General features: G+C 30.4%; 30 protein-coding genes and 2 long non-coding RNA genes across 62 annotated transcripts; 14 read left to right on the top strand and 18 right to left on the bottom strand.

Moving 5' to 3' along the window:
* Positions 1-2,161: 2,161 nt before the first annotated feature.
* LOC130675812 (uncharacterized) lies at positions 2,162-3,856 on the top strand. The gene has a single exon (XM_057481678.1). The coding sequence runs from the start codon at positions 2,162-2,164 to the stop codon at positions 3,854-3,856; it is 1,695 nt and encodes a 564-aa protein (XP_057337661.1).
* A 1,356-nt stretch (positions 3,857-5,212) lies between these two features.
* Positions 5,213-14,414, bottom strand: LOC130675573 (NACHT and WD repeat domain-containing protein 2). 2 transcript variants are annotated; one of them, XM_057481341.1, is made up of 17 exons: positions 14,297-14,414; positions 14,125-14,213; positions 13,824-13,940; positions 13,544-13,747; positions 13,306-13,450; positions 12,987-13,212; positions 12,462-12,903; positions 11,439-11,636; positions 11,206-11,345; positions 10,254-11,135; positions 9,963-10,182; positions 9,438-9,882; positions 8,145-9,365; positions 6,657-7,026; positions 6,413-6,571; positions 6,139-6,328; positions 5,213-6,081 (listed from the first exon to the last, which is right to left on the bottom strand). In XM_057481341.1, exons 1-17 carry the CDS (start codon positions 14,397-14,399, stop codon positions 5,902-5,904), a joined length of 5,331 nt encoding a protein of 1,776 aa, XP_057337324.1. In that variant the 5' UTR covers positions 14,400-14,414; the 3' UTR covers positions 5,213-5,901. The 2 variants fall into 2 exon arrangements, with proteins under 2 accessions (XP_057337324.1, XP_057337323.1); XM_057481340.1 differs by lacking the exons at positions 13,306-13,450; positions 13,544-13,747; positions 13,824-13,940; positions 14,125-14,213; positions 14,297-14,414 and having other exon boundaries at positions 12,462-12,796; positions 12,987-13,203.
* A 4,546-nt stretch (positions 14,415-18,960) lies between these two features.
* Positions 18,961-21,516, bottom strand: LOC130675572 (GPI mannosyltransferase 3). The gene has a single exon (XM_057481339.1). The coding sequence runs from the start codon at positions 21,318-21,320 to the stop codon at positions 19,848-19,850; it is 1,473 nt and encodes a 490-aa protein (XP_057337322.1). The 5' UTR covers positions 21,321-21,516; the 3' UTR covers positions 18,961-19,847.
* A 576-nt stretch (positions 21,517-22,092) lies between these two features.
* On the bottom strand, positions 22,093-30,163 carry LOC130675563 (tyrosine-protein phosphatase non-receptor type 23). 4 transcript variants are annotated; one of them, XM_057481322.1, is made up of 7 exons: positions 30,037-30,163; positions 29,601-29,767; positions 29,265-29,467; positions 25,444-29,177; positions 23,023-24,297; positions 22,766-22,924; positions 22,093-22,695 (listed from the first exon to the last, which is right to left on the bottom strand). In XM_057481322.1, the coding sequence occupies exons 2-7, from the start codon at positions 29,685-29,687 to the stop codon at positions 22,571-22,573; spliced, it is 5,583 nt and encodes a 1,860-aa protein (XP_057337305.1). In that variant the 5' UTR covers positions 29,688-29,767; positions 30,037-30,163; the 3' UTR covers positions 22,093-22,570. The 4 variants fall into 4 exon arrangements, with proteins under 4 accessions (XP_057337305.1, XP_057337304.1, XP_057337303.1 ...); XM_057481321.1 differs by lacking the exon at positions 30,037-30,163 and adding an exon at positions 29,887-30,012; XM_057481320.1 differs by lacking the exon at positions 30,037-30,163 and adding an exon at positions 29,870-29,996.
* A 34-nt stretch (positions 30,164-30,197) lies between these two features.
* On the top strand, positions 30,198-37,822 carry LOC130675566 (protein spire). 6 transcript variants are annotated; one of them, XM_057481331.1, is made up of 14 exons: positions 30,198-30,867; positions 30,949-30,980; positions 31,056-31,179; positions 31,261-31,397; positions 31,470-31,691; positions 31,992-32,021; positions 32,223-32,486; positions 32,575-32,701; positions 33,776-33,961; positions 34,182-34,267; positions 34,347-34,901; positions 35,011-35,259; positions 35,353-35,639; positions 35,716-37,822. In XM_057481331.1, exons 1-14 carry the CDS (start codon positions 30,594-30,596, stop codon positions 35,957-35,959), a joined length of 2,817 nt encoding a protein of 938 aa, XP_057337314.1. In that variant the 5' UTR covers positions 30,198-30,593; the 3' UTR covers positions 35,960-37,822. The 6 variants fall into 6 exon arrangements, with proteins under 6 accessions (XP_057337314.1, XP_057337315.1, XP_057337311.1 ...); XM_057481332.1 differs by having other exon boundaries at positions 33,746-33,931; XM_057481328.1 differs by having other exon boundaries at positions 33,746-33,961; positions 35,719-37,822.
* LOC130675564 (polycomb protein Asx-like) lies at positions 37,675-43,964 on the bottom strand. Of its 3 annotated transcripts, none has more exons than XM_057481326.1 (8): positions 43,687-43,964; positions 42,987-43,605; positions 42,656-42,912; positions 41,349-42,557; positions 40,980-41,270; positions 40,037-40,906; positions 39,688-39,930; positions 37,675-39,531 (listed from the first exon to the last, which is right to left on the bottom strand). In XM_057481326.1, the coding sequence occupies exons 2-8, from the start codon at positions 43,273-43,275 to the stop codon at positions 39,106-39,108; spliced, it is 3,585 nt and encodes a 1,194-aa protein (XP_057337309.1). In that variant the 5' UTR covers positions 43,276-43,605; positions 43,687-43,964; the 3' UTR covers positions 37,675-39,105. The 3 variants fall into 3 exon arrangements, with proteins under 3 accessions (XP_057337309.1, XP_057337307.1, XP_057337308.1); XM_057481324.1 differs by having other exon boundaries at positions 43,730-43,964; XM_057481325.1 differs by having other exon boundaries at positions 42,987-43,964.
* Positions 43,965-44,797: 833 nt separating this feature from the next.
* LOC130675569 (ribokinase-like) lies at positions 44,798-47,248 on the top strand. The gene is made up of 7 exons (XM_057481336.1): positions 44,798-45,091; positions 45,167-45,299; positions 46,083-46,209; positions 46,413-46,574; positions 46,645-46,736; positions 46,814-47,002; positions 47,072-47,248. The coding sequence occupies exons 1-7, from the start codon at positions 45,042-45,044 to the stop codon at positions 47,246-47,248; spliced, it is 930 nt and encodes a 309-aa protein (XP_057337319.1). The 5' UTR covers positions 44,798-45,041.
* Positions 47,249-47,281: 33 nt separating this feature from the next.
* LOC130675567 (serine/threonine-protein kinase rio1) lies at positions 47,282-50,051 on the bottom strand. Its single transcript, XM_057481334.1, has 3 exons — positions 49,820-50,051; positions 48,218-49,727; positions 47,282-47,417 (listed from the first exon to the last, which is right to left on the bottom strand). Exons 1-3 carry the CDS (start codon positions 49,873-49,875, stop codon positions 47,316-47,318), a joined length of 1,668 nt encoding a protein of 555 aa, XP_057337317.1. The 5' UTR covers positions 49,876-50,051; the 3' UTR covers positions 47,282-47,315.
* A 501-nt stretch (positions 50,052-50,552) lies between these two features.
* On the top strand, positions 50,553-51,859 carry LOC130675571 (uncharacterized). Its single transcript, XR_008991313.1, has 3 exons — positions 50,553-51,166; positions 51,255-51,335; positions 51,407-51,859. It is a non-coding gene; the product is annotated as an uncharacterized LOC130675571 (long non-coding RNA).
* A 2,409-nt stretch (positions 51,860-54,268) lies between these two features.
* On the top strand, positions 54,269-56,321 carry LOC130675570 (translation machinery-associated protein 16). Its single transcript, XM_057481337.1, has 5 exons — positions 54,269-54,342; positions 54,422-54,513; positions 54,833-54,973; positions 55,055-55,203; positions 55,318-56,321. The coding sequence occupies exons 1-5, from the start codon at positions 54,340-54,342 to the stop codon at positions 55,551-55,553; spliced, it is 621 nt and encodes a 206-aa protein (XP_057337320.1). The 5' UTR covers positions 54,269-54,339; the 3' UTR covers positions 55,554-56,321.
* Positions 56,322-59,245: 2,924 nt separating this feature from the next.
* LOC130675568 (esterase FE4-like) lies at positions 59,246-61,434 on the bottom strand. Its single transcript, XM_057481335.1, has 7 exons — positions 61,231-61,434; positions 60,867-61,155; positions 60,401-60,786; positions 60,160-60,328; positions 59,781-60,092; positions 59,581-59,713; positions 59,246-59,515 (listed from the first exon to the last, which is right to left on the bottom strand). Exons 1-7 carry the CDS (start codon positions 61,417-61,419, stop codon positions 59,335-59,337), a joined length of 1,659 nt encoding a protein of 552 aa, XP_057337318.1. The 5' UTR covers positions 61,420-61,434; the 3' UTR covers positions 59,246-59,334.
* Positions 61,435-63,748: 2,314 nt separating this feature from the next.
* On the bottom strand, positions 63,749-64,984 carry LOC130675811 (uncharacterized). Its single transcript, XM_057481676.1, has one exon. The coding sequence runs from the start codon at positions 64,982-64,984 to the stop codon at positions 63,749-63,751; it is 1,236 nt and encodes a 411-aa protein (XP_057337659.1).
* A 5,680-nt stretch (positions 64,985-70,664) lies between these two features.
* LOC130675808 (uncharacterized) lies at positions 70,665-74,441 on the bottom strand. The gene has a single exon (XM_057481674.1). The coding sequence runs from the start codon at positions 74,439-74,441 to the stop codon at positions 70,665-70,667; it is 3,777 nt and encodes a 1,258-aa protein (XP_057337657.1).
* Positions 74,442-88,179: 13,738 nt separating this feature from the next.
* LOC130676677 (uncharacterized) lies at positions 88,180-136,592 on the top strand. 3 transcript variants are annotated; one of them, XM_057483096.1, is made up of 12 exons: positions 88,180-88,337; positions 88,454-88,688; positions 113,111-113,164; positions 122,380-124,218; positions 124,752-125,053; positions 125,275-125,952; positions 126,048-130,951; positions 131,053-132,644; positions 132,730-133,044; positions 133,137-133,441; positions 133,530-133,907; positions 135,281-136,592. In XM_057483096.1, exons 2-12 carry the CDS (start codon positions 88,580-88,582, stop codon positions 135,314-135,316), a joined length of 10,512 nt encoding a protein of 3,503 aa, XP_057339079.1. In that variant the 5' UTR covers positions 88,180-88,337; positions 88,454-88,579; the 3' UTR covers positions 135,317-136,592. The 3 variants fall into 3 exon arrangements, with proteins under 3 accessions (XP_057339079.1, XP_057339078.1, XP_057339080.1); XM_057483095.1 differs by having other exon boundaries at positions 88,180-88,688; XM_057483097.1 differs by lacking the exon at positions 122,380-124,218 and having other exon boundaries at positions 88,180-88,688.
* Positions 104,253-108,785, bottom strand: LOC130676678 (uncharacterized). The gene is made up of 6 exons (XM_057483098.1): positions 108,613-108,785; positions 108,249-108,538; positions 107,561-108,186; positions 107,373-107,477; positions 104,522-104,725; positions 104,253-104,448 (listed from the first exon to the last, which is right to left on the bottom strand). The coding sequence occupies exons 1-6, from the start codon at positions 108,672-108,674 to the stop codon at positions 104,389-104,391; spliced, it is 1,347 nt and encodes a 448-aa protein (XP_057339081.1). The 5' UTR covers positions 108,675-108,785; the 3' UTR covers positions 104,253-104,388.
* Positions 110,115-111,991, bottom strand: LOC130676679 (uncharacterized). Of its 2 annotated transcripts, none has more exons than XR_008991467.1 (4): positions 111,355-111,991; positions 111,075-111,282; positions 110,338-110,622; positions 110,115-110,245 (listed from the first exon to the last, which is right to left on the bottom strand). It is a non-coding gene; the product is annotated as an uncharacterized LOC130676679 (long non-coding RNA). The 2 variants fall into 2 exon arrangements; XR_008991468.1 differs by adding an exon at positions 110,721-110,960 and having other exon boundaries at positions 110,121-110,622.
* Positions 136,593-141,700: 5,108 nt separating the features above from the next.
* Positions 141,701-142,909, top strand: LOC130675593 (SAP30-binding protein-like). The gene is made up of 3 exons (XM_057481366.1): positions 141,701-141,886; positions 141,968-142,072; positions 142,148-142,909. Exon 3 carries the CDS (start codon positions 142,281-142,283, stop codon positions 142,860-142,862), a length of 582 nt encoding a protein of 193 aa, XP_057337349.1. The 5' UTR covers positions 141,701-141,886; positions 141,968-142,072; positions 142,148-142,280; the 3' UTR covers positions 142,863-142,909.
* A 457-nt stretch (positions 142,910-143,366) lies between these two features.
* On the top strand, positions 143,367-144,236 carry LOC130676789 (39S ribosomal protein S18a, mitochondrial). The gene is made up of 3 exons (XM_057483296.1): positions 143,367-143,525; positions 143,672-143,808; positions 143,905-144,236. Exons 1-3 carry the CDS (start codon positions 143,423-143,425, stop codon positions 144,154-144,156), a joined length of 492 nt encoding a protein of 163 aa, XP_057339279.1. The 5' UTR covers positions 143,367-143,422; the 3' UTR covers positions 144,157-144,236.
* Positions 144,237-145,939: 1,703 nt separating this feature from the next.
* LOC130676787 (alpha-soluble NSF attachment protein) lies at positions 145,940-149,410 on the top strand. 2 transcript variants are annotated; one of them, XM_057483295.1, is made up of 5 exons: positions 145,940-146,173; positions 146,683-146,876; positions 146,966-147,231; positions 147,334-147,507; positions 148,079-149,410. In XM_057483295.1, exons 1-5 carry the CDS (start codon positions 146,082-146,084, stop codon positions 148,226-148,228), a joined length of 876 nt encoding a protein of 291 aa, XP_057339278.1. In that variant the 5' UTR covers positions 145,940-146,081; the 3' UTR covers positions 148,229-149,410. The 2 variants fall into 2 exon arrangements, with proteins under 2 accessions (XP_057339278.1, XP_057339277.1); XM_057483294.1 differs by having other exon boundaries at positions 146,680-146,876.
* On the bottom strand, positions 148,671-152,064 carry LOC130676784 (conserved oligomeric Golgi complex subunit 2). The gene is made up of 3 exons (XM_057483291.1): positions 151,944-152,064; positions 151,671-151,811; positions 148,671-151,586 (listed from the first exon to the last, which is right to left on the bottom strand). Exons 2-3 carry the CDS (start codon positions 151,740-151,742, stop codon positions 149,529-149,531), a joined length of 2,130 nt encoding a protein of 709 aa, XP_057339274.1. The 5' UTR covers positions 151,743-151,811; positions 151,944-152,064; the 3' UTR covers positions 148,671-149,528.
* Positions 152,065-152,205: 141 nt separating this feature from the next.
* Positions 152,206-154,759, top strand: LOC130676786 (mannose-1-phosphate guanyltransferase beta). The gene is made up of 5 exons (XM_057483293.1): positions 152,206-152,341; positions 152,534-152,718; positions 153,559-154,114; positions 154,248-154,479; positions 154,591-154,759. Exons 2-5 carry the CDS (start codon positions 152,566-152,568, stop codon positions 154,757-154,759), a joined length of 1,110 nt encoding a protein of 369 aa, XP_057339276.1. The 5' UTR covers positions 152,206-152,341; positions 152,534-152,565.
* On the bottom strand, positions 154,188-157,452 carry LOC130676785 (separin). Its single transcript, XM_057483292.1, has 6 exons — positions 157,110-157,452; positions 156,661-156,877; positions 156,320-156,594; positions 156,109-156,245; positions 155,191-156,032; positions 154,188-155,092 (listed from the first exon to the last, which is right to left on the bottom strand). The coding sequence occupies exons 1-6, from the start codon at positions 157,323-157,325 to the stop codon at positions 154,941-154,943; spliced, it is 1,839 nt and encodes a 612-aa protein (XP_057339275.1). The 5' UTR covers positions 157,326-157,452; the 3' UTR covers positions 154,188-154,940.
* Positions 157,453-157,816: 364 nt separating this feature from the next.
* Positions 157,817-175,900, top strand: LOC130675830 (trithorax group protein osa). Of its 7 annotated transcripts, none has more exons than XM_057481703.1 (19): positions 157,817-158,893; positions 159,085-159,207; positions 159,401-159,610; positions 159,702-159,758; positions 164,097-164,229; positions 164,338-164,433; positions 164,550-164,875; positions 164,971-165,523; positions 165,651-165,832; positions 166,024-166,065; positions 166,699-166,887; positions 167,872-168,091; positions 168,182-168,358; positions 168,450-168,609; positions 168,699-168,957; positions 169,033-169,198; positions 169,300-169,634; positions 169,753-169,992; positions 170,264-175,900. In XM_057481703.1, the coding sequence occupies exons 1-19, from the start codon at positions 158,096-158,098 to the stop codon at positions 172,394-172,396; spliced, it is 6,399 nt and encodes a 2,132-aa protein (XP_057337686.1). In that variant the 5' UTR covers positions 157,817-158,095; the 3' UTR covers positions 172,397-175,900. The 7 variants fall into 7 exon arrangements, with proteins under 7 accessions (XP_057337686.1, XP_057337689.1, XP_057337688.1 ...); XM_057481706.1 differs by having other exon boundaries at positions 166,699-166,896; positions 168,215-168,358; XM_057481705.1 differs by having other exon boundaries at positions 166,699-166,896; positions 169,300-169,616.
* Positions 175,615-194,562, bottom strand: LOC130675829 (intermembrane lipid transfer protein VPS13A-like). Of its 2 annotated transcripts, none has more exons than XM_057481700.1 (25): positions 194,019-194,562; positions 193,803-193,910; positions 192,943-193,069; positions 192,644-192,806; positions 192,337-192,548; positions 192,076-192,250; positions 189,073-191,998; positions 188,612-188,998; positions 188,153-188,319; positions 186,616-186,944; positions 186,215-186,552; positions 185,860-186,001; positions 185,493-185,797; positions 185,250-185,424; positions 184,104-184,298; positions 183,789-184,033; positions 183,462-183,717; positions 183,039-183,396; positions 182,397-182,949; positions 178,586-180,856; positions 177,823-177,940; positions 177,542-177,738; positions 177,324-177,469; positions 176,319-176,457; positions 175,615-176,243 (listed from the first exon to the last, which is right to left on the bottom strand). In XM_057481700.1, the coding sequence occupies exons 1-25, from the start codon at positions 194,157-194,159 to the stop codon at positions 176,109-176,111; spliced, it is 10,308 nt and encodes a 3,435-aa protein (XP_057337683.1). In that variant the 5' UTR covers positions 194,160-194,562; the 3' UTR covers positions 175,615-176,108. The 2 variants fall into 2 exon arrangements, with proteins under 2 accessions (XP_057337683.1, XP_057337684.1); XM_057481701.1 differs by having other exon boundaries at positions 185,493-185,776.
* A 3,343-nt stretch (positions 194,563-197,905) lies between these two features.
* LOC130675827 (male-specific lethal 3 homolog) lies at positions 197,906-201,643 on the top strand. 2 transcript variants are annotated; one of them, XM_057481698.1, is made up of 8 exons: positions 197,906-198,234; positions 198,402-198,470; positions 198,597-198,706; positions 198,812-198,986; positions 199,078-199,577; positions 199,760-200,100; positions 200,879-200,963; positions 201,046-201,643. In XM_057481698.1, the coding sequence occupies exons 1-8, from the start codon at positions 198,133-198,135 to the stop codon at positions 201,113-201,115; spliced, it is 1,452 nt and encodes a 483-aa protein (XP_057337681.1). In that variant the 5' UTR covers positions 197,906-198,132; the 3' UTR covers positions 201,116-201,643. The 2 variants fall into 2 exon arrangements, with proteins under 2 accessions (XP_057337681.1, XP_057337680.1); XM_057481697.1 differs by having other exon boundaries at positions 197,909-198,234; positions 199,694-200,100; positions 201,046-201,642.
* A 62-nt stretch (positions 201,644-201,705) lies between these two features.
* Positions 201,706-204,520, bottom strand: LOC130675828 (acyl-coenzyme A diphosphatase FITM2). Its single transcript, XM_057481699.1, has one exon. The coding sequence runs from the start codon at positions 204,149-204,151 to the stop codon at positions 202,946-202,948; it is 1,206 nt and encodes a 401-aa protein (XP_057337682.1). The 5' UTR covers positions 204,152-204,520; the 3' UTR covers positions 201,706-202,945.
* A 3,412-nt stretch (positions 204,521-207,932) lies between these two features.
* Positions 207,933-229,809, bottom strand: LOC130675268 (myosin-I heavy chain). 2 transcript variants are annotated; one of them, XM_057480813.1, is made up of 9 exons: positions 229,397-229,809; positions 224,520-224,626; positions 221,310-221,372; positions 215,213-217,184; positions 214,890-215,142; positions 214,733-214,768; positions 210,926-214,463; positions 210,398-210,847; positions 207,933-210,321 (listed from the first exon to the last, which is right to left on the bottom strand). In XM_057480813.1, the coding sequence occupies exons 1-9, from the start codon at positions 229,419-229,421 to the stop codon at positions 210,115-210,117; spliced, it is 6,651 nt and encodes a 2,216-aa protein (XP_057336796.1). In that variant the 5' UTR covers positions 229,422-229,809; the 3' UTR covers positions 207,933-210,114. The 2 variants fall into 2 exon arrangements, with proteins under 2 accessions (XP_057336796.1, XP_057336797.1); XM_057480814.1 differs by lacking the exon at positions 214,733-214,768 and having other exon boundaries at positions 207,934-210,321.
* Positions 229,810-232,556: 2,747 nt separating this feature from the next.
* On the top strand, positions 232,557-246,056 carry LOC130676794 (kinesin-like protein Klp98A). Of its 2 annotated transcripts, XM_057483302.1 has the most exons (15): positions 232,557-233,009; positions 233,753-233,822; positions 234,898-235,008; positions 235,366-235,482; positions 235,598-235,843; positions 235,992-236,164; positions 236,236-236,638; positions 236,730-237,434; positions 237,533-237,730; positions 239,040-239,162; positions 239,337-239,435; positions 240,560-240,697; positions 240,776-241,867; positions 242,947-243,216; positions 245,020-246,056. In XM_057483302.1, exons 1-15 carry the CDS (start codon positions 232,963-232,965, stop codon positions 245,260-245,262), a joined length of 4,035 nt encoding a protein of 1,344 aa, XP_057339285.1. In that variant the 5' UTR covers positions 232,557-232,962; the 3' UTR covers positions 245,263-246,056. The 2 variants fall into 2 exon arrangements, with proteins under 2 accessions (XP_057339285.1, XP_057339286.1); XM_057483303.1 differs by lacking the exon at positions 239,040-239,162.
* Positions 246,057-246,493: 437 nt separating this feature from the next.
* Positions 246,494-249,884, bottom strand: LOC130676795 (presenilin-1). Of its 6 annotated transcripts, none has more exons than XM_057483308.1 (6): positions 249,673-249,884; positions 249,556-249,591; positions 249,236-249,345; positions 248,466-249,144; positions 248,099-248,380; positions 246,494-247,239 (listed from the first exon to the last, which is right to left on the bottom strand). In XM_057483308.1, exons 3-6 carry the CDS (start codon positions 249,326-249,328, stop codon positions 246,857-246,859), a joined length of 1,437 nt encoding a protein of 478 aa, XP_057339291.1. In that variant the 5' UTR covers positions 249,329-249,345; positions 249,556-249,591; positions 249,673-249,884; the 3' UTR covers positions 246,494-246,856. The 6 variants fall into 6 exon arrangements, with proteins under 6 accessions (XP_057339291.1, XP_057339292.1, XP_057339287.1 ...); XM_057483309.1 differs by having other exon boundaries at positions 249,669-249,772; XM_057483304.1 differs by having other exon boundaries at positions 249,236-249,591; positions 249,673-249,882.
* Positions 249,885-253,466: 3,582 nt separating this feature from the next.
* On the bottom strand, positions 253,467-255,999 carry LOC130676041 (DNA repair protein RAD51 homolog A). The gene is made up of 2 exons (XM_057482003.1): positions 255,698-255,999; positions 253,467-254,945 (listed from the first exon to the last, which is right to left on the bottom strand). Exons 1-2 carry the CDS (start codon positions 255,794-255,796, stop codon positions 254,010-254,012), a joined length of 1,035 nt encoding a protein of 344 aa, XP_057337986.1. The 5' UTR covers positions 255,797-255,999; the 3' UTR covers positions 253,467-254,009.
* Positions 256,000-257,287: 1,288 nt separating this feature from the next.
* On the top strand, positions 257,288-261,790 carry LOC130675446 (tRNA (guanine(37)-N1)-methyltransferase). Its single transcript, XM_057481139.1, has 3 exons — positions 257,288-257,529; positions 257,869-259,425; positions 261,548-261,790. The coding sequence occupies exon 2, from the start codon at positions 257,943-257,945 to the stop codon at positions 259,368-259,370; it is 1,428 nt and encodes a 475-aa protein (XP_057337122.1). The 5' UTR covers positions 257,288-257,529; positions 257,869-257,942; the 3' UTR covers positions 259,371-259,425; positions 261,548-261,790.
* Positions 261,791-261,881: 91 nt separating this feature from the next.
* LOC130675447 (opsin, ultraviolet-sensitive) lies at positions 261,882-264,298 on the bottom strand. The gene is made up of 4 exons (XM_057481140.1): positions 264,020-264,298; positions 263,650-263,865; positions 262,336-262,717; positions 261,882-262,262 (listed from the first exon to the last, which is right to left on the bottom strand). Exons 1-4 carry the CDS (start codon positions 264,241-264,243, stop codon positions 261,975-261,977), a joined length of 1,110 nt encoding a protein of 369 aa, XP_057337123.1. The 5' UTR covers positions 264,244-264,298; the 3' UTR covers positions 261,882-261,974.
* Positions 264,299-274,058: the final 9,760 nt, after the last annotated feature.

The following is a 274,058-nucleotide window of genomic DNA, read 5'->3' as shown; positions in this document are numbered from 1 at the left end:
GTCTTATGGATGATTCGGTCTATTTTGTTGAATGCCTTGACTATAATAACTTAAGATGTTTTTGTTGTTTACTGTGCTGGCGACACGTGGCCTGTAGCACGTGCTCCGTTAACAGAGGTTTAACCTCTCTACACTGTTATTCGTTGTTTTAACTTTTAACAGTTGAACTCCAATCTGTTTTGATGCTTCAAGTTCGGAATATAATATTTCTGAAATAAGTCTCTTACCAGGGACACTACAAGTGGAGGGCGCGATCTAGTGGCGAGCACCGAACTATTTCCGCTGCTGTTGGCTAGCATAGTGACAACTGCCTTTTCTGATGGTAAATAATTATTAGGTTTAAATATGTATTCATTAACTTCAAACAAATATATATTTATTTTAAATGAATATATTTTTTTGTGTCTAAGTATTATTTATTAGAGTTAATATAATAATACTTTGCTTTAATATTTGAGTTTGTTGGCACTATTAAATAATTTAGTTGTCTATCAAATAAATATTTTCTTAACTTTACCAAATGATTTTATTATCTTACAGAGAGAAATATTAAAGTCAACCAAATAGAGTCTATTAAATTATTTGTTAAAAATGACAAAATAGATTATGTTGACGTAATGAAATTTAGTCGTCCCAAATAAATTTCGGTTTAACAGAATTTAACAAAACCGATTTAATTGTCTAAAGAAAAATTTTTTCTCAGTGTACCCTCGCGGTTTTGCGAATGCCGTAAAAATGCCGTAAATTTTCGGCATTTATACACATGCCGTAAATTTACCGTAATAATTTGGTAATAATGTGGTTATATTGGCCAGTTTTTTTGCTGTACTTATACTGTAGAGTTACCAGATTGTTATAGTAAAATTACTATAAAAATGCCGAACTTTTACCAAAAAAATGCCGTAAAAAAACTATAAAAATGCCGAACTTTTACCGAAAAAATGCTATATAAATACCGCAATAATGCGATAATTTTATAATAATAAAATCGTATTTTTTTGGTAATTATACCGTAGATGTCCTGCGATTTTGCCAGATTTATCCTGATATAATGAAAAATTGTAAAAAATTTGGTTTTATTTTATATTTGCTTCTGCGGTTAAAATCATCGTAAATGTGCAAAGTGTAAAATTTTATATTTTAGTCTATTAGTTTACACATTTCTTATTGAAACAAAAGAATGTAAGTGAAAATAAGAATCCGGGAAAATTGAGGTTTTCAATTTTCTTAAGTTTGTTTGTATAGATATAAATACAATTAGCATCAACTTTCGAATAAGCGATTTGGTATGATGGTTAACATATCAGGCTTTAAATCATAAGGACTCGGGATCGAGTCCACGAGTTGGTGGTTTTTTTTTTTTTTTTTTTCATGACAGTTATTGTACATATAACTTTATAATGTTATATATAATTAAATAAAATTTTATATAATTATATATAATTTTTGTTCCTGGTAGAACGGTTTAATGCTGCAAAAATGCCGAAAATATGCTGTATAATTACGGTTTTGTCCGGGGCCAGATGGGCTACCTAATGCGCTAATTAAAAATCTCACACACCAATATTTTGAATACCTGCTAGCTGTCTACAACCACTTCTGGATATCACAAATATTTCCGGACTAATGGCGAGAAGCAATTGTCGTCCCAATACCAAAACCAAATAAAGACCACACCAAAACGTCAAACTACAGGCCAATATCACTTACATGCAACCTATGTAAGATGTGGGAAAAAATGGTATGTCGACGCCTCAGGTGGAGGTTGGAATACGAACAATTACTCTCACCGAATCAGTTTGGTTCTCGCAACTTCAGATCAACTACCGACTACCTAGTAAATCTGGAGTCACTAGCGTGTGACGCTCTCCTCGACCGTGCACACCTTCTCATGGTAACACTGGATATCGAGAAGGCATATGAGATGGCCTGGATCCCAAGAATAATTGAAATCCTGATTGCACTTAATTTTTCTGGTAATCTTGTAGCATATATTATTAATTTTCTAACCAAGCGGTGTATGAGAGTACGTATAAACTCAACCCTATCCAAGCTGGTGCCTATTAAGGGACTACCACAGGGATCGGTACTTAGTGTACTGCTTTTTATCCTGGCAATCGACCAAATACTCCAAATCATAGACTCTCCTCTCCAGTGCGCTATGTTTGTAGACGATCTATCAGTCGCCTGCTGGGGTAAAAATCTCCAAGTCACCTATCATATCGTCCAAGAGGCCCTTAAAAAGCTACAACTGTGGGCGGATAGCAACGGCTTCAAGTTCTCGACCGCAAAGTCAGAGTATATGATAATTAGCCGATCCCACGACACCAGGAACAACAACCTCCAACTAGTTCTAAACGACCAACCGCTCAAAAAGAAAGACACAATCAAAATTCTAGGACTCACCTTTGATAGAAGGCTCACGTGGAAAAAGCATATAGAATTACTTAAAAGAGAGTGCCACACAAGACTCCGCATCATCAAGGCCCTATCATCCAAGCAATGGGGAAGCAGCACCAAAGCCCTGCTCAGGATCTACCGCAGCGTAATCAGGTCTAAGCTTGATTATGGCGCTATCGTGTATGACTCAGCAAATAAATTTCTTCTTCAAACACTACAAACTATCCCGAACACGGCATGTCGTCTCTGCCTTGGTGCTTTCAAAACGAGTCCAACGAACAGCCTACTGATTGAAGCTGGTGAGCTTCCTCTTAACATCAGGCGCATGGAGCTATGTCTCAAGTATACTGCAGCAATCTCTTCTACTCCGAATAACCCAGCATATCACAGTGCAACAAAACAACTAATGTCAAATAAATACCAGGAGTGTACCACTCCCAAGCCACTCCGAATCCGGACACCCTTATACAGTGAAGAACTGGGGATAACTCTCCCGTCTCTCTTTACTAGAAGCCTAGGCTCTATTCCACCATGGCAATCCCAGAATATCCGTATTAATTTTGAGCTAAGCCAACACGATCGACCATCCACAACACCAGAAACCTACAGAGCACTCTTTTGCGAACTGCATGAAAAAAACTCGCCAAATATCGAGTATTACACAGATGGATCAGTTATGACCGGGCGGGCAGGATTCGCAGTCACCACAGATTCCAATGTCTTATTAGCGCACCGCGTCCATGACTGTACCAATATATTCTCATGCGAGGCACAAGCAGTCCTACATGCACTCGAATTAATCGACACCAGAGAGGATAACACCAGTAGCACTGTCTACTCAGACTCTATGTCATGCCTCTCGGCCATCGATAATCAATTCTCCACTAACCCTATCATCCAGAATATTCAACATATGCTCCAACAACTTGTCTCCAACAATAAAACAGTCAATCTCATGTGGATACCAGCGCACCAGGGAATCCAAGGAAACGAATTAGCTGATCACAGTGCCAAAACTGCCACCAGTAACGAAAGACAACTAGCTACCCGAATAACGCTCAGTGAAGGATACAAATATATACACGAATCCGTCAAACAATACTGGAATAGTAAATGGCTACAAGCTCCTCGGTCCAAACTGCATGACGTCCGCAATAATATATGGGAAACCGCACCAACATTCAAAAGATCTGAACAATGTGTAATTAACAGAATCCGCATTGGACACACCAGGCTGAGTCACTTACATCTTATTGCCAAAGACCCTGTAAGTCTCTGCCAACGATGCAACACCCCAATCACAGTCAAACACATGCTAATTGAGTGCACCAAATATCAAGATGACAAGGTTCGTACTGGATTGACCAAAGACATGCCATCAATGCTGAATGACCACGCCGAGTGCCTTAGACTAATTAAGTTCCTAAAAGAAGTCAACTTATTTAATTCAATTTAAAAGTTTATGTAACTATTGTAGTCGCTTATGACCTCGATGTCCAAAAGCGACTTGTAAATAAAATAAAATAAAAAAAAAAAAAAAAAAAAAAAAAAATTACGGTTTTAATGCTGTTAAAATACCGTATTTTTTCTGTTTCATTACCGTAAATATTCTGAATTTTTTTCGTAAGTTTTTGGTAGTAATGCGGCAAAAAAACTGGCCAAAATAACTTGAATAATACCATATTTATGCAGTATTTATACCGTATAATTCCGGTATTATTTCGGTATTTCCAAAACCGCGAGGGATATATAATACTAATTTTAGAGAAATTTGCCAAATATATATTTTCATAATAATTAAATCTGCCCTATATGTATTTTGATAATACTTAAAATTGTCAAATACGTATTTTAATAATAAATAAAACGATTAGAGGAAGGGGGTGGGCAAATGGGGGTAGGGTAGGCAAAACGGGGTACCCCCAAAATTTTATAAAAAAACATTTTATTTTTTAAATGTTTTTTAAACATTCCAAAATCACTTTTGAAAATATAATTGAGCATTAATTTAAATATTTTTTGTTAAGCTTTTTCAAAAATCGAGTGCAGTCGAGAAATATTAATGGCTTTTGTTATATGATAAAAACCGATACAAATTTTTTTTTCTTCCTCTGCATCCAATAATTGTGTAAAATGTAATTTTTCTTTATGTAAATTACTTACAAAAAAATTTAATTTACTCAATTTTATTTAATATGCAGAAATTTTTTTTTTACCTTTTTAAAGGGGTACCCCATTTTTCCCGCAAAGATAAAAATTTTTTTGTTTCAACGGCAACTGAAATTTTTGTTTATTTACTTTGAATATCATCAAAAACAAAAAGATTTAGCGTATTTGAGTCCTCGAAACCTTAGTATTTTCTTAAGTACCCCGCTTTGCCCCCCCCCCTTCCTCTATATATGTGTTATTCTATTTTATGTTCGAATATTTCAACAATTTTGCCAGTAATCGCGTCTTGAGGTAAAAATATCGATTTATCGAAATATCGATATTTTGTACTCTACCAACATCGATATTGTTTAAAAATATCGATACGATATATATATCGATATGTTTTCTATATTTGCCCATCCCTAAATTCCAAACTAAAATAATCGATCATTATCATAAGTGAACATTGACTCTGATTGGTATTTACAAATTATCAAAAATATTTATATAGTGCTATGTCAATGATGAAGATTCCGTCTTTCTTCATAATTCGAAAATTATTGATGAAGTAATTTCAGCTTACGAAAGTACATTAAATAAAAATAACTAAGTTGATATTATTTCGAAAATAATCATATAAGAAATTTGTCAAAATAAGCTGACAAAATATTTTTATTTATAGAAATTTACAACATATATAAAAAATAGAATACGCAAATGATTAATCAGATTAAATTAATCGATCATTTCATAAGTAAACATCGATTGCCTTATAAATAAATAATGATCCTGAAATTGACAGAGAATTAACAGTTTTCGTTTTTTTTTTTTTAACAAATTAATTACAAAAAAAAAAAAAAAAAAAAATGCACATGTAGAAAATTAAAAAAACTATAAGTACGTGCGATTTTTTCAAATATTTTTTTTTTATAATTTATCGTTTTGAAAAATAATCCAAAAATTATTAGACGTCGGCTAACTTCAGTATAATAAATGTTATAGGAGATAATACTCGTCCGGACCATGGAGAATGACATAAATCGTCTACCGTAATCAGAAATTATGAATGAAAACTTATCATTAATTGCTTATTTAACAGTCATCAACAAATTCTATATCTCAGTTCAAACTGACTAAAAATTCTCATTTTATTTTATAAAAACAACAAAACTTCGAATTGTTATAAAATAAATTGAATGAGAATATTGAAATAGGAAGTAGTTTTTATGCTAAAAAAATATTTTAAAGCTTATATATTTCAACATAAATAAACTTGCTGTGGTAACTCTTTTCTTTACTATGAAGAATGAAGACTAGATATATTAATATTAAGATATTTTAAATATCTTCTCAATCTCTGGGACCATTTTTTCTCGTTTCTTCATCATCAGAATTATCTTCTTCTTCTTCTTCTAAATTACTGCTATTTTTTCGCGATATACGATTTTGTAAATCATATGTAATTCTTGCGATTCTCGTCACTGCTTTAAATTTTATGGTCATTTTTTGTTTCTCCATTTTTGACTTCCACTGTAATAAAATAATTATAATTATAATTATCTGCATGACAATAAAATAAATACATACCTTTTCATCTCTAGATGGTAAGTCTTCGAGATAATGTTTCATATCAGATTTTTGTGGGTCAGCAATAGCCAAAACAGATAAACATCCATCTACTGTACCCAATACAATACTTTTGCCATCATAAGTACTATCGACGGCGCTTAATTCTGCTGGCACACGATAATTGGCAATCATTTCACAATCAGATGATCTAAATAACAATTAAATAATTTACATATTAATGTATGCGCAATTTAAAAATTAACAATTTAATTTTTGTATTTGATCGACTTACCGGAAGACTCTAATTGTTTTTCTACCACTATGATAATAAAATACATATTCATCTGTTCTATTGAACATTGATATTACTGTAAAAACACCTTCGGCTACTTTTGGTATATATGTTTTAACTGTTGTTCCTTTTTTTAACTCAACAAGCTCCAAACCACCTCTTTGATTAATTGGAATGATTGAAAAAAAAGTTAAATAATTAATTATGTAGCTCATCAATATACTTATACTCATTTAATTATTACCTGCTAGGAGCATAAAGAGTATACTTTCCATCTTTACTAATGTTACCACTCCATCGTGGTATAGATCGAATAACTTTTTTTTTATTTATATCCATAATTATACCTTTGTCAGAACCAATAATACCAATAAATTGTGCTTTATTTGGCATTGGTACAACATTATTGATATCCTTAAAACCTGGTAATTTAATAGGAATTCTATTTATTAATGTTCCTACATTTGCATTATAAACTAATATACAATCTCTTGTTGATTTTTCAGCAGCCGGTACAATAAAATGTGCACCATCTGATGTTGTTGCTACTTTTCGAAAAGGTGTTCCAGTATGACACCGAACAGGATACTCAAAAGTAAATAAAATATTTCCATCTGCAATAATATATTTTTTATAAATTTTATATGGAAAACTTATCGTGTCCAAACAATAATTATAATTATAGATAAATCGCAAGAAGAAGGACAGACAAACATTTGAATTTTAATTAATAAATGTTCGACGTTTCGTCACTTTTATTGTAACTTCATCAGCAACTTAATTATTAAAATTCTATCGTCTATTTAATAGTATGATGAAAACTATTAATTTTAATGATTCTTAAATTTTTTTGTAGCAACAATACATTTTAAATAATAGTTATTAAATAGTATAGATGAAACACAGCCAAGATCAATCTCATGTAACTGTTAGTAAAACTCATGAGATTGATCTTGGCTGTGTTTCATTTATACTATTTAAAATGTATTGCTACAAAAAAACTTTAGTATCATTAAAATTAATAGTTTTTATCATATTACTATGGTGAAACGCTTAGACATCCGTGGACAAAATATCCGCGACAAAATATCTGCAATAAAAATATCCATTGACAAAAAATCCGTGCGACAAAATGTCCATTAGACAAAATATACGCTGACAAAAAATCTGTAGACAAAATATCCGTAAAAATTGTCGATAAAAATTGATGTGACGCTTATTGGGCACAAATTTGTGAAAAAAAGGCGCTATGTTTCACACCTTTTTATGTATGTATCAATCATATGTATTTTCGCATTAAGTACTTAATGAATGAAATGATGAATGTTACAAAAAAAATATGATTTTAATAACTTTTTTTTACTGTAATTTTAACTACGAAAATTTTGATGTGATGAATTCATATCTTTGGTATGTCCATTTTCAGGGTATTCTGTCCGTAGATATTTTATTCAACGGATATTATTTCCGCAGATATTTTGTCTGAGGATAATTTGTCTGGTGGATATTTTGTCCGTGGATATGTTGTCACGCAACCTATTATTATGTAGACGATAGAATTTTAATAATTAAGTTGCTGATGAAGTTACAATAAAAGTGACGAAACGTTAAACATTTATTAATTAAAATTCAAATGTTTGCCTGTCCTTCTTCCTGCGACTTATCAATAATTATTTATAAAATGTATAATTATTATTTAATAATAAAATTTATTGTAGAGGACATTAAATACCTGGAATACTTCGCATTCCAAGCGTTGCAGTAGTTTTCATACATTCAATACCAACTGGATTATTAGGTCTAGAAATAGCTATAAATTTAATACCACTACTGGAATCTGATGTTTGTTGTTGAATTAATGATAGTTGACGAACATCCAATTGCTCTTTTTTATACAAAACTTGTTCAGTAACTCTATTCCACACAAGTACATTACCCGACTCAATAGAAATAATATATTTTCCATCGTGTGTTATTGCAGCGTGAGTAACAATTGCACCAAGTGGACTGTCTGCTAATTTAGATACTAATTTACCTGATTGTATATTCCATACACCAACGCAACTCCGTGTTACAGTTACAGCTAAATTACAATTTTCTGCTAAACATATTGAATCAATTTGTAATTCGTGTCTATCGATAACGTGAACTTGTTCAAAAATATTATCAATATTCCAAACTTTAACAGTTCTATCAATACTAGAAGTTATAACACAATTCCAATTTCCAATAGTTAAAGCTTCTAGTTGAATTATTCGTGCAAAATGAGCATCAAGTGTTTTCATAAGTTCACATGTTTTCAAACTCCAAACATAAAGATTTTTTCTTACACCAGCAACCGCATAATTTCTCTCACTGTTACCATTTTCAATATTACTATCACCACTGCTACCACTTACCATTATAGAATTTGAACAAAGCATTCGAGTACTAATATTTCTGATACCATGAGGTAATGTGAGTACAGCAGGATTATGTTTTGTTACAGAAGTTTTATCATCCATATCAGACGATATTAATGACAACCACCAAACAATAAAACCATTACCGGTAGTTGCCAGTAATGTTTCTTCATCTCGGTCAATTTTTAATTGCAATATATATTCTGTATTATCGTTATAAGCTCGTGGTAAATCATACTGTCGTTTCCAACAGCAGCTGCATGAATTATCGTTAATTTCAATAGTGTATTTAGTTACTCGATAATCACCTTTTGTAGTACATGCATAAAATGTTTTTTTGTCTTTCGTAAATACCATCGCACTGTGAAATTCAAGAGGATTTGCAATCACTTCAGATTTATGTTCATCGGATTCAAAATGCTGTTGATGATTACCACAGTTATTGTTTCCATTGTTTTTCTTTCTATTATAAAAAATAAGCATTGATGGATCATCTAACTTGCCGGTCCAAAATACAATTCTATAATCCGTCAAGTCGGTGTACTCAACAACTGTACGAATAAAAATTTATACAATATATATTTTTATTAATTGGAAAGTATCATTTTTAAGGGTAAACTTACGTAAAATTTTCCATTTATTGTAGTCTACTTGTGGTGTAGTAGTAGTATGTCTTGAAAGTAAATTTCCACGTAAATCAAACCTACACCATTCATGTGTACCATAAATAAAAGCATACTGATTCATTAAATAAACTCCACATACTGCATTATCATCATTTTCATCACTTTCATCATTTACCAGTGGGTTATTTACAATAACAAATTCACTAGTGAGAGTATTTAAAATAACAATTTGATTGTTACTTGTAAAAGCTGCAGCGTATCGATTATCTGGACTAAGAACAAGCTGTTGCATTACTCCTTCAATACCTGGGTTTACATCTCGGGTCATATCGCTTGTACTTAAATCCCACGTTATAAATCTATTTGATATTGACACCACGTAACGGTAATCAGAAGTTAGACAAAATCCAAATACAGCAAATTGATGACCTTCCAGAGAATACTAGAGTGTGTTTACATAAAAATATTTTATAAATGTAAAGAAAATTATTAAGTAAAATAATTAAATATAATATAATATACCTTTAAGGGACCACCAGGTGTATGGAGACAGTGATAAAGAGGCATAAGAGAACAATCCTTTATACCGTCATTATCACAGGCACGTAATAACATGCGTACATTATTATTATGTTCTATTTCTGGAAGTAATCTACCTACTAATTGAGGTGCTAGCATATTGGGATGATTACCTAAAATAGCTCCTCCTAATCGCAATGCATCTGCTACAAGCATCAATTCCCTAAATAGAAATAAAAATAGTATCAATAATAATAATTACAATTATAATTTATGTGTATATATGACAGTAACCTCACTAAATTTTGATCTTCTATATTATTACAAGCATCTTCAAAATCTGACAGTACTGATTGAAGAGGACAAGAACTAAGTTTAGCATGTAACCATTCATAATTGAATAAAACATTTTCAAATAAATCTTTAAAACGTCTTGCACGAACAAGATGATATGGTAATTCACCAAATTTACGTAAATTATAACGTGATAATTTTCCTTCTTTTGAATAAAAAGCTAATGGTTGTTCTGGTACTTTTCTATCAGCTACACCCTCTTTGTCTTGTAAATTAAATCGATGACGTTGAATTTCTGTATACTTAAAGGGTTTTGGTATACCACCACCCCAAATTCCAAGATAATAATCAGCAATCATTGAATGAAAATACATAGCCATATTCATATTTTTAAAATATCTTTCTTTTGCAGCATCACGAAATTGTCTGTGATACCAATTTAATACACTTACACCATCAGCTTCACGTTCACTTAAATAGTTCGGTAAATCATTACGTATACGTGTCCATAAAAGTGGTGGTATCCTACGTACTGGTGGTAAATGATACTGATAAACGTCATCAAGTACTTTATCATCAAGTGAAATTAAATCTTCTAATTCTGATTCAGATAAACCAGATTTTGCGGCTGTAATGTATGCTAGAGCATGAAAAACTAAAATTTTTCCGTGCTGTTTTTCAATTCTCTCAAACAGCATCATAATACTGTCCATTACAGTATTTGCTAGATGAGTATCCGCCGGTTTAGTGTAACTGCGCCATCGGCATATTTCAGCAAATACAAGTTTTACAAATATCGGCAAAGAACAATTTGATATTGCATTTGCCACAAGCCGCCATTGGTAATTATTTAAATCTCTGTGTGCTTTTTTCATCCACATTCTGTTTATTTTAAAAACACCAAAAATTTTTACTAGTTTTTTAAAATAATAAATGATATTTATGTACATACTTAATAACATCCATTGCCAATTCTTCGCCAAGTGCAGTAACTTCGATAAAACTTTCTTCAGTATCTATCATGCGACGTAAAAGATGATAATCTCGTGAAATTATTGGATTTGATTCTTCTGATGCACATGAAAGTATCATCTAGTTTGTTTAAAATAAATTGCTAAGTTTATGACTAATTTATAAATTTATTTATTTAAATGTAAAACATAAATTTGAATTATATAGTTGTACCTTGCAATAATGAGGCAACCGAGTGGGAAGCCACGATAATTTATTTCCCTGCATTCCTGTCAATTGATCTACACTGTCAAGAAATAAAAGTATCGGTTGATTGCTTGAAGCAAAAGTCAATAAATGCTTAAAATGTGCGGTCAGCGGAACCAGATCATCAGGTATTTCATCGAAAGGTAGCATAAAATTATATGATATCTACAAATACACATAACATTATATAAAAATATAACAAAAAAAATATTTTAAACTTCCATTAAGGGGGGAAAGAAGTGAGATACAAAAGAAATAGCATATTTTTGTGATTTTTTTTTTTTAGAGTACCTTCTTTATTAAAATTCTTAAAATTTTTAACATTATTAAGCATCATTCCAAGAATATTCTGCTAAATTTTCATAAAAAAATTTTGAAAAATAAGCCAGTGATGGTGAAAGGAACCGAGTCACTTAAAAAAAAAAGCCTCCATACCGTAGGCAGGATAACTCATGACTGCTTCATCTGAAATCAAAAAGCCAAAAAGATTTCTTTAGTACTTAGGTTTATCTTAGATTTAAACGAAGGATTTTTTTTTTTTGTTTCAATAACTATTTATTTTTTAATTAAACAAGCGGAGCAATTTTTAGCAAGAATCAGTTTTTTTTATTGCACTTTTACCAAAAATTCAAAAATGAATACTTTGTTTATTTCTTCATTCAAATCCAAGATAAACTTATGTACTAAAGAAATCTTTTTAGTTTTTTGATTTCAGATGAGGCAGTCATGAGTTATCCTGCCTACGGCATGGAGAATTTTTTTAAAGTGACTCGGTTCTCCCCACTACCACTGCTACATTTTTCAATTTTTTTTCATAAAAATTTAGCAAATTATTCTAAGAATGTTACTTAAAAATGTCTCAAATTTTAAGAATGTTAAAAAAGAATGTATTCTGAAAAAAATAAAATCACGAAAATATGCTCTTTTATTTGTATCTCAGACCCCTTTCCCTCATTAATTATTATTATAAAAGTGAGCGGGTAATGTTACCTGTTGACAAATTGAAATAAGAGTTGGAGTAAGAGCACTGCTATCAGGAGTAGTACCTAAATATCTGATGATATTGATAGATTTTTTACCCATAAGCCAAACAGTACTACTCAACCCTGCGGCTTTTGCTAACAATGAAGTCTTCCCACAACCTCCTTCACCATAAAGGACTAAAGGCTTATCACTTTCTCCCAACATGTAATCTTTTACTTTTTCAAGTGAATCTTCTCGTCCGTAAAACACTCTAACGGAATTATTACAAGCATGTAAATGCTGCAATAGTTCTGTTATTATTTGTCCTTGTGCAGAGCTATCTTCTTTTCTCATTGCTCGATCTACGAGTTTAATCATGTTCCGATAAAAGTGAGTAATAAAATGTTGAAGATACTCTGAATGTGTTTCGGGATCTAATCCTTCTCGACCGATCCACTCTACCGTATATCTATATAATTATTAAATTTAATTATATTTCATAATATATAAAAAATTATCTTTAAAAAAAAAAAAAAAATATTTATAACTTACCTCTGCAAATTACAACTCTCGATTTTATTCGGTAGCCTTTCATCTCGCAAATCGGCGAGTAATTTTGATGCTTCATTATCTAAACTTCTGTTTAATATATCAATAAAAAGACCTGCTTTACGCAAATTTTGTAAATTTATATTGTTTATATAACGAACGTAAGCTAAACAATGATTTTTAGTATTTTTAACATTTAAAATTCCATTGATTACTTCTCTTTCAGTAACTACGATAATTAATACAATTATTTTAGTAAAAATTATTATAAATTATTAATGAATAAGATTTTATGATTTTTTTTATCATTAATGGATATTACCAGACATAAAATAATTATGCATAGTATCTTTATCAAATTTTCCTGAATTATAGAGCGATTGAGCGCCTTTTCGAAATAATTTTTGCATTTTGACCATCGTATCCCACCATGCTGCTTGATCTTCTTGCTGAAGCTTTGGAATTCTCTAACAATTTGTAAAAAAAAATGATAATTACTATTATGCTGTATTTCAAAATCCACACAGATATTTATAAGTTTATAAGATTTTTGTGTATACTTTATTATTAAAATTTTTAAGAATTGAAGAAATAGGTTGCAAAATACTAGTAGGCGGTACTGCATTACTATCTTTCTTGTACCAGGTTTCAAAAACTTCGACATCCGTACCTTGACTTTCTAAATCAGCTTTTATCATATCTAATTCTGAACTCAAAACGTATGTTGGAATTGGACGATACCCATACTTTTGTCCTAAAAAAACCTAGACGTATATACATAAAAAATTATAAATTTATATTTTATAATTATTATATTAATACCAAGTTAAAGATACTGACAACAAAGTTTGGGCCCATTGAAAGCCGTTGGCAATTTTCAATTTCTCTCATACAGAGTTCTGTAGTCATGTGGTCATCAGTTGCTTCATCACGGACACCCCATCTCATATCAACTACCTAATATGTAAAAATGTTTCATTAGTTATTATAGATATACATCGAAAAATGTTTTTTTTTATATTTCTCTAATTTTTAATTAATATAAATCTTATAAAAGGGCTCAATACTGGTACGGACAGCAATCAGATACTTTACCCTCTTTCAAATAACAATGCGCCGTATCGCAATGCCGCATAAATACCTGAAATTCAAGTCCATGTTTTTCACGGCAATAATCTTTTAATTTAGGATAACATTGAGCCATCAATGTATTTCTCTCCATTGTTGTATCTATTGAATATAAAATATAACAAAAGTAAAATTTTTAATTGTTTTACATTTTTATTTAAATTATAAAAATTAAAAATACTTGCCTGTAAATGTCGAACTCGTAAAAATACGAACTATTTTAGAACTCACAGGCGGTAAACTTTTAAGTGAACCAGAAAAAATTGAATCTATAACTTTTTCATCCATTTTTGAATTTTTGTTTACAAAGTTAATACTTGACAAGTTTTAAAAACAGAATGAAGAATACATTTGTAACGATATTTTATTTTACAGGTTGCCAAGGTAATATCCGATTATTTTTGCGCAGGTGATTATCATGACCTTCAAAACTTTACAATATTCTTATTGATTTAACAATACTTGCAATAATAAATTACTGCGCAACATATAGTTAAAAGTTAATGATTATATTCTTTACTATAATTTTATAAAAACACGAAATGATCCATGCAAACTCATAATTTATGATTATAATATTTATTTTTTAAAAATTACAATAATTTCTACGATACAATAGTATTTTAAAAGTTACACTAAGTAGCTAATCTTAATAAAAACTCATAACTTATCCTCAAATTCGAATGAAATATTTACGGGAATTTTTTTCCCTTTTTCAATTTTTCTCTTTAATTAAAAAATTTTACCGAATCAGTTTCTTAAAATATTGATAAGTGTTTTATTGAAATTATATATTTTATTATATATTATAGATAAAAACAATTAATTCATTTAATTTTACATTTATTAGTTTCATTTAATAAAAATTTAATATCATTAATCTTAAAAATAGTATTCTCTAAATCTAATAAAATGTTAGCAATATTACTGTGCCCATTTCTTACAACGAGAGAAAATGCAGTTAAACCAAATTTATTTTCAATATTAACATCCGCCTCTCTATTTAACAGTAACTTTACTATTTCTTCATTGCCCCTTTCACAAGCTAGAAGCAATGCCGTGCAATAATTATCATCAAATGTGTAAAAAAAAGAATTAACCAACTTGACGAATAAGTCGAATTAATGTCTACTCCTCGATCGACAAGAATCTGTACAATTTGGTAATATCTTTTATCGATTGCTGAATACAATGGATCATTGTAACCAGATACTTTTTCAATTACATTATTAAAACATTTAGATAAAAGTTGTATGGCTATTTTTATGAATCCTCCATTTATAGTATACTTATATATTAGGGTGATCCAAAAAATAACAAATTTTTTTTTTTCTCGCAAACAGGTTCAAAAGTTCCATTTAGATAAAAAAAGACGCCTGTGAAAATTAGAGCTCTTAATATTAACATTAAGAGGTTCCTCATCGCATTTTTCTATTTTCCATAAGAATAACATGGAAAAAAATTTTTTTACGTCTTCTGATTTTTATAAGTAGCTCACGATGCGCCATAGGAATAATTGGCAGGCATATTTTTGTAGGGAATTGAATGCTCTACAAAAAAAGATTCTTATCATTTTTTGAGGAATCTATTTGTTCAAAAGTTATTTGAGGTTGAAGTCGAATTCATATTAAATTTTAAGATTTTCTTACTTTTCCGACGAAACTATCAGACCTATTACAAAATATCATAAGACCTTTTTTGTAGACAATTTTATTCCCTAGAAGCTATTTCCAATAAAGTTTTTTCGAGTTCCGCATTGTTGTCTAGTTATTTTAATTTTAATGTCAAGCTCTTAAAATCGATCAGAAGACTATTTTTTTTATGAGCATGACATTAAAATCTTTTTTTGTAGAGCATTCAATTCCCTACAAAAATATGCCTGCCAATTATTCCTATGGCGCATCGTTAGCTACTTATACAAATCAGAAGACGTAAAAAAAATTTTTTCCATGTTATTCTTATGGAAAATAGAAAAGTGCGATGAGGATCCTCTTAATGTTAATATTAAGAGCTCTAATTTTCACAGGCGTCTTTTTTTATCTAAATGGAACTTTTGAACCTGTTTGCGAAAAAAAAAAACTTATTTTTATTTTTTGGATCACCCTATTATACATAATATAGTAACATGGTGTAATCATTATTACTTATGGTTATCTCGATGGTATTACTAAGAATTAATTCGATTATTTCCATGTTTCTTTTCATAATAGCCAATTCAAGGGGTATTTAACCATATTGATTCTTGATATCAATATTTACTTTTCTAGTCAAAAGAATTTCGATTAAATCGTAGTTATCATATAAAACAGCTAAATAAAGAGGAGTGTTGTGAAGTTTTTTATAATTGCAACTACAATTAACCATAAAGTTTTTGTTTATCAATAATTTTATGATGACTTCATGTTGACTGTTGTTGGCATGACAGAATAAGAAATATCCAGATAACGATAATGATGGATTAGAAAAATCAATAGAATTAATCAGTTCTTCTACTTTCTTCAAATTACCTTTTCGTAAAGCCGAAACAATAATGTAATTATTATTATTAAATTTATCCATAGTCAATGACGTCATACAAATACTTAAATATTTTATATCAACTGTACTTAATTATATCAATTAATGAGCTAATTATTCAATAACATAGAAATTTAATGTTAATTGTTCCATAATTAAGTATAAATCACATATTTACTGCCATTTAAAAATTTTTTTTTTTTGTAATTGACGTTTTTAGTTCATAATGAATTAATAGATGGTGTTAAAATATACATTAGGGTGTGTAATTTTAAGGCTATGTTTTTATTTTTACTGCTATACCAGAAAATCTGGTAGTATATAGAAAAGAAAAAATTATGTCGCTGGGCTAAAGGGTTTAAGTCCAATAGCGGCTTAGCTCATCAAAAAAATCGACTTCCCATTTAAATAACACGGGAAATTTTTTTTTTTTAACTTTGAGTATTTTTAACTCGTGAACAAATCAATGGATCGCATTTACTAATAGATATTTTTGTAGGAAATTGAACGCTCTACAAAAAAGGTCTCTTATCATTTTTTGATAAATCCATCTGTTCGAAAGTTATTAGATCTCGAAGTAAAATTGGAGATCTTTTCACTTTTCCGGCGAAACTATCAGACTTATCATAAAATGTTGTATTATATAAGTAATTTTATCTCCCGGAGTAGCAATTTGTCTTACCGACATTCTAAAATGTACAGTAACCTACGTGGAATTACATTGGAGATGTAATATCCCTGGTGGTCCTGAATCACGGTGATATTGCGGTCAGTCACAGTGAATCGACGCGAGATCTCACCGCGATGTCGTAGATCACGGTGATCCCGCGAAAATCACTGTGATTATATATAAAAAAAAAGGCAATACATTATGAAACCTCGATAGGGCAGCAGAATTTTACAAAAATTCACCGTGAATCACGGTAAATTTTCATAGTTCGATTGTAGAACATCACCGTGATTCATCGTGAATAGACGTGAATCACCGTAATTTCACCCTATTAGCGTGATTTACCGTGATTCACCGTAATTCACCCTAATATCACGGTCAATCAGGACCGCTAGGGATTCATCTACAAAACAAAAATTGCGACTAACATACTAACTTTTAATAATTCTAAAAACAATTTCTCCTTTTTGTAACATTGAAATATTTTCATATGAATAATTAAATATTGATTTTTTCCAAGCGAAAACTTAACGAAGCTGTATTGTAATTAATATGATAAGTGAAAATTACAATCTAGATAGTAATAATTGAAATAAAAAACTAATTTTCTACAAATCATCGTAATTTTTTATTCGAGATAGCAAATTTTTCATTGTGATTGTAATTATTATTTAATTTTGACTTGCATTTTTCTCCGTGTATTTATAAAAACTTGAAAATTGTCAGTTTTAATTCTTTAATCACATTTATTTCTCGGAAAAATATTTATAAATTATATATTTTCTCAAAATATTTTAATGCTTTATTATTTATGTCTTTACTTTGAGCTATTCTTAATACTCTATTATTCAAATAAACGTAAATAATTACATTTGTAATACGTGTGAAAATAAGTACCCATTCATATTTATTATATCTTTGTCAAGTATCAGAATACCAAGAAAAAGTTATCTGTGGCACCACGTACTTGGTCATTCAAACAAACGAACAAACAAACACAATTCTAATGATATAATCTATTATCTGTACCACCTGCTAGTTGTATTTGCACTACAAATAATAAGCAGATTAATTTTAATTACTTCTGATGATTATTATTCTTCATTTTCTTTTAATTGCTTATTTATATAATTTACTAAACATTCAACCATTGTAAGCTTTCTTTACTTACCACAAAATTCTTCGAGTTCTATTATTATAAATGTAATTAATGATTTCAGGAAACTTAAAATATATTATAAATGATAAAATGCATATTTACATTGACTAATTTATTCATCGTTCATTATATAAATAAAAATATCATAATTCAATTCTGATTAACAATGGTTTTTTTGTTGCGGGAAAAAGTTATTAAAATATTTATTTAATACTAAATTATAAACATAGATTAGGGTAGAGGTACCGTTTTCGGCCACAATGACATAATTTATTTTTAAAAATATGTTCAAAGATATTTTTATCCCACTATTAAAATGGAAATTTCATTTTATACTTTTTCATTAATTAAAGCAAAGTATTCAATGTCCAAAAACGGAGCAGTGACCACAAACGGTACTTCTACCCTGTAATTTTTTTTTTTTGTAGCAAACATTATTTGAAATATTTTTTTTCTTTTTTTTTTGTTTCATATAATTATTGAACACAAATTTAGTCTTGTAAAAAAAAAAAAAAAAAATAATGTACAGTTTTATTTTTAAATTTCTAATTCATTTGTCACTTATATAAGTTTACAATATCTTATTTACTTGAAATATGTTTTTATGACATTTATTCATGTGAAAAATAAACACTTTAAGCTTGTTTTGTATTCTTTGTTCGATTTTAAATGCAAGTATTATCCTGAAAATTTTTCTTTTATTATTAAAATGAATATGCTATTGGTATTAAAATTAAAATGAGAAATCGTTTGTCAAGAAATTTTTTTTACAGTATTTTATATTAAATTATAAGCTTTATAATCGAGATTTATTTATTCTGAAATTACCATTTGTCTAAAATTAAGTTGTAGTCACTGGAAAATTTCTACGTTATTACCATGTGCTTTCTACTTCTCTTTTACTATTTTTTATTTTTTTTATTATTATTAAATGTAATAAATTACTATTAATTCTAATTTAATTTCTATATTTAAATAATGATATAAGGTAATTAATTGAATTATAAAACAAATTTTCAAAAATATTATTTGATTAAGAAATTTTATTTAGTCTTATAAAAATATCTCTTATTTACAAAAAAAAAAAACAGTTTTCTTTTAAATAACAGAATTTTTACGTTTATTTATTAGGAAAATATTTATGAACTTGTAAAATAATTAAAGAATGATATTTATTTGTTACAAAAAATTGATGGTTCATGTTACGAGTTGATACAAAATATTGAAAAATTAATAACTGGAAAAAAAAAAAATGTCTATTTTTGCAAGCATTTGAAATTGTTTTTACTCGAGTTTGTACAAAATATTTTTAAATTGATTTGTATGTTTATGAAATTAAAAATTAACAATTTAAAAAGTATCGTCATTTATAGAATCGACTGTAATTTTTTCATTTTAGTTTATACAAAGAAAGAAATTTACCACGATTAGGTGAAGGATGGTACGAATCAAATAATTCAACGACAAGATGGTAATTATCATCCAAAAATTTTCCAATTTTAGGAACGAGATTATCATACATTACCAATAATTTAGGTAGCGTCGAGTTTGAATAACGATTGTCTATCCAATCCATGGGGTTACTGAAGAATATATCAGCTTGGTCTTGATAATTTTCTTGATTATTCAAATTCGGCTCACAAGTTAAAAATTCCATTGGAATGTTCTCATGAACATGACTGTAGAATGGCGTTGAATGACAAGGCGTTAAAAACATCACGTCGACATTTGATGTACTGTTACTTATTTGATCTCCCAAATAACTCATAATTTGTAACGATCCATATTGATGAATCATAGCAATATAAATTAGCACACTTAAATTGATGAGGTACATAATTACATTAATAACTTTCTTAATTGTTACGCTGGTATTCTTTGGATATTCGAAACATGTGCATATGTAGATTAGCAATGGTAACAATGGTAAAATAAAACGGTGCTCTTTATGCGGTAACATTGAATATATTGTGATTGTCCATGAGACAATTCCTAGAGTTATTACTGGCTTTGAATTTATCTTTTGAGTCTTAATAATTTGGTATATCGAAATAGGTAAAATATATACTTTAACGAGTAAAAAGACTGGCAATGCATTAAATAAATACCAATAACTGGGTTCCACTCCATAGTGACTGGCGACGTCGGTCAAGACATTAATTTTGAAAAATTCCCACGGTGTTATCACAAATTCTCCATAATAGTAGCTGTCTATTGCAGTTGCAATGGTAAAAATACACAATCCGATAAATACATAGTCTCTTATAAGCTGTAAGATGGTCTTCTTGCTGGTGTAGATATGATACAAGCACAAAGGAGCCCACATAATAGCTGCTGTAGGTCTGATGAAACACATAAATCCAACTAGCCAGAGATACCGTGATCCATATTTCCGTTTATTGTCCCACGGGAATACTGATAAAGTTATCATCGTCAAACAAGTTTCCATAGTATTGGTAAGTGTCCTGGAAGCACAATAAACCCAGAATGGATTCATGAATAGGTATAACAATGTAGCATCATTCTTATGCCATAAGTAAAATCGGTATTCAGCATATCCACTCAAAATAGCTTGAAATACTCTAGGTGAATAGATTATCATTGACGGATAATCCAATTTCATGATGGCAAGCACTTTGTAGATGTTGGAGATGATGAATGGATATATGTAGCTGCGAATCTTGTAGTCCCATTCCCACGTGAGATAACCATATCCAAATACTTTATGATGAGCAACTTCCAAAGATTGCCAGTATTCGTCAGCGACGTAAAAAGTTCTCACAAAATGAATAGAAAGTAATTTTATAAAAATGAAAAAACCCAGAACAGAAAGTTCAATCGATCTTCCAAAATTTAACTGCATCTTTAATAATTCAGTAGTTGATAATTAATTTTTAATTCAGTAGTCTTGACAGATCCGTTCGCCAGGACAGTCTCGATTGAACTAAAGTTTCTAACTGAGCTAATATTCATCACTGGCTCAGTTGCTAGGTGATTAAATTTTATTTTATTTAATCCTAAAATCCTTCTTGGAAATTCGATCACATTTTAACTTTTAACAATAGCTTTTATGAATACACTGAAGGTTATAATCCTTTGTTTACAAGTCCAATGATAATACCACTGGACTGGACTGAAGATTATTGAATTGACTAATGTTGCCAACATTTATTCCCGCCAAAATAATATTTTCGTAATTGTGGCAACAATTATTAGCGGGTATTTTTAAGTTCTTTAAAAATTAAATCTAAAATTTATTAATTTATAACAATTAATATAAATAATGATAATGAAGTTAGTCGACGTCTAATAATTTTTAGATTTTTGTCAAAACGATAAATTATAAAAAAAAAATATTTGAAAAAATTTCACCTGTAGTTTTTTTAATTTTCTACATGTGCATATTTTTATTTATTTTTTTTTTTTTTTGTAATTAATTTGTTAAAAAAAATCCCTATATTATTAATTGTCCTGTATGTGCATATTAATGATATATAAATAAGTTTATAAAAATGCATTAAACTATCAAATAATTGTTAAATTTTAAATTTAAACCTTATTATCTTGTGAATGAAAAAAAAAAATTATTATGAATAAATAGAAATAAAATTAAAGAATTAAATTTTTTTACACTGGTATATTATTCAATTAAGAAATTAACATTTTATGTTAATATAATAATGTCCCTTACATGTAACTATTTTAGTATCTGTACAAATATTTATCACGAGCATGAGTATATATAACAATCAATTAAATGTTGTTTTGTCGTCATAAAGTTTTTTTTTACGAATGTAAATGGAGCAGACATCAGACAAATTTAAAATAATAAATAATTCAAAAAATATTTGTAAAAAATGCACATTAATTTCAAAACTTTTTAAATGCACGTTTTTTAAAAATATTATTTTATTAATTATTTACTCTATTTATTAATAATTAATCATTTAAAATTTATCCGATGTCTGCTATATTCACACTCACTTTTTTTTATAAGCTTGCTAATCAAATTTAGAATGCTTTAAATGCTTCGTTATAAAATCATTGATAAAAATGTAATAATTGTGTATCATTTTAAAAAATTTTATCATTCAATAACTTTGATTCGTAAAATTATTTTCGAATCGACCACAGAGGATCTAGCTGACTTAAAGGGTCTACCGGTTGAGCTCTATCAGTCTTTTCCTCAGGATCTACAGTTATTTGGCTTGCTGATTGGCCTACCTTGTCATCTTTAACTGTAAAATATATTATTAATTAATTAAACAATAACTTTTTTAATATTATCGTAACATAATTAATAATAACCTTGTTGTCGTACAAGTCCATGCTTCATACCAACTCCTAAATTATGAAGAAAATCATCAGAAGGATGAGCATGTTGATTTTTTTTAACTAATCTTCCTTTGTTACCCTTTCCATTATCAAATCCATCAAAAGTTGATTTTGTTGATGACAAAATTCCACCTGAAATATATAGAACATCAATATCAATTAAATATATATGTTATTTATTATTAAATAAATATAATTACAATATAGATATTAAGTAAAAATTTATTTACGTTTCATAAGTGTATCCTGGGCATGATACAAGACCATTCGATAGCCAAATAAAAGAAATTCTTTGCTAATCAAGCACCTGCGGTACTTGACGAGTGTTGAAAAAACAAGAGGCACATCAACGACACCGTTACCGGCACGTACATGACATACAGTTGCGGCCGCAAGAACAAAAAGACCACTGAGAGGTCCACCAACAAGACAATGGACGACTATTGGTTTTGGACAGTGTCTCAATGCTTGTTCAGACATAATATCTGTAGCGAATGATAGCAGAGGTCTAGGACTGCTTGGTAATCCTGCAGCAGGCCACGTGAGATACTGCATATGAACTACAACTCTTTCAATTTTATACTCTGAATGAGTTATTCCAATAACTCTCTGAACGTGCGTTGTGTTATTCATTGAATTTTTTAAAGATAATGTAAATCTACCTATAGTCAAGTTTGTTTCTTTATTTGTAGGCCAGTAAATGTCATTAAGCTGAGTATCAGAACACAGACAAGCAATTACTTCACTTCCTTGTTCCCAAATCATTGACCAAAAAGCTTCAAAACTTTGGGGTATGGGTGCTTGAGTAACAATAAACGTTGGAGTCCATTGAGTCAAGTCTTTTACATGGGAAGCATTAATATAATCTGATGAACGATCTGCTGTTGTAATTATTACTCGTGTTGAGTCATATGGTATCCAATCACTCGTTCTATTTTCGTTTGAATGTGCCTGAGCCACATTAGTCGTTTGTTTTTTTAATTCACGTTCTTCAAAATCCTGTACCTCTTTCCATTTAATGTCAAGATTTGTTGAACCACTCAAAGTTTTCACTGTTAGACTATCCACAAACTTTTCATATTTTTCAATGTCATTGATGAACTTTTGAAGGATTATTGCATCACCTAGAGGATCTTTTTTTGGTTGTACATCATTATACCAAGTATCCCAGACAATCTGAAGGTTCTCGAGTTTGTCATCAATTTGTGATAAACTCATTGCGTCTTCTTCTTTTTTCTCGATGATTTTATTAATCTCATGTATTGAAGAAGTTGGTTCAAATTTTATTTCTTTATCTATTGAATGAACTTCCGGGACTAAAGGTGCATGATTTATTGTAATATCTAAATCTGCGAGTAAATCTAAGTTAGACTTTGGTGTTGATAAAACATCTGATTTTTTATTATCTGAATTTGTTGTTGATGTTGTTGTTTTGCTGTTGTTTGATGATTGGGTATAGGTTTGAATATAGCTAGTGTTTGGTTGACTATTCATAGCTGTAGAACCTAAAAATAAATAATTATATTTTTAAATCTTATAAAATCAATTTATAAAAAAAGTATTTTGTATAAAAGGTAGACTAATTAAAAAAAATCGACTATTTTTTTTTTTAAATCCCGCATTAAAATATCTTCAGAGTAACGACAAAAGACGCCTGTGAAAACCAGAGCTCTTAATTTTAATATTTAGAGGTCACGCATCACAGATTTATATTTTCCATTTAAATAACATGGGAAGAAATTTTTTTAGTATTTTCTAGCTCACAAACCAATCAACGGATTTTATCTGCGATAAGTATTTTTGTATAAAATTGAACGGTCTACAAAAAATGTCTCTTATTAAAATCAAAATAACTAGAAAACAATGCGGAAAACAAGATGGATTTATCAAAAAATAATAAGAGACATTTTTTGTAGAGCGTCCAATTTTCTACAAAAATACTTATCGCAGATAAAAATCCGTTGATTGGTTTGTGAGCTAGAAAATACTGAAAAAAAAAAATTTCTTCCCATGTTAATTTTTTTAATTTTAATTTTTTTCTAGTATATAGCCATAGTAACGGCCTTTTACACTTTTTGCCTATATATCGCAACTGCTTTATTACTTCTCTTTCTGCCTACATTGTGCGGCTGTGGCCCGACTTATGCTTATACTGTACTGCATCATTACGGCGATGCCCTACAACCTCCCTTGTGCAATGGAGGTGTAGTGGCGTAGGGAAACCACAGAGTAAAAACTAGCCAGTACAGTTTCGGCTTGGATGAAAGCTCCAGTGATCGATAAAATTCCCATTTTACCGATCACTGGATCTTCATCCTGCGCCTAACGTCAGAGACCTTCCGTTCGAACCCGACGCGTGGCTAAACGGTCACCCAGCCAAGTAGTGGCCATGCTCGATGCTACTTAACTTTGGTGATCGCCCGAGCCACGCGCGTGCCGAACGGCTGCCTCAACCTCTTCCCATGTTATTTAAATGGAAAATATAAATCTGTAATGCGTGACCTCTAAATATTAAAATTAAGAGCTCTGGTTTTCACAGGCGTCTTTTGTCGGTACTCTGAAGATATTTCAATGCGGGATTTAAAAAAAAAAAAAAATAGTCGATTTTTTTTAATCAGTCTAATAGAGGGTCATATAATAATTTTGCTTACCAACTTCAGACTGAAAAGACCCATTAGAATACTGCGTCGATGTTGTAATATTAGTTGTAGAATCATTATTGGCATTTGTATAATGTGAATTAGTGTGATCATTAGACTGAGATGTTTCATTAGAAATAGTCACTTGTTGAGTACTTTGTGAATTTTGATAACCAGAACTGTACTCATATCCACCTAAAGTAGGATTGTATGAGTATCCAGGATGTCCTTGATAAGAATCACTTGACGAAGTATGAACCTGTTGCCCATCCCATGAATTTGTATAACTTTGTGGGTATGTTGAATACTGCATAGCACCTGAATGACCTTGAAGAGAATACTGATAATTTTGAATTAATCCCTGAACATTCGAAGATTTTGCATGACTTTGAATTATTTCGGGATCATTAGCATAGTTGACAGAAATGCCTTGGGCAGCAATGGAATTTGGTGGCATTTGATACTGATGTCCATTAGCGTCAATAGAATAAGTTTGACTATAAGTGTTAGGATAGGTTTGAATAGGTGGATTCACTGGGACTTGGGAAGTTGGTACACTTTGTTGTCCGCCTTCAATATAACCCTGTTGAGATGGAAGGACGTAAGCAGTTGCAGTTTGAATTGAAGTATTATTATTTGTATGATAGTACTGTTGGTCAATTGGGTTTGCACCGGAAACATTTGAAGGAGTACCAGAGTATGTAGCTGGCAAAGAAGAAGTATCGTTTGAAGTGATTCCTGTTGCCTGATTAGTTAAATACTGTTCTGGTACATTATAACCTGGATTCGCAGCATGGACGGATGGTTGCTGAAGATTTTGAGCAGCTGGATACTGTAGATTCGAAGTCTCTTGTGGATAAATCTGTTGAGAAAGACTTGTGTGTGGTAAAGAGTATGCTAAGGAAGGAGTATCATGACTTACTGAATAATTAGTTAAATTTTCAGAAATTGTTGGTTGGATTTGTTGTTGTTGCTGAATTGTTGGTTGATAAGGATTAACGTAAACTTCACGGTTTACATTTTGAAACTCATACTGCTGGGTCCCAGTACTGGAATTTTGAATTTGAGGATTTGAATCTTGAACTATATTTGTTGGCTGAAGTTGTCCAGCAGAAACATGTGATGGTGATTGATTTGGTGGCAAAGTCTGATACGGTTGATTGTAGTTTGACTGTTGTCCTTGAACAGTTTGATATCCTGTATTACCAATTGTGTACACTTGATTTGTACGATAATCTGAGTATTGAGAATATGTATTTGCATCTTCATATCCTTGATCAGTATATTGAGTTTGATTTTGTGGTAAAGATATTGAATCGTTTCTTATATTATTGTATCCCGCGTATTGATTACTATTACTCGCAACTTCTGTATTTGTAATATTGCCTGCTTGGTGATACATATTTTCACTGTTTGTGGTATTTGATTTAGCGAAACCTTGAACTGATGTACTTTGACTTGTTGAAGTATAATTATAATGTTGAGGAATATAAGAATTCCCTTGATTCATATAGTAATTATTGTAGCCGTAGTATTGATACATTTGCTGAGGATCTTGAAGTACTGGATCTGTTGTCATAGGAGGGACTGCATGAATAGGAATACTATCAGAACCAATAGTAGATTCAGTGGAATAAGGTTTTATAGGAGTATGAGTGTTTGGTTGTACTGGAGCAACAGGAATTGATTGTTTATCTCCATAAGGATTTTGATAAGTCGGATTATTTTTTAGTCTATTTGCTAAGTGATCTCTTAACTTCATTCCCGAGCCTGTTTTTTTCTCAGGTATAATTGATACTGTAGATTCAACTGAACTAGCTTTACCATTTCTCACAAGAATTTGTTCACGTTCTTCTTCTTGGACTCTACATGTACTTTTAACTCTTTGCAAAAGTTTTGTAACATTCATCTCTAATTTACGATAAAATTCTAAACCTTTTGATGCCTTAGCTAGCAAATCTTCATAAGCATCATAAGAACTAATTAATGATGATATCATTGATTCGCGTTTTTTCATAACTTCTTCCACAGACTTACGAGTCTCAACTGTTTGTGCATAAGCATCCGTCAAAGCTGTCAGTATATTATCTTGAGCAGCAAGATTTTGATCAATTAAATTAATTAAAGATTGATGCTTTTCAAGCTGCTCAGAAAATAGAGTGTCCAATGGCGCTGACTCAGCTGTTGCCGTTACTAAAAGACGGGTGAGATTATCTGATGATATAGATTCCCTTAATTTTGAATAAAGTTCACTTCTTTGTTTTTGCATTTCTTCTACCTTTCCAAGTATCCTCTTTAATTCTCGAACATTTTGTTTTTCTGTTTCACTTCCACCTTTGACATTATGATCAATTGAAGGAATACTTGCCATCAGTTGATCTAATGGTTGCGACAGCTTTTGAAGATTATTTAAATGGAGTGACATTGCTCGGTGAAGAGCTTGATTACTTTCTGATGCTTTGGCATGGGCTTCTTCATATTTTTTTGCTTCTCTGGTTAAATCTGTTGCTACAATTGATGGAGGTCGTTTACCCATTGCTTCCTGGTATAATTTTTCCTTTTGATCTTCTTCTGTAAGTAATTTATCAATATTCTTTAACATTGTCTCAACATCACCGTATGTTGCTGATAATTTTGCTGTAATATCTTCAAGATCTTGAATAGCAGTTGGTTTAGCATTTAATGCTGCACATCTTTCTGCTAATCCTTCTGGAAATGGCAAAGTATCAGCATCTATTGTACGATCAGGATCCCAAAGACTTAAGTGCTGTAATTTTAATGATGCAAGAAACATTTCAAGTGCTTGATCTTTTTCTTCAATCTTTGAGCCTACTGCTCGAAGTTTTTTAGCTTTTTCCTCAGAATAAAGTGAACTCGCTTCATGAACTTTCATGGGAACTAATCTAACGAAAATGTCCGGTCCAGATACTTCTGGATCATTGACATTGAAAGAAATACCTTTGACTAATGATGCACCATTTACCGTAGGCAAAGCATCCTTCTCAGGAACTTCCTCGTGATAAATAAATTCATTTTCATTTTTTGCAGCCTTTCTTTTACCCTCAATTACGTCATTAGTAAATACAAGAGCTTCTTCAATTGCTTCTTTTTCACCAGCAACTCCTGTAATACCTGTAGATCCTTTAGCGCCAGCATGAAGAGCTCGTGCACTGTTTAAAGATGTTAATGCAGCGTTATAAAATGCCACACGTTCTCCCATTTTTTGTTGCTCTTCCGAGGCTAATCCTTGATACAATAGAGTAACAGCCATATGATAAGATCGTTTAAATTTAACATAATTTTTCCAATTTTTATATGTTTTTGATCCAACTGTATCAGCAATAGTACTTTCTTCACTATTACTTGGTTCCAATGTCCATAAAGCTAAGGCATAATAATCGACTATTTGTTTAGCCACTTTAGCAACAATTGTTGGTTTACGGTTGTCTAGCATACTCTTTTCAAGTATGCACTCTTGAGCTTGAGCAAGGCACAGCTGATGCATGAATTTCATTAACTCTGGTGCCATATCAACTCCTGGTGGTTGTGGATAACTATTTTGCAAGTGTTCAAATGCCCAAGCAGCGCATTGAAAATGAGAACATGCCATTTTCATACCATCAGCTGATGTACGTTCTGTTCTAGCTCCCAGTTGTGTATGTATCGCACCAATATTGTATAAAATTGATATTATTTCAAAACGTATGTTTGATAAACTAAATACCATATTAGCATATGTATCTCGCCTGAAATAAAATAAATAATAATATTTAATAAAAATAAATAATTAGGTAGTAAATAAACTTATAAAATGTTTTTGTTTATTTTATTACCATGAAAAGGAAACTGCTGCAGGCTCATCAATTCCCATGGGAAATCGACTTTGTACAAAATGCAACTGACAATAATATCTTTTAAGTAATAAACAGCCTGCTACTGCTATTGGTGGACGAACTGCCGTAGCTCGAAGATTTTCTAACTGATGAATTTCATTTGTGTATGACTCTGGATCTTCATTATAAAAATCTCGAATATACTGTAATAATAAAAATTTAAGTAAATAAATGATGCAATGGATAAAATAAATTGACTATAGTATAATTAATATGAGTAACTATTAATCATTCTGTAGACAAAGTAAAAATACAATAAAATATAACCGTACTTACTTGTTTTAATTTTGGTCCAAAAACCGTAGGTTCAGGACTTACTTTTAATTGAAACGATATCATAGGTAACCTTGGTACTGCTTCCATTTTTATTTAATAATAGATTTAGCCAAGCAATTAAATAATAAAATTTATCAAGTCAGTGATGAAATAAAATTACAGATGATCTATAATAATAATAATAATAATAATAATAATTGTAAATATTAATTAATAATAAAATTATTTAAAATAAATTTTTATAGGCAGAGTAGATAGAGATGACAAACGTCAAACTTTATCAGACTTTTCTGGAGCTCATAAATGCCATGAAGCTGTCTTCACTTTCCACTCGCAATAATTTCAAGTTATGTAGTCGGCGAAAGATAAATTTATTATATCACGTATTATATTTTAAATGGATTAATAAAGTTGATAAAAATTTAATTTAAATTACTATTGACATAGCTTATTACAAACTAAATAATTAACGTAAAAACACTTGATTGTTTAATAATTATATTATACATATATAATATTCTAAGGTTATTTTCACTGAACTTCTAAAAAATTCTTAACCATTGATATTAATTCGTGACTAACTTCAAGTAAATGTAAACAAAAAAAAAATCTTCACAGTCAGCTGTATTCACCTGGAAAAAATAACGCAGTGATCGCATACAGTAGCAGTAGCGTAGTGATTTTCAAAGAGAATTGAGAACTAAGCAATTTTATTATTTTTTCTAATAATAAAATACCAACAAAATATATTCTTACGACTTATACATATACTGATTTTTATTTATTCAATAGACATTTTAAAAAACATTTATATTAATTTTACTTATTTGGTATTAGATATTTTTTTTTTTTTTTTGTAAATTTTATTATTTATAATTATAAATATTTTATTCCATCCGAAACTGCCATCCAAATCTGCACCGATGGGTTAAGCTGAGAGATTTATATCATAGTGGTGGAACATAATATTTATTATATTTATACGACAAAAATATGAGTGAAAAATTAAAAAAAAATATGGATAAACCAATACCGAAACCTAGAACTCGTCGTTTGAACTGTAGATTAAATTGTGATGATACGTTAAATCTTGAAGATACTTTATTATCATTTAATGGACCAATTGGACAGGAGCAAGCTTGGGCAGTTTGTCATCAAACTGCTAAATGTCTCGCAGCACTTGGACCAAATAAATTACAAGAATTGACTCGTCTTACTCAAATTTTATTGCATAAAGAAGGTTATGTCTTGCTGGATTTACCTACAGGTTAATATATTATTTGTTTAATCAACAGTTAAAATAAATATTCAAGCTGGTATTCAATTTAAATATTTATTTGTTTTGTAGACTCACATGCTATGCATTCATCAGAAAGGAAGGTAAGCAAATTAACAAACAACTAAAAAATCATAATTTATTTTAAACCGGTCTTATATTTTAATAATTTTTTATAGGTCGTTTTTTCACTGGGAGTTTTAATTTTCAAGGCTCTAGATTTCCGGTTGGATCAAAAAGAAGAGAGACGATTGTCCTTGGATTTAAAAGATTTGATTAATTTGATGACAAGCTGCGATGAAGGTATTGATATAGATAAGAAATTTTTATATTTTTAAACTTTAAAAATGTATCATTCAATATTTATTTTTTGTTATAAATTAGAATATGAACCTGAAGAACGACATGAAACTGATGATGAAGGTATTGGACGTGACTCTGAAGCAGAAATGGATGAACCACATGAGAATGGCTCATACATTAGCAATCCTGATTATTATAGTTTGAAGAACATTATTCAAGTAAAAATTAAAATAATTTATAAAAATTGATGATAAATAAAATATTAATTCAAAATTTTTAATTTTATTTAGGTATGCGTCAAGCATGTGCAGGGAACTGAAGAACAAGCAGATGTTCATTACAGAGCAGTAATCCGAGCATTTGTCCATGAAGCACTTGAATTAACGCAGTTCCTTGAAAAAGTTGCAGTTGAACGATTTCACGATAGTCCTACAAATTTTTCAAAACATTCTGAGCCAAAACACGCTGTAGCATCTTGTCAACAGTTGGATACTCTTGGCTATGATGACTGGGTAAAATATTATTTATTCAAAAAAAAATGTATAAGATAAAAGACCTAGTACCCAATCAGGGAACTAGTACCCGAACACTCCATGTATTTATAAAGATATATTTAGTAAAATTTAATAAATATATTTTTATAAATACATGAGCGATCGGGTACTGGGTCTCTTACCTTACATATGAAACAATAGAACGAGATTGTAAAATGAAACTCAAATAATTTACAATAACACATTGACTTTAAATCAATTGATTTAAATGTGAAATCAAGTCTATTTTATAATTTAAAAATTAATTTATTCTCCCAGACTGACATTAGGATTTGGCGAGCGATACAAGTATGTCATTTAATGTCATATAAAATTAGCTTAAATGTGTTTAAAATATTTATTAGACATTGGCATGGTTTAAATGATTATTACTTTCTTCATCATCATAAATTTATTTTAACATTTTGTAATAACCCAATTAAGTGCAATCATGTATTTTTTCTTTCTTTTTTATGCTGAAAAGTTGTTAATAATATTTAAAATCCTTAGGCACGATTCTGGGTACAAGTGATCGGTGAGCTACGACGTGGAATAAAACTAAAAAAAGTTGAAGAGAACTTGGGAAAACGTGGTCGTGCTCACAGTAAAGGACGTGGGACTGAGTTTGAATTGACTCCTTACGAGATTCTCATGAATGACATTAGAGAACGTAGATATAATCTCAAAAAAACACCAGCACCTTCTCCACGTGTGACAAAAGATGCACGTGCTGTAGTCTTAGAATTTATTCGCAGTAGACCTCCACTAAAAAAAGTATGTCTTTTATTATTTAAAAAAAATTTTTAAATTCAATTTGTTACGATTAAATATATTATAACATAATTGATTTAAATATTAATAGGCATCGGAAAGACAACTACCACCTAGAAGAAAACAGTCTACAATGCGTGAGTTATTGATGGAAAGTATCAAAAAACCTCCTAGACCTTTGAGATCTTGTCGAGAACGTCAGCTCAATGAGAAAAAAGGTAAGTCTTCCATTAAATTATTATTAAATTAACCTTTTGCTCACTGGGGAAAGTAGTTTATTGGATTTGACCCTAGTAACTCAAAGTATTCAGCAAAGTTTAATATATAGAGTAAAATTACACGTTATATTAGGATTAAATTATCCTTTACCTTTAACCTTGTGACCTTTCAATTACTTTCTGGTAATGAGTCACAATCATGATTGTCATTTTGCTGACATGCGTCACAATTGGCTCTTGCGCATTGATTTGTAAACCCTGTAGATTTTTTATCGGTTGTATATAATAAATTATTTTTTATCTAATATGAGATATTAATTATGACGTAAATAAATTTTATATTTTTTTAATGTAAATAAGATACAAAAGAGTTTTTCGATTTTACGTAATAATTAAAAAAGGATTTATAAATTAAATTTAATGTTTGGAAAAGTAATTAATAAATTTGGCTAATGATATTAACTGTTTTTTTTTTTTTTAAATATATATGTATATAATTGTATTTCTCAAGATGTTGACTCGAAACAGGTGTTTCTTACCTTGCGCATATGTTGGGCTTCTCTATCTCTCTTTTTCTGACATCTTTACTTAGTAAATTCCGGGTGACCACGAAAAGGGAGAGCGACCCTCCAGTCAGTTAAAGACGATCAATAATCGCATGGTCGTAGAAAAGAGGGAAAACCAGAGGTGCGCCCGCGCGTGTATATAGACCTTAAATTATCCGATAAATTTCCTCGTGTGCTGTAAATAGTCACCGCGAAAACCTTTAACCAAGAGTTAGTCATCATCATAAGTTAAAAAGCGTATCACGTCATTCCTATAGTTTGTTTATTCCTTTTTTGTTAAATAATTGAACTTAGTTAAAAAAAAATTCTAGTATGAATACAAAAAATCTAGTAGGAATATTTTATTATGGATCACAATTGAAATGTAATAGATGTTTACCGTCATTAAGACGAACAAAATGAACTCAAGTTTGAGCTAAAAGTTTTTGTGTGCCCTTCCATGAGGATTGAGTGTAAAAATACGAAATGCTTCTGGCAGTTGGTGGTGAATCACGTCGTATTGTATTAGGTGAAGTGCCTCCAGCTCAAGCTGAACAGGTACAAGAGCAGGAACCAGCTCAAGATGTTGCAGCTCAGTGGCGTCATTCAGAAGGTCAAGGGTCGCATCCGGTACCAAAGCCCCGTCAACGTCTTAGCAAACCTGCTGAAACTAAGGCTCGGAATCGTAAGTGTAGGAGACGAATTAGGGCATCAGGTAATCATCATCATCGTCATCTCATGTATCATCTATTATTTTTGTTTTTTTTTTATGCAAGGTAGTTGGCTATTGTGAGACAGTTGGCACATGAACCTTCTTGACATGTCACATCATGATCAATCTATAATTTTATATTAATGACAAATGTGGGTTTTATATTGATGGTTTCAATTTTTCATGTCTTTCATTAAATTATTTAATTTATTTGTTAATATAGATGATGGACAAGAGGCAGTAGAATCTGAAACTGGAGATCAAGCTGTCAAGAAGCAACAGAGAAAACTTATCCCAGTTGATTTTAAAGTAAATATCTAAATAATTATTTATATAATCTTGACATATACTTATGTATTTTTTTTTTTTTTTTTTCGGTATTTTATAGCTTGACATCGAAGAAGATGATGAAGATGATGATGATGAAGATGATGAATACGCGGTGACCAGATTTGAGGATGAAGACGAACCAGCAGATAATGATAATGAAATGTATCAAAAATCTAAATGGTTCGGAGGTAGACCTCACGTTGGTGGTGACATTGAAGATGATGATGACAAAAGCTCAGCAAATCCTTGGAGAAAAACAGGAAAACTTCGTTTGACCCAAAATGAATATCATCGATTTTGTGACGCTCAATTAGAATCGTATGATTTAGCAACACAATGTCCATCAAGACGCGCATCAGCACGAAAGCACACTGGTCGTTGTAGCACAAAACCTTTGATTGCATTCTCTGGGACTTGTTCAGTACCGCATTCAAGGCCTCAAAGCCGCCAACATGCTGGAGTCATGGGAAATGATATGCGAATGAGTTTAAATCCCAGTCCGAATGTAAGTCCAAGTATTAGTCCTCGTGCCAGAGAAAGAATTCTCATGAAATCACACACCACTGTTGAATCTGATAATAAACACCATACAAATCAGTCTGACAGTGATAGAGTGAGTAATAATTTAAAATGTTATCGTCTTAATAATAATAGTTTTAGGATCTAATTTTGATTATAATAATAATAATCTGTTGCGAAAATTTTAAAAAATTTAAATACAGAAACCATCTCTTGGTGACATGTTTCTTGATGAAAGACTCTCATTAACCCTCGAAGAAATAGTTCACATCCGTAGTGTTTTAACAAAAGCCGAGTTAGAATCATTGCCGGTTGAGGGTAGAGTAAAAGAAGATGTAGAGAAACGTCGTGTGTGTTTCTTATGCTTGAAAACCCGTTTTGGTATTCTTGGTCCCTGGGGACAACGCTGTAGACTTTGTGAAAGAACTGTTTGTGTCAAATGCTACTCAAAGGTAAATTGTAACTCTATCTAGCTAATGTCATATTAAATATCTTATCTTGAATCTTTAGTTATTAATGTATTGATTTTTTTATTCACATCTTAGATGCGTATTCCAACAGAACATTTCGCTCATGTACCTGTGGTATTATTGTCACCTGGTTTACTTCTTTCTCCATCAAATTCCGAACCAGATTCAACAAGAAATCCATGGCCAAGACCTGGTGGAGCAGTTGGCTCGGCTCCAGCATCACCCGCTCATCGACGTCGTGATCCAGCATTAAATAATGGAACACCATTATCAACACCTAATCCTGCAACTCCAGCTGACAATCTTACTCCTGGTTCAACACCTACGTCTTTAGGTCGCAGAGACGATCTTTTAGACCGGAGGTCTGTTATATTTATTATATAAACTCTAGAAAATTTATGCCAAATGTTTTTATTAATGAAATTTTTCCCCAAACAGTAGGTATCCAAAAGTTGGCGGCAGTCCAAGTCGTATGTCTAATAGTGCTATTGGTAGTCTTGGTCCTGGTATTGGAAGTGAGCCTCTTGTAGCAGAACGACTTCGGGGTGTATCAATGGTTGTTTGTCATGATTGTCGTATTATGGTAATTCAAATTATTAAAAGTTCCCGTAGTACTCGGGCGACAATACGCAACAATGTTATATCACGTCTTACTCTCAATCTTTCACCGGCATATGTTTAAATTCATATTAAATCATTATATATTGAACCCATTGCTGTAGATTAGATAGATGTATTAATGTGGTTCGAAAAAGAATTAAAAAATAACAGAGAGAGAGAGAGAGAAAATAAAACGAATGATGGCGATATTATTGTAGATATTTAACTGGGGCCCAAAGTACCAGGTATTAATCAGCGTGTAGTATTTTATCTTAAAAAAAAACTGACAAAAAGGATTATTGTATATTTAATAAACTGGATAATTAATAACACAAGCGTGATCAACGACGTTTGTTAAATTACTATTGCCGTATTAAAACGGCGGTAAACTCGTGGCCTAATTGGTATGTAGTGAAAGTGTCATTAACAAAAAAAATAAAAATAATTAACGACGAATAGAGTACAATTTAATAAAATAAGTCAATTCTCATGACATATGCTATTACTATTTGGTATATTATTCTTAATTAATTTTCCGAAAAAAAAAAATCGTTGACAATTTATAATTAACAATTAACAATTAAATAATTGAATGGAGAAAAATTAAAAAAATTATTACACGCATGTACATAAATGCTGAATAAATAATAATGATTAATTCTGAGAAAATAGTTTAACAAGAAAAAGTATATTGTTGCTTTAATCTTTTGTTATAATAGAGAAAATAAAATATGTTTAATTATAAATGCTTGACTCTTGCCACAGTATTCCGTTGACTCGGTATCAATAGCAAGTATTTAATGTTGATCATTAAAGTACACATAAATAAACTTAAGTGAGCATTATCATACAATGACTTAGTTTCACACAATGAAAACTATTATTTCGTCTTTAAGACATCGAGTTTGTTTTGTCTAATGGATAAAATTAAATATAACAATTGTCAAATTTATTTACAATTTAATCCTGTTAATAAATTTATTATTTTGCATGGTACTGTAATTGTTTTTTTTTGTTCTGAAAAAATGGGCAGGCCCCTTCTACATATTATTTATTAATTTTTATCGCCGTTGACTGAAAAAAAAGTTAAGTAACAAATAAAAGCGGGACATCAAAGATAAATTCATATTAATAATATATATATGAAAATAAATTTAATATATTAGTATATAAGAAAAAAATAAATAATTATAGGAAAAGAGATGTATGAATATTTAAAGAAATTAGTTAATAGATATAATTACCGTGTATGATGTATGGTAAAGTGTAATTGAAATTTTTCTCGCTGTCTGAGGCCAATATAAAACATTGTCACAAATAGATCTAAAATGTTAATTAAGTTGTAATTTTAATTTTAATTATGAGTTTGTATGAATTATTTTTTATTTGTTATATATATTTGTAAATTTTTGATTGATGAAAAAAAGCAAACGACGTTAAAAGACTTAAGTTGTAGTTAACAAAAAATTCAATTTTTTAAAACTCAAAAATTTATACTCTATCAATTTATTATTCATTCTTTATATATTATTACTTATTTATTATTATTGCTCATGCTCATGATGACGAAAGAGTTATTGATAATTATTTTCTTATCTTGTTAATTAAAATTAAAATTCCAAGCTTACTTTAAATTGCATTTATCAAAACGAAATTACTTTTAATCTTGATACCTGACGAAAATTGTCAAGATTTAATATATATTTAAATTACAACTTTCAAATAATTACGTACTCGATAAAAAAGATTGTATTAATCATTAATATTCAACTGTTTTATAATTAATTTTTTTATATAAAAAAAAAATATTGCATGAGCTGAATAAATATGTTAATAGTCCAGACTTTACTTTGTGACAAAAAGTTATAAAAGCTCTATCATAACAGCAAAATATACTTCCACAATGGTGCATTTATAAGTTATTAAACATTAATTTAAGTTAATATATAACAACGAATTAATAATCATTTACTCACAAACTAGAATTTATAATAAATAATAAATTAGTAGGTCTGTGAGTAAGTAATAAAACGTTGTTAAATAAAATCTATATAAAAAAAAAAATAAAATAAAATAAATAAAAAGTTGATAAATAGTAAAATTAAATAAAAATATGTATATCCAGCTGAAAAATTCTCCTTAATAATACAATAACAAAAGTATTATAATAACAAAAAATATAAATATCATAAACAATAAAAAAAAATAAAAATAAAAATAAAAAAAAAATTTATAGACTACATTAATTATATTCAATAAGATTAAAACATTAAAATTTGTTTTATCTAAGTATTTAATTTGTTGATTTCTAGGCATACATTTTGTGTTGTACTATTCACCTTTTTTTTTTTTTTTTTTGTATGAGTATGCTTGCGTAATTTTTGTTAAAAATTATTTTCCTGAACAATCTTGCATAGATTTTTTTAAACGAATGAAATATCAAAAAACGAGATGAGAATTATTTACACTGTGCCTTCAAATCTCGCTATTGAATTTCATTATTTTGTGATGAGAACATTTTTGTTAGTTGTTTTTATTAATTATTTATTTATTTTTTAAATGTTGAGCTTTGACGCGCCTTAAGCGTGTAAGAGAAAAACAGATAATTTATTTATTTTTTATTATTTGTATACCTGTATTTTAAACTCGGTCATTTATTAAACAGTATAGATCAAAAGCAAGCTTTATCGTGGACGTTCATACTGTATAAACAAACGATGTACATCAAAATTTATATTTTCTTATACCAATAATTAATTTAACGCTTTAATTCCTAGACAAACACTAGATCAAGTGTTATTTTGATGATAATTAGAAAAATGAGCTGTTTCTTTTTATACAATTTTAAAAATTAAATCTACATTTATTTTTTTTTTAAATATATAATAATTCATGCAAAAGGAAGATGCCGCATGTTTTTTTATATTTTTTTATAGCAAGATTGACGAAACAAGTACACTATACGAATTATTAAAAAAAATATAGATAAGACTTCTGATGAGTAAGAAAAATAACTTAATAGCAAATGCGACGATACATGAGCTTATTTCTAAACTCCATTCTTTCAAGTTTTTTCATTCTCGCTTTATATCGTAAATAAAGACTTTTAGTATCACGTCATGGATATAACACGAAATCTCATGACTTCACATGATTTTAATTTTTTTTTTTTTTTTGTTTTTTCTAACAAGTATCAAGTTCATCTTTATTTGCATTTATTTTTCAACGTCAGCGTATAAGACAAGTCGCGCAAATACGTTGAGGTCCGATACAATCGTCATGACAAAATGCCCCGCACTGACGACAAATAACCATGGCACCGCGGATACTACACTCACAAGGAGGTGGAGGATCACCACCCATTATAACACCTGGTGCACCAGGCTCAGCGCCTCCACTACCTCGACCGTCAGATGTCCCTCTTGCTTTTAGTGTAACAGCCTGATGTGATCCTTCCCCAGCACTTGCAGGTCGTCCTCGTACTAAATGTACTCCAACACCGATTCCAGCAATTTGAGGTGGCAATGGCGGAGCTGACGATGCGCGTGGTGCTCCATCGCTTACTCCAGTTCTTTGTACCAAAATGTACTGGCCAAAATTACCCGCGCCATTAGTACCAAGCTGCGCAACTGAAGTATTGCTATTTTCTGTCACCTGAAAATTAATAATATTTAAGTTGTTGAAAAATATAAATACAATAAATTATTAGTATAATAAACTCTCACAAGTTACCTGAGTTCATCTTTAAGATAAATCACATTGTTAAGAAAATTATAAATAATAATTTTATTCACATTAATTTATACAAACCTCAACAGCCGATGGTTGACGTGCTGTAGCAAAAACTTGTCTCAGCATTACTGCTTGAGTTTTATTTTGATTATTTTTTTGATGTTGATGTGATGTCTGATGTGGCTTTTGTGTTTTAACTGTCGTAATTGTACGACCACCAGATTTACTTGTAGTAAATGCACCATCTCCACGGGCAAGAAGACTGGGTGGTGGCTTCAAATGAGCTTTCAATTGATCTCTATTCGGTGAACTTTGGATAACCTGAATGAATAATAAAATAATAATAAATTATAACTGATGTAAAAACTATTTATAATTGTAATGAATAAATGATACAATAATAATAACAATAATATTGACAACTAACCGCTTGACAAATTTGATAACTTCGTTCTAAATTAACAGCTCCAGGCGGTTCTTTAGTTGAGGTTCTCGATCTACCACTGCTTTGTTCTTTATTACCATTCCTCGATCCACGATAACTTCCAGGGCCTGAAGAACGTGCCGATCTAGCAGTGACATTTGTATTTACAAATTGCTGCGGTTGCATGTTTGCAACAATTGGCCGAGATTGTGTTACCGGAATAGGTGTTTGATGTTGGACAACTATTGCACTTTGTGGATGTCCCGCAGTCGTTACACCAACTGTTGCTTGAACATGCTGATGTGGTTGAAGTGAATTGCTTCTGATACTGATATTATTCGGAGTATTAACACGAGTCATATTACTCTGAGCCAATTGTACAATTTCTTCAGTCGAGCGAGCAACATTAACCTGATGCGTCGTCTGATTATGTTGTTGAGTTGAGATTCGTGTTGGCAATGTACTTGTTAATGCTGTTGTTGGAGTAGTGGTGTGACTTGTGTGTAATCGCGTTGGAACAAATCGTATTGGTTGTAGAGTTGGAAAAGTAATAATGGGTGGGCTTTGTGATGTTTGAACATTTTTTAAGAGACAACTTGTTGCTGGAGTACTTATTGTTATACCATCTGATTGGAAGGGTGTACTCTGGACAACCGGTAACGATATACAGTTTACTGACTCAGTGGAAGTCTCGTTGACAAATGGCGATTGCTGTTGTTGTTGAACTTGAGCTTGTTGATTTGATGTTGTTGAGTCTGTTGTTGTCGAAGTATCATTGCACTCATCTTGTGTTGTTACTGTGATGTTTGCGGCAACGGAGCCATCCAGCGCAGCTGCAACTAAAGGCCAGGGTACCTGTAGATCTTCTTGAGACTGAAAAAAAAAATAACACAAACTATAAATAAACTAGTCGATAATATTTAATATCAAGATAATTTAGACTTACTGAATTATCATCAATAGTTGAATTATTGTTGGTTACTGTCGCATCTACAGGCCAGCTGCATTCTAACATTTCAGAACATACATAATTATTAGCATCACGAAGTTCTTCATCTTCATTAATTTCTACAATATCAGACTGTTCTCTAATATCTTCTGTTGTTTCTGTTACTTCTTGAGTGTCAGTTTCTTCCGACCCACTTGAACCCATTTCCATACCTTCCAATATCGGATAAATTATTTCTTCCGTACAACCTGAAATTTCTTCATAAGCTTCTCTCATTTCTCCTCGTACCTAGATATTAAAATTAACGATTAAATTGTTTTTGTTCACATGAATATAAAAAAAAATAAATAAATAAATAATACTTACCTCAAGTTCATGAATACGTTGAAGTGTTTCACTATCAATTTCCATGGCATCAGGAATAGGTTCTGAGTCTGCTGAAGTGGCGCTAATAGCGTCAGCATTAATCTGAACATTAATAACATCGTGTTCTTCAAGAATAACACTATCAGATTTAACAGAATCATGAGCGGATATACTTTCAACTGCAGCAGCATTTTCACACTCAGATATCTCAAACATTTTATCACTATCAGTTCTCGAAGAATCAAATTGTGCATCAAAATTATCATCGGTATCATGCAGTACTTGGATCTCTGATACTTCAGATAAACTCATTGTAAGTTCAGTTATTGTATCACACTCATCCTGAGATTGACATTCAATTTGTTCACTAACAGTAAATTCTTGTGAATGTTCTAAATCAGATGTTGTTACAATCATTGTTGGTGTAACACTCGTAACTACTGTTGTTATTTCTTCGACAACTGGTGCTAGTACTTCAATTATCTGTTCTTCTAAATGAATTTTTTCCTCAGTACTTGGTGATGTTATTACTTCTGGTTCTTTCGATTCTTCTTCAGGTTGAATTTCTACTTCGAGTACCTCAGAAATATTTGTTTGATTAATTTCCATTGGGGTTTCAGTTTCTACAGGACTTTCAGCTTTTTCCAATTCTTCTTTATGACATTCTTCTTCTTCATTACTCTCTTTCTCAATTATTCCATTAGTTATGACTGTTTCTACAATATTATTACTAGCTGGTTGCTCTAGTCTATTTTCTACTTCAGACGTCGTAATATCCTTTATCAAAGGATCGTGTGATGTATCAGAAATAATACTTGGTGTCTCAGGGACCGGTGGATTTATTCTCGTCGGAACATCAGTCTCTTCAATTTTATCGGTGGTTATAACAGGTCGTTGATATAATTCAGGTGTATATTGCTCATGAGTAGATTCTAATCTAAGACGTAAACTTGACCTTGTAACTGCTCCACCAGTTCTTGGTTCATTCATACAATGTAAACCAAGTCTGAATTTAGGTTCTCGCTTTTCACCCCAAATAGGCTCAAAGTGTTTTAGTTTCCAAGGATCAAGTTTATTTTTGTCCTTCTCTGCCTCCATCTTCAGTCTCTGCTGGTTCTCGGGTGTAAATTCACCTTCAGCTAGCCGTTTTCGCCATTCTAGACAAGCGCGAGCAAAAAATTCGTTATTTAATCCAGAAGTAGCAGCATCCTAAAAAGGTAAATACATTTGAAATAAATATTATATTAAGATATTTTTTTTTAAATATTAATTTAAAACTAATAATTAATAACATCATTTCAAATTACTTGTCTATCGACAGCAGGCAATAATTGAGCGAGCTTCCTCTGATACAAAGGAGGAAGTCCTTGGAAGGTATGCCTGTTTAACAATGCCCGAAGACTTGTACTCGCGAGGATACTAGCCGGAGATTCAAGATCTACTAAACCAGCTTCCAACTGAGCGGCCGCTGAAAGTCTTTTTGTGGAACGTCTTCTACTAGATTTCAAACTGAATCCTGGTAAACTTGCTAAGACTTCTCTCATTGTTGCAGCTGGTTCTTCCACTACAACAATAAATCAATGTAATTAAATAAATATTTAAAAAATAAAAATTGTTAATTAAAATAAGATTAATTACCTATCGTAGAATGTTGCATATTGGGTGTTGGAGGTGGTGGATCATTAGACGGTGGAGGTGGCGACGGAGCCGGTGGAGGTGCAAGAGGTTTAACAACAATACGAGGAAGTGTTCGTGAATTACCAGATGCAATTGTTGTATTTTTTCGTCGCCTCTTCGCTTGCTGACGCAGGGCATGTTTAATAACTTTTTTACTATGAACCATTCCAGAATACCCGGAGCAACCGGGATTTATTTCACCAATCCCATCGGCTTTACTCGTCTCCACCTCGATATCCATAGTATGCATTTAGCTATATTTATAATTCATATCATCATATATTAAATAATTCATACACCGTCAAGATCATCTCGATTGAACGAAAAACAATTCTATAATCTAAACCGGTCATCGAGGAAGTACTTGACGATGTTTACGACAAATCAGTCGTATCCTAACATCATTGCTCCGATTACTCAATACAATAAATGATGATCCTACTCTTTTCGATAGCCCGTTAATTTTTTATCTGGCATAGCGAAAAATGAAAACATGATGATAATCAGGAATTATTTGCTTCCTCAAGTCAGATGGATCTTGTGAACTTTTTATTTCTTAGTAAGCAGCTTTAATTATAATCTGTCAATCATAAATTACACATGAATATGTATTACTGTAAGTATAACAATAGCATTTTTTCTTAATTTTTTAAATATATACACTTGGTGATAAAAGTACTTAGGCTGCAATGCGTAACACTCACAACTCTCTCGCGATTTTGCTTTGTTCGGCCATGTTGCAGCTGCGTATTTGAATCAAAGGTAATTGACAAATCAACTTTAGATTTTTATTGTTATCAATTGTTAAGAAACATTTGTTATATTTATATATGATAACTAACAATCGATATTATTCAATAGTAAATTGTGATAGTATTTATTAATAACAAAGCAATCACTAAAATACATGGCGTACACTGATATTTTTCTCATTTGTTTTTTGACTTTGTCTGTTCAATCTGCTGTTGATAAAATTGAATTTCACTTTACTGAGGACATGTTGGTAAAATTGATATTTTTATTTTAAATAAAACAAATTTAGTTTACTTAATTATCTTAAGACTTCGCTAGTTTTGTATGCCGTATTGTCCAGCACAGGAAAAATTTATATGATCCTGAAGTTAGCAGACAATTGACAATTTTCGGATTTTTTTTTAAACAAATCAGTTACAAAAAAAAAAATAAAAAAAAAAAAAAAAAAACTATGCACAAGTAGAAAATTTAAAAAACCATAGGTGCAGTTTTTTCAAATATTTTTTTTTTTATAATTTATCATTTTTTAAAAGATCAAAAAATTATTAAACGTCGGCTAACTTATGATACTGAAGTTAGCCGACGTCTAATAATTTTCGGACTTATTTTTAGACGGTAAGTTATAAAAAAAAATATTTAAAAAAATTGCACCTATAGTTTTTTAAGTTTCCTACTTTTGCATATTTAAAATTTTTTTTTTTTCTTCAAATTTAATTGTTAAAAAAAAACCTAAAAATTTTCAATTGTCTGCTAACTTCAAGATCATGCTAACTTCAGTATCGTAAAATTAATGAGTGTGAATGTAGCAAACATCAGAAAAATTTAAAATTATAAATAAATAGAGTAAATAATTATAAGAATTATATTTATAAAAATTACACTTATTAATTTCAAAATTTTTTAAATGTGCATTTTTTAAAAATTTTATTTTATTAATTATTTACTCTATTTATTTATAATTTAAAATTTGTCTGATTTCTGCTATATTCACACTCATAAAAATTTTTGTTTATTTGATAAAGAAAAAAAACAATAATAATGATAATTGATAATGCAGAATGTACTTAACGATTAACTTGTATTGTAAAAATCATAGTTTTTATTAAATTAAACAAGATAAATACGATAAGCGGGTACTTGTTTTGTTATATAAGATAATAATTTATAGTTGAATGAATTTTAAAAATATGATGATGACAGTTGTGTTGAATAATTCAGACACGGTATACATTAAACTTTTTTTTCAAAGCAAAATTATTTAAAATGTCTGAAGGAATCGTTGTTGTTGGATCTTGCATGATAGATTTTACCAGGTAAATGATACAATTATTAAAAAAAATTATAATCCGAATAAAAATTTTAATAATAATTATATATACTTTTTATAGTTATGTTCCACGTCTTCCTAAACCTGGAGAAACTTTGGTCGGCATGGAGTTCAAAAGAACTGTTGGAGGAAAAGGAGCTAATCAGTGTGTTTCTGCTGCCAAACTTGGAGCCTCGACCACTTTAATTGCTTCTGTATATTCTTTTAATATATATTTATCCATAAAACAATTTACTATTTTAAGGGGGACCACTAGTGTGAAATTTTGAAAAATCAATTCATTTCTTTTTTTTTTTTTTTTGTATATTTTGATGGTCTATATCTTCAAAACTAACATACTCGAATTTCAAGTTCATATCAAATAGTTGTTCTGAGTTACAGCCACCTGAAGAGCTGCCGCTTATCGGGTTTCGAAAATGCATTTTTCAAAATTGCTGCATCTATAACTTGAAAACAAATCATCCGATCGATTCGATTTGAATTGCAGTTTCATTTATATATGTTTCTACGTACCATGAACCTCCAGTTTTCCGATCGAATCAAAAATGTAATTTTGGCAGGCCAAAAATCATCAAATTTTCGCGCAAAATTTTAATTTTTTTTTTAAAAACTTCGATATTATGTTAAATTTTAATTTTTTTCTTAGCCCGAGGGTCATAGTACGGGAAATACTCCTAGTTTAATAAACTTTTTGGGTTTTTGATTTCATGCACTGTGAAGGTCGCTATCACTACTGCAGTGGGGGGATTTTTTTTTATCGTTGAGAGATTGTAGATCACTCGCTAAATTTTGAATTTTTTGGTCCAAAAATTTTATCTTGCATTCATTATATATCCACAAATATATCCTTAAAACATTTCATGCAATAGTTTTCTTTAAAAAAATTCCCAAAAATCATCGCTTTTTCAGGTGGTTATATTAGTGGTCCACCTTAATAAACTTTTATTAATTATTATAATGATATTTTTTACCAATAGCTGGGTTCAGATATCTTTGGAGAAGAATATCTTCAGATACTTAAATCATTTAATATCAATACAAATTTTCTAAAAATAAGAAAGGATGTCAGTAGTGGAGTTGCTCAAATTATGGTTGCTAATAACGGTAATTTACTTAATTTTTATATGTAATTACGTTATCATACGTAATAAAACACATATGTGTAATAATATTATTCATTAAAAATATTTTTTCCTTCTAATCAATATTTCAATGCTGGCAAAAAAAATCGAGTCGTGGGACAAAAAAATTTAATAAAATCGAAGGAAAAAGACCGCGGAAATTAATGATCTATTTTAATTTTTTAGGAGAGAATAGTATTGTAATAGTTCTCGGTGCAAATGCATTACTTTGTCCTGCAGACGTCGATGAAGCTGAAGGTGTTGTTAAAAATGCTGCCGTTCTCCTGACTCAGTTCGAAACTTCTTTAGATACTACTCTTCATGCTTTAAAACTTCATAAAGGCCGTGGTATTTCTTCACTTTTAAATTATATACAAACTCTTCTATCATTATTTCATATATTTAAATCTTACATCAGGAGTTTCAATAGTTAATGGAGCACCAGCTGTGGCTAATCCGGACTTGAATGTTTTAAAAACTAGTGATATATTTTGTGTAAATGAGATTGAGGTAATATTTAATGATGATCAGGATTATTGATTATTTTTAAAAATAACTACTTAATAAGAGGTCTTTTTTTTCAATAGACCGAGATTATGACAGGAATTGAGCCACTGACGCTGGATAATGCACAAGAAGCTTTAGATAAATTATTTAAATTAGGTTGCAATACTGTAATAATTACTCTAGGTGCTGGAGGTGCTGTTTTTGCATCTCGTAATGATCCAAAAATGATACATGTTCCTGTTGAAAAAGTTAAACCTGTTGATACAACAGTGAGTTTAAATTTTTTGTTTTTATTTTTTTAAATTTTCAATATAAAAAATTATACTTTAAATTATTAGGGGGCTGGAGACGCATTTTTAGGTGCCTTAGCATATTTTATTGCCTATCATCCGAAATTAACATTAAAAAACCAAATTGAGCGAGCTTGTCAAGTTGCTAAAAAAAGTGTTACGAAAGCTGGTACTCAGCCTAGTTTTCCAATAAAAGATGAACTGTCGAAAGAATTATTTTTATAGAATAAGTTTGTAATTTATATTAAATGATAATATATACATTCATATAATTGCAGATTGTTATTATAATTCATTTTTTTTTCGCCAAACGTTCTTTCCTTTTCTTCACATGTTTTTTTACTTTAACTTTTCGCTTTTCTGCTTGCATGTCTTTTACTTTCTTCTTTCGAGCCTAGAATAAAAATTAAGAAATAAAATATTACTTTAATAATTAAAGTCTTAAATATTTTATTAATATTTAGTATTCTTAAGGTAGTAGTCTGGTAACTCGCGCCGTTTTTCATGCTTTTTTTTAGTGACCTTTTTTTCAGAAGGAACAAACGAAAAGTTTTGCATTTTTAGTATATTTTTATTTACATCTTAGAGTAACAAAAAAAATTTTTTTTAGGAATTTAAATAATTTATTGATATTATCGCTTGAAGTTGAGGCCTCAAAAAAAAAGCACGTGGGTGGCCCCGGTGATATTGACTCTTGAAAACATCCGGGATTAAAAATTCTTGATTAGTCTTAATCTATAGACATGTAATTCTCGCAGGTACTAGAATTATGAAATTTTATTGAAAAATAACAAAATGGTGGACTTTGAAAAAAACAAGTCATTTTTTTTTCTCATAAAAAGGGTTGTAAACGGAAAGTTAGGGGTGAAAAAAATAAATCCTAATGCCGATGAAAACTACAAGTGTGTAGAATAACCAGTTTTAGTTTCAGACCAATAGGTGGAACAGAAAAAAGGTAGGACCCGGGCCGACCGTAAAAACGTTGTTCCTAGTTAAACGCGTTTAAAGTCTCAGTAATCTTCGGCGCGCAACTATGAGGCACTCTCGAAAACTCGTTGTAACTCCGTTCCTATTTGAAATTTTCAGGGTATATTCTTAATATATTGTACTTTCGAATTAAGCAAAAAAAACATTTTCGATTTTTTCAATCTGAGTTACCAGATTACTACCTTAAAATAGCAAACTGTACTTTACCTTTTTTTCTTCAGGTGTTTCATCTTTTCGTCTTTTAAATTCATCATTCGCATCAGCATTATCATCATTTTCATCTTCATCATTAGAACTTTCATCATCAGAAGTTTCTTCTGAATTATCTGATTCTTCGTTACAATCAGGAATTTCATCATTACTTGATTCTTCATTTTTATTTTTATCCTCAAGAATTTTTGGAATTTTGGCAGTTTGAAGATCGGATTTCAATCCAACTAATGTCTTATAAATTAAATCATTTTTTCCGGATTTCGCAAGATCAATATCACGTTCAATATCAACGACTTGGTTAAGATTTTGGGGAATATAAGCTTGTTTAAAAACTTCATCCTCAATAATTTTTGTAGGATCAATAAATTCTTGATTATTTAAAACGCTTTCGGCTACGGCGTCTAAATAATCATCCATGTTATCTTCAGTAACTGTAAGATCAGTTATAAATTCAAATAATTGTTGAACAGTCATCACAGCTACGTCACTTTTTCGGAAGAATTCTGTGATGTTTGCAATATCTTTTCTTAAAAATTCAAAAGCCATAGGATGATCGTGTTCAACTGCTTGAGAAACATCAATTACAACAATTGAATCATTGAAATATAATAAATTATATTCACTTAAATCAGCATGAACAAGTCGAGATTTATTGTACATTCGCCACATCATTTCAATGCATTCTCTATAAAGTTTTCTTGGTTTTGATGATTTTAATACAGCATCTTTAAGTTTTGGTGCTGGCCAACGATCAGTTCCAATAAAGTCCATGAGAAGTACATTGCCACGTAAATAAATAGGATTTGGTGCTGATATTCCATTTTTAATTAATCTTGTTAAATTTCTAAATTCTTTTTCTGCCCACATTTGTACCATTTTTCGTGGATTTCGACGACAATATCCATGACGAAATCTAAATTCACCAGTAACATATTTATCTCGATCTTTAAATTGAAGAATAGACGTTTTGTAAATTTTAATAGCTAATTCAATGCCTGTTTTTGATTGACCCCAATAAACATTAGCTTCTTTTCCCGTAGAAATACAACCATCAATTAAATTTATAAACCCATGATTCAACATTTTAAATAAAATCAACCGAGTTCTGGGATCTAAAACTTGTTCAACTGTAGCACGATCATGTTTATCCTTATTTCTGATACGTTGATTATCTATTTTTTTATTTGTTTCATTGAGAACATTTGCTGCACCATGTGGCAATGATAGTCCTTCATATTTTTCAACATTTATTTTATTTGCGTACCGACGAAGTAGTTTATCTATTGGCTGATAGCTTGTTATTTTATTTGAAACTCCTTGACTATTTCTACTTTGATTTGAATTCTTTATTTGACCTTTTTGACCATCCTCATCATAATCAACATCCCAATCATCATCGTTTATATCGTCAGCTTCATCGAACGTTTCTAGATCTTCTTCTGTGATGTCTAATTTTGATATATTAGCAGTCACATTAAATGGTTTTCCATTTGTATTATCCAACCTAAAGAAAAATACATTGAAAATTATTATTTATTGTTCGATTGCATCATAAGACATAACGAAAACGATTCGTTTTAAAATATAACAACTTACATTATCGTGTCCTCTTCAGCATCACTAAACTGTCCTTCAACAATTTCAGTATCCATTTCTTAAAAATTAAATTATTAATCAATTACAATAAATTAAATATACATGCGAATATATATTATTGTTGAAATTTAATATGTAACACTCGAAATGCTTGGGGAAGTCTGACAATAATCACAAAACCACGTTTTTGTAAAATTATATTGTTATCCCAACAAATGATTGAACTTCGGGTGTCGTCGGTTTTCACTCCCACTCTGGATGTTCTGTGCTAAATATTTTCCCACTTTTCTTTGCGCATGTGCAGTTTATAAATATTCGGTAGTGGGGGAGATTTCCGAGTTCTCTGGCGAATACTCATCTATACTCAAAATTTCTTTACTCAAGCACAAAGACGACATCTATACTCAGTGACAACTATATTCAATGACAACTGTACTCCACTAAATTTTTGTAAACATCTCATCTATATTATGTTTACTCAAAGTCCTCTATATTCAAAGACATCTTTACTCAATAATCCACAGATAAAAAAGACTGTCGATAATGAAGTAATTCATAGATAAGACTATTCGGAAAGTCGATAACGAAGAAAATTAAAAAAGTCCCTGATAGCCAAGTTGCCCGCAACTTGTCGACAATCTACTGCCGCAACCCAGATAGCCAGAGTTGTAGTATAACTAGTTGTACTTCAACAGTTAACATCAAGTCAAGTTAAACTTTGCGTTAACTATTTCATTTGTACTGTTATCCGCAAACTGCGCTCAATTCGCTCTTAAAGTTAACGTGAATCTATTGCCGGAATTCAACCATAAGTTTAGGTGGAAAAGTTGTATTGTAACTACAAATGTGAAGTTGCGGATGAATTATTGTTAGAAGTTGGCATTATTTTATTTTCTATACTTTGAATAGCAACTGTTAAAGTGAAGTTACATGTATTTTTACTCATTATTTAAGACATAAGGTATTTTATAAAAATAACGTCAAGTTGACATTTGCTACTAACCTAAAAAAAACTGCAGCTGAAATACTGTAAAGTTCAAAATTTGCAATAAATTATTTAAAAAACAAAAAAATATACATTGTGTTTTGAAATTTGTTCTATGTAGATTTGTACATAATTAAAATTAATTTATTATTAAATTAATAAATTAAAAAATTTATTATTTTTAAATCCAAGAATTGATTATTTATAAATAGTAATTTTTATAATGTGCTCATCAGGGTTGTAGTTGATTGATTCAAAAAATTATGTTAATTTATGACATGCATGTAAATTAATCGCTATGTAGCAAAAAGAGTAGAAAAAACAATGAACTATCAACAAACAACAATTTAATGTAATCGTAAGTAAGTATTCAATTATTTTCTTAGTAATTATGACAATATGAAAAATTGAGTATACATATATCAAAAGTATAATATTTTATTTTTTTAGTATCATACAATTGTCAACATAATCATTACATATTGTATGATCATACGTCGACGTGAAGACCTGTGATTTTCCTCCATCGAGGTAGTATTTTTTTATCTTAAGTAATATTAATATCCCTATAGTTTTATTAGTTAATCTTTTTTTATTTTTAGCTGTGATGCTTAAGAGTTACTCAAATTATTCCTTGGCTGTTTACGTAATAAATTTTTGAAAAGCACTTACGGCAGCGTGTGCTCGAGTAAATAAAAGTGCAGATAGCTCGGGTGAAGAAACGGTGGATCAAGACGGTAAAGAAAATGGAAGTCAGTCGAGAAGTGAAAAGAAAAACGGGAAGAAGAAAGGCAAAAGAATTACTTTAAAAAATGTTCATTTATATTCCAAAAGTGCTGATCAGCCTGTGATTGATTCATCTGTCACTGAGTGATAATAATTTTTATTTCTTATTGTTTATCATGAAACTTAATTGTATCGTTTTCTTTTTATAATATCACTAGTTATTTATTGTTTATTATCGTTGTGTAGGTTTGAAAACCATAAGTAATTGACGTACTGTAAGTTGGTTAATGTGCTCTAATTTATCAATAAAAGAAAATTTAAAATTATAATTTTTTTATATAATTTAAAAATATTTGATAAATTTACATCTTGGAGTCTCGTTTTAACAGTATCGCCATCTACCGCCTACTTTTTTGTGGTTGGTAAGATAGGGAATTTTTTTACCAGTCTACATTACCGATGTACGGTTTTTTGGTAAGTAACCGAAAATTTTTTTTGGCTTGTGACATAAACGAAAGTTTCTCTGAAGTTTGTGTTAACTCTTTAACATCAACTCTTACACGCAACTTAGTGTCCGATTCCGGCAATAGATTTACGCAAAGTTTTTCTTCTAACTTGACGTTAACTTTCGATCAGGTGTGCTATCTGGGTTTGTGTACGAAATTGTAACAGGGTAAAATAGATTCCAATGACTATTTAATTATTTCTAAAATTGGATTTGTCCACGGTCGATAACGGGTCCTAATTATAACCCGGTTTATTGAATTGAGTGCTCTTAAAAAAATAGATTTCTGATTAATTTTAAGAGCTTGACATTAAAATGAAAATAACTTGAAAACAACGCTGAATTTCGAAAAACTTTATTCTTAATAATTTGTAATGAATAAAATTATCTACAAAAAAGTTTCTATGACATTTTGTAATAAGACTGATAGTTTCGCCAGAAACTGAAATGATCTCAAAATTTACTATAAATTTGACTTGAAGCTTAAATAACTTTTGAACAGTGGGATTTATCAAAAAATGATAAGACGTTTTTTTTGTAGAGCGTTCAATTTAATACAAAAACATTTGTTGTGCATTAAAATCCGTTGATTGGTTTATGAGCTGGAAAATTCTAAAAAAAAAAAAATTTTTTCCCGTGTTATTTAAATGGAAAATAGAAAAATAGATTGAGACAAACCTTAATATCATTATTAAGAGCTCGGAATGGTACCAAAATTTTTATTTTTTGTTATACTTTCAATTTTTGGATACCATAAAAAAAAATTGTTTTTTTTTTTTTTAAACACCCTAGTGAATATGCACTGATTTGCAGCACTTTCCACTGATTCATTTCAACAGAGCAGCGAAACTATCAGACTTATCACAAAATGTTAAAAAATCTTTTTTGTAGACAATTTTATTTCCTACAAATTATCTCAGATAAAATTTTTTTAAATTCCGCATTGTTTTATAGTTATTACCATTTTAATATCAAGATCTTTAAAAAAATATAGTATTCGGATCAATTGGAAGATCTTGATATTGAAATGATAATAACTAGAAAACAATGCGGAATTTCAAAAAATTTCATTTGAGATAATTTGTAGGAAATAAAATTGTCTACAAAAAAGATTTTTTAACATTTTGTGATAAGTCTGATAGTTTCGATGGAAGAGTAAAAAGATCTTGATATTTACTATAAATTTGACTTCAATCTCAAATAACTTTTAAACAGATGGATTTATCAAAAAATCATGAGTCCTTTTTCATTGAACATTAAATTTTCTAGTAAAATATATCCTGGGCTTATTTGTATAATAAGCCATTATCGAGGTATACAATTACGAACTTAAAAAATTTTTTTCCCATGTTATTCAAATGGGAAATAAAAAATCACAATCAGCGAGTACTTAATATTAATGCTAAGGGCTCCAATTTTAACTGGTGACTTCTTTTACCCTATTGAAACTTCTGAGTCTGTGTCCTTGATAAAAAAAATAGTTGATTTTTTTGAATCAGTCTATTTTTTATATATAATTTAAGACTTAAATTGACATGTTGAGAGTAATGCACTACCTCAAACGCAAAAAAAATTAATTTAAATTGTTCTTAAAAATATTTAAAATTCTCACTTGACTATGTTATCAATTGAATATTCATTTACATTACTTTTATCAACTACTCTATTCAGTACAACTACTTCTGTACTCTACTATTTCCATTTGGCATACTTCACTTCATCAATAATCGCCACGTTCACATCTAACCATTCGTGCTCATCAGCGCCTTTGTAGTTGGTTTCAGAACTATAATTTTCCAGCTTATCGTGAACACTTTGGAAAGTGAAGCCCCATATGAGAGAGTGCTCCTTATGTACACTCGTTGTCATTAATGCCTGGTCCCCCAGGCTATAGAATCTTAGCCATGCAGGGGGCCAGGCATTAATGACAACGAGTGTACAACCTCTACCCTCCATACTGGGACCACTATAATTGACTTTAAATTCTACTTATCGGCATTAAAGTATTCAATTTTTACCACGAGATGACACTAGACTCCTGTTTTTGAACATAAGATTTTATTCTGTTCTACTCGTACATTGTGTGAATTCCACGTGCTCCAAAAATCTATTTAAATATTTTTAAGACATTGTCATTGTCATTTTTAATAATAAAATTAATTCATGTAACATAATCATAAAGAAAAGATATTGCTCATCTATCATTTATATATTTTTATCTTTTGTCAATCAGTTGGAGCAGCTTTATTGAGGTTATTTATAAATTTTTTTTCTATACGAAATCGTTATTACGCATTTATCAGAATGGTAAGAAATTAGATTATTAATAATTTACAATTATTGAATTGGTTTATATCAAATTTGAAATATAAATTTATTGTTTTAGTCGGTTGTTTTAAAAAAAGGAATATCAAAGCAAAAGAAAATGCTTCATCCAAACAGTAGAAAAGTAACAGCTATTGTTAAAAAAAGCAAAAAGTTTGTTTTATTTTGAATCATTATTTATTATTTATTTTTTTTTATTATATTTAATAATTCTTATTACTAAGATAAATTAACATGATCCTGAAGTTAGCAGGCAATCAACAATTTTCGAATTTTTTTTCAACAAATCAATTACGAAAAAAAAAAAAAATTAAAAATATGCGCATGTAGAAAATTAAAAAATCTACAGGTGCAAATTTTTTAATATTTTTTTTTTTATAATTTAACGTTTTTAAAAAAATTCGAAAATTATTAGACGTCGGCTAACTTCAGTATCATAAATTAACTTTGTTTTGTTTTTAATTATTTAAAGAATAGAGAAGAGAGAACAATCAAAACAAACAGGTTTAATGAAACAAAATTTAATTAGAGAAAAAATGTTGTGGTTAAAAGAACACATGAAGCCTCAAATATGTCCATATACATCTGAATTAACAGGTGAATTACTTGAAAAGTACGTCAAATTTTAATTAAAATATTAAATCAACAAACTGATGAATTCTATTCATTAAGTAATTGATATATTTAATTGTAGATATATTGCAAGACATGACGAAGAACTTAAAGGAATAGCAGATAAGAATAAAGTTCGTAATAAGAAGAATCGAAGCAATGCAAGTCGTAAAGATATTTTACGAATGAGTAAAGAAAGAGATTCAGATGAATATGACGGTTGTGGAATAGGTAAATTATCATTTATAAAAAATAAAAAAGTTTCACAAAATTTTTTTTCTATAAATTTATGAAATTATTACTATTATTTTAATTTGATTGAATAAAATTTAATTTCACTTACAGAAATACCCAATATCCTGAATTCAACTCAGTGCGAAATGTTGCGCAAGTGGGACGGAGACGTGCGTTACCTTCCAAATTTTGTATTTCGGCGATTTGGCAGACGACATGTCGAGCAATACAAAAAAATTTTAATGACTAATGCACCTGTTGATGAAAAATTACCGATTCAAAAGGACAAAGAAAATAATAAAATTAAAAATGATGTTAAAGAAAAAACAGAAATGGATATTGATTAAATATTTTTTAAAAAATAATTATATCAAAAACATAATAACGTATTTGTGTATCCGTAATTAGGGAAAAAAAAATTATTTTACGACAAAAAAAAAGTTTGATTACAGGAGAAAATTAAATAATTAAATGGATAAACGTGGCCTAACGACATGGTTATTTTTTAATATGAAGAGAAGATTGACGAATATAAGAAGGAAGATAGAACAGGTCGTTGGGTCCTCAAGTGAAACTCATGATATATCTGAGAAGAAATTTGAAATACCTGTCGGCAAATGATCACAAGTAGTTACTATACGGCTCTCATTGAAGACGAAGAGATTTTGCGGTGGGAGATGAAGAAGCCGGGGGCTAAATGTAACCCGTACGTTCCACTGACCCAAATCCCCAAATCATGACTTTATACAAGAGTTCCCATATACTAAGGTTTTCCCTTTCACGTTTATACAGCAATGAGGTTTTTACCTTGCCTCAGCCTTAAGTTTATTGTATAATAAATATATACATTAAAATTTTTTTTAAGATTCCTCAGTGTCGTGCTGGTAATAAGTATAATTTTTTCGACATTCTGGTTCCTATCGAAATATTTACAATACTTATTACTGAATTTTGTTCAACTTTAATTATTATTTTTTTTATATGTCTTTTATTTCTTATTATTTTTTCTTTTCTTATATCTTTTCACAGTTTATTTTAGTGATTAGTACATCTATGTAAGTAATTAAAATAATAAAAAGCTTTAATAGAAAATTATTAATAAAAATGTTATAAATATATTATCAAGAAAGGATAAACAATAATAAAACGCGATAATCGCATTAACAAGTGTTAAAATAGTCTTACTGTTAATCTAGGGCGCACTAATGCCAGTAACGACCTATCGATGACGTATAGGTCGTGTAAGAATTTCTCTGTGCCCCAGGAGAACACGATAAATGGTACATGTATATGAGAATAAGGAGTGAGAGCCGGAGGGGAGGATATCGAATAGTGAAAGTTAGCGATGCTGAGTGAGAAAGAAAGAAAAAGAGAAAAAAATACATATGTATATATACATATACTTATTTTAAATTGACCGTAATTCAACTTATATCTTGCTAGAATATATAGTCGAGGGATCAAAATTTTTTTATATAATGGATACAAAACAAATACAATATCTCACCTTACTGTCGTATTCCGTTTTATAATTTAAAAAAAAAAGTCTATGTCGCGTGGGATTTTATTATATAGTTATTATATACCTTAACCGTAATAATTTGTCTTGCGTGAGCATGTTAGGTTGTTACAGTACTCACGCATTGTCGCGAGACAATAAAAACGTGAAGAGGGCAAAAGTTCGAGCAACTATTTGCTCGGAAGTCATGAGTATTACGTCTAGCTTTATATTAACGTTGCTAATTATATAAATAAAATATTAAATTTTATACGAAGAAACGAAAACTATCGTATACGGAGCTTTAAACGTCGCGTGCCATAAGTACATCATCAGGTGTATAGCTATGATGGACCAGTTGGTATAGTCTTGCACGATTGCAATTACCTTTGCCTATGGGGGAATCTCTTTTGCTATATAACCTTGCGGTTTTCTGTAATTCACGATGATGCTATGGGTCTGTGGTAGACATAGCTTAGCTTGCTGGTATAAAATATGGGATATTATTGAGTTGGAAGCTGTTTCGCGCATTGAGATAATAGTATTGTGGTGGTGATTTGGCGAATTTTATATCTTTTTAAATGATGATTACTTGTTTATTGGATTGCTCACTTGTCAAGGTGTTAGACATAAAATAACTGTGATAGAAGAAAGCTATCAACAATCAGTAAGTAAATAAAATATATGCTGAAACTACTGGTCTATGATGTTTTTATGATAACTTTCATGTTCATGGATATTATATTTATGGATGTTATGCGATTTTGATGGTTGAATACGGCGGGAGAACACGAAAGTTTAAAAAAAAAAACTTTTTGATGGAAGAAAGTAGCAGCTTATTATATTGCATTATATTGAACATCATGAAATATCGAGCGTGAAAATGTAAATTTTCATAAATGCGCGCACGATGTGACCGGTAGTTATGAGCTACAGTATAAAGAAAGCATTTGAACGCGTTGAGTGGGAAAAACCGGAAGCGCTCGAGTATTACGGTTACGCCTTCTTGCGTCATAAAATTTATTAATTTCCTTTCTTTTTCTTCTGTTATTTAAATTAAAACAACAAAATAACCTTCTTTAATTATTTATGGGTCAAAGCATTAACTTTGTATCTGATTTTATTAAAGTAGTATTCTAATCATTATAAAATGAAAGAAAAAAAAAAGAAAAAATGAGATCGCCCACGAGTTAAGTAAAAATTTTCGTAGAACCGGTGCATGGATCAGTGTAAGTTATAAAGAGTCGTGTGAAATCGTAAAAGTTGATGTCTATAGATGTATTTGAAGGAAAATCGTCGTGGATGATTATACGTGGGTTAGAAAGTGCAAGAGCCAGATATGTCTCTAATGACATCAAGTTGTAATTATATGTATACCCATAGTATTAATAAAAACATATACTTTTTTATTTTTAGTGTTCAACATTTCAAATATTCAAAAAAAATATTTTTATTTTATATCATAGACAAAATAAGTCAGTAGGAAAATATTCATAGCCATTCAAAGTTGAAATATAATTAAATTTGTATAGAGAGTTTTATTGCTAGATTTGTTTCTTAACGGGGACCACTAGAGTGAGATATTGAAAAACCAATTTTTTTTTGCATATTTCAATAGTCTATACCTTTAAAAATAACATACTCAAATTTCAAGTTCATATCAAATAGTTGTTCTGAGTTACAGTCATCTGAAGAGCTGCCGCTTATCAGTTTTCGAAAATACATTTTTCAAAATTGTTGCATCCATAACTCGAAAACAAATCATCCGATCGATTCAATTTGAATTGCAGTTTCTTTTATATATGTTTCTACGTATCATGAACCTCAAGTTTTTCGATTGAATAAAAAATGTAATTTTGGGAGGCCACAAATCATCAAGTTTTCGCGCAAAATTTGAAATTTTTTTTAAAAACTTCGCCATTTCGTTAAATTAAAATTTTTTTCTTAGCCCGAAGGTCTTGGTACGGGAAATACACAGAAAAAAATAATTTCTTGGCGCAAGAAATATTTTGTATTATGAATTGAAGACAAAAATTTTTCTTGGCTCAAGAATTTTTTTCTCGCCTAAAAAATTTTTTTCTTGTTCCGAAATAATTTTTTCTTACCCCAAGAAAAATTTTGCTTTCACTTTATAATACAGAAAAATTTCTTGGGTCAAGTAAAAATTTTTTGCGCTAAGAAATCCTTTTTTTCTGTGTACCTTCTAGTTTAATCAACTTTTTGGTTTTTTTAATTTCATGCACTGTCAAGGTTGCTATCACGGCAGTGGGGGTACTTTTTTTTTGCGTTGAGAGATTGTGAATAACTCGCGGAATTTTGAATTTTTGGTCCAAAAATTTTATCTTGTATTTATTATATATCTACGAATATATCTTTAAAACATTAAAACATTCAATGCAGTAGTTTTCTTTAAAAAAATTCCCAAAAATCATCGTTTTGTCAGGCGATCACACTATAGTGGTCCCCCTTAAGGCAACTTTTCTACTAAAATAGAAATATTAGATCAAATTAAAACTTGCGAGGAGTTAAATATGCGGAGGCCATTTATACTTTTATTAGTTCGATTAATTTTTTTTTATTGTATTTACAAACATATATTGAAAATTAATATGAATATGTAAGACACAAATTCAATTGAAAAGTTTAGCATAATCGCCTAAAACGTTTTTGTAAATGTCAGCCCAGAAATCAATACGTTCTTTCAGAATTGATTTTTTCATCGTAAGATCATTACCGATATTCAAGTAGTTCCCATCGGCACCCATAGGTTCCCATTGAACTTTTGCTACGTCCATAGTGATTGAAGGATTCCTAAGAAAAAGAAAAACATTCAAATTTATGATTTATTTAAAATTACTCAAACTATTTGTCCTTACCCTTCTTTAGCGAAACTTGTCCACATTTCAAGAATTTCATTTGTTTTTTGTTCTTCTGCAGACTCAGGTTGTGGCTTATGTTTAAGGGCATTTGAATAAAATTCATACGTCATTTCATCACCATGCATAGCTCCTAAAAAATGTTTATATCGAATGAATAATTTTATCAAGTGTTTATTATAAAGTTTATGAAATCTTACCATCTTGTATTTCGAAAAATGTTTTCATCATTCCAAAAGGTGATCGAAAGGTAAAAAAATATTCATAAATAGGTGCCGAGTTTCTTGAACTCATAATTTTTCCACTTAGTGCAGAACCACAAATGAAGTATACATCAGACAACAAATTAGTGAGTTCCATCGCAGCTTCACTATCGATAGGTTTTCCAGTGAAGTAAAACTTTTTAATGGAATCACCAATCACTTGTCTTTTAGTTGGATCAGTAATATTTAGATCTTTAGGTATAAATAGATCGAAATGATTGGCGAAATCATCAGCAACTGGTAGCACCACTAGAATAATTTTTAATATTTATAACTTATAAATCAAGTATATTCAATTAAATAAATAATAAATTACTGGGTGTGAAAAGGCCTGCTTCATCAGCAGTAAGGCCAGTTATTGAAGGAACATCAGCAATTTTTCCAGATTTCAATAATTCCCATGGATCAGCTGGTAAAAATTTGTTTTGTCCATGATTAGCTTCAACTGATGGTACGAAAACATGCATATCACCACTAAAAAAATTCTGAAATAAATTGTATTTTTTAATTTCATTATCGTAATATGATAACCATAAATATTTAAGTATTTTTCGTACTTTGTCTTGGGCAAGTTGATTAGAAGCTATTGCTAATTCTTTTGTCGGAATTTCCGCTAATTTTTGCACCAATTCTGCTGTAGAAGCAGCTTTGATTCCAAATTTATCAGCAAGTTGCATGACATTTTCTTTTGGAGTATAAGAAAAAGCCCAAGGGTTAACTGCTGAGCCACTTTGCATAATTGCACGTTTGAATAAACCTTGTGACATAGGAGATATTATATGATACTGGACCGAGGCACCACCAGAACTTGTACCGAATATAGTCACTCTATCAGGACAACCACCAAAGTTAACGATGTTATCTCTTACCCACTTCAGAGCTAGTACCTGGTCTTTCAAACCGGCATTTCCAGGTGCATTATCATCGAGAGTATTAAGAAATCCTATATAGGAATATTGAATAATTAATTGAGATGTATTTTAAAATTACAGTCTGATTTAAAAAAGTAATTTAATTATTTACCAACAGCGCCTAAACGAAAGTTCATCGTAACAAGTATAACATCTTTTTCAATTAAAAAATCGGGCCCATAAAGATCATCATTACCAGATCCACTATTAAAACCACCGGGATGAAACCATACCATTACTGCTCGTTTAGCATCTTTATTTAAATCCGGTGTATAAACGTTTATAAAAAGACAATCATCATCACCAACTAGCTCTCGACGAACCATACAATAAAAAACACAAGTTGCACCATGACTTGTAGCATCTCTTACTTCATTCCAGCCATCTGCTGGCTGTGAAATCTTGAAATCGAGTTATTTTCATTTATCATTCAAAAGTTTTGGAATTTTTATGCAATATTAAAAAAAAATACATACTTGGAATTTATTAGGTCCAATATTGGGTTTGGCATACGGTATACCCTTAAAACTATACATGGGCATTCCATGATATACCGTTGTAGATTTTAAACCCTTCAATGTTCCTTGAGGAATATTCAAAAGAACTTCTTCTTGGGCAGAAAATTCAAATATAACACAAAACACAATCAGATTTATTAGCCACATAATGAAAAAATAAAAAATTACTGATTTATCGGAATTATAGAAAATGCTTAGGCTTTTATAATTTTTATAGACACTCAGATGGTTAAAATACTAAGTGGGGACAGGATATTGTATAATGATATGCATGTAAATAATGTAGCATGACAAGCAAAATGAAAATCTCTTTTAACTAAAAATATATATTATTGTAAAGGATTGCTCATCTATTTTGCCATTATTATTTTGAAAGATTTTGTTGATCATACGAAATAATTGACCGACAAACTGTTATATATCTATAAGATTAAATATCATATACAATATAACATTATTCAATTTACGTTTGCATGTTTATTATTGAAATAAGTAATAATAAATAATATAGAAGATATAGAATATGTTTTTATTATCCTTAACAGTATAGATAAAAATTTTAATTTGAATCAAACATTATTTTCATGAAATAATGCTACCATTTCCTCAAATAAAATTATAATTTTAGTATACTATTTCGTTTGGTTGACTTTTTTTATGATAAAAACCGTGACTTGTTGTTTTATAAAATTATATTTTGAGATACTTTCATATTATATATATACAATTTTTTGTATTTAATATTCTTTTGACGTTGATGGAACTATTATTATACACAATAATTAAAATTTGTCTAAAATTTATAATTATTTATTAATTCCATAAATTTAATAATCAATAGTAGATAAACAGGGGGAGTTCTGCTCCCCGATAATATAGAGATCTGCTTTACCGACCTCGGGTTCGTGTTTATGTTAAACTGTTTTACCTAGGCTAGTACTTGCGGTCGATAATGTAGATGGGTCTGTTTTACCGACAGCACTTTCGAGCTTATCTGGGGCCTTGTTGACATTCGTTTGATGCTAATTGTGGAACATTTGGCGCTAATTGTTATCTATTTGAGCTTATCTAGGACCTTGTTGACATCCATTTGATGCTAATATGTTATGCAGTTATTGGCGGTCGGTAATGTAGGATCGGTGTTTTGAACTTATGTATACCCGAGCTTCCAACCCCCCTAGTTGAGCTCATTCCTACTTGTTGAGCTAATATTTTCTTGAATGCGTCATCTATTGCGCAGTTTCTGTTTGATGATGCAATTACGAACTTTCTGGATTTTCAGTGCGTCATTTTCTGCGCAGTTTCTGAGAATATGACGTCATCTACTGCGCAGTTAATGTAGGATGACGCAATACTTTCCCTCTGTGACGTCATTTCAGCATAGTAGGGATAAATGTATAAAGCCACACGCAGAATTGTGCCGGCCATTCAGTATTAATTTGGAGTCTGTGAAATTCGTAAAGTGACAGTTAATTATGGAGATTTTCGTTGACTTCGAGGGATTCTACACGCTAGATGATGCTTTCGTGGTGAAAGAGCTTGCCACAGTTCCTCTGGGTGGTGAAGAAAGTTTTTTGATTGGTGCTGGGCAAGCTATGTTTGAGCCACCGGTTAAATATCAAGATGAAGTGTTTGTATTGGAAAGCAAAGATTTCTGGCAGCGAAATCATGGCATCAGTTGGAACTATGGTACTTATCCATATTCAGACATCAAGGAAATGCTGTTGAAGACCCTTCAAGGTACCACATATGCCTATGTTTTGGGTAAGGAGAAGCAGGGATGGCTTGAATCTATGATTGATAAATCAGTCGAAGTTATTGACCTGAGTAAAATGAGATTTGTCCAGCGAGTGGAAGATTATGATTTTTCACAATACTGCCATCTCAAGGAGAAACACACAAAAAAGTTTAACTACGCATGTGCCTTCGAAACAGTACAGAAGATGAAACGTTGGTTTCTCCACTACTGGGGTCTATTTCCGTCGCTGAAGAAGTCACTGCAGCTATTCTATCAGTTGCAGTCATTGTTGAAAATGGCTCCACAAGACATAGCATGCTTGGACGAAAAGTTTATTCTACAATTTACAAAAGAAGAAATCAACAGTGCTTGGTCAAAACTTCCTCTACACATGCAAACAGATTCAAGGTTCATCGGATACACAAGATGCATCGATCACTACAGTACACTGAGTGACGATACGTTGGAGGGTCCATATCCATACAAGAAGGATTGTTATCAATGTAATTCTGATTTTAACTTTGATGATTTCTTATTATCCTAACTTATTTTAATTAGGGTTAAAGAGAAATAAATGAATAAAAACATTTTTTTGTTTACAAATCAAGTTTTTTTTATTTATTATTCTTAATCACATATAGTTTTTTTTTTTAATAATAATACAGGTTCGATTACACTTGTCTGGATGTCAAACTTCACACATACATATAGTGGGTGTTGGATTAAATTGAATTAACATCATATTAGTTTTCTAACACTGCTGCTTATGGGATTATACTCTATAATTCGATCGTGAATAATTAAACAGTAAGCTGCTGTCTGGTTGGGAAACTGATTTACCGATTCAAATTCCAGCCGTATATCCACTGGCCCCGATTTAATCGATTCGTTTTGTTTCGAACAGTCAATAATGTACAATGGTGCTTTTTCAAGGAATTGTTTTTTCGTCAGCAGTGGTTCAGGTTCTTTACCGTAATAACTGATTTGAAAATTAATGTACATATCATACAGTAAGGCATACTGATTATTAGCAATATTTAGATTTAAGTTCCCATAAGGATAACTCTGAGAGTTTAAAAATAATTTTATATCTCTGATATCACAATGATCAAACTCGCTGGCATTTTTAGTAGCATCATTTTTTCTTTCAGTCTGGAATCCTAGGATTACAAATCGAGGCTTCTCAAGTTGCGTTGATGTTTTGACTGTCCAAATGTGTTTTGAAGTATTCGGTAACAATGGATATTCATACAACTCCCAAGCACGAAAACTGATTGATATAGCTGGATCATTTGTGATAAAATTCAACACTTGAATTTTTTGTTTGTCTGACATAGTCACATACGGTACAATCCACTCGATTTTTTGCAAAGTTATTTTAACAGCTTCAGGATTAGCCCCAGCAGCTGGTGCAGCTACAACGTAGGCATTCAAATCAGCATTTGATCGTATTAAGATAAGTTCATGTTTAGCGTTAATGATAACTTTTTGGTAATCTTCAGCAAATCCAAGTAGAAGACTCAGGGGTACAGATACATCAAAGTAGCCATGGTCATTGTGCAATTTGTTAACATTTCCAGCTATAATCCATCCGGCATTTTCCAGTGTATTTTGTTGTGCAGGACTCAGAGATGCGTATCCTTTCATGAGACTCGTGATGCCAACATTTTTGTTTCGATCAATCTCGACAGCATTGAGTTCATAGCGTATTTCTTCAAACATATGACAAACTGCCATGCTGACCATTTGTGTAGTTGCACTAACAGCTGTTCCATCAGCCTTGGTTAATTTTCCATAAATATGTAATGTACTTTTACTCGGAAGTAAGCACAGATCTTGATGTTGAACAGCAATTCTGATTTCATCGCTGTTGTTGAATGTTGATGAAGCATATGGAAGATGGGCATGCGCTTCATAGTGTGCAATTGACTCATCAAAAATTATCGGTTGTTGAATATTTAATATTTCGGCCATTTTTAATTTTTTTTATAACGACTATCTCCTATTGTACCGTATTTATTGCCTTTTTCTGGACCGTTGTATTTTTGACCTCTTAAGTTTCCTGGTGTGTATTTATTGGTATTATCTTTATCGTTTTTAAAATCTGTACCGTACCTACGTTGTTCGCTTTCTAAATATTTCTTGAGATTATTTGTTGCCTGATTGTTCGCCATCTATGATTTCCGCAATGGAATAATACAACTAAGGCCACAAAAATTAATTTTTATCTTAGAAAATTTCCACGTAATTTTAATCCAAGACTTTTTAGGAATTGTGCGTTTTGACGTGTTAACACCTTGAGAGGACGTCGATGACTGATTGGTTTTGGACATGGTGTCAAGTTTTTATAACCGTGTCCTGTTTTAATATTAAATACAATGCCCATGATTTCATAAGCTTTTTATATGTAGTCTTATGGTTATAGTTTCACGTCGAAAATTTACTAATCTCCCATCCTGATCAACTATGTGAAGCCGTAAATTATGTATTGCTTGTACAGCGACTGGTAGGTAAATGATGTTTGCAGGTACCTCTACTATCTTATATCCTGGAGGCACACTCGGGAAAAATTCATGGATTGTATGATTTTTGTATCCATTTATATAAGCACCAGTGGTGATATTACACTCAACTCTCAAAGCATTAATTTTAAGTATAGCCACTGGTAAATCAGATGAGTGGGTCTTGTGAGGTTCAAGAATACGATTTGTAAATCCCAATAGTTGACCAATAGAATCTTTAGGTATAAAATTTATTGGTTTATCACACTTTATTTCACTTTTTAATTCATTATTATTGGCTTTTATATTGATACTGAGGTTTGGTAAAGATTTACGTATATATTTTTCTATATCTGTAATTTCATAACTTCCAGTGGGTATTGTTATTACTTTTTCATAGTCAAGTTGTTCAGGATCCATATTGTTACTCGCTGAGACCTCATTCCTCTCAATCATGACTATATTCCGTTTAGTTTTCTTCTTATCGATACTGTTGCTTTCGATACTATTAGTGTCAATACTATCCAGAGGATATGTCACGTAGAATTTATTAGCACCATCATCAATATTGGGTATTGAATTAAATGTCAGTAGCTCCACAAGTCCAAGAACATAATTTTTATTTGGTGATAATTCGATTGGAGGAAAATAATTAGCCTCCAATATGGAAGAGGATCCGGAAAGTGTCAATGTCAATGATTCAGCCATGACTGGTACACTGCAAGCTGAGTCACTTTAATTTATAGTTGTCCCCTGAGAAATTTAAGACACAAATGACCACATATGATTGTATCAAAGTTTTGGAATCTTTTGTGATTATATTTTACGCTACCAACATCGAGATATTCCATTAATTCTTGTGGTGGTTGTAAATTACCAAAGCTGTCAAAGTAAATAACTTTATTAGCATTTTTCTTGTATGCAACCCAATGAGTACCAGGTCCGTTTTTATCATCAAGATTGACAATTGCTGATTCATTTTTTCTTGGACCAGACTTTGGTAACTCATTTCTCATAAATACACCACGGAAATGAGGAATTTTTAGCGCCTTGGCATATTTTAACAAGTCGATGTTTGTGAGTGCTCGATGTGGTAGCTTTAATTGTTTTTTTGTTTTATCTTTTTTTGTCCTCTGCCTACTCGGTGATAAGGATCTAAATACAGACCCATACCTTTTCTGTAAGGTTTCAAGTACAAGCCTTTACCCATAGCTAACTCTTCCATTTTTAAATTATGACGCTTGCTCTCTTCTAATTTTCTTTTAGCAGCATTTGCATCGTTGACAGCTTTTGCTATACCAGCAGCACCACCAGCCAAAGCTCCTGTTGCACTCAGGCCAGCAAATAGTGGTATTAAAAATGGTAGGGCACCACCAGTTTTAGATGGGACTGGTAAAATTCGTGGCAGTCTGATATTTTTTTTTCCACCAGATTTCTTAACAGTTTGACGAGCACTTTTCAGTGCTGTTTTAATAGGATCACCGCCAGTATGCATAGAATTTTTAGCTGCTGAGATAACTTGCCTCAGCGCTATTTTTGACTTCTTGCTGGTTTTTCTCTTCTTTGCCCCCATTCCAAATCTTTTTTTCACCTTCATGATTGTGTTCACACTCCAAGCAGCAGCTTTTTCACCAATACCAGCGTCCACGGCTTGAAATCGTTGCCACGCTTTTTCAGCAAGTATTTTATCAGCCTCGTGACGTGCTTCCAAGTTTTCACGATTATTCGAGTATGCAATATCGTGTTCTTTACACGCTGCGTCCAGAGGATTGATACCGGGATCACCACGAGCTAATCTTTTAAGTAATTTTGTGCCCGGCCCACAGTACTGGTATCCAGGTATGTGTAGTTCAAACGGTAGTTTATTGATGATACTGTTAACGATACCTTTACCTTGAGCTTTTATACATCTGCTCTCCATCGCAGTAGCATTATGACTGATGACAAAATGATATAAAACCTGGTACTTATAGTCTGAGCGGTTAAGTCACTAGTAGGTCAGTGAACGATCAACATGGAATTCAAGAAGCAGGCTGCCGAGTTGCCAGTAATTGACTTTGATCAAATTGTTCACGGTACAGGTTTGAAGAAGATTAAAAGGCATGGTGCTTTGTTGCCAAACAGTGTACGTGCTATTTTTTGTGGCCCATCAAATTGTGGAAAGACAAATGCTCTGCTCTCACTTATTATTCATCCCAATGGTTTGAGATTTGACAACATTTACCTTTATTCAAAATCTCTCAATCAACCAAAGTACAAATTTTTAGAATCACTACTAAAACCAATAGAAGGTATCGGTTTTTTTCCATTTAATGAACATGAAGAAGTAGTAAAACCTGAGAATGCAAGACCAAACTCCCTCATGATATTTGACGATGTTGCGTGTGAGAAACAAGATCATATCAGAGCATACTTTTGTATGGGTCGACACAAAAACATAGATAGTTTTTATCTCTGCCAAACTTACACACGTATTCCAAAACATTTGATCCGTGACAATGCAAATTTTCTAGTTCTCTTTCGTCAAGATGAAATGAATCTGAAACATCTGTATGATGACCATGTGAATACTGACATGCCATACAATTCATTTAAAGACTTGTGCTCAGCATGCTGGAATGATGACAAATATGGTTTTGTAGTGATTGACAAAGACAGTGAGCTCAATAGTGGAAGATATAGAAAAGGATTTGACTGTTTTATTAGTATAAATTGACTTGTACTTGGTAAATATTAATCAGAGATATAGTGAACTTTAATATGTCAACATGAAGACTGCCGAAATTTCAAAGCAAAGAGATGTTTTACATCAAATATCTCAGGCTAGTGATGCCATCCGACGAAAGCACAAAATGCTTAAATTGGGTCAAGACACAACTGAAAAAGCAATGGGTGAAATATTTAAGCCTATTGTTACGCCTTTACAAAGTCTGGTTGAGTCTTCAAAACAAAAAATCAAGCAAAAAGTCAAAGAAGAAGAAAAAGAAGTGAAAAACGAAAATCCCACCTTAAACATTGATACGGAAGATGACAGTGCAAGTGATTATAATAGCTTAATCTCTGACGATGCTGAAGAAAGTAGCAGGACTCTTGGAGAAACAGAAATATCTCCTACAGCATCTAGCACTCCCGCTAAATCAAGTAGTTCAATAAAATCGTATCTAGCTAAAGTATACAGAAAAAGTAAAGGGATAGATATGAGATATGGTGTTCGTCGACGTTACAATGATTTTTATATCGGTGATTCTCAAATAACTTTTCACGATAGTACAATTAATATTAAAAACAAAGACTACCCAACGACTCCTGGCTTATTAGAATTATTATTCAAAAAATCACCTGATGATGTGATTGTCACGCAAGACGATAAAAATAAATATCTTGAAATTATCATGAGAACAAATACACACAGAAAAAATTATAATCCAGATGGCAGTCTTTATGAAGACTCAACTCCCAAGTATAATAAGTATATCGCTGATTTTCTTGTTAAACATACAAAGTCACTGAAAGGTAAAGGATTACCTCGACTTATGATTGCAAAAAAGAAGAAAGCACATATGGATTACGTCTATTGGGATGATCCGAATGAACTAGTAGAACGTCTTCGTTTACTTATGGCATCGCAAGCAGCTGGGAATCAAAGACATACCAATGAAATTATCTCAATTATTGAAGAATTGCGAGAAGCAGGAATAATTTATTAGCAGGACGTTCAAGAATATTTTGTCATTTACTTGGTGATCGTTGAAGTGGACAGAGCAACATGAGTATCGATATATTTGGACGTCCATTGGACACTAGTGCTATGAAAAGAGGTCCTCCAGGTCCAGCAGGCAGAGGATTTATTATAACAGCTGATGGGCACTTTGATATTGAGCATAAAAGATTATGCAATCTAGGAAATCCTACAGATGATAATGATGCAGCATCAGTGCAATTCATACGTGATTTCATACACAAAGAATTATCCAAAATGTATAATAACATAAGGAATGATCAGTCAGTACTCATTTCACATTTGCATGCTCAAATAGCAACATTGGAGTCAGAGCTGGATATTCTGAAAGCAAAGCGACAAAAGACTCGTAATACACAACGAATCACAGAATTGGAAGGAAAAGTTCTTGACAATGGAGGACAAAAAAGCGATAATAGCGTATGAGCTTCACAAACCAGCACGTAGAAATTACCAACGTCGTCATGTTGACATTCGAGGACTTGATGAGACTTGGCAAGCTGATTTAGTTGAAATGATACCTTACGCAACATCAAATAAAGGATATAAGTATCTGCTGACTGTCATAGACATTTTTTCAAAGTATGCCTGGGCTGTTCCGATTAAAAACAAAAGTGGTAGTGATGTCACTAGTGCAATGAAATCTATATTTCAACAAGGACGTGTTCCCAAAAATCTGCATGTTGATCAAGGCAAAGAGTTTTACAACAAAGAATTTATGAATCTTATGAAGCACAAAAATATCAAAATGTACTCGACATTCAGCAACTTGAAGGCATCGATATGTGAACGTTTTAATCGAACACTTAAAAATAAAATGTGGCGTGAATTTTCTGCACGTGGTACCTATAAATGGATTGATATACTTGAAGATCTAATCAATAGTTACAACAACTCCAAGCATCAAACAATCAAAATGAAACCTGCTGATGTCACTGCTGCTAATGAAAAACAACTGTTGAAACAAATCTACCAGCCACTTCAAGCCCAACAGCAAGCACAAAAGAAAAAATTCAAAGTTGGAGACAAAGTTCGAATCAGCAAGTACAAACACATTTTTGAAAAAGGTTATACACCAAATTGGACAACAGAAATTTTTACAATCAAGGCAGTGCAGAATACAAATCCAACAACGTACAGGCTCGTTGACTATCAGGATAAGCCAATTGAGGGTGGATTTTACCCCGAAGAACTCAACAAAGTCAAGTATCCAGACATCTATTTAGTAGAAAAAATCATAAAGACCCGTGGTAATAAGGTTTATGTAAAGTGGCTCGGCTTCGATAGCTCCCACAACAGCTGGATTAATAAATCTGATATGTAATAAACAAAAATTTTTCACATTATTTATATGTATTCTTTATTTACAAAAGCCTTAAAACTAATTATTTACAAACTTAAGTCTAATTATTATTTACAATAATTTTCTTTTCTTTATGACTTTTCCATCATCCATAGTTGTTGTTGTTGAATATCCCCAGGGTTGGGTATCTGTGCTGCCTTCAATTAGCTGTCGCTTATCATCACTCCAGCTCAGTGCTAGTTTGTCCTGTCTGATGGTTTTTACCTCATGTTTTTCACTTTTTATTAGATATTGATGCTTGGTAAGATTAACATGGTCATAGAGACACCGTTTGAAATCATCAAACGTGATAGAGCGTAAAGTAGGACCTTTAACCCCCTTTGCACGTTTTTTCGGCTTGTCGCTGTTGAGCGTTTTAAATGCATACAATTTAGCTCTAAGCCCAGCAAATTCCGTCATGATTTGACCATTATTTTCATCCTTCATCAGGCCTGGGACTTTTTTGTTGACTAGTGGCATGTTGTAAGCGTTAAGAGGTGGGTAATCAGAGGTATCAAACTTGACAATATCACGTTTGATGATTTCATAGATATCCGGTACAGTAAAATGATATATCAAGCTATCAGTGTCTGTGTACATGAGTTTTGAATCACTATTTTTAAACGTCTTTTTTACATAATTATAGTGAAAATCGTATATAAAGGTTTTAGATAAATCCAAAATTGAAAATCCTACATAAATAGGTTTATTGAAGCACACTTTCGCTTTTTTCAGCTGTATAATAACCATATCTTCATCAAAAATGGTAAGACTATGGAAGTTTGGTTTACATATTAGATCTGAAGCCCCATAGCGACCATCCCATCTAGTTATCAATTGTATATCTCGATATTTCCGAACATTTTCCATAGTCTTACCAAAGACTGCGTTATTCATCAGTTTAAAAAAGTTTTTCTCAAACTCATTTTTAGCTGCTTTTCTACAGTCTGTATTCTTATCAATGTATGATTTAAGCCATGTTGACTGCTTGAAACGTAGGACGCGGTTGATTTTAACTAGTCTTAACCCTAGTTCTAAACATTGTTGTAGATTTTTTATATGTATGACATAATTTTTCTTATTGTAGAGAGTGGTTGATAGTTTTGAGTATTTGCTACCCGGTGGCACGAAATGCTCAGGACATAAAGGTAAGTCTTTGTGCAGTTCATGCAACTCTTCTGGGTAGTCTAAGTCTACCTCTAATATGTAACCTACACTGTCATCATCATCATATAATAAACTATTTACATCAGTTACATTCTCAACCCACTCGAATGAGTCTTGCGGTAACGGCATACTCATTGCCGCACCATACAAATTATTTACATCATAATACATCAAGTATGATTCTGCTTTGCTTGGATCAAAGTCTTTACCCATATAACGGTTGTTTGATGCAGCATATCGATTTGTACACTGTGAAACCCCTCCTCTGATGCCTTTCTCTATGAAAAGCACCATTTCAGGATCAGTAAGCAGTTCAAGTTCAACACCAGTGTGCTTTAACATTGCATCATGAGATAATCCGGGAACTGTGTGGTAATGCAGTGGATCTAAACTGTAAGTCTTAAAGCAGCTAAAACGGAAGTTCTCAAAGACGTCAGCTAAAAGGAGTACATCAGTTTTAAGATACAAATCTGAGTACTCCCCAAGACTGCTAATTTTAAATTTGTTCCAAACTGATTGAGCGAAAAGGTAATCGTCATCGGAAATACTATCATTACTTAATTTAGAATAAAATGCGTCTTTACCAGGCAACTGCTTGTCATCTAGTTTTTCAATGCTGTCAATGTATTCATATGGGAATACACCTTTTCGAGTGACTAGTTTAAACTGTTCGGTATCAGGATAGTGCAATTTGGTTATCTGTTTGTCATCGTCACTCAGGAAAGAAGATAATTTTTCTAGACTAGATGCCATGAATCTGAATGAATCTATAAATCGTAAGGAAACTGATGTATTTTCAACAAATTTTGTGAAAGATATGTAGCGTTCCTTGTTAATAGGTAATAACTGCACTTTACCTTGAAAAACTGTAGCTAGTGATCGAATTAAAAAATGGGCGTCATAACCGGATAAATTGTGGAAAACTACAGGGATTGTATGAGATTTTTGGTAGTTGACGTTGCAAGATATGTGAGCAGGACCGCGATAATTACCGGTAAAGTGACAATGATCATAACATTTATCTGTATTTGAAGTTATTGGCTTCTCGCAAATGTGACAAACAGTTGCCTGATCATGGTTTTCTTGTTGCTGCTTTGTAAGTGGTTTCATATGTATTGGATTTTTTAAGTAGTGTTCTACCTCGATAGCTAAACTTTCAAGTTTTTTTACGAACCACTCAATACACGTTGGTGAACGGTTAATTTCAAATTTACATAAACTTGGGTCATAACTACAATGGCGATAAAAAGCAACACTGTGTGGAACGTGCTTTTGTGTTTCATCATCTCCTTGGGGCACAAGTATACATTCTAAATCTGCGTACATAACAAAGGGTACTGTATCTTTATTTTTATAGTTTTTAAATTTCAAAATTCGGTTTTTTTCATTTGGGAATGTCATACGAACTTTATTTGTTTTGTAACAATCAGCTCTGTGGTTTTCGTAAGAGTGCTCTAATTTAAAATGGTTCAAACATCTGTCACAGAAAAATAATTTACCATGTGAATCGGATATTTGAGATTTGACTAGCCTAGAAAGATCTTTGATCAAAGCAAAGTGAAATCTAGGTTCAAAATTTTTTATATCAGAAGTATTTACGTTTGCTTTTTGATTTATCATCAGAAGATGAATTACTTTACCATCAGACTTAAGATGACTTAAGTATAACGGAATTATTTTGCTTTTTGATGAGTTTTTTCTCGTAAATTCAGATTCAATACCATAAACATTAATAGTCAAATCATTTAATTTTTCAAATTTCGGTATATCTTTGAGAGAAATGGGAAATTTTATACCTTCATAGGACAGCACTGAGCTGAAGTGAGGATATGATGTTACTCTTTCAGAATGATTTCCCCACTCACAAGGATAAAGGGCAGCAGTCACACACCATAAGAAGCAGTAGTCATCGAAGTTTTCAATGTTGAGTACTGCATGCTTAAGTTGGATGTCCCTCGGTAGCTGTATGTATGTTGAGCCGCCTGCTCGGAGAGGAGTATATTTTGACATAGTGATCACCAAATTGTTAATCTCTGTCAAAGCCCAACCAGAGTCTTTTTGGTTAAACTCTTCAACTTTTCTCAAAAGTTTCTCATATACCTTGTCAGTATACCAATCGTTGAGAGAAGTTGCAGGCAGGATTTCACAGCTTTTTGTATTGAAGGACTTTGTCTCTTCATGAATTGTATCAGATTTAGCGTTTTTAAATCTACAAAACAATTCAACGCTTACTTTAAGACCTGCAACATCTCTCAACATTTCTTCAATTTTTTCAAAGACTACTGTGCGAGAGTCATTCAAAAATGAACGCAGATCTGTGTGATCACGATTAATAACAGATCCAGTCTTGATGTTATTTCCAAATGCATTCTCGAGGTCTTGCCATTTAATGTGACGATTATGCGTACTCAAATCGCCGCCAACAACTTCACCGCTGATTCTCAAAAATTGATCAGCATACCAACACAAAACTACAATACTTGCCTGGACACTCCTTCTAACCTGTACTGTGGTTTGTGGATCTTGCAGGATAGTGTTGAAATATTTGATAGTGTCAACACACGCTTGATGACATCTCTGACAATATTCAGGATCCACAGACTCTCGTCGAAGGTCGTTGAATGAGTTGGCTACAGAGTTGACCAAATTCTGAAGTGCCTCAATAAAACGATTTTGAGCCATTTCTAAACGTACTTCACACTTACTCAGCGTACTTCACTGGTACTAAGCGTACTTCACAGCCAATAAGCTTATTTTACAGTTAATAAGCTCACTTCACTATTAAACTAGTCGTCGTTAATGATTGGAAGACTTTTTGTTTCGTAGAGATGTTGCTCGTACTTCACAATTGATGCCGTATGGTCAGAGCACTCGGCTTATATACTACTTCTACTGCGTCATCAACTACGCAGTTGGAACATTCTCGAAACATCGAGTTGCAACTTTTCTTATGCAACTCTAACCTAAAATCATAATATTTCAAATGCGCAATAGATGACGTCGTCAACTACGCAGTTGGAACGTCCTAGAAAACAAAAAAGGTGATAGATACTTTTTAGAGAGGGGGTTGACTGTATAAAAACAACTGTTTCTTTAACATTTTTATCAGTTTGTCTTAAAACTTCAATCATGGAGATCATCCTTGATGTTCAAGGATTCAGAGAATCTGGATCAACTTTTATAGTAAAAGAAATAGCTTCAATTACAATTAATCAAAATATCGAAGAAATTTCATCTGCATTGTTTCAACCACCATATTCCTGGCAATCTTTATCAGGAAATTATCAGCGCATCAATAAATGGGTAATTGAAAGCTGTCATAAAATCCCTTGGAATGCTGGAAATGTTCCTTATAATTGTCTAAAGCAAGTTATCGATAAACTCATTGAAAATAAACAGTATATTTACGTCAAAGGAATCGAAAAAAAATTTTGGTTAAAAAATTTTATTAATTCAACAGAAATATCAATAATTGATTTAGAAAATTTTGACTGCCCACCATTAAAAAAGCGAGATATTTACAACTGTAATTTTTGTAGTAATCATAAATCTGACAATGTTTATTGGTGTGCAGTAGAGAATGTTAAGAAATTAAAAGATTGGTTTATTAATAATTACGCTGGAAATCCATCGTTGGAAAGATCTTTGAAAATATTTTGTAAACTGAAGAAAAATATTCAAGATATGAAGACAGAGGACATTGCAATGTTTCCTAAAGAATTTATCATCACCTGTGCCTCAGATAAAATTGATCGAATTTGGAATAAATTACCATTAATTATGCAGAATGACAAGGATATTATTGGATACAGACGCTGCAACCAACATTACAAACCAACAGCAATTGATTATGACGAATTTTTTAATGATATTCCTCTTATCATGAATTGTAAGCTATGTAATGATAATAAATAAATAAAATATCTTTTTAAAAAAAAAATTCATGTTTTTTTATTACTTACAATAAGTTTATTTTTTTTTTAAAGAGTTTTAAGTTATCAAAAATGAATAATAATAATCAAATTAGTTTTAGGAATTAATTTTTTTATAACATCGGAATTTGATGACTAAAATATTTACAGAAAATTAATATCATAGATAGTGGTGTTTTCGAAGAATGAATAGTGCTAAATCAATTTCAAGAATTTTCATTCGATATTTAACTATGAAACACAGTTTATCATTCAATAAGAATTGTTTTTTAAACTGCGCAGCATATTTTTCAAAAAAAATTTTTTATAAAGTGAGTTATAGAGGTAATCTTAAGAGCCTAAAAAATATTCCACTATCTTAAAAACAAATGTTATTGATTAACTCTACTTGATATTCTCCGCTAAAAAAAAACAATAGCCTGATACAATTTAATTTTTCAGACATAATGCGTCTTATTTTTATAAAAATTTTCCATAAACTGTTTTGCCAAACACCTCTGAAAATTGCGTCGTAAAAAATAATTTATGTAGAGGGGAGTTTACTATAAAATCACTGGCTCACGCTTATACTAATCAGTTCTTTCATAATAATCCTATGAGTTCAGTGTGGATTGAAATAAAGTAAATAAAATAATATTTCCTTTAATTGTTTCAAATAATTCACTTATAAAAAGAGTCATTTCATATCATCGTGTGTATTTTCAAGAAATTCGTAAATTAAAAATATTAGAATTAAATTTCCACTACATCGATAGAAAAATGGATCAAATTAACAAAATCTGTCGCTGTGAAAACTTTTTACCAACAAAAAAAATTAATGAGTTGGAGATGAATGAAATTTTAAAAATTACTGAGATAAAGTCTGTCAAGGCTAAATTTGGACAAGCCATTTTAGTATCTGTGAACGATGAATTCAACGTATTTTTACCATCGCGAATTACCACAAGCTTACTTGAAAACAAGAAACAGCAGTTACAAGAAATGTCTTCATCTGCTAAAGAGGGCCACCTCGGACTGCGTTACTTGGGTGGAAAATATCACGAATTTGAATTTCTAATAATATAAATTACATTATCATCATCAAAACTCTAAAATGAGAAGTAAACGAAAGAGAATAAATAAAAAAATATTTTTCTTATTAATAATTATTTTTATTACAATGTATTTCTAAAATGCAATAAATATCCCCCTTTGCACGTTTTTTCGGCTTGTCGCTGTTGAGCGTTTTAAATGCATACAATTTAGCTCTAAGCCCAGCAAATTCCGTCATGATTTGACCATTATTTTCATCCTTCATCAGGCCTGGGACTTTTTTGTTGACTAGTGGCATGTTGTAAGCGTTAAGAGGTGGGTAATCAGAGGTATCAAACTTGACAATATCACGTTTGATGATTTCATAGATATCCGGTACAGTAAAATGATATATCAAGCTATCAGTGTCTGTGTACATGAGTTTTGAATCACTATTTTTAAACGTCTTTTTTACATAATTATAGTGAAAATCGTATATAAAGGTTTTAGATAAATCCAAAATTGAAAATCCTACATAAATAGGTTTATTGAAGCACACTTTCGCTTTTTTCAGCTGTATAATAACCATATCTTCATCAAAAATGGTAAGACTATGGAAGTTTGGTTTACATATTAGATCTGAAGCCCCATAGCGACCATCCCATCTAGTTATCAATTGTATATCTCGATATTTCCGAACATTTTCCATAGTCTTACCAAAGACTGCGTTATTCATCAGTTTAAAAAAGTTTTTCTCAAACTCATTTTTAGCTGCTTTTCTACAGTCTGTATTCTTATCAATGTATGATTTAAGCCATGTTGACTGCTTGAAACGTAGGACGCGGTTGATTTTAACTAGTCTTAACCCTAGTTCTAAACATTGTTGTAGATTTTTTATATGTATGACATAATTTTTCTTATTGTAGAGAGTGGTTGATAGTTTTGAGTATTTGCTACCCGGTGGCACGAAATGCTCAGGACATAAAGGTAAGTCTTTGTGCAGTTCATGCAACTCTTCTGGGTAGTCTAAGTCTACCTCTAATATGTAACCTACACTGTCATCATCATCATATAATAAACTATTTACATCAGTTACATTCTCAACCCACTCGAATGAGTCTTGCGGTAACGGCATACTCATAAAGTTCGTAATTGCATCATCAAACAGAAACTGCGCAATAGATGACGCATTCAAGAAAATATTAGCTCAACAAGTAGGAATGAGCTCAACTAGGGGGGTTGGAAGCTCGGGTATACATAAGTTCAAAACACCGATCCTACATTACCGACCGCCAATAACTGCATAACATATTAGCATCAAATGGATGTCAACAAGGTCCTAGATAAGCTCAAATAGATAACAATTAGCGCCAAATGTTCCACAATTAGCATCAAACGAATGTCAACAAGGCCCCAGATAAGCTCGAAAGTGCTGTCGGTAAAACAGACCCATCTACATTATCGACCGCAAGTACTAGCCTAGGTAAAACAGTTTAACATAAACACGAACCCGAGGTCGGTAAAGCAGATCTCTATATTATCGGGGAGCAGAACTCCCCCTGTTTATCTACTATCAATAATAATAATATGAGTATGTTTTGTAATATATATATAAAAAACTACACGCAGAGAATTTTTGAGTAAAAATTACCCATACAATTTGGTACTGCAAGGGCATCTAGTTAGTAACTAAATTTTTGCCATGTCTTTAGTAGAAATTGCACTTCATTTACATGCTTTCGAGTAGTATATTTTACAATGTGCGTGGAGAAATTTACATATTTTCGACATGTCCTCACAGTATCATATATTTTGGGTAATTTTTACTAAAAATTTCTCTGCGTATAAAAATTTAGTATTTTTAGTTTTTTTTTTGCATTCCAAGTAAGAAGTATATACGAGAAAAAATGATGATTAATGAAAAATCAAATTGACTCGATTTAATTATTTTTTTTTTAATTCAAATTCTCGTTTAAAATAGAAGTATTGGATGCTTGCTTTACTACACGGAAAAAGAAAACAGGAATAATTACAGTATAAAATTTAAAAACAAGCTCTTCGATCTCAAAACTATAAAAATTAAATTGCAAACTCGAATTTTTACATTTAACACAGTGAAAATTTTTTTGCAATTGAAGCAGGTATATTTTACATTTTTAAAATGTAAATCAAATACAATAAAATGTCAATATATTATTGTTCTTCGATAAATGAAATGTTCTTGCTTTGAAAATTATGTATTCTTCTTTAAAAGTGTAAAAATTACCATTTGCCAGAAATGTAACAATTAAAATGTCGAATTATATTATTTACTAACTTATAGAGTGAAATTTGAAGTGTGAGCTATCAATTATAGATTATAATGGATAAAAGGGAATTATTACATTTCACACTGTAATTTTTAAAGTATGTACATTAAGTCTCATTGATGCTTTAGCAATTACGAAGTTTTACAATTTAAAATGTAAAATTTGTATCGCTTAATTTGTTTTTTCATAAATTATGATTATATAAACCTTGGTGGAAATTTTCTGGACTTTTCTCTGAAAAACTCTGAAAAAGTCTTTAGAACTTTAGAACTGAGTTTTGCAGAGAAAATTCCGAAAAATTTCCACCAGCGAAATTTTATTTAATCGATGTTCATTTTCCTGTTATAAAATTATTTAAAATATTTGTTAGGTCAGCAAAACAAAAGTATGTGGCTTTAGCTCATCGTTTGTTTGAATGCTTTAATCATTGAAAAAAGTCACGTAAATTTTTATGAATTGAATAGTATGACATCTTACTCGCCATTAATTAACGGCGTACGTCACAATGCAAACTATGAAAATTATGACGCTGAAACCTTACCGCAAGCTCTTCAAGTATGTTTTGTATTGGCTTGAAGATTTTTTTACTGAAGTCTTTTTACATTTCTATACGGAAAGAATTTTTTGATAAAAATTACTCTGTAATTTCGAGTAATCCTGGGGCGTCCCGAGTAAAAACAGAATTCCGCCGCACCACCGCCGCAACACCGCTGCACGGCTTTTTAAGCGCCGCACCACCGCTGCACTACAGCCGTGACAATTCCGATTATTTTATAAATGCCGCACCACCGCCGCACCACCGCCGTGACAACTAAAGAATTTATCTATTCGCTGCACTACCGCCGCACCACCGCCGTGACGAGTAAAGAATTCATCTATTCGCCGCACCACCGCTGCACCACCACCGCACCATAGCTGTGATATTTTGTTGTAAATTATTTTTGATTAGTGATTTAAAAGTGGTATATTCTTTTCAATCTCATATAGCACAAGTAAACTCAGTAGTCACTGTCGGTAGCGTAGCCTAGTCGTTAAAGCGTCGGTCTTTCGTGCGTAAGGTCCCGAGTTCGAATCCTACTAAATCGTGTGCGTTTGGTTGATATTTATAGCGTTTTTTCCCTAAATTAAAAAATTCTACTCGGTTAGAAATTAATTTCATCACAAATCTGATTGATTTCCGCATCATCAAAAAAAAAAAAACTACTAAAATTGAGTAAGTCTTTTTTTTTAATTGAGTTGAAATTTCTATACATGGCTATGTATATATTGAAAATTTTAATATATGGCCATATATAATTTACTTTTACCGGACAATTAAATTTCCCTCACCATGAACCGGGTAAATTAATTAATTAATCATAAGATATTTTGGCATATAAATGCCATTTTTTTGTGAAATCGGGGTTATGCTTAGGCATTGGTGCGGCGGTCGTGCGGCGGTCGTGCAGCGCTTGTGCAGCGGTCGTGCAGCGGCGGTGCGGCGGTGCTGGCAGAATATATTTTTAGCGTGCGGCGGAATAGTCCGCCAAACGGCGGTGGTGCAGCGGTGGTGCGGCGGTCGATAAAAATTTATAATTTTTTCGTAAAAATAATAATTTCATTTTTACTCGGGGTTGCAAAAAATTGGTATTTTTTGTTTTAAATTTAATATTTTTTGTTTAAATATTAACGTTGCTAGACCATGTTTTACTCTACTACTGAGTTATTTTTAAAAAGTCTTATATTTAATCGATTATTGTGAATATCTCATCTTAATCTATTAATTTTTACTCCCCAATATACCATTCTTTTAAACCCATTAACTTTTTGATGAAAAACTGCTTATAACTCGAATAAATTTTCTTATGTATGGAAGTAATTTTTACTCTAAACTGCAGAGTAATATTTCAGTAGTCTCCGTTAATCTTCGGTTAATATCGGCTTCAATTAAATGTCTTTTATTTTGCTCGCGACAACTTACATGTTACGCACACAAACGTAGGGTTGGAAAAAAAGACGATCTCTGTATCTCTCTATAACTTGATATTTATTTTAAAATTAAAAAAAAATTTGTATCTTTTCTTTTTCAACACAATAAGAGTAATTTTTTTTTTATTCTTTATCAAAATATTTATTTTAAGTCATATTCTAAGGCAATTAGATGGTTTTTAGATTTTTTATAGAAAGGCCCTAGGGGTATAAGCATGGTGAATTTGCCCCCGAAAGGTATCGGCTTGATACTGCGGGGATTTTTAGGTACTAATAAGATATTAAGATCCTGAGAGTTTCAGCTTTTGAAACCAATCGGTCTTCGAGAAAAAGCCAAATATGTAAAAATCAGATAAAATGAATATTCTCAGAGACTATTTTATCGATTGACTTATACTCGGGATATGTTTTGGGGGTCGATAGTAGCTCCTCGGAAAAAAATTGGGAGCTTGATCGGTCGACAACAACCTCGAAAAAAATGACTTTTTAGTTTTAATTTCGACTTTTCACGATGTTACGGTTCTGGTACAATTATGAAATAATTTTTTTTGGATTCCTCATCCAATTTCCTATAGACTTAAGTGCTTTTAAAATTTTTAAAAAAGGTACGCCATATAGAAAAAAAAATAAAAACCACTTTTTAAGCAAATATTTACTTTATTTACATGTTTAAAGTGTGAATCATTATTTTTCTAGTTTGTATATGTTCTTGAATGTTATTTGCAAAAATAATCTCTGCATCAGCAGTTAAATTTTGTCATATCATATAATATCAACTAAAATATTATAAACATTATACACATATAAAACAGGAAATAGATTTTAGTTTGTAAATTATAAATACATAACAACAAATGAAAGATATACTTGAGGAAAAAAATGTATAATCATATTTTATCAGTCTTCATCACTATCCTCTTCAATCACAGGTGAAATACTGTCTCTATCAAATAATTTGCTAAGTATTTCAGCAGGCCTTAAAATCTTTGTTAAATATCTCCCGTGTGATAAATAGTAAACAACAGCAGCAACATGAGAACAACATCCAATTGTTCTCAGACCATTTGCACACTCACAACTATGCCTCAATATGCTTTTTGGACCAATAGCATTTTTTTTATACTCAATAAAACATCTATAAACCTTTCTATTAATGTGTCTGGATTGAACTTGAATTTTGAGTATATTTGACTGTTCTTTCACATATTGAATAGTGAGATTACCTGTTTCATCAAGCATTTCTGCTAAATAGGAAACAGCCTGTTTCAATTGATAGGAACCAGTGAAAAAAATACGCAGATCATTTTCTGTCATTTCTGGAAAGTCTTCAAGAGTTTCAGATGAAATTGTTTGAAACGGCAATTTTTTTCGCTGCCAGCCATTTTTTTGAACGTCTTCAGCTAACGTATTTACTACATTATTTTGCGATTTCATTGTTTCGATGACTTCATCCAAAAACTCTGAGTCGGAAGTAAGACGCTTACTATACATATTGAAACAGGCTGAAAGAAATATCTTTCATTTGTTGTTATGTATTTATAATTTACAAACTAAAATCTATTTCCTGTTTTATATGTGTATAATGTTTATAATATTTTAGTTGATATTATATGATATGACAAAATTTAACTGCTGATGCAGAGATTATTTTTGCAAATAACATTCAAGAACATATAAAAACTAGAAAAATAATGATTCACACTTTAAACATGTAAATAAAGTAAATATTTGCTTAAAAAGTGGTTTTTATTTTTTTTTCTATATGGCGTACCTTTTTTAAAAATTTTAAAAGCACTTAAGTCTATAGGAAATTGGATGAGGAATCCAAAAAAAATTATTTCATAATTGTACCAGAACCGTAACATCGTGAAAAGTCGAAATTAAAACTAAAAAGTCATTTTTTTCGAGGTTGTTGTCGACCGATCAAGCTCCCAATTTTTTTCCGAGGAGCTACTATCGACCCCCAAAACATATCCCGAGTATAAGTCAATCGATAAAATAGTCTCTGAGAATATTCATTTTATCTGATTTTTACATATTTGGCTTTTTCTCGAAGACCGATTGGTTTCAAAAGCTGAAACTCTCAGGATCTTAATATCTTATTAGTACCTAAAAATCCCCGCAGTATCAAGCCGATACCTTTCGGGGGCAAATTCACCATGCTTATACCCCTAGGGCCTTTCAGCCTATTAATTGTAATTTTTATTGTGATTCAATATAAATTTTATAAATTGAATCATCAACTTTTTATCATAACCTACGAGTAAAAATTGAATTAGAGAGAATTTATTTAGACAGCCGCTAGGTGTAATTTTTACTCGCAATTGTGAGTAAAAATTAATCTGATTGATTTTTATTCACTGAAAGAGTAAAATTTCGTAATTCGAAAGTAAAAAGTCGTAATGGCCCAAGATTACTCGATTTAGAGTTATTTTTAGAATAAATAACATGGCAATATTCATACGAAAATTCTTTCCGTGTATAATACACTAATGCAAAAAATTAAAGGAGCAGAAAAATTTTATAAATTTTTTAGTGATTTTTGGAAGGCTGTAACTTGGTGAAAAAAAATCGTATCGAAAATTTAAAAAAAGCATTTTATAGCTTGAAATCTCTAGTTTAGGTGTATTTTTTTCAAAATTTTTTAAAAGCTCCGATTATTGCGCAAACATGAGAAATACCGCGAGCCAAAAAATTTCTAAATTTTTTTTTTTTTTCCGAAGAGCCTACGGACCGCGGAAAAATTCTTTCAACTAAACGAATGCATACATCGTTTAGCAAATTTATTCAGCTTCAATTTGGTTTTTTTCTTAACCTCGTAGGACGATTTGTCGCAGAGATATCAGCCTTCAAACAGAAAATGATCCTTTTGGCTTTGATCTTCGATATTTCAGGTACCAATGATCGCACAGAAAGTTGAAGGGCGGCGTTGAAAACTTGAATAAATTCCCTACAAGACCCTGTCATCATTTTTAAAAAAAAAAAATTTTTTTTATTTTTAATATCCATTAGAAGAAAGTACAGAAAAATGACTTTTTTTGGTTTTTTAGTAAATCAACCGCTACTCTGCAAATATCGATAAAAAAAATAATGTTGCCAGGGACTTTTTTAGCTTAATGTACCCCCAAGACCCCTGTAAATTTTTAAATTGATCTATCGAACCGTTTTTTGGGAATCATCGATCAAAGTTTAGCTAAACAATTAAAGGAGCAAGTTTTGTTCCTTTAATTGTGTAATCATAATCAAAATGAAAAAATTTTTTTTTTTCGACTTTTCTCAAATTTTTGCGTTGGTAACTCAGCAAATGCAAGGAAATGACAAAAAAAATAGAAAATTTCCAAAAAATGTCAAAAAAAAAATTTAGAACACAAAAAACGAGTTTCAATTTTTTTTTTTTCTTTGATTTTTTTTGACATTTTTTGGAAATTTTCTATTTTTTTTGTCATTTCCTTGCATTTGCTGAGTTACCAACGCAAAAATTTGAGAAAAGTCGAAAAAAAAAAATTTTTTCATTTTGATTATGATTACACAATTAAAGGAACAAAACTTGCTCCTTTAATTGTTTAGCTAAACTTTGATCGATGATTCCCAAAAAACGGTTCGATAGATCAATTTAAAAATTTACAGGGGTCTTGGGGGTACATTAAGCTAAAAAAGTCCCTGGCAACATTATTTTTTTTATCGATATTTGCAGAGTAGCGGTTGATTTACTAAAAAACCAAAAAAAGTCATTTTTCTGTACTTTCTTCTAATGGATATTAAAAATAAAAAAAATTTTTTTTTTTTAAAAATGATGACAGGGTCTTGTAGGGAATTTATTCAAGTTTTCAACGCCGCCCTTCAACTTTCTGTGCGATCATTGGTACCTGAAATATCGAAGATCAAAGCCAAAAGGATCATTTTCTGTTTGAAGGCTGATATCTCTGCGACAAATCGTCCTACGAGGTTAAGAAAAAAACCAAATTGAAGCTGAATAAATTTGCTAAACGATGTATGCATTCGTTTAGTTGAAAGAATTTTTCCGCGGTCCGTAGGCTCTTCGGAAAAAAAAAAAAAAATTTAGAAATTTTTTGGCTCGCGGTATTTCTCATGTTTGCGCAATAATCGGAGCTTTTAAAAAATTTTGAAAAAAATACACCTAAACTAGAGATTTCAAGCTATAAAATGCTTTTTTTAAATTTTCGATACGATTTTTTTTCACCAAGTTACAGCCTTCCAAAAATCACTAAAAAATTTATAAAATTTTTCTGCTCCTTCAATTTTTTGCATTAGTGTAAAAATGTTGTCATACATTAAGTATCTGATGTTTGACATAATTTGATATTAAATAAAAAATAGTATATTTACAAATACAATTTATTTAATAATCTTTTCAATTCTATGATAATTATTTATCGAGAAAAATTACCCTGAAAAGCATATGTCTAATAAATTAAAAAAATAAATATCACTGGTTAGAGCTGTAAGATTCTCATGCCACAACAGTATTTGCTGCTATTCAAATGAGATTATTTAAAAAAAAAATAAATAAATATCACTAGATGAAACTGTAAATTTTAATGCGTATCAAGTAATACTTCTAGGAATTGTACGAAAAATTACAGTATGAGACAGTAACTTGAATACACACGGAGAAAAAATTATTGTTCTCAGAAGTATACTGTATAGTTACAGTAACAATACGCTATAGTTATCTACTAGATTGTTACTGCAACGATTTACTGTATCGTTCTGACAACAATACGGTGGATAGCTCTGAGACCTATACGGTATCGTTCTGAGCCCTATCTGACGTCACGCGCGTTGCAAATTATATGAGATATTTAAAAACCTTTATCATTCATAAATAAATGATAAGCAAATAACTTTGATTAAATAAAATAATTCATAAAACTGATTTATTAGTTAGTTATAGTCTAAATAAATTTTAAATATAAATATAAATATATCTTTTAATTTTCCCAATTTATTTATTAGTAATTTAATTTTAAATTTAATATTAATTCAGATCTCATTTGTTTATTGATTATTTTTCTTCTATTTACGTATCACATTTAAATTATAAAACATCGACTATATATAATATTTAGATTTTTGGTTATGAATGTATATTTGATTACAAAAAGCATAAAAAAACACTTATCAATAAATGTATCAACATAGTTATGGAGATTCTACTCTGTTAATTTATTAATTACCCGTGGGTCCATATTTCAACATCACAATTATTTTTTACACTATTTTTTTTATTAAACGTCTGCTAGCAACAATTATACAATATTCAAAAGTTGGCGCGAAAATGGATGTTTAGTTAGGTTAGACGGTGCCGTGTGAGGTGACGACTACGGAAAGTCGTATAGGGCTCACAGCTATCTAATAGATAGTTACTGGAACGATACGGTATTGTTACCATAAGCATACGTATTGTTGTGGTAACGATCTACGAGTTACTATACTTTAGATCGTTCGAGGAGCAATATTTTTTTCTCCGTGCATTGTGAGACTGCAATATTAAAAATTTAAAATGTAAAACTTATAATTACTGCGCAGCGCCAAACTGTAATTTTTACAGTTTTATTTGCGAAGCGCTGCGTTGCTATTTGAAAATGTAATAAATACTCAACAGAAAGTCAATTATTCCTGTTTTCTTTTTTCCGTGTACACACAGTAAAAAATATTGTGTAAAATCAACACAGTTTGTGTGTTAAAAACGGTTGACACAAAATTTGTGTTGAAATTTCGACACAAACTTTGTGTAACCCCTTTTTAACACAAAGATTATGTTGAAATATCGCCACAAGAGGGCGCAAAGAATTCCATAGTAACACACAAATGTATTAATAAAGAGTGTATAACACATTTTTTATGTTACAAAAAGTGACACAAACTTTGTGTTAGTTTAACACAAACCGTTTTCGACACAAATACACAATATTTTTTACTGTGCACCTAGTTTTGAGTACAAAAAAAAAAAAAATCGACGGTTTTGTTGATTTAGACCTGTGATAATAAACTTACATACAATTAAATGCAAGTTAGAATTACAAAATACGAAATATATAAACAATTTTGAACGAAACAAGGTACTGTCCTTTTAAAAGTTTCAACTGTAATTACAGTTAAAACAATTATAGGTTTGTCAATTTTTTTTTACAATTGTTTCATATCGTAATTTTAAAATTACTATACATTCTAATTTACTGAAAATTTAATTTTTATAATTATTAATTTAATTTTTAGTGTGGTAATTTTTGTTACGTATAATTTTCTAACTGGTACAACAACCAACGATAATTTAGTATAAAGAATTTTTAATAATATAACAAACTTATTCAATGGGATGACAAAACCCTACAATTCTATATATCCCTGAAATTTAAAAATAACTGTAATTGTATATTCGAATCTATTCCTTTCCACTTATTGGGATAGATATGAAACTATATTGAGTAATAAAATCCTTTATTTTTGACAATAACCATAGTAAACATAATGTTCTATAGAATAGTTTATTCTGATGGGCATCAGAGCGTCTGCTGTGTAGTCACTGAAGAGTATCAAGCACCACCTCTTCCGTGTCCTCAAATGTAGGTCCTTGGGTCGCTCCTACCTGCTTTATTGGCGTTGCGCCAAGCATTTGATTCGTTTCTTCATTTGTTAGATTTTTTTTTTATCATCTCGATCCATTCAATGAGGGCTTTTTTTAAATTGTTCTACAACAACTCCAAGATTGTCAGACTTGAAATTTTTTTAATTTGATCTACACGCTGTAACGGATGATGGTGTACTTAGGTACGTTATACCTTGTCAACACATACACATGTGTCTCAACGAGACAGTTTTAAATGTTTACACATTGGCATATATAAAAGTGTGTATACATGTAAAGAAATACGGTACTCGAAGTAGTTCTACTCGACCCATACCTACCTAGTACATCTCTTCTCTCCTCTCCTGGGTATATATCTTTACACTCTCCTACTCTTTACACTTGTATATACGAGAAGTTATAATATATATCATATGGAAAAGAAAGAGAAAGAGGTCATGAGGTGAAAGAAGGTGAGAGACGGAGAGAGAGAAAAGTAGTAACGAAGCTACGGCGACCACCACGGGGTACACCTTTCTCCGGTTGTTGCTGCTGTTGCTGCTGCTTACCGCGAAGACGAAGAATCGCGGATAAGTCAGTCCTCACCGGGACACAGACTGAGGAAGTCATTTATACGCGTCCAAAGAAGTTACATGAAGTAATAGTAGTAAAAAAAAAAAACTTCATTTTTATTTATTATTTAAATGACAAATTTTTGGAAACGAATTTTTATTAATTTAAAAAAATACATATTTTAAAATCATTAAGGGTGAGTGGTTCGTGAAGGACAGTGTCCATGTGAGAAGAGAAAACGGATGTTGTTTTTTTGTTTTCTTTTATCTTATTATATATCTTTTATATTTAAAAAAAATATATTTATTACAGTATTTTAAAAAAAATAAATATTTGGATTTCTTCGTGAGTGTGTAACATTAAGGATAAGTGCTAGGGTTATTTACCATTGAGAGAAAACAAATAAATCCAATAAAAGAAGAGAGAAGAGCTAGTGGTATGGGTCGTGACATGCGGCCACCAGGTCGCAGACCTGATGGACTCTTCAAGTTTATATTTATTGCTGCCTTTTTACTTATTGGTCCTACATCTTTAGTTAGGACACAAGGTAAGTCTAAAGAAATAAAAGTAAAAATAAATAATTAAAAATATAGTATAATCATTATAATAATTTAAATAATAGATGATTTGGCAATATTACCAATTAGAAAAAATATATTTACTTATAAGAAAACTCACTGAACCGATCAGATTAATATGTATGATAAAATGCAATCCAGTTAGTCAAGGTATAATAAAATAAAAATATTTGAGGAATAAGAGTTGGCGAGAGAGATAGAGGTAAAGACACTTTCAATCGCGACAGCTGTTTTCTTAACGACATATTAACAAGGCAACCGATACACCAGTGTGAAAAGTAATGGCTATCTCTGTCTTGATATCTGAACTGCCGCTACTACTAAGTAACTTCCGGTGATTGTCGGTTGATTTAACTAGACTTACATGACATTAATCGATGTTCTTTAGAAAAATTTATAATTACCAATCGATTAAAACATTAATTCATAAATATACAATGTCATTGAAAGAAAAAAAATATATTAAAATTTTTTATTCTTATCTTATGTAAAATTATTCGCGAAAGTAGTATTAATATATTAGTTGTTATTAATATGCTTGAGAAAATCTATGAAGAAAGATAAAAATCTAATAAGAAAACTAAATATATGTTATAATAAAAAATTAATATTGTAATGCGCGCAAAAATAAATGTGTGACAAAACGAAGGAGACATTTAAATTGTTGACACGGTGGTTGGCCTTGCTTGACGTTGCTTTTTTTATTTTAAATCGCGGGATCTTTCACATTCACTCAGAGAGACATAAGAATGATCCAGAGGGGACAAATAGATAGCGGCTATTATCCGTTGCTATATGCACACTCAATATATATATATATATATCTATATATATATCTATATATATCTATATATATATCTATATATATCTATATATATATCTATATATATAGCTAAGAGACATTGCTTATGCGACTTGGCGGTGACAAAATCACTAGTGAATAATTCTAACATTTTGTTTAACCGAGTCCTTGATAGGCCGAGTTTAATTTTATATTTTTCGTTCAAGATGTAATTTATATATATTTTATAATAATAATAATAATAATGATAAATTCAAGATTATTGATGATTGAACTAGAAGTAAATTATGTATATAGCATATTAAGGTATTGGTCCATATGAATTTGGTATTGATCCATAGGAGTTTGTTTATAACTCGCGTGCGACACATTCACTTTTGCGTGTATACGTATTTATATATCAGGTAGAATTCCAGGAGCGTTTGACGATTACCGGGAGCAATAACGTCATGTCTTTACATCCAATTGGCAGGTGACATTCTTTAAATCATGCCACTCCTATATGTATGTGCAATCTATATAATTCTTTTTATAATGCATTCAATTTTTTTTTTCACCCTTTCTGATTCCCCACACTGGTGACTTTGGTCCTCAATAAAATAACATATACTCTTTTCTCGTAGTGTCTCTCAAGGTCTCTGCCTACTTAAATATAAGTTGCGAGATACGTTTCTCCATCGGGGAAAGTCGTGCATGCGCCAAAACGATCGACCGTGAAAGCTTACGATTGACTCGCCGATCGCGTTTTACTTGTGAATAAAAAACAAAAAGAAAAAAACAACTTATGGAATTTTTTACTTGGGTGTTTTTCTCGACATATTAGTACAGACCGGTGAAGAAATGAATATACGAGATAATTTTCTAATTTTGACATATTTTTTTACCGACTCAAATCTTAATGACTTTACGTGTAGATTTATCAAATTTCCGAGTATGGAATAAAATGTCATTAGAAGTAAAAAACGTTTACTCTCGCAGACGCTCCTGTGGGTTGAGATGAGGTAATAAGGAGCTACTTTCGAGTAATTGCTCGGATATGGCCAAAGGCTTGTAGGCAGTTGTTGTGATTCGTCTCAACATCAGACCAACTAACTTTTATACTCGTTCATTCTTTGCTCCTTTTTTGATCACATCAGTTTTCTCTCTTTTTTTGTTTGATTAATAAATTTTTTTAAACCAAACATGTCAGACAAATAAACAGAATACTACTTACTAATTACTACTTTATTAGATATTATTATTTTTTTTTATTATGCGTAAATAATTGAATTTTAAAAAAATTTAACTTCTAATACCTGATGATGACAGAGCTATTAAGCTTGAGATGGATAATCGCTCTGTTTACTTGAGTATAATAATACGTCTCTCCACTTCTTAAAGCCATTATTGAACCACGTACTCAGTTTACTCTAACAGTTTAATGACAGCATTAAGTAAAAAAATAAATATAAATAAAATTATATATTTACAAATAGTATTGCGTAATAAATATTATTGTGAAATAATAATGAAACTATTAAGGTAAAAAAAAGTTTGTATACAGTACAATACAATACAATATTTATTAATAGGAAGATGATATTTATTGATAAATGTAGACTAGGACAATAGAAGGTACAGTAAAGAAAAAAAAATCCTGATAAGCTCAACTCCATCTTTTATACAATCCAATGACAAACTACTAAGACCGTGCCAGTTCGCGTAATGTTATGCAACTGTGTTAAAGACGGAGCAAAATAAAAAAACACAAGGAACAAGCTTGGCCCCGTTCGATCCCGAGACTCGGCGGATTACTTGTGATTACGTGACTCGCACTCAGCAACCGAAGAAGTACAGAAAAGAGAAGAAAGAGAGTCGCCTGGTGTTGCAGCCTCGTTTCTCGATCACGGAAATTGGTTCGTCGTTTATTCGCTAGTAGCCCGTTACATAGTTTTGCACTACATAAATTCATCGTAAAATCTAAATCTTTTAATGCTTTTTTTTTTTTTTTTTTTTTTATTTTTTTTTATTTATGATTCTTCAATACCATATATATTATTTAATTATGTTAAACAACTGTACTATCAAAATTAATTTATTAATTTAGATATGTATGTATACAATAGCAATTAATTACGTACTAATATAATAACGTAAGAGTGGGAAATGGCCGTTCATTGTTGTACGTGAATGAACTGAATCGCATTTCATTGATGAATCAATTAGATACAATAGAATCAATCTCTTCGTATTTGTTTTACAACTTTTAAAACCTAGTCTAATAAGGAATTTAGTGGTATAGTATTAAATCTGTTGGAGACTAGACTTAATGTGTGCTAGATGGTTGTAGGTTCATACAATCCAAGTATTAACATGTGTAGACCTCAGTTCAATTGAGTAATTTAACCGTTAGCCCGACTTATAGTTGTTGGTTTAGTTCCGACGCTGAGTGAGTGAATGAGACAAAAAATGATAAATATCAGACGAAGAAGAACAAGTGGAAAAGAGGTCTCATGATGCGATTCCGGTGATCGGTCGCGCGTGCCTTTTTCACTTTACAATTATCATCATCATTATCACTATTAGTACTTTTGTGTATATACATTACTCATAGTCAATTGCGGTTCTTGTGGTTATTTGTGTTATTTACATCATGCCGACGATTTAAAATTAATTTCAAGATTTATTGAAAAAATAAAAAAAATTTACTTTTATTTAGGTATACAATGTCAGATATCCATTTTAAATTAAATTCTTTATCATTTCCTCATAGTCTGTATATCCTGCAATAAACTTCATCAAGTTAGATTGCATCTCGTGCTGCTGATGTAAATAGCAATTGTCTCATCATCATTAACTCAACCCCTCAACAATCTAAATACCGTTGCGACTTATTGTAGAAACGAAGATATACTACAGTTTTACTGTAAGATGAGAGTTAAGAATTTGCAGCAAAGAGTGACGAGAGAGGATTCGAAATGACCTTGGGCAGTCGTCACTGTACTTTAAGATGTTTACCAACGTTCTTCTTATCTTACTTGCACTTAATCTTTTCTCTCTCATTTTACTGCATGTACCGTTGGATTAATTCAGACGACTTAATGGCTTTGCAATTCACCAAAGGATTTTAAACGACGAAGGCACTTCGAAGTGTCGCTTTAGGCCGTAAACATTTCACTATAGTTCTTCCAAATAACTTCCGCCTCTGAAGAAAACGGATTAATGAATTAGTTATTACTGTATAAGACAAGTTACTACTTACTATATCTTTAGTCGTACATATTTGTATATATGTATTAATAACAACCGTTAAATAAGTGACGTCAAGTGTACAATAAAAACTCAAATAAATTTTAAAATAATAAAACAAATATTTTTATGTCCAAGAATTGGTAACATAAAATTTTACCACGTGTTATTTATCATCTTGATTATTATCTACACGCGAGATATGTTATGCATGTATACTAATAAATAAATAAACAAAAAAAAAAAAAAATTGAAATAGTTTTATAGATGTATGTGTATTTATCGCAGTCTTACACTCTCTAATAATTTGTTAAAACTTCTTGCTACTAGTTACAACCATCTGAATTATAACGGTATTTAATTCTATCAAGTGTCATGTTTTGATAATATTACATATAATATTATTGATGATCCTGTCAATCAAGTGAGCTTTTACTTAGAACGTAAATTACATTTATTTTATTAATATTTTATTTAATCGACGAAAAAAAAAAAAAAAGTTACTTAATAAATAAAGTTTTTTACATAAATATAGTTATGTAAATTTGTCATGATCAATTTATTACAAACGTGTGAATAATATACATGACAGAATGACATTTAGTGGAAATTAAAGATCGTCATTACTTCAGTGATTTAACGGGTCGTGACAGGCCAAAGACTGCAAGTATGGCGCGAGAGCATATCGATTTTACGCGCGATTGCAATCGTATTTGATGCATGAACGAAACTGTAAGACAAATGATTTATTTTAATCTTTATGGTACTATTCTTCATGTACTTATTACATATATATATATATATATATATATATATATATATATATATATATATATATATATATATATATATATACAGTCAAATTATATTACTCCGGTTATTTTTTTGTCGTCGGATCAACGGATACTATTCTTCCTTATTGTTGTTTTATTTTTTCAGTTATTAATATATGATCTATCATATCTTTAAAATATATTTTTTCAAATACATTAAATATAATTACACTGTATCATCAAATCGATGATAACTTTTAGATTAATTAAATAATTTATATTTGATTTAATATAGAATGTTCTAGATAGAAAACAAGTAAAAAAAACTAAGCTGAAGATTTATGTATAAATATATTGGCCACAATTAGGAAACAAGTATAGATCTATCAATAGATGAGTGAAGTAAATGGTATGAATGGTAGTCCGCGCCTTGTTTGACAGTATGTCCCTCGGATATTTGTGGCGTCAATGTCGGAAACGGGTCGGTCGAGTTTAATCTAACTGTAAACACCGGTAGAAAAAGGATTAATCGTAGTGTGACGAAGTTGGTGGTCGTTGCTCACCTTTCGCGTCTCCCCCATTTGACTCTATCGCACAATGCTTTCAACACTTTGTAGCGTATATACTGATGTGACGTGTATAATACATTCCTATTACTCTGTTTACTGTTGAGAATCTTATGTCTGACGTCTCTACGTGTAAATACGCGACATATAGTGACACACTGAACCGTTGAGGAATCCGGCCAACATGCTGTGTATGTATTTGTTCATAGTCCCGGTGTAGCTCAATCGAGGATAGCGAGGGTGGGAGTTTATTTGTTACATATATTCTTTTTCATTTCCTCTTTACTATAAAGTCATATGTGTTCACTTCTTTTTCTAAATATACAATTAGTTGTTTAAAAAATTTTTTTTCTTATGATGATGATGTACAAAAAAACAGAACAATTTTTTAAAAATATTTGATAAATGATAACGTTATGAAAGTACTGTAGCTTTTCTTTGTTAATTGATAAATTTCATTAAGTAATAAATTTCATGTTAATTGTTAATTTTTGTTCTTTATGAATTGAGAACGTTTGAAAGTTTAAGACGATGTTAACGTTGTCATTTCATTGACACTCGAGGAAGCCGTTATGTAAACGATTAAAATCTCTTTCCTATTCTTCGCTCGTTTTGTGTTCTCATTGCGCAAGAAATACTCGTTGATATAATCTGCAAAAAAAAGATTTAAAAAAAAATTTCTCTTATCTTCACATATATATCTCACACTTTTTCAGTTACCCGTGATGTAAAATGATATAAAAATACCACTATGTATACGCAGTAAATTAAGCCAATAAATTTTTTTGAATTTCTAACAAAACCATTGTTTTTGAAATAATGTTATAAATCTATAAAGATATAACGAAGTTACGATTTAACGATTAAAATTTTTAAAAATAAATGATTTAGGTTTTTCCGATACACTTCAAGTTGCTCTCGTTCTTGGTTTTTTTTATACTTTAAGAATTCTGGTGAGAAAATAGAAGCAAATCGCCGCTATTTCAATGTGAGTATCGTGTAAACACATACTTAATTCGCCATGGGATATATATATATATATATATATATATATATATATATATATATATAATGTACGATCATATCCCAGTTTCGGATAACGGTTTGAGGAGTAACCGTATTTATATGTACAATTTCTGATTCTTTTCATCAATTTTTATAAATTTATATTTATTTATTTGAGTTCCAATAAAAATTATAGTCAATTACATTGATTATGTAATTGCTAAAGTGATTGAATTTCCTGTAAAAAATAAAATAAATAAATTATCATTAATTTTTATATATTTTGCAATATGTACTCAAGCTTTAATGATCAATTTAAAAATTAAAGTTTTATAAATAAAACAGTTATAGTTTTATGACCTATGATATATTAAAACTATATTACTGAAACAGATTTAAATAAATAAATATTTAATTATTTAAATAAAACCATAGATACTGATAATTAATAATTAAGAAACAAATCAAGGACAAATAATTTGTGTATCAGTTGTATAATAAATAATTACTGTATAATAATTTAAAAAATAATGTGGGAGTACGTGGGCATCAGTTATATTACAGAAGAATCATCAGAGGATATATCCATCAAGGGAACGTGTCTTTGGTCTGGTTCCCGCGCGAAAGACACAACGTAGTGTAATGCACGTTCTTAATGGATGAATTGAGCATAGAAGCGTGGAGAAGCTGTAAGATTTCGCAAAAGCATCGAGCTCTATGGCTCACTACACTAGTAAAACTAATGTAAAAGTACTAGAGCTAGAGCTCAAGGGAGAGAGAGATAAAAAATGTTAAGAAAGAACGAGAAAATATCATGATGCACTCTGTTTACCACAATGAAGATTCATCGTGGACTATTGCACAAGGATGAAAGTATACATGTCGTTTGTTGTTTTTTAACACATTGCAGAGCAAATAATATAATAACTGTTGCGACAAGAAGCAACTGCTGCTGAAGATGTTACTTGGGATTAGGATAAAATAAAAAAAAAATTAATAATTAATAAAAACAACACAAATAAAATAACAAAACTAACTAATGGGGCTGATAAAAAAATAATAAGCCAAGTGGAAACATAATAAGTAATGAAAAAAAAAATAATAATAATAAATAAAAGAAGATAAGAATATGCATTTGTACCCACGTTTATCTTTCTACTATTCTTTCTTTAGAGTCATGAAATAATTCAGGTGGGATGTAAGACAGGTTCCAATTTATGTGTATGACTACTGTACTGATGGGTACCAATAATGCTTGCATATAATTTAATCTCGCCAACGTTTACTTATTTTTCTTATTATTATTATTATTATTATTATAATTATTCACTGATGTATATATTAAATAGTATATACTTGCGAATATGAATAATATTAAAAATAGAGAATATTGGAGGTGGTTTTATGATTCACCAAGATGACAAGCTTCTTTTAATAAATGAAAGAAAGTCCTCGAATTGCGAGGACATATCTATAATTATTATTATTATCTTTATAATGAAAATAATTAATTATTTTATTTATATTTTTTTACATGACATCTTTTACATTTTTAAATACTTATTAAAAAACAAAGTCATGGTAAACTTATAAACGGTATTTTTAACATTATAGTGTATTGAGTTGTATTTCCGTTCTTTATGATTTTACGATTCAATTTTTACAAGTTTCGTTAAAACCGTATGTATTACAATTGGCAGTTTAATGTGCTCGTTAAATTAAATACAAGATTTTTGTCGTCAAATATCGTACGGTTGTTTATAGATGATAAAATAAATATATATATATATTTTTTTTTTTATTATTTTGTCATTAATTAAATAATTTATCTTTTTTTTATTTTGTAAAGTAATTCGACTAAGTAAGTAGAGCAAATAGTGACAGGCAGTGAGCCAGAATTTCTGGTCTAGCCTTTTTTCTGACAAGTTTCTGTTATAATACAAAAACTTATGCCTACTTGTTAAAGAAAAAGTTTAATTCGAGTATCGATTGAAAAAAAATTGTCGATTTAATGTAATCTTTCGAGCAAAACCTACCGATTAAATGAAATTATAGATTAAAATCATGATAAAAATTAATGATAGATAAGCGTTTTAATAATTATAATCATCACATAAGTATATTTATTATAATAAAAAATTCAATAATTTATAATTGATGACTTATGGATTAGCGAATCAGTTAATAAAGAATCTTCTTCCAATGGAAATCGTTGAGAAAAGACATTAGATATTTATTAGGATTGACGTAACACGCGTACACTTTCCCCAGGTAAAATCGTCATCATCATCTTGTCGAGTTAACTCTCTCAAATAACCCACGACCTATCGTATGATGTGCGTTATTAATAAGAAAAAATTTTTGGGGCGCACATAATTATTAACTTGACGCTTTCATTTTTATGGATTTCAATGTTTTAAATAACACAGCTAATGACAATAATACATATATAATGATAGTTAAAAATAATAATTAAGACTTGTTGAGTTTTTAATCACTGTCATTGTTCTTTAAATACAATGTTACCAGAACAAAGTACATTTTATCGTTAACTATTATATTGACTCAGTGTTGTTGGTTGAAAGAGGGTCAGACTAATAATAATGATTGTCGAGAAGAGTACAAGTGCATGGTCCCGGTTCCAAGAGCTGACATTTCCCGAGTATTTTTTTTGGAATTATATATATCTACAAACTATAAATACATAGACTACATAAACATAGCAAAATAAAATCTACGAGACTCGTGACTCGGTCGATCGATCGGTATTTCTCGCGCGATTCAACGCAACCGATTTCTCTCTTTAGTAATAACTTCTATAAGTACAAGTTCTCACTCAAATTATATTCCCATCCTTGAAACGATGTTATCATCAATAAATATATTTTTGCTATCAAAATAATTAATTAAATGTAGACGGATGATTAATTGAATTTTGATCTCCATTATTTTATTTTTTTTATCCGATTAATCTTGATTAATTATTCCAAGTATTTTTTTTCGAAAAATTTTTAATATATTGCGCTAATTATTTCTATTTTGGATTGGACCAAAAATCTTTTGGATGCTTTCTAAAAGTGAAATCAACTTAGTACGGCATTTAAATACTATAGCAATCGAGTGACGGCGGAAGAAGGCGGTGCGGTATACAATCGTGTTGACGAAGCATAAGAAGCGCGTGTTCATCTACAAGAAACAACTTTTGTAGTCTAAAGTATCTTGCAAATTGATGGTCTTAGTATAATATACCTGAGACACTTCTAAGCCTTGACATATACTTTCCTTTATACTTGTTCTTTTTTTACTTTTATTCTATTCTTTCATTACTTCAATACTCATTTAGAATGTATATACATTTTATTGAAATAGAAATTAAATTTTCACGTTTGTTTAAGTTTCAATTTTTAATGACATTTACTTTAATTAAAAATATTCTCACTTTTCTATTATTCATTTAAAAAGAATAATAATTGTTCAAATTTTTTATTCTATTTTGTTTTCTTCGGATCCTACAAAAAAAAATATTTTAATAAGTTTATAAAAAAATGTTTTGAATACAACATAGCTGTTTTATTTTTTATTTTACATTAATTAATTATGAAATTATTCAAAAACTTGATATGAGAAATTTTATCTTACCTTTCCAAAATAAAAATGTTGAATAAATCTTGAATAATTAATTATCAAGCTGAAAAAAAATATCATAGTAAAAAGAATTAATTTGAATATAAAATATTTTTAAAATAATTTTAGACTTTTACGGAATGCATTAATTTAATAATATTTTATGTATACTGTAAGCATTCTCTTTTCAATCTATGTACAGTATTCAAGTCCATAAAATACATGAAGACAAATGAATCACATTATTATAACGCAAACATAATGATTTAGTGAATAGCAAATAATTTCTTTTTTTTCTCCATATCCATTTCAATTATGGTAGCAAAATTCTTAATGAAAAGAGACGTGGCTCACAATCGTTGCAAAACTTATAGACAGATATCCTTGTTTATCATGTATATGAAAACTTCTATTTGTTTTTCTCTGTCATTTGTGGTAGCAGTGTTGAAGGGACCGGATACTTGCGTTCAAGTATTGAGGCCACACAGGAGAGTTCTCCAGAATTGCTCGCGGTTTCACCGATACCACGGATTTATCCTTTACTTTGCTGACGCGTTACGCACTCTACTGCAACGTATAATAAAAATACTTCAGTGCGAGTATAAGAATCTATCTAGTATTTTTATTGAATTGATATTAGTGCAATCTATATACGTGCGGAATGTCTATCTATGTCTTTTAAATACATGGGAAAGCATTTGGCCGTTGACTTAACGTCTGGCTCACTTTACAATCTCGTTCATATCAAAGACGAATTGAGGTGAGGCTTGCGAGAGAGAAGGTACGTAGAGACGTTCACCTGCCATTTTACTTGAGTCATGATTATCCCAAGAATACGCCGACCGCTCCCTCATACATCTTGATGATTGTGAGAAATATTTGTCGTTTATGTAAATTATATATAAAGCGTCATTTATCCTCTTCTAATCGGTAAGATCGTACAATATTAATTAATATTATACTAGTATGTCATTTTTCGATAACATTAATTGGAAGAAATCAAAAAAAAAAAAATATTTTGGGCAAAATAAATTTGAAGCAATAAAAAATAAAATAATAAATAAAGTTATGAATACTTTTTATACATTTTTAGAAATTATTATCATTTAATGTAAATTGTTTAACTTATTCATGTAAATTTGAAAGTAACAAAATTTATTTTATGTTTATAATTCTCCTTATATAGAACCACGTGATTCGATCTACAAGACACAGCATCCTTAAAATTCAATTGTCGTGCGGAGAAGTTAGTTCGTTAGAAAGTCCCCTCGCAGTTTCACCTGTGAGTTAAACATTCTCCTATGTAGCGAATCCACAAGGAGAATCTTCAGCTAGTCAGTCGCGATTCCACTATATGATTTTCACATCGACATCGTTTCTTATTTGTATTTCTACCTTTGAACTTTAACGTCGTCTATAGACTTTTTTAAATTAGTGTCAATAAACTCATTGATTTGCCACCATCAGCGTTGTCCAGCACTTTCTCTTATTTTTAGCTTCTGCATTTGGAGACCACTACGTCAGACGCTGTCTTATTGACGTTAATAATATTTTAGTGCCAGATAAAAGGGAGAGAATGTGTTTTTAACAGTGGGCTTGGTCCATTGCGCTACGACCCACTGTCATACATTCCATTCTCAATAATTTTCTCCTCGTTTAGAATTTTTTTTAAAAATAAAAATACAATAAATTCCCATAGCTATATATATACGCACTTGGCTCATAAATTAACAAAATTATCGGATTTCTTAAAGATTTAAAATGTATACAAATAGCTATGGACCACCACAGAATTTCGTTGAAAATGAGAATGGATATTGGTTATATTGTAACGGAAGTTCTTGATTTCACTATATAAACACTCTCGAGCAGATTTTCTTTTTGCATTCCGTGACTCCTAAAAAAAAATGTTATGATATATATGCAATTTATCGTATGACGCAAAGAGAATATTATCATTAAGAATTGCGTTAAGTGTAGTATAAAATTATGTTTTTACCATTCTTGTATGCGTATTTAGCAATTGTTTTAGTTATAATACAAAAGAATGTTATAACAATACCATTGAGATAATTAAATAATATATATTGTAATCACAAAATGAAAACTTATTTTAATTTTAATTATTATAACATGGAATAGTTATTCTACGATGGTCCCAAGCGAAATCTAATCGAGGAGAAAAGCTGCTTTGATTAATAAGTCCGCAACGCATGTAAAACTTTCGCTCGATTCCATCTGGAATTCTTGGTTCATTAAAAAAAAAACTACATTCATATACATATATATGATTTTTTTTTCTTGTTATTTTCCAATTCCTTTGGCGCGACAGTGACCACAGATGAATAGTTGTTGGTTTGCCAGGAACATTTACATGAATGGGAAATCTCACGTGCTGGCTATTATTTGTAATTCCTCACTTGTTCCTAGCACTTGTTCAATTCCTCTTATTCACATCAGCCGACACTGATGACCGACGAATGAAGTAAAGCAGAACCAAGGCAGCCACTAAACCTGGTCAGTGTGTCGCGGACCGTTATAAAAGCCCTGAGGCTACTTTTAATTCGACAAGTCTCTTCTGTATGTACTCATCGCATTTATGTTTATCTTCTTTACCTCCTCCACGTGATTTAACATTTTTTGCTTTGGGTATATATATTATTAGTTTATTACAAGTTTATCTGAACCGAGCTTCAGTTATTCACTCACAAATCAAGTCAGCGATGTAAAGTCTTAGATCAAGATATTCAGGTCATCGAGAGAAAAATAAAACACTGATGATTATCAACTATTGTAATTCCTTGACGTGAAAGGCAATGAATATAATTATTTATTTTATTTTTTACATCGTATCTTAATTACAGTTGGACACCTTGATCATCAATGGCAAATCGGGATGCTCATTACGTTATGTCATTATTTATAATAAATACTTCTGTCGGCAAAATAAAAAAACATTAGATAAAATGTAAAAATATATATTCAAAAATTAACAAAGTTGGTCATAAAAGCGATCAATCAATCCTGCCGGATATTAGATTCCCTAACCGGCTTGGCAACGATAACTTAAGTTGGAATTTGTCCCCAATACTTCTCATTGGTTTATTTCTGTACAAACTTATATACATACTTTTTATATTACTTTTATAAAAACGTCACGAACTCCCATGACTATTTTTATTTTCTGATTTTGAATTTTTTATTAATCTTTGATTAATTACTTATTGATAGTGAATAATTTTTTTATTTAAAGTCAGCTAATTACTAAAATTAATTATAAGAAAGAATAAATTTCTTTAAAAAGTTATTTTTAAAATGATGAATGAAAATTAATGAAGCTTAAAAAAAAAATGAAAGTAAAAAGATTGTTATATTGATGATATGAATAAACGGAAATTAATTTATAAATTGATGAGCGCACATTTAAATAAAAAGCGTCAAGTATTCTTGATGATGAAAGAAAGTTGAGGAAAATTGACGTAATATTACTAGTCGTTTAACTATAAACGTTTTAAATGCTATACAACGAATTACTTAGCGTCGGAGCCATTTCAACGTTGGTTAGTAGAGCGAAAGACCATGTTTATCATCATTTGCGGATCTCTTAATAGCAACTTTTATCGTCTTCACAGGGGAGAAGATAAAAAAGCGAACGTTTTCCACGAGGATGGATATCCGCATATCTAATGCGTCGAATTCAACGACGGAGAACCATCTGTAAATTGTAGTTATACATTTGTTTTTGTTACTCTGTTTCTTATTCTTTTCTTTCATCACCATCCTCGTTTTCACTCTTTTGCGCAATTTTTATTAATCTATAGTTCATTATTACATTGATTTTTTTTCCTATTAATATTTATGAAAGTTTAATTTAATATAGAGGATATGCTGCTCATTCGAGTAAAATCTGAAGTTAATAAAACAAAAACAAATATTATAACTTAAATTATAAACTTGATGGAAAGTATTTTCACTTAATGATATTACCACAATCATGTTATATGTAGATCAATATGTCTTTGAATGTATGTCAAATATCCGTCTAGTCGACCTTGAATAAGTATAAAAAATATATAGATATTCTCTCTTATCATTTCAAATACAAGTTGAATACATTAAATATAATAAATTTAAATAGTAATAATATGCAGTGATATTTATGTGTATACAAAAGTTGCTAGAAACATCGGTATCATAATTACCAATTCCTTCCTTCTTTCGAAACGGCTTTTGCATTGCAGAATATTTATTTAATAGTAAACGTTCTCATCCGGTATCATAGCCAAACAGTATACAGAGAGTAAAATAATAACAGGAACCAAGTGGAGAGGGTTGTAATTAAACCGATGACCGCCCGTTTTATTTTCATTAGCCAACAAAAGTTTTGAAAGTGGGTTTGCTTCTCAGATCTCGCAACCTTGGTTTTTTTTAATCCTCATTATTTTTTCTTCTCGTTAACGTTATTGCCTCCATAAACTATCAAAATAATATGAACTAGTTTCAATATACCAATCACTTATTAATCTGAGACAATTAGCATAGAGAAAAAAGAAAAAAAATGAAAGAAAAAATTATGCAAACGATGTTGAGACTTTATTTATATTTTTATAACTATAAATATATCATTATCAGCAAAACACGGTATTAAAATTAAAAAAAAATTATGACAATTATTTTTCAATGAATTGTTGTATTATTATGTGATAACTTGATACTGTCTTTGAATTTAGTAGCAGCTAGGCAGGTGAAAAAATGTTAATAAAGTGAATTGAATAGAAAGGAATAATTTTGATGTCAATCGACAATCAGCACACCACCTCAGGGACGATTGATATCGATGACTAATGTATATATGTATATAATATTAATATTATAAAATATGTATTTACACTCAAAGTGTAATGTTTTATTTATGAATTTTTATTTGAGAAATTGAGGAGAAAGGTACATGATCTTCGTAGAAAATATTGTAATGTACTTAATGTATTCATAGTAAAGAACGACCTTCTGTATCTATCTATACTGTGTCTCTATTTCTCTGTACTTAGAAAGTCTCCTATTAGTTTGCCGACATTTGGGTCGAGTCTCAAACTGATTAAGAAAATTCATTATTATCAAGTATAATTAGTTTATCATCAGTTATAAATCAATTGGTATACCATTGTTCTTAAAAAAATAATAATTGTGATTTAATTAACTTGAAACTATATAAATCAGTAAATACTTGCAAGTCATTAATACTCACTTTCAAATTATTTTCATATCTGTTAACGCAAAGCGTTAGATCTGCTCTACATTTGTTCAAAAAATTTTTGCTGATACAATTATTTTAAATGAAAACTAAAGATAATAAACTATAATAAATTGGTTCTGATATGAAAGAAATTTCGATATGTAAGACCAATGTAGTTTGTGGTCGATTTACGTTGATAGAATCTTATAATAGAACCTGATTGAGATTGAAAAAAACAATTTAGTCACGATTATATTGGACGTCATAGTTGCAGTGAAATTTATTGGTACTGCATCGTGAGGTGAAAAAAAATTTTTTATTAGTGATAAGATTTATTTTTCCATATCTAACGATAAGATTAATTTTTGACCCAATACATTTTTTTAATGCATTTACTAAACAATATATTTATATTCATTTAAGACAAACAATTTGATATTATGTTTTATTCATTATAGTTATTAAAAGAGCTAAAGCGGAATATGAACTTTTGACGACCTGAAAAAAAAATAGATTATTTTTTTTTTTTTAAATAAATAAATAAATAAAAATTTTTGAATAAATTGCTTACAGAGAGAAATGTTGGCATAGATAAAATAAAGAGACCAACTGCTTTGAATTCCAAAGGTCGCATTGTTTGGATCATAGAAATCGTTATAAGATTACTCAATTTATTATTGTCACAATTATTGTTACTATTATCATTAGGATTATTATTTTTATCTTTAACATACTCCCAACCAGACAACCATTGATTATAAGATAAACTATTTGCCTAAGTATTATTTAATTGAGTAAAAACGATAGAATAACTATATCACAGATATACTTAGTAGTATGCATAATAGTATATTGTGTGACAAGGGATGAAACAAGAGGATTTCAGACTAGACCGTGTTTTATCCTGAGTCACACACCATATTTTTTATGATTCCCTGATTTAAAAAAATAGTTTAGAATAATTCAAAACAATTTGAAATGATTTAAAAAAACTTGAATTGACTAATATATAGATTAGGGTGCTTCATTTCAGAGCAAAATTTTTTTTTTTTAAGTGCTTGTGGAAAAAATCATAGTTCAACACAAAAAAAAAATTTTCGCGGAAGAAAAAAAATTCTATGTCGATTACAGACCTAGCTCATCGAAAAATTCGATTTGCCCATTTAAATAACACGGGAAAAATTTTTTTTTTAGCTTTAAGTATTGTTAACTCATTAAACAAATCAATAGATCGAATAGACTAATACATATTTTTATAGGAAATTGAACGCTCTACAAAAAAGGTCTCTTGTTATTTTTCGATAAACCCATCTGTTCAAAAGTTATTGGAGCTTGAAGTAAAGTTGGAGATCTTTTTACTATTCCGGCGAAACTATTAGACTTATCACAAAATGTTGTAGGATCTTTTTGTTGATAATTTTATTCTCTGCAAATTATTATCAGTAAAGTTTTGTGAAATCCAGCATCGTTTTCTAGTTATTTCCATTTTAATGTCGAGCTCTTGAAATCGACCAGAACCACTTTTTTAAGAGCTTGAAATTAAAATGAAAATAAATAGAAAATAATGCGGAATTTGAAAAAATTTTACTAATAGTAATTTTTAGAGAATAAAATTGTCAACAAAAGAGATTCTACAACATTTTGTGATAAGACTGATAGTTTCGCCGAAAAAGTAAAAAGATCTACAACTTTACTTCGAGCTCTAATAACTTTTGAACAGATGGATTTATCGAAAAATGACAATAGACCTTTTTTGTAGAACGTTCAATTTCCTACAAAAATATGTATTAATCTATTTGATCTATTGATTTTTTTAATGAGTTAACAATACTTAAAGCTAAAAAATAAATTTTTCCCGTGTTATTTAAATGGGAAAATCGAATTTTTCGATGAGTTAGGTCTGTAATCGACATAGAATTTTTTTTTTTCCGCAAAAATTTTTTTTTTGTGTTGAACTATGATTTTATCCACAAGCACTTAAAAAAAAAATGTTGCTCTGAAATGAAGCACCCTAATATAGATATACACTTAAAATGGAGCAAATCATTTTTCTTAATCAGGGTTACCTGCATCGGAACTTCAAGTTTAGTGTTACCAGCCAGTAAGAAACAAATTAATTTCAAGCCGATGATGCGGAGAACTGTTAGAGAATAAGAAATCTATGATTTACAGTCATTTATTAGATAATAAATAAGACAAAAATATTATTTTCACTCATTTTTTATTAATTTTATTTGGTTAATTAAAACTGTCACTTAAAAAATGAAATGAGTAAACTGAAGTGACGTAAACAAATAAGAGTAATAAGGCTGCAAATGAACATTAAATATACACTGTAAAAAATTCGCGGAGTGAATGCGGATTAAATCCGGAGTGAATGCGGAGTTAATGAATTTTTAATTATTTACTCCCCTTGGAGTGAAATTCACTCCGCAGGGGAGTTTTCGCGGAGTGAATAATTTTTTATTAATTTAATCCCTCCGGAGTGAAATTCACTCCGGAGGCGAGTTTTAAAAATATTATTATAGTAAAATATAACTCCACTAAGTAAAATCGAAATAAAAATTCGCGTATTACAGTACTGATCAACCGATACGCACACACACATTCGCACACACCCGAACACACGCACGCACACACACCCGAACACACGCGCGAAAACACGCACATACATCCGAACACACACACGCACATATTCGCACACATACGCACACACCCGAACATACGCACGCACATATTCGCACATACCCGAACACACGCGCACACACACGCACAGACCCGATCAGACACATGCACTTATCCGAACACATTCGCACAAACGCACACACCCGAAAACACACACGAACACATTTGCATAAACGCACACACCCGAACACACACACGCACACATTTGCACACTCGCACGCGCACTCACGCACGCACACACATCCACAGACACGCGCACACACACACACTCGCACTCGCACACACCCGCTGTTTAACAGTTTTATATAAATTAATTTAAATGTTAAAACTCCGGACCGGAGTGAAATAAAATCCGCATCACTCCGAGATCACTCCGCAAAAAAAAACTCCCAATTCACTCCGCATGCGGAGTGATTTTTAAAAAAACTCCGGAACTCCGAGTGGCGGAGTGAATCCGGAGTGAATTCGGATTTAATTTCAATCCGGATTCACTCCGGATTTTTTACAGTGTAACTAACACCGGGCAGAAAAAATTGTGTGTTTCTTCTCAAGGGAAGAAACACGCATGTTTCTGTCCGCTGTATGCATGTATTTGTGAATTACGAATTCGCTAGTAGTTGTTTGCAGCATCGTCTGGAAATTAGCTTGTTTCGACTGGCTGTAGAGACACTGAAACTTTAACTTTTGATGCTGGTGTCATGAAAAAACTTAATTTAAAACAAACGACAATTTTTTACCATCCAAGTAAACTCGTTGCCGTACCAACAAAATATAAATAATTCTTCAAGCATAGCTGCTATGAATATCGCAAATTGCATAAAATTTTTAACATCATCTAAGTTCTGAAATAAATTAAAAAACATAGTTTATTACTATGAATTATTAATTCAATTAATTTGATTCAGTAAGCTCGAATAATTCATACTAAAATCATTTGAAAGCCATTAAGACAGATAACAGTTAAACTCGTTGCAAACTGAAGTAACAAAAACACACTAAATGTTGCATTAAGGTCATGAATAACTTTCATAAGTCTTTGATGATTTTTAATACACGTTATAAATCTTAAACTGAAACTATCATCAATATTTTTTTCAATTTCATTTTCGTCAAATAACAAAAATGTATGAATTTCCATATCTTCATCAGTTATTTTCATAGCATCACATTTATTTAAAATATCAAAAGTTTCTTTTGGCGATACTAAAGTAGCTCGTTTTATAAGTTCACTGTTACAATTTTGATAATTTGATGTTAAAGCTGCAAATTGCATTGTTGACCATCTGATCAATCCAATCACCAACATATCGGAGGCAAGTAAAATTGTTATACAGTAAGCTACTAAATAAGATTGAAAAAAAACTGCCAATTCACGATTTGGTGACATAGCTGTGTTTATGGGATATTGAGTTTTTATAGGTAATCCAACTTTCTGTTTATGACCAAAAAATAACATTAACAATGGAAGAAATGACGATGGCAAGAAAAAAAGTGTAATTTGTGCTTCTTCTTTAAATGCACAATTTTTAATACACATTACTATTCCCTGATCTAAAAGTCAAGTTTCATAACATTAGCATTTATTATTTAAATAATAAACTTATTAAATTTACCAGACGATTGTTGTAATATATTTATCGGATTGAATACAACATCAACATGATTCATTATTTCATCGTAAGATATTGTGAATTTTAAAAATTTTAATAAACACATAATAAGGCCAATAATAAAACCTCCGATTTCTCCAGCAACTGTTATATCTGTTATATTATTTATAGCAATAGTACTCATACCTGCTATTTGAATGATTAGAGCTGAATAATTAAAAATTCTGAAAATTAAATGTAAAATTTTCCAGAAAACGTTAACTGATGGTAAAAGTGGCCAAATACCGCTATATCTGTAATTATTATTGTAGGGACATATTCTTTGTGAATTACTTTTTAAAGTCTTTATAATTTTATTACATTATACCTTAAGGTTTTAATACAGATATCTAAAAATCTACGATGTGTATAAGTCAGCGTTCCTTCCATTACTGAAGTATGAATAAAATTTATTTCCTCAAAGTAAAAATAACTTCTTTGTTATAAAGTGTAAGATAGTAAGGGGTGAAAAATATGTATCCACAGAACGTTTATTATTAAATATTTTGAAATAAATTACTTCTTTTTTTCTTTGTTGCAGTTTTCACAAAATATTCTTCTCTGTTTATACATTATTTATTCGAAAATTATATAGGGGTTGAAAAAAATAACACTTACGATGTATATTATATTTTTAGAGGTGGAGAAAAGAATAAAGTTTACTCTGTATGAGTGCTATCTTTATACCACGGAAAAAAAAAGTGTGAATAATAAAAAAGTTTGTGAAAAAATCATCACCTATGTAGCGCCAGAAAAAAAAAAACCCAGGGGTGAGAATTTTTTCTCAACAAACCCCGAGTCAGTCTATATTTACTATTCGTAGAGTTAACATTGGGGATTAGTATTGAGAGTCCAAGCATAAAAAAAAAACTTGTGTTCAAAATTATTCTGTTTCTTCATAATGATAAACAACCCTAGTTAAAAACAAAAAAATTTATAGAAGTACCAAGTTAAATTTTTCTGACGTCGGTGCTAGAGGTGAGCTCTACTTGTGTTTTTTTTTACAATTAATAAAATTTAGGCAACTTTTATTATTTTTAACTTTGTATAGATTAATCTGCTGCAAACTTTCACCTCTTGATGGTTAAATATCGATATATAATTTAATGTATAATATCTTTTTTTTTTTATATTTTTTATAAGTAACATACTTGTTTACAACTTTTACTTAACTCTTGATTTTTATTTGTTCTTTACTATATTTAAATCTCACGATGCAATATATGACGTTTTCCATATATAATCAACACTAAACCGCATTGCATATAAAGTCAGTAAATGTATATTAATACATTTATATGTAAATCATAAACTTATTTTATAACTAACTCGCGCTTACCTCAAACTCTATTAAGTTACTTTAATTGTAATTTCTTTTTTTTTTTTTACTTTACTTCCTTTTTTCTCTTATTCTCACATTCTGATGATGACATGACTTGAACAATTGTATGATTCCGCATTCGCGTAATCGACCAACAATGAACGATTTAGTACTGAGAATTTAATGTCATACATAATTAAATTATATTTTCGTCTTTCTTCTATCATTTTATGATTTATACTCGAAAAAAATACTTTTTTGGCTCGAAAAGTATATCGAAGAAACTTCAATTAATTAACGATCTATGAAATAAACAAATAAAAAAGAAAGAAGAAAAATACAGTATTAACGAATTAAATAAATAAAATTAAGTTATGACATTAAAAAAATTATTTTCACATTTAACATTTAATAATATACCTTCAATAATGATTTTTATTTCTTTATTACAAAGTAAAGTGTTTTAGCGTATTAGCACATACAATCGATACAAAGTAATTAATGTATGACTGGATTATTCCTTACCTAGAGAGAGGCGTAAGATTCATGTTCTTTTGAAATAATTACAGAATTAATTCACATAATGCTATTGGCATAAGAAATTCTATACTCATAAGTTTATTACTGTGATTTTATCTATCTATGTAAGAAAAAAAAATTCTCGTAAGTCAGAGTTAGACTGCAAAGATGATACTTGTAAGACCCTTGAGTCTGAGTACTTAATTAAATTACTTAAAGCTATTTGACCACCAAAGCTATTGCGTGAGCACGTGTTTTGCGTGAATGTACAAATAGTCGATGGATAAACCGTCTTGGTAGAGTGGAGAATACTCTCGATGCAAGTTCTCACGATCCGGTACTTTCTCCACTAGTCAGCCAACGTTAAGTTGTAGCCCGATCGACAACTCGACTGGTCCGATGTACAGGTGTCTCCATTATTTTAACATGCCCAACATATATAATAAATATATTTTCCTTCTTCAAACAATCCATACGAAATTTACCGGACCACTTGACCTACAAATCAATACACATAAATTATACAAGAATAAACAATTTAATTGAATTCAGAGCTATATAAAAAAATTTCATCGATTATTATTCTTCGTTATTACTCTTTTTTGGTTGGCCAATTTATAAGTCAATTTGTAAATTTTTATTTTGCAATATGTATATTATTAACTTCAAATTCACTTGACACTTAAAATTATAAGTTAGCGGCATCTGCTATATTGAAAATTGCAAAATAAATTGCTGAATAATTCGACGACCGTTTGGCGTCGAACGTGGCGATTTCTCTCTCGTCATCTCTCTTAAAGGTCTCTCTTTAGCGGCTCGCCCATGTCACATAATCACTGTTGATATATGCAACGTAATAGAAATCCTTGTTTTATGTATATACATATATATATGCGTATAAAACGAAACTAACTAGATTAAAAAATGTATAATACTTCTATTGTTATTACAATTTATATTGTTGTGTATTCTCGGCCGGCTCGCATATGTTCTGACACCGAGTCGCTGACCGGGAAATGAGCGCATTGCCCTAAAGATATGCTTGCTATTCAATTGCACTAACTCTTTAGACAGAATCCTATTACAAACTTTCATAAATATTTCGTGACTGGCAGGTTAAATAATATTTCATTGATATATACACCAAATACCAAATACCTAAAAATAAAAATTGTAGTTCAAGGACTTGTACTATCCATTACGTACCCTATTTAAATTCTTGTAAAATACCTTGAGCAAGGACAGCGATTCAATTATGGTGTTTAAACAGTTGCCAGACATTCGTTTCGATGTTAATTTTGAAAAAAAATCCCAGCTAGTAGCCAAGCTGTCTGACCAAAGATGTTATATCTGAAGCAGGTAGGTCGCGGTCACGGGGAGACTCGAGGGAGATGGGCACTTGATGTTATTTCTCAGTAAGCGTGCTCTTCTTTTTTCTTTTGCCTCTTAACATCCTCAAATAGCCGTCCTTTCAGTGCAAGCGACGATTAATCGGTCGGTGTGGATGAATGAACCAGACTCGACCTGGTAGCCTCAGTACCCCGGTCTACTCTCGACTACTCTATGACTTGATCTTCCTGCTTGACCAACGGACGTCTCTTCTTACTATATATGCCAACTCGTGTTTACCGGCGCTCCTCTATCTTTTTCATGCCACACCCGGTCGTAGAACGGAAGAGACTTAACCAGCGGCTATTGATGATGATGATGATGATGATGATGGTCTAGTGTCCGAGAATCTCTTCAACCTCGCCGTATACCTACTGACCTCGCTTGGGCTCCAACTGTTCAATAACTGATTTACTACACATTTGCCTTTTCTTTTCTTTTGCCCTCGAACTATATATTGCATTCCTCAAGTTTACTGTAAAAAATTTAGATAATAGATTTAGATGTTAATTAATTCTTTTAATTTACGACGTACAGTAGACTCAGATTGTTTCAACATTTTTTTTATCCACTTACATACAAACTTATAATTATTATTTATTTTTTTTTTTTAAATGAATTAAATTCATATTTTTGCGTTTAAAATGTATGATAAACATGACTAAGATTCGCTTCAACTTTTTTCAATAAATTCTTCCATTCACTCATCAGTCAGCCAACGAGAAAAATTAAAATAAATCTATATCGGTAAAATAATTACAGCAACTAAGTTTTAATCTGAAAAATCACATTAACGTTTATTCTGATTTTAATACTTACTAGTTAAAAAGAGATAGGGAAAAAATTTTAATGTCTATACTTAATCTTTTGCGCTATTTTAAGTAGAAAAACTAATATCATACCGAACAACCCAAGTAGCTCAGTTAATTTTAAATCCATAATAGTATTTACCGAAGAAATCTGAGAAAAGGATGAAGAAAACATCAGACATGATATGTAAAGAAAGGAAGAGAGAGGTAAGCAAAAAGTTTGCTAGCCGACGAGACTCACAACCGAGTTTTGCTCGTGCCAACCTGAGTCGGTCAAATAACTGTATATGTCAAGTAGAGGGTATGCGCGACATCTTCGGCATTGTCTAACGATACCCGTGACTCTTCAACGTCCTCTCGACCTTCTCCAATTTCCATATTTGTTCATTATATCAACATACTTTTCAACTTTGTTTATGTATCCCAAATGTGTAGATTTACTCTAAACCAATTTGACCTCGTGATTATCTTATTCTCACGTCAACTCTATTTCTGATGTGAATAATCTTCACGGCCAATACTTTTGTAAAACAAAAAAAAAATACACACAAGGTCATTTAAAGCCACTGATGATTCTAGAATTTCTTTTCCCGTTTTACACTTCTATGATATTCAATATACTCTTCATGGTCTGTTAGGTAATAAAGTGTTAAGATGAAGCAATCAAAACTATTATTGCTTATGTTTATTGTGCTTAAATCATTACATAAGTAATGGCCGATTAATAAATACGTTTTTTTTTTTTTTCTAAAATAAAAGTAAAATTATTGTGTTTTTAAATTTTATAGACGATGCAGTTTCACAAAGAGACATTTCCGGTTTGGATAGAGATGGAAGAAATGGTAAGTGCTGATTTTGTTGATAATTTTCAAAATTACTGCATGATTTAAGCGGATAATAATAATGATTATAATTGCATGATTTATGCCGCAATCGCATCGCAAATCAGGCATTCTCAAAATAATTAAAATTCGAATATAAACAACTAAACTTGTTTTTAAGAAACATTAAACTAATGTAAATTAAATTAAACTATTGTTACAATGCATAAAAAAAAGTAAGTTTTGTTATCGGACAGTCTTCTCCTACCAAGCGACTCTTCTTTTTCTGCTCTTAATTTTCGTCATTTAATATCTCTTGTGAATCTCAAGATTTCTCTTTGCTTTTCTTGCATCACTATCATCATCTAGATTTATTACAGAACAGGTCATACAATACATTTTCATAAGATTTAAGTTCGTATAGACGCATGATGCGGCAATTTATATGTATCTTTTTTCTTCTTCGTAACATTATCTGTACTTCTATAAACATAAATACATATATATGTACCTGAATATATCCTGATTTTATTAATTTAATTTCCATTTTTATTTCATTTAATAAATAATTTACTTTGCCATTATCATTATTACATTTTTATGAGTTCTAATTTTCTGCAACTGACTGATCCGATACAAATCAATTATTTAAAGATGCCGAACTGTAAATTGAATACTCAAATGAATATATTATCAATTAAATAAATATATATAAATATACTTTGTACTACTTAAAATTAATACATTAATAGCAATGTGGTCCAGCTTTCTTCAATTGTACATGTATATACATATACATATACATTTATATTTAAATTGTATTATAGATATTCAAAAGAACTATTTCTCTATTGATCTTATTCACAAAATTACTCCTTTGCTAAATGACTAATAAATATATTAAACAGATAAAATCAGCCTCAAAGGTAAACTATTTAACGATTAATAGATTAATAAGCTTTTCATAAAAATTGTTAATTAATTTTAATAATTGATAATGAAATGTATAAATCAATAAACATATTATATTATTACATATATATTTATACGAGGGAGGTGGTTTAAAGCTTCGATGGAGCATAAAAATAATTTCTACATTGACATACACATGCATATAAACAAATAAACAAATTTTTTTTTGGGCTCGTCTACTAAAGTTCGTCTCTCTCTTTTTTTTCTGTTTCTGTTACTGCTCCCGCCTGCCATGTCCCTGCCTCTTCAACTTCTTCTCAACAACTGTGGATGCCGTCTGTCTCCAACGTTCGCCCGCCACCTCCGTCTCTCTGATATTACTTCTACATATTTATATATAAACAATATTAAAACAAACATTAAATTTAAAATAATCAAACGTAATTACATATACTACTAACAATGACTTTTGTACAAAAAAAAATTTATTATTATTATTATTATTTCTTATTGACTTACTAAACAAATCGTCCGTAATGAAAATATTTATAAAACCGTTCTACAAATGACTTGACGACAATTATTATTTTATTTTTATATTTATCATAATTAAAATAAAAAAAAACATTATATTTATTTATAATTGGAATAATAGACATGACAACAGTTCTTCTTGTATCCGCCCGTCCAGGTAAATCAGTTCCTCCTGTTGGTTTAATTGGCAAAACAGCACGAACATTCGTTCAAGACGGCGCTAGTACTGAATATGCAACTCAAGTTGTAGGTACAACATTAGATGATGGACGTGTTTATGCACGTATTTTATCGACATCAAGTCGTGTTTTTTATGATAAAGACAGTAGTAGTAGTGGTAGTTTATCATCAATACCTGAATCATCAAAAATAAATCCATTTCTCGTTTACCCATCACGAGTATCACCGCAAGATGAATGGAAACTTTTTGGTGGGGTTATTGAAGAAGATGATTCGTCATCGAATGCCGGTAAACGTGAAGAAGCAATAATAAGAAAAGAAATATCATCATCATCATCATCATCGAGTAGCTCTAATGAGCCTCATGACCGAGAAAATGATATATTTGAAATGAGACGTGAATTTAATACCGATAATCAAAGATTTAAACCTGCTAAAGTACGTACACCTAATTTACCAACTTATACAGTTAAACATGAGCTGATCGGGCATCCTGGCTCGAATGAAGATAATGAAGAAGAAACAAGAAGTTTTAAACCAAGGATACCGAAAATTTTTAAACAACCATCTCGTTTAATTGCTAAAAAAGAAAGTTCACGATCTTTCAGTACAGTTACTTACTATGGTTTTGCTGATTTTACAACGATTGTTGGTGACACAATTATTGTATTTTCACCCAGCACAGCTCCAGCACCTTCTGCTCGCCCTGTAACTAAGATTACAGGTGATGCGACCTTGAGACCTGGTGATGGAAGTGCTGTATTGATTCAACCTACAAGTATTATACGAAATGATAAAACAGCAGATCCTCTTTTGGATGCCATTAATGGACGTAAACAATCAGAATCAAGTGTCTTAACTGCTAGTATGATTGAAGAACCTGAAGAATTATCATCATCTAAATCTACGCCTCTGCTTTTACTTCCTGAAACAGAAAGTCTTAAGCCTACTGGGTTACTCAAGGTTGTTGACTCAACAACATCATTAGATGGTACGACAACTCATTATAAGAGTCTTATTTATGGTACTTATGTTGGTACTAATTATGCTCAGATTATTCATACATCTTCAAATGTATATTTCTTCCCTGATGAAGCAACTGTCACTTACGATACGACAATAAAGCCTGAGGAAGAAACTGAAGAACCTTTAACAACAATGGGAATTGATACAACAACATCATCATTACCAACTAAAGATGAAACACTTTCTTCTGAAAATAATGAACTTACCACTCCTTTGGAAGAAACAACAGAGAATTTATCGACATTGAATATTGCTCATACTACTCCAATGGAACCAGATATTCCTAATGATATTGTTAATGATCCTCAAGGCCGTAGTGTCAAAGGAGGATCAGCTAAAAATAATATCGATAATGATGGTAAAAAACTTGAATTTGCTACAAGATTACTACCTTCTACTGCTTATAAAACATTTACATATTTCACAACTTTCTTTATTCCTGATGAAACAAATAAAGATTTAACTACGACATCTGTTAAATCACGAGAAGTTGTTTCTTCTGAAGTATCTTATCTTACAGAATTAATTTTACCAAGTGCTACTAATGATGCTTCATCAATGTCAACGGCATCAACAACAATACCTCCCGTAGATACAACATTTTCATCAGTTTCCACAACGACAACACCTTCAACGCCTTCAGAAGCAAGTTCTAAAGCAGAAGATGAAGATTCAACAACAAAACGAGAAGAAATAGAACTTATTTTCAAAACTCTTTATACGACTTACACTTATTTGACGACATTCTTCCAAGAAAGTACATCAAGTGTTTCTAGTCGTGAAGTTGTTGAAACTAATGTTGTAACTCAGACTATTGGACCTGATGGAGTATTTGGTGATGTTGCTGGATTATTTAATGATGATATAACAATTACTCCAACAAAAATTCAAGATAATGTTCAATCTTCAACTGTTTTGATGCCTGAAGAAGACTCGGTGACTTATGAAGCTTCTGCTACTCTAGAAGACTCAACAACTGAAGCTGGTTTAACGACATTGCAGGATCTAGAAGATGGTAAGACTACAATTGAAGACAATTTCAATAAATTATCTATGCTTGAACCAAGTCCTACACCTAGTGTAGTTACTGATTTACCGAAATTTGAAACAAAAACTTATTTCACAACCTACACTTATTTTACAACTATATTTGTTGATGATGAAACAGAAATAGAAACAAGAACTGAGGTCTTCAGTAATATTATAACGGAAAAAATTGAACCAACAGCAGTGGTTCCACCACCACAAGAACCTTCTTTAATTCCAACAACACCAAAGAGCGCACCTGCACCTCCACCAGATATTCTTGCATACTTAGAAGCGATAAAAAAACAAAAATCTCAAGAGGAAGCATTAAAAGCTGCTAAAAAAGTTCAACAAACTGATGCAGACAAAACAACTATCAAGCCTGACGAAAACGAACAAACAACTCTTGATATGTTAGAGGATTCAACAGAGAAAGTATTAGTTGATGGTGAAGTACTTGGTTCTATGATAACCGATGTAATATCTTCATCTAGCTCTAGTGATGGACCAATACTCGAGCCATCAATGGAAAAGAGAAATGTTGGAGCTGCACCCGAAGATCAAGAACTCTCAGAGTCAAATCATCATGAAGTAGAACCAGCGCCCACACTTCTTCTCCGTACAAGTTACACGACATTTACATACTTCACGACAATGTATAAAGGTGACGCGAGCAATGTTGTTTCTCGTTTAGAAACAGTTACAAATGTCGTGACAGAAACAATAAGACCCACGCCGGCGATTGAGATGTCAGCAACTGAAACAAGTACTCTTCCTGTAACTTACTTTACCACATTTACTTATTGGACGACATTTTATCGTGCCGGAGATACGATAACAACGAGCCGTGAAGAAACTGTTAGCAATGTAGTCACACCTGGTGTATCACCAACTCCAAGTGTTCAACTGGGTGTCATCATGACCTATCGACCAGACTCATTGCTCAGCGATGAAGAAGAAACAACAGACAAAGCAATTGCTGATAATGAAGTCATGGAAGTAGGAAAAAGTACAAGCCCTATTCCTTCACCCAAAGAAATAGTTTACTCAGCTCCAGAAGATCAACCAGTAATTGACGTATCAACAATTAATCCAGAACCAACAACGTATTACACAACTTTCACGTACTTTACTACGTCTTATATTGGAAATGAAACAGTTCTCAACTCTAGATTAGAGACAATCACCAGTGTAGCATTAGGAGAAATTCCTAAAGCAACAGGAAGAGCAATCGGGGCAGTATCGACAAAACTTCAGGATCTTGAGACAGAAGAAAAAATACGTACCGTTGAGGTAAAGCCTACGAAAGTAGCTGAAGAGCCTAAAACAGGTTTAATATCAACATTAAAGTCTAGTGCTGTTGCTAATGGAACAACTATTCACTTTACAACCGATATTTATGGTACGTACATTGATGGTTTATATGCACAGTTAGTTCAGAGTAGTACGAGCTTAGAAACTCCATCTTTGACTTCAAGTACTTCAGTCTCACCAACAGCAACTTCAGCCACTTCAGCTCTTCCAACTGGCATTCTTTCATTAAATAAAGGTAGTATTATTGATGCTGATAAAGTGACTACTGTTTACTTTGCTACCAGTCAAATTGGCACACTTATTGATGGGCTCTATGCTAAAGTTATTGAAAGTACTTCAAGTACAAAAATAGATGCCGAAAGAAAAGCTACATTAAAACATCCAGAAGAACGTCATAGAACTGGATTAGTAAGACTTATTAAAGGGCAAATAGAATCTGATAGTGTAACTATCGTTTATCAGTCTCAAGTTATTGGTACAAGTATCGAAGGACGATATGCACAAATTATAGAAAGTACTTCTAGTTATCTTCATGGCTCAAATACAGTTTCTCCGACAGCAACAGTATCTTTTTTTGCTTCTCAAACTCCAGGTCTCCCTTCCCCTACTCCAGTAGTAATTCAATCATCATTATCTGAAGGGAGTCAAGAAGATAATGGAACTAACGAAGAAGAGAATGAAGGAGGAGAAGAAGACGAGGAAGAAAATGAAGATGATCAGAAGCCAAAGAAGAAATCACGTCTTACTTATCCTGGTCGGAAGAGTACATTTACTCCTGCCATTAGACCATTCTTGTCACGGAGCAGACCGACATTTAATCCAAAAAGAAAAGGTGCTCAAGCGGCCACAACAATTACACGAACTGACATCACACCGACAATAACAGCGACGTTAGCTGGAACGAAAGGAAATCGTTTTTCTTCTTCACGAAGTCGACCAGTTATTTTAGCATCCGCAACAGCTTCACTTAACTCATCAAGACGTTTCTCTGGAAGGAAAACACCACTTAGCTCATCACCAACCGGGCCAGCAAATGCACGCAGTAGAAGTTCAGGCAGATTTTCTCCTTCGTCTACATCTTCTTCTGCTCGACGTGGATCTAGTTCTGCTATCCGCGGATCTTCAGCAAGACCAGCTATCAGAGGATCAAGTTCATCATTTGCGGGGTCGTCTTCAAGATTTAGAAATGGCATTAGACCATCCTCAACTTCGATTAAACCCTCTCAAACAATTAGTCCAACAATAGCTCCAGTCACAAAATCTGATGATCAAGAAGATGAAGCAAATGAATTTACTGCAACAACTTTTGTAACAGATGAGACACCTTTCCCAACTGCATTCGATGATTTTGAAGAAACTGCTACCACAATACCAATCAGAACAACAACTGAGTCTTCAAGAAGATCTACTAATCCGCTTCTTAGATTTAGAAGACCATTAAATCTATCTCCAGTATCACGTAGTACTTCTCAACCACGACGAACTACTACTTCTACAACAAGTACCCCAAAAACTCCAACAGTTGCTCCTCGATCTTCTAACGCCCGATCACTTAATTCTCTGACGCTTCCACCATTTTCTTCACGTTCCAGAGGTAATAATCGTCTCTTCCCACCTCGAAATTTCATCAACCAACGTCAACCAGACCCAGTAGAAGAAATTGAAAATCCCGAAGAGAGTGATGTTATTAATCTCGAAAATGAAAAATTAGTTGAAGAAATAGTCGACAACGATTATGAAGGTTCAGAAAATAATAAACGTCGTCGGATTCCCAATAAAACTGATGTGTCCTCTACAACGTCAAGACCTACATATGGTAATAGATACATTTCCCAGAGAAGAAGATCAAAACGTCAAGCACCTCAATTACGTTCATACTCAGCTAATCGATACCGCAGACCTGGAAATATTTTTACGTCAGCAGAAGATCGATCAGATGACGATACTTCTAATGATGAAGATGAAATTGTAAAACCTGGATCTCGATATATCGCAAGAGGAAGATCTCTTTCATCGACTCGAAATGTTGCCAAAAGTACTACCGAAAAATATTCCAGTGAGTCCGGTGAAATTTCAAATACACGAAACAGAAGACCAACTAACAGTCGTGTAAAACCTAGTCCTACTGCATCAACAGGAAGACAATTCACTTTACGAGAAAAGAATCCTTCTTATAAACGTACTTCTCTTACTAAGCAAGATAATTTGAGGAGACCAAATTCAAGAGTCAGAACTACGAACGGAAGACGTACAACGGAGTCTTATGATTCTCGACGAGGTACTACTCCATGGACAATTTCAAGAAATCGAAATATTAATAGAAGAGTACAACCAAGAGGCAGAGGTGGATCACGAGAAGATTTGAATGGTTATGGCAGAGACGATAGTCCAATCACGGTTACTCATTATGTACCAACTGAAGTAACACTTCCTATAGTATCTCATGGTACTACTGAATTTCGTAGTATCATTACAGCTAGTCCAAGTACTGAAGTACTCAATCCAGAAGCTTATAACACAGTAACCGGTGGTGATGGCCGAAAACTTGTTGTACTCGTCAGTGAATCGACTTCATTAAATCCTCTTGGTCAGACTGAAGTAACACGTTTTCTATTACACAGTACACCAACTACCAGAGTATCGCATACGTTAACTACCGTTGGTGGTCGACGTGTTTCACAGTCTCTTATTGTACCTTCAACAGTTTATTCTGTCGAGAATGTTGTATCAACCATTCCAGCATCATTTAATAATCAAAATAATCCTCTTGCAAATATACTATTGTCACAATTGTTAGGTCAATTGGGTCCTAAAAGTCCTAATTTTGCTAATGTCCAAGGGCCTGACGTTCAAGCGACACCAACAACTCAGTATAACGTCAGAACAACAACTTACGTTACAACAATTACTAAAGAAAAAAGTACAATTGTACCTTTGACATTTAGGGGTAAAGAAATTCTAACGACTCTTGTTGATTCATCAACAGACGTTGTCACAGCTACTGAATTTATTACGGATACAGTTCTTGTTACTCCAACAGCAGCATTACCAGCTGCTAATCTAAATTCACTTCTTCTTCTTCTTCAACAATCCCCACAAATTCAGCAGCAACAACAACTTCAGCTACAGCTGCAGCAGCAACAACTACAGCAACAACTTCAGCAACCTCAAGACCCACTATTTTCAGTCGCGCCAATATCCAGTCAAAGTAATTCACTTCCTGGTGAAATTGAGCGTAAACATCAACCAGCAGATCTTGATTATCGACCTGAAGATGATTCTTCAGCGTCAATTGAAGAATTTGATAAACCAGTAGCACATAAAGTTAAATCAGAAAATAAAAAAGTTCATTCTGAAAAAACAATGGATGATTCTTCAACTTCATCCATTTCAAGAAGAAGACGTGATTTGATTGACGAAGTGAGGCCGTCTATTCCACCATCACTTTATGCCCATCCTGAAGCTACATCTGGTCTTAGTCCCAGTGAAGAATTTATGGGTGTACATGCACCAACACAGAGTCTCGAGAGCGTTGTGGGTGACGTCGGACGGCACATTTCCACGTCCATCCGTGCCTAATCCTGTCCTAATTTATATTTCTTTTATTTTTTTTTTTTAATTATACATAACTTAACTATTATTTCTTTCCATACCCAATATAACAGCGTCTTGTACCTTAAGCCGAACGTCCTATATCTCAGCTTATCGTTCATTTTTCTTTGCTCACTTTATTTTATTATAGACGTGAGTCTGAAGTACATGATATTCGGCTTAAAGTATCAAGCTGTCGGAAGTTATCCCTTCCAAATCCTCCAAAGATTCTCTCATCCATCTTTAACTATTTTTTATACATCTCTAAGTTAACTCGTTCCCAATTCTCCTTCTTTATTATTTATTTAAATTTTAACTCACTATTTTTACATACACTCAGAACATTTCAAATCCTCAATTCCATAAATTTGATATCCTTTATTGCCGCACGTGCGCCCACACACTCAACGAAAACTCTCAGAAATGACTTGTGACCAAATATAAAAAAAAGTTTATTATTTATTGAAGACAACTGGATTCACGTATATAATATACACCATGACACGCTTTAACGCTGCGCTAAAAGCTTATATTTTTATATTTAAAAAAAAAAAAAAATATTATTATTATGCTGGTGATTGATGCACGTGGTTTTTGATAAATAATTAAATAATTAAAAAAAAGAGAAAAAAGACAAGACATGGTCTTTTCAGATGATGCTATTGATGAACAAAAATATTCAATTGATGAACAAAGTTACTACGATGATTATTACGATGAACCTGATGATTATGTTCAAACTAAACGAAGAAAAGTGATACGAGTACGAGTACCATCTCATTTATCTCACAATAGAAAAGCTGAAAGAGCACACAAATATACTGTAGTAAGAAAACGACCACTTGTGCCTTACACAAAATCTTCAATACCTGAAAAAATAATTCCACCATCACCGCGACGAATTGTTGTAACACGTGTTAGAAGTCTTGGTGCTCGATCGAGACAATTTGATTATGAAGATTCAATTTATCCTGACAGTACATTACCAAAACGTCATAAAGTTACGGTTACTCGTACGAGAAAATTGAGACCAACTGCAAATATTGGGTTAACTCAGGCACCAAAAACACGAGTAACTAGAAAAAAACTTGTTACAGTACGACCTGTTGCTTCATCAACTCCGACATTTGCTATTATTACGACAGGTTTTTATGGAATTCCTGATAATGATGATGAAGAAGGTGATGAGGGTGACGATGTTAATAATGATGATGAAGGCGATACTGAAGACAATGTAGAAGAAGATGGTAATGTGAAAAATACTCAAAGTGAAATAGATGAGTCAGCTGAATTACTACCGAGTCTTGTAGGTGCAGCTAATGACATTGAAAAACCAGATGTTGAGAATGCTAAAAATGAGGAACTTTCAAATAAGTTTGAGATAGAAATTCCTGCAGAACCTAGTACAATAAGTGATATTACACCAGTAATTATTACCGACAATTTCTTTTTTCCTGCATCGTCCGATAATGATGAAGAAGAGAATGGAGATGTAGATGAGGATGAAAATAATTCTACGACCGAAGAAATTGTTCAAGACATAGTCGATTCGCAAAGGCACGCATACGAAGAATCTGAGAATGAAAAAGTCGATCATGTTCAGAATAATGAGAGTGAAGAATTAATGACGACAGAAAAAATTCCAATAACTGAAAAAATAGAAACAACAGAGTCTTCTTCAACAACAATTGAAAATGTTAACTTAAAGGATTCAAAATCTACTACTCAATCAAGTACGACAGAAGTACTTTTAGAACCATCTTCATCATCATCTCCCGAATCTGAACAAATTTATGATACAACAGAAAATATTAATGAAAATTCAGAAGAAGAACTAAGTGTTGTACCACTAAAACCTTACACAGAAACTTTTTCTTCTTTATTGTCGTCAAGTCTTGAATCTGATCAGCTTTTAATGAGTTATATACCAAGTGTGATTCCATTGGAATCATCTATAAGCCATTCTGAGGATCATCAGTCTCTTTTTGAACCAACTGAAACTCTACAAACTGAATCTTCAAGCTCAAGTTCAAGCTCAACAATGACAACAAAAACAACAACAACGACAACTTTTGTGACTTCGCCAACGCCTGAAGAAATTGAAGCTGGTCTTTCTGACGAACTCTACTTATCCTTATCAAGACCAGATTTCCCACAAATGTTTCCATCTCAATCTCCTATAAATGAGCAGGAGTCAGAGGTGAATTATGAAAATCATTCGCTTCCTGCGTCAGTATCCTTGGAATTCGAACCAATTCCAACTGTTGTTTTCACCGAGACTATTGTTACCTCAACTCGATTAAGAACTTATACTTATGTTGTCACTAAATTAAATGGACTAGAAACTCAGGTGACGTCTTCAACGACTGTTCGACCTCGCGTGACGACACTGACACTGACAGTACCTGTTACAATCATACCCTCCTCAATCGAGAGTGTGGAATCTATACGTCTCAGCACCGTAACGACTGCCTCACGTCGAGAACCCGATGGTGAGTACTATCCCAGTTCCTTAAATTTCATATCAAGGAATTTATTCAATCATCGAGGATTTCTCCAAATAAAATCCTTAGAAACCCATCATACCGTAATTATTTATTCAATAATTTAATATATATAGTTCTTTGCTCTAAAAGATCTTTCAAAAATATTTCTAAATATTTATTCTTTATGTAAAAAAAAAAAATTTCTGTACAAAAAATTTCTTATTCTTCATTTAATTGTTTAATTAATTACTTAATTAATTTTTTTTCAATTTTTATGTTTATAAAAAAACTTGACGATTCAATCTGATCTATTCTTTACATATTTAATTACTTTCTAATGTAAATATTGTAAATTCATTATCGAAATTCTTCATGTTCTGTATATAAATTCCTGTTGTCTATTATAAATGTTAACTATCTTAAAAAATAATAAAAAAATTAAAAATCATAATAATTAAAGACAAAAATAAAACATTTAATGTTTTCTGTTTGAGCTTTAAGAGGATATATATTTAATAAAAAATTGAAATAAACAACAGGACAAGAATCAAGGCGTGAAACAAGGATGATGGATGAAGATGCGGAGGGTGAAGGAAGAAGGCTCAACTTGGCGACACGAGTAATGTCAAATGGGGTAGAAGTTATAGTTGCTGGTCCCACGCCAGCATTGCGATGGGAAAATTCAAATCCACAACCCACACTAACTCTCTCAGACGCAGTTGTTATGCTTATGCCTCAAGAAGATCCTAACGAATTTGTTACCAAGACTTGCACAACGACATTTACTTATTTAAATACCATTACTAAGGATGGCACAACAATCGTTTCGACCGACCAACAGGTAATTTGTTTTTATTTTCATTTTTATTTATACATTCTTTTAAATATATTTAAATCATTTTAAATTTAAATTCAATGTACTAGATAGTATTTATTATATTAATGCATACAATAAAATACTCGTAGAGTAATCCGAGAATTCTTTAAGAAAGTAAAATAATATACGTGACAAGATTAATAATAAATGCTATACTATAACAATGAATGTTATTCTGCTTCAAGGTCGTCGCAAATACGGCAACAGAAGAACGCCATAGAAAGCCAGGATCAGAATCAGCAGCAGTAACTCTTGCTGCTTCGCCCACTTTAAGAACAGAGGTATTCAAGACAACCTACACATATCTTACATTGAACACAGACCATCCGGATGCAGACAACGCTCTAGGAAGCAGTCAGAAAGTAATAACAAATACAGTGACGGCACCACAGCATTACTTAGATATGATTCTAGAGCCGTCTGAAGCATCACCACCTCAAACAAATACTTATCTCAGTACACGTGTCCTTGAAAAGACATTTATTGAAGACGGAATGACAAGAATAGCAACTATGAGTGACACCATTACTCGTCTTATTATCACTGAATCAGTACCACCTCCGCCTCGTCCAACTAGTGTCACCACAACACTTACAGCTCTTGATAATCCTGAGGATACTCTTACGGACATTATGAAAACATATTACATCACTTATACTTACTATAATACTTATCTTGAAAAAGGTAGCAGTACCGTTGTCCGAACAAACGTCGCTACTTCAACAGATGTTGCTGTGGAAAAGGTGAAGAAGACTGGTGTTATCGATACACAGGTGACTGCAACGCCAAGTATTGAACCTATTAAGATATTTGCTACCAAGACTTACTTGACAACTTTCACATATTTCACCACACTACTTCAGGTAATTTTTAATATTTACTACTTTAGTAATCATCTTGATAAAATATTATGTTCATTATTACCAATAACGATAAATTATAATTTTTTTAACTACAGGCTGGCCCTGATGGCGAAACTTCTACGACCATCTCCTCAAGATCTCATGTAGTAGAGAACGTTGTAACAGAATCTATAGCTCCAAGTTTACTTAATGCTGGTTATATGAACCTTTTGACGACAGCTCATCACTCAGATTCAGTAAAAAATGTTGTTACGGGTTCAACAATTATTTTTTTTGATGAAGAAGACCAGATTGATTCATCCAGCACTAGTACACAAGTTCAACCAACAGCTTCTCTAGAGTCATCTGAATCAGTTATCGAAAACTCTGAAGTTCCAGTATCCCAGTCTTCTGAAGCTGAAACAGAGCCTCAGAAAGATGAACCAGAAAAACAACAGAGTGAGCAAAATACAAGTGATTTGGATACCAGCGCGTCTTCAGCAATAACTCACGACGAATTATTAACTCAAGACAACGATGCGGCTGAAAATAATAATGGATCTCCAAGTCGACCGGTTGGAGGTGGTTTGTTGAGTCTTGGATCTCTTGGGATCAATGGGTTGTCTGCTTTGGGACCAGTTATTACTGCTATGGCTGGACTTCTTCAAGGCAAGCCATCAGCTAATCGTCGAAATGATACTATACCGCAGGCTTCAAATCCTCCAGTTGTTAATCAAGAGCCTCAAGAACTCACGACTCAGCGGTCACCAATTTATATACCTGTTGCCGAGTTCGCAGATGGTGATATTGAAACAGCGGAGAGTCAAAATATTGCTGCTCAATTAGCTAATCCAAATCCAAACTTTTTACCGGAAACGAGGCATAAAGTTGCAGCGAGTCTTGTTGATGGTATTCCAATATCTCCTGGAGAAGTTATTACAGCAAACAGTGATGTTATTATTGGTAAGCCTGGTATACTGGCACCCCGACCACCTCAAACATATCTTCAAAATGGAAATGAAAATCAAAACTTTGGAATGAAACCTCCACCAATATCTGTACCTAATATTCCAGTTCATCCTGTTTTGGAAGTGATTAAAGATGACAGACCCGAACCTAGTCGTCATAATCCTCATGCTATTTCTTTAAATTCTAAACGTCCACCGAAAATTCCTCATCACTTAAATAAAGAACCGATGAGAAACGGATTAAAACATGATATTTTAGAGAACGATCCACTTCTTAAACCCCCTGGAAGACCTAATATTGATAAGTATGCTAATCCAAACATCAATACAAAAGAACCTGAGTGGATTTCTAATATCTTCAAACGACCTTGGAGCTCAAAAGATCCATTAATGCCTCCCCCAGCACCACCAACTCCTTCCAGAATTGATCAAGAATTAAATCCGTATCCACCACAAGAGTCTCAACCGTGGACAAATCGTCCTTTAGAGGTACACCATAATCACTCACCGTGGGCTCAAAAAGATCCCATTATCACTGGTACCAACTTAGAAAGCTCTAAGTTAAAACCAGAACCCACACAATTAATAGCTTCTGAGCCAATAATCCATCAAATTCCTCACGTAATAGATCGATCAACCGGTCAACCATTGCTTGTAAATATTCAACCAAGTCAAGTGGCAAATGTCGTTATTCCTCAAGGTGGGACACAGGCTCTTATTTTTGGTGATACTAATGAACCACATATTAGTGGACAATATTTTGATGATCCTTCACCTTATCCAGAACCTGAGGAATATCCTGGCTACACTGGATTTGAAAAACATGAAAATAATCCATCAAATTTTATGATCCCACCTGCACCACCATCGAATAATTATAAATCGCCTTCTCAAAAGCCTCATTCACATACTATTCCTAATTCTAACAATCGAATTTATTCAAAATTTCCTCGGCCACATGACAAAATTGAGATACATACAAATGATCGATCTGAAAAAAGACCATCAGATGTTCAGCTGATTCAAAGACCTGAATCTCATGGACAATCAAATCAAGGTCAAGTACACACAGAAATTTTAGTACATCATTCACCTGATTCAGTAAATCTTAATGCTAATTTAAGACCTCAACCTAACCAACACCAACAAGGGTTTTCACCTCCACGAAGAGATTACCATGTGCCTCCATTGAATGAACTTCCACCTCGAAGAACTACAGACATTTCTCCACCTAATGAGGTTTCTCATCATCATCATCATCATCGATATGGCTATCACCATGAGAAGCCGAACAGAACAATTACCAATGATGTTTTAAAACAAAAGTGGAAGAATGATAGAACAAAACCAAGAATTACAGTTGTTCGACCAAGGCCGGCCGTAAGACCACCAAGACCTACTCATTATCCTAATCCAGACAGAACTTCAGGATTTGGAACAAAATTAAAGTATCCTTATCGACCTCCATCACATGTTGCTCAGGCGCCTCACCCACCACAAATTCCAGTCAGTTGGCAAGAAGAGCCTAAAAATGATCAATCTTCTAATGTTAACTATCAACAACACAAAAATCAAGAGCCTCAAGAAAATCTTCCAACTGGAGCAACTGGTTACAGAAATCCATTGATTGGAAATGCTAAGCGACCTATGCAACAGCATCCTGTTCAGCCAACCAGCTATCAGCCATCACCTCCACAAAATCATCACGTTCATCAGCTGCCTCCTGACATAAGTCCTCCAGTTCTACAGAGCTTTGGACAAATTCTTCCTCATCCAGATGAACCTGAAATTCCTTGGTCTGATACACAAACTGAAGCTGGTCCTGATTCAACTGCTGAAGAATCTGAAGAAAGTATAAATTATCATGATGAATTTGATCAACAGCAACAACAACAACAACAACAACAACAACAACAACAACAACAACAACAACAACAACAACAACAACAACAACAACAACAACAACAACAACAACAACAACAACAACAACAACAACAACAACAACAACAACAACAACAACAACAACAACAGCTGCTCCAGCATCAACAACAACACCAGCATCAATTGCAGCAGCATCAACAGCAACATGAACAGCAGTTGCATCAACAACAACAACAACACCAGCATCAACAGCAACAACATCAACACCAGCATCAAAAGCAACAGCATCAACAACAACACCAACTGCAACAACAACTGCAAAAACAACAACAGCAGCAAGAACAGCAGCAGCAACAAGAGCATCAAGAACAGCACCAAAAGCAGCAAGAACAACTAGAACACCAGCAGCAACAGCTAGAACAACAAGAACAGCACCAAAAGCAGCAAGAACAACTAGAACACCAGCATCAACAATTTGAGGATCAATTTACTGAAGAACACGAATATGATGAACCAATTGAACCGATCCAATTTGAATTAGAAGTACAAGATGCGAGCAATCAAACAGAAAAACCGTTCAATAACGTAGAATCATCAACTAAAAAAGTTGAAACTATTGAAGAAAATGCTTTCTACCAAACTAAAACGGAAACTCCACCAGAAAATTATAACAACAATAATTATCCTTCTGTAAATGTCATAAAGCCGTATGAAATTTATGAAGACAACACAGAAACGGAAAATCGAGAAAATGAAAGAATTTCTGATGACAAATTAGGCTATGATGTGATTCAAAGTGTCCCATTTGGTGATAAGGTTACAACATCTAATTCCAAGCCATTTGAACATGACGATACAATTGATTTAAAACCACCTGCCATTATCTCTAAATTTGTTCCTGAAAAACCAACAAAACTGAAACCATTCCAGCATCACCAAGTTGTATCAACGCCACGTCCAGTTTTTGAACACGAAAAAGAAATGTCTATAACACGTGATCCTAAACCTCCCAGTGGTCATGCTCGACCTCCCATAGACTGGGAAACTATTCACAAGATAAACAATGAGAATTATTATTCCAACAGAAGAAACTTGACATTCACCCGAACAAATCATTCTCACGGTAATTCAGACTCTAAATACGTTAACACGGAAAAAATTCGCAATCCCGAAGTTACGTCACCATCTATAGGTACTAGAGTTCATCCAGCATATCCACATATACTTACTAAGCCAAGACCTGTGCTACCGATTCCAATTACTATTTCTTCTGGTTCATCGTCCAAAACAAAACACTCGCAAAAGGATAAAAATAATCACCATAATGAAGAATCAACACTACATTCTGAAAAATCAAATATCCATATGCGACCTATCATCATTCATGCTAAAGATAGAAATCGAGAAACTCTTGAAACCGCTTACCAAACAAATTTCGCAGTACACGAAGAAGAACAAAATTTGCCAAACAATAAAAGAACTCAGTTAATAAATAAAGCAAGTAATTCTAATGAATTAAAAGTTCCTTCTCAAGAAATGATGCCTCCACCAACAACAAAAACAACAAGTCAAGACAATATAAACAATGATAATGCTGAAGGTGACCTTAAACCACCTCCAATCCCTGCAGACGTTGTCGGAATGTCACCACCTCCAGTAGTTATTACAACTACAACTGCGAGGCCTTCATCAACGGCAATAAATGACTCTGGATTAAGACCACCACCACCAAAATACATTCCTTTAGATTCTTCTAAAGTTGTTGGAGAAACTCCACCACCACCATCTTCACCATCAGTACCAAGTGTTAATATGGTGCCACCAACAATCCCAAGGCCAACTAAATCTCGGCCTTTCTTGATGGAATTATTATCTCAAGATATGGTCCCACCACGTCCACCTGTTATAGAAAGTTCTAGGCCAATTGAAATTGCTACTGTTAGACCTGCTATTGCTGTATCCGGGTCTATACAAATTGCAACAGCAGTTGCTACAAGTCATATACCAGTAATGCAGGATATTGTCGAATCTACAATTCCAATTATTCATGGCACTGTTGATCTGCCTATCGTGATGGATGTGTCCGATATTATAAAGTCAGTAGAGACTAGAAAGCCTGAACATGTTAGTGTTTATACAGTTCGGCCGTTTGAAACAAAACAAATTTCAAGGTAACATTTAAAATTGTATACTAGTATATTATAAAAATTTTTTTATTACTTCAATTTACGATAATTTATATAATTCTTTCTTTTTTTTCTAATTTTTGTAGAGTATCTGTGCAACCTACGGCAATACTTTCAACTAATTTAATAATGCCAACACGTCTACGATTACCACAAGTAGAATCCAGTTCATCAACACGATCTCCAGTACACATTACCAGACTTTCGTCTTATGATACTTCAAGAAAACCATCAGTTGTTCTAGAAGCAAGCCGTCAAAGTATTTTATCTAGTCGAGTTAACTCTACACAATCTTTGAGGCACAGACCATACACTATAAAACAGAGTATCAATCCAAGTGACGTTACCTTCACTTCAACAACCAAGAGAAAGTATGGTAGCTCCTCTACTAAATTCCGTAACTCAATAACAAAAACTATGAAAGAGCATTCTGATACTAGAGTATATAAAAATGCTAGAAATGTCACAACCACAACAATGATGACTACAATGAAGATGAAACCAATAGCTGTTACTCACTTTAAGACTCTGACGGTTACACGAACGGAAACATCAGTCTTAGGATCACCACCAACAACAAGAACACTTTTATTGACCCATACCTTGACATCAACTATCGTAGAGACCGTAACGGAAACATTACTACGACCTACCAGTGTAGTAATAACATCAGTTACAACAATTCTTCAACCTGCAACTCACTTGCCCTCTTATGAAACGTCACCAGATAATGTTGACTCAATATTTGTGGTAATGAGTGATCAAAATCCACCAGCAGCTGACGCTGAAGAAGTTGAAGCAGAGTATGGAGGTGAAGAAGAGATTTCACGTGATGAACAAGATCCAGCAGGTAATGAAATACATCGTGTATTGTCTGGTAGCATTCTTGGGGCTCCTGTTGTACCACATCGTCCAAGTACCAATCAATGTCAGCCAGAATGCCGGGCAGCAAAATCTGAAATGTGTGCTATAGTTAGTGGTGAAGCTAGATGTATATGTCGTCCAGGATTTTCACGTATGTTTTTGGATCGTCCTTGCAAACCGACATACACATACACACTTCGTGTGGGTCTTGAGCGTATCGGTAGAGAGTCTATACAATATGATCAGCCAATTAATGATAGTTCATCAACACCATTCCGAAGACTTGCTGGACCAACACGAGAAGCTCTCGATAGAACTCTGATGCAAAGTGACTTGAGAGACATATACAGAGGACTTGATATCGCTGGATTCTATCCTCATCCAGCTCAAGTAGAATTCCATCTTCAGTTGAGTGACAACACCAGCGAAACTCGGCTTAAAGATATACTAAAAAAATATTTAATAAGCAGTAATTATAGTCTGGGTGGAACTGAAGTATTTGCATTAAGAAATATTGATACTATTGATGCAAGGGACTTTGATGAATGCTCAACTGAAGAGGGTGGACCTCACCATGACTGTTCACCTCATGCAACATGTTTCAATTTACGTGGATCATACCAGTGTTCGTGCAAAGAAGGATGGGCTGATTTATCTGAAAATTCAGCTTATCCTGGAAGAGTATGTTCTCAAGCACCGCTGGGCTGTGCTGGTTGTAACAACAAAGGTCACTGTGTAACTAATTCCCATGGTCAAGAGATTTGCGAATGTTTCCCTTGGCACAGTGGCCAGCGTTGCCAAGTTAATTTGAAAGGTACAAACAATTTTATTTTAATTATAAATAAATAAAAGAAGAATTTTCAATTAATTGAATTTTGAATTTTTGTAAATCTTTACAGTATTGCTGATATTTGTCGTAACAATTGGAGCTATTTTACTCGGTCTACTGGGTGTCTTTTTAGCTTTAACGTGCTTACGTACTCCAAACAGAGCCAGAAAATCAGGAGATAGAAGAGCTATGATTAATACAGGAACAGGAGGTGACACAAGCAGTGAAGGTAGTGTTGCAGACCTTGCAATTCCACATCATGTTCCACATGTTCTTCCACCACCACCAAGATCTACTGCGCCTATTCCACCAGGTTCGAAAAGACCGAGAAAAGCTACTAAGCAATATCGAGCACCAAAGAAACCATCTTTTGCCGGAACTCAAGGTAAATTTATATATATTTTTTTTAAAGAGTTTCGAGTATTCATAAAATATTATTAATATAATAATAATTATAATTTAAATGGATAATTTTAGCTCCGATAAATGAAGCAGCAAACACAGATCGCACACTGAGTGTAATGATTCCACGAGCTAAATACCGATCTGGACCACAATCACCTCAGAATTATTCAAAGCCACCTATGAGTACTTTTGCAGCCGAGGAACATAAACTCATCAATTATCTCGAAGGTGGTCCGCCAGTTGGAAATCGTAAACCAAGTCTTGCTAGTACAGCTAAAGAATACGTTAAAAGAGAGTATATTGAAGAGACTGGAATTAGAGTAGTTAAAAATCCAACTGCTCCCAATAATGGTGCGCTCGTTAGTGCTGGATTTCAAGTAATAAAAATTAATTCATATTTCATTATGACTAAATTATTTAAATAATTGATACAAAGAACATGAAATAAATAATTTTAAATAATAGGTATCAGCAACGGTATTAAAAACAACTGGTGATGGTGAATCAACACTGGATGATACCTTCGAACCATCGACTTTAAAAACTCTGCGAAGTACGATGGACTTTCAAGACGGAACATCGACTCTAGGTGCTCCTTCATGTGATGCAACGACGATTCAAGCAACAACAAAACTTCTTCCCTTAGATTCGGCTGAAGAAAATTCCAGCGTTGGACGATCGTGCACTGGTGATACTTCTATCAAACAACAGTCACCAAGTCGAGGATCTAAAGATACTCGTGATGCGCGTGATAGTGCTAGTGAGGGTCCTATCACTGCTGAAAGAGATCTTGGTAGTACTCTTCGACTTCGACATACTCCTTTATATAATCCAGATCGAGCAGTAAGTACTTTATGTATACATTGGAAAAACGATATATTTATACTTAATACAAATAAATGGTAGAGTTAATTATGGAGAATTAGATTTCCGTTCATTATGAATAAACAATATATTCATTTTAAATAATCGAATATTCTTGGCACAACTCTACATATATTTATAGTTAAGATTCACTAGTATTTGAGCCTAGTACTAACTTATTAATTACTAATATCCTTCACTGTTAGCGCAACTCTAGATATATTAATATATAGTTAAGATATTGATATTTGAATGAAGAAGTAGAATTCTTAAATTAATTATATATTAAATAATATGGTACTTAAATAAGTCTATATTTAAATTAATTATTCGGATAGTTCCGTTGAAAATATATTGGATTAAATCAAAAATAAAAAATCTTCAATTAATCGTAAAACTATTTTAGGAAAGTAAATGTATTTTAATTAATAATAAAACTGTCACATTTATTATATTTTTTTATTATTATAATTTTAATAAAATAATATAAAAAACATTAATTAATGCAAAATCACTATAAGAATGAATATAATATAAATAAGATAATTATATAGTAAAATTAAAACTAACAATTATAGTTTTTTAATTATTATTTAATATCACATTGGTATTTTATTCACTCTAATTCTCTTTTTAAAATCATTTAGCATTTATTATCACTTTTAGTACTTTTTATTTAACTGAAAACTCTATACAATTATAAATGGTTATCGCACTGACACTGATTAATAAAAATGGATGCTGATTTACCCAATCTTTTAGACAGGTGGGCAGTTTCTTTTTTGTTTTAATTTCATTATTTTCCGCTAGCGCGTGTGACCGCCCTCTTGGCATATCTTAGTAATAAGTACACTCGTTGTCATTAATGCCTGGTCCCCCAGACTATAGAATCTTAGCCATGCAGGGGACCAGGCATTAATGACAACGAGTGTACGATATCTTAACTATTAAGATTATATTTGCGGGAAATTTAGGTAGTTTTATTATTAAAAAACATTGGTTGAAATAGAATTTCAGTTCTAATTGAAAGTGACTAAAATATCTATTCAATATTAAATGATATATAATTGAATAGAATAGATTGCTCAAGTATATGATATATTTGTATTAAATACTCTAAAATTTTGTCACTGTTTAAATTATGACTATATATATTTATTATCAATAATATATCTTTAATATAAATAAGGTCTTATTAAAAAGTATAAACTCCATCAATATATTTAATATAAAGAAATTGTGTTTTCAGTGTACACATATAGATTTTAATACAGTATAATAATAACTTAATAATTATATATAAAAATTATATGTACACGCATTATAGTAATATCGAATTTTGTATGTTACAGGCTAGCGATCGTGATTCCAACTTTGATTCACTATAGAGTTAATTATCGACTTGAAAAGTGAAATTCGTTGTTGCCAAATAATATTTAAAAAAATTTTCAATGTTATTGTTATTATACATTTAAAATATATATATGCCCTCGTACGTACACATATCAAGTATACATTTATATATTACCTGTGAATGTTTGAGGTGCAGGCCATATTATGAAGGTGATTGTGCCAGTCACTGTTTCTGTCGTTTGTTCTTTGTAGAAAAAGTCTGATATAAGGCAATATAATTCATCGTCTTCACACTACGCAAACCTATTTATTTAAATATATATTATTGTTTCATATTTGAAATATCATTTATATTAAGATATATTGTACGACCGATAAATAAAAGTAACTATTCAAAAAATTCATTGAGAATAGAAAGTAAAGAAACTAATAAATGAAAAGTCAAATAAAAGACAAATATCTCGTGCCAAAAAAATATTATAAATTTTCAATTATATTTGACTGTTAAATTACATTGTTAGATTTTGATATTTAATATCATATAATTATATATACATATATGTGGTCGATTATATGTTTCATAAAATCGAAGAAAGAGATTTATATTGAATTTGTTATTGTTATTTTTGTTTTGTTTAATTGATTTACTATGAGTATCCATGTTGCTCGGCTTCGTTACATAAATTTTCAAAACTAATATTTAATTATATATGCTGGGACTGTTAGATAATTGTTCAAAATTTTATAACAATAAACGTATTGTTTATTTTAAAAACTTTTAAATAAATGAAGCCGTGCAACGTTGCAACTTATGACTCATATTAATCATTATTATTACTATTATTATTAATTGTGGGTGAACGAACAGTAATAGTTTATATAAAAAAGATTTAAAATGATAAAAATTAAAAATTTTCTATTACTTCGGGAACGAGTAAAAATAAAGGGATTTAAACTAAGAATATTTTATAAAATTAATGTATTAACATGAAATAACTACGTGTCAACGAATCTTTAACACGTTTGTCTATATTTAAAAAAAAAGACTATTTCTACTTTTATATCTATTTGCAAAAATAAAATAATAAAATTCACACTAACAAAATCATGTTAAAAAATTAATTAAAGTATAAATATATGATACTGTAATAATTACAGCATATAAAAGTGTAATATACGCATTATTTAATTTGCGTATAATATGTATGCATGATTATTTTTTTCTATTGTACATAACTGCCTTTCCAACTTTTATTACTTCGTAAATATTGTATTTTTGTGTAATTATTAGCTTAGCCATGTACTTTTTATTTTGACAATAAAAAAAAAAAAAAAATAATACAATTTTAATAATAAAATAGTGTCAAGAATCATTTATTTACTAGTCTAGTCAACATGTGCCTTTTGGGTCAAAGTTTTTTATTCGCCTCGGAAAATTATGATCGAGGTGTCATTCGATTCGTCATCGCATCTAGAAACTTTTTGAAAAATTTGGAGTGGGGCGCGAAAAAATTACAAAAGTTATAAACAAATTAGTAAAAAAAAAAAGGGGGTTTAGTTTTTTGCGAATATCTCAAAAAGTATTCAAAATTTTTGAAATGTGAAAAAAGATCCAAAAAGAGGAAGAAATTTCCTAAAAAAAAGTCCTACCTCCCCGAACTCTAGGACCAATATTTATAATTTTTATAGAGGGTTGAAAATACGGCCGAAAACGGGAACTCTCGCTTGCGTAAGCTCCGCCCACTTCGGACCTTTAATAAATAAATATTATTTAAACCAATTAAATATGAAAATTAAGAAATGAAAAAATTCAGGCACCTACAGAATCGATGAATGAACAATCGTCCGGCGATCAAAAATTTTTATCGTGATTTTTCAATTAGTTATCCATTAATTAATTAACAATTTTTTTGTAGTATGAACATCAACATTAAAAGTGCAATAATTGTTAAACTATAAATCTGGAATTTTTTTCCATTCATGGAGCTATTTTCTAAAGGCTATAGAATAGATTCCCGTTGGAAAATTTAAAAAATTGTTAATTTTCACTTTGTTATTAACAATTTACTGAAGTAAAAAATTATCAACCTCGATTAAACATTGAAAAAAATATTTTTTTTATAATATTGCTATTGGTCCGTTTTCTTATGATCATAAGCCACTTAAAAATTTTTTTGAATCATTTTTATCCCGTATTGTTTAAAAAATTGTTATAAACAAATGCGTTGTTTATAACATAATCAAAAATTTGTTTTTCTTAACATAATCTTTGATGGAAATTACGATTTAAAAAAAAAAAAACCGTTTCTTAAAATAATTTTTTTATTACTTAAAAACGCATTTGTTAATTAACTAATTTTTTCTAACACTTGTTATAAAAATTAAGGAACCATTTTTTTTTTAAAAATCATAATTCTTCTTGCTCTTTGATGTCTGAAAAAAAAATTTTTTTTTTATTTAAATTTACATTGTTTATACAATAAACAATTTGTTATAAACAATTGAATTTTTAATTTATATTTTTTTTTTACTCTAAAAAATAAAACAATAACAGCCCAATATCAACTTTTGTAAAAAAATAGATTTTTCAATTTTTTATTTAGTTTCTAGTTCTGTTGTATATTCAAACTTACCTTTCGCGCCTGCTTTTCTTTGTTTATTATTAATATTACTTATAAACTATTGCAGATACAACAAATTCATCAAGACTTTTTTTTTCTAAATTAGCTACTTAACAAATTAATAACTAAAGTAAAGCTCTAACTTAATTATTTATATAATTTTTTTGCAATTATTTATAAAAATTTAAGAAAAAAATACATAATGAAAAAGACATAAGTAACTTTTATCGTATCTGTTATAGTTAATGAGATATTTTGATTTTAAAAACCAAAAAAAAATTTTTGTAAGTTTGAATATACAACAGAACTAGAAACTAAATAAAAAATTGAAAAATCTATTTTTTTACAAAAGTTGATATTGGGCTGTTATTGTTTTATTTTTTAGAGTAAAAAAAAAAATATAAATTAAAAATTCAATTGTTTATAACAAATTGTTTATTGTATAAACAATGTAAATTTAAATAAAAAAAAAATTTTTTTTTCAGACATCAAAGAGCAAGAAGAATTATGATTTTTAAAAAAAAAATGGTTCCTTAATTTTTATAACAAGTGTTAGAAAAAATTAGTTAATTAACAAATGCGTTTTTAAGTAATAAAAAAATTATTTTAAGAAACGGTTTTTTTTTTTTAAATCGTAATTTCCATCAAAGATTATGTTAAGAAAAACAAATTTTTGATTATGTTATAAACAACGCATTTGTTTATAACAATTTTTTAAACAATACGGGATAAAAATGATTCAAAAAAATTTTTAAGTGGCTTATGATCATAAGAAAACGGACCAATAGCAATATTATAAAAAAAATATTTTTTTCAATGTTTAATCGAGGTTGATAATTTTTTACTTCAGTAAATTGTTAATAACAAAGTGAAAATTAACAATTTTTTAAATTTTCCAACGGGAATCTATTCTATAGCCTTTAGAAAATAGCTCCATGAATGGAAAAAAATTCCAGATTTATAGTTTAACAATTATTGCACTTTTAATGTTGATGTTCATACTACAAAAAAATTGTTAATTAATTAATGGATAACTAATTGAAAAATCACGATAAAAATTTTTGATCGCCGGACGATTGTTCATTCATCGATTCTGTAGGTGCCTGAATTTTTTCATTTCTTAATTTTCATATTTAATTGGTTTAAATAATATTTATTTATTAAAGGTCCGAAGTGGGCGGAGCTTACGCAAGCGAGAGTTCCCGTTTTCGGCCGTATTTTCAACCCTCTATAAAAATTATAAATATTGGTCCTAGAGTTCGGGGAGGTAGGACTTTTTTTTAGGAAATTTCTTCCTCTTTTTGGATCTTTTTTCACATTTCAAAAATTTTGAATATTTTTTGAGATATTCGCAAAAAACTAAACCCCCTTTTTTTTTTTACTAATTTGTTTATAATTTTTGTAATTTTTTCGCGCCCTACTCCAAATTTTTCAAAAAGTTTCTAGATGCGATGACGAATCGAATGACACCTCGATCATAATTTTCCGAGGCGAATAAAAAACTTTGACCCAAAAGGCACATGTTGACTAGACTATACTTCATATTTTGTCAGTTTTATAAGGGCGCTGGCCTTTATAACCAACCAACAGATCTAATGGCGCAGAAATTAAAAATAAAGATGAAAAATATTTTGTGTACTAGGTTTTTTATAAATTACCTCAGACTTTTTCGGATATGTCGCAAGATTATCTCGAACTATTTCCTGTGGATGATAACGCGTTGACTATTAACCAAAAGAAAAAAAGTACAGTCATAGCTGATTCTACGTGTTAATCGTTAGTTTAAGATATTTTCGACACACTTCCTTTTTAAAGTTTAAAAAATAGTTTAAAGACACATTACACTATTATGGCAAAAAATTTAAGTAGAAAACATTATTTATATCTACTAAAATACAACGGAGAGGCCACCGTAAGAGATGTAATTACTTCGAATTTCAAATTTTAATTTTGCACGTTTTACCAAAAGAGTGAGTTCGTGGTATCTTTTGGAAGTCACAGAAGCTGAAGCAAAAAAAATTCGAAGAACTCGAAAATGTATTCACAATAATGTTTTCGAGGTTCTTGAGCTCGAAAACAGCGGGAAGTTTTGGGGCTGACCCGCAGGGTCAACTGACAGACCGATTTTTTTTATTTTACTTAACCTTTATTTTATTGGATTTTTTAAAAATGATCAACTATTTACGAGATACTTGGATGCCTAAAACAATTATAATTCACAAATGTACAAATCGAAAAAGAAATTTTTTAATTTTATTAGAAAACATTAAACAGTACTTACGAATTTACAAAATAAGTTCTATGAAAATAGAAATGTATTTTTTCTTACTGCAATAAGTTAAAGTCAAGAAATAGATTTTGTCAAATGTGATATAATAAATATATACTTTGTTCACCATGCGGTCAGCCTTCCAAAATGAAACTCAAAGTAAACGTTTCAAAACTCTAGGTGCGCACGTAGATGCGCATGCGATAGTGTCCAAATATAGGCCCCCAATGTGGTCAGGCTGGCTTTGTGTTAGCTTTTGGTTGCCCGTTCCAAGTCAACTTGCTGCTATTCCTAAATGTTAATAAAGATATGGCAAATGGAATTTTTAAAAGATCAACTTTTAAAAGTTATCCCAATGTTACCAATATAATGATAACAAAACCTAATTTAAAAAATGTTAGCAAATAGTTATCATAAAATAAAGCAATTGACGATGACTATTTAGGGATAACGGAAAGTTATCATTTTAGTGCTGACAATTTGTTATTCATGATTCTCAACTAAATGTCAACTTTTTGACGTTATTCAAAAGTTAACATTAAGTTGCTAAAGTTTTGTTAAGTATTTTAAGTGAACATTTTGTTATATTTTAATGTTAGCTTTATTTCGACAACTAGCTGTCATATGAAAAATACTGCCATTGTAGACATTACTTCATGTTATCTTTTTCTTAACATTTTGATAACTTTTTCTTATTTACGCTGCAATTTCTTGTTGTTATCATTCGCGTGATCAACATATTGATTGTTATGCATCAAAGTGTTCTTAAGAAAACAATAATACCTGAAAATAACTTTCGACTATATTTAAATTCTTTAATATATCGTTAAAAATAAATTTAACTATTAAAATCGTATGATATAAATGGTGTCGATTTTTATAAATCGATAATGGACAATTAAAAGTTAGGAGCTACATGAAACATGGGTTTATTCCATATCTTATTATGTGAAATGAGAAATCTTTTTGCTTGTTTGATTTATAAAATAATTTAAATCAGAGAAGTAGTTTTTTCAATTTACAGTAAAATATACTAAGTGATTTGTTTTCGTTTCTTTGTGTACTTTTAATTTCACTACTATTTATTCTATCGACAAAAAACGCTTAAAAAATCCTAAACACTGGTAGCATTAAGTCAGCGTTAAAATATTTAATTTTTTAACATAAAGATAACATTTTGAATACGATGTCAACATAAAGAAGTTGTCAATTTGTTACCTTTTTGGTATCAAAAAACGAATTGCTGTTTGTCAATGAACTGTTACAAAGTGTAACCAAAAAGTTACCAAATGTTATCAAAAAACTGACGAATTGTGACCATAAAGTTATCTTATTGAAACATACAAATATTAACTTTTGATTGGACATTAGGTATACTGTTTGCTTTTAAAAAGTTCACTTTTTGGAACGTAAAATAAAGTGGCAACATTTTTTGAATGTTACCGCTTTGTTATCAATAAGTTGACGACATGACGACATTTGGCCACTTGGGGCACTTGGACATGTGATGGCGACACTATCGAATGCGCATCTACGTGCGTATCTAGACGTTTCGAAACGTTTACTTTGAGTTTCATTTTGGAAGGCGACTGACCGCATGGTGAACAAAGTTTATATTTATTATATCACATTCGACAAAATCTATTTCTTGACTCTAACTTATTGCAGCAAAAAAAAATACATTTCTATTTTCATAGAACTTATTTTGTAAATTCGTAAGTACTGTTTAACGTTTTCTAATAAAATTAAAAAATTTCTTTTTCGATTTGTCCATTTGTGAATTATAATTGTTTTAGGCATCCAAGAATCTCGTAAATAGTTGATCATTTTTAAAAAATCCAATAAAAGAAAGGTTAAGTAAAATAAAAAAAACACGTGCAATCATCATTGTCAATATACTGGTGAGTTTCGACACAAAATAATATTTCTTATAAATTGGGCACTCAAAATCAACTAATAATAATGTCTGTACAAAGCTCTGCTCTTGCTTCGATCACCGCTGCTTACACTGATTCAGAGGATGAGATTGATGAATGTATAGACGATGGTTATCATGATCATCAAGAAAGCTCTATTATCTCACAGGTTATCATTCCACAAAATGTTCAAATGAATAAGCCGTCAACGCCTGAACAATTGAACGATATCAAAGACAATTTAGGTTTGGATGATGAAACCGATGAAGACGACGTAATCATTCCCCCTGCACCTTCAGGTCAATACCCTCCTAATTTACAGGAAAAATTTAATCATTATTTTAAGCTTGCAGAATCCAGCAATTTAGACATGAATGAAGAAATTCAAAAACGTAAATCATTTAGAAATCCATCGCTTTACAATAAACTCATCCAGCATTGCAGTATTGATGAATTAGGCACCAATTATTCACCAAGTTTATATGATCCACTCAAATGGGGTAAAGAATCTTATTATGATCAACTTGATATTGCTCAGCAAGATTTTATGACACAAATAGAAAAGTCAAAAACAAAAAAAGCAAATGTTGAAATTATTTCTGGTGCAGCTAAACGTCCATCTCCAACAAATATTTCAGTTACTTGTACTAAAACTAAACTCCCAGCTCCAACAAATTTGTCAATTGCTAATAATTTCACTTCAAAAAAAAGAAAATGGAAGTTTAATGCTACAAATGTAAATTATAGTAGACCAAGACTATTACGTCTTTGTTAATATTTTTGTCTGTGCTTATGTAAAAATTATGTATATTTGTAAATATATGTTTTCTATTTTCACAATGAACTTATTTAGTTCTTTTAATTTTCCTTCCGTTAATTTTAAGTATTTTTTAAATTTATTAAAGCTAATTTCTATGAAAATTCTTTTTTAGAAACATCAAAATACACGTGAAAATAAAATTCAATCTGAGTTCGAATAAAAAAGTTTCTGACAATTCTCAATTGATGTTCTCAAATTGTGTACTTAATTTTTTGAATGAAATTGTTCCCGGTAAATCTCTCATTAAAAAATTAATTCAACTTTTTGAAAATAAAGTATATCGTAACGCAATTAAATAAATAAATAATTGTGAAGTAAACGCATTCATTTAGCATGATTTATATTCACATTTTTATACGTATTTATTACAAAATCATTTAATATTCTTTTTTATATATAAGTATATTTACTGAAGCCCATACTTTATATACCTATATATATATTTTTATATTCGTATTTCTTTTTTACATTTTCGTGTGTAGTCGATAATACAGTTTATACCTTATTATTTAATCATGACATCCATAAACAGATCGCTTTTTAATTATGGAAAAAGTTTAATATTATCTCAGTCAAGGCGATCAATAACAATTACTTCAGTGAATCGTATAAAAGAATGTGAGTCCTTAATTGATATTAACAATTACATAAAATTATTATTACCATTATAAATGCATAGAATGTAATCTAACCTCATTTTGAATAAACATCTACTTTCTTTGTAAATAACTATGTATTTATTAATTATTTTATTATTTTGTTAGTTGTCGAAAAAAAAGAAGGAAATACATTAATTATTGAAGCAAAGATAATTCCTGACCCATTTCGTGATAAATTGTTTAAGGCTACCGATAATGGAGCATGTTCGCTCTGTGCAGCTGGTGTGGATGTCAAGCATACTGTAAGTATTTCGTTTTCATGGATCATTAATTTTTGGAGATAATTTAATTAAAATATATTGCATAAATTTTATATAATAATATGGTTATTATTACAGGATGTTCTAATTTTGAAGGAATTTTTAGGATCGGATGGACGTTTGTTGCCACGACGAGTAACAAATCTCTGTAAAATTCAGCAAAAACGAGTTAGTGTAATGTTGCAAATGGCTATTAGAGCTGGATTAATGAATGTATTGAGTAAAAAGACCAAAAAACCTCTACCATGTGTCATAAACAAGGGATTCAATACTTATTATGATGAAATATCAATTAAAAGCAAATATTACAATTCTACTTTCCGTAATTGAATACATTTCCATTAAAATTTTTTTTAGAACTTTAGCAAACTTATGTATATAATTTAATAAAAAAAAGTATCAAAAATTTAGTATTGGATCATCGATATTCATTTATTATTTAAATTGTTTGTCATACAATACCAGTCACTCTTATTGTTTAATCACTTCGAGTTTACGCGTGTTCATATTTTTTTTTTCTTTAATACTATTACTAATATATATATTAAGAATAAAATTTTATTTCTATAACAACAACTGGAAAAAATGTTGATAGTATTCAACCAATTAATATAAGAGTTTATTGGGATAAACTGAAAACCTGAAATTTCAAATTTATGATTTATCGAACTATTTATTGATTATTTTTATTTTTTTTTAATTTTATTAGCGTAAAAGTTTACTGTGACAAACATTTTCATCCTTCCTTAAACTTATTGTGATCTAGAATCATGAAATACTTAAAGAAAATTAATGTACACTTATATTTATTTAATTTTGTTGTCTGATTGAACTTAATAGTGGAAGAAATTTTTAAAAATTAATGATACTCAAAATTAAAAAGAAAAATTATTCTTTCTCATCACAAATAATTTGTCAGCTAATTTCAAGAGTTAGATGTTTGCATGTTCCGATCACGAAGAGTGGATATTGAAGGTGAGACATTTCCAATGAAATTAAATTTCATTAATCAATTTATTATTTCTTTTATCATAGAGATATCGGACAAAATTTTCTTCATTCTTCAAGTAAATAATAGATTGTTAATTTCAGGAATATTGTTAATAATTTTCATGATTGTGAATGTAGCAGACATATGACAATTATTATAATTTTGAACGAAATGAACAAAATGTAAATCGAATAAAAATAAAAAATGCGCATTTACAGAATTTAAAAATCGGCATGTGCACTTTTATTATTTTTATCTTTTTATTTGTTTACTATGAGTATAAATTTAGCAGACATTAGACAAAAAATTTTAAATAAATTAATTCAAATAATGAAATTTAAAAAAATGGGCGTAATAATTAATTATTCATTGATCTGAACATGCATTTTTATTTTTCCAATCCACTTACATTTTATTTATTTACTCAAAAATTTTAAAAATTTTCACACTTGTCAGTTACATGTAATGTAAAGTTACAAGTCCATTTATGTGAATGTAGCAAATAAGAGACAAATTTATGATCCTGAAGTTAGCGGACAGTTAACAATTTTCGGATTTTTTTTTTTCAATGTCAATTACAAAAAAAAAATATTCACATGTAGAAAATTAAAAAAGCTGTAGGTGCAATTTTTCTAGATTTTTTTTTTATAATTTATCGTTTTGAAAAATCATTCAAAAATTATTAGACGTTGGCTAACTTCAGTATCATACAAATTTTACACTAAGAATAAACGAACTAAACAATTAAAAATATAAAAATTAAAAAAAACGCACATACTGATTTTCAAATTCTATAAATGTGCATTTTTTTAATTTTATCCGATTTTTATTTAATTCACATATTTCAAAATTTTTTAAATTGACAAATCACAGCTACATTCACACTCATGTAATTTTTGATTAAATATCCCGAATTATCAAACAGGGTCTCACGTTGATCGATACTTGTTTGTAATTCAATTAATATTTTATTACAAATAAAAAATAGTTTTTAAAAGCAGTAAAATTCAACGTATTACCTTTTAAATAAAATGTTTTTTTTTGTTTTTGTCGAGCAGTGCCACCAGGTGGTCGTAACATGAACAAGTTGACTCGTGTGTCATCTCTCCCTCTATTCTCCAATCGCTCTCGTCTAGTGTCATTGTGTGAATGCATTATCAATATTGTCCTAGGATCCAGCAATAAAATAAAAGTTAGTACGGACGTGTTTAATCGCGTTCGTTTATAGAATTTGTTGTTCTGTTATTAAAACAATAAATCAAGAATGGCAGACAACGAACAAAAAGCATTACAGCTTATGGCTGATGCTGAGAAAAAGCTTAATTCATCCAAAGGACTTTTTAGCTCTCTCTTTGGGTAAGTAACGAGTTATATCGATTTACTCAAGTGCGCGGCCGATTGAATTTACTGACATTTCATTATCGAATCATCTGTTACTTCATACAATTGATGACGTGACAATATTTTTTTTATATTTCATACTTTTTCTTATTAAGTTTATTGATTACAGAAATGAGAAACAATAAAAAAATAAAAGAACAAAGTTTGAAGGTTTACAATTACGTCTCAACAGAGGAGTGTAGTTTTTCCTCGTGTGTAGGGTGTGAGAAAGATTTTACATGTTAAGTACACGCACGCGCGAATGACAATACATTAGTAAACAATTATATCTTTACATAGTTGAAGTAAAAAATATTGACATGTCGTCACTATTGATAATGACACGTGGAACTAGAGCTTTCTTTTTTGGTGACAGCTTATTTTTGTACCCTTGGCTCTTTAACTTTAAATATAAACACATTTTTTTTCTGATCAAAAACCAATTTAAGTTAAAGCAATTTGAATAAATTTATATTTTTTAGCAGTACTTCAAAGGTAGACGAAGCAGTAGAATGTTATCAACGAGCAGCAAATCTGTTCAAAATGGCCAAGAAGTGGGGAAATGCTGGAAATGCTTTCTGCGAGGCTGCAATTCTTCACGGCAAAGCTGGTAGTAAACATGACGCAGCTACAAATTATGTTGATGCTGCTAATTGTTACAAGAAGACTGATGCAAATGGTGGGCAAAAACTATTTGAATATTTATTATTTTTATTATTAATGAGCATGAAAAAATAAATTGAACACTTATTTTTTTTTTTATTTCAGAGGCTTCTAGCTGTCTTCTAAAGGCCATTGAGATTTATACAGACATGGGAAGATTTACGATGGCTGCTAAGCATCATCAAACCATAGCTGAAATGTATGAAAATGAAGCTGTAGACTTGGAACGTGCTGTCCATCATTATGAACAAGCAGCTGATTATTTCAAAGGCGAAGAGAGTATCTCATCCGCCAACAAATGCCTTTTGAAAGTTGCTCAGTACGCTGCGCAGCTTAAAAATTATGAAAAAGCTATTCAAATTTATGAGCAGGTATTATATAGTATTCTTTATTATACACTTTAAAGATTTATTAAAATTTTTTAATATTAATAAGATAACATAACAAATTTCTTGGTTTATTTTTCTTAACAGGTTGCAATGTCATCACTTGAAAGTCCGCTACTCAAGTATAGTGCAAAAGAATACTTTTTCAGGGCAGCACTTTGTAACTTGTGTGTCGACGCACTTAATGCTGAGCATGCTATTGAAAGATACAATGAACAGTATCCAGCATTCCAAGATTCTAGAGAATATAAACTCATAAAGGTATTAAAATGTATATATATATATATATATATATTAGGGTGGTCGTTGAAAATTAAATTTTCTCAGGCGCCCCATAAAAAGCTTCTTTTTAGTGAAACAATAAGTGCGGAATTTGTTTTTTTCTCTTTAAGTAAAAAGAACACACGCCTCAGGACGATCAAAGTTCATTTTTCGATACAATCGCGGTTTTTTTTTTAATATCTCATCTTTAAATATCTTCGTAAACATACATTTATAAAAAAAATGAACATGACTATTTTTGTCAAAAATTTAATTTCTTACAAAATTGTTCCTATGATTTTTTCCTTTAATCTGCATATTTCATGAAATATTAAAAAAAAAACCGCGATTGTACGAAAAATGAACTTTGATCGTCCTGAGGCACGTGTTCTATTTACATAAAAAGAAAAAACGAAATTCCCCACGTATTTTTTCACTAAAAAGAAGCTTTTTATGGGGCGTCTGAAAAAATTTAATTTTTAACGACTACCCTAATATATATAGATTCTTTTAGACTTTACTTGAATTTAATAATAATTTTACATATATAAATTTTCCATGATATTTTCAGACATTGATTGAACACCTTGAAGAACAAAACATCGAAGGTTTTACAGACACAGTTAAGGAATACGATTCAATTTCACGATTAGATCAGTGGTATACGACGATACTACTTCGTATAAAGAAACAAATAAATGATAACCCTGATCTCCGCTGATCAGTGATTGTAGTTGTTCAGTGCATTATGTCATCGGTATTCTTCCTCTCTTTACCATGTTTGTATTTTTTTCCATTCGAAATTCGGCTCTCATCAATTGTTAATTGATTTATTACTTAGACATTGAATTCCATTAAAGCCTTAATGATCTTGTTCACAGTCCATCCATTAAATATTCAATATTTTGTTGCTAATAATTCAGACCTCATTGAATTATCAAACTTCTTAACAGACTGCAAACTGTAAACCGCGCTTGATAGTATAGTTCATTCATTGATCAATTAGTTAGGTTCACTTTAATTGATATTGAAAAATTAATAAGTAAGTAGTATAACAATTATTATCAAGCAACTAAAACAATTTAATTAGTTATCATGAATGGTTCAAATCACAAGAAGAGGAATATTATGTTTGTTTTTATTTTTTTTTATATATATATATATTTTCTTCAGATAAATATGTTACTATGGATTTTAAAAAAATGTTAATGGATATTATTTATTGTATGTTAATTGTATAATTATTTCATTGTAATATTTTGTCGGTCATAATCCTTAATCATGTCAGCAAACAAAAGTAATTAAATTTCAATGAGACGATAGTTAAACAAAATAAAAAACTATAATTGGCATTATTTGATTTAAAGAAATTTATGTTTGTTGATAAGATTCAATTTTACAAGTAGAATAAATTTACTGGTGACATTGCTGACAAAACTTTAATTGATTTTTTTTGTGTACTCATTGCTACTCAATGCATCGTTATATAAATATTAATTATTGTGTATTTAAGACATTAGGGGAATTTAATTCCAATTAAGCTCTGATTAGTAAAGTTAAATAATAAACAAATAAAATAATTAGTAACAAAAAAAAAAATATCATTCATTCAAATATCGCGTATCGTAAAGTAATGAGGAAGAGTAAAAAATCATTCATTAACTTCATTAAGTAAAAACATTTTTATTCTTATGAAGGTAATTTATCTTCTGGCTATAATCAATTATTAAATAATATATTAATTGAATTAATGAATTAATAAAATAATCGTAGGTTTGACACCCACGTGGAATAATTACATTCCACTAATTATTATTATGTACTACACTCGCATACAAGACAGCCGATAAACGTATACATGTATACGAGGATAAAAAATAAACTTATAAATCTAATTCAAAAATGTGACGTATTTGATTAAAAAATAATTGTTCACTCAATCTCCTATTTATTTAATTAATATATAAAAAAATTTAACAATATATACAATCTATTTTATTTAATTAATTACTTTTCATTTATCATTTTAATTCATGTTTATATTTGACAGCAGAGTCAACAACTTCTGTCAATTTATCTAAATGCGGAATATCGGATCTATCAATATTAAGTGTCTTGACAATATCAGCAAAACTTAAAACATCTATTTCTAACTGTATTCTAATTTTATCATCATCACTAATGCCTTGAGTTTCTGATGAAGACGTTCCAGATGATTTATCACGAATTTTTTTTAGCCTTCTAAGACTTTCTTCTGTCTTCTGAACTGACTCAAGGACATCTTTAACTGACGAATAATATTGTTCACTTAATGAAGACAATGTTAATTGAAGCCAGTGAATAACAGCATGAGGAACAATATTTTGATAAGTTGAATGAAATTCAATCAATATCCCAACAGCATTTTTTATATAAGCACAAGGTTGAGTTGGTCGTTCTCTCATTGTCCGTCTAAAAAGTCTTGGAATATCACTGACTTGTTTTAAGTTTGATGAACTTTTAGTTAATAATTCTTGAACTATTTCTTGAGTTATTTTTGGTAAATCTGATATCAAATTTGATTTCATATCATCTAAAGATTCATTTAACAAGTTGGGAATCATTGGTGTAATATTGATTAGTTTTGTTAGCGCAACTTCTAAAATAATTGGCAATTTTTTAATTATTTTTTCCAAATCAGTATAAAGACAGACGAGAAATTCCAATCGATTAGGTGGCTCTGGTTCAATAATATTACTATTAATTGCTGCTGATCTTGTTCCGGTATTCCAAGATTGTTTCAATGCATCAGTTATCCACGTTCGATAACGTGAAAATATTTGAAGATTTAGTTTCCAAAACTGATGGAGTAATTGAGGAAGAAATATTCCATCGGACCAAGTTTTCATTAGACATTCCCATGTTGTTTCACTTACGTAAAGAGAAAATTTATCAGTGTCAGTAGGATATAAATTAGTAACATTTATTTTAATTGATCCAGCTGATACAGGATGACATAAAATTTGTTCGACTGATCCAGCAATCTCTTGGAAGCGAATTTGAAAGTAAACTGGTAAATTCCATTTCTTAAGAAATTGTATAAAAAGTGGATGAGACTTTAATTGAGCAAGATTATCATCATTTTTACATTTAGCTTGCAACTTGGTAACAAATTCTAATGATTCTGTGTAGCGTTTATAAAATAAATCAGGATTACCAGGTGCAAAAATTTGTTTTAAACGTAATTCTATTTTTTCTTCAACTTCTGGCCAAAAACTATTAACAAGAAAATTAAAATTACGTCCCGTGGTTACGTCAGAATGCGAAGTAACTTCCAATAATTTTTTTAATTCTACATCCAATATATTCAATAATTTTTTATAAAGATCTTGAAGACCAAGTAATTCATTATTTATATTTTTTTCTAAAATAATATCTTCTATTAATACTGATACTATTTTTTTTCTCACTAAATTTTCTGCCTCATCAATTTTATCAATAGTCACGTAAATTCTGAGACAACAAATAAGATTATCAGTATTATTATCATTATTTTTAATACACGACAATAATTGTGAATCAAGGCTGTTCATTAACTGTTTTTCTAAATTCAAAAAATTTTTATTTAAATCTTCTGATATATATTCTTTACATCTTGTCATATGAAATCTTAATTGATTATATTCAGTAGCAGCACGTTCTAAAATATCCAATTTAATTACATGGGATTCTAATATTAATTTTAATTTTGAAACAGATTTATAAACACGCCCTAGACTATGCATTGATTGTTTTAAATTACGTATCCGTTGATGTTCCTGTAATCCATTCTCCATATCCTTCGTAGCCGTATCTAATGTTTGACATATTTGCATAACTTCTTCACGTAATTGACCAAGAGGTGCTTGTAAGTGATCTATCACTTTATCAAGGCCAATTAAATCCTTAGATAGATTAACAAAGTCAGCATAATCTTTATTTATAAGTTCAATCATTGCTGATCTCAGTATTTTCAAGTAAACTCCAAGATCATCTCTCATTGTTTCTAAACTTGCATTTTTTCTGTGTTCATGTAAAAAACTGTCAACATCAAAATCCAACTATAATAAAATTAATAATTATAAATTAATATAATTTTAATTACTAAACCATATATTTTTTGTAGGTTAAATTAAAAATCGTACCGCAATAAAATCCTCTGTTGTAAAACATAAGTCATTTGGAGCCGGTGGTAATGTAAAATTATTTTCTGTCATTTTTAAAATTTTTTTATTTTAAATGACTACAATTATTTTTATAAATTTATTCAAATATTATTTTATTTCCTTCAGCAATAAATTATTTAATTTAATTAAATTTATAAAACTTTTGGTAAAGTCAAAAAAATATTTCTAAATTTATTTATGTGTTAGTACTTTATATAAAAATAAAACTAATAAATAATGAAATTCACGAACCTTTAATACTTTTACAAATTCACTGTACACGTAAAACGTTTTACTAATGGACTTAAGTATCGGTATAAATACGGGACTTTTTTTTATATATTATTTATTTTCTGTCAAAAAATTTAATTCAAGTACAGTTTAATAAAAATTTACTATAGTCCACGTATACAATAGCACCTTTGTAAACACACATGTCAAGTGACAAACTATACTTACGTGGCAAGTCACTACTTTGATAAATATGATAAATATAGGTAATTAACAATTGAATTTTACAGTGTGAGTGTCAGTGCGTGGCAAGTTTTGACGCGACAATCGCCAACAATCACAAGATAAACTTTTAAATTTTATAGAGACTACTTATTGTATAGTAAGGATTTAAAAAAAAAGCAGTTCGAATAACTCAGGTATTAACAAATAAAATACTTTAAAGTACTTCAACAATCCCTGTAAATTTCATCATTAGTTATTGTTTGTTATTGTATTTTAATGTTAATTATTTCAAATAATTTAAAACCATACCCCTGATAAGATATATTGATTGAGTAATTGTAGTTGTTTAATTTATTTCTGTTAATTAATTTTATTTATTTTTATAGAAATGTTTTTTTGAATTATTGAACATCAAGATATGCCAGAAAAACGAAAAAAAATGGGCACACTACGTGCATTAATTCTTGTTGGTGGATATGGAACACGATTGAGGCCTTTAACTCTTAGTAGACCTAAACCACTTGTAGAGTTTGCCAACAAACCGATGTTGATGCATCAGATTGAGGCTTTGGTAAATGATTTAATATTTTTTTATCTAAATATTAATAATTATAAACAAGCAACCTACAGTCACTACGTGACTGCCCGAATATTACTGCCAAGTTTATAAAATATGATTTGAATTTAACTGTTTATTAAAATTTCTACTGTAAAATCAACTCTAGAATCTATTGTTTATTTCTATTATCATTTAAATTTAATGAGACGAATCTCATCATGAATTCGCAAACTTGATTTCGATGATTTTATAATCATGGGATTCTTGAAAAAAAATCTACACACGGTTAAATTTTGTTTTATTAGTCATCCAATATATTTTTTTCACTGATACCAAATTAAATTTTTTAAATTTTTATTACAATAGAAGACATGGCATAGACTAATTTTTTCTTATTTTCTCTTAATTATATGTATATATATATATATATATATATATATATATATATATATATATATATATATATATATATATATCTATATATATATAATAGTTATATATAATAGTTATATATAAACAGTCATATTTAGTGACAAAATAATTAAAATATTAATTTATTTGAAGAAAATAAATACGATCGTTTTTTTTCCCGTGTAATTTAAATGTAATTCGAATAATATAGATAAATTAATTTATCTAGAAATTTGGCAATAAAAAAGAGCTCAAACCATGAAAAGGCACAAATTCAAGTCAATACTTTTATAACGATACCAAATTTGACAACATTAACTGATTCTATCATATAGATATGGCCGCAACAAAATTTTCTTTATTCTCTTAATTATATAGATAATAAGATAATAGTAATTTTTGCATATAAATTTATTTATAAAACGCTTTTTGCATCTCTAGGTAGAATCGAATGTTACTGAAATTATTTTGGCTGTGTCATATCGTGCTGAAGAGATGGAAAAAGAACTTACAGCAGAAGCTGAAAAACTTGGTGTTAGTTTGATATTTTCACATGAAAGTGAACCTCTGGGTACAGCCGGTCCAATTGCACTGGCACGTCAGATTTTAACGACAAGTGACGAACCATTTTATGTATTAAATTCAGATATTATTTGTGATTTTCCATTCAAACAACTTTTGGAATTTCACAAAAAACATCGTAGAGAAGGAACAATTGTTGTAACTAAAGTTGAAGAGCCGTCCAAATACGGAGTTGTTGTTTATGAAGAAGATGGAAAAATAGAAAGTTTCATTGAAAAACCACAAGAGTTTGTGTCGAATAAAATTAATGCCGGTATTTATATTCTAAATCCTAGTGTACTTAATAGGATAGAATTAAGACCTATGAGTATTGAAAAAGAAGTATTTCCGGAGATGGCCAAAGATGGACAGCTGTATGCGATGGAGCTACCAGGGTTTTGGATGGATGTAGGACAGCCAAAAGACTTTTTAACTGGTATAATATATTTTATTAATTATTAATATTTAAATATAAAAGTACAAAATTATTCTACATCAAAGTCTTTGACTTTTATTTAATCAATTGTTTTTTTTTTTTTTTTTTTTTTTTTTTTTTTTTTTTTTTTTAGGTATGTGCTTATATCTTGCATCACTGAGAGAAAAATCGCCAGAAAAACTTTACACAGGCGAAGGTGTAGTCGGCAATGTCCTTGTAGACCCAACAGCAAAGATTGGTAAAGACTGTAGAATAGGTCCCAATGTTACAATTGGACCTGGTGTTACTTTAGCTGATGGTTGTTGTATTAAACGTTCAACTCTTTTAAAATCTTCAACTGTGAAAGAACATGCTTGGCTTGATGGGTAAGTTTTTCTTAATTTAAAAAGCTTTATTGCTTTATAATGAACATAAAATATAATTATTATCTTAAATTATATAATTTTTTAAAATTAATTTTATCTTTGTTCGACTAGATGTATCGTCGGATGGAGAAGTGTTGTCGGACGATGGGTGCGAATGGAAGGAATTACAGTACTTGGTGAGGATGTTATTGTCAAAGACGAGTTATATATCAATGGTGGCCAAGTACTTCCACATAAAAGTATTGCTACATCTGTTCCTGAACCACAAATTATCATGTGACAATATATTGCTTGTGAAATCTTAAGGTTTAAAAATTATTTACAAAAGACAATCAAGCCTTTGTGCAAGATGATTATTTGTTTTATACAAAAATCGTTTGACTGACGTTTATACCATTTTTACGATAAATCAAATCACTTTTATATAAAAAAAAAAGATTATTTTTTTTTCATATTTCTATCTAATACTTAAGTTTAATGGGCAATCCTCTGACAACAGCTGCTGCTGAAGTCATATATTGCGAGCAAACTTCTTTTGCTTTAGCAAAAGCTCGCAACAATTCTGGCTCTTGCAGTTGTTCAGACTCACATGTTTGTACGACACCTTTAAACTCTAATAAAAGAAATTATTTAATAAATTATAAATATGTAAATTATATTGTTACAATTTTTTATATATATGTTTCAATTACTTTTTATTTATGCACTTACTAAGTTCACCATTATTCCATCGTTCAGTATCAACATGAGACCAAGGTCTTGGTGCTGTAGAAGGTATCCAATTACTTATGAAACTAGCAGTCATTTTATCAGTATCTCCATCCGTAACTTCCCAAAGCATTCCTAAAATACATGGGCTAGAAGCTGTTAAATATTGATTTGACACTCCATAAGGTGGAAAACGTCCTCCAACGGGCACAAGTCTTACACTAGAGCAACCAAACAAAAGGACCGTTGAGTTGACTCGTAAACGTTCTATTTCTTCTCCAGAAAAAAATTGAACACCGTTGCCGTGACCATTATACATAAGGACATTGTGATCTGTTAATGCTGCTGAAAATTCACCTTGATCAGGTCTTCTATTATAAAGTCCTTTCCAATCTGACAGCCAATATTTTAAAAATAGTTTTAAACGCGCTTCCATCCTTGGTAAATTATTTTCCGGATTAACAATAAAAGTACACAATTCTTTACGATAATCAACAACTTTACAGCCTTCTTCTATCGTATCTTCATGTTCTTTAAACATTGCATAAGCTAAATGAACACATGAAAATCGAGTAACGGGTTGTTTTTTTAACAGACTCATTGCTTCAAAGGGTAGGTAGTCCATATGTTCATCGATAACTAGGACTAATGTCTTTCTCTTTTCATTTCGAAGTTTAGTAATTTCTTTTTGCCTTCCATGGATTGATAAAATAATATTTTTAGCAAGTTTTTGATTATCTGCAAGTATATAATTAATTGCTCTTTTTATTTCTGTTTTTGATAAACAGTAAGAGCATGTGGTAATTTTTTTCAACAACCATCTAACTTTTGGAGACACTCGTTCACTAAAAAATGATTTTTTTTAATATTTAAAATAAATTTAACTATAAAAATCTATTCATATATTAATTGATAACATACTGAGTAGAATCATCAGCTATTAATTTATCAATCATATCATGCAGACTTTTAATTAAATCTGAAGGTACCAGTGGATCTGCTATAAATAATATTCTCCATTCTCGTAACCAATTATTTTCCATTTCTTTAACTGCACTCTAAAAAATAATAAATAGAACATAAATTTGTTTTATGTACAAAATAAATAGTTTAAAATAAACAAAAATCATACCTCCATGGTGGTATTTTGTTTAGCTCTCATTTTCCAATATATATTATGATTCGTGTATTTGCCTCTTAAATCAGTTTTATTTTTATGTAATAAATCTGTAATTTCTTTACAAATATCAAACATATTCGTAGGAGGTTTCGGTATAGTTATACAAAAAGGTTCGAAGGAATTTTCACCAGTAGGTAAAATTACTACGTGCATTGGATGAGTAGTTGCTGGTGGTTGACATACTTTTGGTGGTTCATATTGAATAGTTACTTGTATCATGTACCATTCTACACATTAAATAATATTTAAACAAATAATTTATTAAAGTTGACAGTAAAATAAATAATAATTACCATTAGGAAGTTCTGACAGTTTGGCTTTCAATGAATTAGGCCCATCAATACAATCAACATCAAACTCTACATACTCTGGATTTATACCATAATTTGTTGATGACGCGAAAACTTGATCTCGTATTTTAGATTTAATATGTCTAAAATTTATTTGTTGCCTATGAATGACAGCATGAGCTTGTACTAAATGATTTATTCCCTTCGCTTCTTCGCCAGCCTAAAAAAATTTATTACTGTAATTGTCAATCAAATTGTCATACAACAACAACAAAAAATTATGTGTGAATGTAACAGACATCAGACAAATTTTAAATTATTAATAACAAGAATAAATAATTTAAAAAATTATTAAATAATTTTATTAATTATTTACTCTATTTGTTAATAATTTTAAATTTGTCTGATGTCTGCTACATTCACAATCAAAAAATTAATTATTTTAATCTTACCGCAAAAAAAGAAAGAGCCATCATTTTATTGAGAGCTTCATGCTGAACACTCTCTGTATTAATTGCCAAACTTTTTAAATGTTTATTTAAATCATCTTTAGCCTTGTCATAAGAATTATCAGCTGGAATTACTTTCTCTAATATTTTTTCATGTTGTTCTGTGTCGAGAGTAAAGTCACGCAAAACTTGACGAATTTTATCATGTCTTGAAGGCATTTTTAAACATAAATATGAAAAAATAAATAACAATAAACAATGAAAGGAAACATTTAACAATTTAAATTAAAGTGACATGTGTTGTGATTGTTTGTTATGATCAGATCACGGAAAAAAAAATTATAATAGAGAAGGATAAATAACGGCTAAGAAATTAAAAATAACAAGTGTGAATGTAGCAGACATCAGACAAATTTAAAATTATGAATAAATAGAGGAAAGAATTAAAAAATAATATTTATAAAGAAAGCACTTATTGATTTCAAAATTTTTGAAATGCGAATTTTTTAAAAATTTTATTTTATTAATTATTAACACTATTTATTAAAAATTTTAAATTTGTCTGATGTCTGCTACATTCACACTCATAAAAAATAATATAAAGTAGATGTCAGTAGAAGTAAATTCTGATGAGACGCGCACGACGCTTTGTAAAATTGTGTAATAAGGTTTCGCATCATAGACGATTTAAACAGTTGAAGGAGTATTCCAACCACAAGATGGCGTACACCGTGCGACGCTACTTTTGACGTTCGTAAGTGAGTTTTTTGGATAAACGATAATAACTAATGAAGCATTTTGGGCCGTATTAGTTTCGGCCCATTTTCGATAAATTTAAAACAGAGAATGCGGTTGTTAGTGTTTATAAAGTACCTCAATCGACAACCAATCAGAATTTCGATAATAAGAAACGTAAATCGTACGCGGGGCACGAGGATCCGCTATTGGCCAGTTTACGAGAGACGATGATGGCTCCGTGATGGGAGAACATGGCTGCGACGCAAGCGGAGAGCCAACAAAACGATGTAAAGTTGAACGATACTGTGAAATGCACCCAGAAAAGAGCACAACTTAGTGGTAATAGTTCAAGTGTTAGTGCAAAACAACAGCTGGATCAGGAGCCGGCCGATAAGGTAACCCGGGGCGCGGCCCAGCTGCTCAAGTATGTGAATCGCGGGGACGGCGACTCAGGTTTCGAGATGAGTCAATATCGTGAGGACATTAGTGGACATACCACTGGTGAGGTCAAGTCACCCCGGGAGGTAATACAAAATCCTCAGGAATCAAGTGGTAAACCAGAACCCCACGAGACACCTGGTCATCCCGGGCACCCGGGTCATCCCTACATTGGGCCCAACGTGACGCGAGATTATTCTGATGAGTATGCTGGTAAACCTACGGATTATCCAGGTAAACCACCTAACGAGTATCCTGGAAAACAATTGGATTATCATTCAAAACCACCGCTCAATGAGAGCGAACGGTCGCACCATCCGGATATGGAGGATCACTACTCGGTTTCTAAAATAGAGCCACGGCTTGCTCATATTGGACCTGGTCCTGGTGGTTTTCCTGGCCAACCAAGATTTCTTTCTGGCCAAAGTATATCACAGGCCACTGGGCCTACTCCTACACTAAATCAACTTCTTCAAGCAACAACAGTGCACAGGTTTCATGCTAATTACCCAGGGATTGGACCAGAATCTTATCAACAACCCTGGCCAATGCAGAGACCACCAGTTGTACCACCTGTCTATCCACAGCCTGGACAGAGACCTTCTCAAACAGTAAACATTATTATTTTTATTCATCATCATTTTGTTGTTGATGATAAGTAATTAAAAACAATGTGTTATTAAATTTATTTATGTGAACACATGTTTTAAATCATTTTTTATTTATAATTATTATTATTTGTTTGTTTATTTATTTTATATTTTTTAAATACAATATTAATATTCATTAATACAACCTGTAGGGATCTCCGAGGTTACATCCAGGACCTGGTGGTCCCAGTTCACCAACTCCAATGCCATATCAACCGTATACGGCACGTTATCCATCACCAGCACGATCTCATTCACCTTATGGACACCATCAAGTGAGTTAATGTGGCTTTAAAACCAACTTAACTAATTCCTAAAAAGTTTTTGTGATAACACCCGTCGCTAGTGGTGCAATTGTACTTTTCAAAAGTCGAATTACTTATATTAATTACTTTAATTTGTTTTGTAGAAAGCAAAACAACTGTTTGATTTTTTTTTCTTGTTATAAAATTCTTGAATGACTTGCAGATAAACTCGTATGCCGCGCAAGCAGGTCACCCTCCAACTCTTTATCCAGAGCAACGTGGTGGATGGAATCAAGCAGGACCGCCTAATGCACCACCTCCACCACCTAATCAGGCAAACTCTTCGAGTCAATCACCACAAAGAACACTTTCGCAGTCACCTGCGCCACCACCTTCTGCCTCGCCGCAGCCACAACCGGCTGGACAGCAGCAGGTAATAATTGACGAATTTATCATGTTATTATAATTTAAAATAAGTATTTATTAATAAATTAAATTAACTGTACATATATTTTATATTACAGAATTATCACAATATACAACGATCAACAACTCCAAATACTCAAGGAATTGATTCTGGGGTAAGTCATTTATTTGTTGTGTAGTTATTTTTACTTTGTATTTTCTCGATGATAGGTAAAGAAAAAAATATATATGTTTATGTATATACACACATAAATGTATATATATATGTATAGATATTTATAGAAAAGAATATTCAATTAATATGTTGAGAAAAATAAATAAAAAATTATAATAATAAGTAAAAAAAAACATTGGAGTACTTGAAATAGTTCAAGATCTTAAAAATATTCTCTGGCAAAAACCTTCTTCATGCTTCACGTCACTGTCTGATCCTCTCAATTCCAACGTCCGTTCTGAGGCACGTTGTTTCGCGCGTGGACGACGATGATGTGCAAAGAGAAAAGAGTGAAACGAATGGATGGAGATAAAAAAGAGCATTAGAGCGGATAGTAAGGCTTATGAGATGCTGGCAAGGAAAACGAAGATGATGATGATGATGATGAGCAAGAATAAGAAGAAAAATAAAAAGCAGAAAATGAAGATGAAGAGTAACAGCAAGAAGTCAACGAAGAAATTGTGATTTTTAGACGAGAGAGCGAATGGCGCTGCATCGGTGGGAGCGGTCGTCGAGAGCTCTCGGCACAACGATTGTCAGTGTGAGAAGTCTGCAGTGGAGGATAGTACATACACAGATCTCGAGAGAGCAAGAGAGAGAGAGAGAGAGAGAGAGAGAGAGTAAATATGAAAAGAGGTATAATATACATTAGTACGGGATGAAATGGAGGTGGTTTTAGTGCTATGGAGGTGGTGATGACGGCGTCGACGTCGACGAGGACTTGGCTGATTGTGGCAACGCAGTGGTTGGTCTAGGGATGATGGTGGGATACCAACCATGCCGTTTAAACAGACGGAGGGGAGTATACATACATACATACATACATATATATACATATATATATATATATATGTATGTAAGGGACTTGTATAGTTCGATTAGGGCGCGAGCTGCGCGGCCGCTGGAGCCCCAGATATTAGCGCCTTCCCTCCGTTCTTCTCGCTGCACATGAGCGAATCGACGGCAAAGCCGGTTAGGAGAGGGTATAATGGAGAAGGGATATGCCGGCAGGGGAATAACAGACATGGCGGTTTAACTAGTGAGAGAGATGAAATGAGAGACCGGCAAAACATGAGTGCGTGCTTCGCACTAACTGAAAATTGTAGAGGATGAAGGGGAGTCAGATTTCGTTGCTTTAGGGAGAGTATTTTCTCTCTCAATCTTCAACTCTTACTGGCTTTGTCTTTTTTTCTCTCGCACTCTCCCTACTCTTTAAATCGCTTGCCTGTAGAGCGGCATTATTCAAGCGCATTCAGTACCACGTTTTCTATCCTATCCGCCTTGTAATTCTATCTCACTCTACTCTTGCCAGCGCGCGCGTTTCAACAATGATTTTCACATCGATTTTTTGGAGCACGAGTTCTATAGAATGAACCCTTGTCATGTTAAACTTCTTTTTTTAAATCTTTTTTATTTTAATTTTTCAACATTTAGTTTTTCCTGACCTCTAAAACAAATTCATACTTTCATAACATATTCCATAATCTGCTTGAAAGTTTAAAATAAAAATAAATTAATAATCATTTTCAGATATCCGATATTGCAATAATTTTTATTTATATCAAGACTTTAACATAATTATTAATTATTTAGTTAAAATATTCTCGTTATGTTAACTCTAAATTAATCCATTTTATTGAGTACAAGCTAAAAACACCCTTCTAAATCTTGACGTATTTATTTTATTCATGGCATTATAACTTTTATACTTGGCAATAGAAAAATTGGCCAATCACTTTTCGACTTTGTTGTTCCAACTTAAAGTATTTTTACCACACTAATATTATTTAAAAATTAATTTTACTACTGCAATATTTAATTAAAATTTAAACAATAAAATTTATTTGCTCTAATAACTAAAATAAAATTATTATAATTTCTACTTTTCAAATTTTCCCGGGTTTTTTAAAATATGGCCGCGATATTACGTAAACATACGGGGCCGAACGAGGCTACACGAGCGCTTGTCGCGCCACAAGCACACAAACGCCCTCATACGATCACCGTGAATTTTGTAACTCACCATCGCAGGATTTTCGTTGTAAGTAAGAGAAAGACAGTTATAACGAAAATAGCAATTTACAGAGCGAGATACGATGTATAAAAGTGAGATATAAAAAAAGACGAGTGAAGCGTAAGGCTAGAGGAAGCAAAGAAAAAACGTTTGCGCATCATAAATTTTTCCAAACGATCCTTGATCTCACAGTGTAATAAAATCACGTAACCAAACAGACAAGTGAGCATTTTAATTTATATTTTACAGAAAGTTAATTACCATTGGTTTAGTGTATGTTAATATAATTATGTTTGTTCGCTGTACACTTGGGATATCGAACTATCGATGCAATACCATGCGTGGCTGCTCCCTGGTGGTGGTGCCGCCGCTGTTACTTTAGAGTAGTATCTCTGTGATATATATATATATATATATATATATATATATATATATATATATAAATGTTTTAGCCGCAGCAATATTATAATAGCTGAGGATAATTCTTCATCTCAATTGTGTGATTGTGTGCTCCATAGTGAAGTGAGTGTGTTATACCAGTCAGCACCAGCAGCAGCAGCAGTAATAACTAAAGAGTGAATACTGTAATAAAGTGATATATAGACAAGTGTGTGTTGTATGAGAGAACGGGCGGTGACTGCGACGATAGCGGAATGTCAAGGAAGAACACACCCGTGGCTCGGTTGTGGTCGACGTAGCGACGTGAATCAAGAATAAAACTTAGTGAAAATATTTTTTAAAGGAAAAGAAAAAGAACAAAATATGAGTTACACACAGTGATATAAAGGTAAACTTTTGTTTTCGCGTGTGCGCGACCGGTGGGCTGTGCCTTTTATATTCCTCCCATTCTCTATTACTCTGTCTCTTTTTATTTTATTTATTTTTTTTTTCTCTGTCTCTGTTTTGTACCTAGAAGTTTTTCCACAAGATATATAGAATCGCGTCATTCGAGGACACGCGTTCACGAGGCGAGGTAACGAAGGATGCGCATTATTGGCCTGTGTCAGTGTCGCGTGCACACAATTACTTGTCTTCTTATTTATATGTGACTTAGTTTTCTTACGTATATACATTTTTATCATATAGTTTTTTTAATATAATTGTCAAGATGTGGTTGGTTATATAGCTTATATAGATCGTCGTTATGAACTAGTGCTTTCGTGTCCCCACGTCGTCGTTGTAGTCGTCGTCGTCGCCGTCGTCGTAGAGTCAATTGAGTTAGGCCTAGAGAAGTAAAAAAGAGAGAGTATGTATGAGTTAGTGAGTATGTCAAGAAGTTGTGTGTGTATATATTTGTATATGTTATGTATATGTAGAGATAGAGATAGAGTAGAGTGTGAGCAATAAATGAGTGAGTTTGTAAAAAAGTTAATGTATAAGTCGGAGTAACACAAAGAACATACGTGTGTGTTAGAGAGTGAGAGACGATAGTAGTAGAGAAGTGTGTGTATACGCCATGCTAGAATTGAGGGAGCGCGAGAGGAAGAGAGAGAGGATAGTAAAGGAAAGAAGATTACATATTGAAGCGACGACGACATGAGTTAGTGCCGCAGAAAGGAGACACATTGCGCCGATTATCGATGAGGTAATTTTCAACGGGGTTATCGAGACGAATAGAGTGAAAAAAATATAAATAATAAAAATATAAATTGAGAGAAAGAAAGTGCAATTGAAATGAAATCGGGACGATAGAAGTGAGCGCCAACGGTTGTGACTGTACCTCTGGCACAGGACAACACGTCGTTGCCATTTTGTAGTTCTACGAAGAGCCTTTATAAAATCTAACAGTTTATTTTAAAAATTATTATAGATTTTTTAAATATATTTTTATGTATCTTTATATTTTCATATGTAATAATTATAACTTGATTATGAAAAAATAATTTAAGTGTCTGATTATGTGTTTTTACGTATGCTCCAATTGGATCGTTTATTTGCCGCTCTGAGTCGGTCATAATGCGATTGTCGTAACCTAACCTGACGATGTGGGCTCTTATGAGCTGATGTATGTGAGAGATAACGTGTGTAGAATTGCGTTTACTTAAAAATTTCATATTAGTCACGAGACACACACTTGCTACTTTTATTTTTGTATATGAATTTTATATTTTACTCTGGTTTAATTAAAATATTTTATAATTATTTGTCATTTAAAATTTTAAGTAGGACAAAAAATTTTTTAAAATTAATATTATAACAAAATATTAGTAATAGTTCAGAAAAAAAAAAAAAAAAAAAAAAAATTTATAATTTTATTTATTATAGGAACTCTCTGGTCAAAATAGTAATGACAGTTCGAATGGACCCGCCGGCCCAGGAACTCCAAATTCCCAGGGGATGAGGCCTACCCCTTCACCTACAGGATCCACGGGTTCTCGGTCAATGTCCCCCGCCGTTGGTACGTAACTAATAAATAAGAATTATGATATTTATAAAAATGTCATTCTAATGTTAATTGTAGCTAATGACATAATCGAACATTGACTGTAATGTTAAATATTTGTAGGCCAACAAAACGTTCAGATGCCTCCTCGTCCCTCGAGCAGCCAGTCAGATGGTAGCGGCCCAGCACGAATGAGTCACTCTCCAATGGCTACTCAAGGTAATATCTTTATAGTTATTCGAAATAACTAGTAAGAAAAATATAATTTACAATCAAGTTATTTTAATCATTTTTTTTTCCTTAACTTATCTATTTTTTTCGTTTTTTGTTTGTAGGAGGTTATCAACAGCCTTTAGGGCCGTCGCCGCACATGCATGGCTATAAATTAAACAGTAGTGGTCCTGGTGTACCAACAGGTCCTGGACCTACTGGATTAGGTGGCATGGGACCAATGGGCAGTGGTATGGGATACGCTGCTGGTGGAGGTGGTGCTGGTCAATCTGGTGGTTATCCATCACAAGGCCCTGGAGGTTATCCTCCTCCACGGCCTCATATGCAATTTCCTCAAAATTATCCACCACCAACGAATTCACAGCCACCTCCTAATAATCAGTATCAACCGGCCAGACCGAACAATATGGTGCAATATCCATCTTATCCGGTAAATTTATTATGATTATTTTTAAATTTTTACTTGCTATAAAGCATATATATATTTTTTTAATTAAATTTACAATAATAAAAATTATTTTCTAGCATAAAATGGGATTTAATAGCGTACCACCGGGCATGCCACCAAGTCCAGGACCTCCTCAAAGTTATGGATCAGCAAGTGGTGGAGGTTTAGTACCTCCAAATGCATCAGGAATGGGTGGTAGTATTGGCAATATGGGCCCACCGACAAGTTCAATGGGTCCACCACCACCTTCACCAAATCATATTGGCAATCAACCGGGTCCACCACCACCGCCACCACCACCACCTGGACCACCAAGCGGGCCAATGGGTCATCCACACCCACCCGCAGCTACACCACCACTTAACCACGAGGGTAGTCCAATGCCACCACCAAGTACGACTCCTAATTCACATCCGGCGCCAGCGCCCACGCCTACCAGTCAGAGTTCGGCCGATCTCGCGGCTGAAACTTCAAATGATAGTGGGATAACTACTACAGCATCAGGTACCACAGCAATCAACGTGACATCAACATCGAGCGGTACCGTTACATCAGTCATTACGACCGGCCCGGATGGCACATCAATCGATGAGGGCTCTCAGCAATCTACGCTGTCAAACGCTTCAGCAGGTAAAATCTCAACAGCTATTATTTTTTTATTTATTGAAAAATTGACAAATTTTATTGTTAAATTTTAAGGTATATACATGTATTTATTTATTTAAATGAATATACACTAATATATCAGTGTCTTTAGCATCCGGTGAGGATCCAGCGTTTACGCCAAAGACCCGTAAGGAAATTTTTAATGCCTACCACAGTCATCCAACAACACCGCAAAGCACCGTGCCATCGCCCGGAGCCGCCAGCATCAATTCTGTCCATGAAGAGTACCCGGATATTAACAGTCCCAGCTGGCCTCGCACACCCGCCAGTCCCGTATGTTTTTACATTTTATTTCACGCGAATTTAAAAAAAATTTTTTTTTTCTCAGTACATTATTTCTTGCATGCATTTATATTTTTTCACGATAATTAAATAATAATAATAATTAAACAATCAGCTATATTAATTTTCCAACAATGTCAAAATCATTGAAGCTGTTGATTCAATGTCCTCGTGTTTTACAGGTGTTTAACAGCCATGTGCCTCAAGACCCGTACAGATCTAAGGTTATTTTTTTATTATTATTTACATGAATATTAAATATGAATAGACATGAGTTTTGCCATAGTATTTTTAATTTAAGCTTAAGTAAAGCATAATTTACTAACTGTGACAGAACAATCAATTATTAATACCATACTAAAACAATATTGTTTGGAAAAAAAAAAAAAAAAAAAAAAAATAAACCTCAAGCATTCATTTAACAATTATAACAAAAAAACTTCAAACAACGACAGTACTTTTATTTTTAATTCTATTTTAACATTAAACTCGTTTCACATTACAATCAACCGGCATACGATAAGTAGTTAACGACAATACATGTGAGTTTTACCTCGCATAATCGATTACATGTTGTTTTGGATCATATGCATGACGTAGTTTTACTTCTCTCACTATTATTTCTTGCATTTCCTATCTCACGTATCCTGTCAACATATTTATTTTTTTCCTCAAAAAACACGGTCAATGAGTTATTAATGAATACAATTTATTGTGATTGTCTGTCACTTTTTTTTGATTTATTCATTGATCTTTCGTATCTCATCGTAAATTATTATATTTGTAATAAAATTAATTGACGGAAAATTTTTTAATTTATTGTGGATTAGATAATAATCTTAGTTTGTCTATTGCAGAAACCTGACAGCTTGGCGAAGCTATATGAAATGGATGATTCGATAGAGCGAAGAAACTGGTTAGATAAACTAGTGGCATTCATGGAAGAAAAAAGAACACCAATAACAAGCTGTCCTACCATCTCCAAGAACCCCCTCGATCTATTTCGTCTTTACCTCTACGTGAAGGAAAGGGGGGGCTTCATGGAGGTATGCAAGGTGCAGTGTAGTTCCATCTAGCCCTCGGTGTCTTAATGTTTTTTTTTTTTCTAATCTGTGTTTTATGTTTGTGTTTGTTTTTTACAATTAATTTTTTTGTAAATTGTTGTGGTTTTTTATTTATTTATTTTTGTTTTTGTTTTTTCTATTGCTCGATGTACTGTCCAAGGTATCTCTGTTGACGCAAGTCACTTGCAGAGATGTCTTGGTAACGCGCTTGTTTTTTTTTTTTTTTTTTTTTTGTCGCACGTTTGTTGTGCATGATAATCACTAGTTTTCACATTTTGTTAAATTTTTATTTTTTTGAATCGCAAAAAAAAAAAAAAAAATGATCAAACGTTGATCATGTTTTAAATAAATATAAAAGATAAAAATTAAATTTGATATCAAGACAAGTTAAGAAAAAACAATTGCTTAACATGTTTTTCTTGAAGTAGTCGCTCAAGGTGTTTGGAAACACCGTGACACCTCAAACCCTGGGTGCTAAATGGAATTATTCTATTATTGAAAAGGAGATATAGAAAATAATAATATCAAATACGATTACGGTAATCTATTTAGATAATATCTAGCATTTATTTTCTTCAGCTATGTTGCATGGAGAATATAATGCCGTATTGACTCTATGGAGTAATCATTTGTTAATTCTTTGATATCAATTTAAAATCAATAATTTCAATTATTATTATTATAAATTTTATACATTAAATGTATTGATAAAATTAAAGTATTGACAAACGTGAATATTCCATAGAATTAAAGTTGGCTCATCGTTTTAATTGGGAAAAACGATGTTAAAAAAAAATATATATATATGGAAAAAAAATTTAATGAGTCGATGAGTCGTATGCAATTTTGATTATAATCCGTATGAATTAGAGATTGCAATTTTTAATTGTCTTGATTGGAGATTTTGTGTAATTAATTAATTAAATATGTTTAACTTATGAAAAAATTCAAATAAATTTTCCGTAGGTTACGAAAAACAAAACATGGAAGGATATAGCAGGTTTACTTGGAATTGGTGCAAGCAGTAGCGCAGCTTACACGTTGCGTAAACACTACACGAAACATCTACTTCCTTATGAATGTTTCTTTGATCGTGGTGGAGTTGATCCACAGCCAATTATCAATCAAGTTGAAGCAGGGTCAAAGAAAAAAGGTGCTAAAAGTACGGCATCTGTACCATCACCAGGTAAATTACTAAAATTGTTAAATTCACCCGTGTCTCATTAATCATTCACACAATCGTCATTCGCATAACCATCATTACTTTTTCTCGCAGGCTCGTCTAATTCCCAAGACTCTTTCCCTGCAGCTGGATCGAGTAGTGCATCAATGGATGGCTACGGTAATTATCAAGGCAATTATCAGGGTGGCAATCAAGGTGGTCCACCATCTGAATACACACCTCCGCCACCCAGGCCACCAAGCCAAAGCAGCGCGCCTTCACCTCATCAAGGTTTATATTTTTTATTTATCTATAATTTATTTATTTATTAAGTTAAAAATAGTTATTGACTTGAAATATTTTAAATTATTATTCTACTTAGGGATGCAACAGGGAAATTATCAGAATGCGGGATCGTATCAGAATTATCCTCAAGACCAATATATACGACCACAAGCTCCTTCGATGGGTCAACAGGGGGAGTTTAATCAACCATACACATCGCGTTCGCATTATCCTCCGTACGTGCCGGATGCTGACAGGTATAGTATTATCTCATGTCTTAATGTTTACCAATACTCGTCAAGTTATTGTGAGATGTGTCATACCAACTAATTGGATTCAATTGTAGGGGCTACCCCGGCGGGAACATTCCACCTAATAGTGCTGGGGGTCAAGACATGTATAATAGATATAGTGGAGGACAACAACCAACGGGTTATCCAGCTGGGTCAACTCCTGTTGGCAGAGGTAGCAGTTACCCCGCCTCAACACCAAGTCATGGTGTTAATGCCCCACAACCACCATCCACAAGTCAGACCTCTTCACCTTCTCAGTCACCTGTCAATCCAACTTACTCGTGTCCACAGGATTATTATAGACAGGAGCAGGTAATTATAATTACCGTTAAATGTCAATTTAAATATAACATACATTGATTTAATTTAACTATAAATTATTACTAGGGTGGATATGGAGCACCTGCTGGAAGCCAAATGTACCCCGCTGGCGGAGCAACGAACAAAAATATGCCACCACCACCTCCGGGTCCAACGCAACCTAGACGTCATCCCGACTTTGCCAAAGATCAGCAGTATCCTCAGTATAACCAGCCGCGGCCTCCTTATCCGGGTAAATTTATCTAAAATAATTTATTTTAATTTTAATTTTTTTTTATTTTGTACAAAAACTAATTAGTAATTAAATTTTACGATTATTATTTTTTTTCACAGGATGGCCAGGCGCAACTAATCAGTATAATCCCGGCAGTACGAACAACAGGGTACCTTATCCAAATCAACAACCTCCCCCGCAATCACCACAACAGCCACAACCACCACCTACGCAACCTCCAACCGTTTCAGCAAATACGGTCAGTCCAGTTGTTGTTGGTAGTATAACCAACAATACTCCACAATGGGCTAGTCAACAACCAGCTAGACCATCTTCTCAGCCAAGTATAAATGCTATTCCTCATGCTCCACCACCATGGGACAATCGTTATTCACATCAACCCTCTTCTCTTTACCCATCACCTGGCTCGCATCAGGTGAGGGCTACGTTACTGGTTCGTGTTATTTTTTTATTTATTTTTTTTCTTTTTATATAAGTATATATATTTATATTTATTAATAACTATAATTTGAATTTAAATATAAATAATATTTATTTATTTTAAACTTCAGAGTCAATTAAGTATGAATCCAATGATTAACCAACAGCCAACACCTAAAAGAGAAATGACATTCCCACCTGACAGCGTGGAAGCTGTTACACCATTATTGTACAAGAGACGTAAACTCACGCGTGCTGATGTCGCACCCGTTGAAGCTTGGCGAATTATGATGGCATTGCGATCTGGACTGCTTGCTGAGAGCTGTTGGGCTCTTGATGTACTCAATATACTTCTATTCGACGATAGCTCAGTAAGTCACTATTTTTTATTTATTTATTTATTTTTTTTTTTTTGTCTATTTTATTAATCCATTATTTATCCTCTGACGTTTTTCTATAACTTAGCTTTGATATTTGTATGGCTATGTTGAAATCAGAGGAAAAGTACAGCAGTGTATTGCTTCGCGTTGCTCTACTTAGCTTTATGAGTTTCACGAATCTCAAACCTGCAACAATATTATATTTATAATTTTTATTTAAATACAATTTATATTAATAAATTAATTTTTTTATTTATCTTAGGTAAGTTACTTTGGTTTGACGAATCTTCCTGGATTACTGGATGTATTACTGGAGCATTTTTCACGTTCTCTTTCTGATATGTTTGATTCATCAACAACCGAAGAAGATCGTTGTGGTTTTGATAAAAATGCTGATAGTCCTGAGGTTGATCTTGGTGCAGTATCACGTCCAATTGATGCAGAAGATCGCACAAAGTTACTCACTACCTCTAATTATACCTTCCTATCTCGACGTGGTCGACCAGTTAAAATGGTGCCTCGTGATGATGATATATTTGTATTAGATACTCGTCGACCGTGGGATCATACAGACGTTGAACCAGAGGGTGAACCCTGGCAAGTTGATCCAAATGATACTAAATATATTATAACGTGTTTTCAATCTGAAATAGGTATGGCCCCATTTGCAAGGCATTTAAGAGACGAAAAACCACCACTTTTACAAAAAGAAGTTGAACATACGGAGATTAAAGAGGAAAGTAAATTAGATACGTTACCGGAAATTTTAGAATGCCACAATAAACCTGTTGAAACTATTGATAAGTTAAGGGAAAATGGTGAACGTAAACATCAAACGGAAAAAAAGAAAAAAACAAAAACGTTAAGTGATGTTCTTTCGAGGATAAAAAAGGAACCAGTGGAGATGAATGATCTGACAAGAGAACTTTTTGAAAAAAAGAATGATGGTACGAAAAGAGATTGCGATCCTGAGAGTAAGCCAAACAATAACATGACTGAACATATTGTCTTTTCAAAATCAGATGAAGACTCGGCTTTTCCTACTCCCAATGGCCTCAGTGATTCTACGAGTACATTTGACTCAGAAAAACGTGAAATAAAAGTAGAAGAACCAGAACAAGAAAATGAGGATGATGCAAATAGGATAACAGTACAAACAACATCTGCTATTACAACAACAACAACAACAACAACAACAACTACTACTACTGCGACGACAACAACAACTACAACTTCTAGTACTGTAACAGCAGCAGCAGCAACAACAACAACAACAACAATTAATACTACTACTACTGTAGAAGAAGAGGAAAATAAAGAGGGACCAAGATTAAATGTTCGAGATCCAGCTGGTACTCTCAAACGAAAACGGATAAGTGATTATGAAGATGAAAGTTATTCAAGAGACGAAGCGAGTCTTTATCTTGTTACCGAGAGTCAAGACAGTCTTGCACGACGTTGTGTCTGTCTCTCAACAATACTCCGTAATTTGACTTTTATTCCTGGCAATGAAATTGAATTTGCAAAAAATGTAACTTTTCTCAGTATACTTGGTAAGCTTCTTTTACTGCATCATGAACATCCAGTGAGAACGCAAAAAACTAGAAATTATGATCGTGAAGAAGATGCTGATTTTGCAGACTCTTGTAGTAGTCTTCAAGGCGAGAATGAATGGTGGTGGGATTTTCTCTATCATATACGAGAAAATGTTCTTGTGATGGCAGCAAATATTGCTGGTCAAACAGATTTAAGTCAACATCCTGAAGAAATATCTCGACCTGTATTAGATGGACTCCTTCATTGGGCTGTATGTCCTGCAGCACATGGACAAGATCCATTCCCAACGGTAAATTTTACAAGCTCGCTGTCACCACAAAGATTAGCCCTTGAGGCATTATGCAAACTTTGTGTCACCGAGAGTAATGTCGATCTTGTTGTTGCTACACCACCTTACTCGAGACTTCAAAGACTTTGTTCAGTGCTAACGAGGTTGCTTTGTCGAAGTGAAGAACAAGTGTTACGTGAATTTGGTGTTAATTTATTACACTTTTTATCGGCAGCTGACAGTGGAGTAGCACGAACTATTGCTCTTCAAACACCTTGCGTTGCACTTCTCGTCGCGTTCATTGAACAAGCTGAATCTAGTGCTCTAGGAGTTGCTAATCAACACGGATTAGCTGCTCTGAGAGATAATCCTGAATCAATGGGTACAAGTCTTGATATGTTAAGACGTGCAGCTGGTACATTATTGAACCTCGCGAGGCATCCAGATAATAGAACATTATTACTACAACATGAATCGCGTCTTCTAGCACTTGTTATGAGTCAAATACTTGATCAGCAGGTGGCTGCTATTGTTGCGCGTGTGTTGTTCCAATGCTCCAGGGGTACGTAACTTATATAATTAAAATTTAATTAAACTTTAATTAAATATTTATTGATTGTTTTAAATACACGCGTTTACATTTTAAACGGGTTATTATTATGGACAAAAGACATAAATGTGTATTCGCGTGTAATGTTATAAGAAAGACAATTAACTTTCAAGTAAATTAAATAATTAAGTGAGTGAATATCGTACCCCTATTATCGATTAACCTTCACCATTAAAGAGACATTAATCTTTTTATTAATTATTAATAATATATATCTTGAAGGTAAAATAATTAAAGTGGAAACTAATTGTGTAATGAAATAATAATTTTTAAATAAAATTCCTACAATTTATCTGTGTGTTGACAGTGCAGTTGTAGTTTTATATCGAGATATTAAAAAAAAAAAAATAAAGTAACTAATGTTTAAAGAAAAATATTAAATTAATAAATAAATAAATTAATAATGAATCAATAAAAAAAAAAGTAAATAAAATAATAATTATATAAAATAAAATGCTAATTATTGGTGTTAGCATATTAGGTATAAAAATTGGTGTGATGTTCATCATTTATATACCTTCCAATTGTGAAATTTAAATAATATCGATAGTGTAAGATATTTCATAGTTGATGAAGAGACTTTAAAATTATAATACACCGTATGCATAATAATTATAAGTATAATAATTATAATAATATATTAATGATGAAAATGATTTAAAAAAAAAAAGTTATAAAAAAGTGAAAAAAAAAAAAAAAGAAGAAGACCCTACATAAATAAGTAAGAAAAATTACCAACAACAAATCGCAACTGTAAACAAATGGTGTGACATTAACTAATGCTGATTAATAATGACGACTAAGGATTACGAGATACGCGAATAAGAAAGATAAATAAAAAAAAAGAAGATAATTGAATGACTTGAAGATGAAAAAAAAATAATAATAAATAATAATAATAATAATAATAATAATAATAATAATAATAATAATAATAATAAATAATACAATATACGTCAGCTGACGATTTATTATAAATATTACAATGATATAATGCAAATTTTTATATTTGCATGTTTTTGTGCTGTAATTAGCAAGTAATTAAGATATTTTGTAGATAACGTACACTTCCATTGAATCTTATTAAATTTTTTTTTTGCATCTGCAATATGCAGCAGCTGAAGAAATAAAAAACGTGGGCACACTCAGTATCCACTAAAAGTCTCACCTTTAGCGAAAACAAAAAAAAAGGGAAATATCGCAGAAAGAAGTTAGCATTGATATTGTAAACAAGAGCGAGAGAGCGAAATAGTAGAGATTTAATAAAAAAATATAATAATAATTATAAAAAAAAAAAAATGTAAACGAGATATTAAAAATAATAGAAAACGTGTAAGATCGGCGTGTTATGCTTATATATAACTATGGACAAAAATAAAGCAAATACGATTCGATAAATGCTGATTTCATGAATAAAATATTAGAAAAATAAATCCGAATGGGTGATATGTCGTTAACGCATATGGGTAATAACAATAATATTCATATTGTTACGCGTTTGTGTGTTGAGAGTCACAAATAATTAAATTTACGCGTTACGCATATTAATGATGAAGAAAAGGAGGAGGAAACAGTGAAAAAAAAATAAAATAAAATAAGTATGGAAATAAAAATAAAGAAAAAATATTAAGGAAAAGGAATAAAATAGATGGGTTATTTAGAAGGAACTCGCATCTGTGTATGTCTATTCTCGCGTGCTTAATTGATTCGTAGATAAAAGAGCGAGAGTGAAAAATAAAAGAGAGCAAGAAAAAATAAATTAACGCGACGAATGGAAATCGGTGTATAACTATTGGGGTATGGGGAATAAAATGGTATTTGTAAAAAAAAAAAAAAAAATAATGAAAATAAAAAAAAAAATAAAATGAAAACAAAAAATAATTTTTAAAAAATCAGCTTTGTTAACTATGTTAAAAATTAACAGAAAAAAAAATATTCAAGTAATTCAGGGAAGTTGTAAGCAAAATGTTGAGTCGTGACTTTTTGTTTTTTTCTTTGATTATATTTCTTTTAATTTTTTTCTATTTCTGTTCCTGTCGTTTTCTCTTTCAATACTGTTGTTAATTAATTAATTAATTATTTGTATGATTCCGTTTGTCTTTGATTTATTATTATTACTATTATTATTATTATTATTATTATTATTATTATTATTATTATTATTATTATTATTATTATTGTAATAATTATTATTATTCTTCTTCTGTAAAATAGAACTCATAATGATTATGTTTAAGACACAGATTTAAAGAGGAAACGAGAAAGTGAATGAATGTATTTGTTTATGTATGAAATAGGGTGAATGTAATTATACATTTTTATTATTGAATGAATTTAAATAATAATAAATATAAATAAATAAAAAAATAGTAGAAATTCTTTTTGCGAAGATAAATGAAGGTAAAATAAATAAATAAAAAATATTAAATAATGTATGAATGTGTGAAATATGTATGTAGAAATCTATAATGATAACAAAGAGAATCATGTTATATTTTTTTTGTCGTAATTGTTTAAATAATTGACTAAAACTATCATTTATAAATTTTCTTACATTTTATTTTATTTTATTATTTTTTTTTTTTTGTGAATTATATGACAAAAAAAAGTGAAAGACTTTGTGGGCTGTAGAAACTAAATCTTTGATACACAATAAAGTAATTGTGAGCATATAAATATGATAGAGAGATAAAAATATTGAAAAAATGATAAAAACATTTAAAATGGGCCAAGTGCTAGCTTTTATTTGCATATTTAATTGTCATAATTGTATACATATAGATGTACATTTATTACATATATGTATATAATTACGTGAAATATATAAACACATACTTAAATATATATACATATAAATTATGTACACAAATACACATCTGACGATCTCTATCTTATTAGAAAGTTTGGCCAGCAATCAAGTACGTAGATTAGTGTTTTATTTTTATTTTTTTTTAAATTCACACAATATATTACTATTATTATTCATGTTTTGATTCAATTTCATTAATTTTTTGTCTCATTTAATAACAATTATTAATTACCTTTTTTTGTCGTTACATTCATATTTTAATTTTTCTAATCATTGAATTATTTACCTGACCCCCTCCGTCTCTTCATTATTATTTAAATGTTGAGATAAATATTAATTAATTTATCATTGGGGACATGTGATTTATTATTTATTTAATAAAAAATAAAATACTGCGAGTAGTTAACAACAAAATAATATGGTAATACCGCCCATAAATAACGATCAGTGAAAAAGTAAATAATAACACAACACATACTTTCCCTGAACCTTGGCTTACTCCCCAGCCCCCCAAAGTATCCTACTATATAGACATCTTGATACGTGTAGCTCTTAAATTATTTACTTTAGTTCGAGTGGAGATGCCTGTAAGTGTAATTTACTAAGACTTTTTGTAAATAAATTATGAAATAAACTAGATGTACTTTATCCAGAAGTTATTGTTATTCAAATTATTATTAATCACTGGATTTTTTTTTATCATTTAAATCATTAATGTTTATAAAATTTTCTGTCAATTTTTTTTTTTGTGTTTTATACAACACGATTTACAGAATTTTATATTAAATAGTATAGAATAAATATTTCACATATACACAACATTTAAAAATATTTTTTATGATGACAACAAATTATTTTATTTATCATGCCGATCTGTATCTTGAATTTATCATATTTAATATCATGGCAGTATTTATTTTTTGACTTAGCCAATTCAGTGTCATGGTATCTTTACTTTCCAAATACCAGTCTGCAGTTGACTGTGATAGAATTTTATTCTAAAATTTAATTGTTATCTTGTATATTATAAATTATTATTATTAATATTATTATTTTGTTCTGTCATGAATTACCTGTGATACTTTATTCACATGAAGAACAAGTTTATTACCATCAACGACAGGTGGTTCAATCAATTCTTTTGTTTCAACTGACCATGCAACATGCCAGGATGCCCATATGCTACATCGCTTTTCCACAAGATAAATTTTCCTTAAATAAAATTAATATTTTTAATTATATATATATACATATAATAGGGTGGTCGTTAAAAATTAAATTTTCTCAGGCGCCCCATAAAAGCTTCTTTTTAGTAAAAATACGTGGGGAATTTGGTCTTTTCTCTTTAAGTAAAAAGAACACGTGCCTCGGGACAATCAAAGTTCATTTTTCGATACAATCGCGGTTTTTTTTTTTAAATATTTCATGAAATATGCAGATTAAAGGAAAAAATCATAGGAACAATTTTGTAAGAAATTAAATTTTTGACAAAAATAGTAATATTAATTTTTTTTATAAAATGTGTATGTACGAAGATATTTTAAAAAAACTTTTTTAGATCTTATCAATTGAGCATTTAAAGGATTACGAATGTTAAAAATAACGATTCTTCTTAAATTTAGACAACTTCGTAACTTGTAACATATCAATCATCATTAATGCTTGTTATAGTTTTTATATACTTAGAAAAATGTTATTTTCAATATTTGTAATTCTTGAAACGCTCAATTCATAAGATCTAAAAAAGTTTTTTGAAAATATCTTTATAAATACACTTTTTATAAAAAAAATGAATGTGACCTTTCTTATCGAGACTTTAATTTCCTACATAATTGTTCCTATGTTTTTTTCCTTTAATCTGCATACTTCATGAGATATTTAAAAAAAACTGCGATTGTATCGAAAAATGAACTTGCATCGTCCTGAGGCACGTGTTCTTTTTACTTAATAAGAAAAAACCAAATTTTCCACGTTTTTTTACTAAAAAGAAGCTTTTATGGGGCGCCTGAGAAAATTTAATTTTTAACGACCACCTTAATATATATTAATTAATAGTAATAGAGAAAATAAATAATTACTGTAAAGATACAAGAGCAATGTGTTTTCCGTCATTAGAAAGCGCAGCATGGGCCCAATAAATTTCAGCATTTGCATATTCGCTCTTTATTATTGTATTTAAAAGGTACATTCCTCGAGCTTTATAAGTCGAATATAATTCTACTGCCTTAAATAAAATTAATAATATCGCCGTTAATATTTTCATAATTAATAAATTAAAGTAATAATTAAAATTTACCGAATATGGATTAATGTAACGAGGAAAACGTATTCGCGATACAAAATTATATCCCATTTCTTGAGCTCTTTTAATCGTATCCAATATTAAACCTGGTTCAATTCTCAATGAAGATTTACCATCTTCTAATTTAGCAATTCCAATAATTCCTTTACTGAGTGCTTTTAAAGAATATTTTAATTCTTCTTGATGAGTATCTTAAATTTAAATAATTATTAAATTTAAATTAATGTCGATGATAAAAACAAAAAAAAAATGGATTTTTAAATTAAAGATTTTACTATCAGTTGGCTTTACTATCAATCCCGACATTTCTAGTTCAACTCCAATCGAATATGATCGATCCAATGTCAATGCAGATAATGGAGTATCTGTACTTTCAAATCGCGAAAATTTACCCTATAAAATAGTATATTGTGAGACAAGGGATGAACCAAGAGGATTTCAGACTAGGGTAAAGATTTCTGACATCACCCGCAGTCTGAAATCGTGTTTTATCCTGAGTCACACACCATATTTTTCATGATTACCTGCATCGGAACTTCAAGTTTCAGTGTCAGCAGCCAGTAAAAAACAAGTTAATTTCAAGCCGATGATGCGTAAAACTGTTAGAGAATGAAAAATTCGTGATTTACAGCCACTTATTAAATAGTAAATAAGACAAAAATATTATTTTTACTCATTTTTTAGTAATTTTATTTGGTTAATCAAAACTGTCACTTAAAATAATGAAATGAGTAAACTGAAGTGACAAGTAAATAAATGAGAGTAATAAGGCTGCAAATGAACATTAGATATAACTGACACCGGGCAGAAACAACTGTGTTTCTTCCCTTGGGAAGAAACACGCATGTTTCTGCCCGCTGTATGAAGATATTTTTGAATTACGAATTCGATAGCAGTTGTTTGCAGCATCGGCTTGAAATTAGCTTGTTTCGACGGGCTGTAGAGACACTGAAACTTCAAGTTTCAATGCTGGTATCATGAAAATATATTAAATTATATTAAAATTAAATATGAGATTACTTTTATAAAATAACTCACCTTATTACGAGATACTTCCGTTTCTAAAAAATGAATATTGAGAATTTGAGGAATTAGGCCGTCCATGCAAGAATATCCTAAAAGGCACGCGACATTATAGCTGAGTTTTTCAGCAGTTTCGTCGCCCTGTATGACTACAGTATCAGTATCATAAAAACTATCTCCGGGACATTTAAAATTATAGCTATAGGGATTACCCAATACTGTCATTGATAATATCAATACATTAAACTGATGTCTCAATTCCGATTTATAATTTTTCCACGCGTCTAATAGCCATTCTTCATTATCCATTATTGTGTCAATACGTTCATAGTGAGGTAGCCTAAACTCTGCTTGTTTTAAAAATGTTCCTTTACTTGCGTAAGCAAACATCAATCTTACAATATTACAATAATCTGTTGGATCTTGACTGACAGTTCTTGCTTCAGCTGATGCCAAAAATTTAACGTGTAGTTTTATCGGTGCAATGTAAATAAGTTCAATGATATTACAACGATTACGATCTTGTTTATCTGGTAAACAGGGTAAAGGAACATAGACATTAGATAAATCTATTTTGAGTCTCGATGCGAGTGAGTGTTTCGTATCATCTTTTTTTTTAATAAACAAATCTTTTATCAAACGAATAAAAAATTCTTCCTGTAAATTAATATGAAATTCACGTAAAATAATATTTATTTTCTTGTATACATCGTGAGTGGTTTTGGTTTGTTTCAAAAAGAAAAATTCAATGCAGTGTTTCAATCTCGGTACTCCTGAATTATTACTGAAACATTTTTTAGATCCAGATCGTAAAATAATTGGAAAAATTGCATCATGTAGTTGATTATCAATTTGAATTCTATGAATATTTCCCTGCACGTAAGTTAATGTATTTGATTTTCTGATATGAATCCAAATACCAGGTGAATATGTACGACGGAGTTTACCAAAGAACGGTTTAGTCATGTGCATTTTAGAAAAATTTACATTAATGTAATTATCAAATTGTATGTTATTTGATGTATTTTTATATTTATCTTCCATCCAAGCGTTAAGCTCTAGTGTCAATGCTTTCCAACGTTTTCCAATGTCTAGTTCCCAGTGAGCAGCTGAATCAGTTATACTAATGTAAGCTAATTCACGTCCATTTATATTAGGTATTTGGGAATCTGAGATAATACTTAAGCCAATTCCTGCAAAAGCTAAAAATACTTCATTTTTACTACACTCAGGATCTACAAGAGTTTTAGCTTTGATAAATGTATTTTCGTCCTGTGTAAACATCAAAACTCGTTGTTTTTTTTCAGCGTAACTTATCCAATAAACAATCGCTTTATTTTTTTGAACTTTTTCAACCGTTGGTGCATTTGCCTCAGCTTCACTATCAGAATCATCATCACTGCTACTACAAATAGATGTTGAATTAACAGAATGAGCAAATTTAGGGTCATGTGGATATTTTTTAGTTACAGAATTTGAGTGAGGAATAACTGGTGATCGTTTTAATGTTCTGAATGTTACTGTTTCTTGTCCATAACCATCAGTATAAAATTGTGCCGTATAACTTTTAGTTTTACTATTATAAACATTCCATACGAGTTCTCTTATTTCTGTAGGATCATCCCAAGTATAAAGAACACTTTGAAAGGGACTGAGTAAAGCTACTTGACCTAAATTAACTTGATTTAATTTAAGGAACAAATCATCGCAAAGATTATCAACTCGTACTGGTGCGTCTCCACATTCATATTTTTCAAACGTTATACGAAATGGTGAATTATTTCCTCCTTTAACTTGAACGCATAACGCTGATCCATTTTCCATTCTCAAAACAATTTTTCCAATATTTGTAAAATCAAAATGTTGAGAGACCAGTTGGCTATTCTTCCACTTAACTCTCATCCTCATGGATTCAGTGTAAGGCCAAAAAGCAATACCCTGCCCTGCTGGTAAATCATTCCATAAATCAGCATCTTCATTTTCTTCCATAAATCTTAGAGCTCGTTTAGTATTATTTTTCACAAAAAAATAAGGAAGAAAAGTAACTATTTTAGTGAAACTCGGTGATAAAGTTGAATCAGCAATCTCTGCTAGTATTCTATATTTTCGTTTACGTTCTACATCTTTGCATACTATCAGGGACATTGAACTTATTGCATCAAGGCCAAATGACATCGACCAATCTGACTGATGGACTTTCAACATTACAAGTTTACGCCGATTTTTTTTCTGTGAAAAAACTATTAAATCTTCACCAGGAATTTCTACTGTATTTGATAAAGTTTCCTGTAAATTATTTTATTTTATTTAGTAAACAAACAACAAAAACAGCATTAGTCAACTGGAAAATTAAACCAAGTCCCAATTCAACTTTATTTTTTTTAAATAATAATAATATTTTTTTTTATTATCAGTCATAATTAATATTACATTTAATCTGATGACGATCGTGTCAAAATTTAAATCAGATCGGGACTTGGTTTAATTTTATCACGTTTTTATTAACTCGATTTCGTGTATATTTGTTCGGATAGAATTTTTTAATTGATTTTAAAGTAACTTCTCGAGATGAGCTAGAGACTTGAAATTTGGAAAATAGCTCAGAATTAGATGACAATTCAAGAAAATGAAAAAAAAAAACCACAAAAAAAGGAGGAGAAGCTGTATAAGAGGAAGAAGAAAATGAAAAAAAAAAACAAATGAAACAAAATTCATATTCGATTGTTTGTCTGTTCGGTACAGATTTTTATAATTAATTTAAAATTAACTTCTGGATGAATTATATTCTCGAATATAGCTCACAACTGAATGATAGATAAACAAACAAACACCGTGTAATGAAGATGCAAAGAAACTGAAATAAACCTAAAATCAGTCGCATGTCTCTGTTATTATCTTATCCAGGTGTTTAAAATCGATTTTAAAATTTCACACACACAATACTAAAAAGCAGAAACTAATTATCAAAATAAAAAAAATTTTGAATATATATATGGTATACCACGTTTTTAAAACGAACTAAATAGTATAAAATAAATTCTCTGAGCCTTATGAAGATTTAAAACGACATACGAATTCCGAATTTCTTACAGATAGTCTTGAAAATTTATAATTGTGAATTTTCATGGGCTATGAAAATACTTATAAGAATTAAAACGAAAAACGTGGGGTGCATGCAATACATAACTGTAAGAAGTGTAGAGAGGAGGTATCAATGAGAAAACTTACACATCGGCTCATATCATTTGCAGTGCAATAAAATTGTTAGTTAAACTATTAATGTATCAAATATCTGTTGCATGCGCCGCACGTTTTTCGTTTTAAATCTTACAAGTTGTAACCGTGTGTTTCGACTTGAAAATCGAGCGCGAAAGTGTAATTGACTCTACGGCCATCTATTTGACTAATTATATGTTAATCGACACTCTTTAGTCACCCGGGGCCATTTCAGAGGCCCCCCTAGATTGAATTCGCTAAAGACTCTCTATTTAAATCATTAAAAATAACTTAACAGTGGTTCGTGATTATTGGACACGCAGTAACCAAGGCCCACCGTTATAAAGTATTTTCATAGCTATTAAAAATTCACAATCATAAATTTTCACGATTATCTGTAAGAAATTCGGAATTTGTATGTCGTTTTAAATCTTCATGAGGCTCAGAGAATTTATTTTATACTATTTAGTTCGTTTTAAAAACGTGGTATATTAAAAATTTTTTTTTATTTCGATAATTTTTTACTTTAAAATCCCACATTGATTTTTTCAAAAATAGATATTATTATTATTATTAAGTCAAACTATGTTTTATTATTTAATTAAATTACCTGAATTTTTAAAGGCAATCCTGTTTTATTAATAATCCAATACTCTGCATAAATAACGACTGTCCAACTGCTTACTTTATTTAGTTCAACACACAGCATAAATGGTCTCCAAACAGCATCTGTATCACCATCGGCAAACATTTTTACTAATTTTCTTTCTAATTCAGAATTTAATTTAAAAGTTCCAGCCCATTGAGCGCCAAGATAATTTTTAATTTTAAAATTAACTGTAGTATCATTATCACATTTTATTGAATAGACATTTATCCGTTCTCCAGGTTCAATTCTAACTTGATAATTTATTGACGGAACATCAATATCAATTACAAATGGTAGTTTATTGTCAAATAGAAGCGGTGGAATAATGCTAATGAGATACTGCGGCACTTGACAGTTTATTCTCTCGAATTTAGGATGCTCGATACAAATTACCTTAACTCCAAATATTAAATTTGAATTTCCGTCTTTTGATAGACAATAAATATCACGTGGAATATTCAAATGTTCACACAAATCTTTCCAACATATTCCACGTTCACTTACTTGATATTTTCTATTAATTATAAATAAAATAATTATTGACTATCATTATTTATTTATTTTTATTTAATAATAAATTATAGAATTAAATTTAACACTTACTCAAAATGTACTGGCATAATATGAATAGGAAAATGATAAGTAATATACATTGGAACATTATAAATATCATGAGGCTCAATGACAGCTATTCTCATACTGTCATCAAATGGATTTAAAGTCTCGCCAATGTGTTCAAGTTGTAATTGTTCGGCCAATTGTTTTTTATAATAAAGTCCCATTGCATAGGATGTTTCATTACGAATTTGAAGTGGTGATCGGACGGTTATTGTTCGATGCAAATGATGATTTGTCATTACTTCAACGACTAAATGATATCGAACGTCATGTTTAACAGGTCGTAATGGTATTAATTTATATCCTTGCCATTTAGGACAGTATATTATTGAATCCTCAAAATCTAAATAAATAATTTTATAATTTATATGCATAAATATATTATTATTTTTATTATTTAAAACGTACCGTCAATATAAATTCCTAAACTTTCTTCAGTCATACTATTATAAATATTAACTGGAGATTGATCGGGAAAAATAACTAAATTATTAAGAGAATTATCATAAATTTTATCTTCTTGGTCCATAAACCCGTATTCCATATAATGTTCACCAAAAATATTATTATCACTCTCAGGACTACTAGGAGCACTAACAGGGGAATCATCTTTAGTTTTATATTCTCTAAATGCTATCAATCGACTTATATTATTTGTATTTCCCTATAAATTATAATATTTATTATTAAAAGTAATTATTTATTTATTTATATAATTAAAAAAAATAAAATTACTTTTTCTTCAGCGCGTAACTCTACTCTACTTGTATGCCCAATTTTATTAAGTAAATTTAATTTTCCAGCATTAGTAGGAACAATTGGAATTTCCGTGCAGGTTTTTGAAAATGTTTCCAGAATAATATCAAAAATATCTATGGTATTTTTAGTTATTGTAAAATTAAGTCGTTCTTCTGCATTGATAATAATATAATTTGCCAAATAGTCGCTCTCGATTGACGTATGGTCATGCGGACAATCATCTGGAATTAAAAAATTTTTAATCAGTCTACAATTATAATAATTATGGTTTATATTTAAATGGAATTATACTTATTTCAGCCACATGTTCAGGCGTTAATTCAAGACCTTCATCTTCACATTTACTTGAATGATCAGAATCACTGTCATCATCTTCGTCACTTTGATCTTTTGTAAATAAGTGACTAAAACTTCTTGCTAATTTTTCCGAACCTTCTTCTTCATTTGAATCTGAATCTTCGTCATGTTCAAATGTATATTCTGGCACTAAAATTGAATTAATTTTTTATCTTCCCGCAATAAAAATTGAAAATTTTCAAAAAAAGGGAAGTTATTAGTTTTGGTCCGATTTTTTAAAATTGAGTTTTCATCAGATCTCGACGTTTTGAGGTCCTAGAAAGCTATTCTGACTATTTCCGAATGAACGTCCATCCGTCCATTCGTCCGTGTGTGTGTGTGTACAAACTTCTTTTGTCCTATGATATCTTTGAAACGAATCGACCGATTTATGTTTATGATCATATGGACTATTTTCAGGTACAAATATAAATAATGTAATAGTTTTTCAATTTAATAAAACCATAAATACTAAATTTTTTAGATGCAATAATATTACCTACCGAAGATTCGGAAAAAATTTCGAACTATTAGAATCTTTCAAACTATTTGAACCTTCAAATTATTCGAATCTCGAACTATTCAAAACTTTTGAACTATTCAAATTTTTCGAACTATTCGAACCCTCGAACTATTCAATTCGATTCGAACAAGATTTGTACATCCCTATGCAACAATCGAAAGGGCTCACCAAGACTTAGAACTGATTAGGTTTTGGAATCGATCGATCGAATAGTTTACAAGTTATACAAAAAATAAACATAAAAAAAATTTTTTTTAAAATGTTTTTATTGCATGACTCGTACATCGTTCGACCAATTTGTTTCTAAGTTTGATCAAATCTAATTCACAATAAGCTCTTTCGATTGCCGCAACGCATGTGCAAATCAGTTGATTTGTTCCGAAGATATCGTCGGACAAAAATTACTTTTTTTTAGGGAAATGTACATATTTTCGGTTCAGCCTTTTTTCAGCTCGAAGACCTCAAAAGTTTATCAATAATAACATTTTCAAAACAGCGGGGTTTTGGGGTTTGCCACAGGGTCAACCGTTTTTCAGATTATTTAAAAAAAAAATTTAATAAATAAATAAAATTATTACAGCTTATTTTTGATGTGAGATTAGAATTCGGTCGTATAAAAATCATATCTTCATTACTTTGATCATCATCACTATTATAATTTTCAGTTCTTCGTCTTTTTGGAGTAGATTTTTTAATTTGATTCCAAGAGTGACGGCAACAAGAACTGAGCTCGTGTGCTTCTGCTTGATAAGCCTGCAAAAAATTAAAAAAAATAATTTAATTTAAAAATTTTTTAGTTCTATAAAAAATGAATAACTTACTCGTATTGTCAATTCCCATGGATCATAAGCAACGTCATCTTGTGTACATAGTTCAATAAAAGGTTCCCAATTACCTCGATTATGATTGTAACAAAATGCATGAATTTTAAAATTAGATTCAAGTTGAAATCTATCATCAATTGAATTAATAGTAACACCAATTTCAACTTCAGCTTTTATCATCGGAATACGTTCAATAGTTTCTTCCATTTCAAATACAAAATGAATAGCTACAGGTTTTAAATTAAAAATTCTCACTTGTGTTGAGTGTTCATTAATAAAAGCTGTTGAATTTACCAGCGAATCTGTAAGTTCCCAGATATAACTCTGCAGTAATTGATTATAAGATTGTTAATAAGTAACTTACGTTCACGACTACGTTTACAAGGTACCGAAAAAATTTTCTTCGGTGACCAAAGATCGATGTGTGAATTGGATTCCAAGCTTCCACTTCTGTTATCAAATTTGGCATCGAGGATTTTAAAAATCCCAACGGCATCATTCAATATCTGAACAAAAAATAATTTGTTTGTTTTGTTATTATTTTTTTTTTCTTTTATTTACATTAAAATGATTTATTTAATATTATAATTATTATTATTATCATCTATTTATTAAGCATTAATACCACAACACAACGTGCCGTTCATTGTTACAATAAACATTAATTTTTGTTTCTAAACGACGATAAAGCTGAGACACAGACAAACGATGATGCTCACTTGGCTGAATGTGCAGATAACTCCAGCAGACAGATGAACATTGACGGGGCTCGCATCAAGACTTATTTGTGCCCGATCATCTGGTGACTTCTCTTTGGCGCTGATTTCAATGTCACAGGGATGCAAAACCCACTGAGGCGCTTGACGACGGTATCGTTCCTGGCTTTTACTTTTGGCACAGACATTCGATAATGTACAGACAATTGAAGATATTCCTGCGTGACGACTACACTCGATTATTAATTCCGCTTGGACCAGGATCGCATGAGCATTACTTGCTTTTAAATCTCCAAACAACAAGATTTCCGGTTTACGTACTCGTATTGACACCGATGTACCTTTCAACAATTATTATTTTATTTATTTTTAATCTATTAATTAATTTATGATAAATTTTATACCTGGTTGTTCAGATAAATCTGCAATGTTTTGAGTTGATAATCGACGTAATACTTTTTTCTTATCACCAGAACTTTCAGCGTGTCCTTCATAAGCTTCATTCACAACACCTGTATCAATTGGTTCAGTAGGCAGAGAATCAACAAAATAACGAGTCAGTTGTAGTAAAAATGGAATTGATAAATTAAATCGAGTTTCTTCAATAAGCATATCGATACATTGATCTCCTGCTGGAGCCTGAATGAATGTGAAATCAAATACTGGTGGTTCAGATACCGATATACAAGATTCAAAATTTAATCCTGCTGATTTTGCTGGTGACTGAATTATTCTAAAATATTTATTAACAATTTAATAAATACTCAAATCCAAGTTGTTAATATATTCAATAAATCTACACAGAGAGAAATTTATAGTAACCGTTCCTAATACGTTTATGAAATATCATCCCATATCGTTATAGTAATAATTACTTGGAATAATGGGATATAGGCCCATACTTTCTGGGAAAAGTTCCCATAAGTATGGGAACAATTCTTATCATTATGGTAACAGTTCCCATATCACATGCAATAGAATTATGGTAATGACTACCATACTCATAGGAATAGTTCCCATAAGCAGATAGGAACAAATCCTATAACCACTTTGTAACGGTTCCTAAGTGCATATGGGAATAAACCCTATATATGAGGTAACTATTCCCATAATATGTGGTAATCATTCCCATATATTATGGAAATGATTACTATATATTATGGTAATGGTTACTATAATATTATGGTAATGGTTACTATAATATTATGGTAATCATTACCATATTGTTATGGTAATGGTTACTAGAGTATCATGAGAACGATTACCATAAAATTATGATAATCATTACTAAAATATTATGGTTACTGTAACATTTAGAAATTCAAATCATTAATCCTACACAGAAAAAAAGAATTTCTTGGCGCAAGAAATATTTTGTATTATGAATTGAAGACAAAAATTTTTCTTGGCTCAAGAATTTTTTTCTCGCCTAAAAAATTTTTTTCTTGTTCCGAGAAAATTTTTTCTTACCCCAAGAAAAGTTTTGTTTTCACTTTATAATACAAAAAATTTCTTGGGTCAAGTAAAAATTTTCTTAGAACAAGAAAAAATTTTTTGCGCCAAGAAATCCTTTTTTTCTGTGTAATGTTTACAGATTAATTTGGTGTATGGTGATGATTATCATAATATTATAATGATTGTTACCATAATGTTATAGTAACCATTACCATAATATTGTAGGAATGCTTACCATACTATTACAGGAACCGTTACCATAGTGACATAGTAACGATTACCATAATTCTATAGGAACTTTTCCGATACCATATAGGAATTATACCCATATTTATAGGAATTATTACCATAATATATATGGGTGCCGTTCCTATAATCGACATTTCAAAAAAACCAGTCACCATGCGTTATGGGAACTATTCCCATAATATATTGTAATTGTTACCATAAATTTCTCTCCGTGTACGCATATAAATTCTTTCATACTTGCGAATTACAGCATCTTCTTTTCTTGTGTCTTCTAAAATACAAGTTCTCAAAGAAACTTTCATACTAATACTTTTGTTACTGTATAATTCAAAAGTCATAATTATTTCACCGAGATTAAGTTTTCCTAAACCATCATTAAGATCATGAACTGGTGAACTCAATACCTGTAATAAGTAATTAAAAAATAAATAAATTATAAATTTCAATTGTTTTATTTATCAATAAATACTGGTGCTGAGTAAAAATAATTACAAAGGAATAAATGAAAATGTACAAAAAAAGCTATTGAGTGAAAAAAAAATAATAAATCTTACATTACTGTAATGCCTCTATGGTATGAGGTAAAATCGTGGTTTAACATAAATTGTAATAAATCCTAATAAAAATAAATAAAATATAAAATAAAACTAAAATGGTGAGAAAAGAAACTTAATAAATATAAAAATAACAAAGCACCTCGTCTGAGTCGGTAAATAAATTAAATTGTAATCCATCAAATGTTATTTTCATGTTAACTTCACAAATTGGATGTTCATCTTGTACGAAAAAGACCTCGAGTTTTTTTACTGTCGCTTCATTTTCGAAATGAACTTTATTTTTAACTTTTTCATTAAATGACTCATTATTTATTAAATCATTTCGATGAATTGCTATTATTTTTGATACATTGTCTTCCCAAATATTTAAAATTGACGCAAGATCTTTTTGACTTAAATTAATCATCAATATATCAACTGATCCAATTATCTCACAAAGACCGTATACTTGAAGTCCATTTTTATTACGACACTCAATATTTCTTTTTACATCTAAACGAATTTGAACGGGCTCAACAATTGGTTCCTTTGAAAAATTTAATTATATTAATTTATTTAAAACTTTTATTTGTAAATAAATTTATAATTAAATAAACTTACTTGAATTTTTAAAACACCCGCAAGTGTCATAATAGCCCGCGACAAAGTCATAGATGAAAATTTAATTAAAATATTGTCAAGAATAGACGAATGATTATCACGAGAGCTTTCATCAGTGACTCGGATTTTTTCATTTTTTTTAAAAAAATTTTCAATACTCAAAACACCCAGATCCAAGACCATGAGATTTGGTATGTCTCTGGTTTGAGGAAATAAAAATGTTGGAGCTTGAAAATCAATAAAAATCCGTAGCTTGGTAGCACTTTTTCTCAACTCTTCTACACTCCAGTAAACAAAAAGTTTCGATGCCTGAGCTGGCATAATTAGTTTGATAAGATGTATAAAAGGTTCTATAAAATGTCGACAATCTCGAAATATTTCAGACACTAATATACAATTTATTTTACCAAATGAAAGTTTAAAACTTCCATCAGCTTTAACATCATCGGCGCTTGTGCTTATTTCAGATGCTGAATAAAGTTTTGGTGCATGTCTTACGTATTTAAGGTCTAAAACTTTATCATCTTCAGTCGTAAGAATTTTAGGATAAAGAGTAATTTCACTGAGATCTTCAATAGCAAGACCACGAAGATATGCAGTCAATATCATTCTTTCATTAGCATTATAAATACAATCACTTTCTAATCCCAATACTCGTATTTCCATAAGATCCATATCTTTAGTACAAAGTCGAAGTACAAATGTTTGAAGTCTTGCTGAATAACTTAACTTAATAGCACCAGGTGGTACCGGTGGATCATCCTCATTTTTCTTTAAAAAATTAAATATATATTTTATTATTTCAATAATATTTGGTATTTGACCAGGATACGGAATTGTCTTTAAATCTTTACAGTAATCTTTTATTTTAATAAAAGCTTGTCGATGGAAAACAACATTAAGATTACGTATATTGAAGACTAACGATTGTTCAATGCTCTTAAAATGTGATTTAAAATCCGGACAATTTGCACGAACTTTACGATAAGACACACCGATAATATCATAAGACCCGTCAGTTGATATAAGCTCGAGATAAGACCCTGTAATTCCGGCATTTGTTTTGTCAGCAAGAACAATCGTACCGACTCCCAATTGAAATGCTGGTCCGTATTCCATAATAGCCGATTCCAAATAAAGTGTACAGAGACGTAAAATTAAATAAGCTTTTTCTCTACCATTGCTTGTACAACAAGCATGAATACATAATTCACCGATGACTATTCTTAGTAATAAATTAACGTGATTGTGTGGTGAAGTATTGTCATCAAATCCGGAATAATTAACTGATTTAATCCATTGTTCGAGATCTTCTTCACTAAACTCTGAAGAAGATACAATACTTCGTTCAGATTCGGTCATTATTGTCGGTGGTACATTATTACCAGGATAATTTGAAATATCGCGACCTAAAATAAAAGATGAAAGAGCCACAATTGTTCTTACACGTATTAATTGTTCAGAAGATAGTGATATAAATTCACTTGTTTCTTCTTGAATTTTTAATAAACTTTTACGAAATTCTTCAATATCATTAAGATTTGGTATTGATAGTTGATTTAAAAACTCATTAAAACAAAGTAATTTGTGCTTTGATAAATTTATTTTTAATGTAGAAATTGATACGTTGAGCTTTAGTTTTGGTAATAAACGATAATCAGGTTTAATACTAAAAGACACGGTAACATTTGATTGTATTTTAGGAATCACGTGATTTTCAGAGTCTTTCCAACTACGTGATTCGCGCCAATCATCACCTGTATGACATATCAACATTTGGCTATCTGTTAAAACTATATGAATACGATCGTACAGTAATTCTTCTAATTCCATTAGCGTTGCATCTTCTAATTGTACTTCAACAGCTTGTAATTCTGTTTTAAGTGTCATTCTACCTAAGTCAATTATGAGAATATGTTCTCCTTCTTGTATTGATCCATTATCCGGAAAAACAAAATACGGACCTTTAATATCTAATTTTAAATTTATTCTTGATCTTCGATTAATTATTGAATTAATAAGCGTAATAAATTTATTTTTGCTTCTCTTGTATCCACATTGTAAACTACATGCCAAATGCTGCACATGAGATTTATTACGTTTAAAGAAATAAAATATTTCCAAAATTGCGTACTTATGATAAGTTACTTCAAATGGTTCTAATCTAACATTTATATCATAATTAAAATCAGAATTTGGTGGATTTTTTTCAAAATCAATTGCCAAAAAATTAACAGCTGCATTTCCTGTTAAAATATTGTCTGCTGTAACAAGAGGAATTAAATCATTTTCTGATGACGCTCCTTCAATTACAAAACTTTCTGCGCGAGCAGATATTTTATAAGCTGAACGTTCAGGTCGTGTTTCAATGCTTGTTAAAAATTGTGTTATTGTCGCTACAAGAATTTCACGATTATCACTAAATAAACTTAATGACCAATTATTTAATGATAAATTATATTTTTTTTCTATGTACTTAGGCAATGGTTCTAATTTAAATTTAGTTTCATTATCATGATTATTTGTATTATTTGGCTTTGGACTAGTTGGTATTCCACAAATTTCTTGAATTTTTTCACAATTAACAGCAAGTTTTATACTAGATCCCGACTCAACGATTACACAATCTGGATACTTTTCTTTCAATTCTATTTTAGCGTGTTCTCTAGCAATAATAATATTTAAAATAGTTAAACAATCTTCATATTTTTGTAGATCTAATTTTAATTCAGTATCATTTGGTTTCAATAGACTCTGTATAAATGTTTCCTTATATATTTTATAATTCTTACGATGTGTTTTTATATATTTCCAAGTATAAGGCCTAATATTTTGTTCAAGAATTGCTGTGCACGCATATTTCCACCAAGCTTTTGAGTCTTCGGATATTTTAGATACTGGATGATATTTTTGAATTAATTTTGTTCTAAAATATAAAATATAATAATTTATTTTTATAGACTTTACTTAAGAAAATTACTTTAAATGAATAATTAATTAAACCTTTCTACAGATCCTTGCTGAAGTGATTCCCACAGTAAACAAAATGCAGCAAATTGCTTGTCATATATTTGCATAGCAATATCTTGGAGGACAATATCAACTAACATTCTAGCAGCTTGTCCTGCGTTACTTTGATTCATGATTACTTTGATTTTAGTTGTAAAAGGTTTAATAACTAAAAATAATTATAAAAATTAATTTTTTACAAAACAAAATCATGTAATTATTTAAATAAAAAAAAAAAAAAAATATTAAACTTACGAAACTGAAACTCTTCACTATTTATTGCAAAAGTTCTTAGGGAACGATGCATGACTGCTTTCCATGCCAAAAGATTTGTAAAATCCCAGATTTTTGGATAAGATGGCAATGAAGGATTTCCATTAGGATTTAAATATATACTTAGAGATTCAACACGAATTAATTGGTATACTGATGTAGATGTAACTGGAGTAACGCCAGGTTTCCATTTGCTATAAAAAAACAAAATCAATATATTGTTACAATTTATTATTACTGTTTCATTTATAACACAATGGTAATTTATTTTTAAAAAAATATAACTTACTTGTTAGTTGTTGCCATAGAAAAACTTTGGACGCATAATCCACAGGCAATTCTAAAGCCATTTGAAAATTTTTCTTCGTATCTTACATGAACGTTGTTCACTGTAATTTGAAAATTTTTGACAACTGATGCCATCAGATTGTCAAAAAGACCCGAGGGTAATCCTAAAATAAATTGAAAAAGTTTTATTTAATTTGTTCTAAGTTATAATTATAACATATTGTATTTAGAAACTAAAAGTCTGATCTAATTTACTGAAATTGAGTAATGAGAAAAGTTTATATTAAGTTATTAACTGACCTGAACGAAGTAATCCATCACCTTCCAAATCTTCTAAAACTTTTCTTTTCGAGGCTCTCATCAATTTCTTTTGTATTTCTGGGTCATAAGTTCCAGACATTGACGGTACAGTAACAATATAAATATCCTAAAATTAATATATTGAATAAGTAATTATCTATATTATTAAGAGAATAAGAAAAATTTTGTTCCCGGGATATCTATATGATAGAATTGGTTAATGTTATTAAATTTGGTATCGTTAGAAAGGTCTTGACTTGAATTTGTGCCTTTTCATAGTTTAAACTTTATTTATTGCCAAGTATTAAGATAAATCGATTTATCTATATCATTCGGATTACATTTAAATTACACGTAAATAAATTAATATATATTTTAATTATTCTCTCACGGAATATGACTGAATGCCACTGAATATATAGCTATATTATTTATATCGCGTTACTAATTCCAACATGACATATTTTTATACTCCTTTTTAGTTTTAGGGAGCTTCTCAAAGCCAAAAGAGCGTACACAGAAAAGAAAGGATTCATTGCGCAAAAAATCTTTACTCGCCCGAAGAAAATTTTTCTTACCCCAAGAAATTTTTTCCATTGTGAATTGAAAAAAAAATTTATTTAAAACTACAAAAAATTATTTGGCGCAAGAAATTATTTCTTGCCCAAAAAAATCTTTTCTCGCCCCAAGAAAATTTTTGCATTCAATTCATAATGAATAAAAATTTCTTGATGCAAGTAAACATTTTTTGCGGCAAGAAATCCTTTTTTTCTGTGTAATTCATAAATTTAGCAGTGATATTTGAGCAGTCACGTAGTGACACCAGGTTGCTCGTTATTATTAAAATAAAAAGTAATTACCTCTATACATAAAATAATTGGCTGGGAAAAAAGACCTGCCCATGGTATTTTTAAAGATACTTTTCCAATTATACCAATCTCTATTCTAATCGGCAATCCAAGCTGATACTGTAAAAAAAATTTTTTTTTAACTGTCATTAATAAATTAATTAATAAAAAAAAATAATTAAGTAAATTTATTATCATATTAATTTATATAATTATAGATAATCATACCAAGGCCTCTGGTTTCAGCTTGAGATCCGTCAGGTACGTTTCACCTGAGAATATTCCCACATTAAATTGTTCAGTATCGAGATCCTCAACATATCTGCCTAGGAGACGATTTAAAAATGCTGCCACTGCCCCCTCAAACATTGTTCTTCTTTTATTTATATTATAAATAATAATTCACAAAATATTACCCAGTGACCCAGTGACAACGATCACATACATTCATCTGCTATATAGGTGTAGTACTACTTGTCTCTTTCTTCTTACCATGCATTGAACACACACTATTTTGACATCAAATAAATCAACCGTTTGTCACTTTATTTATATGGTGTATAAAACTTGTACGACTCTGACAACACTTGGTCATACTTGAGGGCAGTAGACAGGTAAATTTCATTTCACTAAAACCTCATAACTTTTAAAAAATTGAATTTTTACATCTTGAGAATCCATTTAATTTTCTTTCCTTGCTCCAAACTTTATCTTTCCATACTATACGTCTTGGCTCGTGCGCCAGAGCAGTAGACTATCATCAAGACTTATATTGATTATTTTGTATATATATATATCCCTATACCCCTGAAATCATGATTGATATTTGTACGCATGTGTACATACAAATAATATATATGCTGTTTTTTTATTATTTTTTAATACAATATATTTTTACATTTTTTCTCCCTAAAATATTGTCAAATAAGATATACATATAAATTTATAATGTCATATATACTTAGTATAATATATAAGCAGTAATAATAATATTATTTATCAAACTGTTACATAAAGAATCCTCTAAAAAATTACATTTTTTATTTGTAGACGTGTTAATGGTTTATTAAAGCAAAACTTTTTTATTGCAGATAAATATTATACTAAATAAAATTTAATATTAATAACAATTAAATTAAAATTTTTTAATTATTATAATGGAGTAATATTTAAATTCCTAAATGCATGATAATATTATTGTAATTTAAATTTAAATATCTATTTCTAAAACAACAATCTCTGGCTATAAATCTGATTCAAATTTTATGAGATTCAATCGGATATTTACGATTTTATTTTATTCATGGTATTATTCTCCGATTCAAATCCTGTGAATTCATTCTGATTGGACTCAATCAGAGTAAATTGGATTTTTTTTTATCTGGATTAAAGTCAATATGTAAAATAATATGAATATTAGGGTGTGTCATTTAAAGGCTATATTTTTTTTTTACTGCTATACCAGAAAATCTGGTGGTATATAGAAAATAAAAAATCATGCCGCTGAGCTAAAGGGTTTAAGTCCAATAGCGGCTTGGCTCATCAAAAAATGGGATTTCCCATTTAAATGACACGGGAAATTTTTTTTTTTAACTTTGAGTATTTTTAACTCGTGAACAAACCAATAGATCGAATTGACTAATAGATATTTTTGTAGGAAATTGAACGCTCTACAAAAAAGATCTCTTATCATTTTTTGATAAATCCATCTGTTCGAAAGTTATTAGAGCTCGAAGTAAAGTTGAAGATCTTTTCAGTTTTCCGGCGAAACCATCAGACTTGTCATAAAATGTTGTAGGGTCTTTTTTGTTGAAAATTTTACTCTCTACAAATTATTATCAGTAAAGTTTTTCCAAATTTCGCATTATTATCTAGTTATTTTCATTTCAATGCCGAGCTCTTGAAATCGATCAGAACACTACTTTTTTAAGAGCTTAAAATTAAAATGAAAATAACTAGATAATAATGCAAAATTTGAAAAAACTTTAGTAATAATAATTTGTAGAGAATAAAATTGTCAACAAAAAAGATCTTACAACATTTTAAGATAAGTCTGATAGTTTCGCCGGAGAAGTGAAAAGATCTCCAACTTTACTTCGAGCTCGAATTTTCTGATGAGCTAAGCCGCTATTGGACTTAAACCCTTTAGCCCAGCGGCATAATTTTTTATTTTCTATATACTACCAGATTTTCTGGTACAGCAGAAAAAAAAAATATAGCCTTAAAATGACACACCCTAATAAATATATTTATTTTCTAGTCTCTTAATGCTTCAATTTTTCAGTTATTCTAAATGGGATATCCCGATTTTTATTTTTCTTAGCAAAATAATTTAAACGAGCAACCTGCAGTCACTACGTGACTGCCCGAGTATTACTACAAAATTTATTGAATATGAATTGAATTTACCTGTTTATTGAAATCTTTACTTTAGAATCTTTTATTTCTGTTATCATTAAAACATAATTAGCCCAACTCATCATTGACTCACAAACTGATTGATTTGAGCGATTGTATAATGATGGGATTCTTAAAAAAAAATCTACGCATGGTCAAGTTTTTTGTTATTAGTTTTCTAATATATTTTTTTTTTCACTGATATGAAATTAAATCTGTTAAATTTTTATAATCATAGAAGACATGGCATAAGACTAAATTTTTTAAATTTCCATTCGATTATATATATATCACGTGAACGAAGAACTTGAGCCACTTAACTAAAAGGACCTTTTTTGTAGCGAATAAAATTTCCTAAAAATTCGTTATCTGCACTTTTTCTGTAAATTTCGTTATTTAGTTAATATCAACTAAAAACCCAAATTATTATTAAAAAAATTATGTTCAGTACCAATACAGAAAAAACAATTAGAGTCCGAGTAAAACTATTAAGGAGACTTTTGAAGAGTATCAAATTGCCTAAAAAATGCCGCAAACGGCGACCCGATAACTTAAAATGCGGCTGAGTTATAGAGAATTAAAAAAAAAATCCCAACTTTCCTATGTATTTTAAATGGGAAAACTTCAAAATCAAATATAAAGTACTTAAAATTAAAATTAAGGGCTGAAACTTGCAGGGAATTTTTTTTTCAATGTCTAGAACAATATTTTCAAGTGGGAGTGAAAAAAAAAAATAGTCTTTCAAAACGAATCACCATAATATATATATATATATACATTCTGTGACAGAATAATTAAAATATTAATTTATTGCAAGAAAATGAATACGATTGTCTTTTTTCCCGCGTAATTTAAATGTTATTTGAATGTTAGCAATAAAAAAGAGTTTCAACTATGAAAAGGCATAAATTCAAGTCAAGACCTTTCCAATGATACCAAATTTAATAACATTAACTTATTTTATTATATACCCAAGTAGCACATAGTCAACTTTAAGATGTCTCTTAAAAGGACAAGTCATATTTTTTTTTTGTCTCAAAGACATCTTTTTTGATATGAATACGACATGCAAATGTTAATTCCGGGGACAGAGACGAGTTGTGTTATTTTTCCTGTCTTATGTCAATTGAAAAGTCGTTTAGATGACTTATTTTACCACTATTTGTAGTTTACTTTTTGTCGTCACTTGTGTTAAGTCTTTGAAGTAGGTATTTTTTCGGTGACATAAATTTCTGATCGTTTTGTCAACATATTGATGCCTTATCGATAAGTCAAAAAGTAGCCTAAAAACTGATATCTTATAGATGTCACAAAGCCAAGTGTGCTACCTGGGTAGATATGTCGGGAACAAAATTTTCCTTATTCTCTTAATAATATAGATTATTATTCAAATCCATTCATTAGAAAAGAGTTATTAACCGTAATCGATCTACAATTATTCAAATTATTAGTATCATGATTTAAATTTTTAAAAAATTAAAATCAACTGAATATGCTTCTCTGATTTTTTGTATGCGTTCTTATAAATTCTAATTAACATGAACTTGGTACAGATTTAATTTGAGTTCTTTCGTCATTTTCGTCTTTCACTTTCTTCGCATTACTATTATTTAATAATCTCAAGTATATGTTCCTTCTTTAGAATTTTGATGTCAATAACTATTTTAAAATTTATTTATGACGATTTTTCCGGTCACATGACTCGACCATATCACTGTCATTTTTAGTTATTTGATAGTCACAAATAGAAACAAAAAAAACACGTAATATTGTTAATTTAAATAAAAAAGTCAAATAAGTTTAAATGTCGGATACAATCGGTAATTTCCGACTTATCGTGAGCCATTTTTTTAGCAAACAATAATAATAATAATAATAAAAAGTGTAGTGTATAACGCAGTAAGATATGTTGCTGTGAATTTTGCCAGATGACATAGATGAGAAAATGGTTTCAACGCGGGGTCCAAAATTCAAATTCTGTGATGGTGAAAAAGTTCTTTGCTATGAACCTGACCCAACAAAAGCCAAAGTTCTTTATGACTCGAAGGTAAATTATAAAAAATAATATAAATTTATTATACAATGAATTTAAAAAATTTTATAAATATCCGGCGTATAATTTCGCGCCACAAATGTAACCTTAAACTTAAATAACGTCAAGGCGTTTTTGTTATGATTTACGAGTTTAATTGACGTAAATTGAATTAATTGTAGGTTTTAGATGTAATTGTAAATAAAGATCAACGTGGCCGAAAAGCAGTTGAATATTTAATTCACTTCCAGGTATGTTTAATTTAAATGTACGTCCATAAGATTATACCGGAGCTTAGATTTGTGTAGTTGTCATTGGTATTGTTGTTGTTTATAAACAAGATAAGGTGTCTAATGGTAACATAATTTTATAATTAGGGATGGAATTCATCTTGGGATCGGTGTGTAACAGAAGAATACGTTCTAAAAGATACAGAGGAAAACAGACAGTTGCAACGGGATCTTGCTCAGAAAGCACAGTTACAACTGTACGTATAATTTTTTAAGTGGTTAACCTACAAATAATATATATTTTATTGTGAATAAATAAAAAATAGTTAAATAATAATTTAATAAATGGCTTCTAAAAACAGAGGAGCATATTTATATCGTCGAGAACGAAAAAATCGTACTCACAGGCTGGCTGATCGACTATCCGGTACTGGCATCGAGTCACGTCGACGTGCTAGAAGCGGTGGAAGTCGTGCCACTTCTGGCACTACCTCTGAAGATGGTAGCTCAGGCCAACAAGACGATTATGATACCGAAGTACCATCAACGATATCCAATAATCATAGTCATAATAAATACATTTTTTTCAATATTTTATTTTGGTTTTTTTTCATTTTTTTTTTACCAGGAAGTTATCACTGAGGAAGACTCTGAGACCAGTTCTAATTTTGGAGGAGAGTCTAGTGAAGACGAGGATAGTGGTGGTGGAGGAAGCCATCAGTCTAGTGGCAGTATGAAACCTGGTATTGATCTTGACATTGGTAGCACTTTAAGAAGAATTTTGGAGCAAGATTATGAATTAATAAATCATAAAAATAAATTAGCTGTTTTACCAGCACAGCCAACTGTTTGTAGTATTCTTGAATCTTGGGTCCAGCATTTTACAACAACACAGCTTACTAACATTCCTGAAAAACCTCAAAGAAATAATAGATCTAGTAATACTATTGAAAAGACTGTTAATGAAATAAATATTTGCCGAGAAGTTGCTGATGGCTTGAGAATATATTTTGATTTTACATTGCCAGATTTATTACTTTATAGAACAGAAAGAGAGCAGTACAATGCATTTAAATCATCATTTTTACTTGGTGAACATCCAATAGATATAAAAGAAGAAATAATTGAGTAAGTTTTTATTTTTTATTAATAAAAAAAAATTTTTAAAAACGAATTTATCTTTCTCTGTAATGCATGATAATATTAACTTCAAACTTGATTTAATAATTGTTAACAATTGTTAGATCACCAGAAGTTACTGTCAAAGAGGAGCTTGAAGATTCTGAGTATGCACATTTACCTCCCTTTAGAGAGCTAGATGCTGAAGTCGAGCAGCCAACCAAGCCTGTCTCGTCAGTCAAAAGAAAACTGAGGTCCTCCCGTGTTAGCTCTGTTGATGATTCCAGACAACTCAGGTCGTTTGATGAAGTCAAACAAGAGGCTGGAAATGTATCTAGTATCGCTAGCACTAGTTCCAGGTGCTCTAGTCCTCGAGGAGCTACTTCAAGGTATCCTCTAATACCTCCAGCACAGATTGTTGCGTTGCTTGATGAAGCCAATAAGTGGAGACTCATACCAGAATCTACTAAAAATGATGGGACACCGAGTCCTTCGACGTACTTTGGAGCTATTCATCTTGCTCGTTTGTTTGGTAAATCTCATTTATTATTTACCTGTTATCAAATTTATTTAAAGCCGCTATACCCGCTTAGTACATTAGTCGCTCACTCTAACTGTTTAATACGTTTTTTTATAATTTTTATAAAAAAAAATTTCAACTAAAAAAATTAATATTGATAAATAATTATTTGTGAATCTAAATATATTAAAATATGATGTATCAAATTATTTTGTAATAGATTATAGATTTAAATTAAGTGATTGTTTACAAAATCGTACTCAGCCGGGCATTTTTTACTTTAACGTTCATCCGTTAGATTAAATTTAGCTTACGTCAAATTTTTAAAGAATTGTTATAGCTATATCTTATTAAATATATTTTTAAAATTCATGAAATTTTATATATTATGAAAGAATAAAGAAATATAATTTATAAATTATTTTCCAAATCAATAAACTTATTATAGTTTAATTGATATCGTCTTTGAGCGACATGGGGCCATGTGTTGATCGAGCAATGGTACATCACAACTTTTAGTGAGCGACAATCGGTATACTCAAGGACCTTATTTAAAAAAATTAATAATAATTAATTATCAACATTATTCTTCAAACTAAAATTTTATTCTAATACTTAAAACTATAAAAAATAACTAAAAAAAAAAAGAAAATATGGTTTTTCATATTATTTAATTATTTATATTGAGTGATTTAATCTCACTCCAATGAAAAGTGAGCGGGTATAGGGGCTTTTTACCTTACATATAAATGTTCTCATTAAAAATTATAATTTTTTAAAAATATTTTAGTTAAACTTCCAGATTTGTTACAAAATACAGACATGCCTGAAAAAAAATTAAAAGTGTTATTAAAATATATTGATATGTTTCTAAGGTATTTTGTTATTATTATTTATCTTATACTTTTTTAAAAAAATATAAATTAATAATTATTTTATTACTTAAATATTTTTTAGTTATTTGGAACCACATAGAGAATGGTTCGGTGAACAATTTTACATGCAAACAGACAGTCAGTCACAATGAGCCGAGTTCAAAGGTTACTTTCAAACTACTTGAGCCAAAAAAAAAGTAAATAAAATAGATTTTTTTTTTGATGACTTTGCTATTATGAAAATCACATGACTCGTAAAATAATAATTTTTAATTAATGGTATTTTTTTTTATCTTAGCATTTATAGTTTATAATTAAATGAAAATGTATGTTGTGTACTAAACATGTAAAGTATATGGTTAATAATGCAAAATAATTTTTCAGTATGACATTTGAAGGCCACAAATTTACATAGCATTAAAATTTCATATTATTTGTTTAAATTTTTTATTTATCCCGTAATTTTCGTACAAATTTATTATTATATATTACTATAATCCCATAAACATTTTATATTAATGCTACATTTTTATTTGTACTCATTTTACGATTGCAAAAACATTCATTATCACAAAATCACACAATATTACAATTAATATTTAAACATTCATCCATACATTTTTATATTGAGTTAATTATAAGATATACATTTATAAATAACAAAAACAAAACACTTAGCAATGTTTAGGTAGGGTGCAATTTAAAATTAATTAGTAATTTTAATAAAAAAAAAATTTATATTCACATTTAATAAACAATCCGTTGATAGCTAAATAATTATTTAAAACGTATAATTTAAATGTCAAAATTAATTATTAATGATCATTACTAATTATCAAATATTTTAAATTGTTTACTATTTACTTTTGTAATAATAATAAACTACCTCATTTCTGTGAAATTCAATAATATAAAAATGATTTGATAAATACGTATATACTTTATTTTTTTAAATGAAACCCAATCAAGATAATTGAGACAGTACGTAATAAAAAACGGACGTTCGATAACGAAAAAAAAATAATAAACATTTAAATTTAAATTAATTTTATCAAGTCAGTAAACAATTGTGCAATTCATTGTGATTTTTTCGATTGTAGTTTATTTTTTTGTACAATAGTATTAAGGGGTAACGGTAACCGATTTTCAATTCAATTTAATTTACGGACAAACATTAGAAACCTAAAATAGAGAGTCTTTAGCGTTTTTTAAAGCCTTAACAAAGAGCTAGAAATTTCGTATTTTCATAAATTCTAATTCGTCTCCGAGAAAAATTGTTTTAAAATTCTCATTTACTCTACGAGTGCAACAAAGACAGTCCCGTTTATTTTTCTGAGTGTGAGAAAGAGGTCCGGTACCGTATCCCCTTAAGGGCATTCTTCAACAGTGCCTCCCCCCCCCATTTTTAAAAAATATTCAATAACCTTTAACTGTCATAACAGTATTAAAATTTTATTATTTAATTTAAAAAAAATTAAAGCATTAATTGAAAAAAGAACAACGCAGTTACAATTTCACTAAGATATAGATTTAAAAAAAAATTACTCACAGTTGTTATCATTAAGAGTTAAACAAAATTTGGTAAATGAATTTTAGCCTGAAAAATTTGACGTTTCGAATTATAATGTTGACATGAAGATTTTACTAAAATTTATTTTCCAAATTTCGTTTAACTCCTAATTGATATCAAATGTAAATAATTTTTTTTTAAATTTGTCTCGGCGAAATTGTAACTGCGTTGTCTTTTTTTCAATTAATGCGTTAACTTTTTTTAAATTAATTATCAAAATTTTAATACTATCATTACAATTTAAAGTCATTGCATATTTTAAATAAGTGGGAGGCAATGCCTGAGAATAGCCTTAAAGAGTTTAAAATTTTAATTATTTAAAATAGTTATTGAATTTATTTATAAACATGAATATAATATTTATAACGTACTGTACAAACGTACTCAATTATCATTAAAAAATTTACTTATATTATCGAGTAGAAATAGTTTCAGACTCTTGTCTCGATGTACAAGATTCACTATTAACTTGTTGTTGTTGTTGTGGTTGTTGCTGCGGCTGCTGTTGTTGAGGTTTACGAATAGGCATTCCCATAAATGTAGGAGTGTTTCCATTTAGTGTAGTACGTCTTAGTCTAGACGTAGGTATGCTCTGATGTACTTTAGGCTCATAATATTTGAAGACACCTTCACCAGGTGCCATCAAACCACCTTTTGGTAACTTGAACCACCATTGATAAGTAACATACCAAGTTAAAATAGCAATAACACCGCCAATAAATTTTTCAATCATTATATGATAGTAAAGAATTGTGGATACAAGCATAATATCCCATAGCAATTGTTGAAGAGTCATTATGATGAATAATCCTCGTAAATACGGCGTAAATATATTATGTGCTCTTTTAAGAAAGTCCATATCAGTATCAGATAAATTTCGTAGCATTCCACTACTAACTTCATTGGTAGTACGGCTGTACTCTTCTTTCATAATATGATCTTTAATACTTTCCCATCCAAGGAATGAAGCAGCTTCTTCAGCTAAAATTAAACTTGAGTATATTAGTATAAATGTATGACCAGAAATATCAAAACCACTCCAAAATTTACCAGCCTGTAGGCATTTTGTTTTAGTTTGTAATTGTAAATCTTTAGTATTTAAACATCTTCCATGATTTGTTTCAATAAAATGAAAGAGTTTGGTCCACAGTAACCAGGCTAGTGTAGCTAAAACAAGTCTAGCTAAATGTTTTATAAGAATAGGACGTCTACCACAGCCTATAGTATGTGCTGTCAGTGCAACCCATGGTACTGTCACTGTCAGAAGCCATCCCCAGCCCCATTTTACAAAATAACGATTAAATAAATTGTCAGATCTTGAAAAATAACTTTTGGGCATTGTTACAAAGTCCGCTATAAGTGATACAATAAAAATAGCGCCGCAGTAGATAACAATTTTAAGTCTTGGATCAAAGAGCAGTGATTTTTTACATAGATGAATTACCATACTAATTAATACAAGACCTACAGAGGCTGGTGGTGGAGTTGGTCTTGTGCCACCTCGGTCTTCCTGGATTCCAGCGCTTGGACGAAAATTCATTCCACGTGATCTAAAACTACCTCCAGGTGATCCAGTTCCCGTAGAATTATGAAGGGGTCTTCGTTTTGTAGGTGCCATGATGATGATTTAATAATTTATTATCGTCTTCGTCTTCGTCGTGACACGTATCCACTTATAATCATATCTTATAGTAAATACTATATAAGGTTTTTTGTTATTTGATTTTCGGGTTGAAAATATCATGAACTATATATAAATATGTATATTATTTTTTCAACCAGGCGTTTTTAATGAATAACTGATAGAAATATATTCCAATAAATAATTTATGGTAACTCCGTTATACGCAGTCATTTAAAAACTAAAATTCACTTGCATACGCTACTTTCAATCACGCAACATACTTATTTTTTATCCATTTTTAATAGTCCATGAGTGGTATGCTTGTAAGAATAAATTGTAGAGTGGGGACATCCGTACATGTGTTATATATATACCTGCATGTATCCAATGTAATTTTTAGCTTGGTGGGATAAATTTCTTTTTTTTTCCTTTTTTTTTCTAATAAAATTAGAGAGAAAGATTTTACTATACAGTAGATAATATGGAAATTTTCATTATTGACATTTTAATTACAATGAATAACGCGCGATATTTAAAATAACAAAAACGAGCAACCAGCAGTCACTACGTCAATCTAACTTTAGCATCGAATAACTTTTGAAGAAATAAAAATATTGAAAAATTATAAGTGACCTTTTTTGTAGAGCGTCAAATTTCCCATAAGAATATGTCGTGAACATTAAAAAGTATTGGTCCCACCGTGAGCTACAAATTCCAAAGCTTAAAAAATAAATTTTCCCATGTTATTTAAATGGGAAATAGAAAATTGAGATGCGGCAGCTATTAATATTAATATTAAGAGCTCAAACTTTCACAGTATTTTTTTTTTCGTCATTTCCAACAATATTTTCGATATAATGAAGAAAAAAAAAATAGTTGATTTTTTTGAATCAGTCTATTATATATATATATTAGGGTGGGTTGAAAAAAAACTTTTTTTTTATTTTTCTTAGCATGGGGGTAGAATTTGTACCTTATAAAAAAAAAAAAATTTTCAAGAAAAAAAAAAATTTTTTACTTAACATTTTGAGGTGGCCCACTCGTTTTTTAAATAAATAATTGATTAAACGGGGTAGTTCCAACGAAAAAAATTTTTTTTTGTCCAAAATCGTGGAAAACATCAAATAATTGTCGAATGTGATTTTTTTTTACTTCACTTTCATTTTAATTCAAAAGAAAATGCTTTTCATTTTTGAATTTTTTACTTAAATTACAAAAATAATAGTAAAAAAATTTTTTCAACTCCTGACTTTCAATTAGCCTTCAAGGGAACACCCTACAGATTGTAGAACACCATGTAATTTTTTTCGTTGGGACTACCCCGTTTGATCAATTATTTATTTTAAAAACGAGTGGGCCACCTCAAAATGTTGAGTAAAAAAATTTTTTTTTTCTTGAAAAATTTTTTTTTTTTATAAGGTACAAATTCTACCCCCATGCTAAGAAAAGTTTTTTTTTCAACCCACTCTAATATATATGTAATATAACGCGCCTTGTTACGACGATAGCGGCCACAATTTTTAACGGATCTTAATGAAACTTAGCACACACTTATTCTATGAACGATTATCACGGTTAAGTTCGAAGATGAGCAAAATCGGTCAACTAGTTTAGAAATGGTGGACATTTGAAATTCAAAAAATAACGAAAAATCCTACTTTTTCGGCTTTTTTCGTAAATAACTTTTTAACGGGTATATCTATTCTTATAATGTAAAAAGAACTTGATAGCCGATAGAAAAAGCTATATTTTCCTTTTTTTTATTTTTTGTTTTACGATAATTGCTCCACTTTTGATAAGGGTTCAAAGTCACATAATTGACTCATGTGTTATGGTGATAATGCCATTGTTTATATCTTTGAAATTTTTTGATGGGTGATTATTAAATTATATATATATATATATATATATATATATATATATATATATATATATATATATATATATATATATATATATAGAAATCTACTTCCATTTGGATGCCGAATGGCATTTTTTTTTCTATGCACACTTTTTTGGCTTTGAGAAGCTTCCTAAAACCAAAAGGGAGTATAAAAATCTGTCATTTTGAAATAAGTAACTCAATATAAATAATATAGCTATATATTCAGTGACATTCAGTCATATTCGTGACAGAATAATTAAAGTATTAATTTATTTATTTATTTATCAACTTATTTACAAGAATCATTTTATAGAATACAAATTTATTATTAGCAAGTGTAAATAAGCATATATAATAATGACTCTAGGGGTATACTTTTCAGAGTCATTTAATAAAAGAAAGATACATCATAACATATTCATTTCGTATATAATTTAACAATTTTAACTATGTTTCTCAGATACCATTAAGTGCTTATAGCATAATTTCATAAAAATACTCAAACTATCAGCTGATGTTATATTTTTAGGCAGCGAATTCCAAAATTTAATGCCAGTTATCAGAAATGATTTCTGAAAGTAATTAGTATGACATGGTGGTACCCATAATGAGTTAGTTTTACGTGGATCTACTCTCAATAAATACATATCATTTTTGAATATTAATTTATCCGCAAAAAGCCCTATGTTGCCTAGATATATATACTTATACATTAAGGTACCAAGTAGGTATAACCTATTCTCAATAGATAACCAGCCTAATTGTCGCCTAAAATTTGATATATGTTCATGTTTGCTTATACCTAGAATGTATCTTACGCATGCATTAAAAGAACGTTGTAATTGCATATTTAACATATTAGGCATATCTGTGAAAGCAACTGCACAATAATCATAATGAGGTAATATTAAGGACAACACCAATTGTCTTTTCATTAATACCGAAAAAATTTTTCTGTTAGTAAGATAAATTTTAACTTACTGACCCTAATAGTCAGAGTTGCTTAGCAAAAGTTAACTTTTCAATTTTCCGTAAAATTCCGGAAGTTTCAAGCAAATTGAATTTCAAATTACTGAATAAATTATTATTCAATTCAACAGCAAGTATTCGTCAATTTTTATAAATCTGTTTTTTGACCACAATATAAAGGTAAAATACTGTACAAATTGTCGAAACATTAACCGAAAATTTTTATTTTCAATTTTTGCTATAAATTTGGCATCAAATTCCGGCAGCGGATTGAAACGATCGGCATGATTTGAAAATAAAAAAAAATTTTAATGTCTGCTACTTTCACTATTATGAATTTAATTTATGTTTGAATTTAAATCCTATAACAATAATTTAATAGTTTTTGAAAGTAAATTGTGATAATACACTAAGCAGAATAAGAAATATTAGAAAGTATAAATATTTACTCGCCCAAGAATTTATTTTGATTTTCAAAGTACTAAATTCTTGAGTAATAAATTTCTCATAAAACTGGACCATTTACTTACCTGATGATATTTTATATTAATTTCATATTTATTAATTTATATTAGTAAAATTTATCAGAAATGAATTTAATCTGAAACTAATAATTAAAATAAAAGTTGTCTATTTATTGATGTAAAGTCAAATATTTCTTGTATCATTAAAACAACACAAATACATGTTAATACATTTCTGTATTACAGCAGACGATAGGTCTGAGAGTAAGTAATAAAACTTTAAATAAAATCTATAGAAAAAAAAAAAAAAAGTAATTGACAAACAGTGAAACTAAATAAAAATACTAGTTAATATTTATTTAAATATTTATATAAGTTGTAAATGCATAATGTGTACGATATACATTATGTGCGCGTTTATTAATGATAATAATTATTATTTTATTTAATTTTTAGTAAATTATTTAAACTCATATTCTCGAGCATATATATTTATATATTTAATGTATGTTTTAATAATAAATGTATACATATATATACAGATTATTTAATTTAGTATTTTTTTTTAATATATATAATTAATAACATCGTCAACCAATAAGCTAGCTAATAACTAATCGCAAACAATTAATAGATTAAATTTATACGCACTTTCTTATTTATCAAATAAATATTTAAATGTTTAATTATTGATTATATATAATATAATATAATCTTAATGAAATTCATACAATTCATTCATATCATAAACATATATCTCACTTATCAATTGTGTCTATTGTCTCTAATGAAGACTAAATATAACACTCAAATGCTGATCACAGTCTGTCTCTGCACTCGTCGAATCGACCAAACATTTTTTTTTTTCCAAGTCAAATTTAAAAAAAAAAATACAAACATTAATTTAAAATATGAAAACTAACTTAATTAAAATGACAGTTCAGATAAAATAATTACTTAAAATAATTGTAATTGTACATCTATGGATACATATTAAAAAACTAAAATTTAACTTTATGTACATACTCTCTTTGGACGTAAACTTAAAATTATTAATTTATAAATTTAGTCTTTAATTAATTAATTAATTTATAATTATACTCTGGACGTAATCGCGAGGCATTCCACAACCTGGCTAAGGTATACACGGCAGATGACAAGTCAATGCTTATCTCTCACAACCCAAACGACTTTGATAAAAATAAAATTACAGTCGTTTAATTTTATCCAATTTAACGTATGCCCAAAGATTGTCTTGCACTAAATAAATAAATAACAAATTGCAAGATCTATCTAACTGTTTATTTTTATCTTTATTATTTTTCAGCGTTTAATTTATTTAAAGCAGTAAAAAAAATTTGTAAATTATTTTCAATTTATTGTTTAGACTTTTTAAAAAATCATGGTCCTTTTTTTTTTTAATAATCACAAAGTTTTTAAAGATATTTGTTTTTTATTATTATTATTATTATAAATAAAGTCATAATAAATTTATTTGATAATCAGACAAATATTTAAAGTCAAAATAATTAATTATTTAATAATATTATTTTTGTGGGCTTCTCGTATATAGCAACGTATTTTAAATAAATTAATTGACAGGCATTTATAATAATCCGCGATCGTCCTAAAATAATAATAATAATAATAATAATAATAATAATAATAATAATAATAATAATAATAATAATAATAATAAATATTTTTTCACAACTCGCACATTATAATTCTCTATTATAATTGCAACGATTTGAATAAATATATTCATTTTGAAGCTACACAATCGTGAATAATAACACTGCAAGTCGCTTATAAAGAGGCGACATAATAAAAGCTGTACATAATAATTAATCTAGCGTTCTAGGCAATACCACTACAAATATTATTTACTTCTTATTTATTTATTTATTCAGTTTTTATTTTTATTTAGGATGACTGGATTAATTCTGTTTGTAATTAATATTGTTATGATTCAATTGTTAAAGTCGAAATTTAATACTTGCTCAATATTTTTCTTTTGTTTATACTAAAATTTATTGATATGGTACAATGACGTAGATGAATTTAAACATTTAATTGGACAAGACAAAAGTCACAGTCAACAATTATTATATTTATCATAATTATATATAAAGCAACGTATAATTAATGTTGGTAAGAAAAATTACTTGATAAAGAGCACTCAGTATCCTATAAATTACTTAAATAATAATAATAATAATAATAATAATAATAATAATAATAATAATAATAATAATAATAATTGTATAAATATAAAAAAAAAAAGTTTGCTTTGGTTCTATGTTGTTTCCTTTCTTTTAAGATAGTAAAATTGTATGGCAGTTTTTTAATAATAATATTTGTGCGATGTTACGCAGTACCGTTGGCCTGAACGCGCGGCTAACTATTTTTTTATCAACGATAATTTATATATTATTATAAATTTAATAATACGCTATACTTATAATAAATATTGGAAGAAAAAGTATCTAAATTAAATCGTCCTACAGTCACCGTTATTAGATAGGCCTCGTTGGTTAAATTGTCAATTGTCCAGACTAAAAACTATTTTTTTTTTTTTTTATATCTTATGAATTTTTCAGTTGGACAAGAGCACACAGATACTAGTAACCTTATATTTAACTAGCTTGAGAATGAATTATTGGAGCACCTCTGTGTAACATCGAGGCTGGTCGAGATTTACGCCCACTTGATGCTGTCACATTCATCACCGGAGGCTGATGCTGATTAATTTGCTGATTCATTGTTGATTCTCTCTTTGGAACTTCTGGAGGTATTTGTAATACTTCCATGTACTCACGTATTAAATTAGCAATTTGGAAAGCCTATAATAATAATTGTCATGATATTAATCTTATAGTCTAGTAATTTAATAGAAAAAAAAAGAACTATTATTATTACCTGTGACGTAGTTAAAATTACTTTACTTTGTTTCTTATCTGTTCCGGTAATAATCATAAGACAATTAAGTGCTGGACTGTAACTTAAAATACTACTGTACTCGTAAGTACACAAAGCATTCCTAGATCGATGCTCCAATAAATGAAGACCTTGTTGATCGACGGCCAACCACAAAACTCTAGGCCAATTTGACGTAAATGATTGCATTACATCAAATATTGTTGCTTTATGAAGTGGCCAAGATTGTATAAGATTTAAGAACGATTTTTTAGCTTCAAATGGTGTCATACCACGTAATGATTGATGATGTTGTATGACTGCTTCGATAGAAACATTCGGCACTATTCTTGATGGTAGGCAGTGATTAGCTATAGTACGTAAATCCGGATGATTTGGAATATCCTGACAGTCACCCAGTTCCACTTGTGCTTGTAAGGCAGTAAACATTACCTGTAACATTAAAAAATAATAATTTATTATTAAATTATATTAATTTACTAATTAATAACTTATAATAAATTAACTTACAGCTTCCATTTCAGTAATTGGATATCTATCAGCACGAAGATCATGTAAAACTTGATGATATAGTAATTCTTTTTCTACAGGATCATCAAGATTCATGTACTGATCAAGGAACAAATGTTTTTTGAAAAGGAACAAATGATGTCCGTGTTTTCTTGGTACTTGTTGTCCTTGTTGATTAGCACTTGCTGTTCTATATCGCTCCCATTTTGACATGACATCAGCTAATTTTTCTTCAGGAACTAGAGCTCGTTCTGTTACTCCAAGAACTTCATAAATAGCATATCCTAATGCAGATTCATGAAGTCCTATTTTAGCTTTAATTATTTCCATGACATCACGGGCAGTAGCTGATGGGTGAAATTCAACAGCATGATATTGGCCATCCATAAAGTGAAAACGAGCATAAATTGGTCTTCGATTAATAGTACACATTATTTCTTCACGACTTGGTGGCCATTGTCTTCTTCTAGTTCCTTGAGTTTTGTACAAACACTTTTCAGCAAATCTTGCATATTTACCTTCCTCAGTTACGTAATCACTTGCACATCGTTTTAAATGAGCGATTAAATATTTTCGTATTATTTTTTGCGGTGGCAAAATAACTGAACAAGCAAGAGACAATAGAGCCCAATGTCTTAAATTAACGCGACTATTTGGATCTGGATGATCTGTTGTTTGTTTTATTAATTGAAGATACATTTCACCTAAAAGACTTTCTTTTCTCATACAACGTTCCATAACTGTTTGAATAAGATTAACATGTTCATCTTCAACACTACGAACAGTATCACCATTTTGGCCAAGTCCGGCGTAAGTTAAAATCAATTGGAAGACATTCAAAGATATTTGTTCTTCAGAGTCTGGTAATTTAGTTAAGCTCTGTGGTATTGTTTGTCTACTAAATGCCCAATAAACGTGAGGAAATCCTTTATATGTTTCACCATGATCTGTATTACTTCCATGCTCTTGACGTAATTTTTCAATTCGGTGTTTTGATAAACGACGTAATGTATTACGAATAAAACCACCACCAGTATCTTGAGGTTTTCTTAATACATCTGAATCGACTAGAGTTCGACGACAATTAACTAAATTATGATAAAGTCTTATTCGATCTTCATTTGTCATACCTTTAACTTTTTTAGCTGGTGCTTCATTTTCAGTAATCCATCCTGCAAGTGCAGGACAGTAGCTTACAATTAAACTACCAATTTCATTTTTTTGTGGTGTTTCAAAGACAAAACATTTGTGAGAACTGTCTGGATTGTGTCTTAATAATGATAAAGTTATAAAAGAATCACTTGGATCAAGCATAATACTTTCGACATCTTGATAACGATATTCCGCAAGGACAAATTTATCTTCGGGTTTTATTAACATAAGACCATCACAATTGATACCAAGAATCAATTGATTACCATAGGACCAGTATCCTCTATAAGTAACATTGTACATGGTAGTACCATAAAGAGGATACTGCATTACACATGAGAGATATAAAACTTTAGCAGTAAGTTCAGAACGACCTGCACCATATTGTTTATGAGCTTGGGCAATTATTGGTACCCAGACATCATCACCACGAGCTCGACTGATACGATAAGGTAAGAAGCTATCTACCTCACTGTAATAATCAAGACGATCGTTGTCTTTAGGATCTCCTAGAGCAACTTGAGCTTGAAGACCAGCAAGTTGAAGTGCGACTTTTTCAGAAACTGGAAAATCGTCACATTTAACGACATTATAAACTGCTTGAGCGTATAACATATTTACTTCAACTGGATCTTGAGATAATTCTCTAGTATTACGGAATAATCGACGTTTAAAGACAAAACGATTGTCACCACTACCGAGAGTTTGATTACTGCCTCTTCTAAGTGTCGAGAATGAAGATTGAGATGTGTTGAGCTTACATTGTTTCATTTCCCAAGCTGCAATCACGTCATAAAGATAATCATGAGCACGAACGTGTTCCTCGCCATCTGGCCGGCTTTGGTAAATTGCCCAACCCTCGAGAGATCTAAGACCCAGCTTTTCGGCAAGTTTTGCTGCTGCATCAGCTGCAGTATCTGTGGGATGAACATCGATAGCTTTAGTTCTACCATCGAGAAAGAAAAATCTACAAACAATTGTACCGAGTCGCCGCATTGCTGCAATTTCAACTGTTGATGGCGGATACTGTCGACAAGAGACCTTTGTATTCTTGCAATTGTCTACGCACCATTGGACATATTGTCTGAGTTTACCTTCGAGTGCAAGATTTTTCTTTAAAAAGGAAACAAAATATTTGTACAAAAGTTTACTTGGTTGAAATGCAACTATAGCTAAACAGAGCAACAGCCATACACGTTCAGACCATTCTGCGTTGGGATTATTTGTGGCTTGACGCATGCATTGAACTAATATTTCATCACGAAGTTCTTCTCGTTCTATACCATGACCAATTATTGTTTGAATAGTTGTAATCTCTTGTTCTAATTTCATTTCACCTCGAAGATATTTGCAGAGGTCCCGAAAGATTGAGCATGCGAGATTAACGTTGTCAGGATCATACATGTGGATATGAGAATTAGGAATACTGGATCCTTTGTAGTAAGTCACCATTTCATATTTGGGTACAAATTCAATACTTTTACCTCTTGATTTTCTTGTCAAAGTCGCCATAATTGTACCTTCTGGTGAACGTTCATGACTGTTGAAGTAATTCTGAGCAAACTCAACAATATCATGATACGTTACTTCAGTTTCTACTGGTTCTTTCTTTTCTTCAAGCTCCATTAGTTTTCTTTCAACTCGGAATTTTCGGCGCTGCTCACGTTCAACGGGTTGTTGAGTTTGCGAAATTGGCGGTACTTGGGTCACTTGTGATAATTGATCGTGACTCTGTTGTGGTGTCAATTGGTGATGGTGATGATTTTGATGTGAATGATGATTACTTGAATTTCTTGATTCCGGTCGAGACGGTGGACTACCAATTGATGGTTCCTTTATAATTTTGCTCGCTGGAACTGGTGGGGGTGATCCACAACTATCACCATTAACTAGTGGATTAGCATTACCGTTTATAATAATAGGACTAGTTGATTCATTTTCATCTCTCGGTAACACTGATTCGTAAATTGGTTCTCCAGTTTCTGATGACGAGTCACCGTTAATCGTATGGGGAAGTGGTGGCGGTGGTGGTGGAGGAGGTGGTTCTGTTGGTTCTGGTAAACTTGGTTGACCTAGTTTTCCTGCACTAGGTGTTCCATTACGTTTGTCATCTGGTGAATTTAAATTAGACATCTTTGATTCTGATTTAGCAATCATTTCCATCTCCATTTGTATCACACTTTCTAGTTCAGCATCTAAATCCTCAACTAATTCGTCCATTCTCTCGCCAATTTCTTCGATTATTTGATTACTCTTAGTCGACTGAACATCAGATAAAAATGAAAAAAGATTATCTAGATCAACGGACTGTAATTCTGTCGTTGCCATCTTTGAGTTTAATTGCTCAGCCATTTGAGACAATGCAGCTATTTCTTCTTGTGCTTTTCTGTAAAAATAAATTAATAAAAAATTAATCAATATATATATATATAAACTTCTTTTTTTTTTAGATTAACTTTTATTTAAAATAATTATTAATATTGCCAGAAAATAAAAGCACGCATTAAATCATGCTTGAATACGTATAACAAAAAAAAAGCTTCATCATGATAAACATTCAATAACAATTATAAATATATTTATATTTTATTATTATCTGTCATTAAATAAACAATACAGAAGCTTTAATTTTCAATTGTGTTTTCGCGGACTTACCCAGCTTCCATCCCAGCAATACCATTGTACTGTGCGCTATAAAGCCCAAACGAAACGACCGTTAAGTCTTTTTCTACCTAACTTAACTTTACGTTTATCTGATAATTTTAAATTTACAAAAGAATATTTTATAGATAAAAATAAAAAAATGCAATACCTTTGACTGTCCTCAAGAGCTTTCTTATCCTCCATCAGTCTTCGCTCTTCTTCCATTCGTTCCCGTTTTCTCATTTCTTCGTCTACTCGTCGCATTTCACGTAAAGCTGTTGCTACTTCTCGTGCAAATACTCCTCGTAAATGAGATTGAATTACAATTGCTGCTCTTCGCTTTCTTATAAACATTATCCGGAGTTTCCATCCACGATAAGCATGTTGGACTTTCAGTGCTGCTTCTCTTACACGTCGATACTCTATTGTAATAAAAAAAAATAATAATAATAATAATAATAGAACACGAGAATTAATAAAAATATTATTTACCTTTCCGTACAGTGTAACCTCGCCAAATTTTTTGTATAACAATAGCATTCCATGTCACCATTTTATTACGAGTATCTTCTAGTGGTTCGTGCACATAATTTCTCAAAAAAACTTTAGTTTTACCAAGTTGCCATTCAGTTTCGGGTATTCCTTGAGCCTTTATCAAACACCTTGTGGCTTCTTTGTCATCTCTTGGCAACATTGTACGTCCTTTCACAAGACACCGATATCTCGCAACAAAATCATGAAAAGGCATGTGTACAGGAAAACCTTCTTTACGTATTCTAATAATATCCAGCATACCCAAATATTTTAACTGATCAAGTACCAATTTTTCGTCATAATGATTTGCACTTTTGTCCATATTTGGTTTAATACACCTGGCATACCAAGGAGTTGTAGCTTGTAATACATCAACAAGAGCTTGTAATTGATGTCGAAAAGAATCACAAAGTGTTGGTTTTCCTTTAGTTGTACCACGTGACATTGTAGCTGAATATCCGGCAGCTCGAGCAACCGTACAACCCAACAAGTCTTGATACACCGTTATTTCCTGCACGAATTCATTTGTACTTCGTGACATAAAATCAAAAAATACATCCTGCTGTACATCTCGATTTTTATCAACGAAACCTTCAACTGTATAAGTAACACAGCCAGCGTAATGTTTAACACCAAATTCTGTTTCCCATTTACGACGATCATCGCCTTTAACATAACACGGATGAGTATCAAACTCAGCGTGTAAATTTGTTAAATAAGCTAAATCAGAGCCTTTTGGCATATGACATTGTTCTGTTAATAATTTAAGTACACATCGTGGTGGTTTTTCAATTAATTCTAAGCACAAAGTATTGTCTGTAAACGTAATATGAGAATATTGAATTTCTTCTTGACGATAAAGTTCTTGTTCAATAGCGAAGACATAGTGATTAAAAAATTTATGAAGTTTTTCATTGGTATAATTAATACAAAGTTGTTCAAAACTATTAACAGCAAAATTTTCAAATCCAAAAATATCAAGAACACCCAAAAATCTTGAACTATCTTGTCCTGGATTTGTGCAATTGTTAATGTGATTTATTAGCCAAGCAAAAGTTCTTGAGTAAAGAGCTTTAGCCATTGCATGTCTGTTTTCTCGTGCTTCTTGTACTTTAAGTGGTATCTCAGTGATGTTACCACGCACATTGATCTGTCTTACTAAAACAACTCGAGTAAGATCTTCTATTTGTAGGCCTAATAATGGCGCCACCTTGCCAACAATTTCAAGATCCTCTGTTGTTAATTCACATCTTTCTCCGTCAACATCTTCAAAGTTCAAATTACCCAGCCACAGTATTGCCGATAGTACCCTGTAAATACCTTCACACATTTCACTTGGTACTTGAAGAACATTAAATGCTAGTCTCAATGCGTCTAATTTTTTACCATCCGATATACCATCTATCTTAATACAACCAGACTGATTTAAATATTTGTAACAGCTTGCTGGTACAAGCTTGTACTGTTCAGCAAATTCTTTGTCTCGTGTTCCACCCTCAACTAACTGATAAAACACGTGATAGTTACGTTCACCAGGACTTTGAAATGTAATACGTGACTGTTCAAGTAAATAATCTTGAATAATACATCCTTTAATCATCCATTTATTATCAAAACATACTTGCATAAATTTACCAAATCTTGAACTGTTGTCATTTCTTACTGTTTTAGCATTACCAAATGCCTCTAAAATAGTATTTGCTTCAAGAATTTGTTGTTCAACCCAAGTATCAACATTACTCGTTACAGAACATAAATATTGTAAAATAAATTTTGTTGTTTCAGTCTTTCCAGCTCCACTTTCACCCGATATTACACACGATTGATTGCACTCGTTGTCTTCTAGTGAACGATAAGCCGCTTCAGCAAGTGCAAATACATGCGGCTCCAAAGCACCCATTTTTTGACCATGATAACGATTCACATATTCCTAGAAATTTTAATTAAAATAGTTAATTAAAAATTTTACATTTAAGTGACGATAAAAAATTAAATAATTTTAATTGTAAAAAAGAGGTTTTAAAATGTCAAAGAGTAAATGAAAAACAACCCTTCTTTGCTCTCCCTATCTCGGTTGCTCATATAAAAGGAAGTGTCAAGTACTGAGTACCCTTTTCCCCTTATCAAGGTCTCGTTTGAGACCTTACTAACCCGATTAATCGTAGTCATTCAATATCTTGCGTGGTATAAACCATTTTCACCGGAAACCTATCATTTCCCAAAGGATATATATACATATACATATACATAAATATATAAAAGAGTAATGTGTAACCCTATAACTCTGATAGGGTTTGTGTCAAATATAAAGTAGTGTAACCCGTTTTATCGTCAGAAAATTTTTTTTTTTTTGTTGTTGATTAAATTAAACTAACAGAATATATAATATCTTTACTCTTAAAATTTGTCACATCGATTACAGACTAGTGGCAGCTTACACCAGTAATTTTTATTCGTAGTCTAGTTTTTTTCTTTTGAAAACTTGAGGGTGTGACCTTTAGATTAACGACCCTTTGCGTCATCAACGACAACAACAGTCAGCGTGGCAACACTCTCCAGTTTTAACATGACCGAGATATTTTCATTTCCCTCGTATAAAACTCAAGTATTTTTTTTTTTTTAATTGCTCACTGATTCTCTTCATTTACTTGCGTCCCCGATTCAGTTGTTCTAAATTGATCTAAACTATAAAGTGTCTCCTGACTTCTGACACTTTAGCTGTTAGCCTCAATAAATTTATCAAAGCGATTAATAAACTGTTTTTATTTTTTTATGATAAAAAATGAGACAATGAAAATATCTTAACATCCGTTGTTGTTTCATCGCAGTATCATTGCAGTGGAATGAAGGAAGAAATAAAAGAGAATTGATATAAAATTACGATGATACTGATAATAGCTAAGGCTCGTCCTCATTCACGTCAGTGCTCCCGACCAAGTATCATCGTGATTAAAGCACAAGTTGATGGTTGAGTAGATTTACTTGTACTTTACTGTATTATAAAACGCATATAGGGAGATTGAAGCGGCCAATGACTGATTTGCAACACCACAGCTTGTCGTCTAAGCGCATGAAAAAACGAGTGGTAGTACTTGTGAAAGGCTTAGGGAAGTCAAGAATGCCTCACTTCTTTACTAGGTCATTCTCGTTGTTATTCGTCATTCATCTATGTATAAGAGATTCTCTCTACATCCAGAAGAGTATTTACCTCGCAGAACACATAGTCGGGGATGAAAAGATTATAAACGTATGATTACACAACAGTGTCGTTAGTTGTACGCCAGATTTTGCGATCTCTTAAAAAATAAAGAAGAGGGATGGATGAGATAACGTTGGATGACAAGAGTTCTTCTGGGAGACTGTCGTAATTACTTCTTTGGTTTAGTTTGAACTTTTAAATGTAATATAAAATGAGAATAGAAAAAAGTCTTCATATATGAATAAACACATTTGGGTTAGTGTCCCAGGGGAAGCTGCTGATGTATTTTAGGAAGCTTGATGAAGGTCTGGGTCGAGGCGAAAATATAAAGGTGTGGCAAGTTCCACAAGTGCGCAAAATCACTAATATCGTCCTCTATATCACAGTTTCATCGTGATCAAAAAGGAAGTATGTACGTCAGGATGTGGTAGAGATTCCGTCGATCTAGCCAGAGGATATCTCTTAGGCTGTAACTAATTGAAACCACAAGCTTCAAAAAAATACATATGTGAATACATATATGTATGCATGTATATATGTATATATGAAACATAACTTCCTGCTAAATGAAAATAAAGGACGAAGCGAAAGCTTCAGTTCGAATGAGCTGGCTTCTACGTTGGGACTCCGAATCTAATGTGCGCTTCGACTGGATCAATACGCAGGGGCGTGCACCGCTCTGCGTACTGCCCTTTTTCTTCGATGATACCATGACTCTTGACCTCATTGCATCTCTATGACGCATCTTGTTCTATATGAGTAGTCTAAAATAAAGTAATTAATGATTACTTAAATTGATAAAATCTCACAATTTATTTATTTTTATTTCCTCCAAACATATATTACAATCACTTTGTAATGTGATTTTATTAAAGGCGAGGCTAACTTTTAATTTTTCATTCCCTTTAGTGTTGAAAAAAAAATACTAATATTAAATAAATAAATAAACAGTGCAAATGTTCATTATTTCTCTGACACGGTTTCTTTGAAGTTAAGATTCTTTACGGCGTCCTTTGATCCTCTTTTAAAACGACCCTGAGGATGAAATCTTGGAGTAACACTTCTCTTAATGTAACATCTCTTCTTTTTTTTTTTACTGAGAATCATCTCACTTTTAGACGAGAAACATTTAGGATATTTGTGTGTCAAAAAACAGAGTTCGTCAACATCTTTGTTTACATCGAGATGTTGTTATACACTTTCTCTCTTTCATTTTCCCATTTTAAATAATTCTTATTCTTACCAAGGTTCAAAGCAAAAGTGCACGTTTGTTGCAACCCTCGAATGTCGTTGCCTCGCCCTTGCTCGTTCATTCGCTTGCATGATTACGTTATGTGAGCACGCAATGCACAGCGGAAACACGCCGATAGTCTTGACGGATGCATAGCACGTGACATGAGATTAAAAACAGAAGTTGTTTTTAAGATTTAAATGGATCAGTATTTATAGAAATCAATTAACAGTTTTAAATAATCTGTTGTTGTAATTTTAGAATCTTTTAAAGTTCAATCAATACCACTAGTAACCAGAAAGTTAATGAATTTTTTATCAAATTATAAATACTCAAGGTAATGATAAAATAAAAAGTCTGAACAGAGTAATCTTTGATTTTATGAATGCAATATATGGAAAAAGATGAATATAAATGCATATGTATGTATATGCATATTATAAGAAAAGTTAAGGTAAAATAAAAAATGACTGAACAGAAATAGCATTGAAAATAAATCCAAGAGTTTTCCCGTGCGGGTTAATATTTCTTGGATTCTTGTTGAAAAAAACCTACTTGGCGAGAGGATATAGAATACTCAAATCTTCTACAATGTATTATAAAACTTAATACTGACGCTTTTTCCCATGAGTATGAATACTACTTGCATCAGAAAAAGATTTTATCTTTCTGCATCACACGTATCATATAGAGAAGAAAAAGTACCGGGCATTAATATTTGAAAACTTTAGATTTTTCGACCTAGAAAGCTTCGTCAAAGCGATCACTAAGCTACACTACTGTATCGTCTCGAAAGCTCATCGTCATTTCCTGTTTCCTGTTTTTATGGCAAACGCAGTTTCACGATAAAAGCGTCCTGTACATACTATATATATATATATATATATATATATATATATATATATATATATATATATATATATATATATATATAACATACAACTACTACTACTTGCTTGATGTACTTTTTTTTTTTCTCTTTTCATCTTTTCTCTTTTATATTGTTTCCACGTTCATTCTTTTATTTCCTATTGTACCTATTTATCGATCCAATCACTGATAGAATTTCATAACTTTCTCATTTTTCTTTAATTTAAAAAATTTTAAGTAAATAATTTATTACAGTTCGTTGAAATTTTTTGTTACGAAAGTGCAATAAATTCATTAATAATAATAATAATGTTCCAAATATGACGAAATAGAAAGTCAGTAAACTGGTATACTTATAATTTTTCAAGTAGTTGTAGCCATTGTTACAATGATAGAGTCCATGCAATCAATAGAAAAGTATGACATAGATCTCCAATAGAATCCATAAGTCATTTGTTGCCCAGTCATGTGTTAAACTCTACATATAATAAAGAAAACACGACGTGTGCCACGCGCCCTGTGTGTTAATCATTATCTATTCTACGTAGGTACTTCCGTTCGTTGCAGGCGGTCATATAACCGGTTCCCTTCTTAACTTTATCAAACTTTTCATACCGACATCAATCATTCTCGAATATTTATAATAAATTTATTTAAGTAATATTGCAACATAAAATAAATAATAATCAACATATATTATCAATTAATAATAACTGACATAGAAAACAATAAATTTAAAAAATAAAATTTCTTACCATCGTATAATAGTCGACTTCTTTATATGGATTCACTGCGACAAGAATAGAGCCCGTGTATGTCTGTATATTGATAAATTTGAGTCAAGGAATCAATCAATTACCAATAAAATATTAAAATCACTTACATCATCAATCTATATCTAATAACATTTAATTTACATACAATAAAATATATTGACGTTAAAAAAAAAAGAGTATTTCTAAATGGTTTTATATAAAGATTTTTGAATAGTAAAAATTTCCATATGCTACTTGTATTATATCTTTAATCAAGTATAAAAAAAAATGTGCTGTAAACGACAAAACGAAATATTTTTTTCTCTTCATTACTCACAATAGGGGAAGTTTTGTATCAGGACACCCTGCTAGTAAGAATTGCGCATTTACTCTCTATCCCTTGCATAATAATATACCACGTTTTACTATTTATGTGGATATATATATGTATGTAGTCGTCGTCATCATAGTCCTGTAGTCGTTTCGTTACGCGTGACGTCACTCACTCACCACCCTGGGCCAACCCTAGCCCGGACGATGAGTCACTGGTGTATTGTACCAAGGGGGTAATATACCCATAACCGTCATCGCTCCGGACTGATTGTCGGGGGAACTGTCGTTTGTTTCGTGAATATACATATATACTAAAAAAAAGAGGGTTTGCCAAATGCTGGCGGGCCATTCGCCGCCCAAAATATTATTTCATACTTAATCCATCTTTTCATATCATTCATATATATCTTTGTGTCAAAAAGTCTTCTTTATTTATTGTCAAGTCTGAGATTTCAGACTTGATCTAACACAAAAAAAAAAAAATTTTTATCGTACATATGCGTCTCTAAATATCCAATAGATCGTTAATCGATAAATCAACCCAGCCATAAAATCACTTAGGACAACGAACTGATAGTTTTGTTTACCCTTAGACGCCGTTTGGAGAGTTTCAATTTTCATCAGATATCGACATACTTGGTATTGACCTATTTTACTTACTACCATCTTTTACGTGAGTTTCTTTTGCACACTCTTATGTATACTCTAGGGATGGTCTAATTTCCACACATATACAGTTTTGCAAACACGCAAACAGAAAGAATATGATTCTCAAACAGTTATTGTAAAATCTTCCGGGAGTATCTCAACCCTTTTTTCTACTTGGATTGTAGCTAAAAGGTCACTCTCGAGCCTTATGATTCTTCGACGAAGCTAATTGAAGCTGGATAAGAGCGCTTTTGCCTCGTGACTTAGTCTCTTATATTCATCTCTGTCCTGCTCGTTCACTCAACTGCAAGAGGGCTCAATGAGAGCATGAGAGTCCACCCCTCATTTGCGACGATGAGGTTTAAAGTGTCCCGGATTGTCCACCTCAACGCTCTACAGCTTGTCCCACTTACTATTTAGCTCGCTTTAGTTGACATCCAACCTCATCTGCTTCTAATCTACATTCTCTATTTTTATTTTTTTTAATTTTTTTCTTGATTTTTGGTGTGCTAAAAAATAATCTGTGCTGGTTTGGATGTCGAATTAGATTACATTGTGACATAATGTCATTGCCGGAGATATTAAACCATCCAGTTATCTCGAAATTTCCGCGAGAAATAGAAGAGAATAACGAGGATAATTGAATATTGGCAATAATCAGTTTAGCTATCGTAGATTCTTGTAATATCCTTTATCGTCTACTCTTTCATTCCATTCTCACGATAAATATGTTTTAAATATGCTATTGAATTATTTTACACATACACAAAGAACTAGTTAAAATAAAAAATATACTTTAATAATGAAAGTAAAATCATTTAAAATAATAAATGACTCTAATATATACAGCGGAAGTTTCTCATGGTCGTATAGTGTAAATCTCGTTGTAGATTACATAATCTCGGTACAAAAAAAAAATTCTTAACAGGACTGTAAATTTTATATTTAATAAATATTAGAAAACGCAAATGAATGTTCTATTTGTTTTTCTAAAACGTTAAAAATTTTTTTTTTATTCAAAAGTTCTTAGGGGCTTGATGCTATCTTTTAGTTTATGCTCATCATTTTGAGTAGATTTAACTTCATTTTTTAAAGATTCTACTTCACATAAGACAGCATTTATTGAAGTCACTCATGTACACACTTGTGCTTTAAAATCTCTACTTGGAAAATGTTTTCACTTCTTTTTTTTTTTTTTTTTTTCTTAAATGTAGAATATTCAAATTAAGAATTTCTACTCTCAGTAGTTTACAATCAATTTTCTAAATTAATGAAGCCAATTAACTATTTAAATTAACAGATGTAATCCAATAATTTAATTAGATAATTATAGAATAAATGCTCTTAAGAACATGTAGATAAAAGTTTAAGTCATTAAAACTGTAAAAATAAAAATCAATTAATTGAAACAATAGGAAAGAACCTTCAAAGGCTTCAATTGCTATCGTTGATTTGCTAAATGAAGTAATCGCGACCAGGAAGTTGATGAGGCAAGCAAACTAAATTGTCCCTATCACTGAACCTTTTCCTTGACATATATATATATATATGTAATAAAATGATGTTCTTCATTCTTCATGATTCAAAGACTTGTCTAAATTTTATGCTGAGGATTCAATGTTCGTCATATTATCACCGTAAATTAAATAATCCTCGATAGAAAGACGACGAAGAGTAAAATCTTTCAAGCTTAATTACTGTTGTTATTATCTTAGTCGTATCTTTTCAGTCAGTCACTTTTACTCGAGCAACCAGCCTAGTTCGCAATATACTCGATCTCAAGATGAATGAGCTAACCTCCAGGGTAGTTAAACCAGCTGACTACGGGGATTGTCGCCATGGTAACCCACGCCAACCCCGGGAGAGATGGTGCCCCACCCCTATACTGTGTATAATTCATATCGTTTTGTGGTCGGTGGTATAGTTCCCATTCTATTCCTACCATTATTTACTTGATTTTTACTATTTTGCTTTCTTTGTTTGTTTATTTAATTATTTTGTACAAAAAAAACAATTTAAAAAAAAATCGAGGTATACTTCCGGGTAAGTTCAGTTACCGATTTTCTTATGTATTTTGTTTAGTTTCTTTTTTTTTTATGGAGCAATTTTTTCTGGTAAGTAAATATATACAGATGCAAAGATAAATGAAAAAACAAATAAATAAACCAAAAGACAGAGTAATTAATTGATGAATAAATAAAATGAAATGGTATAATTATCAAAGGATACATAAATTTGGTCTCTTTTATACCGAACTTGGAGGTTTCGGTTAATACCACTTTCATCAATGTCGCTGATTACTGTCATGTCCGGTACTCCTACCTCTGGGCTAGAGCCTGTAACAATAAAAAAAATTAAAACGATGCTGATATATATATGTTTATTCAAAAATATGTATTGCTGATCATCAGACAAAGTGTCATTGTGATGAGGACACGGCAATTATTGTTGACGAAATAAAAGAATAATATAATAAAAGATTTTGTAGTAAGCAGGTGCGACTAAAAAGTCTCAATATGCACCTGCGTTCGCTTGACAGCTGCTTCAATTTCAAGGACGTACGTAGTTTCCTTAAAATTTTTCGCGATTTATTTTCGGGTAAGACTTATCCTAATTGTCTACCACTTGGTACTGTTATACAAGTATATTTTAAAGCCAAACAATTATAACGGGATTCAAGTGAGTATATAACAAGTGAGATACAATAATAATAATAATGACATTTTGTTTTTTTTTTTATTTGTACTTTTGAGTACTTTATTCAAATTATTTTTTTTTTTGTTGCTCTTACTTTCATGATCACGAACTGGATTATATACGAATACTAACGAACTTCCCACGAATAATTTTTTATAGCTTATCCGTTTCTCACGGTTACGTTATTCAAAGAATGAAATTCTTTACCATCATGACTTCATGACACTGCAAACTTTGCATAAAACTCGGGGACTTGCTACTTTTTATTCACATACGTTACTTATTTTTATTCGTTCTTAAAAATTCGGATTTATATATATTTTATTTTCATGCTTTTTTTTCTTATTTAAAATTATTTATATAATGTATACACCCGCATTTTTAACATTAAATAATATATTCTAGACTATTTGTTATTGATAAATTCAGTCTGGCAGAATATAAAAGAAAAAGCGAGTGAAGAAAAAAAAAAAGAATTAGAAATTGAAGAAGAAACGACGGGGACAAAAGATTTTAAAGTAAAGGACCGACAGATGTGTTTTGAGAATTGGAAAATTGACAAAGCAATTGCTTGGAGCGACAGATTAATATCGCAAATAAATAACGAAGCTTATTCAAGTGTAAAAATCTCTAATTAAAAATTTTTTTTTTATGTCACTTCATAATTAATCACCTAATATCGTATCTCTATGACAATTAATTTTAATTTTATTATTTTCATTCCTGTTGCCATTAAACAAAACTAAACATCTTTATATGTTTTCTTTGAAATAATATATATATGTATATTGGTATACGTATACAATATTACATTTTCGTTGAAGGCTTAGGGAAGTGAGTAAAAATACGGAGATAAAAATAACTGATAGTATATACAGATGACACATGTTAAACCTTTTTGTATCATTTCCTTTCAAAAATATTATATCTTAAAAAGAATTCAATATTTTTTAAAAATCATGATTTTTAGTGAGTCTAGCGTACACTTGTTTTCTTTAAGAGAGCCTAAGCATGTTCTATCAAATCGTTATTATTCTATACGCTTAACATCCATATATAATATTTTATTGTATTATATGGAGATTGGGGTAAAATTTCTAGCGTTCTAGCTCTGACCTAGCAAGTTCAGGTGTCGTAACCAAAAAGGGAACGCAGGTATACAGAATTTAAAAAAGAAAATCTATCTCAAACTTATACAGCTCATTGGATGACCATCTGTCAAAATTTTTTAGTAGCATAAACCATAGTAAGAATACAAACATATAATAATGAATAAAACAAACTAGACATATATGATTTTATATTAATATATCTCTAAAAGCGCTTCACTTTAATATGCAATTAGAAATTATCATTTTACAACTATTATAATCATAGTTTTGTTTAAAAATTTATCAAGATCAAAAATATAATTATCAGTTAAATTCTAACATAAGTTGATTACATCAGAAATGGATAAAACCGAGTTTATTTGATGAACCTTGAGAGCGTATTAAATCCGCCGCAATGCAGTTTATGTTTAATAATTCGCAGCATTAGTGGCATTTATATGACATATGAGAGTGAGATGCTGTGATAAAGCTGCATGCTGTACTAGCAACTGTCTATACGAGAATAGTATCAAGTAGTATATGATGTACATATTCTAGTGTCTTGAAAAGAATAAAGAATGCAACACAATCGCCCGTATGTCAGAATAAAAGTTGCTGCAATGAGTTCCGGCAACCCTTCAGGGCAAACCACACGACGTGTGGCCTCACCCCCTATTTTTCATTTTTTTTGTTTTTAATTCTTCTTTTTATGTAAGTAAAGGTATAAGTACATGAATGTAATGAATAGAATAGACAGGAATGTAATGTAACAACGATAAATTTCACACTTATACACAGTAGCCACGTGCTCTCTATATTTAGCTAATAATAATCTTTAAGCTATTAATAATATCAGTAATGATTAATGTTATCTAAATTTTTATGATGTAATGTGAATAATTTTTTATCTAATTACAGGAAACAATAATAATTAACGAAAAAATTTAGTGAAAGTTCAATTTTGAATCATACATAAAAATTTTTTTTAAAATTTACACTGAGTCATTGAAACATTAAAAGATTATTTGTATCAGGATATATAAAAATAAATTTCTTTGAAGGCATATATCATATTGATGAAAGTGCTCTTGTGTAAGGTGTTGTATGTATTCGTTAGTAGGGAGGACGTGATAGCGGACACTATACTTTGTTCAAATTCATTCTCTGCGTATGTACCTGGTGACTCATATCACATATAGAAACTGAAAAGTACATTCCAGGGAAGCCCAGGATGCTGAATGATGACTCAGATCTCGCGCATCTTTAATATTATATAAAATCGAGGTCAAACAACTTCTCACATTTATATTATATATTTTTGAACGATTATAAATATTTTTAGTAACATTAAAAAATATTTTAAGTGCATGATAACACTGTCATTAGTTTTAAACGACAAAAGATACTTTTCTTTGTGATCTAAAAGTCATTTAAGTCAAGGTAACTTGATGTTGATGTTTTTATCATTATTATTATATGATTAATAGTCTTGTCACTGCAAATATTGTCGACATTTAAGGAACTTAAAATTCCGACTTAATAACTTCCTGTCAAACGTTTTTCTGTTGTGGTCTTTGTGTCTCACTCGATTTACATGTGGTGGAGAAAGAGAAAGAGCAGGAAAAAAGTGTGAAGTAAAAAGACCACATTATCACCGTAAAATTGATCGAAAACGATAACACGAACATATATATATATATATATATATATATATATATATATATATATATATATATATATATATATACATATATTGTATATGTGTTTATAAATATAAACCATACTATCGTTATACACCCTTGGTTAAAGCAAAACTCAAGGTCATTGAATGTCGTTTAAAACAGAAATCTTTTTTTAAATATAACTGTGGGCTCTTTTATAGATCAAAGGCGAAAAAAAAATATGAGACCCATTGACACATTTTTTTTTTATCAACGCCCTTTTTTGTCAAAAAATTATAACAGGTCAAGCATGAAATTCAACTTAATACACTCGTAGCAGTATTAGTAGTATGTACCGTTCTATATTAAACTGCACACATGTGTATTTTGAAAAACGATAAAAAAAAAAATAAGCTGTGTGAAAATATATAGGGACTTTTTATCATAATAAACCACTTGATAAAAAAAAGTTTAAACTGAAAATAATCTTGCGCTTATCAAAAACTAAAACACTTTGATATATTACAGTTGAGATTAATTCGCGTAAGATTGATAAATGTATATGTAAAAATAAAAATATATATATACATTATATATTATGGTACAATAAATATTTCAGCACGCATGTCACGTTTATGAAAAAAAAAAAAAAAAAAAATCCTAGTTCATTATGTCTGGGAATCCTAAAAATGGTATCAACACTTTTTCATAACAACAATAAATAATGAAATAATATGAGGGACCTTTTCGTCTAGTGCGGTAGACAAAATTACTTCTTGCGTACAGCTAGAATGGATTATTGAACCGTAATGCAGGTAAAAAATAAAAGAAAAAAAAATGCAAACAGTTGAGTTGTCTCTCCCTTTCTTATTTTAACTCGAGGGGATCCTCGAAAAAACGTCCTTCGACTTGCCAAAGTCTGGGCACGCTCACTACTCGCACTCTGCTCCTCTTGTCTGCTCTTCTAAAAGGTCAACGCCATTAGAGGCACGTTAGGATTCATCAGAAATATATATCTTTATATATAGACAGACGTACTCCACTAATAGATACCAAATCTAGTCTATAAAAAAAATTACCAGACTAATTTATTTACACTTAATAATAAAATTAAGTATATGTATATATATACTGCCTTCATTGATGAAACTAACTTCCTAAAGTTCATTATTGTTTACTATAGTTAATAAACTTTATACACATTGCTGTGCTTGTGAGCATTCAAATAATATTGGGATTTACCATGAGTATATTGCTGCGCAAATAACCCTTTACCATATATATGAAAACGTTTTTATCCAATGGTATATACATACTACATATATGTATGTAATCACGTTTAAAATGTTGCTGAAACTCCACCCCGATGGGATCAAACTATCAAGAAATATAATACATATATTTCTACTGATAGTAATGTATATATAAAAAAAAACTTGACATCCCATTTGTTTCTTTCATAATTATTTATCATTATCAGAAAAACAAAAATTTTATTAACAATAAATTTCATTGTTTATAAAATTAATAAATGTATAGAATAAAGTTGATTAAAATAATTATTTTATGCAAACAAATGATGTTTAATTAAAATATAAATTATTTGTAATTTAAATATATAACTTATTAAAGTGGGGATTTTAAATAATGAACTTACCCTGTGTAAAATGCTTGGCAACCATGGCGCGTTAGTGATCAACGTTTTGGAGCATGTATATATCCCAACCCCCGTTTGGCACTTGGGGTAAGTTTTTTCAATCGCACTTGACTGACAATAAACTCCTTTACATTTGATCAATCACACAGTTCACATGTTTTACACTACAAATTATTATGCAGTAATAAATAAATAATAAATATAAATAATTATTATTGTTATTATTATTTAATAATCAATTACTGTAAATAAATATAATTTAATTTAAAAAAAAAAATAAATAAATAAAAAATAACAGTGGGTGTTTTTATATTAAAGGGTAGTAAATATCGCGCATAAATAGCGAAAAGAACTAAAGACAACCCACATGCTTGACAGTTGCCACCCGACTGACTGCGACTGACGCTCAAGGCGTTTTGTGTCCTGTATACTCAGTATACTACTACTACTGCTGCTGCTGCTTCTCCCCTACCTCTGCACCACCAACTTCCAATGCTTCTATTACCGGAACAATCACCCCACTATTATTGTTATTATTTGTCCACCACCACCACCAGTTTCCTCACATGGTTTTTGCTTTTACCGACAGAGAATATTTTTTTATGTTAAAAAACTATTATCGAGTACAGGTGGCACTATCATCTAGACAAAAAGTTTACATAACACGAGCTACAAGTTTTTTTATTTAAAATTTTTTAGAAAATTAAATAGAGACTTAAGGGGGACCACTAGTGTGAAATTTTGTAAAATCAATATTTTTTTTTTTTACATATTTCGATAGTCTATACCTTCAAAAATCATATGCTACAACTTCTAGTGCATATCTAGAATAGTTTTTTTGAGTTACAGCCATCTAAAGAGCAGTCGCTTATCGGTTCTCGAAAATACATTTTTCAAAATTGCTGTATCTATAACTCGAAGACAAATCATCCGATCGATTTGATTTGAAATTGCAGTTTCTTTTATATATGTTTCTACGTACCATGAACTTCCAGTTTTTCGATCGAATCAAAAATGTAATTTTGGCAGGTCAAAAATCATCAAATTTTCGCGCAAAATTTGAATTTTTTTCTTAGCCCGAGGGTCGTAGTACGGGAAATACCTTCTAGTTTAATAAACTTTTTGGTTTTTTTGATTTCATGTACAGTGAAGGTCGCTATCACTGCAGTGGGGGGATTTTTTTATCCTTGAGAGATTGTGAATTACTCGCTGAATTTTGAATTTTTTAGTCCAAAAATTTTATCTTGCATTCACTATATACCCACAAATATATCCTTAAAACATTAAAACATTCCATGTAGTAGTTTTCTTTGAAAAAATTTCCAAAAATCATCATTTTTTCAGACGGTCACACTAATGGTCCCCCTTAATATTTATCTTTTAATGAATTTTTTCACAATGACGTATAGTTAATTAAATTTCAATTGAAAAACATTTAAATTAGTTGATATGACTAGTCATAGACAACGTGACGTTTTGATTGCATGATGTATTGATGTGTCAGATCTTACACTGACACTTTACTATGACACGCAGCATTCCTGGAATAATATAAATTTTTTAAATTTCTTAGTGAATGTATAACAATTTACAGAGCTATACTGAGAGTTAACTACGTAAATATATATTATTACAAATACAAGAAGTATATAAAAAGAGTAGTAGTATAAGGAGAAAGATGAGTTCTTTGGTAGAACTTGTTACTTATTCGGAAGTTAAGGAAATGTAACTTTGTGAGTAGAATATAAATTGGATGTAACTAAATGTCTTGTCTCTTTTAGATGTCATGTCTGTATATATAAATTAATATAAATAAAAGTATATACGTATATGTGCAAAATTGAATGTAGATATTGCAGGCACGATTACGTCAAGCAGTGATTGTTAATGAATCATAACGAATTTTTTTCCGCTAATACTTTCTTCAAGGTTTCGCGTTTACAGTCTTATGATTAGAGATATTGATTGTAAAAAAATCCGTTTAATTAAATTCAACTTATCCTAATAAGCATTGATTTTCAAACAAGATATTTAATTTCAAGTAAACTTCAAAGCTTAAATTTTTTTTTTTTAATATTATGATTGAGAGTAAAGCAAGTTTAATTTTAAAGACAAAAAGTTTTTTGACCCTCGTAACAAATCCATTACACTTCGTAACTTCATAATATAAATGAACAACAGTTGTCATATTATTTTACATTTTATTCTTATTCTTTCTTTATTTAAATCTCTTTATTTATTATAATTCAGCGTATATTATTATTACTTATGCATATTTATTTTTATTTTAAACGTAACAATTTAAAATTGATCGAGGCTATAAAAATAGTCGATAGAAATAACATAAGAGTGAATGCTTGCGGTTTTACAACACAAGCAGTAACACAGCAGTTGAGTTTATACAACAACAATAAGTAGCTTATACATATATACGTAAATGTATTATACATAAGCATATCTGTGACAAAATAATAAAAGTGTAGATTACCTCAACGTGGGTGGATTCTTCATTGAAATCCCTTCCAGCAATTGTCAAGAAGAGAACCTGTTTTATTCTTCATCTCTTTAAATTTTTATCGCCATCAAGAATCTTTTACTATAAATAAATATAAGCATTTCTGTTTATTTACATGAACATATAAACTTCCGTTCTCTAATAAATTTTTTTTTCCTTTATCAGCATACGTCAAAGTTTAAAATTCAAATATAAAGATTTAAAGATATTTAAAACACTAGAGAAAATTGAAACTTCCGACGTTTGTTATATCTGACAAAACCATGAACATAATCCAACTTTCTTATCTCAATCGTTATGGATTCAAAGCTTTCACCTTCTTTACACTTATCCTACAAGGTCATACCATGATCCTTATCAGTACGATTGCTCTAAAAAAAAATTAATTAACTTTCATTATACTTATTAATAATTTTATTTTCCCGCCAAAAATTAAATCATCGGTTTAAAATCGAATCCGACAATACCGGCAAAAATGAACGCATGCGCCATTGATTTTTATTTTATTTTTTATGTTTTACCTCCTTCCTTTCTCTTTCCTTCTTTCTCTGTCTCTCATACAAGTCTCTCCCACTGCTGGTAATAATCTGTCTCAGATTTTCTATCTCTACTCTACTCTCCACTCTTTACTCGGTTCTCATATTGTATCGTTGTGTATAGGTCGTATAGGTATTGTAAAATATACATTTGCAGTTGGTGGTGTGGCTGCATTTGTCAGTCAGTCTATACCAAGTGTCCAATTCAGAGTAGTCTGTATTTTTTTAATATACTCTGATCTGATGAATATTAGTTGGTCGTTTTATAACGAGCACATACTAGAAACGAGGACGATGATGATGGTTGAGTGTGGTCAGATTAATTTTTTAACAACCGTACTAAAACTGTCTGTGTGTATACTATGCAGTGACGTTAAACCACATAGTTACATAGCGTAACTAAAAAAACAAACCGAGAGGAGAAGAATAATTAATAATAAATCACCATACACGCTCGCCTCGGGCTACGTTTGTCAGTGCAATAAGACGTCCATGCCATCATATTATTGTCAGCCATGGCTTCGGTGAAGGTGGCTGTAAGGGTCCGGCCCTTTAACAGAAGGTATATTTTAATTATCATTTTTTTAAATTATTTAAATTAATATATTTTATAACAAATAGTTAACATATTGCTTTCATTTTAATTCAAATTAATGCTTTTAATTTTTTTTTTTTTGGTTTTTTATTACAAGTCCGGAGTATACTTGAAATTCTTTCTCTCATTCCTGGACTCCCACCTGTCATCATCCGTACTCTGTGCTGTTACACTTTTGTTTTTATTTATTTTTGTCCTCTTAACCCCTTTTAATAAATCCGTAAGAAATTTCTCTATTATAATTCCTTTGTAATAATTTACTCCATTTTTTTTTTTTTTTATTAAGTAAATATTTACAGACTATTTATTTTTTTTTTTTTTTGTTGACACACAATTAAATGCTGAATAATAAAGCATTTAAAGTTGTATTCAAAAATTTTTACTAACTTCTTTTGTTGTCATAAAATTTAAATTTGAATAACAATTTTGACTTATATATAGATGAACGAATAAATGATTAAATAATATCCGTTCTATTTTTGTAATTACGATTAACAGATTTATACAGTTATTTTAAATTTATAGTACGTTTAAGTTTTATTTTTAATTGATAGTAAAATTTAAATTTAAACTAAAAATAAAATTATATATTTGTAAAAATGAGACAGAGGGATAGAAAGAGAAAGAGAGCGCGTGGTCAAAGTATAAATTAAATCTGTTATTACTACATTGCTAGTTGATTTATGCATAACAAGATGTTTTTATTATAGGGAACTGGCCATGAATGCGAAACTGATCGTTCAGATGGATGGCAAAAGGACACGGATATATAATAACAAGGTAATGCTGTTCTAATATAACTGGATAGAATCAAAGTTTTAAGTATAAATATTATATTTAAATCATAATATATATACATATACATATATATGTCTATGTTTATATATAGACTTGTCATCCAATAATGTATCAATAGATTCAGCAGGTGGCAGTTTACCTATATTTATATTATACCTGTTTTAAATCGAGGCTATTTTTTTTTTAATTTGAATTGATTTAAATCTATCGTAAAATAATGATGATACTGAAGTTAGCCGACGTCTAATAATTTTTTGATTTTTTTTTTTAAACGATAAATTATAAAAAAATAAATATTTGAAAAAATTGCACCAGTAGTTTTTAAAATGTTCTACAGGGGTATATTTTTATTTTTTCGTAATCGATTCGTTGGAAAAACAATCCGAAAATTGTCAATTCTCTGTTAACTTCAGGACCATAAAATAATGACCATCAATCGTCAAAGATTAACTTTCTTCATTACCCAGTTAAATCATTTACTTGTAAATTTATTATTATTATATTTCTCTTTAAATAAAAACAAAATAAAGAATTAACTTTTTGTTAAATGTATTTATCTCTAAGTAACATATTGAGCATTATTGACCTCAAGAAGTATCAATAACGGTAATATAAAACCCGTAGCTTATAATATCAAAACACTGAAAAATGTTGGGTTAATTAATATATAACTTGTTATTATAAGTAATTAAGGTGTAGAAAAATAGAAAAAAGTATTTATTTATTTTTAAATAATTTATAAATTACAGTATTGTACGTTAATGGAGTTTAAAAAAAAAATAATTTATTTTGCACTCAATCAGCTGTTGCTGCGGAGAAAGTTCCAAGAGTGTTCTGGAGAAACTAGTTTTATTCGATTACCACATTACTTATTATCATTAGTTATTACAAAAAAAAATAAATAATAAACAATGATTGACTATTGTTAGATATACTGTTTCTATTAAACATTGGGTCATCAGATAAATATATTCAATTCAATATAATTATTATTAACGATTGATATTGTACTAAATTACAAATACATTTTATATTATTTATGTTATTATATTTACAGAGCCCAGGAAGCTGTAGAGATAATGAAAAAGAAAGATATAAAGACTTTACATTTGATCATTCTTACTGGTCTTATGAGCCTACTGATGAAAACTACGCGTCTCAAGAAGAGGTATATAATTTATTATACTTAAAATATATTATTTAACAATTAAATATCTATAGATGACGAATGTAAATTAGTAAAGAGATTATAATTTAAATGTAGTATTGGCAAATGATATTGATCAATGATCAATGATGATATTGTGATAGTGATGATTGATCGGAATGTATTATTGTTAAAATAATTTTAAGACACGAGCAATGCGTCTTACGGTTTCTCAACATTAAAAAGAGTAAAGTATATGCGCAATAAGGCATGCTTCCGCATATATACATAATCCAAGTTCAGCATTATAATCATGACACGTCACAAGACGATCATACCGTTTAAGGATTCTATAAACTATTACCCTTTCCGTTTCAGGTATTCTACGATCTCGGTACAGATGTCATTGAAAGTGCCTTTGCGGGTTACAACGCCTGTGTCTTCGCCTACGGTCAAACAGGCTCCGGCAAAACCTTCACGATGATGGGTTCACCGGTAAATGTTTTTTTTTTTTTAATTCTTATAATTACTTTGTTTATTTTCACGCCCAAGAATATGCGAAACAATAAAAAATATATAATATAAATGATAATTTTATATTATTTAATAGGAGTCACAAGGCCTAATACCGAGAATATGTAAAACATTATTTGCAAGAATGGCAGCTGGAAAAGACACTGGAGCTTCGTATAGAACTGAAGTATCGTTTTTAGAAATTCATAATGAAAGAGTAAGAGATTTATTACGGCCTGATCAAACTCCATCTCACTCTCTTAAAGTTAGAGAACATCCAAAGAGAGGCCCTTATGTACAAAATCTCTCGAGTCATCTTGTTTACGATTACTCTGATATTCAGGTAATTTTAAATTCATTATAACAATAAATTTTTTTCTTTTTTTCTTTTCGTTTAGTCAAATTATTGTTGCTGGATAATTTAAACACAAGGTCTATAAAATAATAAGCTATGATCTTAGGTTGATTACACATATTATGTTTATTTCTAGGAATGTATGGTGAGAGGAAACACGCACAGAACTACTGCTAGCACAAATATGAATGATGTAAGCAGTAGAAGTCATGCGATATTTACTATAACTTTTGTACAAGCTGGATTTTCAGAAGGTAATATGCCATCTGAAACCGTATCAAAAGTTCATCTTGTAGATTTAGCTGGAAGGTAAATAGTTATGGTGTAAACTTTTATATTTTTATATATATTCAATATTATTAAATGTAATTGTTTTTTAGTGAACGAGCAAATGCTACAGGAGCAACAGGCCAGAGATTAAAAGAAGGTGCGCACATAAATAAATCACTAGTAACTCTCGGCTCTGTGATATCAGCATTAGCCGACATAAGTTCTTTTACGGACTCAAATAGCTCGAGAAGAAATGTTTTCATTCCATACCGTGATAGTGTACTCACTTGGTTACTCAAAGATTCACTTGGCGGTAATTCTAAAACGATAATGATTGCCGCTATAAGTCCAGCTGATTGTAATTATGGCGAGACATTAAGCACACTTAGATATGCTAATAGAGCTAAAAATATTATAAATAAACCGACTATTAATGAAGATCCAAATGTTAAACTAATTAGAGAACTCAGAGATGAAATTATGAAATTAAAATCAATGATTGGAAAAGATGTGGTAAGTATTTATAATTAACCTGAATTGCATAACATATTTATTTATAAAATATTATTTGTTAATTTGATTTTTTTTTTTGTTAATTTGATAGAGTATAGAAAGACCGCCACAACAAAAAGTACTTTTAGCTCAAATTCATGAAAAACAAGAACAAGAAAAAGTCCTTACAGAAGAATGGACCGAAAAGTGGCGAGAAACTCAAATGATACTTCATGAACAACGGGCATTAGGATTAAGAAAAAGTGGAGTTGGTGTAGTTTTAGATTCCGAAATGCCACATTTAGTTGGTATAGACGATGATTTATTGAGTACAGGAGTTACATTGTATCATTTAAAAGAAGGAAAAACATTAGTAGGAACTGAAGAAGCAAGTACACTGCAGGACATCGTTCTGACAGGTGCAGACGTTGAACCTGAACATTGTATCGTGGAACTCGATGCAGGTGTAGCAACTCTTCATCCACTTTCTTCTCACTGCTGGATCAATATGACTCAAGTTGATAAACCAACGAGATTATCACAGGGTTGTATAATTTTACTTGGTAGAAATAATATGTTTCGTTATAATGATCCAGTGGAGGCTGCGAAACTTAGAAAAGAAGGTGGAGCGGGAAATGGAAATCTTCAGTCAACAGTTGTTAATTTATCACGTTTATCTTTGCTCAGTTGGAGTGTATCTGATCTTAATGTATCTTCCTCCAGTGATAATTTATTGAATTCAAATGAAGATTTACGCGCATTTGAAGAATTAGAACAACAAAAAGCTGCTTTAATTAAAGAAAAAGAAGATTTTAAGGTAATTAAATTTTTTATTTTATTATTTTAAATGAGTATAATAATACAGTAGAGTATTGTTTACTGTAATTATTATTTTGTTGTTGTTTTTGTAAATAGAAAGAACAAGAGGAGCGTGAAGAAAGATGGGCAGCAAGACGCGAAGCGCTTGAGGGCGCACAAAAGGAACTTGAGAGAGAATGGGGCGCACAATGGAAAGAATGGGCTGATGCAATAGCTGCTTTAGAATCACGACAACGTGATTTACGTACTAGACGACGAGCCTTGGAGCAAGAACGTCGCGACGAGATGACACAAGTAAGTGACTTGGATTCGCCGTCTCCGGATTTAGTTGTAATACCAAATAAGTATCAATTATACTTGGTCCTTGTTGTACTCGGTGTTCTCATATGTTTATCCGGCAATATTATCATCTACTCGCATGTATGTCCCTTGGACATGTGATGGCGCGGATACACATTAAAGTTTATTAAAATTTATTCCATCACTGTGGATCTATAAAACACATACTTACGACCTACGAGATATCGAAATTGTAAATTTTATTTTTATTATTCCTTTAGCTGGACTTGGGAATTAAAATTATAATTATAATCCAAAATATATATTTTTTAATAAATTAATTATAGAATTAACTATTTGATAATGATACCAGGGTCAATTAAAAATAATATTAATAATGCATTTAGTTTTTTTGATCACTCGTTATAATGTTTGTAAATTTGTTTTATGAAAGAATTTTTTGCTGTGCCTGATAAAAAAAAAAAATACTCATCAATTGTGTATAAAATAACGTGCTAGTATTAATTTACGAATATATTGCCGGAAAAATGAGACGCGGTATGTTGTATTTTATTGTAGATAAATTTGTACAGAGAACAATGGAACATATATTGTGTAAATATAAATCCAAGTTACATATTGATTGATATTAAAAAATTTAAAAAAGGATATTAAAATAATAATGGGTTTGTTATGCGAGAAGAGAGAGAAATAATAAGTTTAAAAAAGAAAAAAAAACATTATTGTTATATATATTACTCTAATTGTTGATTAATAAATTTTTCTTACAAATATTGGCCTTGAAGTATTATACAAAATGCACACACTTTTTTTTTTCGTATGTTTTATGTGTTATGCATAAACGCGTTCCCTGTAAACTTAATTTTTTTTTCTTTTAATTAATTAATTGATTAATTTATTTATTTATTAATATTATTAATATTAAATTTTAAAGTTTCACATTAACAAACCCAGTCTTTGTCTAAATGTTCGGGGTATAAGTAGTCGTATTATTTTTTTTTTTTTTTAATCTGCATCTCAGTTGGAAAAAATAAGTACACAGTTCGCAATGTAAAAGCAGGTAAGATATTCTAATTCGATCTGATCCCAGTAGTTTGCATGTATTTCTTCTTATCACTTTTAAATTTATTTAAAGTTTAACAAGTTATTTATCGTTATGATTAAGTTATTTGTTGTGACAGAAGAGCTTTGATAAACTATTATTTATTTTTGTTTATTGAGTTTAAAACTGTCGTACAAGCGTTGTTATTTATTATTTTATTCGTTATATTTTGTTAACGCTACGGTATGTATGTGTGGCTAGGTAGAAAATTTGTGTAGGGAAGTCACCTCGCTACGTACCAATCTACAGACCAAACTACGACAATTTGAAGAATTCATGAACAATCACGATCATTTGCAGAAACGACAACATTTTTTTAATAAGGTAAGACACAGACTCTGATATTATTCATCATTAATATCAGATTGACAAAACTCTTCGACTTCAGTCTTAAAAAGAAAAAAAAAATTACCCATGTTTATAATTACTTTTTTTTTAATTATTAAAAATTTTTATAAAAATCTCATGAAAATGTGTAATATATATTTCATTTTTCAGACTGACGATGCAATTAGTGAAGATAGTTACCCTGAGTCATGGTCCAGTTTTAATGATCAAAATTCATTAGATGCTATGAAAGAACTTGTTAATCATCATGTAAATATTTATATATAAATATATATATTTTTAATAATTAAGGGTATTTCAGATAGTGCCCCCCCCCCCCACTTTGTAAAAATATGCAATGACTTTCAACTGTCATAACCGTATTCAAATTAATTTAATTAATTAAAAAAAATTAAAACCTCAATTGAAAAAGGAACAACGTAGTAGTATTTTCGCCGAGATATAGAATTTAATAGTATATTGTGTGACAAGGGATGAAACAAAAGGATTTCAGACTAGGGTGAAGATTTCTGACATCACCTGCAGTCTGAAATCGTGTTTTATCCTGAGTCACACGTCATATTTTTTATGATTACCTGCATCGGAACTTCAAGTTTCAGTGCCAGCAGCCAGTAAAAAACAAGTTAATTTCAAGCCGATGATGCGTAAAGCTGTTAGAGAATGAGAAATCTGTGATTTACAGTCACTTATTAAATAGTAAATAAGACAAAAATATTATTTTCATTCATTTTTTATTAATTTTATTTAGTTAATTGAAACTGTCACTTAAAAAATGAAATAAGTAAACTACAGTGACAAGTAAACAAACGAGAATAATAAGGCTGCAGATGAACATTAAATATAACTAACACCGGGCAGAAACACGCGTATGAAGGTATTACGAATTCGCTAGCAGTTGTTTACAGTATCGGCTTGAAATGAGCTTGTTTCTCTACTGGCTATAGAGACACAAACTTTATGTTTCAGTGCTGGTATCATGAAAAAAACAATTACTCACAGTTGTTGTCAGTTAGAAGTTAAATGAAATTTGATAAATAAATTTTAGTCTAAAAAATTTGAAAATTCTAATTATAAAATTGACTGAATGATTTTACTGGAATTTATTTTACAAATTTTGTTCAACTTCTCATTGATATTAACTGTAAGTAATTTTTTTTAAATCTATATCTCGGCGAAATTGCTACTACGTTGTCCTTTTTTCAATTCATGCTTTAATTTTTTTTTAATCCATTGATAAAATTTTGATACGCTTATGACAATTAAAAGTCATTGAAAATTTTTAAAAAGTGGGGGGGGGGCACTGTCTGAGAATGGCCTTAACTATCTAACTGTGCTCAATTTTTTTTTTTTTTTTTTTTTTTTTTTATTTACAGAAAAAAGAACTGGCTGCTTTAGAGTCTGAACTGCAAAGTAAAGTTAAATCTTTAAGTGAACATCAGTCAAGAGTTGACAAAATGGAAGAAGAATTATCGGAAATGACAGAAAAACAAAAACAAATGCTTTGTTTGGAGGTAAAAAAACAATATATAAATAAATAATTTATTTATTTATTATTATTTTAAAAATATATTTATAACTTATAATTATAGTACGAAGGTCAAGAAATAACAGAAAAGAAGTTGCAACTTGCTAAAAGAACTCAAGATCAACTTCAAGAAATTTTGAAACGCAAGCAAAGTTTAACTTTAAATTTAAAACGATCATTACCAGCTTCTTCTTCAGGAAGATCAAGTAGTAGCAGTGATATTTATTCAAGTCATGATTTAAAATCATTTCAAGACGCTTGTAATCGTAAATTAAGAATAGCTTCAGCTCTTTGTTTATTACCATCAGATTTGGCTAGTTCTACAGATACAAGTGAGACATTTCATACCGCAGCAGCTGATTCTCCAGAGCTAAGATCATTTTTTCTTGATACTAATATTGCGGAAATGATAGATATTAAGACGAATAAAATTGTAGACGAAAATATAAATAATGAGAAAGAAAATAATGATGAATTGAATAACCAAACAGCTGAAAAGACTGAAGTTAAAAATAATTTATTATCTAATATTAGTTTAAATCCTTCGGTTATTAGTACTGAAGTTACACCGAATAGCAAAGAATGTAAAGAAGAAAAGGAAGATGAAGATGAAGAAGTAGTTGTAGAAAAAAAAATAGACGATAATATTTTAGAAAAAAATATTATTCCAAATGTAAATGAAGATAATGATAAATTTATGACAGATAATAATATAGAATCTCAAGAAGTAGCTAATATAGATAAGAGAATCCAAGAGAATAAAGAGATGAAAAGACTGAATGAAATGGTAAACCAACAGAGAATGGTAGTAATGAAGTGCCTCGAAACAAGTAGTCCTGCAAAAGATGAAGTTAATCGACAGATACTAATTTTACAAGATCTTCAAAGACAACAAATTGAATTAGAAGTATGGCTGTTGAAACGGGAGAAACAATTTAAATTGGGAAAAGGAGTATCTCAGATATCAATGATGAAACCACCAGTCGATTACGTTGAAACCGAGTCTGAAGATGATAGTAATTGGAATCTTCCATCGGGAAGTAATCAACAAGAGTCTGATAGAGATGCAATGAGTGACCGTGTCGATGAACCACCCAGTCGATCAATTACTCCGGGGGTGCCGACGACACGCGGATATTCTTCTGTTTATTTAAGAGTGAGTATAATATTTTTATAAAATTGAATCTCAAGTTAATATCAGAACAAGTAAAGTAGACTAGTATTAACCCAAAAGAAGTTACAGGATGAAATTTATTTATGTACTTACAAGGACATTTGTTGAAGATAAATGGAGGTCATTTTAACATTAATGACTTTGATTTTTTAGCGGACATTTCAAAATATTTAATTTTTTATTTAAGGTAGTAGTCTGGTAACTCGGATTTAAAAAATCGAACAATGTTTTATCTCGCCTCCGGGCGGAAAGCGTCAACTTTCGTCCCGCTGTGCAAAACGAAGTTGCTGCTTTCCGCCTCCGTCGAGAAGAAAAATAGTATACACTACTTGGGCAGTAAATAAGAAAGCCTCAAATCACATTTCATGTGATATTCAGAGACATTTCTTACTACCCTACGTGTGTAATATACTATTTTTTGCTTAATTCGAAAGTACAATATATTGAGAATATACTGCGAAAATTTCAAACTGAAATTCGAAATAGGATCAGAGTTATAACGAGTTTCCGAGAGCGCCTCATAGTTCCGCGCCAAATATTACTGAAACTTTAAACGTGTTTATCTTGGAACAACGTTTTTACGATCGACCTGGGTCCTAACTTTTTTTCTATTCAACCTTTAGTCTGAAACGTAAACTGGTCATTCTACACACTTGTAGTTTTCGTCGGTACTAGGATTTTTTTTTTCACCCCTAACTTTCCATTTGACGACCCTTTTTATGCGAAAAAAAGATGACTTGTTTTTTTTTAAGTCCGCTATTTTATTGTTTTTCAATAAAATTTCATAATCCTAGTACCGGCGAGAATGACGTCTATAGAGTAAGAATCAAGAATTTTTAATTCAGATGTCCTCAAGAGTCAATGTCACCGGGGCCACCCACGCGTTTTTTTTTCATACTAAAAATTCAAAACTTTTCGTTTGTTCCTTCTAAAAAAAAGCATGAAATACGTCGCAATTTACCAGACAACTACCTTAAAATAAAAAATTACCAAAGCGAGAAATTTTTCTACCATAAAAATGAAATTATTCGATGAATAATCATAATTTTTAATTTTTTCAGAGTTTGAATCGTGGAGATTGTTTAGGAAGTCCTTACGCGCTTTCTATTACCAGATCGTTGCCTTCCTTAATACCTAGCGATAGTACAGCAGACAGTATAATAAATATGATAGTTAGTGTGCCATCATATGTAATTCGAGGTACTGGCTCGTCTAGTTATTATGCGTACGAAGTACGGGTTGTCGTACGAGATGACAATTGGACTCTTTTACGTCGTTTTCGACGATTTCGCGAACTATATATCTACATGCGTCGTAAATATAAAGGCAAGGTATGTTTTACAAATTTAATTATTAATCATTAATAAACATATATATTAGGGTGTTTTGAAAAAATACAAATTTTTTTTTTCTCGGAAACAGATTCAAAAGTTTCATTTAAATATAAAATTACACATGTAAAAATTAGAGCTCTTAATATTAACATTAAGAGGTTCCGCATCGCAGTTTTCTATTTTCCATAAGAATAACATGGAAAAAAAATTTTTTGCGTCTTCTGATTTTTATAACTAACTAACGATGCGTCGTAGGAAAAATTTTCAGACTCATTATTGTCGGGAATTGAATACCCTACAAAAAAAGTCTCGTATCATTTCTTGATAAATCCATTTGTTCCAGAGTTATTTGAGCTTGAAGTCAAATTTATATTAAATCTTGAGATCTTTTTACTTTTCCGTCAAGACTATAACACTTATCAGAAAATGTCATAGAACCTTTTTTTGTAAACAATTTTATTCCCTACAAGTTATTTCCGATAAAGCTTTTTCACATTCCGCATTGTTTTCTAGTTATTTTCATTTTAATGTCATGCTCTTAAACAAAATTGTATTCTGATCGATTTTATGAGCTTGTCATTAAAATGAAAATAATTAGAAAACAATGCGGAATTTGAAAAAAAAAGTCTGATACTTTCGCCGGAAAGTAAAAAGATCTTAAAATTTAATATAATCTTGACCTTAAGCTCAAATAACTTTTGAACAGATAGATTTATCAAAAAATGAAAAGAAACTTTTTTTGTAGAACATTCACTTACCTACAAAACTAAGTCTGCAAATTTTTTTCTACGGCGCATCGTTAGTTAGTTATAAAAATCAGAAGACGCCAAAAAATTTTTCCCATGTTATTCTTATGGAAAATAGTAAAGTGCTATGCGGAAACTCTTAATGGTAATATTAAGAGCTCTAATTTTCACAGGCGTATTTTTATATCTAAATGAAATTTTTGAACCTGTTTCCTAGAAAAAAAAATTTGTATTCTTTTGAAACACCCTAATATATATATATATATATATATATATATATATGGGGCATTCCACGCCAAACCGGACGGTTTCAAAAATTGTTTTTTTCGATTTTCTTAATTTTTTATTAAGAAAATCGGCCTTTCATAATTACTATTTTTTTTCGATTATTGAAAATTGAAAAAATTTTTTTTTCGCTATAAATTATTAGTACCGATTTTTGACACTGTACACTTGTTTTTCTTACATATTATAAATTGATTTCGATATTTTTTGTTCTGAGTAGGGTTTTAAAAGCAGTAAGCAAAAGTTAATGCTATTTATGAGCAGTTATAAAAATATGTTTTTATTTATTATGGAAGGCCCACTACCAGACCGGGCTTAAAAGTTGCAGAATGGATAGAAGTTTAAGATAGAAAATTTTTAAGAAAACCGAAGGATACACACAGTTTTAAAAACACGATTGAAAACTTAAAATTCAAAAATCTCGATTAAAAACATTTCGAATATTTGTTTTGTATTTTTTACTGTAAAGGCTTTCTAAAAACAAAAATTTTGAAAAAAAAAAATCATTGAATTTCGACCATTATTACGAAAGTGATGATCAAAAAACCATAAAAAGAGCGGTTTATTTTAAAATTCGATATTTTTTGAACTCTTGATCAAAAAAATCTCAAAATTTATCAGGAAGCCTCTGTTGAGGGGTACTAAAAAATACCAAAAAATTAAGAAAATCGGAAAAAAGAATTTGTGAAACCGTCCGATTTGACGTGGAATGCCCTATATATCTATTGTTTTTAAATTAATAAATAATAAATAATATTTAATTTGCTAGGTATCTGCGATACACTTTCCACCGAGAAGAGTATTTAATTCTGAAATAGTTGCGCGTCAACGTAGAAAACAACTTGAAGAATACTTACGACGACTTATTCAAATTTGCTCGGAATTACCAAACTGTCAAGCTCTTTACAAATTTTATGGCAATCTTAGTAATATTGATAAGCAATCATTAATTGAATTTAGTTCATTTTTTCGTCGTGAACCATTTGAAAATAGTAAAATAGATGCTAGCTAAGAAATATTATTTGGGCCACATTATTGGCTCATATTATTTATTGTTTTATTTATTTTTATGTCTGATGAATTAAATAAGTAGTTGTCAATTGTAAAATCCCGTTATTTATTGTTATATTTTAGTATGAATGAAAAATATCATCGTAATAATTTACGAGAATATCGCGATTTGTTATATAAATATTTTATGACAAATTGAAGTAGATAATTTTTTATTTATATAACAAGGTTATTAATGTATTACGCGGTGAGCACAATCTTTTGAGTTTTAATGGCATAAATACGCAACAATGGCCTCATTATATATTAATAATATATATCAGTCTTTTATGTATCATCACTTGATCGAATTATCAGTATTGAAACTATTAATTAAGAATTAATTAAAATAAATGATAGTCGTTAATTTTTCCTCAAAATGAACCAATAATTGAAATAACAAAAGAAAAATATTTAATAATAATAACTGACCTGATCTATGTATACAAATATATATAAAAACATATATTAATAGTGATATTTTTTGGGTCGATTGACAGCTTTTTATGCGGTAATAAATAAATCGTTATCCCGATAGAAAATTTAATTTTTCTAATAATAAGTCACGATATTAAATAAATTTATATAATAAAAAATAAATTTCAATATTTATAAGATTAAATTATACTTTTCTTTAATCATACTTACATAATAAAAGAATAATTACCGCTGTTTATCTTGCTCTTGCTAATTATAAATAATTAACTATCTAAAATTTTTCGATAAAAAATTATTGAAAAAAAAATCACTTTTTTTTTACCTAAATGAATTGTTACCTAATGCTCCAATAAAAAATTTTAATGTTGAATTAATAAAACACAAAATTTAAAGTTTACTAGATTATACAAATATCTAAACTTAAAAAAATGCAATATTTACTTTAATAAAAACAAAAAAATTATATTTAAAGTTGTTATAACTTTTGCATAAACTTCTAGAATATAATCTTGCCTAAATCATCGTCTTCTCATGAATAAAAGCGAGTATTAGTAGAAGAAAAAAAGAAAAAATCTAATTATATTCCAATAGTGAAAATGTGGTCTAACTATACCAAGTGCATTATTATAATCATCCCCATGGCTGTGCAATGGACTTGTAGGAATCTCCATTTATTGATATCTATAAATCCCAGCGTTATAAAGGCGCTAATATGTAAACTAATATGTATTGTACATAAATAACAAAAAAAAAAAAAGTAAATTTAAATATATGTTTACTTCATATTTCATATATCACCGTATCGAGAATAAGTTAATTAAATTGCTTGTTTTTTTACAATTTTACAATACTATATAATGTGTATGTAACGAAATTAATAACATTAATCCTTTAAATAAATTCATATGTTAATGTTATAAAAATTATTCACCTTGTTCGATAATTTATTAGAGCAATTTAATTAAATTGATGTTAATTTAGTAGACATTAGTCAAAAAAAACTTTAAATTAAAGTATTTATATGTATATATAATTAATTAATCAATTAATTAATTATATAAGTCTTGGAATCAATGAGTCTTTTTTATATATACTTGAAGTATATATAAAAATTAAAGCTAAATAAATACTTGTTCACTTGCTAAACTGTCAGCAAATGGAGCGACAATTACACGTGTAGCAAAATAAAATATTAAACCAAAAGTTATTGATATAGGAAGTGCTGGTAAAGCTTTTTGAAATATTGCAAGTAATAGAAGTGTAAGACAAAGTCCTATTAAAATAGCAACAAAACAAGCTAATGTTGTATTCCAATCACCGTAACTTGATGCTTTACCGACTAAAACACTGTAAAATATAAAATCACCAAGACCTAATTTAACACCGCGTTCTTCATCAGAAACAGATCGTTGATATTGTTGTTGTTGAGCTTGTGAATTAACTTGACCACTTAATTCACCAGTATGACGTATTTCTTCAGCTCTTCTTGAACTACGTTCTTCTATTAAAATTAATGTATAATATTTATATTTATATCTATAATAGGGTGGTCGTTAAAAATTAAATTTTCTTAGACGCCCCATAAAAAGCTTCTTTTTAGTGAAAAAATACGTGGGGAATTTGGTTTTTTCTTTTTATGTAAAAAGAACACGTGCCTCAGGACGATCAAAGTTCATTTTTCGAAACAACCGCGGTTTTTTTAAATATCTCATGAAATATGCAGATTAAAGGAAAAAATTAGAATAACAATTTTGTAGGAACTTAAATTCTTGACAAAAAAGGACTTATTCATTTTTTTTCTAAAATGTGTATTTATAAAAATATTTTTAAAAAACTTTTTTTAGATCTTATGAATTGAGCGTTTTAAGGATTACAAATGTTGAAAATAACATTTTTCTAAGTATATAGAAACTATAACAAGCATTAATGAGTGATATGTTACGAGTTATGAAGTTGTCTATATTTAAGAAAAGCCGTTTTTTTAACATTCGTAATCCTTTAAATGCTCAATTGATAAGATCTAAAAAAGTTTTTTTTTAAATATCTTCATAAATATACATTTTATTAAAAAAGTGAACACAAGCTTTTTTGTCAAAAATTTAAGTTCTTACAAAATTGTTATTCTGATTTTTTCCTTTAATCTGCATATTTCATGAGGTATTTAAAAAAACCGCGATTGTTTCGAAAAATGAACTTTGATTGTCCTGAGGCACGTGTTCTTTTTACTTAAAACGAAAAAACCAAATTCCCCACTTATTTTTTCACTATAAAGAAGCTTTTTATGGGGCGTCTAAGAAAATTTAATTTTTAACAACCACCCTAATATATAAGTATTATAGTAAATATTAAACAATTTTTACCATGATGATCAACCCAATCTCTGGTGAATCCGGCTTCATCTCCACTTGCTGCTACAGTACTATTTTGTGTTTGAGCTCTTGCTGGTGATCTTACACCTTCTCCAGCTGCAGATTCATCATTAGCCATTGTTGCTGCTCCAATATAACCAACATAACTTAAAGTAAAGCTGTACATTATTGTTGAAGAATAAATAAGAGCCGGAAAAATGGGCTCATTACGTTCCTGAGCCATTTCCACTAGAACTCGCAGTGGACCATTGGGTGTTAAAACGGCAATTAAATCTTAAAATTAATAATTAAATAGCATTAAGTATATATTAAATAATATAAAATAATAAAAAATAGTATACAAAATAATAAAACTTACCCCAGATGCTAATAACTGCTAATACAAACCATGCCGTCCACTCGGGTAAGTATTTAATAAAAACTAAAGCCATCAGAGCAGCAATAAATATTAAATAGGCTTGTTGAAGAGCCAGAGGACCTTGCCAATGAATACAAATCATTCCAACGAATCCAAAATTCCATAAAATAATTGCCAGTGTAATTAAATCCATTGGAATGTTGTAAGCTTTCAACACTTCTTCGCAATATAATGCAGTAAAAATAAATAGTAACATCAGTGAGCTCATTATCAGCCACGCATGAATAAATTTATAAAATTTGTACTTGTATAAAACTATTAAAAGTACAGTCATACAAACGATGACAAACAATAAAATCATTGAATTGGCAACAGCTTGCCAAACTTTGGTGCTTGTATCTGCTCCATCGTCATGAAATGGTGTATAAATTAAATATTCTCCTTTCATTGTATAAAATGTTATGGAGCTTATTGTTGCCACAACTACCAGCATACACAGTGATACCGGAACAAATAATTTAATGACATGGGTTGCTCCGTACTTTAAACCTTCTTCTAATTCTTCTTGCTGATAACTATCTGGATCATCACCTGGACCAAGAGGTGGAACAGATCTTGATCCACTGAAAAATCCAGATGAACTTGGATTTTCTATACGTACTTCTGGTAAATTTCCATCCTAATTTAAAATATTTTTAATAATAAGGTTAATTCATGATTAATTTTTTTTTTTTTACTTTTAAGAAATAGCAATTGAATGGAAAACTTACTTCATGATTGGCGGGTGCTTTCAATCGACGCTTTCTCTTTTCGACGACCAAACCAGAAGTGTCGGTTCGTGTCTCAGCTACATGGGCATCCATCAGGCTGGTATATTCGTCTGGAGAATCGTAATTACTCTCATCCATTCAGTTTTATAAATTTTTTACAAATAATGTTTATTCAATATAATATTTCTTCTCCAGAATAAGAATAGTTTAAATATATTGATGATAACTTTTAAACAACTGGTTATATTATTCCTTTGTTGCTATTAGGTGTTATTTAACAATGAAAAAAAATGAAAAAAAAATTTGTTTTTTTAATTTACCTCACTGATTCTTGACGATACCCAACTGCAACTATACTGGAACATTTGATATTATCGTGAATAAATTTATTTATTTATTTATAGTAATGAATAAAAATAAAGTGGAACCTCACTTACTGCCGATTGAATGACAGCACACTCAATTTAGGTTATAGAAAATGCCAAAATTTTTTTTGGCCATTGTGACTACTGTAATGGCCACCTCCTAGCGGTTGGCTGGAAGTTTATTTTTAAAGTCTAAAATTTATCGACGGGGTCGATTCGCCCGGGAATATTAAAATATTCAACTTCGAGTGCGCGATGAGTAGAGAAATAATAAATATCCTTGAGCTTGATGGCAGGCTCTTTAAATGAGACAAAATAATTAAATAAATAGTTAGGACTCTACGAATCTGTATTTTATTAGTTGGTTTACAAAATACGTCTTGTCGACTCGACTCACACAATGTTTCTGTCTTAGCATAACTTAAAATTATGGCAAGTCCGTGCTGATGGTTTGAGTGGGGGTTGGGTCCGTCTGACGTCACATGAGCGGCAGGATCGGATCTCTTCTTGACCACCGGCTCCGTCTGTTCTGCAGCTGTGCTGTTATCTGGCGTGGTTAGGGTTTTTCCCAGGGTACAATCTTTTATGGCTCTGGACTTGCCTTTTTGCCGACATTAGGGTATCCCAAGTTTATTAGGGGTCTCTAATCGGCTCAACTAATTTTAGCTTAAACACTACAGTTACAATATTTATAAATATTTTACGTTTACAAAAAAATGAAATCTTATGTCTAGACCAAATTCCATCTTTTAAATAAAAGACAGACTTGGGAAAAATAAGTTCTAAGACTACGGGTTTTCCCGAGATCTTACAATTTTATGATCTCGAAGAATAGAGAAATGTTTAAGTGACCAGGCCCTAGCTTAAGTAAATGGTTTGGAAATTCCCAAAGAAAAATATGATAAGATATAACTAAAACACGACAGAGTATATTATATTGTAAAATTAAATGCTAATATCTTTAAATAATCCCGCGGAATCGCGTTTATCTCGTAATCTACGCGGTGTCGCTTTAATCGCTCGTACTGACCGTGATAGGACATCACACTACTAACTGACATCCTTTGGTAGTTTTCAAATATATTCACTAGATGTCATTAATTGTCAGTAAAAGAAAAAAAAAACAAAATGTCATAGATTGTTTATGACCCTGAAGTTAGCCGACATCCGTCATTTTAAAAATAAAACATCTTATAACTTTAGAGAAAAAAAAAATTTTCAAATTTAAAAAAAATTATCGTGTAGATTTTTTAATTTTCTAGGCGAGTTTTTTTTTTTTTAAAGATCAAAAAATAAATACTCGAGTTATAATTTGAAATTAAATTGTAAGATTACTTATTTTTTATTTAAAAATTTTTACAAACCTCATTACTTTTTAATTTTTATAAGTATACAATTTTTCGAAATCTACACGAGTATTTTTTGCACACCTCAATCGCGAAAGCGTTAGGTGTGCTTTACTGTCACTCTCTCACTCTCGGCCCTTTCACGGACTTTAAATCCTCTCTACTTTCTTTATAGTACACCAAAGTTGTTAATGATATATACCATTTTAAAGGAAATTTATTAAGGAACATTTTTCAATGCAATCCATATTTGATTAATGATGTGATTAATTTAAAAAAAATGATTTAGTCCGAAGCCCTCAGTGCGTCAATTGTGGTGTTCGGACTCGTCTAAACACGATAACTTTCGAAAAACAAGACTTATCGACTTAGTTTTTTTTTTTATTATCTGTGTATTTCTGATCACAAGAACCCTTTCAAAAATTACTATCTGAATCCTTTTTGTTTTGGTGTAATTAATAAAAAACGTGAAAACTGATTCTTCGTGAAAAATTTAGCTGCTATTTTTACTGTTGTTATTATTTTTTTCATTGTTTCTCTCTATCAACTACTGGTGCCAGCACTAGCGTATCAATATGTTTGAAAAAAAAAGCGACATTTAAGACAAAACAAGGCGGGATATTTAGAAAAAAATGTTAGTAAAAAAATATTAAACTGAAAATAAGAAATAAAAATAAAAAAATCAAATTGATAATTTGTAAGTTGAATAAAAGTTCATAACAAAAAAAAATATATTAATATTATATAATAATAAAAGTAATGATTAAAAATAAATTGAGCGATTGAGGTGTGCACTTTTGGATTTTCCAACATTTTTTATTTTTCATTTATATAATTTTTAATCCGGAAATTAATCGTTACCAGCCATATTTAAATAAAATATCATTGTTTCTAATGATCAGCTGTTGATATTATTAATGGATCAGCTTAAACTTAAATAATTTATTTGAATCCATGTAACTGCTCTGATAGCAAGAGATTTTCGTCAGCAAAAGATTGGTGTCAGTTAGTTGAAATACCATCAGCTTATGATTCTGAACTAAGTAGACAATTAACAATTTTCGGATTTTCTTTTTTAACAAATTCTAGCGAACTCAGTAAGACGTCTTTAAAAAGAATTCTCAAAGACTTATTTTTTTTGACTTCGCAAATAAGACTTCAGTATGAATTTACCATGACGTCTTAAGGAGCTCCTAATTTTGACTTCAAAAAAGTTAAAAAAAAGAATACATTGCGACGTCACAAAAACTGACGTCTTATTTATGAAGTCTTCAAGAACTCTTAAATCAGAGTTCTTAAAAATGACACCTTTAAGAAGTCATTATAAGACTTCTTGAGGACACCTTCAAAAAGACCAAGTAAAGACATGTAAAAAATTTAAAAAACTGTAAGTGCAATTTTTTAAAATATTTTTTTTTTTATAATTTATCGTTTTAAAAAAAATCCAAAAGTAATTAGACGTCGGCGAACTTTAGTAATGATACTGGAGTTAGCAGACGTCTGATAATTTTTTTATTTTTTTTTTAAAACAATAAATTATTTAAAAAAAAAAAAAAAAAAAAATATTTTAGAAAATTGCACTTATAATTTTTTAAATTTTCTACATGTGCATACTTTTAGTTTTTTTTTTTAATTGACTTATTGAAAAAAAAATCCGAAAATTGCTCATTGTCTGTTAACTTCAGGATCATATGAACTTGACGACTACTCCAAACTTTGTAACTATTGGATACAATTTGTCTTCAACTTTGCCAGCAACTTATCACTAAGTTAGTGACACAGAACGTTTTCAAAAAGTTCCCATTAACTTTTGGAAATAATTTCAAAACTATGAAACATTTACACACATAGTAGGACATTATCTTGAAAATAGAAAACCTTCAGAGAGCTTCAAAATGTAAAAAAAGTAAAATTATATAAACCCAGACAGCATTCAAGTCGGAATGACTGTTTTACGACGTCGTTTTGAAGGCGTCCTCAAGAAGTCTTATAATGACTTCTTAAAGGTGTCATCTTTAAGAACTGTTAATTAAGAGTTCTTGAAGACTCCATAAATAAGACGTCAGTTTTGTGACGTCTAAATGTATTTTTTTATGAAACTTCTTTATTAAGTCAAAATTAGGAGCTCCTTAAGACGTTATGGTAAATTCATACTGAAATGTTATTTGCGAAGTCAGAAAAAAGAACGCTTTGAGAACTCTTTTCAAAAACGTCTTACTGAGTTGGCTAGGTGGCACATTCGACATCTTGAGAACTTCTTAAAGACTTCGTTAAGATGTTGATGAGACGTCCAAATCATAAATAGGAACTCATTCAGAACTTATCAAGACGTCATTTTGCCCACTGGGAAGAATTCAAGTTTTTATAAAAAAAAAAATTAAATTATTGAGATGAAAACTTATATTATAGAAATTACACTTGAAATTTATTTTTATAACAATTATTTTATAAAAATATGTAAATATAATATTAATATTTAGTTATTACATTTATATTATAAATATTAAATTTTTGTGACATTTAAATTATTTTTTCTGTGTAATAATTTGGAATGATCTTAAAAAATATAATTAATAGTAGAAATAATTATCAACCAAGTGCCTTTTATTATAATTTAATTAACTATTTCGTATTTAACTTTAAAATACCGTCAATAATTTGTATGATGTATGAGCATTGATTGTAAACGAAAATATGAAAATAAAATAAAAATATAAAAATGTTTTTGCCATTTCTTCTGCTAGATATTGGTCTTATTAATCAATTATTAAAGATTCCACTATGTCATTACGAAAAAAAGAGACAGATTAAATCATTAGTACTATCATTATTGTCTTAAAATGAATACTAGATGATGCTATAGAGAGAAGTCAGTCTTTAATACCAGCGCTGGAGATCTTGTTTTAAAATTTATCAAAACGTATCCTCCACAAGGATAATTGATTGGTCTTATCAATTAAAATATTGAATTATTACCTTAATAAAAATGAATTATAAGCAAAAAAAAGGCAGTTGAATAAAAATATAATTTAAACAAAATAATGAAGTTATAAAATGATATTATTATTCTTTGACGTCTCCAATACCATCAGCATTGATAGCAAACATGGCTTCAGCTTCAGGAAGACAAGGTGAATCATAAATTTTACATATTCTCGTTTCTCCACGACCTTTTCTTAAATAAAGTCGAGTTGTACTAGCATGAGCAATTATGTTACCTCCAATAGGTTTTTTTTGATCACCACCAAACATACTTGCTGCTCCGTCAACTTGAGCTACCACTTGATTGGTAATAACAACAGCCACACCATGCACGTCAGCAATTCTCAGTAACATTCTAAGGAATCGTGCCAAGTGCATTTGCCGAGCAGACAATTCACCACGACCTGAATAATCTGTACGATATAATGCTGTTGCACTGTCGACAATAAGTAAAGCGTATCTTGATTCAGTCATCATGGCACTAGCCATCACTAAAAGTTGAGTCTGATGATCCGTATTGTAAGCTCTAGCACAGGCTACATTATCGAGGACATTTTCGGGCGCTATTTTAAATTTTTCGGCTACTGCTATTAAACGAGATGTTCTGAAGGTTCCCTCAGTATCGATGTACAAACATTTACCTTCAGCACCACCCATATCTACGGGCAATTGACAATTAACTGCCAGTGTATGAGCCAATTGAGTTTTACCGGTACGAAATTCACCAAAAATTTCAGTTATTGATCCGGTTTCTATGCCACCTCCTAGCAATCTGTCGAGCTCTGATGATCCAGTTGAGATGTAAATAATATTTGATCGGATCTGATGAATTTCGGTGGCACTTTTGAATCCCATTACCATAAGTTTTGATGCTTCTTGAAGAATTTTATCAGCTTTAGCCTCACTGATACCTTTTATTGTTAGCAAATTCTTCTTTGGTGTGAATGCTATTTCTTCAATTGTATAATAACCAGCCTCTTTCAGCTTAGCAATATCACCAGCAGTAATTCCGTTGCCCTAAATTTAAAAATTATAAATTATTAACTATATTTTATTGATAAAAATTTTAAAAACAATTTTCTTTTTTCTTTATACTTTTTCCATCTGATTAATCATTATGAGTGTGAATGTAGCAGACATCAGATAAATTTAAAATTATTAATAAATAGAGTAAATAATTAAGAAATAAAAATTTTGTTTAAATGCGCATTTAAAAAATTTTGAAATTAATAAGTGCATTTTTACAAACATAAAGCTTTCGTGCTTGAGGTGTGCAGTATTATTTTTTTAATTATTTACTCTATTTATTTATAATTTTAAATCTGTCTGATGTCTGCTACATTCACACCCGTTAATCATCAACCGATAATTTTAATTATAAAATATATATACAGATGATTGCTGATATTAAAAATAGCAGACATTTGTCAATGTTTTTTTTTTTTTTTTTTTCATAAACAAATTTCATATTATCAGAAAAAAATACTCAAAAATACATGGACAAAAATTTTCAAAAATCCTTGCTGAGTATTTTTAAAACTAGTTTTTATTAATATTAAATTTATTTATTTAAAATTTAAAAAATTATCAGTAGTTCGCTGCTTTCACTGCCATCAACATTAGTCATTCAGAAATAAAATCAACAATAAATTGTTTTGATGTACAGAAATTATTAAATGACAGTTCTGATCCAATTTTCATGGCATGAAAAATGAAATTAAAATAATATTGACGACATAAAAAGTAAAATAGATTAACATTAAATTTACCTCCAGGCATGAAATGAGCTTAGCTTGAGAAGTTTCATCATCAATGTCCTCGGCTTCCTGGACAGGTAGAGTTCGAGACTTTGAAGCAGCAGCACTCATTTTTATTACTTATTATAAAATAATTCAATTTTAATAATAATGTAATTTAATAAAATGAAAAATATATTTATTCTGTTCACTGGTACGGCGTAGTATATTTGTATCGTCCAATGCGTTGCGTTGTGTTTGCTTTCGGTTTTACTTGTCTGAGCTTGTTGATGCTGCTGCTATTGTGCTAAACTTTTCTGTGAAGTGTGAAACCGTAAATGTGACCGTTTGTTTTTAAAATATCTTTATTCTGATTGGTTACAAACACTAAAAAAAGCGCGATCTGTTGCGCAAAATTTAAATTATTTTAATTCCAGTTGGCGCTTCTGATAAATCTAAATAGACAGTTTCTTTGATACCGACTTTTTAAATGAGTGTGAATGTAGCAGACATCAGACAATCGAAAAGTTCAACAATCGATATTTCTGCGAAAAAACGATTTAAAAAATTTTAAGACTCGGGAATGTATTCGTTTTCAAATTATCTTTACACGGATTTTATTCTTTTTTTCTTACTTTCTTTTTTGGAGCTATAATTTTTAAAATAAAACTTTAATGAACATTTTCAGAAATATATATCAATAAAAAAATATCAAATTAACCCATTTACATTCTTTTTAAATGAACTACAGATGACTTTTTTTTTTTTTTCAATAAAATTTATAGAATTTATAATAAGCTGTATCTATTTAAATAATGACTAAAATGAAAAAAAAAAAAAATTCATCTCTTCATTTCATCAAAATCTACAGATGAATTTTTACAGAATACATAATATGTATATAATTATTAATTTCTTAATTGAATCAGAATATTGTATAATATTTTTTAAAAAAATGTTCTAAAAGGGTCCAAAAAATGGTCTTTAGCTTAAAATAAGATTATAAATAATTTAACTTGTTATTTGTGATGGTTAAATGGCTTTTAAAGAATTTAATTTATAAAAAATATAGTTTTTTTAATTTATATAAATATATATATCTATATATAAAAAAAATATGAAAATTCATTTGTAGTTCTTTTTAAAATTAAACATGTTTCCTTTATTTTTTATCGATAAAACCACATTTTCGTAGCTATATGTCATTATAAAAATTTGTCGGATGAGAAAAAAATTAATAACTTATGAAATAAAAATTTTAAAAATAATTTAAAAAAATTCATCTGTAGATTTTGATGAAATGAAGAGATGAATTTTTTTTTTTTTCATTTTAGTCATTATTTAAATAGATACAGCTTATTATAAATTCTATAAATTTTATTGAAAAAAAAAAAAAAAGTCATCTGTAGTTCATTTAAAAAGAATGTAAATGGGTTAATTTGATATTTTTTTATTGATATATATTTCTGAAAATGTTCATTAAAGTTTTATTTTAAAAATTATAGCTCCAAAAAAGAAAGTAAGAAAAAAAGAATAAAATCCGTGTAAAGATAATTTGAAAACGAATACATTCCCGAGTCTTAAAATTTTTTAAATCGTTTTTTCGCAGAAATATCGATTGTTGAACTTTTCGATTGTCTGATGTCTGCTACATTCACACTCATCTTTTTAAAACCCATGTGTATTTTCAAGTTTTCAAAAACACAACTTGTCAATTATTATAAATAAATTCAATTGAAATTACTTTGCACTAAAGTAATAATATAAAAAAATTTTTAATTTACTGTTGATAAATTATTTAAAAATTAATTATTTACTAAATAATTAAATTTATTTTGAGGTTAACTGCAACAATTGTCCATGTGGTAAATATTCTTTATTTTTTTTAATAATAATAATTATTAATTAAAATTCAGACAGTGTCAATTTATTTATTTTATTTAGTTTATAAAATTTATTTTTAAAAATTCAAATAAGTGTGAATGCAGCAGACATCAGACTAATTTAAAATTATTAATAAATAGGCTAAATAATTAATAAAATTAAATTAAAAAAAAAATGCGCATTAAAAAAATTTTGAAATTAATAAATGCATTTTTTATAAATATTATTTTTAAAAATTATTTATTCTATTTATTAATAATTTTAAATTTGTCTGATGTCTGCTACATTCACACTCTAAAATTTAAAACTTTTTTTTACAGATACAAATAATTTGAAAACTGGATCATTTACAACTTAATAAAAATAAATTAATTAACAGTGTCTGAATAATTTTATGGCTAGACGATTCATTTATCATTTAAGTCCGTTATTTAATTATAAAAATTACATTAAAATAATAAATAAATATAAAAAAATGGATTTACTGGCTCCACCTGACTCCGTTCGTGGTATGACAAATTTAAATCGTAAATCATTCGATAAAACTGTTGAAATACCATGTTTAAAATTAAATATATCAACAAGTAATTACAATACTATAATGAATATAGCGAAGAAGTATTTTCTTAAATTGAAAAAATTCAAATCATTCAATCAAGACAATGATAATTTGATAATATATTTAGATCCATGTAAAGTAGAAAAATACGACGATATTGAAGAATCAGATCGTGATATTTTAAATAAAATTGGTAAAATAAAATTTGAGAAGACGGAAATAACATTGAATTATAGTAATTGGAATGCGGATGAATTATTACGTGTTATATTGCCAGCAGATATTGAAATACCAACTTCTTATACTAAAGTTGGTCATATACTTCATTTAAATTTACGTGATAATCTATTACCATTTAAAAGTATTATTGGACAGATTTATTTAGATACGACACCACAAACTAAAACAGTTGTTAATAAATTAAATAACATTGAAACAAAGTTTCGTTATTTTGAAATGGAAATACTTGCTGGTGATAATGATACAGTGACGACAGTCAAAGAAAATAATTGTAAATTTACATTTGACTTTGCTAAAGTATATTGGAACTCAAGATTATGTACAGAGCATACTAATTTATTAAAATTTATGAATAAAAACGATGTACTATATGATGTATTTGCTGGTGTTGGTCCATTTTCAGTACCAGCTGCTCGTAAAGGTATCAAAGTATTGGCTAATGATTTAAATCCTGAATCTTACAAGTGGTTGCAGTATAATGCAACTGCCAATAAAGCTAAAAATTTAATTTCTTTCAATAAAGACGGCCGTGATTTTCTACGTGATGAAGTTAAAAAACATTTATTAGAAAGACGTAAAGATAATAAAGATGGTTGTGAACATATTGCCATGAATTTACCGGCTATTGCTATTGAATTTTGTGATATTTTTCGTAATTGGATGAATGATGATGACATAAAGTTAATTTCCAATAAATTTCCGCTTGTTCATTTGTATTGTTTTGTTAAAGTAAGTAAAAATACTGACCCAAAACCTGCCGCTCAGACTTTGGTTGAAGAAACTTTGGGTACTAAGCTGACGTCTGAGTCTTTAAAAAATATTCATCATGTAAGAAATGTTGCGCCCAACAAAGAAATGATGAGGGTATCATTTTATTTGACTGAAGAAATTATAAAATCTGTGGAGCCAGTAAAAAAAAAAATAAAACTTGATCGGGATTCTAATGATTGTATTCAAATAATTCCAGAGAGTAATGGGGAAGAACAAAAAAATATCAAAGACCAAAAATGTCTTCAAGGTTGATTCGAAACATTCTGTTAAGGCTAAAAGTCAATTAAAAAAAAATATTGGAACAAAAGTAAGTATTTATATATTTAGTATATTCAATCATTTTTTTTACTTTTTAAATTTATCAGTTTAAATTTTGTTAACGAGGTTCACGCGTTTCTAATGGTTATCGAAAATTCCAACTTTAAGATTTTAAATTTTACAATTTTGAAAATAAATGTATCATACATCTACTAGTAAAATTATTTGAGGATTTACTGTATAGTTATTGGGAAAAAAATCATTAAACACCGTGTTTTTCAAATCCTTATACATGGGCTCTTATGACAGAAACACTAGGTCCCTAGTAGTATGAATTTTTTTCGCTGTCAACTTTCCAACTTTAAGCTCTCAAAAACTGATATAAGAAAGTTGAATAAGTGTAAAGTCAAATTATATATTTAAAAGTTATAGTCATCGATAAAAACTATGAGAAAAATTAATTTGAAAAAATTATTTTAGTGGTTAATAAGTTAAGGCGACATAGAGGATAGACGCTTTGTATTGGCAACGTTGCCAGAGACAGTTGTTATGTGGCGTCTTTTTCAAACGTTTTTCAAAAGTTTTCAAAATATAAGAAATAAAAAAAAATTTTTTTTTGGTCTCCTCGGTAGAAACTCTAATTTTTGAGTAAACATAAAATATAATAAGACAATTTTAGAGATAAATATTTTGTTTCATTCTTAAATGAAGGGAAATTATTTATTTAAATTTTTGCTACACACCTGACTTTAGCGTTTATGTACGTTCACACACATGTTTACTAGGGTGTGTCATTTTAAGGCTATATTTTTTTTTTACTGCTATACCCGAAAATCTGGTAGTATATAGAAAATAAAAAATTATGCCGCTGAGCTAAAGGGCTTAAGTTCAATAGCGGCTTAGCTCATCAAAAAATTCGATTTCCCATTTAAATAATACGGGAAATTTTTTTTCTTAACTTTGAGTATTTTTAACTCGTGAACAAATTAATAGATCGAATTGACTAATACATATTTTTGTAGGAAATTGAACGCTCTACAAAAAAGGTCTCCTATCATTTTTCGATCAATCCACCTGTTCTAAAGTTATTGGAGCTCGAAGTCAAGTTATAGTAAATTTCGAGATCTTTCTACTTTTCCGGCAAAACTATCAGACTTATCACAAAATATCATGAGATCTTTTTTGTAGACAATTTTATTTCCTACAAATTATTATTAGTAAAGTTTTTTCAAATTCTGCATTGTTTTCTAGTTATTTTCATTTCAATGTCGAGCTCTTGAAATCGATCAGAACACTACTTTTTTAAGAGCTTAAAATTAAAATGAAAATAACTAGAAAACAATGCAGAATTTGAAAAAACTTTACTAATAATAATTTGTAGGAAATAAAATTGTCTACAAAAAAGATCTCATGATATTTTGTGATAAGTCTGATAGTTTTGCCGGAAAAGTAGAAAGATCTCGAAATTTACTATAACTTGACTTCGAGCTCCAATAACTTTAGAACAGATGGATTGATCGAAAAATAATAGGAGACCTTTTTTGTAGAGCGTTCAATTTCCTACAAAAATATGTATTAGTCAATTCGATCTATTAATTTGTTTACGAGTTAAAAATACTCAAAGTTAAAAAAAAAAATTTCCCGTGTTATTTAAATGGGAAATCGAATTTTTTGATGAGCTAAGCCGCTATTGGACTTAAACCCTTTAGCCCAGCGGCATAATTTTTTATTTTCTATATACTACCAGATTTTCTGGTATAGCAGTAAAAAAAAAAAATATAGCCTTAAAATGACACACCCTAATGTTTACACACATCTATCAAAGATCACTGTTGCCATATCTTATTTAAAATTTTTACTACGGAACTATTTTAAATATTTTAATTTATTAAACATTAATAAATGTGTGCAAATAAACTACAAATAATTTTTATAACTAAAAAAAAAAAATAATTTTAACCATATTTTTGTCAGTTGAAAAAATAAAAAAGCTTAGTTACTTTTTTGAGTCATTTAGTAAGGCTTAAATCTCCTTAAGATTTTTTATATACTTCAATATTAATTAAAATATTTTCGGATATGATTGATAAATTTTTTTAATTAAATAATTATTACATATATGTATGACTGCTCAGATAATGATTTATTCATAAATATTTATTTGTTTACAGAATCAACGGAATCAGTTGAAGAAAAATGTTGAAAAAATAAAAGCAATAGACAAACAATTGGTTAATGTACGTGCTTGTATAAATTCTGAAGCTAAACCAAAAGAAACTCGAGTAAAAATTCAAAAAAAATTATCACCAAAACCACAAATAGAAACGTCTCATACTGTTGACACATTGGATAAATTAAAATTATGATTTATAACGATTGAAATAGTTAAATAAAACTGTAAATACACTTTTTAATTGCGAGGATATATTTTTTTTTATTCCAATTGCGAAATATTGAATAGTATAACAATAATAATTAACTGTTGATAATAAAGCTGCAGTTAAGTTGTATATAAAACTGCATATATTTGTCGAATTGATATAATAAACAGGATATATTTATAATTTATTATTTATAATTAATATAAATAGTATATATTTAACTTGCTGCCGGTGCATTCACGGCCTCGGTGTTGGTGCTAGTTGTATCCGGTGTTGATTCTTTTATTTCGAGCCACGGTAAACGTTTTTGTAGCTCCATTCTGTATCTCGGATGACTTATTGCGTACACGTAAGGATCCAAACAAGCGACAAATTTGCATGTACATGCTGGAATCATTGTTACGCCGGGAGTCAATAATGATTTGTTGCCAAATGCTCCAATTAGTGACATTACTCCGTAAGGTGTCCATGAAGCAACGAAAAGAAAGCAAATTGTTATGGCAGCCTAAAATATTACATATATTATTTTTATTTCTTAATTAATAAAAATACTAATAATACTAAAAAGTTATAGTTACTTTAGCGATACGAATTTCAGCAGATTCGGCATTTGAATTAGCATTGCTACGAAGACTTTCTACATTCATCTTTTTTGCTTGCTCACGTAATGCCTTCTCGTGATTTACTACATGACTGACTATTTGACTGTAGTGATAAATTATTAGAGACATTGGTATTGCGTAAGAAAATGTAAATATAAATCCAACAAAGATACGAGTTTCACTTGTATCTGTTAGATAGTCAAATGTACAGCTCGTTAAAAATCCTTCAGGTACAAATCTTCCCCACACTTCCATCAGTGGCATCAGTCCCCAAGGTAATACGTACATCCAAATTAATGCAATAAATAACATTGCTTGGCCTCTTGATAATTTTCCATCCAATGGTCTTGCAATGGTTCTGATTTTAAATAAATATATATTTTATCAAATCTAATAATAGTAATAAGTGAGCTTTCGAGATGGTTTTAGTATATATTTTATCGTCGATATTTTTTCAGTAACATATTTTTTTTTATATTACCAAATACAGTCGACTATTCGTCATAAGCCTGATCTACGAGACGTAGGGGAAACTTTTCTTCCCACTACAGTGCGTTTAATTTTGTCGACTGCCCGTTATAAGCCTGTTTTATATTATTTGATTTCAAACGTCATATTCACGTTTTGTCACGCTTTGTTATCTTGATTTTTCCAGTGCTTATAGTACTAAAATCTTTGTTTCTATTCTTAGTTTATAATTTTGACAATTTTAACGGAGGCTTATAACGGGTTGTCTAGTACGAAACTCAAAAGAGTGCTTTAGCTGTTTGGACTCAGTAACTGCTGATTGAGGGAAGAGGCTGATGGGTAGTCGACTATAATTCAAATTTTCAATCAGTTTTCGCGCTATTTACATAAATTTTATTATTCCTGAATATACTTATTGTCTGATAAAATATGACGTTTATTGTAATTGTCTTTTAAAATTAACAAAAAAAAACTCATTTTATATAAAGTATTATCGAAAAATTTATGTTAAAAATGAGAAGACGAATTGAAAAGAATTTTAAAAAAAAGTTGCTCAGAAAACTGATTTTTAGATCAAATCTGGATTTTTTTTATACTTTCCGACAAACTAAGAGTCTGGTTGGGAAAATAAAATTCGCAAATTTATTCATCATTAGATTTCCTATGCCTCTTTTTAAAGAATACCTCTTTTTAAAAATAAATTTTAGCTTTAAACCATTAACTTCACTATAAAAAAAAAGTTATAGCAATGCGGGCGAGTGTTGCTAGTTATTTATAAAAGTAAATGTAAATTATATAGACACATTAGTTGATAGTAATTACCGATATCTGTCATATGCTATAGCCGCATTAGTGATAGCAGCACCAATCCCACTAAGAGCTCCAATGAATGCAAATATCTGACAAGCAAGATGTCCAAGTGCGAATCCAGTGTTAAAAGAATTATAGATAAATATCGGCGTCTTTAACATCATCATGAAATCACAGAGAGCCAAATTTACCACAAACATATTTGACGGTGTCCGCAGCGCTTTAGCTCTGTTTTAAAAGAATATATATACATTATTGTTTATAAAACTATTTTTATTTCACTGATACTCGGATTATATTCACTTTTTATTTTTCACAATTTAATACCTCAATAATTTGAATAAACAGTATTGTAAAAAATAATTAAAAAAAAAATACTTACGCACAAAATATCCACAAGACAAGTCCATTGCCCAAAAGTGCAACAAAAGTAAATAAGATGTATAATAATGCTAATAAATAATGAAGGGAGGGGTTTGGCTCCGGATAGACCAGCCAATGTTCTGGAATGTGAACTAATTCTTCAGCTGGTACATTCCACCCCAGCAATCGTGGTGGTCCTGCGGGAAGGATTCTTGCTTCCCAGTGAATACTGTCGTTCGACATGTTATTGGTCTCACCGTGTGCCCAGCCCCTCACCTTATCTACTGACAAGTCACCCTCGAGCTTTTATACCTTTTATCTCACCACAAATCCGTTGTCCGTGGTTGCTTAACGTTTTTTCCACGGGTTTAGATACCTTAATTCACTTATTCCGAGGCTTCGTGCAGTTAAGCTATGTGTAATCCGTTATTACCCTCGAGCGTCAGTGAATAACTTCAAAGTCAAATTTATTGTTAGCTGCTATGGCCTTGGCTCTAGTTATTAGTTTTCTTGTTTTTTGGATTATTCTCTTTAAAACTATTTATCATTCAACTATTATACAACTGTCATATTATTTATTTTAGCTTATATACATTTTTATTATATTTATATTTATATATTATTATTCCTATCAGTCTATTTTATTTTTTAACGTCAACATTATTTTTCATCTTATAAATACAATGTACGACAAAAATGTTTTTTTTTTTTGTTGCTTTTTATAAATATCATTATTTTCTATAGATTTTTTCAGCTGAATACGAAACTCTAAAAAATACATATTTTTTTAAAATTTTTAATTATACTTGTTATTAAATTCTCATAGTTTTCTTTTAGTCCAATTTTTAAAGAGAAATCGTATGAAAAAAATGAATGCTTAAAGTTTTTAACACAAATTTTTTACAGTAAAATCGTTTTATTTTTTTTTCTCTTTGAGCATGAACAAAAAATTTCATTGACATATTAAAATATATTGTGAATATGAAAATTTTTATATTTTTCTTACTTTTCAAATAAACTGATTATTCTGGAACATTTCAATTTCTAGTGCATGTAAAATCAAGTTAGGAATTAATTATATGTATTTACTGAATATTTACATGATATAAAATCATTAAAAAATTTTAATTACAATTTTATTAACAGATATCTTTGAATTTAACTCGTACTGAATACAGGTATACATAGAATTTCTAGCCATTGGCTCTCGTCAGACCCCACATATTCCCTCGAATATATACCCTCAATCAAACAAAAAAAAAAGTGTATGTGTCAGCTCCGACGCACGATTGGAGTTTACTCCTTCAGATCGACTGTCTAAATAGGCACAGAATTAAAGGCTTACTAGTCTAAGAAAAAGATTAATACGATATCAAATGGTAAATAAACGAATCAATGAAAATACCTAAATAATGTATTTTTATTCTATTTTAGTCTAGTCGAGAAGTTGAGTTCCTGCGAAAAATAGTTACAGGTCTCCTAAAAATATAGTTGATGGCTTAAACGATCTGGAATGGCGTCTAGAAAGAGACGTTTTTTGGATTTTTTTTGGAAAAATAAAATTACAATTGTTATGAACAAAAAACCGTTCAAAAAACTAGCCGTCCAGCTTTTTGGCAAAATCTCAAAAAGTATAAGTGATTGCTCAAATATTAGAAAAGTTTCTGAAAGAGCAGAAAATTTTAGTAAAAAAGTTCTCGACTCCCCGAATTGTAGCTCCAATATTTATAATTTTAATTTAACGTTGAAAATTAGCTTTTGCGCGGCAGTTTCGGCATGCGCGCGCCGCCACTCTAGTGAGCGCAGTTTTTAAATAATTTTTTTTTGCAATTAAATATCAATTAAAAAATTTGAAAACATTCTGGTGTCATCTAGACACTTCAAAAAATATGATTTCGCGGTAATAAAAGTTGCATCACCATTTTTCAAAAAGTTATTCAATTGTTAATCAACATTTTTTTTACGGGTTTGTGTTGTCATAAAAGTTTAAATAATTAATCTATAAATTTTTTGTTTCTTGGAGCTCTTTTTATAATCATACTCAAATAGATGAAAGTATGAAAATTTATACAATATTTTGATTTCATTAATTATTAATTTTTGAACTACCAAAAAAATTAAAAATTATAATAATGTATGTTAAATAATTTTTTTTTTAATTTTAAGCTATTACTGATTTCATATTCTTGTTAGGCATTATATGATTACTTTTCAAATTTTTTCTTGCCATTTGTTTATAAATTTTTTATAAACAAATGGATTAATTAAATATTTTTGAAAAATTTTTTTTCACCATATTGTTAGCGTAAGGAAATAATGATTTCAAAAAACGAAATTTTCTTAAAAACTATATCTTATTGTTTATAATCGTTTTTTTCATCAAGAAATCGTTTTTTTTTAAATCATAATTTGCATTTCTAAATATAATGGCAAAAAAAAAATTTTTTTCGTCAACAATTTATTCATTTGTTTGTTTGACAATTTTTTTTTTTATTTAAATTTTTTTCTAGAACATAAAAAAATTACAAAAACAGCAACCTGCAACAATATGGCAAGTAAAAATTTTTTCTATTTTTTAAAAAACATCTGGATGTTGGAGTACGACAAAGTCAAAGCACTGACTCAATTTGTCAACAAACAAATTGCTGTAACTTTGCAACTATTGCAGACACAGTTTTCGACCTACCAGTCGTTTTTATACAGTATGAGTTAAGCTTTCTTATAAATTTTAAACCTAACGTTTATCTGTTATAGTTCTCTAACAACACCCATTTATTTATAAAAATTATAAATGCATTTTGAAGAAAAATTTTTTTTTTTTTAATTATTATTTCCTTACGCTAACAATATGGTGAACCAAAATTTTCCAAAAATATTTAATTAATCCATTTGTTTATAAAAAGATTATAAAGTTTATAAAATGGCATGAAAAATTTGAAAAGTAATCATATAATGCTTAACAAGAATATAAAATCAGTAATAGCTTAAAATTAAAAAAAACACTTGAGAATACAAAATAATAATGCTCACTATACGTATCATTAGAGTACGACTGATATACTATATATATATTTATCATTTAAAGACGCCGTAGAGTATATATTATATACCTATATATATTATACATGTATATATAGGTATATTGTATACATACAATGCATTCGTACGCTGTCTCCTTGGATACCCTATACTATGGAGACTTTTTATACATATATAGTCTCTATACCCTATACTCCATACCCTATACTATACGTATATAGTCTGAATACCCTATACACTCACGCCTGAAAAGTGAAAGTCGTAACGCGGGCGGTCGTAACAAGGTCATTCGTTGAACGTATTTTACTCCTCATATTTTTTCCATACCGGGCTCCTTATATGAAAATCGATTCTTAAGGAGTAAACTCCAAAAAGAAAAGTATTTATATTTATATTTATTCATATTATCTAATTCAATTTTTAAATTTAATTATAAAATAAATTGAAAATTTTTTCCAACAGATGATGATGATGTGTCCGATGTTACTGATAAAGCAAACACTTTATCAATAACTAATGAAGAGACAGAAGATGAATCTGTGTTTGCAAAATGTCCCCAATGCAAATCTTCATCACACAGCGGCTGTTCAGTTGATGAACTATATAAATTTATTCGTCTAAATGTATTAAAAAAGAATTTACCAATCAAAAAGACCAAAGATTATGGAAAAAAATCAAGTAATATACATTACATATATATTCTGGAGGCGGACAGTCATCTCGAGTTGCGGAACGTCGTGAAATACGACCTGCACCAATTGGTGGTGGCTCGGGAGACTGTAGAGTTTGTGATGATCTGGCAACATAAATAAAGTTGCCGAGGTCAACAATGCAGACGCAATTGTCAAGTAGTCACGCATGACTGATAGCATATTGCACGAAATTAAGGCAGTTGGATTACACTCATAGCTGTCTATTTGCATGGTGTGTTATTAATCGAGGCATAAATTATTAATTTCTACTGTCATAGAGAAACGCCGAGTAACCCGAAGTATTGCCGCGGCGTGCTCTCCTCCGGGCGGCCAACGTCTCGGGAACGCGACGGATGTCAGGGCGGCAAACGTGAAGAAATGGCAAAAACAAAAAATATAATAATATTACCATTAAATCGCTTCAATATCGAATATGCTGAATTTCGGTGGAGATGGTTTGTCTAGGGGTGGAAGGGGGTTGATAGAACAGGCTAGAAAAATTTATACGGAAACGAGGTCTAGGGTGAGAGTGGGAGAGGGAACCCTGGCGGATCCGATTCCACTGAATTCCTTGAAATCCCACCGTGTAAATGTGAAAAAATTCCACACAACATACACTTAAATTACACCGTACTCCTCCGGGTTACACGATTTTTACCTGCTATTCCCACCGGAGCTTTGATGAAAGAAAGAGTACACCAAAACTACACTGACCTTACACGACGGCTGTTTCAGTGGAAATTTAAATTTTACGCTTAAATTATATCGTATTACACTATTTTTACCCGCTATTCCCACCGGAGCTTCAATAGAAGAAAGACTACACTAAAACTACACCTCTATTACACCACGGCTGATTCAGTGGAAATTTAAATTGTACGCTTAAATTACATCCTATACAACGTATTAAATAAATTGTAAATTTTTGTTCATATAGTAGAGACTATACTTTTTATTAAAATAATATTTTTTGTAAGTCCAAGTTTAATTTCTAAGGAAAATTATTCATGGAAGCATTGATAATAAATAATTTTGTCATTATGTAATATAGAATATACTATATTACCACCAAAAAAAGAACTTATCACTCTGTCAATTAACAGAGGAGTACTCGTGCCAAAATTGCTTCCAGCACTGGAATATAACACTTCTGAAATATGTTTCTTACCAGGGACACTACAACCCGTGGGCGCGATCTCGTGGCGAGCATCGAACTACTTCTGCTGCTGCTTATAGAACCGGTGACTTCCCTCTTCTAAATATATACAATGTATATTATACATATATATCTTTACTCCCAAGTTATTTTTCTCTTAGTTTAAGCATTTTTTTTTCTTGGTTGGGGCGTACAAAAATTTTTGCGTTTAAAAAATAGTACTTATTCCGAGAAAATTTATTGTCTTCAAACCAAGAAATGCAATATTGTTTCAAAAAACTAACATATCTTTTTTAGAAAAAATATCTCTCATATTTAGAAAAAAAAACTCTTAAAACAAGTAAAGATGTTTTTTGTTTAGGCATAAAAATATGTTGACTTGAGGAAAAAAAAATTTTGATTCAAGATAATTATTTACTAGATGCAAGAAAATTTTAATTTTCTGAATCGTTAAAAAAATTTCTTGTATCAAGATCAATTTTCTTGGTTCAAGTGAACTGTATTACTTTGTAAAAAATAAGTTGTAGGAAGTGAAATGATTTACATGAGAGACTCCATCACATTATAAGAAAAGTCTGATAGTTTCGCCGAAAAAGTCAAATAATACTAAAATTTACTATGAATCCAAGTTTGACCTCGAATAACTTTCAAAAAATTAAATTTATCGAAAAATTATAAGAGACCTTTTTTGTAGAACGTTCAATTTTCAACACAAGTATTCATTGATTTTTCCGATACACTAATTCCCTGGTGAGTGATAAAATTCTAAACTAAAATTTCCAGGACTTTTGGGGGTACATTAAGCTGTAAAATCACCTGGCAACATTCCCCTTTCCATCAATATTCTTAAAGCAGCGGTTGATTAACTGTAAAACCATAAGAAGTCCATTTTTTGTAGGTTTTTCAAATTAATATTAAGGATAAAAAAATTTTTTTTTTTTTAAATCGAAAATGAAGCTTGTGGGAGATTTATTCAAGTTACTAAAGCTGCCCTCAAAATCACTGTGCGACCATTAGTTGCTGAGATATCGATAATCAAGGACAAAAAAATCCTTTTTTATTATAAGGCTGATATCTCAGCAGCAAATTGTCGTACAAAGAAACAAAAAAAAAACAAATTGTAGCTGAATAATTTTCCTACACAAGCTAGGAATTGATTTTTCTGAAAAAAATTTTCCCGGTCCCGTAGACCCAAAAAACAAAACCAAAAAATAAAAAAAAAATTTGTCTCGAGCTATTTCTTATGATTCCGCAAAAACCGTGGCTCAAAAAATTATTTTACTGAAAAATCTTAAAACTAGAGATTTCAAGCTTCAATTTGCTTTTTTTATTTTTTCGATACGATCATTTTTCACGAAAATACAGCCTTCCAAAAATCACTAAAAAATTTATAAAATTTTCTTGTTCCTCTAGTTTTTTGGATAAGTGTAGAATTATATAAAATTATATACAATTTTATTTACTTGGGCGCTTAAATTACATCGTATTACACTATTTTTACATGCTATTCCCACCGGAGCTTCGATGAAGGAAAGAGTACACCAAAACTACACTTATTTTACCCGGCAGCTGTTTTAGGAATTTCAATTTTACGCTTAAATTACACCATATTATACGTTTTTTTTCAGTGCACGTTCTCCTTTAACGTGAAAATAACTATTTTACATACTAATTACACCAAAATTTTAAAATTTTAAAAATCCTCCAGAAAACGCAGACAAAACGTCGTAAAAACTTCAAAGAAACACAGTAAAAACCTCGTGTCATCATCGCAGACAAAACACCGCTTTTTACTGAAAAACACCGTCGAAACTCCGTTGATATGCCAAGTTTTTAGCGAGTTTGTACGGTGGCGCTTGAACCACTAGGATATACAATGGAAATTCAATGGTAATAGAATGTAAAATGAGTGTCAGTAGATTAGTGTGAAACAAGGGTAAACTGAATGTGAAATTTTCACAAACCCACCGTGTGATACACGTGAAATTCCGGTGTATTTTCAGTGTAATTCGGATTACACTAAGTTAACACTGAAACCCACGGTGGAAACGGATCCGCCAGGGAATGCGTCAAGGTTGTCCTCTTAGTCCGACACTATTCAATATATATGTGCACGGAAAAAAACATTTACTCGAATTATCAATACTTTTTATTGTTTCAAATAGTAATGCGGTGCCTGGGTGTGATTTTGTTGTTTATTATAAAGTATAAGGTTAAAATATATGAGTGATCTGTTAAAATATACTTATGCTCAAAGAAAAAAAGTACAGGGTAAAAATATAGTTTTTAAAATTCCAATGGTAAAAATTATTATTTTGAATTGTATAGTTTCAATGGCAGGATTATATTTTTTAGACTGACATGCATTGTAGTTTTATCCAAGAAATTTAAATTTCTTAATCTGTTGCTTCGTCAAAATTACAATGTACCTTGTAAATTCTGTTCGATGTATTTTAAAAATTTCTACGTTATCGGTAATTTGTTCAATAATTCCATACTGTTCTCATGTTACTATGACATAGTAATTTTTCTATAAATTTTTTATGTAAAAAATACTATAAAATTCTCTGCGTGCAGTGTGTTAAGAAATAAAAGGAATGAAACATTATTTCTCGATTACTGACTTGAAACAGTAATCGAGAAATAAAAAAATTATTTCCAGTTGAAAAAAAAAGACGATTCGTTTCTTGAAAATTCGTACCACGTTGCGAACTTCTTCAGACAAGACATATCTTGTAAAGTTTAGTGATTATAAAGAATAATTAAAAATTAATTAATTAATTTTCTTCATTAAATATTCATGTACCTTTTAATCACAAAAGGTTGGTTACCTTTTTTTTCTCACGTAATATTTTGTTTTCACTCATAGTAATTTGTTTATTAAAATCATAGAGTTAATTAATAAAATTTAAGCTTAAAACATATACGTAAGCAATAGAAATTAACAGTAGCATTACTCAAGGAAACGTTAATAAATCAATCACCAACAAAAACAACTACACTGGACAGTGGAATAAGAGTAGCCAGTGAAGGAAGTAAAGCAGCTTCTGCAACTACTGGTATTTGGATTGACGCTGTTGCTACTGCAAGATGCTAAGGAAACTGATAAAACTAATGAAGTTTCTCATTTCATGGAGCACATGGCATTCAAGGTACAGTCAAATTCAATTCATTAATTAATAAATTAATTTATATATTAAAATTATTTTGTCATCGTAAAAAATTTAATATGCATATCCCTAGCGGATCCGAATTACGGTAAATACAGTGATTTACCGTAAGTTACCGTAATTTACGGTGCCTACCAGAATTACCGTAAATTACGGTAATTTACCGTAATTTGCCGTATATTACCGTAATTTACGGTAATTCTGCTAGGCACCGTAAATTACGGTAAATTACGGTAAATCACTGTATTTACCGTAATTCGGATCCGCTAGGGATAGCTTTAAATCAATAAATAAATAAAAAAATTATTTAGTTTAATTTTTATGGAATAACAGAAAAGATGTCGAACAGATCTGGAGCTGGACATTGTAAACATGGGCGCTTACTTGAATGTTTACACAAATCAAGAGCAGATATTGTATTTTATCCCGATTGTTTTGCTGGGCATGAAGAAAGTATTAAACATAAAAAAGGTTATGGAACAGTAATAATAAAATTAAAAGACAAATCAAAATGTTAATGGACTATAAAAAGCAATTTTTTTTTTATAACCCTGGCGGTCCTGAATCACGGTGTATTACTGTGAATCACCCGGAATCACGGTGATTTACCGTGAGAGTTCACCGTGATGTTGCGGTAAATGAAACCTCGATGGGTGAAACCTCGATGGGGCAGCAGAATTTTACAAAAATTTACCGTGAATCACGGTAAATCTCCGTAGTTCGAGTATAGAACATCACCGTGATTCACCGTGGATAGACGTGAATTCACCGTCATTTTACCCCGAATTACCATGAAAGCTCACCGTGATATCACGTACACATTCACGGTAATTTCACCCTATTAGCGTGATTTACCGTGATTCACCGTAATTCACCCTATATCACGGTGAATCAGGACCACCAGGGAATGGTCCGGGAAATTTATGTAATAATAATAATGAATAATGATACTAGAAGTTGTATCAAAAGTACCTAAAAAAAATATATAATTATTTACATGTACACTGAAAACACAATTTCTTTATATTAAATATATTGATGGAGTTGATACTTTTTAATAAGAACTTATTGTAACGGGGTGACTTGGTGTTCGACTGCCAGGTCAGCAAAAATTAAATTTCGCGCCCTTCTTTATCTGCGCACCCGCCCTTGCGTCGAATTTGGTTTAACGGCGCGAAGGTAGGGGTAAACTGGACACCTCGTTGCCAGACGACACAACCGAAAATTAATTATCATCAACTAGTCGAACTGAGCGGTGGCTCAGGATCTCTACTTGTACTATTTCTTTTATTTTGTGAAAATTATAAAAGTCTCTATTCAGGCAGACGCCATAAATTATTAGTACAGTTCTGTTGAAAGTTGTTTCGTTTACAATTCCACTTCGAAATACATCAGAAGGAGGATCCTGCCTTTTTTGCGCATTTGATGACTACCATGGCTAAGCACCTGGGACAGGTTGACGTAAGTTCTTCGGAATAAAGGTTTTTTGGGAATTAATAATAATATTTTACGTTTGTCAAACACGTGGAGGAGATTCCCTCATTTATTTTATCGTCTTTTCTAAATTCTTTTATTATATTTATTCGAATTATTTCTTTCTCTGTGCATGCGAAAATTTATTACCGGTTAATTTTATTTGTCGGAATTTTCCCTCGATGTCGCTGAATTTCTCTACTAGTTTAAATTAAATATAAACTCGTTGATTCTTGTCGTAATTAATTTATTCGGAAAATTTATATTAATAAAGTTGGGACTTATATCCCGGTGAAACGGAAGCGGCGCATGCGCAGTAAAACTATCTTACAAAAACTTCTAATTTATAAGTATTAATTATAATTAAATTTAGCATTAAGTGTATATTAAACAATTAATTATTTATTTATAATAAAAGAGCCAAAATTAAATTCAGAATCATTGTTATATTATTTTAACAACCTTTTCCCCTATTCCAAATCGAGCTGCGTACTCAGCTACGTCAGACATTTCAGGACCCGAAAATTT

Source organism: Microplitis mediator, chromosome 10, assembly GCF_029852145.1.
Source record: "Microplitis mediator isolate UGA2020A chromosome 10, iyMicMedi2.1, whole genome shotgun sequence".
Lineage (NCBI taxonomy): Eukaryota > Metazoa > Arthropoda > Insecta > Hymenoptera > Braconidae > Microplitis > Microplitis mediator.
This window is presented reverse-complemented; position numbering and strand designations above follow the sequence as displayed.

Bases quoted from the DNA above. Each gene is read 5' to 3' on its own strand.
- LOC130675812 (XM_057481678.1), top strand. From the start codon at position 2,162: ATGTTTGTAGACGATCTATCAGTCGCCTGCTGGGGTAAAAATCTCCAA.
- LOC130675573 (XM_057481341.1), bottom strand. From the start codon at position 14,399: ATGGATGAAAAAGTTATAGATTCAATTTTTTCTGGTTCACTTAAAAGT. The intron at 11,136-11,205 runs GTATGTACATAA...TAAAATAAACAG, and splicing joins TTGGCAATGGATGTTATTAA to AATGTGGATGAAAAAAGCAC. The intron at 6,572-6,656 runs GTAATAATTAAA...AATTAATCAAAG, and splicing joins ACTCTTTATGCTCCTAGCAG to AGGTGGTTTGGAGCTTGTTG.
- LOC130675572 (XM_057481339.1), bottom strand. From the start codon at position 21,320: ATGCAGTTAAATTTTGGAAGATCGATTGAACTTTCTGTTCTGGGTTTT.
- LOC130675563 (XM_057481322.1), bottom strand. From the start codon at position 29,687: ATGGAAGCAGTACCAAGGTTACCTATGATATCGTTTCAATTAAAAGTA. The intron at 24,298-25,443 runs GTAAGCAAAATT...ATTTATTTTTAG, and splicing joins GTCTTTTCAGTCTGAAGTTG to GTTCTACAGCTATGAATAGT. The intron at 22,696-22,765 runs GTTATTATTAAT...TATATTTTACAG, and splicing joins TGGACTTGTACGACAACAAG to TTAAAGATGACAAGGTAGGC.
- LOC130675566 (XM_057481327.1), top strand. From the start codon at position 30,594: ATGAGTGAAAAATTAAAAAAAAATATGGATAAACCAATACCGAAACCT. The intron at 30,981-31,055 runs GTAAGCAAATTA...AATTTTTTATAG, and splicing joins TGCATTCATCAGAAAGGAAG to GTCGTTTTTTCACTGGGAGT. The intron at 34,902-35,010 runs GTGAGTAATAAT...ATTTAAATACAG, and splicing joins ATCAGTCTGACAGTGATAGA to AAACCATCTCTTGGTGACAT.
- LOC130675564 (XM_057481325.1), bottom strand. From the start codon at position 43,275: ATGCATACTATGGATATCGAGGTGGAGACGAGTAAAGCCGATGGGATT. The intron at 42,558-42,655 runs GTAATTTGAAAT...TTACCTTTTTAG, and splicing joins TGCCTGCTGTCGATAGACAA to GATGCTGCTACTTCTGGATT. The intron at 41,271-41,348 runs GTAAGTATTATT...TTTAATATCTAG, and splicing joins AACGTATTCATGAACTTGAG to GTACGAGGAGAAATGAGAGA.
- LOC130675569 (XM_057481336.1), top strand. From the start codon at position 45,042: ATGTCTGAAGGAATCGTTGTTGTTGGATCTTGCATGATAGATTTTACC. The intron at 46,737-46,813 runs GTAATATTTAAT...TTTTTTCAATAG, and splicing joins TTTGTGTAAATGAGATTGAG to ACCGAGATTATGACAGGAAT. The intron at 47,003-47,071 runs GTGAGTTTAAAT...TTAAATTATTAG, and splicing joins TTAAACCTGTTGATACAACA to GGGGCTGGAGACGCATTTTT.
- LOC130675567 (XM_057481334.1), bottom strand. From the start codon at position 49,875: ATGGATACTGAAATTGTTGAAGGACAGTTTAGTGATGCTGAAGAGGAC. The intron at 49,728-49,819 runs GTAAGTTGTTAT...ATTTTTCTTTAG, and splicing joins GCTGAAGAGGACACGATAAT to GTTGGATAATACAAATGGAA. The intron at 47,418-48,217 runs GTAAAGTACAGT...TTTTTATTCTAG, and splicing joins AAACACCTGAAGAAAAAAAG to GCTCGAAAGAAGAAAGTAAA.
- LOC130675570 (XM_057481337.1), top strand. The intron at 54,974-55,054 runs GTACGTCAAATT...ATTTAATTGTAG, and splicing joins ACAGGTGAATTACTTGAAAA to ATATATTGCAAGACATGACG. The intron at 55,204-55,317 runs GTAAATTATCAT...TTTCACTTACAG, and splicing joins ATATGACGGTTGTGGAATAG to AAATACCCAATATCCTGAAT.
- LOC130675568 (XM_057481335.1), bottom strand. From the start codon at position 61,419: ATGTGGCTAATAAATCTGATTGTGTTTTGTGTTATATTTGAATTTTCT. The intron at 60,093-60,159 runs GTAATTTATTAT...AAATTATTCTAG, and splicing joins AGCAGGCCTTTTCACACCCA to TGGTGCTACCAGTTGCTGAT. The intron at 59,714-59,780 runs GTAAGATTTCAT...AACATTTTTTAG, and splicing joins ATTTTTCGAAATACAAGATG to GAGCTATGCATGGTGATGAA.
- LOC130675811 (XM_057481676.1), bottom strand. From the start codon at position 64,984: ATGGCCGAAATATTAAATATTCAACAACCGATAATTTTTGATGAGTCA.
- LOC130675808 (XM_057481674.1), bottom strand. From the start codon at position 74,441: ATGGCTCAAAATCGTTTTATTGAGGCACTTCAGAATTTGGTCAACTCT.
- LOC130676677 (XM_057483096.1), top strand. From the start codon at position 88,580: ATGGGTCGTGACATGCGGCCACCAGGTCGCAGACCTGATGGACTCTTC. The intron at 88,689-113,110 runs GTAAGTCTAAAG...TAAATTTTATAG, and splicing joins ATCTTTAGTTAGGACACAAG to ACGATGCAGTTTCACAAAGA. The intron at 124,219-124,751 runs GTGAGTACTATC...AATAAACAACAG, and splicing joins CTCACGTCGAGAACCCGATG to GACAAGAATCAAGGCGTGAA.
- LOC130676678 (XM_057483098.1), bottom strand. From the start codon at position 108,674: ATGGAAGGAACGCTGACTTATACACATCGTAGATTTTTAGATATCTGT. The intron at 108,187-108,248 runs GTAAATTTAATA...CTTGACTTTTAG, and splicing joins TATATTACAACAATCGTCTG to ATCAGGGAATAGTAATGTGT. The intron at 104,726-107,372 runs GTAAAAAATTGT...AATAATACTTAG, and splicing joins GCAACGAGTTTACTTGGATG to GCAAATAGTTTATCTTATAA.
- LOC130675593 (XM_057481366.1), top strand. From the start codon at position 142,281: ATGAATAAGCCGTCAACGCCTGAACAATTGAACGATATCAAAGACAAT.
- LOC130676789 (XM_057483296.1), top strand. From the start codon at position 143,423: ATGACATCCATAAACAGATCGCTTTTTAATTATGGAAAAAGTTTAATA. The intron at 143,526-143,671 runs GTGAGTCCTTAA...TTATTTTGTTAG, and splicing joins AGTGAATCGTATAAAAGAAT to TTGTCGAAAAAAAAGAAGGA. The intron at 143,809-143,904 runs GTAAGTATTTCG...TTATTATTACAG, and splicing joins GTGTGGATGTCAAGCATACT to GATGTTCTAATTTTGAAGGA.
- LOC130676787 (XM_057483294.1), top strand. From the start codon at position 146,082: ATGGCAGACAACGAACAAAAAGCATTACAGCTTATGGCTGATGCTGAG. The intron at 146,174-146,679 runs GTAAGTAACGAG...TATATTTTTTAG, and splicing joins CTTTTTAGCTCTCTCTTTGG to CAGTACTTCAAAGGTAGACG. The intron at 147,508-148,078 runs GTATTAAAATGT...TGATATTTTCAG, and splicing joins GAGAATATAAACTCATAAAG to ACATTGATTGAACACCTTGA.
- LOC130676784 (XM_057483291.1), bottom strand. From the start codon at position 151,742: ATGACAGAAAATAATTTTACATTACCACCGGCTCCAAATGACTTATGT. The intron at 151,587-151,670 runs GTACGATTTTTA...ATTTTATTATAG, and splicing joins CAACAGAGGATTTTATTGCG to TTGGATTTTGATGTTGACAG.
- LOC130676786 (XM_057483293.1), top strand. From the start codon at position 152,566: ATGCCAGAAAAACGAAAAAAAATGGGCACACTACGTGCATTAATTCTT. The intron at 152,719-153,558 runs GTAAATGATTTA...TTGCATCTCTAG, and splicing joins TGCATCAGATTGAGGCTTTG to GTAGAATCGAATGTTACTGA. The intron at 154,115-154,247 runs GTATAATATATT...TTTTTTTTTTAG, and splicing joins GCCAAAAGACTTTTTAACTG to GTATGTGCTTATATCTTGCA.
- LOC130676785 (XM_057483292.1), bottom strand. From the start codon at position 157,325: ATGCCTTCAAGACATGATAAAATTCGTCAAGTTTTGCGTGACTTTACT. The intron at 156,246-156,319 runs GTATGATTTTTG...ATTATTTTTTAG, and splicing joins AACAAAATACCACCATGGAG to AGTGCAGTTAAAGAAATGGA. The intron at 155,093-155,190 runs GTAAGTGCATAA...TTCTTTTATTAG, and splicing joins ATGGAATAATGGTGAACTTA to AGTTTAAAGGTGTCGTACAA.
- LOC130675830 (XM_057481702.1), top strand. From the start codon at position 158,096: ATGGCTGCGACGCAAGCGGAGAGCCAACAAAACGATGTAAAGTTGAAC. The intron at 159,611-159,701 runs GTAATAATTGAC...TTTATATTACAG, and splicing joins AACCGGCTGGACAGCAGCAG to AATTATCACAATATACAACG. The intron at 168,092-168,181 runs GTAAATTACTAA...TTTTTCTCGCAG, and splicing joins GGCATCTGTACCATCACCAG to GCTCGTCTAATTCCCAAGAC.
- LOC130675829 (XM_057481700.1), bottom strand. From the start codon at position 194,159: ATGTTTGAGGGGGCAGTGGCAGCATTTTTAAATCGTCTCCTAGGCAGA. The intron at 186,945-188,152 runs GTATGAAAGAAT...TAAATATTTTAG, and splicing joins GAAGATGCTGTAATTCGCAA to AATAATTCAGTCACCAGCAA. The intron at 177,941-178,585 runs GTGAGTTATTTT...ACTATTTTATAG, and splicing joins CGGAAGTATCTCGTAATAAG to GGTAAATTTTCGCGATTTGA.
- LOC130675827 (XM_057481697.1), top strand. From the start codon at position 198,133: ATGGTTTCAACGCGGGGTCCAAAATTCAAATTCTGTGATGGTGAAAAA. The intron at 198,235-198,401 runs GTAAATTATAAA...AATTAATTGTAG, and splicing joins AAGTTCTTTATGACTCGAAG to GTTTTAGATGTAATTGTAAA. The intron at 199,578-199,693 runs GTAAGTTTTTAT...AACAATTGTTAG, and splicing joins ATAAAAGAAGAAATAATTGA to ATCACCAGAAGTTACTGTCA.
- LOC130675828 (XM_057481699.1), bottom strand. From the start codon at position 204,151: ATGGCACCTACAAAACGAAGACCCCTTCATAATTCTACGGGAACTGGA.
- LOC130675268 (XM_057480813.1), bottom strand. From the start codon at position 229,421: ATGGTTGCCAAGCATTTTACACAGG. The intron at 224,627-229,396 runs GTAAGTTCATTA...TTATTGTTACAG, and splicing joins TGCCAAGCATTTTACACAGG to GCTCTAGCCCAGAGGTAGGA. The intron at 210,848-210,925 runs GTAAGTTAATTT...TTAATGTTACAG, and splicing joins CAATTACTGAAATGGAAGCT to GTAATGTTTACTGCCTTACA.
- LOC130676794 (XM_057483302.1), top strand. From the start codon at position 232,963: ATGGCTTCGGTGAAGGTGGCTGTAAGGGTCCGGCCCTTTAACAGAAG. The intron at 235,844-235,991 runs GTAATTTTAAAT...GTTTATTTCTAG, and splicing joins ACGATTACTCTGATATTCAG to GAATGTATGGTGAGAGGAAA. The intron at 239,436-240,559 runs GTAAATATTTAT...TTTTATTTACAG, and splicing joins AAGAACTTGTTAATCATCAT to AAAAAAGAACTGGCTGCTTT.
- LOC130676795 (XM_057483304.1), bottom strand. From the start codon at position 249,373: ATGGATGAGAGTAATTACGATTCTCCAGACGAATATACCAGCCTGATG. The intron at 249,145-249,235 runs GTAAGTTTTCCA...ATTTTAAATTAG, and splicing joins AAGCACCCGCCAATCATGAA to GATGGAAATTTACCAGAAGT. The intron at 248,381-248,465 runs GTAAGTTTTATT...ATTAATTTTAAG, and splicing joins AGCAGTTATTAGCATCTGGG to ATTTAATTGCCGTTTTAACA.
- LOC130676041 (XM_057482003.1), bottom strand. From the start codon at position 255,796: ATGAGTGCTGCTGCTTCAAAGTCTCGAACTCTACCTGTCCAGGAAGCC. The intron at 254,946-255,697 runs GTAAATTTAATG...TTTTAAATTTAG, and splicing joins AGCTCATTTCATGCCTGGAG to GGCAACGGAATTACTGCTGG.
- LOC130675446 (XM_057481139.1), top strand. From the start codon at position 257,943: ATGGCTAGACGATTCATTTATCATTTAAGTCCGTTATTTAATTATAAA.
- LOC130675447 (XM_057481140.1), bottom strand. From the start codon at position 264,243: ATGTCGAACGACAGTATTCACTGGGAAGCAAGAATCCTTCCCGCAGGA. The intron at 263,866-264,019 runs GTAAGTATTTTT...CTTTTAAAACAG, and splicing joins GTCTTGTGGATATTTTGTGC to AGCTAAAGCGCTGCGGACAC. The intron at 262,263-262,335 runs GTAACTATAACT...GTAATATTTTAG, and splicing joins CTGAAATTCGTATCGCTAAA to GCTGCCATAACAATTTGCTT.